This window comes from Poecile atricapillus, chromosome 1, assembly GCF_030490865.1.
Source record: "Poecile atricapillus isolate bPoeAtr1 chromosome 1, bPoeAtr1.hap1, whole genome shotgun sequence".
Lineage (NCBI taxonomy): Eukaryota > Metazoa > Chordata > Aves > Passeriformes > Paridae > Poecile > Poecile atricapillus.
In genome coordinates this window covers 91,623,018-91,911,375 of record NC_081249.1, presented here as the reverse complement: position 1 = coordinate 91,911,375, position 288,358 = coordinate 91,623,018, and the positions used below count along the sequence as shown (strand labels likewise).

Below are 288,358 nucleotides of genomic sequence, written 5' to 3'. Positions count from 1 at the left end.
TGTAAATACATATTTCACGAAGTATTTCAGATACTTTTAAAATATTTATGTTGCAATTAAACTAAAAATACTGATTGTGCATTTCACAAATTAAGCCAGTAACCCAACTGGGGCTTTCATCCCTGTTTAACAACATAAAATTTTGAAATGTCAAAACCGCCTTCAGGATAAAATTTCCATTTCTGTTGCCATCTGTCATGATGTCCCTCAAAAGCTGCAGACCACATTCTGATCTCTCCAGGCCAGGAGTTTTCAATTGCTACTTCCTACCTGCTGTTTCCACTTTCACATGGGAATGGAGAACTCACTCAAGACCACTACACGTCCAAGACTTATTTAGCAGGCAGAGGAAGAAAAGAAACCAAAAAAACCACAAAATAAAACTGTGTTCTGCTGGATTGTTCAGCCCACACATCCTAATGTGGGCTGCAGCCAGGGTGTGAAAAGTTACCAAGACCAACAACTCATTTGTTGCTTCAATTGTCATCCCTGAAGTCCTGACACAGACACATGAATAATCACACCTCAGCTATCAGGTTTGCCAACAAAGGGGGAATCTTCTGGTGATGAGCAACTGAGATATCACTGACCTTCTGCCAAGACTGGCTGCTGCTTTGATCTAACTCTGCTGTTGAAGGTGAAGTCTAGGCTGACACTCAGTCTAGAATCTGTAAAAAAATGCAGGCAAATTCAGGTTGTTCTCAATATGCATTGATTGAGCTCTTTATACCAAGCAAGGCTTCCCAACACTGGAAGAGTTGCACTTGAAAACCCATGAAATAGTTATTACATCAAAAAATAGCTAAGTAAATCTATCACACCTGAATACAACCCAGATATATTCCTGCCAGAATTTTCACATTCCAATTTTGGTCCCTTAGAGGTCCACGAGATATATTTACAGTTTCCATAAAAATAAAGAAGAGACACTGTTATGTTAATTCACCATTCAGGGGTCCTCAATCTTGGGAAATTTTGTAGGGATTTGCAAACTAAAAGAGATTGAAGACCACTGTTGCCTATCAACTCCCCAAGAATCTATATGGAGCTCATACTAAATACCTTCATATATTACTTGCTTACTCTGCAGATGTTTGCATGCTGTGATCATGTAGAATAACAATGCCTTGAACTGTAAAACACTGGTCTTATTTATATACAATGCCATACTTGGTATTTTATGTTTATTTGTTCTCATAAGCCGCCATCATATATTGCATTGGTGGGAAACTATCAAAACAGCTCTGGAAACAGCAAACACTCAATCACAGGTCAATTTTTCTGCCAATTCGTTTTCACGTTTATCTGGGGAGGGAATCTTGGCTTTGGTTGTGTCAGGACAAATTTCCTCACTGACATGAGTGGTCCCAGAATTTCAGTCAGTGTGCTATAGCATTTTTACTGCATCCCAGGCAAAGCAACTCCTAGCCTTCCCGTTTGGAAACTATTTTATAGCTCAATGAGTTCACCATAAGGGTTTCCTCATTTGTATTTCTTCCCATCACTGCTGGCTCTGCCCAACACACATTAACTAATTCCTTCTCCACTTGGTGTTTACACACTTTAAATATTCATAGAGGGTTCCATTTTCCCACATTCCCATCACTGCCAGGTGCATTAACTTTCATTTTTGCCAAGTTGACTCTTCACTTGTTTTCGTACCAAGTCTCTAATCTCTCTAGGTATCTTTGTGTTACTACTATTTAATTTCTCTTAAGTACTGACAGTATGCCAGGTGCCTTCAGTTTGCCAGATGCTGCACAGAGTGGAAAGGCACAGTTCTGCTGTGGACCATGCAGGCTAAAAGACAAAACAAAGATGAGGCAACGTGTCCTCACAGCTCAGAACATATGGTTAGGCTTAGAACATGGCCACAGCTGTGAAACTAGACTGAGGGATAAAACCAGGCAGGTCCCTTCTACACCTGGGTGAAAAAATAAATAAAAAAAGAGTGTGTTTCCCCAGCATCGCTGGATGGAAAGGTTGTGCTAATAATGTTGGGGGAAAAGAGGTGGTATAGGCTGAAAGGCTGCATTCAGGAAGTAGGACAGGATTGATACAAAAAGTGTTGCAGGCCATTGCAGCCAAACCAGCGCCTGTCTTTGATGAGCACCACTCCAGCAAAGGGAGTGCTGGCATGCACGAGAGAAGTACCTTAGATCCCTCCCTCAGGACTGAAGCCATTGAAATAAAAGGTTGGAACCACCAACACCAAACCAAGAGACAGTGAAGGGGTGATCGAGCAGAGAGCCTGAAAACTAATATGGAAAGAAGCAAATACAAGAGCAGACCCAGAGAATCAATCACAGAAGAGACTGGGGAAACAGATGCAGCCCCAAAGCTGCCAGCAATGGGGATAGCAGCTTTACTGGCCTGTCCTGCACCTTGGCTGCAGTTTTACCTGTCTTGTTAACATCCATACAAGAGATACGAACCTGCTATTTAATCTGTCTTCTAACTATAGCTGTAGCACACTTTGGAGGACTGGACATCATTTTTCGCACACTGATCCCCATAGATCTATGGTCTACCCTTCTCATTCCTCAAATCTCAAAAAAGTAGATGAAATTATTCAACAAGACTCTTTTTTCAAGGTGATGAACATTAAAAAAAAAAAAAAATGGTTTCTAGCTCTTTAACTGCAAAACAATAAAGGAAACTGGAAATTTCCCTACTGAGAACAGGCTAGAGGCTCTCCCAACCCGCTTTCCACAGTCTGAGGAATAAGGGGTAAATGAAGGGAAAGCCAGGGACCAACTGCACTTCCTCTCAATGAGGTCAAATTCTGGCAAGGGCTCCTGAAAGTATCAAAGATTTTATCTGTCACCAGGAAATGGCCTGCATTGTTTCCAACACAGAGACTTACAGAAGTAACATACAAGAAAATGAACAAAAAATATAAATAAAAGAAACTATTTTGCTTGTTACAGCACGTCATATGGCTGCTCCTTGGGCCTCCCAGTCTTGCCCCAAAACAGTGTCAAATGTTTTCTTCAGCTTTAGTAAAGAGATCCAGCTGGCAGTGCAGCACTGCTCTAAGTACCATCCCCACACATGCCTTTTCCAAACAAGCAAGCTTCCCAATAATGCTTCAGGCTCCTCATTTCTCTGCTTATCAACTAAATCTCAAATCTGGATCTCCCCCTTCCCAGTGGGAAAGAGTACTGAGCATAAACCATAATCTTCCATCCCCCTGCTTCACCCTACAAGGGATGAGACAGAGACAGTGCCAAGCATGTCCCATCAGAGGAGTGAGAGAGACATGAAACACTAAAGTTATATTTATTCAAGCCTTTAAGAAGTTCTTGAGCTTCTAAAAGCCACTTTAAGCTTTCTTCATACATACAGATACCGAAGTACTAGATCTCAAGAAAATGGAATAACACATACAGTACTGCACAGGTGAGTAAAAGAATTAGGACTTGAGTCCAGAGCAGAAACATCCCTGACTATATGAAAGCCAGAATAGCTGCTGCTATTCGATTTCTCACAGAAACAGCACTTTTTGCAAAAGAGCAACCCCCTCCTTTCAGACATCCCTATTCTTTCGCTCCCAGAAACCTACAGGCAAGGAGATAAACTGTTTGTAAATAGCAGTTTCACACCAATTAGCTCCATGTTCTGCAAACAGCATTGCAGACTCAGTGTGGTGTTTCCAAGGGCTTGTTATTTCAGAGTACTACATATATATTTCCATATAATTGATCTGTTCTGCTTTAAAGAGGCCATCAGGAAGATATGTGGGCAATTTATTCTAGAGGTAAGAGAAGGAGAGGCAAGGGGAGTTAACCTCAGATTAGCTGTGTTTACACAAGAGTGTTTTACACTGTGGGCTCCTGGAATGAGACCAGAGCCCACACTGTTCTCTCCTGCCTCTTCAGCACCCTGTTTGTCACTGGAAGGGAAAGGCAGGCACAGCAGTATAAAGTCAGGAGTGTCAACTTCACAGCCACGACATGGTCGAGATAACCACAGAAAAAACTCTGCCCCATAGCATGGCTGCCACCATCTGGGCACAGGTCTCTGGGGCTGGATGACTGAAGGGCTAAGGACATGACCACCTGGATATGACCTAAATTAGACTCCATTTGGTACCTAATTTGGCACACCTGACCATCAAGAAAGCTGGCAAATTCTCGTAGTAAATATTCAGCGTACTGTGGCATCACAACACACCAAGGTCCATGGCCTCAGAAATCTCTATGTCCTTATGCCCCCATATCATGACAGGAACAGAAGAGGCAAGCCTCACAACTACAGCTATCATCATTTTTTATCCAAATACAGGCTATAGAAACAACCAGGGCTACTCTGACCTCCTGCAGAGCACAGGTCATAATCTCCACCTATAGTTCCTGCATCAGACTCACAACTTCTCTTCACACCATGCAGCCCATGTAGAAGGCTGACAGGATTGGACTGAAGACTTGAGTGCTGATGAAATTCCCTGTTTCTGACAGATTTCTTCCAAATAGCTCATTACTCTGCTGTGCATTATTTCCATTCCCAGTTTGTCTAGCTTCCACCTCCTGTTCTCAGTTCCCTTCACATGTTTGAGCACTAAAGAGCTGTCTTAGATCAGACAAATTCTTTCCCTGTTGGCTTTATTCCACAATCAAGATCCTTCGCTTTGATAAGCTAAATAGATAAAGATGCCTTTTCTGCAGATGAGAATTTTCTCAGCCCCGAACCTTTCTTGTAGCTGACTCCACCATTTTCAGCTTTTGATCTGTGGACCCCAACACTGAAAAAAGACCCAGAATAAGTACACCAATATCCACCTCCTTAGTCCATTTTGATGAAGGCTCTGCATCAAGACACAATATACCACGTTCAGTTCTGACAAGCCAGCCAGGAAACATATGCAAGCATCACACCTTGAAACAGAGCGAGAGACTGAAAACCAGATAAGAAATAGATTTATCCAAAGAATGTGGGAAATATATCTGGGATGTTGGAGAGGACCACATGACTGGCTTCTAGCCATGGTCCAGACAGATTTTCCATTCGAAGGTTCTACAAGAGCTCTCCTAATGTGACCCAGCTCCCTACATTCAGCAGCATCACTTTACAAGGGGACAACTGTACTGAGAGTGCAAAGGCCAACTTTTGCAAACATGGCTCTCCACCCATGGAGACGAAACACCTCTCAAGACAAAAGACACTGGGAAAATCTTCTACCTGATTCCTAGGATTCTTGGGAAATTTTTTTTACAGAAAGGGTGACAAAGTACTGGAATGATCTGCCCAGGAGATGATGGAGTTACCATCCCTGGATGTGTGTTTAAAAAGAGACTGGATGTGGCATTCAGTGCCATGGTTTAATTGAGGTGTTAGGGCTGGGTTGGACTCAGTCTTGAAGGTCTCTTCCAACCTCGCGATTCTGTGATTCTGTGATTCTACTCTGAATTCCCTGAACAATATCCTAAATTCTCATATTCAACACAGACCCCCAGAGTAATTTACTGAATCAGTCTGGCACAAGAGCTCTCCCAGCCAGTGCCTGTCCCACAGTCTCTATTTGTGTATTAACCCTGTGAAGTCAGGCAGCACATCTTGCTAACACACTTCTCCCTCAAACCAGCCTCATCCCGCCCTTAGTTACCAGGCAACATCTGTTATGTGTAAGCTTTACAAGTAATGATTTTATCATCTCTTCCCCACAGAGGCATATGTTTTGTTATTGAAGCTAGTAAATTTTGCATTTCTTTTTGGAGAATGGGGAGAAGGTCTGCTACTTTTTTTGGGAAAAAAGAGCAGCTTGATGAACAGACCTTATAGCAAGGTACTGAAAGAACATGAGGATGACAGGGAAGAACACAAACCTGTCAGTGAAGGAAGAAGTTGACAGAAGTGATCACTGAGGACAGATCAAGGGGAGGAAATGTAGAAGCCACCCAAACTGGGAACGTAAGCAGGAGCCATGAGATGTAGGGCCCTGAGAACAGAAGCTGATTTGATGCACAGCACAATGAAGAGGCCCTGAAATGACTTCAGGAGGCAACAGCACAGATAAGAGATCCCCAGGTCTCAAGGATGTCATGACTTGTAGTCAGGATGAGGTAGCAGAACAGCAAAGCAACACTGCAGGGGCTACCAGCTTGCTGATTTTCCTCCACACAAGAACTCCTATATTATAGAAGCTCTATATATGCTGGAAAACTTCAAAAGCAAGAAAACATAGGTAGATATGTCTCTTTTTCCCCCTATCCTTTTAAAGTTATTCTGCTGTCGCATCCTGGTGAAAAGTTCTGTGGGAAGCTAAGTCAGATAATGCAGAAGAAATACATCTATTGGATAGAGCTATTTAAATATTTGATGGCTAATATATTAAATGTTAATTGAATACTACAATGATTTTCTCCCCTGGACAGCACACAATTAACATTTAATTTGTTATAAAATATTTAAAGTTATGAAATATCCGAGGGCAACTGAAATGTCTCTTCCACCAAATTGTCTTGGGACAATGTGTTGAGGGGACAAGAGGGCAGGTTAGCATTTCAAATTATTCCAATGATCTGTACAAGAGACGTGAGAAAAGGTTCCATGGTTGACACAGTTCAAGGACATAGTTAGAGGATATGAAAGGGACACACAGCTACCTGATCCCATCCTCTCCAGGCTAAGCAAGATCAGGAGTCCTCATGGCTGTAAGGAGCCCAGCTTGCTGTGGTCACTATCCACTCCTCAGAGAAAAAGAAATTCTGGGCACTTAGACCAAACATATATTTTCATGTTTTTTCTTTCAGAGATGCCAGGGAGGGATTGGATTCTTCACTGCTCTGCATTCATTCACTCCAAGGCATATTGACAAGAATAGGAATCAGATGATGCAGAGCTGCTACTTTGGCTGTGCTCAATGCTTCACTGAGTATCAAGGATGGCTTGGATCAGCTTGGGATGGTAAAATTAAGCCAGTTGTTTAGGACCTGAACACAAACCTATCTCATTGACTGTAGCCAAGTTTAACATCCAAGCATTTCAGAAACTTACCTTACTCTAATGCCTGGCTTGGCAAGAAGGGTAGGAAAGCTTTGCTAAGACTTCAGTGTGGAAAGGGATCTTTAATTAGTTCAAAAGTAAATCCTTCAGCAAGTTTAGGAAAGCTCAGACTGAATAATCTTGATATTTTTTGGTAGCAAAACTCAAAGACTAGGAAAAAAACCATTAAAGTTCTACTCTGTGTCATTCAGAAGACAAAAGAAATCCATATATAAGGAAACCAAATGTCTTTTGTGGACACCCTTAATTAAAGAAGAAACTTTAATTGCTAAGAAATCCGGAATAAGCCCAGTGGTACAAAATGCTCACCTACTTTATTCCATGTTGCTTAGCCTTGATTTACCTCAGCTTTAAAGGGAATATATGCTTTGTAAAGCTCACTTCTAATGCAGCTTCTTTTAAATTCCTAACTTTTCTGGTCTCAGACCTTTCATTGACCATTTTCTAAAGATCTGCTAAAAATCTCTAAGCCTTAGGTTGGTAAGATGGATTATTTCTACCTAGAACAGCTTCAGCTTCCAGAAACTCCTCTCATTTGCTACTTAAAGACTTGACTAATATGGGGGAAAGAAACACACACATTCAGCTCATGATTATGTAGAAATGGTACAGGGGAAAAACATCCTGGACTTTATCAGGCAGGGGTCTGTGGCCTTCATGCTACACACTGGCTTGCTCCCTGCTTTGTGTTCCTTTGATAATATTTTGTCAATCAGCTGCTGTGGCGAATCATCATCACCTCATGCACAGGGATAGAACATCACACAAAAACTGCATCTCCCAAACGGAAAAACCTGTCTGTGGGTGCAGAGAGACAGATGGGACCAAGGATTCCTCTGGGCCAAGGCTGCTGGCCCTAGGCACATGGCTACAAGACGGAGAGGGAACCTTCCGCTTTATGAACTCTTTCTGCCTCTGTGCAGCAAAGAGGGGTTTAAAGGTACATAGTGAATGCAGGGGAGTTTGTACACTCAGAGTTAGTAATTCTCACACAGAACTCATGGAGGATATAAAGCTGCACAACTGAGGTCATGTCGTGATAGACTGCTGCAAGGGGCAAGCCTGGCAGACTGCTTGGTGCCACCAACACAGGAGCTGCACACACAAACAACTCATCCATGCTGAACCATTGAATCAAAGAGATTCCAGATTTCACACACTTGATGTCTCAGCATGTTGAAACCCAGCATTTTGGTCTGACCTCTTTGATAAAGTAGTACTTTTTTCAGTTTGTCATCCCTGCTAGCACCATGGTAGGCCTTGGAGAATTTTTTTCTGGATTTTTCTCCCTCTTAATATTTCTAACATGTTGAATTATCTCAAAACAGAAGAGGTCAGTGAGAAACAACAAAGGTTTTGCAAGGAATGTTTCCATAAAAATTAGATTTTGCCTGTGCAGAATGAGTCTGACCCTTTCTGTCACAAAAACTATCAAATAATCTCATAAATTTTTGATCATGAAAAGACAAGAAACAGGAGATGATAGAACTACTAGAGTACAGAACTTCTATGCTTTTTAGAGCTGGACAGAGCAACTTCAGAACACTTTTCTGAGGAAGAAATGGTTTTAGTACATAAGTGATGGCCATGAGTAGACACAGGTGTGGAGAACACAGGACAAAAGCTTGTGAGGTTCCTTTGTCCACACTGTTTGCCAACCAGATCTTTGGTCACTTAGACAGATATCAGATCAACCCTTTTTGTTTCACTCCACTCCCAGCCACAAATGGGTTTGCCCAGGCAGGACCTGTTGTCCTGGTGTGGTGGCTGCCACCGAGCTGTGCAGTGGATGTAGCCTGGTGGCACTCCCTGTGGCACCACAGCGCCAGTGCCATACCTCATTATGTCCTCTGAGGAGTGAGCCCATTAACGAGCTGCACCAAAACCAGATCTGCATACTGATTAGCGAGCTGCCTTGGAGGATATTAATTAGGGGTGACACTTTCAGGGCAAGTTCTACTATTCTTCTTTGCATCCCATTTCAGACATGGCTGGCAGAGTGAGCACAATACAAAGATGGGGCACTATGGGGACAGCTCGCTGCTGCAACAGAAGACAAGAGTAGAAAGGTTACTGTAATATTTCTCCTTAGGACTTGTTACTGTCTTAAGGAAAATTCTAGAAAGTCCCTAAGCGTATTTTCCTCTACCATTCTTCTAATCTAAAGAGGAAAGATGTGTTTCTTTGTGTCCACAGAGATAATCCTTCTCCTCTCTTCATTTACACTCCTCTAGTCTCTAGCACAGTCATACAAGTCCAGCAGCCTTGACAAATGGCTGGAGCACATGCAAGGGGATCATGAGCTCAGTTCTTTGTCCTGGCTCTGACAGTGACTGAACACTGAATACTTGTTCCTTGAATTCTCACTTCTGTTTACCATCCTTAGTCTGGTACAGCACCTTCCCCACACAGCTGTGAGCAGTATTTAGCTTTGTGGGCCCCCAATCCCCTTCTACAGAACCACCCAGCATCCACAGCAACCCTGAGGAGCCAGCAGAAGAGCAGGTTTGCAGCAGAACCTGGAGACAGGTTTCACAGCACTTTGCAGATTGCCAAATTTTATTGTTCATCCTGGAGGTGGGAAATGAGCAGCAGGAGTGAGAATTCCACAGCAAGGAAGATCCTGTTTAGAAGCACAAGTCACTCGTTTCTTTTTTACACAACTTCATGTATTGTGTTTGCTTACAATTCACACATCTGCCAACACATCACTGCACAAATAATTTCACCTCCTTCTAAACCTGCTGCTGACTCACTACATTCTCAATGCAACCCCACCATTAGCTTCTGGTGTTTCACAAAACTAGGAAAAAAGGAAAACAAGTGCTAGACCGGACCCCATGTGAAGGTCCTGCAGTTCAGGGGCCTGACTCCCTCTGTGATGTGCACAAGAAGCTGCAGAAGAGCATGTGCCATCCTGCCAATTAACAGCCACCAACAGGGGAGTTTCTTCCACGAAACAGTCAGTACAGGGAGCAGACACCCTCAAGCATGAGGTTTGCACCCCTCCTGCAATTCCCACCTGTCTAATGTAAATATGAATACTCTCCCTGGCTAGTTTAACACCCCTTCACTGCTGAGCTTCCAACTCCAAAGCAATCACATGGCAGTGAGTTCCATGGGTTAGTGGCACTACAAAAATGTGCCTGCTTCTCATTCTCAGGAGCAAATGCAGATCAGTCAATGCAGATTTCCAGCACATTCTAATACCCACATGTATGCTTCATTTCTGCTTCTTTCTTTGAGAGGTCAGATGCTTGCTCCTGATTTGTAACACAGACTTGTTCAAGATATTGGCACTAGAAACATTAGAAACAAGTGAATAAAGAAGAAAGCCTGACATTTCTTTTCCACACGGGAAAAATTGGAAATCTGTCTGTCATTTCCTTTTAGTGATCACTTTCTCTGAGTTCCTTCATTTCCATAACAGAAGCAATAATGCAGAGATAACTTTTTTTTCTTTGAGGGGGTTGGGGAGAGGTGGTCAGCAGCTGTTAAGGAAGTCAGCAAAACACTCTACTTTTCCTACCCTTTTTCCTTGAGTCTGAGCTCACTCACCTAAAATCAGGAGGCAACAAAGACACAACTACTCCACAAGTGAAAATGAGCTAAAAGCTGAAGATACCCACAGTCTCTTCTCAAATCAGAGGCACAGCCCCAAACGAGGACTGGTTGGAGGCTAAAAGCCCTGACCCATGGTGGAAGGGTGCCAGAGTGGAGCGTCCAGGTAAGGCTGTCAGAGTTTTTAAGCCACAGCAGTACACTCAAGGTCTCAATACACAGTTGATCAGCAGAGTCCCATCTGCATGTAGGCCTCTGTGGCAGAAGTCAAGACTTTCCTTCATTGCACTGAGGCACTGTAAGATATTCGCAGGCCAAGGAATCTTTTCCTATTTCAGAAATTGCTGTAAGGCTCAAAGGATTCAAGGAAGTTGGGGTGACACTGAGACAGTGGGCAAAGTAGTTGCCTTGACTCTTAAACAGCTTTTTTGGTTGCTCTAATTATCATCAGAGTTGACAGTTTTCCAAGGATACATAAAGTACCGGGATTTGTTTCTGGTTTATCCTTTTAATCTCCTGTTTCAACAGGGTTTGGGCCTTGTATTCTACTGCACCTCTTTTTGTGATGAGGAGCTCTCGCTCTTTTGGAAGATGTCAGTGAGCTGACAGACAAACCTTAGTTCTGGTAGGAGTTCAGCTTATCTCAGACTAGCTCCTGAAAAGTATTTGCTTCTTTCTGATAGAACCTTAGGCCTTGGAGTCCTGTCCAGCAGCATGCATCCCCGCACTGTCTGCACCTTCAGCCTCAGAGGACAGCCTTTAGAGCTGCTGTGCCCACTTTCCACAGTGCAAGCTGTGTAGCCTCAGTGGAACCCTGGTTCCCATCCTGTGTAGGACCACAGGAGCCCCAAAATACTACACATGATACCTTGCTGCCAGCTACAGCCTCCAGAGCAACCCCGTGGGCTGACTGTGAAGGACTGCAGAGCCCAAAGCCAGGCAGGATGCAAAGCATTTGTGCTTCTTTGCACAACTTGCTCTCTCTGAGGAACAGTCAAATCCTCTGTCAGTCCTTGCTGCTGCCTTCATCCCACGGGAACAGAGCGGTGATGTGTTCAAAGCAACATTGCTGGGCTCTATTCCTGGATTCATCTGTATGCTAGGGATGATTTCCCCAGTGGTTTCCTTATCCCATGCTGGTGAATCATCCCCCCAACAGAGATGACGTATCCCAATAGCTTCTAAACATATTTTGAAAGAGTGTATTTTCTGTCTTCCGATTTTGCCAGATGGCATCCAGTGATTAGTGGGTTTAATATACAAAGCTTCCCGGAGGAAGAAACTCCTAGATCTCACGATAGGTTCTTCACCACCCTTCTGGTCCTTCCTCTCCTAAACTTCAAATTACAGTAGCTGGACCCCTGCTGCAGAATTGAGTCCTCTTCTACTCTATCAATATCCTCTGGACATTTTTCAGGAACAAAGTGGAAAGCATTTCCAGCAAATGCTTTTAATGTCACTTTGTTTGCCAAGAGATGCTGACTCCTGCTTTGACGAGAAAGCATCTTTGTTTAAACAGGAAAACAAGTGATGATTTTTCCCCAAGTCATTCATCTCTCTAGCTAAGAGCAGCATCTCCAGCATCTGCATTCCCTGACAAAGGGGTATGGTCTGCTCTGAACAGAAGAAAATATTACGAGCCTTTTTTTTTAAAAGCACCCATCACCTCACTGCTTCAGATAAATCCTGTTGTCAAACATCTGTCTCCCCTGCTTGTCTCCCTTCTCCCAGATGAGATTGGATAGATTGTCTGGTATTTTTGGGTTGCAATCCTTGCTAACATGTACCTTGTCTCTCTCTCTTGTTCCTAGATTCCACCTATCAACATAGTATGGCATCATACTTCAAGTCAGTAATTTTGGATACATTTCAAGTGAGAGGCATCTAAAATTGCTTCCAAAACAGGTATCACACTGAGCAAAGAGAAAAAATGAACATTGTATGTAGTAACCTTGCAGGACAGATCATCACTGAAACGAAATAATCCTGACACAGCCCATAATCTATATGTACTAAAAGGCAGAACAAGGGTATCTGTTCCACAACTTCTCCTTTCACGTATCTCTGTGGCATTTAAGCATCTCCGCTAGTCTGGATGTACGATGACACCATACATCTAAACATCAAATCTCCTGAAGTGCTACTTAACCACAGTTCCAGCCAAAACCTACATGAAGCTTAGGCCTGGCCCAAGGGTTGGTATGTGTCTGGGCCTAGGCCTAGATCTTAAGGCCTCCAGTCTTCTTTTTTCTGTTTGACTAAAAGCCATATCAGTACATACATGTTATTGCTGAGTGTCATGGCCAAACTGCTCCTCAGTGACCTTCCTACTCCACAGCTCTTCTTCGACCTTTCCTACTTCCCTGACTTATTTCCTTGGTGCTACCCTTAACTAAGTGTTCTCTCCAGCTTGGCTCTTACCTCCAGTGCTCTGTGAGCACTTACAGAGGGGAAGAGGTAGACATGCCCCTACTATTCATCAGTGTTCAGACAGGTGGTGCTCAGCTCTTTGTCTAGGCCCTCAAACTGTGGGTATTTGCCTGCAGCCCAGGGTGCTTATAGACATCTGGGTAGATTCAGGATAAATAAAAATTGAGTAAGGTGTGGGTCTTAGCAGCTGCAAGAGCTGGACAGTAGCTGTGAATACATGGGAAAGTGACTTCATCCTAAATGAAAGACCAGAATTTCACCTTCATCCTGTTCTGGGCATTAGACAATGTGGACCATAACATATCTCTGAACTGGAGAAAACTCCCTCCGCTGACTCTCAAATAAGCCAAGCTCCTTCCCTACAATTTGTCTCCCCCAACACAAAAAGATGCTTGTAGGATTCAGCCTGACACATTTGCCAGCCTCACATCCATTGGCACATATTTGTCCTGTCCCTGCGCCTGGTTGATGATGCCTCTCCAGCCAGGCAGACACATATCAGCCTTGATAGGATGCCTGTAGTAAGGAGGCTTGGAGCCCATTCCTAACAGCTGGACAGCCAGCAGTGTGTGCCCAACACTTCTGGCAAAGCAGAGCTCTCAGCTGCTCTGTCTTTTCCTTCAGGTCCTGTCCAGGAGGGATCCATGCTCTATGCACTGGCACCAGGAAGCTCACTGGCAGGAACCTGCTACCTTGTGCCCACTGTGGTGTCCCACTCCAGTCCAAGTAACACTGCCTGGAGACCGCAGCTCCTACCTCAGTGCTCTGCCATTTGATTAAGGTGAAATCTGATCTGCTTTTCTGAGGCCAAGGAATGCCAGGATGGCAGATGGCAGGTAAGGAAGTTGAGCAGAGCTCTTTACTGGTGTCCAAGATCCTGGGAGAAACCAAGCTGCTCTTGTAGGGGTCAAATACCAGGCCAAGTAAGGAGAAAAAGCTGCCAATAAGTGTCTTGGTTCTGTTAGGAAACTCAGTGGTGAAATATTACAGAGACACTAAAACACAACATAATTTCTTGAGAGTTAATGTTCTGGTCCCTCATTGACAAGAAAGAAAGAATCAGAAGCAGGTGAAATTGTTAAGCAACATAATTGCCCCCAACCTGAGCTTAAGCTGCGTCTTTCCTTTGAGACTTTCACAGCTCAGAGAGACGTGGGCTGCACAGCAGAGAGGAACTCTGGGGAACACAGATACATCTCTGCTGGTGTGTGAGGGTGTGGGCAGGGCTCTGTCTGAGAACCCCTCTCCCCATGCCAGCCACTCCTCTAGGCAGCAATAACAGCTGTACAGTTTCATATTTCTATCATGTTTGCACACATAGATCTCCAAGAACTTCACAGGAAGGGAATTGTGATTGTCTCGGTTCACCCAATGAAAAAGGCTGCAACAAACAACTGATCTCTGAGATCAACCAGAAGTTTAAGAAGGCATAGTCACCTAGTCACAAAATGCCATTACCTCAGTGTTACCTGCTTCACTAGATTGCCTCTCTGTGGGTAGAAAAAAAGGGCAAAGATGAAGCCTTACAGCTCATCAAAAGCCCAGAGATGAATGGAAACCAATGCAAAATACCAGCAACTGCACAGATTCAGAGAAGATCAGTAAACATGACTAAAGGGCTGGGGAAATTGATTCCTGGGGAGGAAAAGAGAGCTAAATATGTATAGCTGCCTAGCTATACCCAGAGGAGCATACTTAACCTGCTGCAAGTATTTGATGGAAGAATAATTGTCCTGGGAGGAATAAAGGTCTTACAGCTATGAAGAATAGGGTGAAATTAAAAGGGTGAAGATTTAGCCTCTGATGGGCACACTCGATAATGGAGATGCTGACCTGTCTCCCTGAGGAATGCCTGTTGCTTCGCTTGTGCCGAGGAGTCTGGGAGACAATCATTCTCTGGTACAGCAGTGGACTCTAGAGGCTTTCCCAGCTCTGTTTACCTGGTTTCTGTGGACTAACAGAGTTTCCCCATCCCAACAGCCTGTCACTGGGGGTGAGGTGGGGTTTTGTTTCATAAATTCTGATGACAGCTAAGGGATTCCTGGCAAATCTGTATCACTGGAGAGTCTAACCAAACAACCGCCTCCAGAAACACAAAGCTGCACTAATAATGTAGAGTGCCTATAGCCCTCTGCTCTAGAGGAAGAGGCATTGTTACTCTTGTCAGGAAACAGAGGGACTGAAATCTAGCATTTCTTGTCATTAAGGAAATATTGCAGATGGGTGTTTGCTGTAAAATGTCACGATGGCAGAACTCACAATAATGAAAACAGGAAAAAACACAGCTGCTGTGAGGAGAGGGCACTGCAGTATAAAATCTTCACTACCCAAAGCTGGTGAGCACAGATAGGTGTCAGCCCACTCCAGTGGCCCAAACCCAGAGCACATTCTGCAAATATTGGCAAGGGCTGTCATTATAACCTGCTGTCTCCCCTCAAGTGCTCCCTGTCTCTGACTGGGAGATGTTACTTTTCCACCCTTACCTAACCCTCAGACTCCTCTGCTTAGATCCAAGACAAAGGAACACAAGGAAAGAGTGAGCTGACTGCTTTCTACACCTACTTTCTTCTCCTTTTGGGCTTGTTCTCATACTCAGAGGAAATCCACTCAAAGGCCATCTCTGCCTTTCCTTTGCTTTACATACAGTTTCCTGACACAAACTGGATGCTCACTGCTCGTCGAGCTGACTTCATGCCATGTGCAGGGCTCCATGTTCACACTCACCAAACTTCAAGCATTTTAAGGGAATTCTGCTCTGCTCTATACCCTCTGGTATAATACATACGGAGTTTCACATCACATATGCAAGAAATATGGGGCAAAGGAGGGATTGAACTGATAAAGTTCCAGCTTTCATCTCCTACGACACTGTGAATGTTTCCAGCCCTATTTTTAAAATATTGTCTGATAAAATAGAGGCCACACAAATGGGTACTGCCATCAGACGACACAAAATAGGGGCATGATGGTATGCAAGCGTGAGAAACCACGATCTGAGAAGATTTGGAGTTAGGTTTTCCTTAGGTTTTTAATACCACAGCAGTATGAGTGAGAAGCGGGACTTACTGTTTATTTACTTTGACACTAACTGGGATCATATTTTCTTGGCAGAGCACTGCTTTTCAGTTGAAATAATCATGACTAAAGCAGTAAGATGGCCCTACAGGGCATGAATGACCAACTCTGTCTCTTCAGGAGACCAGTGGAAATTTCCCTTCAGAGCTCTCCCTGTGGGAGGAATTGCCACATATTTCACCTAGGTTGCTGATAGCTTTGCACAGAAGATATTTACAGACTGTGTAGAGACAGGCTAATGATTTTCCATCCTAATTTGGTGTCCTTCACACATCAGGCAAAAACATTATTGGACTTACTTAAAATAATATCAAGCTCATAGCTCTTTTTGCCTGTGTTTGGTGACAGTTCCACAGTCACAAATATCAGGGCTGGATGTCACGTCCTCTTCCAGCTGCAGCCAAGAAGACATTATTGCTTGGCCAGATCTGCTGCCCGAGATGCTCCTGAAAGCAATCCCATCCCCATTTCAGGCTGAAGGACCTGTCTTAGCCTTAAGAACAGGTCATTGCTAACCTAGTTCAGGTGGCAGAAACAAGGTGTCGCGTCCTGACAACCTCAGCACACAGGTATCAAAAGAAACTTACCCCCGGCAGGGGGCCATGCCAGAAAGCTGGGACAGCAGCAGCCAGGAAGGCATGTGTGATTGTGCCTCAGTGTGAGGAGAGCAGGAAATCAAGGCTGATGATTTCAGGACCATTCTGCAGAGGGGCTGGTCTGCTGTAGCAAGCTTCAGTAAACTACTTGATTTCTTCCTTCCCTCTTTTATGATTCCTCCTTCGAGTACAGGAAAGCCAGCCCACCTGGTTTCCAGAGCCTGTCACCAGCCCTTTAGACTGGAGGAACAAGCATTTCCTTGTAGAATGTCAGCAGCACATGTTTCTGGGAGACTGAAGGGCAGGTGGTGCTGCCTTATAAATCATCTAAACATGCCTGGTGTGATAAATGCTTGCTGTATTTTGCATAACATCTGGGACAGCACAGGAGAGACCTTGGGGGTTGGGAAGGAGCAGAAAGTGAACGTTTTCTGAACATCATGAATTGACAAAGACAGAGATGGTGTCACCATATGGTCAAAGAAACAGTCAGAGATGCCCAGCCCTCCTCCTCTGAGGGGAAAGGCAATGACAGGGGCATAAATGCACAGCAACCAAAGAGTATTTATTCTGTTTGGTTTTGTCAGGATTTGACAGCGCTGAGGATAGTGGGGTCTCTGGGGCAGGCTGAAAGGACAGAGGGAGGGTGAAAGAGGAGGAGGAGCTGTGTGGCTTTCAGATGGACTGGTTGGTTAATTCCCCTGGGATTAAAAGGAGAAAGATCAGGAACAGCATAAACCAGCATGGGGAAAAGGACTTCAAGGAATTGCTAAAAGTGTAATAGGGATCAGGACAAAGAAGGTTTAGAGAAAAAGTCTGAAAAACATTTGAAGCATGAGCATGGGCAGATTTTCACAGCTTAGTTTGACCAGCTACCTTGAACCAACCCTACCTATTCATGAAAATAAATGTGACAGGACACCTTTTGTTGCAGAGGACACCTATTGTTTCAACTGTCCATGATTCCAGCCCTCCCCCTACCACCTATCTCCTACCACCACTGGAAGGGAATGCACCTGAGTGTGTTTTCAATAGCCATTTGAGAACATAGCACAGCACAAGGCACCACAAAATCAGTGTTCTTATTGTGAGAGGATTTTTTCTTCTTGCCTTTGACACCAGCTCTCCAACCTGTGTACAGAGCTGATTGAACTCCAGGCACATCTGAAACCACACAGTAAAAAAGGCATGGAGGAACCTATCTTATCCCTTGCCACGAGGTAAGATGAACTAGAACTAACCCATGTATGGCAAATGACCACCTAATCTGCTCCTAGAAAGTTTTTCATCAATGAAATCTTCACACTCTCCCCAGGCAATACATTTTGGATTTTCACTGCTATGGCCATTTTATTTCTAGCCTGAATCTTTCTTGCTGCAATTTAAGCCCAATATTCCTTGTCCTATCCACAACAGATGAGAATAACGGTTTATTGCCTTTTTTCCTTGTAGCAGCCTTTTATAGACTGTTATCAGCTTCCCCCTTCACCCTTCTTTTCTGTACACCAATGAACCCAAATTCACTCACCATTTTTCCATTGTTCATATTTGTAAGAACACTGATTAAAATACTGCCCTCTGGACTCTCCAGGGTTCTTCTTTCTTTAAGGGCAGTGTTAGGGAAAAACAAAACTCAAAGAATCCCTGCCCACACTTCTGTGAATGGGTCTTTGGGTGTACTGCATTTCTACAGAGCCTAAGTCAGCACCATGTTTTCACTTCATTTCTTCCTCTTGATTTCTCTTCTACTGGTCCTTTGTCCCTTCCCAAAGAGGTTCATGGTAATTCTTGTCTGTTCACAACACAGGAGCCTGTACTGTGAGGGCTTGCCAAGGCACTGCTCCTTGCAGTAAAGAGGTGGACTTCCTCATGACTTTACAGTGCCACACACAGGACAGCAGATGAAACAAGGGTTTGCCAGCCCGAGCTTAAATAAAGACAAAGCAGCCCAAAAAGACTGAAGTGTCTGAATGCATGTCCTATTATTCAGAAATTTGCTTTATCACCAGGTAAGATTTAAGGATAACAGAAGACATTCACTTAAAAACATTGATTTGCAATAATGAAAGTGAGCTGTAAAAAGGGAGAACAATGTTATTGAGATCATTCTTAACTTAAGAATTCTCCATTATGACTTCAGGAGAGTTTCCTCCAGTTCCTATTCCTTTTGATGAATCAGAATTTGGAAGAAAGTGTTTTCAAGACATACACTTCCAGGAAAGTCACTTTGCTATGCATTGTTTGTACCAAAATAGAGTACTATCACTGCTACAAGTTCTCTTTTTTTGACATCTGAATCATACCACAAAATTAATAGACTTTAGCAGTAATTGTTCTAAAGTCAAATGCTTTAAAACCTCCCATGCATTTGGAAATGTCTTCACAGTCAAATCTGGGCCATTTACTTCCCGAAACATCAACATTACTAAAAGCAAAGAAGAACAAGATTATGAGCCAATGTTCATTTGCTCTCACTGTCTCTGTTTCTATTCCTACCGCTACCGTAAACACCTCTGCTACAGAACATTCTGGATTACTGCCTGAAGCCAGTATGGAGCAGGCCAGGGAGCAGATATGGCAACTGAGCCACAGTGGGAGGATGAAGGGATGGAAGAACAAGCAGGGGACAGTAACAGAAGTGAGATGTGGAGCAACTACATCCAGTGATTGTAAGAGAAGGAAGAGTGAGATCCATCTTTGATAATATTGTGAGAAACAGAGGAGCAGCACAAACTCGTATCCATATGATGAGGTTCATTCCCTGCATACACTTGCTGTGAGATGCCGCACCAAACTCATTATTAACCTCCAGTGGAATCCCATGCAAGCTGCTTCTACAGCTTCTCTCCATGGGAAGCCTTCATGGCTTTGTGCATCGTGTGTCTCCTCCCAGCCAGACTCGGTTTAGAAGCTTTCAGTGCACTTGGAGGGAAAAAAAGCAGCATGGACTTAACAGCTGGACATCACACTGCTTGAAAGGGCTTCCAGAAGTGCTGTCCAGGATTTCCAAGGCAAAAGGGAAATATTTTCAGTTTTGTCCTGGATGGGCATTTTCTGAGTTACCTTATTTCCACTGTCAGATGAGTTTAGAAGTCAGCTCCACTTCCAGCTTTACTACAGTGAAGCCAGTTCCTGCTGCTGCAGTGGAGTGGTATGGAGCAGTTCCTGCTGTTTGTGTCATGCAGAAGCATTTAGCTGGTCTCACTCCATACCACTAGCCAGGGAAAACAGGGACTCAGGGCTGCTAGAAAGCATTTGGATATATGGATAGGGCCCAGCCAAAGGGACCCTGCAGCAGGAGAGGCCATGCACAGAAGGAGAAGGCTGGTCTTAAAATGGGGCAATGCAGTGTGGAACAGAACCTAGAAGACCACCAAAGAGGGAATAGTTAGGAACATTTCCACATGAACCTGAAAGCAACATTCATTCAAAATGAACCTGAAAGCAACATTCAAAATTCATTCAAGGTGTAGCTAGTGTTCTCCCAGCAGGACTTGTTAATATTAGCACCATTAAACTGCTATGGATTAAAGGCACAAAGTCATGTTCTACCTAGCTGCAAAGAACTTCCAGGCATATGAACATTTAATACCTCTAATATATAAACAACCTTTTAAAATAACAAGGTTTGAGTTATGTTTCTTACAACCTTGGTGAAAATTGATCACAGCTCAGTCTCTCAGTGAATATCATTGCAAAAGCAAAATGACTCTCCAACAGCTGCTACACATAGGCCGTTGCCCCATTTTTGTTCTCAGTTACTACAATCAGCAAGAGCAACTGGTTTCAAGCCTTAACTTCTCCTCTGAGGAGCCCAGGGACACTGCAGGCATCCAACTGTCCTTTCCCAAGCATGAGCTCTTTACCAGGCTCCCTCTGCTGCAGGTGACATCAGCAGTTTCTCATATCTTTGTTCTGAAAGGAATGGGGTATTTTTCACAGACGATTCATTGACATATAGCTCCCACAGCTAATCCTAAAATGCTTTCTAACACCGTAAACTATACATGTTACAGAGATTAGAGCTCAACAAATATTTCACTGTAAATCATTTATTCAATAAGTTTCATATGGTGCTTTTTTTTTTTTTTTTCTGATTGTGAATTGTCTGCAAACTGCAAGCTAAATTCCCAAATTCATTCATTAGTCAAAATTGCCCATGAATTTCTCCTGCAGATAGTTTTTACCCTGCAGGCCATTCATGGACAGTTTGTTATGAATAGCCTCAATTCAATGCTTGGTTGGTTTAGCTGCAGCAGTCATGTGGACGTGGCTCTGTTCTGAATGAAAATTCACTTTCAAATATGAACCAATATTCACAGTGAATTTCTCCCTCTGTTCCCTCAGCCCTTGGAGGAATCAGCCCAGTTAATCTAACTGTGTGGGTTAAACTGTTCAGAGCAGCACAGTGGACTGGGGGGGGAACCAAGGGATGTCCAGTTGATATTGTTCTGTACAGAGGCAGGATGGGAATACTCCACTGAACACTTGTGAAGGCTCAGAAGTGATGTCCTCACTCCTTCCTGAAGGGTGACCACCAGACACAAGTAGGAAAATGGCTACAGTGCAGCATCTCCCTGTGTTCTACTGTTACCCAAGAAAGATGGATAATCACTTCATACCTAACATTCTCATAATGAAGTAACATGCATGAGTTCTGAGCTGCAGCCAGGCCTAGCTTCCTCTTGCCAAACCACCTTCCAGGGGGTTCATCCATACAGAATGTTTCCAGGGTGTCCGTAAGCATCCTTCACCTCTCTGGAGAAGAAAGCAGATGAGGTAGAACACTGTTGCAAACACTAGCTTGAAGTTTGAGTTACCATTCAGTGAGTCTGCAGGCTTCTCTTGTCCTGTTACCTGTCTTCAGCAGATGTTCTTCTCATCAAATCACCGTGTTGCAGAGTGCTGCTGCCAGTGCTGCCAAATCCAGCTGCTCCTCACACAGGGGCTCCAAACAGCCACCCAGCTGCTGGCCCTGCTGCTCAGGGCAGCAAGACCCTGAAAACCTCAGGCAGATAACAACAGGGGCTATGTGTGCCTCTCAGGACATCTGAAGAGATGGTACACAGGAAGAGATTTCACAGGCTGGTACATCAGTGCTAATTGTAGGGCTTCATTTCTCATTTCTAAGGTTTGAATTGCTCCATGTAGCTATCTTCATAGTGGAGAAGCAAATCCAGAGGCCTCCTCAGTTGAGATTTCAGATAAATACATTGACAGCTAGGGGAGAATAGTAAATGTCCCCAGATGGAGAAAATGTTGACTTTAGGTTGAAAAACTCAAAGCCAGAAGTAATAAAACAAACTGATGGGGAGAAAGAGGGAACATAAAAAAATAGCCCAACCCAGTAAACAAAGGCCAAAATTGAATTTTTTTCTTTTTATGATGAAAAATATTTGTGCTCCTCCCCACGAAAAGCATACATTTGCTGTGAAAATACTGCATGGAAATTTCATACAAAATTTTTTACCATCTTTCTTTTTTTGCTAGACAGTTTCAAAGAAGGTCTACTACAGGCTGAATAATAACTATACATATCTCCAAGCTGCCACTGAATACCAAAAAAAGCCCAGATGCAGACCCCTCAGAACATATACAAGACCTCTTTTACCTTGAGCTTTGACCATGAAACACATTAAGCGTCGGTGTATCCAAGATGCTGCTGCTATTATCCTCTCATCCTTACGGTCAAAACACCTCTAAAACAATTCCTCACCCTTTCTCTTTCCTCTCTTCAGTCCATTTGACACATTTTGCCCTTACCTTGACAACTCATCTTGCACCCACTTACTTTCTAAGAGCAGCTTTGCTGAAGCCTCTTGAGTAGTCATTCTCTTGCCTCTTCCAAAAGGCTCCTGTGACCAAAGAAGCTTTCCTTATCCTTTCTGCAAAGCTGTTTTTGCCATTCTACAAGTCTCTCCTTCGACGAGGTTTGCCTTTCCAAGGTCTCCTCTCAGACACCTGCAAGCATTTCTCTGCTCTTCCAAACACACTGACGTTACTGAATAGAAAACTACAAAGGCACACATGAAATGTGCCCTCTCATTCTTCTTACTGTCAGTCCTCTGGCATCCTTCAGAAGAGCAGGCTCTAAACTCCTTGCAAAAAACTGCCATGGCCTTTTTCTATCTTCAAAAGTTCCTACCACTTTTATCATGATAAGAAACAAACAAGCAAAGAAAAAAAAATAATAAAAAAAAAAATAAAAAAATAAAAAAATAAAATAAAATAAAAAAAAAAATTAAAATAAAATAAAATAAAATAAAATAAAATAAAATAAAATAAAATAAAATAAAATAAAATAAAATAAAATAAAATAAAATAAAATAAAATAAAATAAAATAAAATAAAATAAAATAAAATAAAATAAAATAAAATAAAATGCACAGTACTTCACCTAGGATGAAAATCAAACCCCCCTTTGTATTGCAGCAGCAGCTGTTAAATATTGAACAGCAAAGCTGCATCTCAGCAGGGAAGAATGACAGGGAAAAACTTGTAGCTGGTTAAAACTACTTTGGTAGGAATTTATGGAGGTAAGATATTTTACCTTTCTAGCTGTAAAATTTAATCAAATTTCATGGTTTTTACTTGCTGGGACACCATAGGCTGCTCCCCCTACTCCCTGAAAATAGCTGTGAGTGCTGTCAAAAACAAACAAACTGAACTAATCTGCAAACAAAACACAAGACATTTTTTAATAACTTGGAAGAATTTGTGCACTTCTTCAAAATCCCACTGCTTCTCTCTGTGTACTGCCTGCTGCTACCCCAGCCCTGGAGCAGCTCAGCACAGCCCTTCACTCAGGCAGGCCCTTCTCCAAACCAAAGGAGGACGGCGATGGATCCCAGCTGGAAGTGCACCTGCTACTCAGCCTCCTTCACCCCTTTCCAGGAAACCTAGAGGATTTTTCCTCTCTGACATCGGCCTTAAAAGACATGAAGGTTGCACCCGAGGGTGCCAAGTCCTTCCTATGCAGCAGATGCATGATTACAAAGCTATTGTACTAGAAGGGGGAAAAAATGCATTGCTGGCACCTCTCTTATTTGATTTCATTTCCCCCCTCCCACCCTTTCTTTTGGAGCGACGCGAAACGATGAGAGCAGGGAGAGATTTCGCTTAAATTAGGTTCACAAATAGCCCGGCGAATAGGGAAATGAGATGCGTACGCTGCGTGTCAAAGCACCCCCCGATGCGGTGGGGATTCGGAAGGCAGCCGGGCCCTGGGGCTCAGGCACAGCGCACCTGGGTCAGTGGGAGGGCGCCGGCGGCTCCCGGGGGCTGCCAAGCGCTGGCTGCTGCTGCCCCCCGACGGTGCCAGCCCGACAGCGGCCACCGCCGAGCGGGGCTCGGAGCGGGCTGAGGGACCCGGGGCTACACCGGGCTGAGGGACCCGGGGCTACACCGGGCTGAGGGACCCGGGGCATCGGAGCAGGCTGAGGGACCCGGGGCTACACAGGGCTGAGGGACCCGGGGCTACACCGGGCTGAGGGACCCGGGGCTACACCGGGCTGAGGGACCCGGGGCTCGGAGCGGGCTGAGGGACCCGGAGAGGGCTGAGGGACCCGGGGCTCGGACTGGGCTGCGGGACCCGGGGGCATCGGAGCGGGCTGCGGGTCCTCTGCTCTTCGAAACCCCCTCAGCTCCGAGGGTGACAGGGCTCCCCAAGGGAACCCTGGGGCTGCAGAGGTGACCCCGAGAGAAATCGTCGTTTCCACGGTCTATTAAAAGTGACAACTCGGTGCCCTCCATTTATTTCCTGTCACTGAGATTTATTTTCTGTCCAAGGATATTTTATTTTTTCCACCCCTCCTGCCTCCACCCCCCAAAAAAAAATCCATCTGGCAGCTGACCATCAAACTCTGGTTTTGATACCTTGCAAAAAGGATATTGGTTGATAGTTGAAGCTGCTGCTTTGGCAGCCCTGAAGACCAAAGCTCTCTGTCCACAAGGCAACCACATAATATAGCCTGTCTATATAGTATCATGGCTAGCTTCTTCCAAACACTGGCTCCTGCCCACTCAGCTCACTCTTTGTCCTGCACAAACACTCTGTACCATGAGTCCCCATGAGGGACTGAGTTTGCTTGGTGCTAACTAAAACCAGCCCCCCATGGCTTTCCCATCCACTGGATGAAGCCACCAGATACACAAAGGTGTCTACAACTGAATTAAATCCTTTCTTGCATCTCCTAAGAGCAAATTTGAGTGTGGCTGGTCGCCTGCCTTGAAGAGCTGCAATGCCAACAGAGGACATGAATGAACTAGGCAGTTCCTTGAAAATATAGGTTAGGATTAAGGAAAATCCTAGTCTGAGTGCAAATCAATGAGAATTACAGCATTCTGTGTATTCCTAGCATATCAGCTCTGCAGCATCTGGCAAAGTTAACATTCGGAGCTGGCAATGTGCATATAAAGAAATGTGTAGATTATCGTTCAAATATAAAACTCTTACGAGACAGTCAGTCAAAACCAGTGTTGGAAGCATTCTCCTTTATCCTTGTGCCTTGTAAGACTGTGGACTCTCTGAGCAGAGAACTTCAAGAGCAAACTAACCATCTTTTAGCAGGGGATTAAATACAGTTGGACCTCTTGGGTCAGACCCTGGGGGTGTTGTGTGTGCACATGCATGTGTGTGCATTTGTGTGTGGATTATATGGGGGTTTTATGAGCCATTCTCAAGCCTGCTCATCATGATTATATCCATTTTCCAGGTGGGGAAAAAATGTCTCAGTGAGGCTAGAGCTAATATTTTCACTCTCAGGCTCCTACGTTCATATTAACCACCAGGTCTGTCTCTGACATGCACTCCAGGCATCCAGCTGTGGCCCCCCAGGATGGGTGCTTGCATTCCTTCTTACCTCAGGTAATGCAGCAAGTCAAAGACAAGCTGAGAGTGAAACCCAGATCTGACTAGAACCCCAGCAGCACGCTTGCTGGATCACGAGCACCCGATGTATTTGTCTTCATTTAATGTACTATTTTTTCTATCCTCTTGAGTAATTTCCTTCCCTTAAAGGATATAAATCATACACCTGCAAAGTAAAGAATTATTTAAAGAACAGTTATATTTAAGTTTAAAAAAGGAGTTTAACTCCCTAGTGGCTGAGATGTGACTGGCTGGTGAATATAACTTGGCTTAACTATATGAAGGTGTTTTATGGCTTCAACACCATCCAGCCTGCAAAACAGTGTTCCATACACCGGGGTGCTACGGGGGGTGAATACCCTTGCTGCAAGTTAACTTAATGCTGCCTTCATTCATTTCCCCTTAAGTGACCTACCCGGCTCTCAGCCCCAAATCCACGCTCACATACGTCGGGCTCTGCCCTCAGTTTAACATCTCCACTTCACTGTGTGCCACTCTCAGGTGGAGACAAGGTAACAGAGGTTTCTCTGTACTTCTCTAAGTCACACCACAATTTAATTTTGTCCCTGATCTTACTGTTGATACATGCAGGGGGGAAATGCAGGAGTGGAGCGATTCCCAATGGAACAGCATTGACTTCAATAGCATTGACAGAGGCAAGTGTTAAAGGTAAGCTGTTAGTATGAAAAGGAATACTCTTCCTGCTTATTAAGAATGGTTTAGCAGCAAAAACACCACCAAAAGCTTTGAATGAACAATGCAAAGGACATGAAAGAAATTAATATGTTGGGAAGAATCATAATGACCATGTTTTAAACAACTTAGCAACTGCTCTCTCCCACTAATACCTTGTGTAGCAGTGGGATTCATGTTGCCTATTCCCTTTCATCTGTGCTTCACTCTAACAAGCAATGGATTTGATCTGAATAACACAAGACTAATGCTGAGACTTCAGTTTATGAGAACTGAAATACGATGCAAAGACACATGGCCATTACATCTACAAGACAGACAGGCACCCATAACTTCCAAAAACCTTTGGAAAAGAAAAGAAAACACAAATCTACAGTCCAAAGGATCTTTTGTAGCCAAAAATAACCAATTTAAAACTGGAAGAGATGGATTCGATCAATTTTAATGCAGACCTGGAACTCCATGCTTAGAAATATGACAGAGCTGTCAGGAGCTGCAGCTCCCTCCCAGCCAGTGGACAAGGAACTTCATGTCACTTGAAGGAAAGGTTAGACATCCTGTGGGTCTGGTGTGTGCTGGGAACAGATGGGGGCACAATGTTTATATTTAAACTCAGCTGAAAGGCTACCAGAAAAGCCCCAGAAAAGCCCCAAGGGCTGAATGTTCTTGGTTTGACTGACGAGAATAGAAATGAGGGCATGACATGGAAATCCTGATTATGAGCCGTGTTTCAAGGAAAACAGTATTTGTTGAGTTGATGAACTTTCAGCTGTGGTTTGGACTATTTCATACACCATCTTTAGTAAACACAGATCTGGAACCAAGTTCTGATTTCTAATATTCTGGGAGCCCACTGCCTGGGACTGGAGGTGGCTCTTTGAAAAGCAAAAAGCTTTGGAGTCTTAGTCACATCCAAAATCTATTAGGGTCATTTTCCCTTCTTTCCATCAACACGTAGCTGAAAAGAAAATCAAACTTGGGAGGTTTGCATGTAATCACCTTGCCTCCTGAACCAAAGCCTCACTGGACTTGCATGAGCAAGTACTTTGCTCACATATCTGACCCCAAACTCTGTATGTCCTTGCTGTTGCAACTAATCTGGGGCCATTAATGAGCATGGCTATGGTTGCTGGTTTCACAAGGTCAGTAAATCCTTGAATCCCCAGAGCTGGCTGGCAGGCACATAAAAGTTAGTTTGCAGCGGTTCTTCCACGGGGTGCTCTCCTAAGCTCTGAAGCGTGGAGGAGCTCGAAAAGTCAGCCAGGCAGCTCCTCTCAGCCTCAGCAGGGCAGCAGGACAAATTTAAGTCAGCTGTGAGCCCGTAAGAAGCCAGTTGCACTGGCGTATACAGTTAAATATGGGGGCAGCAGCTCTTTACACTGTGTCCCATCTGTTCCCTGGCACTGCCCAGGTACCAGCCCATTCCCCGTGCCTTTGAAACACCAACCATCATAGCAAGAGCAGGAGCTGGGAACTAAAGGCAGGCTGTGATGAAGACCATTTGTTCCTGGGACATAAGGTACTCAAGCCTCTTCACCAGAGCACAGCAGATACCGCAGTACTGAGAGCGTATCCTGCGTGACAATCGTGGCAGAAAAAAAAAGGAAGAGGTGTTCGTACTCAAAGGGCAGAGCACTTTATTCTTTGCGGGATCCCAAGGGGGAACAGCCAGCCCAGGAGGTCGCAAGGAGCTGGAGCCATGTGCAGGCAAGCCGAGCAGTGACCGGCAGTGGCTGAAGTTCTTCATCCCTCCAGAGGATGTCAGCGTAGAGCCACCAAAAGAGGCGATCTCTGTGACCCAAATCCGGCGGCTGTGAGGAAATGACAGCGAGCTCTGCGGACACAGCCCCAGAGCTGCCCGCCTGCTTTCCCACAAGTAACCAACTTTCCCTGGCTGTGCAGCTGGTGGGGTGACGGGAGGGGCGGCGAAAGGCACCGCGGTCTGGGGGCTGCGCAACAGGTTATCCCGGAAAACAAACGGGATCCGTGCTCTGGGCTGAGCAAAAGCACGGCGCGTTCGCACCCTTGGCCGTCGTGCACTCAGCCTCCTTCGGTGCCTCCGAGCGGGGATGAGCAAGTGCAGAATGCGTTCACACACAAGGAAGCAAAGCAAAACAATGGAGGTTGTGTTCGCAGACAGCAGGAACCCACTGCAGTCTGCAGCCGCTGAGCAAGTGCCTTCTGGAGAGAGCTGGGGGGAGATCCATGTGCTTGTGCACCTATTGCTGTTGTTTGTGCCACCAAAAGTTTGTACATTTCAATCCCAGAAGACAGCCACGACCAAAAGAAGGAACCACTTTCTGTCCATGGCACATTTCTGTAATAGCTTCTGTCCCCAATAATCTTAATTTGGAGAGTCTAAAGTCACACTGTATTTTCTAAGGAGCTGATTCTAGCCCCTGTTGCCTTTGATCCTTCATGTGGAGCACAGGAGCAAATGTGCCACAAGCATCAATCTAAGAAGAGGGTAGAGGATCCCAGATGGAAAGGCTGTACCTGTGATGCCAAGCACTAAAAAACATCTCTAGGCTACTGTGCAACCTTAGAAACTACTTAACAACTTGGAGTGCTGCTGCAACCCAGATCACACACCTTTTCCTGTCTGAAATGTCCACATGGACAACAACCTGGTGATTGCTTGCCAAAAGGTCTTGTGATCATTCAAGAAAAATTAGCTACCTGAGGGAAATTCTGTAGGTATTGATAGTATCCAGGAAGGCAGACTCTACCCAACACAGTGGGTTTAAATATAAGCAAGAACCTACAGAACCTCTGGGCTTTACTGTATCCAGTTCCTTAGCCAATGTTTCTCTTTGAGTGTGCACACATCAGTTTTCCCATCAAAGCATATGGATTGGAAGTAAGTCATCATCCCTTCCCAAGTGTGATTTAATAAGTCCAAATCCAGGACCTGACCCAGGCTACATCCACTGCTAAAGAATCACTTGCCAGCCAACCACACAAGCTGCATTTTAATCTCTCTCCTTTACTGCTATTTATTTCATGGGGTTGGGTTTTTTTTGCTTGTTTTTACATGGGTAGATTAAATTTCCTGCCAACCCACTTTCTCATTCAGACATGTTACAGAGGAAGTGGGAGGAAGGAGGAAATCAGGAACAAACAACAAGCAGAAAATGGCATTAGAAGGCTTAGAGAGGAGTCTGATCCTTAGCCATGCGCACTGCCCCATTCCTGCACATCCGCAGTGCTCTGTACTACAGGGAAAGGAAAAGTGCTTTTTTAGCTGTCGTTGTCCATGGAAACACATCAAAGAAAATATGCCAGAGCTCTAGAGTAGAGAAGTCCCAAGACTACCAAGTTCCTCCTCCCTAAAAAACAGCATTCACATGTCAAAAGCTCTTGCCACATATTATCTCCCACTCCCCCTTCATGGCTGTGTAGGTGACCTAAGAAAATCCTTCTCTGTGCAGTCCACCAGCCAACAAGAGCTCTGAGCTAGTGCCAGGGCTCAGGAAATGCCTTGCATGTGCCCTCCCTTGCTTAGGAGGTCACAAACCTGATAATTCTTGGTAACATCCTCTAGGCATGTGCAATGCACAGAGGCAGACATGGAAGAAAGCAATGTGAAGAAAAAGAGCCACAGCCTTTCACTCTCACTGCTTTCAAGGCTTGCTTTGTCCCTGGTGTCCATCTACTCCCCAGCCAAGAAGAGGCATGGCTCAGTGAGCTCAGTGACTCTGCAGTCTCTCTCTCAGCACCCATGTTCCTGATCCTCACCAGCACAGCTTGCCTTTCTCATGGCAAGAGCAGACCTGAAACAAGGACACAGTGGGTGAACACTGCTTTGCTGGCATCAGGAAAACAAGCTGCAGGCAGGATAGCCAGCAGCACTTGGAAAAGACACAGAAAGAAAGGCAACTCAGTCATGGAGAAACCTGACAACAGCTCTGCTCCAGGCCATGAGTAAATGTGAGCTTGAGTTTGCCCAGACTGAATTTGGGAAAGGCATGTACTTCCTCAGTTCTCCACGTGCTAGAAATGTCCAAGACCATCATAAGAGAATCTGCTGAACCATTTTGGGTTCACCTGGTGCTGGCAGACACATGCACAGGCTCATCCACCAGCTCACAAAGCAGTGGTGCCATGGCTGGGAAGATCTGGGTTAGAGTGCAGACACAGAGACAGTGTAAGTAAATGAGGCTGGGATGTCAAATGTTACTTTCAAGAAAAATCCAGTAACCTACAAAAGTTTACCAATGTACTTGAGGAAACCATGATTATCATGAACATCCCTCCAATATAAAAAATATTTGTTTGATTTCTTCTGCCCAGTACCATTGATCATCCAGTTACCCCCTGGGTGTCATCTGAGACTACCCTGATTGGATGTCCTTTTAATGAGGGCCCTAAACCATGATGTAAGGAAGACTGCTGTCCTGAGCATCCCCCATCCTCATGGGGAAACCAGGCAGTTTTTGTACAGGATACCATCTGTTAGACTGGTTTCCGCTGAAAACTCATCTGTGTTCCGGCAAGAGTGTGTTGAAGTGCATGCATCTGAGTAATTTTAATTTTTTTTTAGTTCAGATGAATCAGCAGATATGAGTCCAAAAGCTGTGTAAGTTAAAAAAAAAAACTTCTGGCAGTCTGCAGACCAGTTTTCCCAAATATTTTTAACTGAGCTCTCATCTACACCAACCTCTAAAAAGATATCCACTTCTAAAGTGTGAAGCATCCTCTCATGGTTATTTCTGTCGCAGCACTCAAAAGTACAGTTAATCCTTGTTTTAGAACAAGTTCCCCTCTATATTCTGTGGTAGAAGGTGACATAGTCCTAGGTACCAACATTTAAAGTAACATCCATGGCATGTGGTGGACAATCCCTATGGCACATCTGGGGCTGAAGGCTGTCAGCAAACTCAACAATTTCAATGGTGGCTTTCACTTACTGCTGCAATAGCTTGAACCTCTGTTTCATTTTTAGTGATAAATTTAAACTCTGGAGCACTACCAAGATATCTAACTGGTATTATTATTTTTTTTTTTTTTCATTATTTGTATTGCAGCAGTGCCTCACTAGGCACAATTTACAGGTTTAAACTCCAGCATGCCAGGTGCTGCACAAGCCTGGTAAACCATCCTGCATCCTAGGAAATTCTGTTCTGGATCAACAAGACATGCCAGAAGGATGACATAAGAAGCAAACCAGTGGCAAAGGATGGATAGTATAGCAGAATACTGACAGGGCTATCATGGGAATAAAATGTAAAGATGCTATTAATGTCACATCAAGATTGCACAATCAAAAGGTGATAAATGGAAACATTAAGATTCCTATGACAACTTCCTGAAAATGGCAATGCAGCTGTCTTATTTACAGTAAGGTCTATAGCTGAAAACACATTTACAAGAGCATTTGGAAGTAGGTTTTGAAAAATACCCAGGAATGAGAACATGATGCATAAGAGAGCTGAATTACCACTTCTGTTGGATCTCTAGGTTTCTGGTTTTAATAATCACTCTCAGAATATCTGTTAGACTTTAGAAATGAAACAGGGAAAATGAAACATGGGGAGAAAAATGCAAAATCCCTGGCAAAACATCAGGTTGCCCTAACTAATAATAACCTTCTGGTAGCAGCTGTTGATACAGACTAAGAAGTGTATGCTTTGCAATCCCCTCATGCCCTGAGAGTGTGAATGCTCAGACACTGAAACTTCACATGCTCTGTCTATGGGGATCAGCACTTCTGTTAAATTCCTAACAGTTTTCCCCATCAAACTTATTCAAACACCCAAGAAAGTCAGCGCCTTAGATTTTGAATCTGGGATAAACACACCATGTTTTTGATTGGAAAACCGATACATAAGCAAAATGTGGCAATTATAAAAAATATTTTCCCACATCACTCAAAGCAGCATAGGGTCTCCCCTGTCAAAAGACAGAAAATAAAACTCACCTTTGTCTAGAGAAGTAGAGACCTTGCAAGCCTGGGAAATTGTACATTCAAGGGCAATGTGTCAGGCTATTATGAATGAGAAAAACAAGGCTCTAGTACCAGAGCTCACTACAAAATAGGCTGGCCTAATAACATTCAGCTCTTGGTTGCGTGGTCACTGCCTACTGCCAGTCACATCAAGGATAAGTATTAATGGCCAAAGTCATTGTAGTTACAGAATTAGGTAGGAGGAAGAAAAAAGCAGCAGCAGGCAGGCAGAAGTCCTTTTTTTTATATGAATAAAATTTTATTGAATTTTATACAATTAGAAAGAACAAAGAAAGAGGAGCAAACAGTCTTATGGAGGGTAGGAACCAGAAGAGCTTTCCCAGTAGAGGAGGGCACCTGCTGAGGGCAGTGTTCCTGTAAATGTCACACAGGGGTTGTTACAAAAGCAGAGAGAATGTGTCTGAGCTTTTCTTTGATTGTTTTGGGGTTTTTTGTTTCCCACATTAGGGTTTCTAAAGCCACTCTTTTTCCCCCATCAATCCTACCACCCAGCAGCAAAGTGAGCAGACAGGCAGGAAGGAGGACTGCTCCAGTGGAATGTGTGCACACACAGAGCAGCGCCTGCCTGCACCACCAGGGGGGTTTGCACCCATTCTGGATGCAGTGCTGTGGAGGGGGATAGACGGGAAGTTGGATTTTTTTATTTTCTTTTTATTTTCTTTTTCTTTTCCTTTTTTTTTTTTTTTTTTTTCTTTTTAAGAAAAGAAGGCACAAAATCTCAGCCAAGCTTCAAACCTAGTGCTGCTTGGGAACTCCCAGTCTCCCAAAAAGCCAGTGTGTCCATGTGGGAACCCAGCCCTCACCTCTCCCTCCTCTTCCTCAGAGTCTGTGCTTGCATTTGTACTGCTCAGGTAGAAGGCCCTGCCCAAGGTTTGTGCACTGCTAGGGAAAGTAAAGCCGTGCCAGGACAAGGAAAGTGGGGATGAGGAAGAGTCTGTTGGCTTAAACAGACCCTTTTTCCAATGTGAGAACTATGGAAAGTCACCTGTGACTCCCCACATTGTTTTTCCAAGAGCAGACCTGGGAGGGCTCTGGTGCTTTTTGAGGTGATTCACTGCCTTTGCCTGTGCAAGGCTTGGTGTTATGCAGGAGGGCCAAAACACCTATCCAGGTGTGGCCTCTGAACCAGCGCTCTCTAGGAGGGGAAATCCCAGCCCTCAGTCCAGCCCTCCAAATGGCATCAGGTTCCTTCAGAGGTTTCAACTCTTGGCTTTGATTAAGGCTATTTAGTTGCAATAGAAAAAAGTAGAGGTGCCAGCCACAACCACCTGCCAGGCTGCAAGGAGATGGCAGGGCCACTGGCAGATGCCACCAGTACCCAGTCCCAGGATGCTGAGGGAAGTGGGGGAGGCAGAGAGATAGTGTGTGGGCTTCCATTAAGCCTCTGCTTTCTAAAGCAGGAAACAAATCCTGCCAACATGTCTGTGCACATGGGAGAGCGGGAATGAAAACTCTGATGCCCCTCTGTGAAGGCTCCAAGCACAATGTGTGCCTGCCATGCTGCCCAGCCCTGCATAGCCTGATGAATAAAATCCACCATGCAAACATCAAGGTTTGAAGGGGGTTGAAGTCACTTGCCCTAAACCAGAGCAGCCCAGGGGCAAGAGATGCCTCATGGATGCAGCTGCTTGGTGCTCCACCACACCACCCTGTTCCTCTCTGCCTCCTGAATAACCCCAGCAACACCCCAAGAAAAAGAAAAAAAAGAGATCCAAGCCCTAGAGCAGCAGCAGCAGCAGCAACAGCAGCAGCAGTGGTGCAGCCTTGCCCTGCACCGAGTGTCTCAGGGAAAGATTCTCCACAGCTATAAATAGGGCTCTGGTGGTACTCCAATCTAGTGCAGGAGAAACACCCAGTCTGAGGATCTGCATGTGTCTGTCTGTGTGTGCCTGTGTGTGCCTGTGTGTGCTGAGGTGGGGGGAAGAACTGAAAAAAATAAAGACAAATGCTTCCCAGTCTGCACCCTCACCCAACCATCCCCTTGCCTGGGCTGGTGGCTTTGCCTTCATCTCGCCCCTCCAGCCTGTCTCATGCTTCCCCACACCCAGCCCCAGTGCACAGTACTCCCTAATCCAACAGAGGAGCCAGGGCCATGGGAAGCTGGGGCTGTTCAGCCTTTCCTGCCCCGATGCAGGTTGTCATCCTCTTGGAAACAAAACAGCAACAACAATGGAAAAAAAAATAATATATATATATATATCTCCCAAACCTCCCTGAAAGACCCAAATGGATGGAATCAGTCCCCAACGAAACCAACAGGAAATAAAAGCAAAAATTCCCCCCAGGGTCAGGCCCGAGTGCATGTCCCAGCTGGGGCCCAGCAGCCCGGGAGCACATCCCGACCTCCCTGCTCCTCTGGCCTTGGCACATCTGTGGCGTCCATTGGCACGGGGAGCTCCAGCGCCTGGGGAGAAAGCGGCTCGGACAGGGCTGTCCCAACAGCTGGCAGCAGCCTCGAGAGGGGAGGGCAGGTGGAGAGGTAAGTGTGTGACCCCCACCGCCCCGCTGCCTTTCAGGAAAGAGTAGGGTCTCTTCACCCTGCTGGGGATGAGAGGCCCCTCGCTCAGCTCTCAGCCACCAACACAGTCCTACACCAGGGAGCCAGCCCGGCTCTGGGCGGGCACCATGACGGGGACAGCCCCGATCCGCTCCAGCGTGGCCTGGCTGACTGCATAGGAACGGGTGTGCGGCAGCCGTGGCTTCCTGCTGACGGAACCATTGCTCCGGATCACCTCCTGAGGCGACGGCGCCGTGCTGGCCGTCACCACCAGTGTCTTAGGGGGAGCTGGGGATGGGTGGCCGCCATTGGCATAGACGGGGCGGGCACTCGTGCTCCCTGAGCGGGAGAAGGGAGGCTGGTGAGCATCGTTGCTGTTGCTGAAGCGGGTGAAGGAGTCTGTGGCGTGGTTGGCTTTGGGGTCGTTCCAGTAGCGGCTGTTGTAGGTGTTGGAGGAGGTGAGGGTGTCGTTCTCTGATGAGGACGCATCAGCGTGGAACGTCTTTGCGGCAGAGGAGCATTTGGGTGGTAGGTCATCCTCCCTGAGAAGGAGAAGGTGTGAGGGCATATGGAGGACTTGTCCCATTTGTCCAACACTCCAACCCCAACCACCATGCTGGGGTCAACACCATCGATTCAAGGAGAGGGACAGCACCGGTGTGAATCAGCATTGCTCCTTGGCCTGTTTGCTCATTCCTGTCTGCAGGACCTACCTGTGTGCTCCATGTGCCAAATTTGCCACTAAGGCAAATGACCCATGCTTCATGTGTCTACAAAGTCAGGCAGTGCCAGACACTGATAGTTGTGATGACTGTAACTCTGTGACCAGAGAATATCACAACTGTATCTCCAGAGCTTTACAGCTATCCCTGTCTCATTATAGGTCAGAATTCCCACCACATCACTCTCCTACAGAGCTAACAACATGAAGTCTCATCCCTCTTGCTGGGGAAAGAGTTGGAATTAGATGGCCTTTGAAGTCCCTTCCAACCCAAACCATTCTGTGATTCTATGAAGCCAAAGCTCTTGTTAAAGCTGATACTGAAAACAAAATCTGTTGTTAGCATTCTTCAGTTTCTCCCTCCATTTTCTGGACATATATGGACATCTTCCCCTGACGCCGGGGAACACACCCAGGATTAACAAAAACAAGATTTCCAATTCCACTTCCATTCCAGCTTTTGCTCGGAGGTCCCCCACCACCAGCTTTCCCTGACCCTTACCTTATCTCATTGGGAATTTCCTCCTCTTCTTCTTCTTTGTGTTTATTTTTCCAGTAGAACAGTGCTACAGCCACCAACACAATGCAAACAACGAGCACAACAGCACCTGTGGCCACCGCTCCTGCAATCAGGCCGATACTCCGTGGGTGAGCTGCGGAGATGATTGAACAGAGCATGGAGAAGAAATCAGGGATGGGCTGTGGCCATCTGTAAGCACATGAGGCTGCCGTGGCTTGGGAGGGGAGAAAGGCAACGTTCCCATTCCAGGGCATGGTTATCTTCTGATAGAGAGGCACGTGGTGGCTCACAGCAAACATGGTTACTGTACACCTTACTGTCACAAGACAGAAGCAGGTGGCCAAGCCTTCCCTGGCAAAATACTTACGTGCAATGACTTGCAGGTCCAGAAGGCAAGTGCTGGTTCCAATGGCATTTGAAGCCACACATTGGTAAAGACCTGAGGACACAGTGCTGATATTTCGGAGAGTGACAGTGCCCTGGACTTGGTCTAGTCAGAGAGAAAAGAAGGATTTAAATCCCTCCCCCGCTTGAGGAAACCCATGAAAAGGCAAAGCCAGCAAATAGATAATTTTGGTGTGAGACTATTAAGAGAGAAATAAATTAGGAAATAACCTTGAGATGGAAGCATTGTGCGTGCACATACACACACAGAGACAAGATTAGGCCTTAAGGAGCTTACACTAGATGTTTCTTTCTCTTCTTATAGAGGAATTTCTGCAGATGAAAGCTTGGGACTCTCAGTGTTGTGTGAGAACAGGGAAGAAAGAGATGCAAAATTACCTATACCCAGATCTACTTGTTGAATTCATTCTTGCCCTGCAGAACCCCTGCTCTCCCATCCCTGGGCTCCCCATCCATCTCCTGCTCTCCCAGTATTCCACATTCCTGAATTATATGAAACTGAAAGCTGGCATATTCTTAAAATACAGCAAGATAAAGGGCAAAAGTACAGCTATAAGTATTTGATCATGACACCAGTCTAAGAAAATTTATGGATGGGACTCGAGACTGGAAAACACCAGTTTGATCAGAACCCTGCTTCTCCATGCATCTGAAAAGCAGCTCTGGCAGGAATTTATTGGAGAACTGTGGCATCCATGTGAGAACCTGGCCATTTTTCCCTGGGATGATTCTGCCACTCTTTTCCCAGTTTCCATTCCATAAGCCTTTCATTTGGTTTAAAATGCAGGTGAGTTGGCGGCTGAAATTTCCAGCCACATGCCAACGTCTAGCAACTGCTTTCTCTCTCTCTTCCATTCAACCCAATCCTTGTTTTCCAATGGGAAACATGCTGTACCAAAAAAATCCCATGAAAATTTAAGTGGCCTCTGGAGAGAACCCAGTCCACCGTGGGCTTTAGGAATCTTCGTTCCAATAAAGGGACCATGCAAATGACAGCAGACGCTCAATGAGCCATGCCACCTCTGGCAGCTCAGACGAGGGACAGCCCAGGCTGCCACCTGGGAAATAAGAGGATAAGCAACAGAATGAGCACCTTGTGTGGCAGTTGGGGGCAACTTGGGGACATTGTCCAGTTTCTCCCAGAGGTATGTTGGCCGGGGAATGCCTTCTTCCGAGCTGCAGGTCAGTGTGATATCGCTGCCCACGTCCAGGGACCCCTGGATTCTGCAAAGCGGGGCAGAAGGAGGAACTGCGAGAGAAGAGGGGAAGGTGATAGCAAATCAGGAAATGTGACCAAACAGTGGAATGCAGGCTCACTCTGGACATGTGCTGCTGAGGAAAGCAAGGACAGTGGCATGAGCTGTCAAGGAGACAAGAATGAGGCAGCAGACAGGAACTCATTATGGTTTGGGGGGTGACAATTCACACAAAGATTCCTGACCCACCAGCACATCAAGGTTACAGACTACTGCTGACTTTCATAGGACCAGTCCTCTTAGATCCCTCCCTTGAGAAAAAGGTGACTATTTCTGTCTTTGAGATAGCAAGGATGGTGAAAGGTAACAGAGGTGCAGGCAAAATTTAGAGTGATTTGGTTTTGCTTTCATATCTCTATAATGGCATGCACTTTGGAGTATTTAGTATCAATGGGAACATCCAGAGCTTATTGTTTTCATGGAAAGGAAGCAAAGATATAAAGTCATTCTCTTCTCCTGCTATGCACCAAACCCCTTACACTCCATTCAGCCCTCCAGAAAGCCCTCATACTTTATTCCTGCTTCTTTGCAACTCCGTATCACAATACCACCACAATAACTTTTTCTTCACCATATTTTAAAACTTCATTTCAGACTGCCTGCATATGAAGTCTGTGTGCCCTACAAACTCCCACAGCACCCACAAGGCAGCCCATTCCTCACACAGGATGTCTGTGGGTTCAAAGGCACACGGTACCATATTGCTGATGATGCACTATCATGCACAGAGGTCCCCTCATCCCCGTTCCCCGCCTCTCCCCCATAATACCAATAAACACACCCAAGACAGTAAGTCCAATGACTCCAATGTTCCTGACGCCTCGGTCGGGAAGATTGTTGACCAAACACTGGTATGTGCCAGTATCCGATAGCTGAGTGTTGTTGATGAAGATGGAGGCACTGGTGGTTGGCATTGTCACAGCAAACCCCACTCGCCCATAGAACTGAGGTGCACCACCAAAGATCTGACCCCCTTGGTAGAGAATAACCTGGAAAAGAAAGGAAGGCTCAAACAACACTCTGCGGGAGCTGAGCAAGGAGGAAGAACAGCAAGCAAAACAAGGCCTTCCAAAGCTGGAAGGACCAGTTATTAAAGGATCTCTGAATAACCAAACCTCAATATACATCCTAGCACAGGTGTTTTTTCCAAAAGAGGAGCACACTCTGTAGCCCATTTTACATCAATAAAAATGTTCATAAAGGTAACAGACCAGAAAGATACCCAGATCTTCTGGTGTAGCTGGGTTGGCAACACCAGCCTCCTTCGTATGATAGTCATTACCTGTCTGGACAGGATCAATGTACAGAAGCAGAGGCTCTCTGCAGGTCAGTGAATACTTTGATGAGAAGCATCTGCCCAGTGGACAGTATCATTTTGAGTCTCTGTCAGTAAGATCCTGCCATGATTTGACACTGCTTATTGAAGATCTTTGGGATGAGCTGAATGACAGGCAGCGCAACCTTTGAACCTGCACAGCCTCCGCCAGTCACACTGTACTTGGACCAAGTCCCTGAGGAGCAAGTATTCTTCAGTGCACGTTCTCAGACTGAATACAAAATGTGATGAGGGTAGTGTGACCCAGGACAGATGTATTTCAGAGAAATAGCTTTCTTCTGTTGTCAGAGTATGTGGGAAAAAAACAGGCCAGCATATCTCATATCATATTCCTGTGCCCACCATTATATACCCTCATTTGCTAATATTCATAAGAACAGACTTGCAAAAGCTACAGACAGTGAAAAAACAAGAAGGAAAGTAAAAGGGGCGATGAGTCTATGAGAGATTATGTGTTAGAGGACATTTTACATAGATTTCACAGGTTTAAAGCTGCAGCTACTCCCAGGCCCTCCAAATTCCATATCCAGTGCACCAAAACCTGGATTACATCTCCTGTGCTCTTCTGAACACACAAACCACTAGAGGCCCAGGGCAGCAACACAGCATCACATACACTTGGCGCAGCTGCACATCCAGCCAAGGACACAATGTGCATCTGTTAACAAAACATCAAAGGAAACAGATTCTTGTAATATCCGGAGGGCATGTTCAGCAGTGAAGGGACAATGAAGTTCTGGGACAACCGTAGACTCAGCATTGTAGAGGACCTACATCCAGAACAGGGTGGGGAACAGGAAAGCCTCAAGGAAATACATGCTCCAGTAAGAAAAGACCTACCTGTTGAGGCTGGTTGGCGTTAGAAAGAGGAATGACCATCCAGATGACATTAAGGTTAGTGAGAGCAGCGTTAGTGGTGAAGGTGCAGGGCAGCACTGCTGTCTGGCCTCGGGCAACCTGGATGCTCCCTGAACTGACTGACACCTCCAGAGGACACACCAGACCTGGAAAGAGAAGGACACACAGTTCAAGCATTTCAGGAGGAAGGCACGCAGGCATTGCAGGTGGCTCCATACACTTGCAGGTCACAACACAGTATCCCATTCCTACACAGCTGTACCCTACTACAGCAGGCTGAAAGGAACTCTATTCCTCGCTCACAGATCAGTCTGCTCTCATGCAGACCTTTTTAATAGACAAATGCACATATGTGGCCCTTTTAAGTGAGGGCACTCTTGTTACAGGGTCTCTGAGAACAGCTGGGATTTTTTTGGCAACAGGCAAAGGGCCTTAATAACAACCAAGCTGTGTCTAAGACAAAGAGCTATGTTTTCAAACCCATCATCTTAATGATACCCAACATCAGGGAAAGAGAAAAAGAAACTGCAATATTAACCAAGAAACACAGTTCTCCTCCCACTTCTATGCCTCATACAGTCCAGCAAGACCCAAAGTATTTTAGCTATATTTTTAATTTAAAGGGTTAAAAGTCGAAATATTTTCCAGTCCAGGCATTTCTATTTAGCTGATGAAAAATTACTATTGCTAATGGAGGATCTCATCAAATCTCATTTATTTTCCAAAATTTCATTTGGATTCCACATAGACTGGACAAAGATGAAAGTCTGATAAGCCGCAGTTTCCCAGTACAGCAGCTCAAGGCTGCCATTTTAAGTCTACAAGTCACAAAGGGAACTATCTCTGTTCCTACCATGAAAATCCTGTCAAATTAAACTAACCAAGGGGTCTCCATCACCACTTTGAGTAGCACTAAAATGCTTTAAACCATTTTTCTCCACAAAATCAAAATATTGGTACAAAATGCTATATCTCTGTATGACAGCTCACCATTTTCTTGTTTAAAGCATGTGGGAGGGTACTGGAGAAGAAAGCAAGGGTTTTTCAAGCTCTAAGGCAACAGCAGAGGTGTTGTCTGCAGACCACCCTATTCTCTTGCTGAATCCAGGAAGGGCTGCCTGCAAAGTTTCTATCTTCTGCCAAGAGGCAGTGGTTTGCTGAAGGTGAAATGCTTCATGAGAATGGTTTTCTTTCTGGACTACCAAGAAACCAAACAAGCCAATGTCTGAGGAAAAGGTGAGTGTCTCCTACATGCTTTGTCTGCTGAGATCCTTCCCAGGCTGCCTAATGTAGAAATGTGTCACCAGAGCCTGGAAGTGCTGAGCTTCAGATGCTACAAATCTGAAGATTCTAGACTCCTGAACAGCCTTCCATGTGTTCTGGTGTTTGAACTGACTGCTCCAGAGTTGCAGGACTCCAGGGCTTTGCAAATAATCAGCCACCTCCTCCAAATTTCCATTCCTTCCTCCACATCTCCTATCTCTAAAGCCCCAAGTAGTTCAGGGAGGCTCAGAAATGGTTCAGAACAGAGTCAGACAAAATTTCACTTTAATCTCTTCAAGTGAAATTCACAAGTTTCTTACTTTATGGGAAAAAAAGCACCCTGAGTCTGACTTTCCTCGTTGTCTTGGGACATATTTAAAAATATGGGCTGTTTTGTAAACTCCTAGAAGAACAGTTAATCTCCAATGCTAACATCTCAGAGAGTTAGGTGGCTGCATGAGAAACAGCTGGTGAAAGCTTAATCCATCAATCTCCTATGCAAGTCTGTCAGTGGCAAGCAGAAGTAAATAACTTGAAGAGCCAGTAATAAGCATGCATCACCTTTATCACAAGGCATCTGCCTTCCAGCTCTGTCTGTGGGCAACAGGCTCAGAATGGATTTGGACTCTTCATTTCCTTATGGCTGGCCAGGCAGTGGCAGTAGCCCAAAGGCCAGAAGTGATCCATGTCAATTTTGGAGATCTCTCTTGCTGAATGTGACTCTGACAAGGAATTGTCTTTTCTTCAGGCCGAAATTTGAAGGCTGTCTTGCCATGACTACACATCCAGTCTAGCATCATCCATGTGCTAACCAGTGTGCAGGGAGTCACAATGATTTGAACATCTATTGGATTGACCTCTCTCTCCAACATGGTGGGTTTTTGTTCTGTTATATTCAGCATAGATTTAATGAGATCCTCTCCATGAGAGGAAAAGAAACTACTCATCCAATTTGGAACAGCACTATGTGTTTTTCAGCCTCATTCCTTATCCCTTCCACTTTCAGTTCTATGAAAAACCTACACATTCAAATTCTTGTCATTCAGAAAAAGTAATACTTAAGTGTGAGTGTTCCAATTTACTGGAAAAGTTAGACTTTGCAGTTTGCTTTGCAGGATTAGTTACATCAATCACTCAGTCATCAAGATGATGAGATTTTCATGTCTAATCACCCTCTTCCTACTCCTAATATTTATTATTAGTTGATTGTAAACATCCTGCAGAATAATAAAAACACTAAAATAGAACATACATCATTTATTCACAGTAAAAATAATTTTTTGCTACATTTGAGAACTTCCCAATGTACTCATGAGCAATTTTAAAAATGGAAGAAAACACATATTCCCTTTTCCCAGCCAGCACCCCACTCTTATGCTGCAACACCCCACAGCCCACATTATCTCCTTTTCCTTTCTAAGCACCACAGCATCCCTTTTAATTTGAATGCCATGGAGCAGGGAAGCACTGAGAAGGAGCTGAGGTCTCTGTTCATTTCTCTTGTCAAGGGGAGCTGCTTTGAACCTGGCCTGCAAGATGAGCACTCCCCCACACTGTCCCATCTCTGCCTTGTTAAACCACCAGGCAAGGCAGCTCCTCAGGCTTGCCTTTACCACACACAGCCCAGGGCATGCCAGCTGCTCTTTGGCCCTTCTTTGGCTCTTTTGGGATACAAGGCAGGTGGCACTTAAAGACTCGTTTCGTTAAGCCGAGTAGCACGTGTGAGGCTACAGATGGGGAAAACACACACAGCCACTTCTGTCAAGGAAACACAAACAAGGCAAGAGGAAATGTAGGAAAAGTCCTCTTCCAGCAGCATGAGCAGGGAGGTAGGGTGGTGTGACAGCACAGCACTGGGTGGGAAGTACTATAACATGATACTATAACATGACTCCTTTCCCAGTGGACAAAAGAGCAAAAACCAAACCCTCCTCAGAAGCTGCATCATCTCAAGACTACTAGAAAATGTAACATGTTTACATGTGCACTTGGCCATCTATGCAAGTATTTTTGTGACTGCATTCTTCCACAACAACACCTGTGGCCCAAAACACAGATGGATGCACGTGAAGTCACATGCATTTAAAAACCTGTACGCCCAGAAAGACAACTGCTAGGAAAACTCAACCAAATTATTCGTGTTTAAACATTTCAAAACTAGGCATTGCAAAAATGTGGGTTTGCATTAATGCAAGAGGAGGGAGGCAGAGGAGAGAGGGAAAAAGAGATTTCAAATTTAGCATATCTACTGGGATAAGGATTTTTCAATGCAGCCTAAGGAATGAGGACTCAAATTCCCTTGAGTAGATATAAATGCAAATATAGATATATGCACACACATACAGCCTACTAAGTCAAATTACACATAAGAGGTCAGAAAAATCAAGCAAAGGATGTTGTAAGAAGTCTCCTGCAAAGTTACACAATCCAGGTATTTTCTAAGCATTCAGAAGTTTAATGACTTCAGAGAGACAAAGAATCGATCACGGCCAAGTCATCTCAGAATTGGATTACAATGGCCATTACACCCTCTCTTGCGACTGCAGTCTCCTCCTTACTTAGTAATTAAGCAAGCCTGTAAGCAGCATGCCCAGAGGATGAGCAGGGTACACCACTGTCAGCAGAAAGAGGAACGGGCCTTTCCTGTACGTAGGACACTTTGATCTTAGCTTGATTCAGCAAACAGCGTTCTCCTTTGATCCTGAGGCAGCAAGCTCCCATCACTAATTAGAACGGATGCTCCATTTTTCTGTCCCCTATCAGTGAACAAGTCAGTAGAAGAATGTTTTGGCTGCAGAGGCTCTTTCAGAATTTCTTCACATTTTCAGGATCAAGTAATTATTCTGGCAACTGATTTCATTTTTGATGGCTCACTGCTGCTGCTGCTGCTTTTCCAAGTGGCACCTCAGCTCCTTCCCTGGTATCCATGAAGGAGTCTATGTAGGTAGTTTATACATCATGACACAAGCACACAGGACACAGTCCCACAACACACATTGCCCTCCCTGGTGGGTGTAAGGAGGAGTCACATTTTCTAGCTGCCCTAGAGGGGTTGCAAGCTTCACAGAGCCTTTAGAACATACCAGATACAGTGAAGCTGAAAGACATGGGCAAATCTTAGCACTTTGACTCATTCTAAGTTGGTAAAAAAATGTTCCCAGCTCCCACTCACTGCCACACCTTTCTGCCAGAGATCACCAGCAGAATCAGCAGCTTTTGGCACTTGCTAGCAGCAAACTCCTGATACCCAAAGGCAGAGACCAGAGTGCAGGCTCACTCTGCAGTTCTGGCAACTCAGGGAAGCAAATGGCCAGGGGAGGAAGGAGGGAAGAAAGTTTGAAAGGGATGAAAGAAACCCTCAGCTGTGTGCATTCTGCATCTCCAGACCTCAAGGGAAGATGTGTAGGAATGTGTGCTGCTGTGGGGAAAATTAGAATAAAGCTTCAAGCTGATTCAGCTTGCATCTGAAACCCAGGGAATGGCTGGAATGGCTCCCACCTGTCCCAGCGCAATTAGCAATCCTGTTGCCACATGCTGGGGAAGATACCTTTGGCAGTATGACATTTTGGGTCCCTTGTTAGAGAGGCAAAGATGAGGTCACACAGAAGTTTCAAGAACAGAGTAGAAACACAGTGTTCCATCTGGCAACCGCAGGCAGTGGAGGGAGAAACTGCAGAGCAGTCTTTTTCCTGAGATGAAAGGAAAATACAAGTTGCTGTGCCTTTTGCCTGCCTCACATCTCTGAGTCTGGGACCAAAGCTACCCCCTGTGCTAAAGAAGAGAAATGTCTCCCACCCTGAGCTGAGGTACACTGCCAACCCAACACACTGAGCAGCAGCAAAACCTACAACCCAGGAAGGAGTGGCTCACAGCAGGAGGAGACGGGAACAGATGCAGGCAGTACATCTGCCATAGGATCTGCCTCTGCAGCAAACACTCAAAAAGCCCTGAAGGAGCCGGCTTACAGTTGCAAACACAGAAAACATTGAAGCTATCCAGCGTGATATGACAGCACCCAAACTGCTCAACAAGATGCTTGAATACTGGTCTTACCCATTCTCACCAGGGACTATGTATCCTGCTTCATTCTGGATGTGGTAGAAATGCTAGTTCAGAGTCCATCTAAACAAACACAGTATTTAGCCAGCCTAGTGCCTGGAGGCAGCTTGCAGTGAACTCCACCCTGCCTGGGGAACCAACATCACCAAGCACTGCAATGGAGCACAGATCTGAATTTATGCCCAGCTATACAATTTCCAGTTCACTAAGGGAATACTACCATGGAAAAACTTCCAGGCTCCAAAGTCATTTTGCAGGGCAGGCATTTGGGACAGATTCACACTGTCATAGTAGACTGCATCCTGCCTCCAAGGTGCCCTTGAACACATTTTTCTGGGAAGGATGCTTGGTAGAAACCTCCTTGGAACAATAATAGTGGGAGCAATGGAGTGAGGAAGGAAGGGCTCCAGCAAACAATAGCTTGCCTGCCAGCTCACAGCAAGAAGGCAAAGTTTGCTTCAGACATTGGTAGGGGGATTGGTTCTGTGTCCCAGTCTGAGGGCAAATGTTATACAAGTGGCTGACAGGTCTAGCAATGGGATAGTAACCTGTGGGAGACAACGGAACAGTGTATAAGGCAAAATAATTTCCAAAACTTTCCTTCCTACCTTGGCTGGCTCTGCAGGACAGACTGGAACAAGCAGCAGGAAAACAATCCCATCTAGCATAGTTTAGAGCAAGGTCTCTGTAACACAGGTATTAAAACTATACTGACATTAACTTTTCCTCTGAGGTGTTTCTAGTGATAGTATTCCTGTTAAATGCAGGTCAATAGGCACCTTTATCCCTGGAGAAACCATCAGACACAGCTGCTGGTATCAAATCATCCCCCTAGCATAGAGCCTCCCAAGGGAAAAGATCCATTTTACTCTAGTAAGAGTAATCTCAGGATTGCTGCCCAACCTGTGGGATACACAGGCTAGCACTAATCCAGGGAGAAAACACAGGGTCAGGGTCTTGAAATTGAGTCCTGCAGTGTTCCTTGCCAAGAGCTAGACTAGCTGTGAGGGACACTGGCTACCTCTGAAACTGTGCTGATCACACTGACCCTTCTTCCTTACCATTTATAACCTCATCTGAACTAGAGGGAAAACTAACAGGGGAAAATTCCTGCAGACCCACTCCACTCTGGCCTCAGCTGCTGACCGGTGAGCAGAAGTCATTACCACCCCTGCCATCTTCACTTTTGGAAATATGTCCTTCTCTGCAGGCCAGTTGGGAGGAGAATTTCAAACAACTGACTCATTGGGATGACATAAAGCATATCTCCCTGTGCTGACCTCCCCAACCTGCAGCCACAGACAGGATGAAAAATGGACTTTATGACAAAAAAAAAAAAAAAAAAAAAAAAAAAAAAAGCAGGAAAGCTTTCAGCTGCACATACTTCCAGAATGGTGTCAGTTCCCTCCATGTCCTTATCAGAGGAGCTGGATTAGCTCTTGCAGGGGTAGGAAAGAGGCTGTCATGACATACTGAGGAATTTGAGTCCTTCCCTATTTCTGCCACAAACTCTCTGGATTCTGCTGAGCAAGCCAGAGAGCTTCAGGTATCTTCAGAGGGTCCCCATTAGTGTGAGATTCTCATGTGCTCAGATTTAGACCTCAGGAGTTTGATTTGCTGAACTACTGAGCACTCAGACCTGCTAGGGAAATCGAGAGGGGCTGTGCTCTCCAGGTGGCAGAGTTCATGAAATGTTAAGCTCCCTGAGCACCTGAACTGTGCTTTTCCAACAGATCTTAATGCTTCTGTTTAATTAGTCACAGACTTGAAATGCAAAAGAAGTTTCTGAACAGTGAGAAGAATATGCTGTTAGAGCAGCTTCTTGGCATGTGCTAAGTGAGAACAAGAACCCAAATCCGGTTTACAGATGCAGCATCATGGGGCCGATGACCCAAATGGTCCTTCCCAGTTCTGGACTCCTGCCGTGATCCCAGTACAGGCTTCTCTTACGTGCTTTTATCAAGCCTTGCTGAAGCTGCCACGAGAGCTGCCACCTTTGCTGCTCCAGCAAGCTGGGATGGATGCCTTGCATCTATCTTTGCTGCCTTGAATGCAATATGTGTGCAAGTTAAAGGCAGAAAAACAACTGCATTGTATTATAGCATTATAAAAATACAAAGGAACATTGATAGGAACAAAAATAGCGTCGACAATGACATTAGCTAGGATAAAACTAATCAATGGCAGTGCTCTGGGCATGCATTAATCCCCTTTCCATGGTATAGTGTTGCACTATTAAGTACATTATGGGAAGTTTAACACTTCCCTCCGTTGCATGCGGCACTGGCTGGAAACAGAAACTGCTGCGATCTGAGCTGGCAGTCCTTGAATTCACAGCATTTGCAGAGGACTCAAGGAGCAGCTGCACTTTGGAGGTTGGGGTTTTTTTGCTGTAGCAGATGAGCAAGGCCAGAGGGGACTCGGGGGGAACAGGAACTGAAGAGCTCACTCATTTCTCCCCTAAATTGAGAATGAAGGGGTGGATAAGGCTAATGCAGCCCACTCTGTGGGACCGTTTGGTGTCAATTTTGTCCATCCCTGGCTGTGTTTAGAATCAGAGTCATCAATGACTCATACCCTGGGACTCAGGAGGGCAAATCAGGAACAAGCAATCTGGCTACAGAAGATGGCTGAAGGCCACACAAGGCAAGATACCCAAGGTACAAACAGAGTGGTGTGTCCTTGCAACAGGGTGCCAGCCATTTCCTTCTCTCCTCAGGTCCTTCAGAGATGCCTGAAACACTATTTTCCAAATAGCAGGCATGTCCTACTTATCTGTATAAGGAAGAAAACAAAAGTTTAACTGGGCACAGAAAGTTATCTCCCTATTCTTTGGCTTTTACAAAACAAAGATTGGCATACACAGTTCCTTTTCCTTCACCTCCCTACTCCTGTGATAGATCAGCTCTGGGGAATCCTGCTGCAGTAACTTAAGATGTTGTCATCCTGTGCTGGTTGCCTTGTTGCTCAACACAAGGTTATTGCCCCAAAGTCAGTGAAAGCAGAAAAGAAGCAGTGTTTCTACCTCACAGCTAGGCATTAAGCAGCATAACCTGCTGAGAAAGGTGTGGGGACATTCTAACTTCCTTTGCTGTGAGAGGGGAAAGCTGCATTGCAGACACACTGTCTTGTTCTGCTCACTGCTACAGTACAGCCATCACCCTACAGTAATGGATGTCTAGGGATGGGAACATTTTAAGTGACCACAGCCAGTTACTTTAGATAAAGTGAATTGGGGATGAAAGCTTATCAAACGTTCATATAAGTACATTTAAGGTAAGAAGCTCAGCTTGAGTCTGCAAAAAGCCTGCAGCAACAGCTCTGAGCTGCAGACTTACCCATTCATCTAGCTAGGATGCCAACATAAACCTCCCACATCCCTCCTCTTAATTATCTTACTGTTTGTCACACCAGAAATGAAAATTCACCTTTTACACAAAGATTGATATCTATGTTTCCTGAAGGAGGAAAAAGGCACGGAGCTGACTGAGAGCAGTGAAGGTACACATTAGCTTAATTTTCCTGAAGCAGGTTGCAAAACCTCACTGAAGCCAGCTCTAAACATTTGGGAAGTTCCACCATGGCCAGCCCTTGTCTCTGAAAGCATCCTCAAGCATCCCTGTGGGTGTCTTAACCACACCTGAGCCCATGCATGAAAAGTACAGGTTGAGTCTGCACAGGATGAATTGAGAGCTGCATGTGACATGCTTATCCCAGAGTGGGCATCTAATTAGAGCTCTTCCCACAATCTGAAAGCAAAAATAGGCTTGAGTTCCCACCCTCCCTGGTCCCATTCCTTTGCTAGTATTCTCCCAGCACAGCCCAGTCAGCAGAGATGTGTCACGCTGCGGATCAGTGCCAAGTGTTGGCAACAGCACGTGACACTGCTGACACAGCAAAGTTGTCTCCTTGGGGAGAAGGTATCCACTGAAGCCTCTACAAGAGAAATGTACCTGCTCCCAAGGCTGGGGAACAGAGAGTCGGGGTTAGGAAGCTGAAATTAAAACAGGTCAGCAAAGCTTTACTAAGACACTCACTTCTATTTTCTGTTTGCCGAGACATAAAAAATACATTAACAGCCCAGCAGCTTTGTAAATGATTTATGGTCAAAAGAATAAATTTCTTCCTTCTCTCCTGGCTAAAAAAAAAAAAAAAATACAAAAAGATTGCAACAGTGATAAACTGCTTAATAAGGGAAAACAACTCAAGGTTTAAATATATTCAATGGTATATTGAGTGGGAAGGACAGAGCCCATAAGGAATAAGATTAAAGTCATGTGAGGGGAGCTGGCACAGGGAAAGGCAGGATGACTGGGTGAACAGGCTGGAATATACAACTTGTGTGAGGGGGAAAGGCAGCAGCGAGGAGTGCAGCTGCCAGACAACATCCTTGGGTCAAACTCCAGTGCAAACATCCCAACCTGTGGTTCAACCAACAGCTTTTACCCAAAGCATCAAGAGCTATGTTCATCCTCCTCCAAAAAGAGGGAGAGCAGAGGGTGATAAACAAAAAAGGCACAGGGCTTGCCCTATTAAACACAGGCTGGGTGAAGATCCAGGAGTTTGCTGGATCTTGTCTCACCCACTGCAGACACCACTGACATCATCTGGGAGTCCTCGAGGAAGTTCCCTGCAAGGTGAGGGTTAAGCTAAGCCAGACATAGTTCAGGTTGGAGAGGACAGCTTCAGGAAGGAGAGCTTTAGGGAGAGGACTGTGAGGCTGCAGTAGTAGAATGAGAGCTGGGGTTGGGGTTTAGGAAGTTCATGGGACTGTGGGCAGTGGGGTTTGGGGACAGGAAATAAATTCCAAGAAATGGCTTTACTTCTCCAAGCCAAATTTAGGGGAGCTCCTCCAAATGCTTCTTGGGGCCACCTCACCTGTCTTCCCCTGTAACTGGGATATTCCAGCACCATCACCCCATGGTTGCCTATGTTGGCCTGTGGAGGATTATGTGGTCTCATGCCTTAACAAAGGGGTATCTAATACACAAAATAACAAAATTAAATATTTTAAAATATTTAAATAATATAATTTAAAATATTTAAATATTTTAAAATAAAAGCAACCCCCAAGGAATCAACCTCCCAAGCTCTTTCTGAGAAGAAAAGTTTTCATTAACAGACTGATCCTATTTTCCTTGAGGATGGGAGGGACTGTCACCAGGACAAGTATCAGATTTTTAAAGGATCTGGTCCAGCAAGCCGTAAGTTTTGGCTAAGGCAATGCCAACAAGTTGGCTATCTGCTTTCCACAGCCACTTTGTGTCTCATGCATGAAATGCTCCCATCCTGTGGAGTGCACACACTTTGCAAGTGGAAGGATACTTGGCCAATGTTTGTTGTTCACCATACCTTTCAGCTCCCTTAAAAATTTTCGTGCTCTGTGACCTGAGTCCTGCTTCACCAAAGTTGCCACTTGCATGGCTATCAGAAGCCCACCTGCAGCCAGGGCGGCTCAGCCAGATACAAGTCAGTGGAAATATATTTAAAAATATATGTTTAAAAATGTTTAAGTATCTTTCCAAACTGGGGTTTATAAAACACTTTTGTAGCTTGTTCATAAGAGAGAGAGCCTTTAAGGCTTAAGAATGTGGAAAATCACCGTGAAACTTCCCTGTCTGCAAATAAGACTGATTAAAGCAGTCTCTCAAAGCAGTTGGATTGAAAGTAGTTTACATGGGCATATTCAAAGATATTAGACTTCCATATCTTAAACTTCATTAATCCCAAACTACTATGGATTTAAAATTATTAAAATTATTAAGAACAAGCAAACAGAAAGGAAACAAAAAAGGGAGGCTTTTTTTCATTTAAATTGTAAAGAAAAGAAAACCCAAATTTGTCTTCTTCTCTGGCAAATGCCAGGCCAGTAATTGAATGTTTCAGATTATGAGTTGAGCTGTCTAGAAAAGGTTGTAAAAGGACAATTTTCCACTGGGAAAAGAAGAGTTTTCATTAAAATCAAAGTCAGCTGTTAGAATATCAACTTTGATGACATTTTCAGTGAGTGAAGACAAAGTGAATTGCTTTGACTTCTCCATTTAATTATAGTAATATTGGTACACTTCAGTTCAATAAGGTAAGAACACTTTATTTCAATCCATTTAAACTTTTGCCATATATTTAGGTATTACATAAATTCTGACTTTGCATAATTTTATGCAGTCCCAGTGCAGTGAATACACACAGGCATACTTAAAATGCTGTGGCCTTTCAACAACATGTCAATAGTCTCTTTTCCCAGTGGAAATTTACCCTGATTTTTGGTCCTTCCATTACAAGACCTGATCTCTCACTATGATGTGAAATGAAACAGAGAGGGTGCATTAGGACTTCCCTGGAATAAACGTTCAGTTTGTTACCTGCTTTAGCTACAAACTCCATCACAATCTTCTCATGGGAACACCCAGAGTGCTGGAGCTGTAGATGTTTCCATGTGAAGTTTGGTCTCCATGTGGCTCAAGGGGAGAGTGTCAGGCACAGAGACTTCCACACAAAAGCCACAGGAACACCTCTATTTAAGCACTTTGCAGTCCTTTCCCCGAAGGAGAGTCACTCCATGCTGCCTGCCCTCTGGAAGTGCAATCTTTCCAATCTGCCGACACCGAAACCCAAAGCTCTGGTGCAAGTGTTGCTGACTATAAATCAGTTCCCTACACTCCAGTCATTCAGGCTGATCATTCCCGCACTGTATGTTGGAATGCAGGACCAACAGATGAAATGTACACAGCCAGATTAATATAAATCTGCTATCCATCTGCTGTGTGTCCTTTTGGCATGTGCCAGCACAGGGGGCAAAGAGAAACACATCCCAGAGCTGAGAGGCTCTCCCTGCTCATCATGTACCCGGAGCTGAAGCATCTGCAGCTCGAAGCATCCAAGCCAAGATCACTGAGCCTGACTTTTCCCAAATGCTATGCACTTCCCCTGCAGACAATGCCAGCCCTCTGGCACTCTAGCTGTGTATACAGCATCAAAAGTTGCACTGGTAGCTCCAAAATATGCCAGGAAGGAATGCAGAGTCTCCATTTTGCAGTGAGGAAAGCCAAGATGGAGCGAGGATATAACTCACCCAAACACCATGCAGCAGGTCAATGGCGAGACAGGAACGGGACTTTAGAACCTGATTCATGGGCCTTGCTCTGCCTATTAATCACTCTCTCCACCACTGTACCAAGTATTAGTATTGATTTCAAATTAACACACACATACATCTTATCAAGGAGAAAAAAGAATAACCAAGAAGGTTCACTATGTTCAGCTCCATTGGAGGCCGACATGATTCTTAGAGCAAACATTTTCTGCAAGCAGCCCTGGCCCAAAGCATTCCAGGCTGGGAGGCACAAAGCAGGCACCCTCAAGGAACTACCAAATGCTTATAAAATGCTCCAAGCCTCTTGAGCAGCTTTTCAAAAAGCACAGAGTACAATCGTAGCAAGCTTGAAATGCAGAAAGGAGACTTTGTGAATGCAGATTCTGCTGTTACTGTAGCTGACAATGCACCTTCCCCCTTAACACCTATTTTCTGATGCCAAGATCTGAGAGTTAACCCCAGATGACCAAGCCTCACAGTGCCATCTGATTTTATGCTTGCCTTCTCTTATTCCCTTCCCATGATGTCCTGAATTCCCTTTTACAACAGCTGCTAACTTCTGCAAACATAAAACTGCTACAAGCTTCCCTTGTCTTTTAGAAAACAAGTCTCAGGAAAACATTTTGCAAATTTTCCCTCTGTAGCAGATGCAAGAAGTTGCTTATGCCCAAGCAGCAAGGTACACAACTGCTCTGAACTAACATTTTTTTCTGCACAGCTGGCTCAGTTTTTCACACAGATGTTGTTTCTCCAGCCAGGTCTAAGAGCACCCAGAGCAGCATTAATATGAAAGAGCCCGATTGGACACTGGTTTAACAACAAGTTGAAAATTCCCCAAGCACAGCCTGTGTGGTGGGTTTTCCCTTTCCTTTGTTTTTGTTTTTTTCTGGTTTTTAGTTTGCTTTTTGTTTTTGTTTTGTTTTTTAATGCACCCAGCAGGAAGAAAAAGAGAAAAAAAAAGAAAAGGTAAAATAGGACAAAAACATAAGAAGCCACTGAAGAAAGTCTTAGCCTTTTAGGGGTAAATTCCCTTTCTGAAATTTGAAACACACGTTAATCTTTAATGTTAAACCACGGATTAAAAATTAATTCAAAAATCTCACAGTTTGGAACACTTACAAGTCCACTGCATTATTAAAAGCTCAGATCAGTGCTACTCTGCATAAAGAAGTCTCCCCAAACTCTTTCTTTTTTCTTGAAGCCAAGAGCAGGTACTCACTGGTCTCCCCAGGTATCCTTAAAACTCAGAGAAACCTACTTGTGGTTCCCAAGAGCTGGGAAAGGCTGAGCCCTCAATTCTACTTACTTTTTTGTGCTCCTTTTTGTTCGCCCAGAGGGGGAACCAAGGGACCAGGCAGCATGTGCAGAGGTGTTGCAGTTTCCACAAGTATTTTTGGAGGCACAGCTCTCTTACCAGCTGCTGCCTTACAGCTCTGCAGGAGGCTGAGCAGGAGGTTTCCATCTCTAGAGTCTGTGCTACCACGTCGTTTACCATAAGGGGTAAAACTTCCTATTTAAGCATCACTGTTTTTAACAGCTGCCTCAGCACAGTTACGCTACCAATTACCATCACAAAACAGCCTCTCTCCTACGCTCTTTTCTGCACTCTCAGGCTCGTTTCTGTCCAAATTCTCCACCTGAGACCATCCTCAGGAGGCTGCCTTCACCTGCAGCCAGCTGGGTCCATGCCAGATGAACCACGCTGCCAGCCGAGGTGAGCGCTGCCCACGCACCTCCTGGGCGAGGAAGCTGCACGGGCAGCCAGCACAACTCTTGGAGGGGACTGTCCCCCTCAGGGAGGTGCTGATGCCTCTCTGACCCTCCAGATGCTGTCAGAGGAGAAGCCATCTCATCTGCAGTCAGGACTGCTACCTGCTGTGTGATAGGTAGTGTGTGAGAATGAATAGGCTGTGCTGCCCCACATGTGGGCACCCCCAATATCACCAGGCTCTGGGTGAAAATGAAGCAATCTGTTGCTAGCTTTAAATCAGTGCTTGTATTCAGGGAGAAAAATAAATAATTTTTTTTAAAAAATGCACAGAATGGTTTAAACACCTACAAATCGCACTTATCTCTCCCTTGTTTATCATAACTTTTCCTGCCATAGTTGCTAATGGAAATAATAATAATCACGTAATAGAATCATGCTTTGGCTTCTTTCCCAGATTCTCTCCTTGTTCACCAGGCAGTGAAGTCATTGTATCACCAAAAGTTCACAGAGACCTGGTTTCACAGGAGAAGTGCCACCAAGGAAGGTTTTAACAGCTTCCCATGGAAGTTGAGAAAGCAGAAGAGTAAAGGAGGAGAGCCCCTGACCTGGGGACAGAGGAGTGACAGGCAGGAAGATAAAAAAGTGGCAACTCTCTGCTATATTTGCCAACAGTGGAAAGCAAAGAAAACAATTATGAACAGGCAACTCAGCACACAAACAGTCCTGCTCAGGATGCTGACATGTTCTCCCAGCAGGATCTGAGCACCCTTGGGACCCAGGGGAGGCAAGGAACAATAAGCCCAGGTGAGGTGCCTATGCTTGTGCAGAGCCAGACATGAACCCTCATTCTCTGGCTTGGTAGTTCATCTTCCAAATCATCTCTCCTCCCATAAATTCAGTCTTCTACTTTTAAACTCATGTGCCCATCAAGTCAGATTACAATTAAAACTCTGCAAGTATGGTAAAATATATTCATGAACATCTGTTTGAATAATAAGCCTGAATTTGCTTCGACAGTATGCATCCAACCTGCTTTCCTTGCCTTCTGCAAGTGCTCACACCAGCTCTCTCCAGTTCAAAAATGACAATGTGAGGGAGAAGCTCCTGCACACACTCACATAAACATGAAGATGATTTTTCCTGGTCGAGATGTTTCCAACCTCTGGTGCACAGGCCTTTCAAGGGCTGCAGGCTGCTTCTCAGACTCCATAAAAAACAGCTAAGTAAAAATCAGCCTAAAGTCAGAAAGCTAAAACTTACTTCGTCAAAGTCCAGTCTGCCACAAAAAGATGTGTATGTGGGTTTGAATCTTTGGCTCTGCAGTTTGCACCTGCTGGGAGAAGAGGGGTAGTCACTCGTGCTGAGGCCATACCTGCTCCTGTGGCTGGCTGCTCCCAGAGGTGCAGGTAAGTATCCCTCTCACTCCTCATCCCTCTGCCTCCCACTCAGACCTGCCAGTGGAACTGCTGGTGTAATAGCTCTCTCTCCCATACAGTTCTGGAAAAAAGACCCTGGTTAATGGGTAAGAGCAATTTCTTTTCTACCACAGGTCACACTGAGAGGACCAGGCTAAAGAACAGAATGCAGACAGCCACACTGACAACCTGAGCTGAGGGTAACCTCTGTCAGGGGAAGGGGAGCAGGGACAGCCTCTGACCTCTCCATCCACCTCAGCAGCTGTCCCAGCAGTACATCTGACTGCCTGACTCCTTTTGTCTGGCTGTGAATTGGGGCAGTGTTCCCTTATCCCACGAGTGCTTAGTGCTGCTTGGGCATGTGGTATTGAGGGAAAGCAGAAGAAAAAACAGAGAGACCAATGGAAGAAGCAGAAACCATACCTCGAGGCCTAGATGCAGGTTGAAAGCAATAAATACTCAAAGCAATAGGTTGCAAGCTAGAATATGACCCTGGGGAAAACATTTGTTGAAGGGCAGAGAGGAATAAATGCAACAGTGTACAGTTGATGGCTACTTATGGAGGTAAATCAGCATGGCTTAAGACACACCCCACAGAGACACATGGAAAGGCTGCCCACCAGAGGCTCCTGCAAGGGACCCATATCTCCACAGTTAATTTGCTTATCTCTAAGCAGGAGTGGAATGGCTAAAAAACAATACAGCAGGATAAGAGTAGTCTCTGAGCAGGAGGAACCAAGAGTTTGAGAAAGACATTGAATAAATCCTAGAACCACAGAAGCTCAGAAGTTGTCTTTTGATGCTGCCACAGGAATGTTTGTTGACAGTAAACACAGGACACAGAGAAGAGAATTCAGCTCTAATGACAAGATGCTATTGTGGGAGGTTGTGCTGTGCTGAGACTGGCACAAGGCTGTTGCCCATCCAGGGATGACTTCCATCAAAGTTGCAGCTTTTTAGAACTGCTTTCCCAGCTGTCATTATAGCACAACCTACTGATATGTATTTCTGTACCCAACTTACAAAAAGGTGAAGTCTTCTTCAGGCTCTAGGAAGCAATACAACACTTCTGCTAGGCTGGAAGACAGCATTGCTCCAGATAGCACATACAGCAATAATCCATAACCACTGAGGACAAATGAAGAAGATACAGCTACCTTTGGAAATGGGAAATCTATGAAGTGAAACCAAGCTTCTGTTAGTCTTTTGGCAAGAACATCCCTGGCTCAACATAATTAAATGAGTTTGGTTCATACTTTTTCTTCTAATCGATCAAGAAGAATGGTGGTGCTGCTGCCACATCCCCATTACATCTAAAATGAAACACCAAGAATGGAGGTGTGGGATGGGGGGTGGAGGGAAGGCAGTGTGCAAGCTCCCTGCCATGACACTACCTTCCTCCCCAGTGCACTAGAGCTGACATGGCCATGCAGCACCAATGTGGTGTTTTGCATCCTCTGAGAAGTGAAAAACAGGAGGTGGCAGAGTGGTTTCCCCCCTGCTTTCTGGATGCTTGGGTTTCTGACAGATTTCTCTGTGAAGGGCTACCCAAAAGCTCCATGGAACTGGAGTGTCAAACGTGAACATTCAGCACTTAATTTGTGGTGCAAATCCTGTCAAACTCGATTGCGTCTCTTTGCCCCTCTAAGGCATCCCAGGCTCTCTCCACTTCTGCAGGGGGATGAGGCTTTAAGGAATGACCAACTGTTAAAGCAAGCCTGCAGACTGGCAGGATGCACAGCGTATGCTCCAGAGCCAGGCATGCCCTCTCCTCCCGTCCGCCAGCTCCGCATACGCACACAGACTGGTCAGCCGGGAATACACCCCGGGAGGCCTAATTAATGAACATATTTGAAAGCTCCAGGCATCACCACGCTGGAAGAAATGAGTGATAACATTAGCATCTGAGCACGAGCTGTTTGGATTGAGTGATAAAGGAGATGGGGCTGGAGGCACTGCCTGGGAAGCATCCCAAAAGCACAGGACCCTCTGCAGGGCTCTGCCATATTCATCTGTACCAAGCACAAAGGTACCAGTAGGAAAGGAGTCTTCTAATAATGAAAGATCAGGCAGGATTAAGTGGGAACTCAAAAAGCACAGCAGAAGCTTCTTTCTGCTCCCTGTGAAAGGAGAAAGTGATAATCGTGGAAGAAAGAAGGTAGGAAATGAGATAGAGATAGGGAGATACATCAAAGGGACAGAAAAGAAACAGAAGAAAAATAGATAGAGAAACGCTAAAAGATAAATGTAGTATGCTTTTAATTTGCATGATAAAAATAGTTCTCTTTTCCCCACCAATCATCTTTATTAGCAACAAAATTTGCAGCGAGATCTCTGACTAGCTATCTAGCTGTGACAACAGCAAAGCTCTGTAACAAACTGCTCCATGGAGGCTGCAAAAACTCTCTCTCAGGCAGTTTTAAATGCAAGGCATAGAGCTGACTGAGACTTAGCCTGCTAGTTTGCTAAGCACCTCACAGACCAGAATCGTGGTGCCTGAACTTCTGGCCCACATTCCACTTATTTATGTGCCTGAACGAAATCACTGAGTTTCTACTATTAATTAGAATTTACCTACATAGTGCTCACCTGTGTCCCCAACCACAGTTCACATATCACTGGCCTAAAAAGGTGACCCAAGATCTCAAGCTTCTGCATGCTTCAGCTGTAGGGACAGTCTCCAGGAGATGTGAAGGAGGTCACAGAAAAAAAAAAAAAAAGTGTGGGAAGTCCACTTTCCCCAGGGACCTACAGCTCGTTCAGCAATAGTGCATGTGTTGTATGTAACCATGCTGGAAGGGACAGTGCTTCCAAAATCCCTTCTCAGCCCAGCATCCACACCAACATACAACACTGAGCCTGAGAAAGAGCACATCAGGCTGTGAACTCTGTCAAGTCAGGTCTTGGCTATAAACAAGGAAGTCAATGGCAGCACCCTGGGCAGGGGAAGAGACTGGTAGGAGGCAGCTCTTCTTTCACACCTCCTTCACAACACTCCAGGGACAAGATACATGTGAAAAGATTCCTCGTTGAAGGGCTTCTTTCTCAGAATATATGCTGCAACCCAAATTCCAACCAGTTGCCCAATCATGGGGCCTGAGGCAAGAGAGAGGAAAGCCACCACTATTAAGAGGATGGAAAGAGCAGGGGATGACACTGCTTTGTCAGACAGAGAAAAAGCATGGCTAAGAAAGCTCCTGCCAAGAAAAACATGTACCAGCTCCCCACAACATTTCTGAGATATAGGCCAGCTCCAAACCCATAAGTATCTGTCCTCAGCAGACACAGCATGTGTCTGTACTAGGTTTAGTCCAAGTAGCATGTTAAAACCAGCAAGAATGCTATGCTGGAAAGGACATTTTGTACTTTCCTGATGGCAGCTCACAGCAAGATCTGTGCTACTGCAGTCCCTCTGACTCTTACTCATGTTGAACAAAATAGAAGCAGCAATATTATCACACCCTCCTTTGCCCAGACAGACAAAATCCCTACACACACTGGTTCAGTGCTACAATCTCAACCAGTAGGTATCAAAGTCCCAGCTCCCAAACAAGAGCAATAGAGCTCGTCGTCTGTGGGGCTGCTGTCCAAGGTACACGTCTCTCACAGGTTTATTGGATCTCTATCTCCCTCTTGCTGGCAGGAAGTCAAGGCACAGGTATTTGTGACCATGCTAATTCATTATTTCTCCCTCACTGCCAGTTTGGACACAGTGTTCAGGGAAGTCTTATGACCACTTTATGGTTGTAAGTCCAATGCTCAAGCCTAGATCTTTTGAAGGTGTTGTCCTAGAGCACCAAGGGTTCACAATATAGTACAGGTTGTGAGATCTGCACTAGAAATGCACTGGGAAAAAGAGGCCTGCAAAGGACCTCCAGGACACAGCCAGCAGATACCACCACCCACCCTGGCAGACACACTTAGCTGGCAGGTGGGTCACATTGGCTGGGGAAATACAGGAGGCAGGCCAAGCAGGGATGGGATGCACCAACCTTAACGGGGTTCACATGTCCTCAAATAGCTGAATGCACTTCCTTGTGTGTTTATATAAACAGCACTGTCTCCTTTGGATCCTCCTCTAAAACACACTGAAGAGAAGCAGGGGTGAGTTCTCACCTTTTCTTCAGTGCAGTGTTCTAGCATAAGGGAACTGAGAAGGGGAACTGGCACAAGGACATATCTTCCCGTTGAACAGATAATGCACTGAGACCTCTGTGGCCAAAACATTCTGTTCCTATTTGGGGCAAGTACTGCTGCACCCTTAGGCAGCAACCTTGTGTTCTCCTCACGCCTCCTTCTCTCTCAAAAAAAACCCAATTCTCCTGTAAAAACATTTACCAATTTCTTTCTAAGACAGCCTTTACTTCACCCATGAAAACATAAAAAGAAGCTCAGTTCTGATAACCACTGCATCCTTCCCTTTATTCTCATCCTTTCCCTTAGCACAATTTGAAGAGTAATGACCTGAACCAACCCCATCTTAAGACAATGGGTGTCTGTGTACTGGCTTCAATGGAATGTGGATTAACATGGGATTGCAAAATCTCCAAAATTAATGCAGCTGTAATGCTGTTAAAATAATGGCTCAGAGGTCAGTAGATCCCTGAATTGAAATGTTTTCCTTGAAATTAAGCAAGCTACACCACATATCCTGCATTGCCTATGATTATACCTTCGTACAGAGAATGAAATAGAGTACTGTACATCTGAGAACAAAACCCAGGAATACAGAAGTCTGTGTGTGCAAACAAATACTAAGAGTAGATAGCAGTTGCTATCTTCTTTCTTTATCTCCCAGTTGGTACTGATAGTTTGTTCACCACAATGCCTTTTGTTCTTGTGATTTTCTTGAAAAATTCATAAAACAAAAATGTTAGAAGAAAACAGTGCATGTAGAACAAAAACTCCTCTGACAACAGTAATTCTACAATAAAAGAGCTCAGAAAGAAACAAATTTGGCCTCAGCCTTGGCTTCATGTAGTCATGGAATGCCATTTTTTGAGCCTCCTTTCCAATTCACCAGAGGCCAGGCAAAGAAGCAACAAGATGTTGAGCAGTGTGCCACTAACAGCAACAACTTCTTTCAGATCTCCTTTCCCTGTACAGGTAATGTCATTGTGTGTATAATTATCCCAACCGTCCAAAGAGAAACTGAACTGCCTGGCTCCAGTTTTAACCACAACACCCCTTAAATTGTGACTGCTGACAATTATGGACGCACATCTTTGGACAAGAGATGACAGCCGGTGTCTGAGTACCTGCAGTTTCTGCTGAAGGCAGTGAGTGTTGGAGTATTCCTTTCTCCAGTCACTGTCATAATGCCATGATAATGTCATATGGATGGAATCAAAGGGAAAAGCAGACAGACACAATTTCCACTAGTTGTTCATCTTTTGAAAAATGACTGTTTTCCCCAGAACTTCCCAGGGAAATCCTGGCTACATTTATTTTGGCTGGGGTACAAAGCTATTTTTAGGGAAATAAATAAACAGCCGAATACCCATTTTTAATTTTCATTTAGGTCTAGGATTTATATTTTATTTGTTAATTTTCCTTTAATCTCCTTGTCCTTCATTACTCCCTAGCATTCACAGCAGGGGAGATGAGAGTTGCAGGGAGGAGGGTGAGGAATAGGATCCAGTGGGAGCAGCGATGAGGAAGGTACTGAAAGGGGGAAGAGAGTGAGGGGAAAGAGTATTGTTGACAGCATCTGATCCTCCGATTAATGTATTTCTAAGCAGATTAACCAAATCCCAACTGCTCTGTGCCAGGTCTCTTCTCTAAGCTTCTCTCTCCCCCATGTAAACAAAAAAGACATTTCCTCTGAGAAAACAACCAACATACTGACCAGAACTCTGGCGGGCTCCTTGCCTTCATGTAGCCCAACACTGTGGGGCACAGAAGAAGGGGGAAAGTACAGGTCTATGGGAAAATTATGGGTTTATGGGGTAAACTCTACTTGCAAGCATATTTTGTGCCCTTTTTTTTTTTTTTTTTTTACCTCCTCGGGGCTCTGCGTGGCTCCTGACTTATCCAGGAAGGGTGTGAAGGATGCCATGATTTGGGAAGATGAAGACAGAATGGCTTCTGTTCTCAGAGTCACACGAGAACTCATGATCTCATTATATTCTGCTTGTGCATAGCTGCTCTCCATGGCATCCACAAAGGGAGGAAGTGAGAAAGGTGGGTCAGGACAACCCAAAAAGATGAACAACTAAATGCAATCTATTTCTTCCTGCCCTGCCAGACAAAAAGCTTCACTCTGACTCCCTAAAGGAAAGAAATACTTCCATTTCTACCCAGATTTTTGGAGCATTTCAGAGTCAGGAGTTGACCTGTAACTCTGTATCACTATCCCCGTTTTAAGAGACTGGGAAACTGAACATGGCCAGAGACTTTTCTGAGGTCATAAGGCAGGTCAGTGGTACAGCCCCATTCTCATGAGCTGAGTTACAGGCATTTTTACAGGTCACAGTGTCAGCCTTGGCTGAATAGGTCTTCTCTAATGAGCCTCTAAATTTAGCCTCCAAGTTTACTTGTTCTCAGATCTTGTGCAGAAACTCCTTCACCAGGCATTCTCCAGCCTTGCTGCCCAAGGCAGGTTTGCCATCTCTGGCAGCAGCAGTCACAGAGGTTGTGGGACACTTCTGCCTGCCCAACATGCTGATGGAGCTCAGACACCACCACGCCTGTTTTTAAGCAGGATACTGTTACCAATCTGTCTTGAAGTGGAGCTTGGAAGGATGGAAAAACCTTCTGCCTCTTCTCTCCTTTTACAGCCACTCAGTGTTTCAACCAAGGTTTCCTCTTAGCTCTCTGCCTTCTCCTGAGCAGCAAGTGGCTGAAACACTCACAGACCTCCACCACCCACTTTGGGTTAGAAGTACTCCCGTTAAAAAGGGAGTGTTTTCTATATCTCCTAGCAGGGAAGGAGAGCAGCTCTTGTAGTGAGCAGTCAACACAACACAGTGCACGAAGCCACTCAGAAAGCAGAGGAATTCCCATTTGCTCAGCTGCCTGTCTTGCCCTGCTCAAGCCATGGTGAGCACTTTTAAATTTTAGTAAAGAAATGCATAAACCAAAATGCTGTCTTTGCTACACATTGACTGCAACATAAATTGACCCTGAGAAAGCTCCACAACACACAACTTTTAAATGAGACATTTCAGATCTGATAGTAATGTAGAGCATGTTGTTCTCCTATCGATGCCTTTTCATTAAGAAAATCACCAGAAATTCCTGTGCTGCGAATGGAAGTGGGGGTTGTGACTAAACAAGAATATACAGTGCCAGTTAAGGATGCAGGGAAGAGATAAGGGCAAGGGGGAAAAAAAAGCAAATGAATTTATGTTGCCTAAGGCATTGAAGAGAATAAGAAGGGATTTACAAATTCATCAGGAGGAGAAACAGCACCAGAAAGAAGGTGGGTTCATTAATAAGTGAGGATGAGGATGAAATGAATAGTTCAGACATGGCTGAACAGCTTTTTTAAATCTGTCTCTAGCCGTAAGAATAAAGAGAGGAATTTTGGACTAGAAAAGAGGGGAAAAAAGCAAGTTTAAAAAAAGCAGAAGCAAAAGGAACTTGAAGAATTATATGTCCATAAATGAAATAAAGCAAGAAACACCCTAGAACTTAATCCAGAAAAGATGGAGACATTTTGTAAAAGCATTTTTCACATCAGCAGAACTAATACAGGGCTGAACGTTAGGCAATCTATACATATAAGCACCTGCATAAATGTATGCAGGATCAGGAGCCTAATTTTTTATGGTGAGGCATTGACAAACGTATTATCGCAGTGACAAATAATCTGACAATTTACATTGAGCTAGGGAAGTTCCACAATACCAGCCAAAAAGCAAACATAATAAAGATTTTCAATAAAGAATAGAGCCAGAAATATTTAATTCTAAGTCAATGTCTAGCCTTAGTGAAATAATGAAACATATATGTCGGGTCATTAAGAATCTAAGGAATAAAATCACATTAAATATACAAGTTAAAATATTTTGGTTTTTAATACATATACACAATTATTACACAGAGGAAAGGCAGTGAAGAGAATTTGAAGCTTTAGGAATTTGAAGGATTTGACATTGCCCCAATGGAACCAAAAGCCCATGGATCAAAAAACTGGCCAGTGGTACCAAAAGAAAATATGCTTTGTTGGACTGGGAAATGACAAACGACATGCCAAGGGGTTTTCATCCATGGTGGCCTTATTAAACCAGTGTCACAGGAAAACAACACTAACTGCCCATGAAATTTGCAGCTGCCACCCTACAGAGAAATTGCAAATATAATGGAAGACAAAGAAAGAGGGCTTCAATGAACACATAGCTCCTTAAAATTGAATGTGTGAGGACAATGGTCTGAAAGTTAAAGCAGAGAGTAGCATGAGTGGGGCAGAGGATGATTGCATCTGGACTTACCAGAGCCACAAACTGAACCCATCAACACAGAAAAAAGAAAACAGTTAATGTCTCTGGAGAGCAGTAATCCAAAAGATGGATATGCAGCAGAGGGGAGAAAGCACAGAAACTATTTCATTCCCTGAAACTTGAGGTTACAGAAAAGAAGCAAATAAAAAAATCTTGATGTGCTACATTAGCAGATCAGGCTCTCACAATTTTGAGTGGGAAGCAGAGGGTTCTTCTCAACACAGCAAAGGGAAGAAGGGAGGGGAGAGTGTCTACGCCATTTCAACATAACCAGTGCAAGGATTCAGTTTGGTTAATTTCACCATTCCTTCCTCATCACCAATAGATGAACAGCAAACTAAAAAAAATCTGAGATGACTGATAAACAGACACAGAAGAATATACACAGAAGAGTAAGCAGGGCCAAATGCATACAGTTTATTAAGGAACAACCCTAAGGTAGTGAACTGTAAGATACACTGGATGCATGTGAACACTGCAGAGTGAGAAGAGGTAATAAATACGAGTTATTAGATTAAACCAGGAAGAAAAAAAGTAGACCTTACACCAGGAAATAGGTTGGCTTTGTTCTGCTTCTGAATCAGTTTAAATCAGAAATAACTCAACAAAAAGGAAAGAAGGAGCACAGAAAACAGATATTACTGCATCCAGAGAGAGCATTTTGGAAATCCTTCCCTCGTCTCCCAGTCTTTGCACTGTCTGAGGATCCCAGCTCCCAAGCAACAGCAGCACCCTCCGTTGCATCAATTTGTTCCTTCCTTCGAGGAAAAGCAGACACTTTACCCAGTACACAAGCACTGGGCAAAATTCAAACCACTGCTGAGGCAAAACAGCCTTGCTGGGTGTTTGAGCAGCTCTGGCTAATCTAATGCCCATTAGCAACATGCATGCTTACATAAAAGAGATACTAAGGCTCTAATTCCACCATTCATTACCATTACTAATACAGTGACATACAAATACATAGTAAAGACCTTCTGCCCCTAGGGAGTTCATGTTTCCAGATGCCTGCTGACCACAGGAAGGGCTGGGAAAGGGGTTCAGTTCCTGAATTTCTCTAAGCAGTAACATGCTGTATAAACAGACCTGACCCCTTCTCCTGGACAATGACAAAAATAAACATTTTCATCTCTCATAGAAATTTAAGTCAGCTCAAACTGCAGGTACACCCACAGAGCACTTAATGCATGAGAAGCATCCTTGGGGTCGTACATGTTTTCAAAAAGCCAAATCCAACCCCCATGTCAGATGTTACTTAAGAGCCAATGAAGGAGAAAACAAGAGTAATAGTGCTCAGCAGCCCCAAGGGCCTTCAACTGAGCTGCTGTGAAAGGTCTGCACTACTGCAAGCACAGGGAAGGACAGAGCACACTGGAGAGAAACGTGCACATTTGTGACAAATTTGGCCGCCCGCTATGCCCACTACTACAGAATGGAATGCTCTGGGAAGTCTTTGCCCACTTACTGGAACAAATAGGCATTGCCTGTCTGAGGGGTGTCTTCTGGAGGCTAATACACTCAACATCCATATTAAATTTATTCCTCATTTTCTGATGGCTAAATCCTGGCTTGCCCTGCCTTCTAATGCTGCAGTGTCAAGCAGATGGGATGCACATATGTATTCGCCACCATGTATTTTGGGCAGGGCCAGATGCAGCACAGCATTGAGTGTTCCCAGGTCAGCCGGTGGGAACAACACTCAGTTGCACCCTGTGGCCCCAGAGAAGCAAGCTCAGCTCTTGTGGGGGCTAGGAGTAAAGACCTGCCTTCCTCTCAATGCCTGGCAGAAGCACTTGAGGAAGTGCATTGCTTTCATCCAGCAGGCAGCAAAACTTTATACAGCTCACTTGCCCCACCCAGAGGCATTTTGCTCTGCAAAGTTCTGCAGCCTCCAAATTCTGCAGAAGAGGGGGCAGACAGCAGCTGTATTGCTGAATTAAACCCAAGCAACAGCAATGATGGTATCGAGGGACTCCTACAGATCTTGACAATTACCAAGTTCAGGCCCTCTGGAGCCTTCCTTCAGTCTCTCAGAGTTGTGGAATTGATCTGGAAACCACTTTATTAATGTTCTTTCTTTTCCTTCCCTTCTCCCCAAGCAGCATCATCATTTATTAATTTATGATTAAATGAATTATTGATTCTCACTGCACCTGCAGTATTCGGCATTGTCCTTCTTCCCCAGAGACAGCTTTGACTGATGTGAGAATGGCAGGATGTCAGAGAGACAAAAAAAGGGAGAGAAGAAACTCGGTGTGGGGGACCTCAGACAAGCGTGATCCCCGCCAAAGTGCAGAGATGCAGATGATGGACACAGTGCACCAGGGAACAGCATTGAGGCCACCTTCTCAGACAGTGAAGAACCCCAGAAAGCTCAAAGCCAAATTGCTTCTGATAAGGAGGGAATGAGTAGCAGCTATTCATAGGCATTCAGCATGTGGGGAGGTATTAAAAAAAAAAAAAAATTTAAAAAAAAGTCTGAACCAAAGCAGAAGCTTTTGTTTTTATTCAGAAAAGTCAAGCTGCAGTTCTTTGAATACATCATTGAAAAAACCTTCCAGGCTTTTGGCTTTTGCCTTGCAATTACAATCAACAGATGGTGATTATTTCACAGGCTGGGGCATCTGGTCAGCTCCCAGCCAAACATAAATAAAAGACCTTTGCATGATTGTATTGGGCATTCTGGTCCAGAAACAAAACAAAGGTTGGGAGTTGAAGAAAAAAAAAATGAAAGAGAAGAGTTAAGTTCCCTGATTTTGGAGGTATCTTTTTTCCAGGAGAAAAGATGGAGGGGGATAGGAGAGAAACAAATACAGTATCTTAATAGAAACATGCCCCTTGCACAGATGATGAGAGTCCAGCACTGCTGAAACCAGTGGAAATTTCTGATTCAGAATCCCTCTGGCTTGAATTAAACCTCAGTCTTGACCCTTTAACTGGACCTTGCAGGCTAGATAAACCTTCACCCTCTTTTATAGCATATTTTATCCAAACATTGCAATGCAGTTCCCCCTAAAAAGACAGGCAAGTTTTACTACATCTTAGAACGGAAGGAATACATCAAGGTACTGCTTCTGCTCTTCATCAGGGAAAAAGGACAACCAAGCTACCACAGGAGAATGTCCTCTCCCCACACATCTTTCCTGGCCAAAAGAGCTGCGATATTGTCCTTGAACTAACCACACAGAAAACGCCTCCAGTTTTTGTCTTTCCTGCAGCCCTCACATCCACATGAACTGGTGCTGTCCCCAACACCAAGCAGGGCACGCTGGCTCTGTGTGCTCTGTACCCACTGCTCACTGAGGGGCTGAACCCACAGCTCCGAGGGAATTGCAGCAGACAAAATACCTCCTCAGGTGGGAGGCACGAGGCTGTGTTTCGGTGACATGAATTCCAGGATGACAAAAGCTTTGGCCATGAATGCGTGCAAACACCCCCAGAAAAAATGCAATGACCACACCTGCTGTTTCTGCATCCCAATTTTGCTTGTCTCTGCTAGCCCATGATAGTTTCATCCCAAGCATATGTGAAAGGATGACAGGTTTCATCCCTGAGCAATGCAGGCACTGCAAACCTCAGGCAGGTAAAGGAAGTTATTACCTGCATCTCTCTCTGCACCTTGATAGATTCCCTCAGTGTTTTGCTGCATATGAAAGCAGCTTTTTGCCACCTCCCCGCTGTCCTCTTTGTTCTTGGTGGCACTGCAGGCCAGGCTCACCTGATCTGCAGAGAAGATTCAGAGCCCTCATCATTTTTTTGTACTGCAGGGTGATGGCTGAAAGTCTGAAAGGCACGCAGCCAGGGCACAATTTTGTTAGGAAAACAAGGCAAACACTTTCTGTTCCTGCCTTAACACATGCCTCTGGGTTACTCAGCCATTATCTGCTAAATTAAGGCCAGCACGTCCGGCCTTAAGAGCCCATCCTGTACCACAGCCACGGCCAGCCATGACTTCGTAGCCATCGCCTCAGGGCACACACGGCTGCCTTGGACTTTCGGGCAGCTTGCGCAGAATCCTCGCCCATCACTCGCGAACACGCAAGCCCCGCTCCTGTGGCAGCACAAGGAAAGAGATGAGGATCTCCTCCAGGATCCCAGCTTGCATTACGACACACCACTGGACTGTTTCTGACTCCCTCCCAGGGAGAATCCACGGAACCTGGCCATTTCATTACACGCTCGGCAGGACTGCAGGCGAGAGTAGAATTAGATGTCTGCTCTCTAGCTGAGGAGGAATGAGAGGGACACATTCCAGCCCTATTTATGCAGCAGCATCAGAAGGCAATGGCAAAACAGGCCCAGAGTGGAGCAGGCAGCATGGACAGGTAATAGAGCAGTGAAATCTCTGCAGAGAACATAGAAACATCATGGGATGAGGAAGGAAATTACATTACACCCTATATGTGCAAGAAACAAGTTTGACTCCGCAAGAGCAGCGTGCTACCCCACCATCTCCTATTAAATTGGTGGACTACATAGATGCGCCTGGGGCTTCTCAAGATAAAAATGTTCATTTCCTTAGAGAACAAGGTTTTGATCTTCACGACCTTACCGGGCCCGTGCGCATTTACCCATTTTAATTTCAGATTAGCATCTCTCATTTTCAGTACCTAGGGGATTGCTGTTTTCGTCTGTGCAGCAAGCACAGTTCATAAAAGTATCGGTTACCCTCCCCCTTGTTCAGAAAATCAAGGCAGATCTGACCAGATGGCACATGCTCCTGCGCTCTGTGTCAGGCTGCATTAATTCAGGGGAAATGAACTCTCCTCCAAAACTATATTTATTTCAGACACCGCCATGCCCAGTTGCTGGGCTGTCCTCAGGAAAACCTAGAGCCAGCTATTTTCCATGAGCTTAGCAGGAAGAAAGCACAGCAAAGGCCTTGCTGGAAGCCTCAGATGCCAGGAAGGAGGAATACCCACAGGCTCCCAGGTAGCTGGAAGTATTTCAGTGGCACTTCCTCAGTGCTCAAAGCACCATAAAGTAGAGGGTGCTCCCACACCTCATTGGACCAACCTGGTTACATCTTAAGGGAGTGCTAATGGAACAGCACAGCCTTTTTGGGAGAGATGCATTACACTGCCTTGCTAGGATCAGGAATGAGATCTCTCCAAGTGACAGAGGAAGGTGGAAGCAGTTCTGGTATGGTGCAGGGTGGGAAACTTGAGTTTACTGAACCACCTTTTTGAAAGGCCCGTTCCTGCGGGGTGTAAGCAAGGCATTTCACCTATTTATAGCTCTGCTTATGCTGCCCATTTCCTTCACCTTCTGCCAGAATAATTCTGCCCACTGCTGGAGACAATATAGTGTGAGTGCTGGAAAGAGTCTGATTGGGTGAGAAGCGCCTTTGGTTCTCTCTGTAAAATGTTATTTACCTTCTTACACAGCACATATAACAACACCTAAGTGCTATACTATAATTAGTAAAATCATGCAGAGAAACTGTTCATGTGGATAATGATACTTTTCATCCTCCCATGTGGGTAGTTCAAGGTTGAATTAATTCATGTTTGCCCAGCTTTGCGAGATCTATGGAAGAAAGGCGATTGTTATGCAAATAATTATTAATAATGACTGTTCCTGTGCTGCTCCCCATTAAATGTGCTCAATTTATAAGTCAAAGGGTGTTTTTCTTCTTTTTGCAAGACTAACCGGGTTCCACAAATTGAAATGTTGGTGTTAGCATACCTGGAAATAGAGGATAATTCTGAAATTAGGGTGCTTTTATCAGAGTGAAGGCTCATCTGCAGGTTCCTCCTTTCTGTCCTACAAGCAATATACATGACTCTGGAAGTCACTTGGAAGAGCAGTCACACTCCCTTACCAAGGCATCAAATCAGGCCCAGTTCAGAAGATGTCAACACAAAGGCAAGCCCATACAGAGTGAAATTCTGACTACCAAATACCCTATAATATGCCTAGAGATGAATAATTATCTTTATTTCATAGAGTGAAGCATGAAACAGTGAAGCAACTCTTAGGGGTGTGGCAAGTACAAATGCACCATACATAGAATGCTCAAATAAAACAATAAATAAGAACAGGTGTCTAAAAAAACCAATTTTTAAGAGCACTGGGGGTTCAATACAATGCAGGCACAAGGAGTTTAATATCACGACCACCATTCTTTGGAGCAGATAAGCAAAACTGCTCCACAGTGGTTGCTATGATCCCTGAGAGATCTCCCATTCTGAAACTGAAGGCAGGACTACACAAAGTAAGTAGATAAGAATTTTCATTTTGGGTAACCATCTCTAAATTTTCAGAGTATATCATGAGCCACAAAGGGGTCACACCAACACACCCACAGGACTGTTGCATAAACAGGTGCCCCTCAACTAATTCTTTCTTTTTTAATCTCCTGAAACCATGAGAGCAGAAAAAGAGAAATTAGGCTGTTACCACAGTCTTTTTAGAGCCCTGTGCAGGCAGAGTGTGATGACTTATAAAAAAGAACAATTCTGTCCACATGCCATGCACGGCTGCTTGCAGCTAGGACACATTAGCTTTACTGTGCTATTTCCATGCAGGAAACAGCGTTCAGTGCAGCCCATCTAGCACACCCCAAGTCCTCATGCATGCTTATTTTGGTGAGGGATTCATCAAACTAAAACAAGGAGAAGGAAGAATTAAGTTACACCCACAGCCCCCAAGGCAGTAGTTTGTGCGCATAGGGTTCCTGGGCAGGATGGGCTCTGATGGAGGTTAGTGGGACTACCCCAAGTGATCACCCTCCATCACTGACAAACATTTTCACAGGTTTCCCACTGCACCAAAGTTAGCAGATGCCTTAGGGAAGACACGGGGTAGTGAAGTTTGAGATGGATGTCTCCTGCACCTTCAGCAGCTACAGACACTGGAGAATCTGCAGAACTTTGCTCAAAGAGCATTTGAGGACCACGAGAGACAGAAGCGATGCCTGCTAATCTCCCTGCTGTTCTGCAAATGCAATCCAGCTAACCATCAAGGAAAATTGATTGGTGCCACATGAATGAGCAAGTATTAGGTGAAGGAACTCCTGGAACTGTGGTAGAAAGAAGATTCTTCTCCATTTTATTTAGCTGCTACTCTGCTTCTGCAGTTGCTGTGATAAACAGATACTAATCATTTCCACAGACAGCCCAGTTCAGATGTGTGCCCTTCCCTGAGGCTCCTGGAAGAGCGCATTTTAGCATGAGAAATCCAGCCAGTCCCACTGCTTGCATAGGCCTGCAGGTTTGCTCCATCAGTCACCAGTCCAAGGCACAAACCCTTGCAGTCCATCCACAAATACCAAAAATCATCCAGAATGACACCAAGGTGTTGCAGTGTATGGTTGCTGCGGCTGCTGCCATGAAGAAAAGTGCTTGCCCTAAGCCCTGCAGAGCAGTGTGTCTAGTGATTTCCACAGGCTGATAGGAACATCCTAGAACAATTCTTTTCTGAACTGTAGCAAATTCCACCTAAGAAAACTCTTTGTCTTGTTTTCAGCCAAGGGAAAGTCAGATCTCCGGGTAAGATCTCCAGCCACCAACACTTCTTGAACTTTGTCATGCTGGTGCTGTGACCACTTCCCTGAGGAGCCTGTTCCAGTGCCCAAACATCTTCTGGGGGAAGAACCTGCTTCTAATATCCAGTCTAAACCTCCCCTGACACAACTTCAGGCCATTCCCTCAAGTCCTGTCACAGGTCAGCACAGAGAAGAGATCAGTGCCTGCCCCTCTTCTTCCTCTCACAAGGAAGTTGTAACTGCAGTGAGGTCTCCCCTCAGTCTCCTCTTCTCCAGGCTGAACAGACCAAGTGACCTCAGCTGCTCCTCACACAGCTTCCCCTCAAGGCCCTTCTCCATTCTCATTGCCCTCCTTTGGACACTTTCTAACAGCTTAATATCCTTCTTATATTGTACCCAAAACTGCACACAATGTTCAAGGTGAGGCTATACCAGTTCAGAGTAGAATACACAGGGATTTTTATTTCAGTCAAAACAGTTTTTCCTTAGGCTGCTTCACACAAACAAGTTTATCTAACTGGGATCTGCTTTACTAGCCACCTTTGGCTATGATATCTTTAATTCCAAAAGAATTAAATGTACTGTAAATGCACTTCTCTAAGGACTGAGAGACTCAGTCCTTCAAACATCACACCTGGTCTCTTCTATAGAAAGTAAAGATCATAGGGAACTTTCTGTTAGCCAACAAATGTTCTATGACTGGATGAGGAGTCCAATTAAAAATCTTTAAAGATCCAAACCTCTTCTACTTTGTGTGAGCAAAGCATCCTATTACTAACATAGCCATAAGTCATTAGCTAGAAACTTGTATCTCTTGAGGGCTTTAAAGGGTCTTTAGGGCCTTTTGTTGAGAAGAAAACATGAGACTGGCCCATGAGAACTTAGTGTTCTAAGTTGGTAAGTGCAAGCAGGTCACAAAAAGGAGAATTTTATTTCTTTTCCTCTCTTGGACACATTTCTCTACAGCAGCAAAGAGAATATTTATTCATGGTCAAGAAATACAACTAATTTTTTGAAATGACAGAAAAAAAGCCAAAACTCTGGTGCACTTAGCCTACAGGTAAAGCTCAAGTTTTTCAGAGTAACATCCCAGGTAAGGATATACTGTGCTGATAAAGCACTGAAACAACACAATTGCTAGGGTCATAAGACAGCTACTTTCTCAGTGCTCTAATCAAACTTATTCTTCCAAAGAAAAGCTTCTTGAGTAGAATATCTGAAACCTGGTTTCCTATAACTGTCTAGTATGTGGCTGTCCAGGAACTCATGTGAGTTTCTACTGCAGCCATCACAGAACCGAACAATACCTTCCCACACATCTCAAACAACCTCAAATTCTCTCCCTTTCTTCAGCAAGTTATTCAAGAATGATTGATCCTCAGTGACTTTTTATTTAGTTCTTGCTTCTCCTGTAGAAAGCACCTCTTCTGCAGAGGCCTGTTCTGCCACTGGAGTTCATTTGCTACCCGGATCCCACGGATTTCACTGGCTGGGAAGAGGCGTGCACACACACACACGGGAGCATGGGTCTGGGCAGAAGCCTCCAAGAAACAGAGCAGCAGCCTCTTTCTTGGACACAAGTTAGCTCTCTGATTGCTGTCTTGTAAGACTGGCCCTGAGGGACAGTTGTGACGTATGACTGCAGTGCAAACACTGCAGGTGTTCCCTAAGCTGGGAGTTGCTCAGGTCTAGTACAACTTTCATGTTACTGGTTATATATGAGCACCATTAGGAGAAGAAACACTAAGTAGATGACTTATGATCCCTAAAAAGACCAGGAAGAAGTGAAACAAATGACTTCTTTCCAGACATGTAGACTGGTCACTGACAAGTGAGCTGGCATCTGCCTTGGCACTTGTGTCTGTCAGCTTTGCATGATGCAGTTTAAGGTTCATGAACCCCTTCATGTAACAGACACCTCCAGCACATATGAAGGCCAAAAATTTTCCATTACCATGTCTGCCAGGCCATGAGATATGCCAACACTTTGTGCTGTAGCAGAGGCACATCCAAGAGGAGGAAATCACTTTCCAAATTTTACAGTTCAGTGATCTTTTAGACTTGCTCAAGAAGAACCTCTCTGTTCTCCGTAAGTTTTGAGGAAAAGAGGAAAGATCTAAAATATCCCCTGCTAGTCCATCTGTGGAGGAGATCCCACCACAGCCTGGTTACAGCACACATCAGAAATGCAGGACTTAAAATTATGGCATGATGCTTTTCTAAGGGAGGAATGTGCAGTTTCATTTATTTACAGCAATGCTCCACACTCTTTTCCTACTCTACTGGCTGCTTAAAAGATGCACAGCCATGAGACAGCTGTTTCAGGACCAGCCTTTGTCAAAGAAAAGATGCTGTGAATTAATCATAGTCTTGTGTATTACCGTGGCCACCAAGATACCCCAGCATAATCAGCTTCCCCATTTTACAGACTGTTTGATTGAGACATGAAGCATTGACTTAACCTGCCATGATTCCACAGGCAAAGAACCACAAAGTCAGGGCCAGCAACCCTCCCTAGCCTCACATGAAGGCACATGGACTGACAGGAATGAAGAAGGCATGTCTGCTTTCTTGCTGCTCTGCAAGAAGCAATCCCTCCTGAGTGCCATCTTGCAGTGCACTCTTGGCACTTGTGTCAGGCCTCCACATACAACACTGACCATGGACCAAGCTTCATAGGATGCTTCCTGCTTGTTTTTTCACTAATGGATATCATTTTTAAAAAGTAAGATGTTGGGAGGAAGGAAGGACGAGGGAACCCTGAGTGAAAGCTGCCACTGTGCTCAGTCTCTATGGAAATAATCCACAATGCTAATACATCCTAAAATGGTAATAAAGCCTGTGTTCTCTTATGTAATCCCATAGTAAGAAAGAGCTCTGTCGGCTTGCCTGACAAATGATATCTCTGTAACCTTGGAGGGGATTATTACTAAAAAACACAGGGTGGAAAAACAAAGCAACACACACAGATGCACGCAAATCCATCGGATGCAGAAAAAGGACAAACAGCTCCAGCCAGCTCCTGTGCATTGGCCCTACGATATTATGGCTCTGCCATCAAACGAGGAAAGGATCTCCTGGCAAAGCAGCAGCCCTGCCTGCCCTGGCTCCTCCTCTGCTCACAGCCCCTGCTCCCTCCCCAGGCACCTCAGTACCAGAAGCAGGCAGAGGGCAGGCTTTCCCCTGTTCTGTCCTCCCTCCCTCTCTCCCTCCCTCCCTCCCCCAAAATGAACATTCAAAGCCCCGGCAGCTGGCCAAATCCAGTTTGCCTGCGTCACCGATGCACGTGGATTCACATCTGTCCTGCCCAGCGGTGATGGAGCCAGGGCTACGTGCGTCCCTGAGAAGGATTCATGCCCCCAAATCCATCAAGTTGTGTGTCAGCAAGGGTGGGGACAGCATTTTCCAGGCACAGCTGGAAAATGGCACTGTAAGCTTAGAGCTTGCCTTAGAGGTGAAGGGAGAAGGAAGGTTTGGAGGCAGGGGTATGCTCCTTTTGGAGCTGTCTCTAAGTTTGGCTGATGAACCACAAACCAGAGCCAGGCAGCTCTTTGCTCTTGAGCCTCAGGTGCAGAACGGAAATAAAGGCAGCACCAGCTGCTTCACAAGGTGAGACAGCGTGCAGGTAGCTCTCTCACTGCCTCCCTCTACTCCTCTCTTCCCCTGGAGGCTGTGCCATTCTGTGAACACAGAAAAGGGTCCACCAGGCCACCCTGGAAACTCTCAGAGGTGCAGGTTTGCTTGAGCAAACACTGCAGTCCTCCTGTGGAGCAGTCAGCCCCAAGCTCCATCCTCCAGGACATGGCAGCCAGACAGTCAGGAGGCTGACCCCAGAACACGACTCACATGCAATAATACAAGCAGCAAGCTCTTATCTCAGTGCCAGTAAAAGATGGTGACTACCCTAGCATCTCTTTCCCACAGACCAAAGCATGGGAACACTTAGTGGAATGCCGGAAAACTTCCTTGGAAACAAGAGATGACATCAGGCGGGTTTCCATGCCTGATTGAACATTCACCCTTTCATGTGCTGTGTTTGAGGGAACTTTTATGTTTTCTCAGACAGCAGAAGATGCATGAATAGGGAGTGTTGAGTCAAAGGAGATTCCTCAAGGCTGGAAAAACACATTCCTGAAGTAAAAAACACCAATCCAAATACTTTAAAAAATGTTATCATGACGTTTAAAACACATGTTTAATGGAGCAGAGCCTTTATCAGTCAGTGCACGTAGAGAGATCTAATTCATATCAAATATATGCAGTGTGACTGTCTGGAAAATAAAGGGTTACAATCATTATTCACAGCAGTCACATTTTTTTAATTAATAACCTTGTAATTGGTATCGACTTAAACCAACTGATGACAGTCTTATGATGAGCCATTCCCAGCCAGGCTTCGTACCCAATTGCCCTCAGGTCAGGAAAACAGTGAACTCCATTATTGGCAGAAGCTTTCTGCCCCACACCACTCTCCTTCCTGTGCCACAGGGAGGTCACCCCACACCAGCCACCTCTGCAGCCAGCCCTTCCTTTCCAGCACCATGGCTCCATGGAGCCTCTGCTGTGCTGCAGCCTGGATTCCACAGGCCAGCATCTAATTCCTGGTGCCTTGGATCTCCCTGTGGTGAACTATGATTCCAAAAGGTGAGCCCACTGCCAGGACCACCAGAGCCCCTACCCAGTGCCAGCCTGGCAAAGGAATCAAAGGCAAACCCACCTCCAGGCACTCACTTCTAGGGAGCAGAAGGAGCAAATCCTGCTCCTCTGTTAAGACAGGGGCTCAAGGGGTGGAAATCCCCCCCACAAGATCTGTAAGATATGGTAATTTTGGACATCTCTGACATAACTGCAGTGTGCAGCTTGGACATGCCTCTCTGAAGCACAAAGGGCAGCACTGACAAAGGGCAGCTTTGCCTCTGCAGCAGCTCAAGCTCACCTAAGACAGGTCACCGCTATAAATAAAGCCCTGGGGCAACACTTCTGACCTGGAGCTCTTTTACAGCAAATTTTGGGGGAAGTTTACTTCCAGAAAGAAAAGCCCATGTCAAGTAAGTACAGAAGGCACCACAGCAGCTCCTCTGTAAGGCTGCAGCACCAGGCTCGCCTAGAGACTGAGAGTCTGACATCTCTGCTGCCCTCGGGGCGTCCCTCCAGACTATGCCTCGCTTCTCCCCCTTCCCCGTGGGACCCAAAAAATCCGCTTTTCTCCCGAAGCCTCGGCAGGGGCTCCCTTCAGCGGGCTCCCTCCGCAGGGCTTCCCTCCTCTATCCACTACCAGGGAGCAGCATTAGAGGGCAGTGCGCTGCCTCGGGAGCGGGATGTGTGCGTGTGTCCCAGCCCGGGGCCGGGCCACGGGCAGCCCCTCGGGCACGGTGTCTCCCGGCTGGCCCTGGGCACGGTGGCCGCAGGACTTGGCCACCGCCGTGCCCAGGGACGGGCTCCCCCGAGCCCTGCCCGCCTGTCCCGCCTCGCAGGCGGCAAGCGGGAAACCCTGCAGGGGCTGCGCTCTAATTAGAAAATGCCTGGGTTTAATTAAATAAATGTGAAGCTGAAGAATACAATCAGGAGGATTGACTGCGCTCTTTTATTTTGCAATTCAATTTGGTTTGTGCTGTACCCACACTTTTAGTTTTCTTATGCCAAAATTTTTGCATTGATCACTCGGAGCTGCATTGCAGAGTTTGCCAGGGACGAAGCTGGAAGCGCTGGCTGTTGAATAAAGGGCACTTGGAACTTTTCACAGCTGGGGATGCATTGGAGGCAGCCTGCCTCTGCAGCAGAGGAACAGATCTTTCCAGATTTTTGAGCACCAAAGTTCCTACTGACCGCCTGCAAGTGGAGTTCAGCAACACTTTCTCAAATCAGGTACAAAAGAAGAGGACAAGAAAATACACTGTCCCATCTGTAACCAAGGAGAGCAAGCAGGTTAGCATGCACACACGAGCATGCAAGCAAGCCCTTAAACCAACACAGCATCTTCATTCTGCAGCCCGGCAAACACTGCACTGATTTCCTGAGCATGCAATTGTTAAGGTTCCAGAAACCAAAACTACAAACAAAACCAATATTTTTGCTTCCAAAAAGCTGGTTCTGGTTGCTAAGTGACTACAATACACTTCTCTATCCCATCATTTGAAAAGCCCACGCACCAAGAGCAAGGAAATTGCTAGGTTAGGACACCAGGAATGTGCCCTAGCACAATGATGTGTTTTAAATATGTATTTGTACTCCTGTAGTGCTTAGAGACCCCGTGGAACCATTGTCTTTGGTAACATTAATAGTAAAATATGATTCCAAGAGGTCTTAAAGTAAAGCAGGGTACAATAAGTTAGTGTAAGACACTAGAGCACAGACCTGGAAAAAAACCAAGGGCAAGGAAGCAGCTCTATCAGGACTGGAAAGGAAACCCACTGCAAACAAAAAAACTTTAAAGGGAAATATCTAGTGGCAGAACTGGTGACTGAGGGTGTAATAAAATGTGTTTGGATGGAGAACTGGTGGGATATTTGGGGAAAAGAACACAAAAAGGTAAGAGCATGAATGAGGGACTAAAGCAGGAAAGCTTTAAAACCAGTAACAGAAATTTGAGAGAACAGGAGACTAGCTAGCTATTACAGTAGCATCCTGTAGGGGAAAAAACCATCATGAGGGAACCACATAATTTCATAGGTAAAAATCTGGAGGAAAAAATATGAAACTTTGATAGACTGCAGACAAGGCAGCAGTAAGAGCTGAACCTATCTCTTGAAACAGCACAATAAGTAATAGCTGCAAGACAGCAGCACTAGTTCTGGTTACTGTGGCAATGGATAAAAAAATGCTCAGACTGAGAAAGTATGATTCCTCTGTGTTTTATCAAGCATCACATAATGAAAAGTATGGAACAACTTCCCCAATAGGTCTGGGAAGAAGAAGGAAAAAGAACTATGGATTTTATTTCCTAAATACTATTTTCAAGATTACTTGTCCATAAAAATTGTTGTTAGTGAATAAATTAATCAGCTGACTATGCCTGTGAATAGTCTTTCTGCTTGTGATTCTTAGGAACACTGGCATCTCTGTCTGGTGTAAAGTCTGCATGTAGCCACAACAAACCCTGTTGTTTTGTAAATACCCTTTTATTCATGAAACAGTGCTATGCCTGCCCATACGGCTCTCCTACGTCCCTCTCAAATGGGAATTGCACGTGCTGTGCCAGGCAGGGAAATAAGACAAACAGGAACAGATATTTTGCCATGGGCTTTGGAGCATCCACACACAGGGTATGTGCCTGGGGAATGGGGGCTGGCCCCTTGGGACCCTAGCCAGGTAAAGGTGTGATGCCTGGGGTCACCAAGCCAGAGGACCACAGCAGCACTGAGACCAGAACACTGGCCCAAGCACAACTGCCCACTAAATATCCACCACAGAGAAGTTGAGGAAAGACCAAGAGAGTTTGCACAAGTAATTTAGAAAGAAAAATTACAAAACTTGATTGGTAGTCAAATTAGAGACGTGGTCTTGCTTTTAAGACAAAGAGCTATGATTACTGTCTATATATACAACACTTACGTCATTTCTTGAGATCACACCAAGAGTTTGTGTGGGTGTACATCAGTATTTTGTCACCCACACAGTTTTCAAACCTGCTGGTCAGAATATTTAACAAAGCAGTAGACATCTCCAAGGTTTATGTTCCTGTAAGATTTGTGACATTGAGGAGATGGGTAAATTTGTGTTGTGACAAACTGTTGTAACAACTCCACAGATTTCTCCTGCCAGGCAGTCAATCACCACACACAGATCCCAAAGCCAAGTGCCTGCCAGACCAGTACCTGGGCAAGTAAAGAGGAGGGAGAGGAGAAAGTAAAGGATATTTCTAAGGGTCAAAAGAGATGTAGCAAGAAGTGTTAGAAGTTTGGGCAGGGGCGGGGGTGGTCATGTGGAACTCTTTGGCAGGGCATGAGGTGCCTGAAGATGTGTGCACTCTCTGCAAGTACTGTGGTGCTTGATCCTGGGGATGTCAGCAGAAGATAGCATTGCGGGAGTGTGGGATGTAGGACAAGAACCTGCAGGCAGACAAGTTTCCCAAATGAGCTTTTTTTTTTTTCTGTGTCAGCAGGTGAAAATACCATTTTCTTTAAAGGTTTATAAAAGAGGGGTAAGTACCAGGTACCAGGTAGGTACAGATGCAAATTGAAGCAAGAAAGCTCCTTCTAGGCAGGCCCACACAGTGCACAATGACATTAGACACACATCTAGGTGCAGCACTGTCCTCATTCACCCATATGTCACCAGCAAGCACAGAGAAATCAGAGCAAGCCCAAGCTGAGTACATTAACTCATCACATCCCTGCCTTGTGCCTTGTTCCTAAGGTCATGAAGTCTCCTGTCTTTTTCCAAACTGAGCTTCTGTACCTGAGGGACTTATAAAGTGTGTTGAACAGCACTTTACATATGAATGATGACTTATTATTATCTGTAGATAATCAAAGTACTGTATCTACAAGCAATCTCTGCAGCACGCATTACCATCTAGCAGATAAGTTACACATCTACCAGGCCATCTGTGACCCAGGCTTTGGTCATCCCTGTGCCATAAACCCCCCACATCCTCAGATGAGTCATTTCGCCATGGCTATCCATGCAAAAAACCAGATCTGTATCCTCTCCCTCACTGCCAAGGAAGCACGGTAGTGGAGAGTTCAGGAGGAGGAATAATTTAAGGTAAATAGATGAACTGCTGCATGCTCTTTTAGTGCCACTTCGACACATTTTATTTCTGCAATCATCTGGGTAAAGAAAAATGGGTCGTGCAGCCTGGCAGGTCCTTGGCCATGCTCTCCTGCTCCCATGGTGCAGCTCCTGCTCCCCCACCCCAGTACCACACGTCTCCCTGCCAGCGATACCCAAGCGTCTCTGGCATGCCACGTGTTTGGAGTGGTAACCAAACCCAGCTCCTCAGAATAGACACACTCCCCCCATGGCTCCCACCCCCCTCCATCTTCAGTAACCTTACCCCAGCAGGACAGGGGCTGGAGGCAGGAAACCAGGCAGGCCAGTAAAACAGGAGATGCTCAAGACTCCAGGGATTAATTCTATCCACCAGATACAACTGTTACCCAAGTCCTCACTCCCAGCCTATCCCCAAATCTTTGTAACAGGTGGAGAATGAGGGGGTGGCCACCACCCTCACAAGAATCCCTGCATGGATGCCAGTGGGCTGGATATAACCAGGTACAGCCAGAGGCATCCTGGCAGAGGGAAGAAGATGGCAAGCCAAATAAAGACATGGAATTCAACATCAAAGTGGAGATAAAAATACATGGACATCACCCCTGTTCTGAGCAGAAGGAAGGGACAAGAAGTCTCTCTGCCAAACCAAACAGATTTCATTCTGCCCTTCCTGAAAGATTTCAAAAAACACAGCGAATATGGACTGAATTGCTACAGGCAAGCCTGGCCAAGTGTGCCAGGAGCCCTTCAGCAGCACTGGCAAGTGCTGCTCACACACAATACCCACGGTGTGTTTGTGAGGTGGGCAGCCTGGGCCTGCCACAGGGGCTCCAGGCCGGCAAAGCCAGCATCACTCCTGGAACACAGCTCACAAAGGGCAAGGCTGGTGCCACATCACAGGTAAAATGAAACAGTGCACAAGCTCTGCCAGGTCCATACGGACTCGGTGGCTGGGTGTGTGCACAGAACCCCAGGAGGCACTGCTGGGAGGGAAGAGTTGTTCAAGGCTCCTGGAGGGCAAGGCAGGTGAGGGCAGCCCTGGGCTGTCAGATGAACATGACGAAGCCTGGGAGATGGCCAGGCTCCTTTGACAGGCTTGGCTGAAAAAGGAGTCACTGTCCTTGAGCACCCTGCTCCAGACACTGGGTGAAGGCAGGTGACCAAGGGGACAACGTGTCTCTGTGCAAGTGCAGGGAAATGCATGGAGGGAAGTGGTGGGAGAAAGGCAGAAGCAAGTGTAAGAGCCCCTGATTATGCATGGCTTGGAGTGGGACAAACTGGAAGACCAGGGGGACATAGGGAAAGAATGGGACTCAGAGAAAACTAAAAGGAAGCAAGAGACAGCAGACAGAAAACTCAGAGTCCATTTTTCTGCACCACTGAACAGAGTCACTTAAGTCTTTTATGAGAGCAGTGATGTACTAGGAAAAAAAAAATAAACCTTCCCTCTGCCTGAGCAGATGAGGCATTTCTAGAGCAGAGCACAAGGAACAGGTCAGAGGGCTACCCTACCTGAACAACTCTTGCAGTGTGGCACAGCACCATGCTGAACAAGGCACACAGCACAGGCAGGATGGCAGAACAGTGTGCAAGGCAGCAGGACTTACAGAGGTGATAAGACCAATCACATCCAACACACTGGGGAGGGCTGGTGGAGGGGCCAGTTTGGTGGTCTGGAGCCCTCCATCCAGGAGCCTTGGGGGTGTTCAGCCTGATCTGGGTTTCGGTTCCTCACCTTTCTTGGGGAGCCCTGGCTATGGTGTAACACCCCACCAAGGTTCAGAGGAGAATCCCACGTTACACCTGCTCTGCAAGAGACAGAGCTCACCTGAGGTTGCAGCCCTTCTGATGCAGCTGCTCTGCATTACCTTGGGACCGACCACGGATGCAGAAAAACCTGATGAGACCGTGAACAGGGAAAAGGAAAAAAGCTATAAAACGCTAGGAGGTAACTCTAGGTACAGTTTGTGTGTGATGTACCAGACCCAGCAGAGCAATGGATCTGTTCCATTACCCGGTGCCCAGTGCAGGTCTAACATAACAGAAGGCACTTTCAAATATATAACAGAGCAGTCAAGAAATACGAAGGAAGAGGAGAAGGAGAAAGCCTGCCAATAACCTGGAAGAGCACAATCAAGATGTGCAATGCATCTCAGGCACAGAGAATGAGATGCATCATTTGGTAGGAGAGGGTACACATTTAGGTAGAGTTCTTCAGGAAAAAAAAACAACAACTTTTTTAATGTGGCAATAAGTACAGATTGCTGAAGCAATCAAGTTGTGTAGAGGATCCAGTACCGGTGGATATCATGATCAATAATGCAGGATTCTTTAAATACCTCAAGAACAAGAAATTTTAGTGCCTAGACTGAGCACCATGGTTTGCTGGCACTGCCTTCCTTTGGAGAAACACGGTCCTTTTCCATAGATAGGGTTACAGGAAGCAGGATTAGGTCTAAATTTTACTAGACACTCTCCAGAGGCAGCTTCTCTCCCCAGACAGCTTCAAAGCATCACCAGCATTACGGCTCAGAGGTGCCAAACTGGATCAGGCAGACCCAGTGTACTCTGCAGCAGCTGAGGGCCATGAGTGCAGGCAGACATGGGCAGCAGCCGTGACACCTAATTGCAAGTCTTGAGCAAATTGAATGCAATGAGAATCACACTCAGGGTCGAGGTATCCATGTTAACACATGCTTTTACCTAAAATGCGCTTCAGTTTGGCTCCTTCCTATATTCTGCCCCCCTCCCATTGTAACTATCAATGCCTTTGCAAGAGGTCTCTGAAGCAAAGGAGCTGTCAGCATGCTGTAGCAGCAGAGCATGAGACAGCAAGGCTCTTCACACTTCAGGAATACATTAAAGACAGGTAAGACTTGGTGTATTCACAAATTTCTGGATATTATCCATAGTGATCAAGGAGTTAATTCCACCAGCAGTTACATTTTGGGGGTTAGGTTACCCCTCTTTGTACTAATGGGTCTTCTTGTCCCTCTGACAGCAAACATTGCAAATTATTTTTGCAGCTCATTGCAGAAAACCTGCTGCAAACTCAGAGCCCCCACCACACCCTCAAACATCCAACTCTGTCTCTGAGGTTTGCTTTTCTCTCCTGTTTCTGTCCTGTGACATGCAGGCAAGGGGGGCTGGCAGTGGGGCCTTCCTACCCACTGAAGCAGTGGTCATTTTGCTGGGAGCAGGATCCAAATGTTCTCACATGAAGGAGCCTCTCTTTCTACTTAGTTCTGATTGTGAACTATCCCTGGACAGGAAACAATCTAACCCCTTTCTTAGGAGTTAGGAGAATACTGATAACCTTTGAGCGAAGCAGACAGCCTGAGGATATGAATCCAAGAGGCCGAAGTGCAAAAAAGGAACCTTATGAAAAGACAGCAGCACAGGGCAAAGGGCTCATCCCACCACCAACATGCTCAGCTTTCTATTTCTCAGTGCCTCCGACTCAGTAACCCCTCTGCTTAGGGGAGCCCAGAGTCCCTTACCTCCCTCCCAGACAACTACCTCCACTGCAGAGTAATCCTTAGCTCTTCCATGGCTGTTGTCCCAGCTCTCACACACATTTTGGACCTGGCATGTGAGCCTAGTCCTTGCTGCCGGCCCGGGTTAAAGCCCAGTGCTGGTTCCATTCCTGCAGATAACCCTACACATTCAGCAGAGTAGGAAAGGCATCCTCCAGGTCCTGCCATAACTCTACCAGCATGGCAACTCTCTGCCTTACCTACGCACTCCCAGCATATCCATTATCCCCTAAAAACCTATCTTTCCCACATCTACCTTTAATGAACACATTTTGCTGTGCTGTTCCCCACATTAAGACTTCCAGAGCAGCAGGCAAACTGATGGAAAATCATTCACTCCCTCTGCCACCACTTTACCAGGTGAAGAGGGACAGAGACCTGCTGGACACCCAGCCAGGAGGGCCTTGAGTTCAGAGATATGCGACTCAAATCTGCCACTCTCTGATGGCTTTACACAAGACAGGTTTCCAGAATGATTTCAGGCCAGGAAAAATTTAAAGCCCTCAAGCTATGCATCAAAAAGATGAAAGACCATATCATTCATACTCAGTGTTTACAAAAACATGTAGCACACTCAGCAGCAACTTCCTGCTGAGAGACTGACTGATGACCTGCAGTGAGGACAAAGGCACCTGAGAAATCACACAGAGCACAAGTCACAACACACAACTATCTCTCAGCTGATGATGATTCAAAACCACCACCATTTGGGGTATGTAACCCTCACTTAAGCAAACTTCCTTGTACTATGGAAAATCTGCACAGCAGGACCCCAGCAGGTTCTGATTTACACAAGTTTTCACTGAATTTTTTGCAGAGAAATCCTGGTCTGCCATTCAGATCACGTGTCTGTGAGGCTCTTTAGGAGTGTGTACAGCATGCACTGTGTGTTGGCAGGGTCTGTAAATGTAACTTCTTTTGCTGTTCTTACTTCTCTCAGTACAACACACAGCTTCCCTGCTGCCCATACTGCTGACAGACAATGGCAAAACCAGCTGGCTTGCAGTCCTCCGAGTCCCAAGTGCCTGACAGAGCAGCTCTATACCCTGTAGCAGAGAGGCAGCAGTGCAGTAAGAAATGCCGCACTGAAGGAGAGGTTGTGATGCCACCAAATATATCTGGGAAAAGGCATACATACCCTTGAAGAGAAGGAGCAGCAGGCTGCAAGGTATGTGCAGGGCAAGAACAGTGCTTCCAGGGGTCAGCCTCCATCAAAGCACCAGTTCTGGCAGCACACGGCCACTGGACTCAAGATGTACAGGTGTTTTCCTCTGTCCATGGCTTTGAAGACTGCCCATTCATCTGATTTGTGAGTTATGTAATCACCAGAGGAAAATAGGGTTTGCTTGTTTGCTTTTTGCTTTAATAGAAGTCATGTAATCACTTTAGGTTTAAGCTCCAGTCCAAATCGGACTATTTTTACATTTCAGGCTTGATCTCTCTGGAAAGAGGACAAGTCCTTTTGCCTGGCTTACAAAGAATGAGTTGTGATAATGCAGTGACTGCTGAAGGACTACATAGAGACATGCATGTCCCTTCTCATCCTGACCCCTGGGGTGCACTCAATGGTTGCTCACCCCACAGCTCCCAGGTAGAGATCTGTGGGAGATGGTGTTGGAATCTGAACTACATGGGTCTGGGCAAACCTTGATTCGTTTACTAATTATTGTTCTTTCTTGCACCCACAGATCCACTTCCCCTGCTCCCCAGAAGCAATTAACTCTCTATTTCATCCCACATTTTGAGCTCAGCACATTGTTCAGCATTTCTCTCTGAACTCCAACAGCCACTGCTTTTATGACACTTCCCCTGGCATTAGCTGTCACTGTGCCTGCTACCTACCAGCTAAACATTGAGGTTCCTTCAACCAGAGGAACACACAAAAGATATGCACACTTAAATAAATCATACCTTCCATTACACAGGTGCTACTTTGCACTATGTGACCAAGTCTGGAATAAAACAGATTTCTTCACCTGTTCCCCACTACCAGCCTGTTTCTCCCCCTTTGCAGCAGTGGCTGCCTTCTGGTTGAGGACTGTGCACACTTCAGTGGAGTTTAGACCTTGGTCCAAGCCACCATACAAGCAAAATCTGTGTACAGACCTTCCTCAAAGCAGAGTGTTTACAAACTAATTTGTTGCCCCAGGCCCCATCAGTAGCTGTTTTTGCTCCTTGTCAAACAATTTGGATTTCACTCAGCACTTCTTCTCAGGCAGAAATGCCCGTCATGTTGGTAGCAGGATTAAAATGGCATGTGAGCCAGCCAGGGTGAAAATGTCCCCATTAATTTTTCATCTTCCCTCAGGCAACTCTGCCTATAGATCTACACAGGTATTAAGACAGCTTTGCCAACAAAAACTGTTAGCTCCTCTTCCTCTCTGTCCCCAGCGTGCAGCCAGCAGAGCAGTGGCAGTGGTAGAAGGTGGTGACCCTTTCAGAGCAGCTGTGTCCCTGTCTTACCAGGGGGCCTGGGGCACCTGCTGAGCCCAAGGGTAGGTCCCCCTGGACTGAACACATGACTTCAGTCAACCTCCTTCCACAACAGCCCTGGGAATACCTGAGCTGGTGGTGGCCAGTGAGCATTTTTCATGGGGAATAGGCAGCCCTTCGTACCAGCTACCTCTGAGCAACCATCACTTGGAATCCAAAGCACTTACACAGTCTAGAGCAGCCCTCCACTGCACTCCCTCAACCTCCTTCAGCAGAGCCCACAGAGATCAGACCACACTAGGGAATCATGTCTCTCTGAATGGGCATCTCACCGAGATACACAAAGATGCTGTGACTGAAATCATCCCCTGCTCTGCCCCAGAGCTCTTAACAACAGCAACAATGGTGACACCACCTTCAAGTTCACAGAGCTGCTTTGCTCCAACCCACACTCAATCCCCTCTTCTCTGACATCAGGTCTCTCTTCAGTCTTCCCCAAATAGAGACACACCAAAAAACATGTCAAAAACAATCATCCCTGTAAACACAAGAAACCTGTAACCACCCTTCCTTAATAGCCTTCACAGAGCCAGGCTCCCACTGCTCCCACACTCACTGAGCCTGACCAAAGCAAGGAGACCTTCATCAGAAAAAATAAAATGCTACCCAAGATGAGTTGTCAGCAGGTTGTTCTCTCTGCCAAGCCCAGGCTTCCCACAGAAGAGCCATGCTGTAGGAGGCCTTGGCTCTCAGACGAGAGATAAAGCTGAGAATCAGATCACTTCTAGCCACTGAAGATCCCGTGGTCCTGGTTTTTAATAATATTAACAGTGATGAGCCAGTGCCAAGGCTAAATTCCAGCTCAGGTGATTACATATTCCCTATGTTAATGCCCCCACTGCCCCTCCACAGCTCTGACTGCATGTAGGAATAGTAAGCCCATACTTGCTCAGTAACTTACTTCCATTTACAGAGGAGGCACAGAAAAATCAGAAAACAAGCTCAGGGAAGATTCTGTTCAGATGTATTGGAAGCCAAAGAAATTTTGACAAATGGCAATAACCAAAAAATGTATTTGAATTGTTTACTGAGCAGGATTCTCTCTCCAAAAACTGATGAGAAATTTAGAGGTTTGTGTGCATTTGGTTGCATGTCTGGTCATATGTGCTATTACTATAGATCCAGTCTTAAAATATTTCTAAGGATGCATCCTTACAACACATACTTGATGTGAGGACCATTAACAATGAGAACTGTGTAACTACTAGGCTTGACCAGATGGCTGAAAGTTTTTTTTTTATTTTCTCATCATACAGTTACCAATGGCCCTGCACCATCATCATAATAGCTTTGTCCTCCAGCTGTATAGTCATAATTGCATTTTATTTCTTTGGAATTTAATGCTAAGCACAGTTCTCAAAATGGCTGCTTTTGTTCCACACAGGACTCTTCCTTCTGTGTGCAGGCTGGCTTTAACTTCTGCTTTGACAATATGTTTGTCTTCTCTAATATTTGTTTACCTTTTATTATTCCATCTATTTTCTTTGACATACATCTTTAATTAGCTGCACTCCTCTGCTTTCATTGCCTACTAAAACATTCATTTAGAAAGCATGGTGCTCACTCCTGCTGGAAATCTCGGTTGTATGCTTAAAAGGTCAAGTCTATTTCTTGCAATAACCTTTGTCTGGCCAAGTAATCACTCATATATCAGAGATAAGGTATCCCCTAAGGATACAACTTGTATTCAAAATTTATTGAAATATTTTTCCTTAGGCAACAGAGATTTGTAAACATGATAGGTAACTATCACACCACTACAGTAATAATTATGTTCTACTTTCAGAGATATTACACCTTTTGAAAGAGACGCTCTTCCTTCTAGACTCATAAGACTTTAAATCTCTGTAGGTTTTGTTCAACAGGTTGCCTTTGTCTTTGAACTAACACCCACTGCTGAGCCTCCAAGCCTCCAGGTCTCCTATGGGTAGCAAGTTTGCTTGCCCTCTGTATCTTTCTCTGGAATTTCTCAGAAAACTGGGAAGAACTGGAGCCACTTCATTCAATGCTCCCCTGCATAGACACTTACCTGTTAGTTTTCCCTAAGCTGGTGCCTGGAATGAAAGGCAGAAGAGAAAGCAGCAGTGCTGAGAGATGAGCACTTGATTTTCATCTTCTTCCAGCTCTGCAAGTGGGACAGGGGACCACAGCATGGCTGGGGCATTCCAGAGACAGCTTTAGCTTTGCAAAACAAGGCAGGTACTAGATTTTTCCAGACTACTGGAAAGCATCTGGGGATACAGTGAGCAATACTGACCACAACAGCAGTTTGTCCTTCTCTGCCCACAGCACTGAGAGGTGACCTCTCTTTGCCCAGGCCAGTGGCAGAGCTAGAACCAGGATTTGGTATGGAACAGGACTCAAAGCAGACTGGATCACGCTTTGCTGGTGTCCCGACTTTGCCCACACTTTGTCATAATGCCTTCACATCAGCCCTAGCAAATGTGCAGCTCTCTGAAGAGTCACTTCCGGGCTGTGACTGAAAATGCCAGTACAGGGGAAGCAATGGCAAGTCATGGATGGGGAAGAAGGGTGTTGCAGCATGGTCTCAATACAGCTTACAGCACCCTTGAGCAGCCCTGTCAGCCTTGTGCATTTGCTACCTCCTCAGGTGTAAAGCAGTTGGACTCTATCTTCAGCCAAGTAACTGAACCACTTCCAGCAGAAAACCAGGCTCTCCTCAGCACTGCTTCAGTGCTGTAATTAATTCACAAGCCTTTCCCTTTCCCCTCCCTCTGCCAGGTCAGCAAATTCACTGTTATGCCAGTTACTAAAACTGTATCTCACCCTCTTTGGCGATTTATCAGTTTTATTGGCATGAATGTGTCTTCCCCAGACAGCCAGTGAAGGTACGGCATAGCAAACAACTGAAGTGCATGCAGACAGACAGTGAAAAGCTTGCATGATACATGGGGCAAGAGGCTGCCAGGGTGAGGTGAGCCCATGCATGAGGCAGAGAAGAAAGCACACAGGAGCAGAAAGAGAAGCTGCCCGTATCTGCAGAAGCTGTGACACTGCTCCTCTGGATTTAGGGGTGGGCAGGACTGGTGTTTCTGGTGCTCACAGACACAGGGTGGGTCACAGGAACCCAGGGCAAGCTGTGCAGCCCAGGGCTGGTTTCAGCCAGCCTCTGCAATGCTTCTCAAAGCACACAGTTTTTCAGAAAGACTTTTCTGGTTTCTAGGATGCTGCAGCAAGCCTGCTGCAAAACACAGCAAAGTAAGATGCGTCCAGGCTGCCTGAGAGTTATCAGGTACAAGTAGCCCTCCTTTATGATGGAAAACAAGTTGCTGAAATAAAGATATCAGCTCTCCAGCTGTGTAACCTGGGGTCCTCACTGTGAAGGCACATGTATACCAGCCTTCTCTGCTGTCAAAACACTCCTCAGGTTTCACTGTCATCTCAAAGCTGATTATATTTACCCTCCAGGTATTGTCTGCATTGTATTTTAATAATCTGCCCACCTGTTATTATTTTCTCTCTCAAATCTGTAGCTCTTCAGCAGTGCTGTAATTTAACTCCAACTGAAGGCTGCTTGGGTTTGGATGACAACGTTTTCTCCATTAGTATCTGCCAGAAACAAAGCTGAAGCTCATCGAATGATAAATGATCATAACCACCTTCTGCTCTACAAGATATGTTTAGATCACTGCGCAGAGGAGAAATAAGCTGTTTGGCCATCATAGCTCCACTGTGGGCAAATGTTGGTCCCCAGTCATGATAGGGACACCAGTCAGGGATGCCCACTGGCCTCAAAAGGTTCCTAACAACAGCTGTGGTACCAGCATACATGTCCACTGTGATATATTTCTCCCATCTCTTCCCTCTTAGGAGAAAGTGAAAATCAATTCCAGATTCTGTTTTTCTGTCAGTATGGTAAAAAGGAAGAGAGAGATGGTCACCACATGGTCCATCACATCCCCATGGCATCCAGGCTCTAATAAAAGAGGGCTTCATCCTTCCTTGTTACACCAAAGTCAGTCTGATCCTGGTGAAAACACAAGACACAGACCCCTCCAATATCAAATATAAACTTTCATGGGAGGAGGTGCTAGTCCAGGAGCTCTTCCTGGACTTTGTGGTTGACCAGCTGAAGCCCCAAAGTATTTGGGTTTCTTTTGCAAAATAAAGCAAACTCTAAACTACTTTGATTTCAGAAAGCCAAGGCTCTGCTATCCTGAAAACTCACATTCAAACTACCTCTTCTGTGCAGGACTCACATTTTATTTGGCCAGCATCTCCTTGAAGTGTGCAACACGATATTTTACATACTCAGCAATACCAGTCAAGATGCGTAGCATCTCCTCACTGAGAGAAAAGCAGAGGAAAAAAATAATGAATCACTGCATTAAAGTAATTCTGATCTGGCCTGGGGGTATATTATGACGAGGCTTCACTCCCTGGTATGCTTCCAGACGTTTCCATTTCCTTGCTGTCACTTCCTTTCACATAAGCTTGCCTGCATTGTGTTCCCAGCTGTCAAGCACTCTGGAGATGCCAGCAGACTGACAGCCACTTGCACAAGTGCACTGTCACACACAGCTCTCCACCCTGGCCCCACAATCCCTGCCAGCCCTGCCAGCTCCCTCCAGCACAACACCAGCCACCAACCCGCTCCCTGCAAGAAGGACCCAGGCAAGGAGTTGCCTCATCTCCCAGCAGAGAGTAGGTGAAAAGAAGAACTGTTTCTGTGCACAGGTTTGTTCTCTGGTGTAGTCAGTCTGGAGTTGCTCCCTGCTGGCAGACGTCCCCAGCACTGTGTGGCCACCCTGACCACCTTCATCAAAGAAGGCAGACAGTGGCTCCCTGAGTTGAGAAGGGATTTGACACAGAGGGCAAAGGCTACTCATGTTCTGTTCCCAAGCTGTCCAACAAGATCTTGTGGGTTTGAAATTTCTTCAGGGAAGGGTCTTTACCTTTGCCTGGGCAAGAAGTTCAGGCTTTTTCAGGGTTCCAGGATCCTTTGCTCTTTAGGCAACCACCTGCCTTCTCTCACAGACACAGGATGACAATGACATGAAGACAGTCAAGCAGCTTTTCACTAGACCTTGTCAGACATGGAAGACAAGACCCAGTAACAAGACCAAAACAAATTTTATGAGTTGTTCGAGAGGTTCATTAAGCATTGCTGGAGCCAGGACCAGCAGCTCAATCACATGTCCTAAAGCAAATTAGGACCAAGCAACACCAGAAGTGGGCCATAACACAGAGATGGAGCCTCCCAGCACAGCAGCCTAGCTGCAAGTCAGCAGTATTTTACTGTGTAGCAAGTATGTATTGGCTGTGAAATAGCTTAACAAGTCTGCTTGAGAGAAAGATGCCTTCAGTTTCTCAAGACACCAGGTCTCAAAATTTGGTTGTCTATGTCAACATAATGCTACAGACCCTGATTTTCTTCATGCTGTCATATACCACAGCTGTTCAGAGTTGCCTGCCTGTGGGGAGGAGGCAAAGGATCAGTCCTGCAGTTGTCATCAGTTGCATTATCTGATTCTCTGGTCAGTGCTTGGCAGTGGCAGGATTTTCCTCTCTAGAGGTATTTGGAAATTTTCAATGTTGAAAGCTTCTACCTCTTAGCTGGTGCTGTTACCTCCCTGGAAAGACAAGGATGCACCTCTTTGTTGGTAGTTCCTGAGGTGACAGCAGCTGTCAGACCCGAACAGAGAAGGTGGACTTTACAGCTGAAAGAAACTGGCTATTAATCTGCCAGGTAAAATGTCTGTGTGGATGCTGAAACAGCTTGACTGCTCTCCCGTCAGTCTTGTTAGGAGCTCATTTTATTATGCTTTGTTATTGAAAGTCTGAGTTCATTTTGGGACCTCTTAATTACAATGCCACCTGCTTTGGAAATAAAACCTGCAACGTTGTCTGCAAGCAGTCACAGAGCAGCGAATTATACCAGGCAAGCTAAAAAAAGATGTTGGAGGCGAGCTTTCAGCTGTAAAGGTCTCCAGTTTATGGCGAGGCAGGTTACTGCAGGGGCATTCAAGCCGAGTCACTCTGTGCTAGGATGATGAAAATGGGGAGCAGCTGCCCCAGGTAAGAACCGTGGTAGAGCACGGGCACTACGTCAGCGTTTGCCATGCTAGGACCTGGTGTCAAGCCTTTGGGCAGCTGCTGTGAAAAACAGGAAGGCAATTAGGGGGAAATCCTGCAGGTTTGGAGACAAAGGCAGGCAGGAGCAGGAGAACAGATCAGGTAGAAGGTGAGGAATCTGTGTGCATTACAGATAGCATGGGCAGCCGCAAACTTGGTAAACACGTTATTTTGGAGATCACTGAGGTGAGATGCTTGCAATGGGAACCCATTGTAGGCAACGTTTCCCGCCAACAAAAACTCTATAAACTCTATGGAAAACATGCAGGCAGCTGCAGAGGCAGAGCAGGTAAGAGGGGGGAGATGGTGAATGTGTAAGCATATGGGTCAACATTATGAAGTTTAACAAGGGCAAGTGCCAGAGTCTACACCTAGGAAAGGGCAGCCCTGGTTCTGTCTGCAGACTGGGGAATGAGTGGCTGGAGAGAAGGACTTGGGAAAGGGATCTGGGGGTCCTGGTTGATGGAACATTGAATCTGAATGAGCAGTGCCCTGGCAGCCAGGAGGGCCAGTTGTGCTCTGGGGGGCATCAGGCACAGCATCACCAGCCAGGCAGGGGAGGGGATTGTCCCACTCTGCTCTGCACTGTAGTGGCCTCACCTCAAGTGCTGGGGGCAGTTTTGGGCACTGCAATATAAGAAAGACATTAGGCTATTAGAGAGTGTCCAAAGGAAGGCCACAAGGATGTCTGGTGAGACGCCTGGAGGGGAAGCCGTATGAGAAGTGGCTGAGGTCACTTGGTCTGTTCAGCCTGGACAAGAGGAGACCTTGTGGTGGTCTTCAGGATCCTCAGGAGAGGAAGTGGAGGAGAAGGTAGACATCTCTTCACTCTAGTGACCAGTGACAGGACTCAAGGAAACAGCATGAAGCCGAGTCAGGGCAGGCTTAGTTTGGATGTCAAGAAAAATATTTTTCCTCCCTGAGGGTGGTTGGGCACTGGAACAGGCTCCCCAGGGAAGTGGTTACAGCACCAAACCTGGCAGAGTTCAAGTGTTTGAACAATGCTCTCAGGCACATGGTGTGACACTTGGGGTGTCCTGTGCAGGCCCAGAAGTTGGACTCAATGATGATGATGGGTCCATTCCAGCTCAGCATGCTCTGTGATTCTATGATTCTATATACAGGAAGCAATCCCTAGGATAATGTATGTCCCAGTGTATAGGAAGGCTTACTGGGACGGGTGGTGGGGTATAATTCCAACTAGTAAGAAAGCTGCAGCACAGCTATCACTAGAAGCACTCAAGTAAATGTTTTGCCTGTCTGTCAGGAGAATAATCCTGCCTTTTCTTGCATGGACACAATCATTGGACAACAAAGGACTAACACATTAGGTGCCTGTCATTGTGCTCCAAACCACAGGTCCTCTGAATGCTTCCAAGAGCACAAACAGGGTTTGCAAACCCCCCATAAGGAAACTTAAGTCCTTCATGTTCATGATAAGCGAGAACCTCCCTACACTGTGACTCATCCCTGCCACCCAAAAGGACAGGTCTGCCAATTTTAGGCCTTTACAGAAAAGCAGAGCACAAGCCCAACAGCGTGATGGGCACACTGATTTGTGTGCTTTGTGTACACAAAGCAGTATATACAAAATCCATACAGGCATGGTCTGAGGCTTTTCTATGTCCAAACAACTCAGCCCAGCACCAGCAGGGCTCCCCCACTGGGGCTCCCCCCATTTCACTGAGGACAGCTGCTCTAAGCAGAGTCTGGGGGCGTTGGGTGCTGCTAATGTCCGCCAAATCCTTCCCAGACCTTGTCAAAGAGACATGAGGACTGACACCCCACTGCAGTTTGACAGCAGACAGATTTTACAGTGACAGTGTGGGGTAAAGTGTTACTGGAAAATATAACATTTGCAACATGTCTCTACTGAAAATCACAAGTGCTAGTGCTGTTTGTTTCCTCCTATACATATCTATATATATTTGTAAAGAACAAAAAAGATGTGGAGAAGGGGACAAAGCATGTATGGACTCAGTGAGTCCAGCCCTTGCTGTACAGATTAATTTACTACTTGAGGGTCGCTCCTCCAGCATTTTTCTGTCTGTATATATGCATCCAAAAAAAATTCATATCTTTATTGTTGTCACTCATAAACCAGACCAAAAAATGCAATTACGAGTTTGCTTGATGTTCTACCTACATTTCTTTCCTTGAGCTGTATCACATCATTCCTACTTATATACCTCCTGCTACCCTTCTGATCAGCTCCTCAACCTCAAGTTCACACCCTTGAAATTACAGGAAGACAGGTTCCCCCCCCTTAATGACCAATTTTCCATGATAAACACGCTTAGCTGCTTTAATCTTTCTTCATACCTTGGCTCCCCTCCAGCACCCCATTGTTGTTATTCTTTGAACTCCTTCTAACTTGGCTGCCTCTGTGCCAATGGGCTGTCTGGAGCTGAGCACCGAGGTGTGGGTGGGATCTGACCAAAGCTGCTTGCTAATTTCACCATTAGGAAGATTAGGTACCTCTGCCAGGATGCGGGTGGTTGCTCATTCGCACATCTCATTGCTCCTGGCGGGGCTGTCCTCCAGCCGGCTGCAGTTTCCTACTCCCACTATCATTTGTTGGTTTTATTTAACCGAGGGATTAAAAGCTTCCAGGACGGTAATTACAATGATCATTTGAGTGGCATGTCCTCTGGCACGGGAAGTGCCCGTGGGGATGGGTCAGACGGTGCTCCCATACTCACAGCCTCTGCAAAGGACCTCCACCCACGGCAAGCTGAATCCAAGTGCAAAGGCACATGGCCTGAACGCGGTGGCCACAGGCAGAAGAGCCCCAGGGGGGTCTATGGAGGGATCTGGTGCCCTTTGAAACCTGGGGCCCTGCAAAGGAAGACTGCCTGAGCACAAGTCCGATAGCACTATCCACAAACACAGCCTGAATCTAGGGCAAGAAAGGCAGCTAGGGATGCTCCGAAGTGGCAACTGCAATCTTTTACTGTCAAGGAAAATGTAGCATAAAAGCCACCCACACAAGGCTGTAGAGTCACATTAGCTCTAGCATCCTAAGCCAGAATGAAAAGAGTTTCTGGTGATACATGACTACAGCATGGAACGATAGCCTGTCACTGAACCACTGGTACAGAGCACAGGCTGGGAAGTGTCGTACAGGTTAGACGACAAAAGTAATCTGGACAGAAACACAGGGATGTAATATTTTCAATTTGTTAGCTTTCTGCATATGTTCCAGGAACAAATTTCTATAAACAGGGGTAGAGAGTCTTGTCTGGTTTGCAACACAGACCTGAAAAGCCCTCCATGTAAGGAACAGGCAGTATTAATAATTTATTAGACTTCTCTTCAATACCATTCTCATAGCTGAGAACATACGTGACCCTGCAAAAGCTTCATCATCTCTCATCTCCGTGCCTTGGGGGCTTCAGAGTAATTTCAAACTTTGAAAGTCTTCCCTTCCACTTGCTCCAGTTTCTGTTGTTCCTCGAGAGCTGTCTGAATTTCACAACATCACCTGAGCAGCAGATAAGTAAAAATTGCCTCAGCCGTAGAGGAGAAATCTAGGTTAATTATGTTGATAACTTAACCCCCGGGCTAATCTCTAGTCCATTAAGGTAAGCAGATGGTCAGCTCACTGCAGGGAAGAGGAAGGGAGGACAGAGTAGCATCTCTCATTCACAACATGCAGGATCAGACGTGTCCCCGAGAGGATGGGCATTCCCAGCCTGCTCCCTTCCCCCACAGACAGGTTTTGTTTGCGCCATAGCTGGCAGGGCGATACGGGAAGGGGAGCGCAGAACACAGGCAGGAAAACAAAAAGCCCACACAAGGTGAGAGATTTTATGATTCAAGTAAGCAGTGCACTAGCATAGATTGAAAACAGGGAGGGATAGGGAACGGCAGGCGCATATGGATGGGTCTTGCAGGCTGACATATCAGAAATGGGGTGGTGAAACAAAATATCTGTAAGAAATACAGGTCAAATGCAATGTCATTTCAAGAATGGAGGAGACACATCTGCAAAAGTCTCCTGACCAAAGTAGACACTGAAAGCCCTCCCAGGAGCACTGCTGCATGGGCTATGTCCCTCCCAAGGTGACAGGGAAGGAGGACCTTGTGGTCAGTGCTATGAATAGGTGTCCCAACTTCTGTCCTCAGTTCTTTCAATAATGAATGGATCAAGCAGCAGCAAGGCATTTTGTCTCAGTTTCTCCATCTCCTACAAAAAAATTCCTCCTACACCTTGCAGGGGGATTTTGTAAAGCTTAAATGTCTGTACAGTGTTTTTCATCCCTCAGATGAAAAGGAACTGTGACATCTCACATCTCTTAGCAGTCAGCCCATTTCTTCAGCAGAGACACAGGGAGGCCAGTAGCTGCTCTGCCTGCTTAAAAGCTCCCTGGCTTCCATTGAAATTGCAGAAGAATCTTTATTTACTCTCCTCCATATAAACAGCAAATCCCAGGAGAAGAATAGATGATAGGTTAGTGTGCAAACAACTGCAGTGTGTAGAAGGGATTCTCCAAATCAGCAATTTTGGGGATCATTCCTCAGGATAAACCCACCCCTTTTGAACTTAATCTTCTAACCACTGTAGCAAGTGACTTCCCAAACACTGACACTCTGCAGGCCATCTGGTAGGACAACAAAGGTGTCCACAGCATGGGAACATTCAACCCTACAGAGAAACAGAAATTGGGGCTTTCAGTTTCAGAAGGTGCAGTTCAAGAGTAATAGTCATGCTGCAATGTTGCATTGCGATGTTTGGGACTCCTGTGTGAACCACAGCACGACTGTCGAGTTGCTAAGCTAATACAACATCTACATTAAACAATTACATCTGAAGGTGATGGGACCAGCTGGTGCACATTAGAGCCTTTTTACTCATTTAGAGGACAGCTTGAGTAGCCTGCCCTTAAACATGTACTTGGTGGGCTCCAGGTGGGCTGCACTTTGGAGAAAGCGAGGGTTATAAGCAGAAGGTGGCACCTGCAAAGCCATAGGTACATTTACCTGGAGTATTGCAGGCAGAATCACTTGAAGGAGGAACTTTGCCTTAGATTCAGATAGGACGAAGCTACAAAGCTGTGGCTGGCATGATGAGATGCAAGGGGCATGAGCCTATACCCAGTGCTGCACTGAAGCAATCTCATGGCTTTCAGACCAGCGCTGGCTTTCATCTGCAGGCTCAGATAGAAGGTCAAGTGAGCTTACTTCTGCCTGGAGTATCTCATGTAGGCATTGTGCACATCACCTCCCTGTGAGCCTGTAAATTCCCTGCTTCTCATCTTTCCTTTTCCCCATCCCTGTTCCCTTTTCATAGTGCAGGTTCTTTTGGGAGGCAGGGACATATGACACTGAGTGGCAAATCAGCACCATTAACACGGGCACACACAGAGGGATGATTTGCAAAAGGAACTGCTGCTTCCCTGAGGAAAATGCGCACAGCTTCACCTCCCAGCAGCACCCTCCAGGCAGTCATCCTTTCTGCACTGCACCTCATGGAGAGGTAACAAAAGTGCAGCTTCTGTCAGGAAAATAAGTGCTACCGAAGGACCCCTTCTCACTGCTGAGATGTGCTGCCTCTGTGTGCACCCACACGCCCAGCCTTGCTCACCCAGATACATTTTAATGGCTCCCTGTTCCTTCTGGTACTGCATAACCAAGTAAGCTGTTCCTCTTCTGGTTCAAATTTCAGCATTAATAAAACACATTCTGAAATAATGCCTATAACCTGCAGCACCAGCCCTTTATACAGTATTGCTGGCTCATGACTGGCATGAGGAGCCAGGGTTCTCCCTGGGTTCTCCAGCTGAGATGGCTTACTGCCTCCTTCCCCACCATCCCAGCCAGCACACTGACTTCTCCAGACTGAGGACCCTGGTTGTGTGCTGTGCCCCTTGGCATGGCAGCACTTCTATAGATAGGCAGATGTCATACCCTCAGTGTCACTGACAGGTGATTAAGCCACAGGTCCCTAAATACTCTCCCAGATACAAGTGGGAAAACTGAAAAGCTAGCAGCACACTCTGCTAAAACTGGCATTACCAGCAGTGGGGTAAGAGCAAGAAAGATGCCTTATTGTGTTCCAGAGCCCTGCATGCATTTGTGGCACAAAGGAACTAAGCCTGCTCCAGTGTCTGGGTGACACCAGTAGCATCATGCACCAATTGCTCTGTACTGAGCCTTACCACTCATTTTGTGTCCCTGTATCATCCCTGTGGAAAGGATGCCATTGGTGCTGGAAGAAGAGGCCAAATGTTTTAAGCAGCAAGGAAACATCTGACAATGCAACACTGATAACATGGATGCTAGAAACAGTACGTGGGAAGGAAGCATTTTGTCTCACTCCTCAAAATATTTGGGCTTGTAAAAACACACAGGAAAGATCAATTTCTCCTTTGATTCCAGGAAGCCAGACTGATCATGAGCAAGTGCAGGACTCAGAACTTCTTCCACATGTGCACCAGCATTGAGCATGTTATTTAGCAAAGGCCAGACTAGAGGAGAAATAAGCAGTTGTGTTCTTCTCCCAACACTTGTCCTGCTAAGTCACGAGTGCTATCCCCTCTACCCCTGCACATGGCATGGGAAGATATCAAAACACAAAGCATAAATCCAGCTCTACCATTCCTGGATGCTCCAAGGTGGGCAGGTGTGACCCTGTAGGGCCCTGAGAAGGAGGGAAGATAATACCACACTTCAGTGAGGCTCTCCTCTCCTGAATCACTTGAAGGAGGAACCCTGCTTTGGATTCAGCCCAGCACTGCATAGTGATAATTTCTAATCCAGCAGCTGAAAGATTACAGAAAGTTGAAGAAGACAGATGGTGTGGCAAAGATGGAGAGGTCTTATTGCTTGGCTACAGCCTGTACTTGCCGAGGTTAGGTGCAGGATTTCAGAGAAAGCTCCACCCTCTGTGTAAGCTGCCACTTGCCCAGAGCCAGCCAGCCCCAACATACCAGTTGAGTTGCTGGCTCAGTGTGGGAGCAGCAGAGGCTGCTGGCAGGAAGGATTGCAGATGGCCTGCAAGGAAGAGGGATCCCTCCTCTGCACAGCCTCACAGGGCTTTTGGTTTGGGACCAGACAGGGAATAGAGACATTTTACATCCATCCAGCACTTTGCAGAGGCACAAGCACAACCCCCACCAATTCACACACTGCCTCCTTTCACTATAAGCTACAGTCAGCTTCATCTGCTGGAAAAGGAGGCACTCAAATTTTGTAGCCAGTCAACATCAGAGCCTGGGACAAAGCAATGGGGGCTGCCCTGGCTCCTTGCAGCTGGCTCTGTTCTCCTTCAGGAGCACCCACACTCACTCTGCCCCTGCCCTCAGCCCAGATGGGGCACACTGATGGCACAGAGAAAGCTCATGTGCCAGCCAGCACCAGCCTTGTTCCCAGCAGGGCTTCAGGAGAAGGATGCTCTTTGGATTTTTGTTTTTGTGGGTTTGCAACAGTCTGAGGACTAAGTAAAAATTAATATATGGATTGTTTTTTTTTTTTTACACCTGCTCTTTTTGTTGTTTTTAAGAAATATTAGAAATATTAGATCTCAGCTTTTTGATTTTTACCAAAGGCATCTCCAGTGAGCTAGTGAAATAGTCATATCACAACCAACAGAATAGAAGCTTGAGCAAGGAAACTGAAAGAAACATTAAAAACTCACCTTCTGCTTTATGTTAATACTTAATTAAACCAGTTGCCTGACAAACACTATGCAAAATAGCTCTTTTCCTGAAAGCCAATGCAATTTTCAGACAAGGATGAAGAAACTTCGTGATACACTTTTTCAGTCTTCCAGAAACATTCCAGGAAAACCTGGGAGACAGATTCCTGATATTTCTCATGTGAGTAACAAGTAAAGAAAAAAAACCAAACGTACTCCAGGAGATTTCAGGCACCCACAGATAACGGCACAGGCATCAGCAGCACTGCAGTAACCTCCACAAACCAGTAATGGATCAGTGAAACATGCAGAAGTCTGACAAAAGAGACTTCTCTGCTCCTAATGGCAGCATATATTTCTTTTTATGGGACACCTTTTAAACAAGGCAAAGCAAATAAACCTGAGTCACAGCATCCAGTTCTGCTCTTAGATCTCTGCAGGCTGCATGAACCTTGGCAAAACCTCTCCTGTTCCTACCCCCTAGTCTTGCCTCCTTCCAAAGAAGCATCTCAGGGACATTTCTGATGCCTGAAGAGGAAAATTCATTTTGACAGATCCGGGAGGAATAAGTGGTGCTCCCTGGATTTGCTCTGGCATAGCCAGGACACAAGCCCCTCTTCCTGCTCACTGGGTGAAGGTGCCACTCACATCCAGGACAAGGGTGACACAGGCTTCTTGCACAACTCCAGCTGCTGCAAACTGAACATGAACCCATGACCTTGGTTTAATAAATAAAACATTAGAAAGCCCGCACAGAGCTCCCCGTCCTGCTTTCAAAAAAATCAAAACTAAACAAAAACAACAACCCAAAACTTAAAGCTCAGTGGGCCAAAGTGCCATTGCTGAATCTGAGCATGGTCTGAGGGCAGACAGTGTTTTATACCTCAGTCTTCTGCTTCAGTGGAATGTGCTGAGGGCGTTATTTACAGCAGAGGCATTGTTGTACACCAGTTACTGTTTCTTTGGGAGCTGTGGAGGCTGTGGGAATAATGAGATAATTATCCCCATTTTTCCCAGCAGTGGTGGGAATGAGACCGCCTCTGTCCCCTGCTCCAGACTGCACAAGCTTGGATGGTTTTGTTCTACCAGCAGAGCCACCTTCGCAGAGGCTCCCAGTTCATTTCAGCTGAGGCAGCACCCTGTTGCTCATGCAGGGGCACAAAGACTACAGCAGACCCTGGATATCCCCACCCAGCAGAAATTCTCTGACTGGGAAACTTCAGCCCACGGAGAGCCCAGCATGTCCCCACTCCCCTGAAAACGCACACTATGCCCTACTTGGGCGAGGATAGTCGGGAAATGCAGACAGCAGATGGGAGGGAATTAAACTCAGATTGAGGAGAGACTCAGGCCCCCCAGAATTGAGACTTATTCCTGGCAACACACAGCTGAAAAGCACTTAGATATCAGCAGTCCTTGTTAATTCACCAGAGGGTATTATCCAAGCTTGTTACAAGATTGATGTTCAGTGTGTTACAATCGTTTAATAGTTACCCCCAGCATTTGGCCTGGATAGGAATGCAAAATTTTGTAGCCAGAAGTAGTTTCTGTTCCTTGCTTGATCATTTTGCTGATCTCTTGGCCTGAGCATAATGGATCAGATTAGAAGGCTTGCTTTCTTTTTTTTTTTCCTTTTGGCTTCTTAGTCTCCTTAAACTAGATTCACACTTCTGCAGGCCACTTGTCATCACTGCCAGGAGCATTAATTAGAGCTGATAAGAACCTGAATTACCTGCTGTGGCACAGAAATGGCATTGTGGAAGAGCAGCCTGAACCAGGAGCTCGACAGAGCAGCCACCCTCCCTCACAATTCAACACATACAATGGCTCCACACACATTGAGGCAGTCTAGAGCTCACTGGGAAGCCAGAGAAAGGTTGTGCAGTCGCCAAATCTGACAGCAAAAGTACAGCTGAAAGTCCTTAATGTAAAGTTACAGGCTGCACTGCTCCGCCTGCGGGTGGACTAGATGGACCCTTCCACCCTAATTCTTTTCACCAACCGGAATTTCAGGGAAGACACAGGACTGCAGGCTTCATAGACTACAAAGCCTTTGTCATTAGGTAACACCTAAATGCAATATTCCTCTTATTTCAGCTAGCATGACAGCTCACTGCTCTCCTATGGCTGAGGAGCTCAGCAGCAGCCACAGCTACACCTCACACTCAGCAAACCTCTCAGCTGCAAGGCTGCTTGCAATGGATAGCAAATCACCATCCTTGTGGCAGTCCTTTCCCCCATCACATCTTCTGGCTTCCACCAGCCCCCAGCTCAGAGGAGCCCCTGTGGGCCTGACAGCCGCCTGGGGACAAGCACAACAGGGCCAGTCATCTCAGGGCCGCACACAACAGCTGCATTTACAGGGACTGCGCCCGTGACTTCTTGAAGCTATTTCAGCTGGAAAACAAAAACCCTTTTTCTGCTCCTCCTTGTTTTTAAGTGGGCATCAGGCACAGGAGAACGATGGTGGCTTTGCACACAGCTGTGGCACCCATGCCCTGTGCCATAGGCAGCTGGAGAGCTGCTCCCTGCGGGACCCACTGCGGCCAGCACTGAGCTCTGGAGGCAAATGCCCCATTCGCATCCTCAGCCCCCCAGAAAAGAGCAACTCTCCTTGAAAGCTCCCACCTGCTCACCAGGGAAAGCTACCAGGCACCAGGGTTCCTCCCTTTTCTGGGGCAGCAGAGGTACGTAAATGAGGAGGGATTCTGCAGGGCTGTGAAAAGGAAGAAGCGAAATATTTTTGGCAAATAGAGAACACAAGCTGAAAAAAAAAAAAGGGCAAATTGTGCAGATGATTCTATGAAACTGATTTGAAAAGAAAAGGCAGGTCTAGTAGGTCAGAATTACTTCCCCCAGTACACTCAGGTTTCTCTGTTGGGCTCTTCCAAAGTAACTGAAAAAGAAAATAAAATAATTTCCTTATGATATCCAGGTGGTAATTAGCACATGAAGGAAAGAGGTGTACATTTTATGGATGCCAGGGACAAAACAGGAGTTGAAACTCATAGCTTTGTTTCTATTCCCAGTTCTTGTCAGCAACCAAACCCTAGGTAAAAGTAAAGCCCACCTCCCCCTTCCCAGCCTGCCTTTTGTCTCTTTAAACTAGGTGAGAGCCATCAGCCTTCCAGCATGATTCCAGCAGGAAAACCCAGCCCCTGTGCCCAGGAGAGGGTTGGGCTGGGATGTCTCCCCACCAAAACTCTCGGCCACCCCAGCCTAGAGCTGTGCTAACCCTGCAAAGCTGGGCTGCCGACCTTTTCCTGGCACAAGCCTCTCCACATATTTCATGAGGGGATTGTTGTTTTCTCCTGAGTTACTCATTTAAGAACATTCTGTTTGGAGCTCAGATAGGAAGGATCCATTCAACCAGATCTTTTATTCTCTCTCACCCACACGTACACGCGCGCCGCTCCCCCATGGCCAGCTGTCTGTGCACACACACACACACACCACACATGCCTTTTGGCTGCCTCCCATCACACTGGGTTTAATTAAACACCCCGGAGGCTTGTTTCTAAACACATATTATTGATAGATTTTTGGTTTGTTTTTTTTTTTAATACCCCGGACTGCTGCAATTCCGAACGAAACAAGGTGAACGACGAAATTCAGAGGGGGAAGAGGGAGAGAGGGGGAGCACTGCAGCCCTTAGATCTGAACAGCTTGAGGACACAGGCTACACTTGGAGCAGGATGCAGGAAAACTTGGTGGCAGTGCCTAAGGAAGCCGGATCCCCACCACAGACTGCGAGCACCCTGCCAGCCCTTAGGTGAATTGCATCCCAGTCACTAGGAAGGAAGGACTGGAAACACCATGTAATTGCTGGCAGTCTGGCAATGGGCATTTTGATATGGAAAGGTCCCACAAAGAGAAGCTTTACCCTCCTCTTGGTGTCCTGTGCTGCTAACAGCACCCAAAGCTGTAACTACAGAGTGCCCAGGGACAGGAAAGCACATAAAGCACTCCACTGAGACCCTGCAATGTCCTGCCTTCACCATCAGAAGGAACTTTTTAGGCAAAAGTGCCCAGAAATTTGAAAAAGTGTGCCCAAAAGTATTGAGAAGGACGAAAAACCCAACCAGATTGCAACAGCTCTGCCATGCTGATCAGGGAGACAAATGCCCTCCTGACCCTACAGATGACTAACAGACAGTCTGAAACATGAGATTAAAGCATGTGCAAGAAAGGCTAAGCTTATGACTATTGTCCAGGTAAACTGAGAAAGCCTAGAAGGAAATCCCTCCAGGGATGCCAGCACTCAGGCTGGAAAGATCCTTTCAACTCCAGTTGGTGCAGGCTTTCCTGTCCAACTGAGGCTCTGGTTTCCACGACATCTAGTGCACATGACACAGTGAGATGAATTGGGTGTATTATTTACTCCAAAAACTCGCCCAGGTTTTATGCTGGCTGCTCATCTTCACGCTGGATCCAAATCCAATGCCCTTGCTGTGCCAACACTGAAACAAGAAAAAGGTTTTACTTTGTGAGAAGGCAGAAAAAAGAAGCTACAATAAACCTCATGTCACTGCTGAATATCTCTGGGAGAATGCACATCATCCCTGAAAATACAGAGGAACAAGGATACTAGGATGGGGGAGAAAGGGAGAAACTGCCAGATATTTGTGTAGTAGGAAAAGCATTTCATTCCCATGCAGCAAATGCTGCTGCTGCTGCTGTACAGGCCGGGAGGGCAGGTGAGGGAGATGCTGCAGCTTGGAGTGATCAAACCATCGTGCAATGAATGCTGAGTCTGAATGCTGCAAAGAGAGGGAAACTGCCAGAAGTCTGCCCCTGCCCTGGCCATCCTGTGACTTCACAAGGGTGACTCCACACGCTCCCCCAGCCTGCCCTAGCTTGTAGCACACTTGGCCCACCTCCTGGGTTTGCTGCCAGGCTTAACTCAGCATCTGCAATAGCCCATGATGAAAAGCGCTGTCTAAAGCAGTGCAAAGCACTGCGTACACTGGTCTCTGACAACACTTGCCAACTGTTTTGCTGCATCACAGGGCAGACAAAGGCTCACCACACACAGCATTGGGAGTCAGGCTCAGCCTGGTCCAGCACCCATGACAACAAAAGCCCCATGCCTGAGTTGATGCTGGGAGTAGTGACACACCACAAACTCCAGTTTATGCTTTTGCTATGAAAATGACCCTGAGTTTAGCTCTGTTGGTTAGAGCTTAATTCTAAAAAAAACAAATACCAAGGTTGTGGATTCAATCCCTGTATGGGTCATTCACTTAAGATTTGGACTTGATGATCCTTATGGGTCCTTTCCAGCTCAGAATATTCTGTGATTCACGTAGCAGACTGTACCTTATCCTCAGACTGCCTTCCTATTCCTCCCACTCCTCCAGAGAGCGTGCCTCTGCCGTTCCAAGTTTTATCCCTTGAAATAAGGGGGATATCTTTGCTGAGCACAGGCACAAGCCAGAAGCAGCACTGGCCCATGGTATGGGCTGAGCAACACCTGTGGGACCTGTGCCAGAGGGAGCATCTCATCTTACCCCTCAAGGGAGGGCACAGGATTTCTCACTGCCACTGGGGCTGCCCAGGGGATTAGCCCACAGTTGTTCCTTTTTGATGAGAGAGGAGACATGTGAGCCCAGCTCAGTGTGCATGGTACTCCCTATCAATCAAAGGGATGAAAGTTGCAGTAACCAAGGCCAGAAAGTGCCTCAGCTCAGCTGAGCTATAACTGGTAACCACAAAACTCAGCAACATTCCTGCTCTGTAGTCCTGTAGAAGCTCAGAGATATTCAGCTTTACACACCCACCCCCATCTCAAATACTCAAGGAATCCCTGAGTAGCAGCACTGAAGCTTAGATTCCTGCAGCCTTCTGGCTTGGATATTCTTATGCCTAATACTCTGCCTAAATCCACATTATAGACCTCCTTTCCCTCAGTAGGGTTTCCTTTCTTAATCTGGCTGTATGATTTGATGACTTCTGGCAAATGCAGTGTTTTGGAGACTCCTGTCAGAGCTAAAAGTGGCAACAAGGTATAAAGGTGAAGTAGACAGTGCAACTTCACAACCCTTTCCTCAAAGTAAAACTGGGGTAAAAAAAGGATCCTGTAGGTTCATTGTTTAGTTACTGCATCAATAAAAACCCCAGAGTCTCAAATTTGAGGGATCCTCAAATCTGGAAAGTTTGGGCTAAATAGTGATATCTATTCTTGGCCTAATTTGGGCAGTAGATTTTTCATGACTTTGAAATACTTTACACATTTGAAGTGAATTGTATAACAGAATATTGGTGTCCTTTTCTTCACCTGACATAATTCCTCCTGCCCATTCCAGACCACATACGACCATTAGGAGGTGGGAATGCAGGCAAAAAATGAAAGTGCTGCAGTGGCAATCCAAAATACTGTTTCTCACCAAATGAACAAGCCAAGGCTGATGCCTGGGCTGTAATAAGAAGGTCAGAGCTAAGACATCCATGCCTGATTCTACAGGGGTGGAGAGCCACCTCACACCATGGCACAAGGGCATCACCCCACAGGACACCAGTAAGGAAAAAGGGACAACAAGCTCCTGGAAGGGAGCTTCAGCCCAAGCACTCACACTGCCCTTCTCCCTTCTGGAGGTCAGGTCTCACAGCACAGACGCCCCAGCCCGGTTGCTGTGTAGGCACTGGAGGCAGAGGTGAAGGCAAAGAGCAGAAACTATTTCAGGTTACATGAACCCATCTCCACCAAATAGGATTACCAGACACAATCCAATTGGCCGAGGTGGGTCACAGAGCTGAAAATAGTTTTGTACTCTTGCCCTCTTAGCTGGTAAATAGCTTTCAGCCCCCAAAAGTGCTGAGTTGTGCTACGCATTGGTGGAAACAGCTTGCATAAAAGTGAGATGGCTTGAGGATGAGGAAGGGGAAACCTGGGCACTGGGTGAAATGCTGCTGTGGCACATTAGGGTTAAAAGGACACCCTGAAAGGAGCCATGAAGAAAAAAAAAAAAAAAAGCCGAATGACAAAAACCAAAACAAAAAACACACAACGCCAACAAATGAGTTTGAAGTTGCAAACCCCTCAGTTTACTCTATGATTTCTATTTATGCACATCTCATAAAAAAGCCTGAATAGTTAATGTGGGACAGGAAGCAGCATAGAACAGAATCTACTGGCACACAGAAGCTGGCCCTCTTAATACAATCCCCTTCACAGACAGATCACAACTCATCTTAAAGCCTGTCTGGGTGTTTTGTTCCTGTTGTTCTGCTTGGAAGCTGCTCTCCAAACTTCCCCCCACCTAACAGTATGAAAATGTGATTTAATTCCTAGACTAGATTACCACAATTGATTTATAGGAGCCTGTGCTGTTGCAAACACCTTCCCTTAGCCTTAAAAACTCTTCCCTTTTCACACTGTTTACCTGCTAACATATTTACAGAGCACTCTCATACTCCCCCTACCATTTTCCTCAGGCTAAACAATCCAAGCTCTTCTAATCTCCCCTTGTAGGACAAGCTTTCCATTGCCTCATCATCCTGACAGGCTTGCTTCAGCACAAGTGCAGCTTCTGCTTAGCAGGATGATCTAAGAGCAAGTCCCTCTGCTCAAAGGAGAAGTCAAGGTTTTCAGAGGCTTCTTCTTTGTTGCTATTGATTGGTTGTTTGTTGGTTGATTGTTTTAAACAAACTTTCTCCCTTTGTTTTGGACACTAGATTTTTCAATGTCAACATTTTAGCCTTCTCGGATCTCAGGAAATTTGCATTCTTCAAGCTTTTTAAAAACTCCCTGCTCAGCTATCAGGACAACCCCAGTACAGCCCATCACTTGACTGTCCCGATACCATGGCCTTTGAGATTATGGGAAGGAGGGGCTGAGGCTGGAACAACTTAATTTTTGCCCTCTGGCACAGGCAATTTAAACAGGAATGGCATCCTAGCTGTCAGCACAAGGCTCACAGCAATCCCGAATAGGAGCCTTTATCCCACCAAACTCACCAGGATGGAGAGGTGAGTGGGGTTCAGCAGGGCTGTCTTCTTCCTCCTGTCCCTGCCCTGCTTACAGGGCACTACACTTACAGGATGCTCATGGCACATTGCTCACTCCCTCCTGCTCCATTTCCATTAGCATGGGATGATGCAACTAGACTTTTACTGCAATTTGCTGAGGAACACTGCTGTCCAAACTGATGAAACAGCAATTCAGCAGAGGACACAGGAGGCACTTTAGAGAAGTGGCAGGGACACCAGACAAGCTTTCACCACATTTATCAAAGTGCCTGCAGTTTCATTTCAAGGTGGCAGCGACAGTTATAAATAATGAGTAGAGCTACTCTGCATCTAGAGCATTTTAATAAATAAAAATGTAAAAAAGAAGCCTAAACAGCACAGTTAGTTCTGCTTCTGCAGCCTTTCAGGTTTTCCAGCAATGTATATATCAATGATTCTCTCCTTTGTAGTCCCTGACAGCACAACCCCCCCAGATGATGGACCTTTAGCACAGACATGATCTTTTGTATGCAGAGTGCATGTTATTGCAGTTTTACTGGCAAATGCAGAGCCCTGTGTTTGTGAGTGTGCACACACATGTGGACACTTGTATATGATTTCACTCACAGCTGCTTGCTCAGCCTTCAGGCACAGAATAAACCAGACCAGGCACTTTTCTGCACACTCTAAGTTTATGCACACTCCCTTCTGATCGCTACTGAGGTTTTGAGGATGGCATTTTTGGGGGATTTTCCCAAAACAAAATTTTCCTATTTTGTTATCCAATTTTGACTCTTAGTGAGGAATGGCAAAGGAAAGAGCAGGAAAATACCTCCTGAAACACAGCTCAGCCAATGTCCCCCCTTCCTGCCCAGCAGTATCCCCATTGCCTTGCTCATGAGGCAATTTCAAGGACAGATGACACAACATCTATCAGTCTTCCAGCACAGGCTCACAGGGCAACAAGAAGCCCACTCAGAGCTTCAAAGCAACCTTTCAAACCACATTTCCTCACACACAGTTAAAACACAGCCTGACCTTGTAGGGCAGCAGGAACACAACACAAGCACACGCAGCAGCACATGCACACTGCCCACGCAATACCCAGCTCCACGAGGATTCACTGCCGGAGCGCACACACATCTCTGGAGGTCCAGCACAGCTCTGGGGGTGCAGCCTGTGCCCTTGCTCACAGGTGGAGGTGCACCACTACAGGTGCTGTGCTTTATTCTGTCTTTGCAAGTCTCAAGGAGCTTGGTCTCGCCGCACACCCTGCAGCTCCTGCCCTTTCACGCCCAGCTTGAGTGATGCCCACCGTATGGCATGGTAAGTATGCCCTCTCTGCTGATGAAATTCACAGCCTAATTAAACCCCTGTGGAAAGGAGGTATTTTCTTTGTGACTTGCTGCGAGTTATCTGCACAGACTTGCTGAGATGCAGTAGTGGCTGCTGCCACAGCATCCTCCCTACAAAAGAGACAGGAAGGTGCTGTGGGGAAGGAAACAGCTTCTACTGGAAAAATCGACTTCACTGAGGCATACTTAGAAGTGCCAGTCCACTGGAGCTTCCCAGTCCCCCCTCCAGCATGGCAGGCAGAGTGAGCTGGTAGCCAGCCTGCAGCGTCTGCTGCCAAGGTCCTGGGTGTGCTGGAGAAATACACCTGCTGTGCCAGTGGGAACCACCTCTCCTTTCCTGGCTGTTCAAACATTCTTGGATCTGAAAGAAGCAGCACACTGTTACCAAAATCAAGAAACCCTAACAGGCATAAGGTGGTTTTTCTCCCTTTACTGCCTACTCTCTATGGTAGTCACTGCAGGTCATGCAATAAAGTAAAAGAGGGACAACAAACAGCTCCCAGAGGTCTGCTTCTTTATGGATGTGAAATACAAAAAAAGCCAAAACCCCAGGGAATGGAGCAAACTGGATACCAATGTCACAAAAATAATAATTAAAAAAAAAATTAAAAGGGAGGAAAAGTAAATAACCTTGAGTCAAAGTACCCAAGTATCACCATGCAGCTGAAGAATCTGATCATCTTGGGAAGGATTTCTTTTCTTAGCGAATGTGTCCTGCTGAATTGCGCAGAGATGAGAGTGAAGAGTTGCTCCCTTTCCAGCAGAGGAAGTGTAAATTCAAAGTTCTAAGAATTCAGAATGCAGCTGTCAAGAGAAAATACTGAGCTGTTTCCAGGACATATTTATAGCTGAATTTAGAGGGGTTTATATTTAGAGAAACTGTTGGGTTGGGATTTTCTTGGGGGGTGACTTCTGCACTTCCATTTACTTAATTGAGAGTCACTCAAGTCACCCAGTTGATAACCCTGTGTAGTGTAGATTCATTCACAAAACTAAAATGCAACAAGCTGAGTTGAACTATCATCACAGTCTCATAGCCAAAGTCTCCTAATCTGGAAATGAAATGCTGAAGGTTCTCATAGCAACATCATCTCAGAGTTTTATGTGCTCAATACCCAGAAAAACAGTCTTCTAAAAATAAATTGAAAAAACAAAAACACAAAGAAATATTCACACTGAAATTATAGTCTTCTCCAAGTACAAAAAAGACAAGATATTATTTCCTAAATGTCACAATTTAGAAACCTATTCATCTGTGACATTTATATTACAGTAACACAAGCATCTGTATTCTTCTCGAGTTCCCAACGAACTCCACTGTGTAAAAAAAAAATAGATGAAAAGAAGAAAGATCAGCTCAGTTACATATTACCTCTTACACATAACCAGAGCTGCTCACTCTGAACAAGTTCCAGAAGTTGCACCAGTGTAAACTATGTAAGAGGGAATGCAGCATTTGAAAGCTATCTGCTAAGAAGGCCCCCTCATGCAGAATTTATACACCCCAGAAAGACAAAGATTTCAACAATTTGTTGGCTGTGTTAAAACCTGCCTGAAGTTTCCATATTGAAAATTGTCACAAGAGTCCAACAATTCCAGTGGGACTCAATCTTATTTTTCTCTGGGCACTTTGCTCTTCATCATTTGGTAATATTAATATAAGGTCTGATCCTGCTGAGCTCTGAGCATCCGTGGTGCTCCCTAGGGAAACCCGTGGAGGCTGCCAGCTGAAGTGCTGAGCATAAGAGCACTCCAGCCCTATAGCCTCAAGCTGCACCAAGTGCTGAGCTGCCTCAGAGTGTGCTGCCCCTAACACAAATTTAGGAACACTTTTTAATCAGTTTGTTTTCTTTCCCTTTTTTCTTCTTTGTGGCAAAGAGCAAGAAGTGCTCTTCTGATAAAGAAGTTGTGACTGACTTTCCACAGTCATTTCCATCCTTTTATATCAAAAATAACTCCTCCCAAAAGTTCAAAATAAAGGCACCATCCTTCACACCACCACTCTGGGCAGCAACCCCCAGAGCCCAGGGAACAGGGAATCCTGTGTTTCCAGTGCTTCTGCTGGCAGCAGAGGAACAGTCTCTGATCTGCTCCAAGTCTCCACCACCAACCTGAATGAGCCCCACACTGCTTGCAGGATTCACAGAATCACAGAATTCAGTGCCACTCCTGCACCACCAGTCCTATCGGGCTGCCAGGATGGGATGGAAGCGGAGGGGGTGAAGGCAAGATCTCCAGACCCCTGCATATTCTCCCTCATTTGTGTGCTGCAGAAGGGTGTAGCTCACTTGAATTAAGGTCTTCTTCAGAAAAAGGAAATCAAAACTGCAGGAACTCAGCACCCAAGCAACAAATGAACAGTACTCAATAGAAGAACCAAGAAAGCTAAAAAGAGGTGCAGCTACATTAAAATTTGTTTCCAGAAGTAATGATTACCTTTGCTTCTGAGCAATTTACCCATACACACGGAAGAGGAAGATTTCTCCTTCATGTCTACTGTGAACTAGCGATTTAACACATTGTAACCAGTTTTAGTGGGCTTTGTTTGCTGCCAGCCTTGGCAGAGGTCTGCCTGGCCTCATCGCTGTCCCCACGCTCCAGCTGGCTCTTCCTACAGCAGAGAGGGAAGCCTGCTCTGCTGCTGCCCCTTCTGTGCCTGCTCCACTGAATTTAAATGTCATCAGTGTGACACTGTTTGGGGAAGAACACAAACAAACCTGGAATCCCTTACCTCTGCCCACAGAGGAAAAAAGCCAACCAAAAACCAAAAATTGATTCACAAAAGCAGCACCCACAGTCTGGGACATAGCAGTGTCTGGAGCTTCTTCATGGCTTGCCAGTTGGGGTTTCTCATGCCACCAAGGGCTCCTGGATGCTAAAAACAGCAGGAGAAGTAGGCAAGTTATTCCACACCTCTCTGGGAAGTGGAGCTTCCCCCTGGTGGAGGGTGGAGACCAATCCGTCATGACACCTGCACCAGCATCATCTGGAGGAAAAACTAAAAAAAAATTAGCAGAGGACTGTCAGCTCTCATGCACATCTGACTGTAGTAACAGGACTCTGGTGCTTCAAGCCCAACCAGTTCACTGTGGAGAGAGCCCTGACAAAGGCTCCGAGTGGTGGGATGGGGCAGGAGGCTTTGCACACTCTCAGCAGTCCCAGGGCAGGTCAGATGTTGCTGTCCTGCCTTTACCCTGACACCTTGGAGATGGGGAGGTGCATCTGCACGTCTGGAAACAAACGCCAATCCAGAGAGCTTGCTGCATGGCAGGATGTGGTATTTAAAAGGGAACTTTAGGAGCAAGGCACAGGTCGGCTTTGACCTGAGATGTCAGCACGAGCTAAGGAGACAGAAGCCCTGGCCGGGATACAGGCTCGCACCCGCTCATCCTTCAAGCCTTTGGCAAAGGACCCTATCTCATCCTATCCCCTGCTCCCACTCTAGTCTGACTTATCCCTCCCTTTTTTACTGCCTCGGTGCCGCACGAAAACCAGCTGCAACTCAAACAGGCCCCTGCTAGACCATAAAGGCAGAAGTGGGAACAGGCTGGGACTGCTTAAAATGAGTGGCATGCTGCCCAGGGCCGGGAGCCTGTCCCCCAGCAGCCCGGCGCCCCGGCCTTCAGCGGAGGGGCTGAAAAGCCGCATTGAGGACAGCGGGGACGTCAGGGCTGGCTGAACATCCCGTCCGGGAACAGTGGGCTCCTTGTTCGCTCTCCGGGCCGGTGGGGAAGCCTCAGCAGAAAGCCTGCTATTCAAATGGAAATCAGGGCCTTGCACCCAGCCGGGAGGAGGAGGAGGAGGATTGCTGGCTCCTCACAAACAACAAGAAGATCGCTGGGAGACTTTGTTTCGAGAAAAGGATACGGGGGCACGGGGATGGAGGAGGGGTGAGACGCTCTCCGGCACATACATGGCACAAGAGGATGCTGGAAGGGGGAGAACAAAACCCTTTGCCTGTGAAGGCACGGGAGCCCCCGGTGTAACTTGCCCCGTGGGAAGCAAATGCAGGAAGGCCGGGCATCTAACACACCCATGATCCCAAAAGCACGTCCCAAACGCAAATGAGCCACGTTACACACTGAGGAACAGCAGCTCTAAGGAATAAGGCCTTGTGCCCATGGTCCTGTAGCAGGTCTGGTGCAGAGATGTGCTGATAACTCAATGCAAAAATGGTTATCAAGTTCCAAAAAATGTCTTTCTTCTCTTTAAGCATTAGAACTTGTGGATCCATCCCTTCCTTTTCAATTTTTTTTCCCCTGGTGGAGGAGTGGAGCAAGGTGAGAGGAGGGGGGTAGTATCATCAGGAACTTGTGTTGGATCATTACATTATAGCACAACTTTCCAGTCTGCAAGGAAATGCAGCAGCTCTTCACACAAGCCATCTGAGTGAGCAATTCAGCAATGGATTAAATCAAAGCAAACCCTCAATAAATTAAACCAGAATTAAATTAATTAAGAGGAGACATTATGACTTCAATCACAGGAAATTCTACGAGCCAACCTGTGGCTTTATTTTCACAGCTGTGCTTGTGCTACTCTGCGGTGCTATCAGTCAAAATTCATTCTAGGTAGAATCACAGAATGGTTTGTTTTGGAATGCATATTAAACACCATCTAGTTCCAGTCCCCCTGCCAAGGGCAGGGACACATTCCACTAGACGAGGTTGCTCAAAGCCCCATCCAGCCTGGCCTCAAATATTTCCAGGGATGGGGCATCCACAGCTCTGGGTAACCTCTGTCAGTGCCTCACACCCTCACAGTAGAGAATTGCTTCCTAATATCTAATCTCAACCTACTGTCTTTCAGTTTGAAGGCATCCAAATGCCTTCAATCGAATTATAGGCATTATCCTATCACAATATACCTTCGTAAAAATCCTTCCCTGGTTCTCTTGTAGCCCCCTCCAGGTACCAGAAGGTGCTCTAAAGTCCCCCTAGAGCCTTTTCTTCTCCAGGGTGAACAACTCCAACAAGAGCCTGGGAGTTATTAACTGTCCTACAGAGCCCAGCAAATGGAGATCATCTTCTCTCTCCTCATCCCAGTCTCAATCAGGCTTGACCAGGAAGGGAAATATCTTCTCTTCCAGTCTTGATGGCATCCCTTTCCTATGCATGGTTTGTTTAGCCAGGGCACTGGAAAAAGACAAACTAAAAATAACCTTTAGTTGGCATATTCCTATCTTAGTCATGAGCAAAAACAAAAAGTTGGGGTTCGGTATTGTTTTTTTTCTTCGGTGTTGTAGTTTCAGAGTAATTCACTGGGACATACTCCAAAGTTTAGTTATCACAGGACAAGATCACAGGCCACAAGAAAAAAGAAATAATACACTGAACTCTGGTTTTTAATTGGGCTCGCCAGGAGCTGCCTATGTCATCCAAGGGGCAGATATTCAAAATGGAAGTGTAAAAAGAAAGGATTAAAGAAACAAATAAAACACGTATGTCCTGCCCACCTTATCCATTCACTTTAGTCAGTAATTGCTCACTGTGTTTCTCATTCACTCTGTTTCTTAGGTATCTAATGGACAACAGGAACATACTTGGAAATAGAACTTTGGACAAACACAGGGAAGCCTCATTTTCCCAGAAATCTGCCATTCTCTAACTCTACCAGTAGGTAAGAAAGTCTTTATCCAAGCCATTAAAATAAAGTACAAAGTGCCATGGACAGAACAAAAGATTCACTGAGGTGGGAGGAAAGTTGCTTTGGTTAAAAAGCTAAGCTTCCACACTGGGAGAGAGTTAATGTGTTCTGCAGAGAAATGAACACTGTCTCTCCAGCTGTGTATTCCCCCAGGAATTAAGAGCCATATATTCAACAGCTACTTACATGCAAGTAAAGCACCTGGAGATCAGAGGACAGAAAAGGAGAGAAGGATCTCTTGCTGCCATTGATTCTTGTAGGAGAACACAGTTCAGTTATCTCCAGGCAATGCCTGCCCATTCTAGCCCTTTTACTATCTGTGATTGCTTCACAACACACCATTTAAAAATTATTAACTCCCAATTCATGATCCATTTGAAAATAATTTACTCTTGATTCACAATCACTTGGTGAATGATTTAAAGGAAAAAAATCCCTTCCCATTTGAGAGAGTTAGTCTGCCTGCACCAGCTCTCAAAGTGGTCAGTAACCTTGACCACAGGGTGCTGAGTCCTGTCACAATCTGACAGCAAGTAACCAGGAAAGCTAAATAGAAAATTTTCCTCCTTGCTCCCAGGAATACCATGCAGCAAAGAGACATCTCCCAAACACTTATGCAACTGAACCTGCCTGTAGGAAGACTTAGGAGCAAGCAGACAAGGACAGCCAGACACCACAGCTTCCTTGCACAGTAAAGAGTATTTACAGATCCCACTGAGCAGCAAGATCCAGTTCACTGGAGCTGACAAAGCATGGTGATCTCAGCATATGTTTCACAGGCCTTAGTGCCTTTTCTCCACACTGGAGAAGCACGAGTGGGAAGGGAGGGATAATGCCTTGCCATCACACTGCTATTAGTACTGTGTTTGATTAGCCTCACCTCTCACCGCCAATCAACCTGCTGCAGCCCCAGGTAGTGTGAGAAACAGGAGGAAGGTGCTTTGGGAATTTCACTTTCCCTCATGCTGTACAGGTGGCTCTCTGCCCAATCCCTGAAATACACCATCTATCTTGTCTGTGAATTATGGATTCTGAGCAAAAGTCTGCTGAGTTACTGTAGGGCCCAAGTTCAGTTAGTGTGAGTCATTTCAGTGCAAAAGGCTGGGTTAAACAGCTGCTACAAAATACACATCACATCCAGGCAAGACACCATTTTGCCCTCAACTTCCACTCTTTTGAACAAAAACAAAAGCAGGGAAAAGCACTATTGCCCCAAAAGCATCTTTTGACCCCTGCCAAGGTAATCAGTGTCTCACACAGAAGGGACAGGAGACATTTCAGAAATGTAATATACCTGGAGGGAAAGGATGAAAGTGGCAATCTAGTTCATAGAAATTTAAACTATCCCAATTTTAAAAATGTGTTTCTGCTTCTTGTTCCTAATGTAGCAATGATTAATCATTATTACCTTCTTATTATGTTAATTCACCTCCTGTTTAACCTCTGTGGGGCAAGCACCAGGCTTCATCAAGGTAGTTTATAAACAAACTGTCTAATCATTCAAGTATCAACACAGCTCAGGTATTCAGCCCAGATGCTGCCAGGAAAGCAACAGCAACAGATGCCATATCCACTGGCACTGCTAAAATATAGCTGATTAAGTACTAAAACAAACAAATTAATTAATCACGTACTTTTGTTTCTTCCTGTTTCTGTCGACCTTCAAGACAGACAGAAACTGAGCCTATATTTAATCCTCTGGTTTACTGGCTTTACAATAAATGTGTGACTGTAGGTTATATTTGTGGTATACCTTCAATTCCCAGCTAAGAATTGCTGAGCCCCTGGGGAAATTTTCAGGGTGCTCAGTTCTTCTAGTTTTTAATTTCCTCTGGGATGTGACACAGCCAGGCCCAGACTCATCCTGCCACTCTCTCTTCTGAGCCTCATCAGGCCAAAGGATCCATCATAAAGACTCCCAATTTCAATCCTTCTGGGTGACTGTTGTCTGTCTCCCCCAGTAGAAGCTGGGAGAGCTGGTGCAGCCTGAAGCAGAAAAGGCTTGGGGGGCAACCCATTAATGTGACTCACTCCCAGTGAGTCCTTCTCCATTCAGTCCCATATGGATCCACTTCCTCCCTTCTTCCCCCCATCCTTCAATGCATTCCCATTCCCACCATGCTCCTTAGTCTGCAGGCTTCCCTGCCCTGGTCACCTTCCTGATCAGCTCCCTCTCTCCTTGAACATGAGGAAGGTGGCTTTCTTCTCCACCCCCTCCAATTATGACAAAGAAAGTCTCCCAAGCAGGCAAGGGACACATGGACCCACTCCCTGCTCCCACTGACAGCTTATGGCAGCTGCAGGGGAGCTCTGGGTTTGTCCCAGCCACACAAAGAAGCTGCAAGGGGGAAAAACTCTGAGGCTTTTTCCTCAATGAATTTTGTGTTGTCTCTGCTGAGCACATGGATAATCACATTTGATTTTTCAAAGTCTCTTTATCTAGCCTAATTCAAGTAGATTGCCTCAAAGGTGACAAAAAGCACGCAGATCACCCTTCTGCTGCATTTCCAGGCCTTGCTGCACAACATGGTGGAAAGGCAGCATTCAAAAGAAAGCATTTCCCTTTTCCTAAATGCAGGAGCCCTTTCCCACCCCCCCAACTTATTCTGAAAAATAGGAGAAAGGAGGGTGAAATTTTCCATGCAAAGTCAGGGATAGGAAAGTTCCAGACAATCTCTTTCAATCCTAGCAAGATAGTAAAGTGACTCAAAGCAAAGACAGGACAACAATCACAAAAATCACAGCTAATCAGGGGGCAACAACTGTAACCAGGGGGACTTTTAACAACATTTATCAAGAGTGAAACTGAGGCAAGAAAAGGTGAAAAGCATAACTAAAAATAACCAGGCAACCTTAAACACAAGCCTCTGATTGCGGTACCATTATTTTCTTAAATCCTAAAAATGCTGTCTGCGTCCCTAGAGACAATCCAAGCTGGCTGTGGATTAGCCATGCCCTGGGTGCAGAAGTGCAGTGGTGGCTCTGTCAGGGTGAGCACAGCCCAAAGAGCCCTGGCTCCAGCAGCACGAACAGGGCACAGCCACTGCGAGGGACAGACCCAGCATGCAGCAGCTGGAAGCCTGAGCGAGGCAGCTCTGCCAAGCTGGCAGTGTGCAGAGCCAGCACGGGTGTGCCCGCACCCCTGAGCTGCTGTGGCCAGGAGTACTCAAGTGCACAGCACGGAGATGCTCGAGTGACCCTGCGCTGTGCCAGCCAGGTTTGATACAGCCACTCGTGAATCAGAGTGAAGAAACCGTGCCAAAGCTCCTCTCCTGCAAAGCCAATTAGGTGCCTCTGACTGTGATCCCTTATATGCAGTATCTGTGAGAGCTTATCCTGAGTCCTAAGCAAATGCGTGGAAGCTAGCACAGGTCTGCCACTGCATCCAAGCTGCAAAGCCCTTTCCTGACTCAGGCTCTAGGGGACACAGTGCAAATATTGAGCACAGCCACCCAGGCTCTAGGGGACACGGTGCAAACATTGAGCACAGCCCCAGCTGGGCTGATTATCGGTGGAATGACCCCCACCATGTAAAAAACAAACTGTTTCCAGGGGAAGCTTCCAGATGTATTTATTTGCTTTTGCCTCACTACCCAGTATCTACAGCATCTGTTCGCTTCACAGTCCAGACAAGCCACTCTGTATGACCTCAATGAAACCAGAGAATCACCCTATCCTGAGAAGACATAGAATAACAATCCTCTGCACTGCAACCTCAGGAAATCACCAGCTTCATCCCTCGGCCACAAGAAGGATCTCCTGCAGTTCTGTCACCCTGCCAGCTGCTGGATGAACTTATTCTTAGAGGCCTTCTTCAACAGTGCAAACTCCATGCCTTCCCCAGCCAGCCTCCTCCAAAAGCTCTTGACCTCTCCTGCATATGGGAGACCTCCAAGGAAGATGCAGATCCTACAGAACCCAAAAGTACATATGGCACTCTGGCACCTGTGGTTAAGGTTGCAGCTATTTGAGTTTCTGCAGGAGAGCATGAGCACACAAGCAAAATGAGCCCTGGGAGCTTTAATAAACTAAATGCTAGCCTTACATGGAGAGCAGCCCATAAGATAAAGAACCTCTTCACAGTCTCTGAAGTCTTACACAGGGTCTATTTGTATATCTGCACTGATGGTAGCACAGATACATCCACAGAGCACAACACACCCTTGTACATAATGACAAGGGGAAAACATTATAGTTCTGCTTGGCTGGGCCCCAAGTCAGGGCAGTTTTGCTCCTAACCTTTATCCTCATTATATATCTTAGTTTGTGGTTACAGTGATAACAGTGATACAGCACCAACATAATGTTTTTTCCTGACAGCATTCTGAAACATCCAGAAACAAGCCCTTGTCATTCAGTCCCTTCCTAGAGGTGGGGAAAGCAAGACCCAGATGTGTGCACTCTTCACTGTGCCAGTGTAGAACAGGGCAGGGATCAGACACAGCCCCACACTCCTCTGCTATGTTGTGCAGGCAGCACCTCCTCCTGCTACCTGCTCTCCAAGACTGGTCAAGACTGATAACAGGTATAAAATGCAGCCCCCGGGGCTAGAAGGAGCAAAGGTAATCTTAAAGTAATGAATGCAAAACACAGCATTGGTGAGGTGGTATACTTCCCCACTGGGGAAAAAAAAAAAAAAAAAAAAAAAATAAATCAGAATTTTCCTATTCAAGTCCTCAGTATAGCAAAAGAAGTCCAAAAAATCACACACAAAGCACAACCCTGCTGCTGCTTTGCTGATGTCAACTACTGCAGAACAAAAAGGATGAGGCTGTTCAGGCACAACCAGCCTGCTGCCAGAAGACATCCCTCCAATCTCTCTGTATGCTGCAAAAAAACACGAGTTGGGACATGATAAAAAGCAGACCCTGCACCTTTCTACCCTATATCTATCAGTGTGCTTGTGCAATGATAACCAAAATAGCTGTGAACTCCTCCAGTGACTCGAAGTACTGCTACCCCATCTACTCACCAAACCGTCTGCAGGAGGAGGCAAGGACGTGTAGTTCTTAACCATATTCTTTGGTGTTTATTTACTCTGTATATTTGCATAAGTACTGACAGAATTTGAAATAAAAGCCTCTTCATGCACACATTCATATTCCCCAGGCCATAGAGCGGATGGCTTCAGCCCCTATCATTTCCCCACACTTCCAATGGAAAAAATGTGTGTGGGCAGGGTGGGGGGATAGTCATGAGCAGAAGCCGCGATCTGACTCTGTCAGCAGATGACTTCTATTTGCACTCGTTAGCACTGCCCTAGCGTGAGCTAACACCACCCCCTCGGGTAATTTAAATTTATAAAAAAATAGAAAAGAAGGGGGAAAAAAAAGCCTGTATTTCTATATTTAGGAGGTTAGGATAATCGGGGTGGAAGAGCCCATCTGTTTGGCGTTCACTCCAGCTGCTATGGATGCGGAAATTTGTCTATTTTCTTTCCTTTTGCCTTTTTCGACTTGTCCTGGCTGACTGTGAGAGAGACACAGAGAGCATGATGTATGGCCATAGCCATTTAGGTCTGCAGCTGTGTACCATCCCATTGGAGTCACAGCAGAACCACTTGGCATAACCAAGGTCTTTCCCACAGGAGTGTAAAATAGTAAATAATAATGATCATTATTGTTGTTGATATTGTTATTATTGTTGTTGTTGTTGCTATATCATATTTTATTGATACTATTAATAAATCTATGTTTAGAACACTGAAGACAGAACAAGACAGAAAGGCACACGACAAGACACATCTTAGACCTCTGTAAAAGTTAGGTTTAAGAAGACAGCCTCCCATCTGCCACATATTTCTTTTGGGTGGGATGCCAACTCGTTGTCATTGGCACTAGCCACTGGATGGAGACATAGCCACATTTCTTCTCAAACCAACCCAGCTGCCATTTTTGTCCCAAGGCTCTATGAAAGTGAGCTAAATTCAGAAGTGGCCTTTGATCTCCCACCTTCCTGAACTGACCAGGCTCTGGTCCCAGAATAATGAGGATGCAATTACTTCAAGAAGTCTCTTGATGCTGTTCTTGTCATAGACACGAGTGCCACAGCCTTCATGGGGTATAGCATCACTGCCCTTGTAAACCTAATGCAGTGCTACTTCTTTTATTGCTAGAGGCATCCCTGCAGTGTGTTCAGACACATGGCAAACTTTTGGGGCCATTGGCTGTTTACCTGATTTGGTCCCGGTTATCACTTTTTAATTTCAATGTTTCAATGTTTTAATGCTCATCACTGAGGTCATAAAAGGTGCCAGGGATGAGAAATAAGCCTGGATATATTTCATGTGGTTAGTGTTCTGAAACACTTAGAAAGAGAAGACTGTCAGTGCAATATTAAGAATTTTACTGCCAGCTTTTCCTACAGGATCCTCTCCAGCCCTGAGGCTGGAATCACAGTACAGTACATGGAGGAGGAGAGGTGGGTGAGGAGCATGGATCAATAAATAGGAATGCATGGTCCAGGCACTGCCCAGTCCTCCCTGCAGCACACACTCCTAGTCCAGATCCAGGCCTCCTTTCTCCTGCCTGACAAACGTTCCCTCACCTTCCCTACCACATGAAGCGGGAACTCTCCCATTCATTTCCATGTGTACAAGACTGGGATCTAGACCATCACATAAAGGGCGATAAATGTGTACAGAGCTCCAGAAACCTTCTCTTTGGAAGCAGCCCTCCTCTCATGGGTCCAAATCCCTTGCGTACAAACACAGATGGACATTGATGACCACATTTGGCAGGCCTGTCGTTGTGATATGTCTGGTCTGGGGTTTTGGTGCACAGCATCGCTTGGATGCATTTCTGATCATTGGCATGAGGAACAACACTTCACTCCTTTGATTCTCTGCTCCAAGGAGGTCATTTCACCTCTTGCAAGTCAACAGGGACAATCATTCTTCCTCACCCAAAACTGACTGCCTTTTTTCTGCAGTTGCATCCCACACATCGTCCATGACGTAGAGATGGCTTTTCCTAGATTCCCAGACCACCCTCTCCTGAACTATCTGTGGTCTTCTGTTAGCTACTTCAGCTCAATGGGTCCACAGGCCCTGTGGCCCAGAAGCATTTGTTTCCTTGGGACACAAGGAAGAGCAAAGGCCTTAAACACACTCATTTTCTTTTCATAAGGTTCACGACATTAGATGGACAGGCACAGGTGAGGTACTCAGTGCCATGCTCCACCCTCTACTTCATGTAAGAGACCCCACACAGGTCAGCCTGAAGGCAAGAATGAGAAGAATATGAGGTCTCACTGGTTCACAGACCTGAAAAAACAACTATTTAACTCTGCCTTCAGGTAGGCCAATTTGCAAAGTATCACCTGTATTACAGAGCTGAAGGGTGTCTCATGCAGCTTCAGAAAATGCTTTCCACAATGTGCACAAAAGTTGCACACAAAAATGTACACCTTCAGCAGCTGACATTGTTGCAACTGTTCTTTAAGGCGCTAAAATAACTCACACCTATTCCTTGCAGACACAGAGAAAATTCTTCTTTCTGTGATGCATTATTTTCATTACTTTTGTCAAGCATTATTTAATATTTCCAAATTAACTTTTCTTTACAGGGATGATAAGCCAATAAAAGTACATGGAAAATATTCTGAAATCTGAGAAATCCTAAAAGATGAAGTTATAAATAAAACCTGAAACTAATAGCTGAGGTTTTGTTTATTTGTTTTTCAATTCTTTATGTTATTTCCTTCAATATTAAAGGGGGGGAAAAGCACAGAGTTACATGTATGAGAAACTTCAAATAAACTGCCTTGTATTTGATGAAATCAGAAATACTGCAACTTAATTCAACATTTATATCATCACTCCCCCACACTCCCCATCTGAAAGACGCAGTGTAACTGCAAATGAGAAAACACAATTCTCTTGTATGTTCACTTTCATGAAAGATAAATTTGCTTTGTTCTCTATTTTGGTCCCTAATTCAGAAAATCACTTAAACATATGCTGAAGTTCATAATTTGCCACTCCACCACTTATGCATCTACTAAGGAATATGCCTGAAGTCAGGCATATGCACAGCACACTGCTGACTGTGGACCTCAGAGCGTTCTGTTCATTTCTGAAGCTGTTCTAATTTAGTGACGTAAATGTACAGGGAAGTAACACATTTTGAGCAATTTTAGCACTCACTGGCAAAAGTGAGTTTTGAACTTGCCTATCCACACAAACAGTCTGAATAATTATTAAAAAGTAACAGCTAATTCTTGATACCTTTCAGAAACTGTTTAATTCTAGCAATTACTTTGAGCTGTGCGGATAGTGAAATAGTATGGAATGAAATTCTTCTCTGTATCAATGCTGACCAACCAAACCTGCAGCTGAAATGCTGCTCCCCCTCCTAGGAAACAGTTTAAAAAAACCAAAACAACAAATCATCTTATGAGCATGTGGGATGTCAAATATTATTTGTAGAAGCTGTTCAGTAAGTAACTTCAAATAAGTAAAATGCAAAGAAACCGCAGGATGTTCACAAACAATTTTCAAATAGAAATGGAAGAGGAATTCATTAAATAAATTATTTGTTATAAATTATTCACCTACCTCTAATCTTACTACCACTTAGACTATAAAATTCATGCCATAAAAGATACAGGATTCGTGCCATAAATGATACAGGATACATAACAAGGCATCATTAACTTATGCATTTCCCAGTGCTGCTTTATTTTGACTGTACAGTTATATGTGCATTATTATATATTATATATATGCACATGCATTAAGACAGCCTTTTGGCTTTAATGGACTTTGAGTGTAGTACATTTCTGTTTTTAAAGCTAAGCTAAGGAGACCTGGTCTGATTTTAGCCTGTAAGTTGATTTTGAGCTCCAAGGCTGAATAACTCTTCAAATCTGAGAGAATAATCCAAGCTGTACTCTGAGCAAAGCCAAAATGAATTAAAACCTTACACAGTTTGCTAATTTAATGAGATTTCCACAACTTGGGCCCATTTCACATAAATTCACAATGAGAGTTGGACGTCCCTTTGTGTCCATCAGCCACACAGTGAACCTTTCCATAATGGTGAAAGGGGTGAGGAGAAGCTGGAAGATCACTGGCAGGAGACAATAGTGGCCTTCTGAGACCCACTGGCTCTGCACTGGATCACAGGGTCAGCAGCATCCCCACCTTAATCGCTTTTTCCCTCCTGCAGCTGCAAGAGAAGCTGCCAGCTGTGCCCTGGCTATATGGCCAGAGGAACAAATTCCGAAAAGAAACCTAAAATACACTATGAAATTAATTTTAGCCATGAAAACAAAATCTCAGAAAGGGCTCTCACTCATAACCAAGGATGAAGGCAGCTTTTTATTCTTGTTTGTGTCCTGATTTGTTCTAAGTGACAGCTATATTCCACTACTTGTTTGGTCTCCAGCAGTTGTTTTATTATTTTATATCATAACTGTTTACTTTTAATTATAAGTATGATGATTGTCACTGAATTTCTCCATCTGTGGAAAACTGATACAAGTTGTCATTCTTTGGTTATGGAGAAAGAGAATAAAAAAGGATTCTCGCAGTTGTCAGAAGAATCTCTCAGCTATCTCCAAAGCAAATTCTATTGCAGCGAGTTGCAATTAAATGCTACTCTTCACCATCCATGCACATTTTTACCCTTTGGAAAGGAAAGAAGAGTTGGTTTGGCAGAGTTTCATCATCCTGGACTGACTCATAGCAGACTCAGTCCTTGGCCCAGTGATGTCGGGTGCATTTGTCAAGCCTAGCACAGCACAGAGGCCCTACACCAGTGTTATTACACACTGGTACTTCCACAGAACTTCTGAGTGCATGAAAAGACCACCAGAGGAATCAAGAGCATGGGGTCTACTCACATCAGAGACCTCTTGAAGAGGTCATCCAGTCTGTGGAGGCTCCTCCAGTCCCAGGTCCTGACACACAGACCTCAAAGCTAAATAAGCTTTACAGCAGCAGTTTCTACATCAAAGGGAGAATAGCTGTGGCTCTGCTGACAGGACTGCTTCCACTCTTGCTTATTGCCAACATAAATTCACATCAGCTAGGATGTTTAAAAAGAACCTGAGGGAATTGTGTGCTTAATTCCCATAGGTATCTTCTAAAATCCCAATTGTAAGAGAAAATGCTTTATTTTTTTTCTATTTTCAGGATGAAGCGACACCACAAGTGTAGAGTGGATAAGGAAGAAGGGCTTCATTAGACCAGATGGAGACTAGGGTTCCCTTAAGCAATGAAGAAAATACTTCACAGTGCCTGAGGACCAGACTCACTCTTCTCTATAGGAGCACCCTGGCTAGCGCATCTTCATCACACAGGGCAACACTCACACAGAAACACAACTCAAAGGCAGGCCAGTCATGTAGCAGACCATCCTGGGCCTCCCAAACCAGCCCTGACTGATGTTGCAGCAGAACCCAGTCAGGAAGGATTTCCTCCAAAGCATCCTCAAGGCACAGATTGTTTAAGATTGCCACCAGTGTCACAGACTGCACCCAGCATGTGACCAGGCAGCTAACTGGAGGTGAGTAGGACAGATACCTTGTACACACAGTCCCCTCACCAGTGACCCCAGGGCCACCCCTCTGGGGAGAGTCCCATGCAAAATATTCATCATAAAGATGGTTAAGACAAGGATGAGGGAAGAAGAGCCACATTTGATTGAGTCACTGCAGATTTTCTCTAAAGACTCAGAATCTATAACCACCCATGAGCCACAGGCACGAAGACTCAGGATGAAAAGTATTCAGCAGGCCACTGATTAAATGAGTGGACAGGCAGCATTGTCCAGTGGGGAAGGCATGGGCTGGCAGTCAGGAGATGCAGGCTCCAACCCCAGGCTGGCCATGGGAATCCTGCATGACCATGGCAAAGGCACTTCCCATCTCTGGGCCTCAGTTTTCTCCATCAGCTGCATGGTGATCTACATAACATGGATGTTACCTGAGTCAGTGAAGAGAAAGATTATACAAGGATTAGCATTAAAAAAGTGTGTGGGCAGAACACGGCATGGATATGAAGGGTTCTGAAAAATACATGGGCCTCTGTCTTCATGCTCATCTCTTTCTACAAAGTGGTTACTAAAAGCAAAAATAGTACGCTCTCCCTACAAAGGCAGCACACAGTAGACACAGATATTTAGATCACTGTGAAACAAATACTGACTTCTGTCCAGGGTAGGAAAAAGGTACCCTGTGCTACAGAGAGGGAGAGAAGTCACCCTGAAGCAAGGAAAAGGGAAGAATCCAGACCTCTGGGACATATTCAGCTGTGGTATAAACACTGATGTTAGCCATATGCAAGAAGGTCAGAGATAAATGACAAAGCTCTCATGAGCCTGACCTGGAGGTCCATCAGGTGCTAGATGTATACACGACAAGCACTCATCTTCCTGCATGTCAAACGAGCAATTTCAAACCCCTAAATAAATGGTAGGACACTGCAGCAGAAACAACCCTCAGGAAGGACAGGACAGAACACCTTTTCAGTAATTTTATTTTTCAGCTTTTTCAGCTTGCATAGCTATCCCCCTTGCCCAGCTGAGGATGTCACATGCTGCTTTTCCTCTCCCAGGAGACATCAATCTGTCACTAGGGCCACTCTCTCGACACTACCCCCCAACATGTGTTTTCTACCCCTTCTGCTTGCTCGGAGCACAGAAATGACAGCACAGGAACCCAGTGGCAGCAGGTGGGAATGGAGCCCGCATCCCCTAATCCCAGTGCTCACAGCCAAAAAAAAAACCAAAAAATACAACCTAAAAGGAAAAAGCAAAAAATATAGAGCTCCCCCGATCCCCTGCTTCTTCCCTTACATGCATAGCATCACTGCTGCTGAAATGCAGCCTCAGAGAAAGGAAAGCAAGAGGCCCAAAAGGCAGCTAGGAAACCCACCGTCCATTGGCTTCCCTCCACACGAGGCGATCGGACTCCTTCTGCTGCAGTGACTTGGCAAGCACACCTCGCTCTGACTCAGCACCTCGCCGGCACCTCCTGTCAATTATTGCCACAAACTGCTGACGCCGGAAGGGCTATTTGCAATTAGGATGCAACACAAGCCGGTGGCGCTGGGATGGCTCAGCTCCCCCCCTTCACCTGCAGCGGTCCCCTCGCTCTGAGCCCTCCGGCTCAGGGCTGGAGCTCCCAGCGAGGGTGAAGCTGTGGGGGACGGGGCACGTAGTGCAGGAGGGCTGGAGGATGGGGACCAAGGGGGTGGGAGAAGCCTGCCTGCGCTGTACCTATTCTGTGCATAAACAGACAACTGCTGTCAATGTGGCAGCTGAAATGCAGTCTTGCAAAAGGAAAAAAAAAAAAAAAAAAAAAAAAAAGGAAAAAAAAGGAAAAACAGCGACGGGGAATAAGGGCGAGAGCAGCGAGAACAGATGAAACTATGCAAAAAAGCTACTGTATAGCTAGCACAGAGCATTCCCCAAAGAACAAGCAAAGCACAGCCTTGCTGCAACTCCGTGCAGCTGAGAAACACAAGCCTGCTCTCCGTGTCCGATGCATTTCCAGCACAGGAGAGAGAGGCGCTGATTGCGGATGAGTCCCGTAATAAGGGCCCAGGGCGCACCAGCTGTTTCAGGGGCAAAAGGAAGGGCTGCCCTTGACAAGCCAAGGACATGACGATTCTGCAGACAGACTGAGGCCATTCTGTCCCTCTGCCAAGTAGCCAAGGTCCTCCTAACCTCTCCAAGTCACTAGCTCACGCAGCCAGAAAGCCAAGCAGGTCTGCACACGAGCAGCTCCACAACCAATGGAGATGTTCAGACAACAAACCCCATCAAACAGTGGAGATCAACCACACAGTTAGTTCTGGAAGCAGCCCAAAAATCACACAAGCTCAGCAGTGCCCTGCAGAAGCCCTCCATCACCTTCTGGTTCACTAAAGCAACCCATCTTCCAGCCATGCCTGTCTCCTTCCCCAAGGCTTGTGGGGAGCTCCAGGCCCCTTTCACTGCCACAGGCAGTGAGAGGCAGCAGAGTGAGTGATGCATTCCTTGCAGGAGCTCCCAGGGACCTTTTAACCAAAAAGAAGAGCTGTATTTGCTGAGATATCACCTCTAAACCAAACATTTCAGAGTGCAGCTAATGCTGATAGACCGCAAGGGAGCACAGGTCAGAGCAGGTGGTGTGGAGCTTGAGCAAAAAACTCCAAGAAGCACTTCAGGTTTGATGCAGTGAACCAGCCCCTACAACATGATGCAATAACCTCTTTATACAGCCATACCGACCAGCACAGTGTCCAACATGCCTTGCAGTCTGTGTGCCCACAGCTGCAGAATTCATCACGGACTCATGCCCTGCCTGGATATCCAGTGTGGGTAAAAAGGCAGGGACATCAAACTGCAAGATGGGTGATACACAAATCTCACCTAGATAGCCAAGGCTGAAGTGGGAAAAAAGTGAACAAAAAAAAAAAAATCTCACTAAAGCAACCTGTGTTTCCCCATGGCCTCCTGATCAGGTAAGGAATATCTACTGCAGTGTGGAGAGAGAGCAAAGGAACAAAGTCAAAGAAAACAGAAAAAAATTCAGCAACATGTGCAGGAATAGGAATTAGCTAAAAGTCACAGCAGGTTACAATTCTGCAGTGTCTAAAAGAGCCTAGGTAGGACTTGGAACAACCTGTCTCAGCACACTTAGAAGCGACAACACCGCAATTGATACAAAGATACAAAGTAATGGGGACTGCTACGTACTTAAATTTAACATCCCTGTGAGAAAAACGGAAACAAAACTTTGCATTGTGCCTTTTGCATGTTAGAAAAAGAACAATTAAAAGCACAAACGGTCCAAACAGCCTAACTCCAAAAGCAGGGGAACTAAAGTTGTTACAGTGTACTGTGATGCATTGAAGCAATCTCAGCATCATCACTGAAAAGGTACTCCGTGCCCTAAACAAAAAAATGCTGAGAAGCAAGAGAGCACATTGTACAGCCAAACAAAAGGAAGAAGAAGTGATTAGGTCTAAACAGTTGCTTCATAAAATGGTAACTACAACTGAGAACAAAACTGAAGGCCAACTGTGAAAGCCAAAACCCAATCATTTCAGTACATTTAAGGGACGAGTCCAGAAGAGAGAGCAGCTGAAGAAAGAAATTTCTCAAGTGGCTGTAACTGCTAGCAAAGACAAGCAAGCCCTTGGTAGGTCAGGTGGTTCTTGAAGTTATCATGCTTTCCATAAGAGAGGCTAACCTGGAAGTGGCAGCAGGGCTTGGTTAAACCAGTCCAATACCCTAAGCCCCTAAAAGTACACAATAGGAGACAAACTAGCTCGATCTATGCTCAGGGGAATTTGTGGCCCTGCAATCCGCTCTGATTTTGGAAGGAAAAGGATAGGACTAAGTAATTAATTTTCTGTCACTTCAAAGTGCACCTGCTAAACTGTTCTGGGCAGGATGCCAGTTCAGTGCCAGACCTGTCCCCTGCTGGCCTGGCATGGGAACTCCCCCCCTTGCCCTGCCCCCAGTGGGGTTCAGGCCAGCTGAGGTCAGACTGAGTCCGGAGCTGCTGCCCCACTCTCAGAGGCATTGGAGCCCCTCTCCCCTTGTCCTCGCTCTGGCCCTGATTACAAGGGATTACCCCAGGTTTCTAACCAGTTCTGGGGTGGTTTAATCTATTCCTTAATATCTGGAAGAGAGACAGGAAGCTGGCAAAGTGATTTGGGCTGGCTGAGACAAAAGAAGATTGAGAGAGACTTCCAAGGGATCTGACAAAGCTCAGCAAGTGGGCAGCATAATGCAGGATGAAATTCAACATTACCAAACGGACAGTAATAAGAACTTGAGAGAATAATCTGAACTACTCATATACCATGGGGCTCTAATTCAAATGTAATCGCTTGAGAAAAATATCTTGGTATCACTGTGAACGGCTCAATGAAAACATCTGTTCAACATACAACGGTGGTCAAAGAAGCAAGCAAGCTGTCAGGGTGTCTAAAGGCAGAGGCTGAAAAGAAGGATGCTGGAAGTATTCTAATGCCACCATGAACACTGAAAGTGCACCCTCAGCTGGAATGGCTGTGGTTACTTTTGCACGGCACATTTGAAAATGCAGAAGGCAAAGAAAGGTTTTGATATTCACCAGTCAAAAAACACTTACTGGTCAAGCACTGTTAAAATTGGGACAATTTAACTTGAAGATGAGTTAAATAGAAATAAATTATCAAATGGGAATGAAGAAGTGAAACAGGTGCTTCTCTGTGGATTTTGTTTGCTTTTTGTGTGTGTTTGTTTTTCAAGAGAAAAAAAGAAAGGTTGTTCAGCATAACTGAACAGAAATGACCACACATAAAGAAAATATTGTAATTTTCCTTTTCTGTTTTTACTTTTTCTGCTCCTAAACACAGCCAATAATTAACTACCAGGAATGATTAGCCCATGTTATAGTTAAGTCAAGAGCTCAGCAGAAATTGCAGAGGCCCATGCATTTATAAGGATACTGGGAACATCCACAGATTTGTCAGGTAGAACAAAAAAAAAACCCAAAAATTGAATGAAAAATAGCAAAACATCACTATACCCTCATGCTTCCAGGCGTTAGCCAACTTCTAATTAGTGGGGATTAGGAAGTAATCCCCCCAGTGGGCCTACAGAGAGGGTGTTCCAACCCACTTGCTCCTGGCTGTTAATGTGCCGGGCAGAGGGAGAGCTGAGCCTGCAGCCCACCAGCAGCCTCTCTGCTCAGGAGGCTGAGGTGTTGGTGTCCAGGGCCACTGCACACCCTGTGTGCCTTGCTGGCCACCAGCTGAGAACACAGCACCAGGGGGCTCAGTTAGCCCAGCTCAACCTGGCCCCTGGCAAGGGGGAAGTTTCACTTCTGCAGCTTTGCAAGTGGGGGGACTTGCCTAAGGAAAGGGAGGAGACAGATGCTTTATTCACTCTGCAGTGGTAGAACACTATGACTTAATTAATTTCATGGCAAGGAAGTGGAGTGTGGACATACCCTTAAAATTAAAAGAAAATTGGGTTGTGTAGGCATTGAAGTCCAGAGCAATACATACACCAGACTATTCCTAGGGCAGCCTAGGAGTAGCACAGACATGACACCACACTCCGCTTTGCTAAATGTTTGGAACCAGTTTCTCACTGTGGTTTTGGCACCTCCCATTGGAGCATCTGGGTTTGGCCATGGCAGCAGAGACCAGTTGGCTAACCTGGCCCAGGACTTCTTAGATAGGCTGCTGCAGAAATGCACCATAGATTATAAACAGGTTTCATTGCCTCTCCACAAACAACATTCCTGGCTTCAGCATTCCTGGTAAAATCTAAGCCCAGAGGAGTGGAGTTCAGATATTGCCTTTCTCCTGCCGATGCTTGTGAAGCACCAGCTCATGTTCTCATAGCTAGGTTGGCTCATGAGACTATGAGAAAATAAATGCACAAGTTTTTGTCCCTAAGTAAGCGATCTGATCAGCCTAATACCAAAATTACACTTAAAATTAGCTTCATGCAGAGATGCAAATGTACAAGTACTGCTATGCTGCCAGGAGGAGAGCTGTGGCTCTGCACATGCACGAATAATAAAGGACTGAGCTCAACCTGCTAGTCCTGTTCTGATTTCTCCAGTGACTGTTCCAGGAGGGAAAATAAATATTAACAAATATTTGCTGTATTTCTTAATTAGAAACATTGTCTTTCAGCACAGTGCTCTACAGCACAATGAATAAGGAAAGGACAAGGGCAGTGCCACGTATGTGTGTACATCATGTTTGCATACATGTGCCAAGATGGCAAAAATAATGGGCAGAGTGTGCACAGGTACCACCAATTGCTGCAAGTTGGTTTTTATCATTGTTCTTTTTAAATGCCCTGTAGAAATGAAAAGCAGACACCACTCAAGTTCTACTGAAGCTACTTCTACTAAACCAAAACTTATCAAACATGGGAACATGGGATGTTTTATAAAATTGTAACTGTGTTTCAAAAGAAAAACGTAGAGGAAAGAAGTCAAAAATACAGAAACACCCAATTTAAGAATCTTTGGAATGAAAAAATTTGACTTTTCACATTAAAATATCCTTTTGCTTAGGGTACTTCCTTGTATTATAACAATATAACTCCACAAAGAGACAAAATATCAGTGTCCTAAAATGGAATATCTCTCAAAAATTTCCTTTCAAAACCATCAAAGCATTTGACTTCTACTTCCATTTAGAATTAAGTCAAATTCCTCAATCCAGATGAAACAGAGCAGCCCAGCTCAAACAATGAAAAAAAAAATAAAAAGGCCAAGAAAAAATAAAAGAAGCCAAGACACAAGTGACCTCCAAAACCAAAGAGGTTTTAAAAACTTATAAGGAAACAAATAAAAAAAAATAAAAATTAAAAGTTCACTGTGCACAATTAAAAATGTTGTGCTTTCTCCTTGGTGCACAAGACATGAACCAGTTGCGAGTATAAAGTAGGAAGGCATATGACCAGAAGCCCTGTAATTGTGACTGCTCTAAAGGAGAGGCTGGGCAAATGTCCTACCTGACAGCAAGAAAATCATTTCATCTCTGCACACATCAGTTTTCCATTCTATAAATCAAACTGACTGCCTGCACAAAGTAAGTTTGGAGACTCTCAATTAGGAAATGTTCATAAATAACTGTGCAAAGATGAGGTAGTAATAACCAGAGAACTGTCTTTGTTACACTACTGTTTGTTAAACAACCAGGAGCTAAATTTTCCTCTGAACACTTACAAAAGGGAAGGCAGCATTAATGCTCCACAAGGAGGAAACTACAAAGAACAGATTTTCAGTGCATGCACTTCTCCTTGAAATAAACTGTGTTAAAAGCACTTTACTTAAAAAGCATGATGATAGTAGCATCCTGCTAAATATAGATGACTCACCACAATTTAGTAGTGAACATCCCTAAAGAGGACCATTACATTATTGCTTAACCTGCTGCATAAATTTAAGCATCCTCCTGTGGTTACAGTTTGTTCCAAGACACTCAAGACTACTACCAGCATCCACTGACCTTCAGTGGGTCACAAGGTTTCTCTGAGTCTTGCTTTCTCCATCTGTAGTATTGGTACCAGAATGAAAACACTACTCCCCCATGAAGGCAGGAAAAATAATTCCTAAGTTTCCTAAGTTAAAGAGTTGTTTGTACCATTCTTTGTATATCCAGATTACTACCAAGCAACTAAATATAGCTGCTCCTGAGGCGCTCTGAGATCCCTTGAGAACAGAATCTTATAAAAAGAAGATTGCAGTTTAGGCAATACTGAAGAAACAGAGATAAAGAATCGGTTTCCAAAATAAGGGAATGATGCCCATTTCAGAAAGAAGTAGTTAATGCATCTGTGCCTACCGCTGGGGACCAAGGTCAGGTCACGAGCAAAATGATTTATCTACACGTCACAAAACCACACAGCTTGACACAAATGGCAATCTGTTCCAAAAAAACTGCAAAAGCATGGAAGGGCAAGGGACTGACACAGTAGTCCCTTTCTAGGGCTGAGGACCTGGAGCAGGGCTGGGCAGCACGGGTGGGTAGGACAAGGGTGCTTCAAGGCCAGAAGAGATTCAGCTGTGAGAACCTCCGACTGACAGGAGGGCAAATCCAAAAAGTCATGTGAGGAGTTGTAGACCTGCTGTTGCATTAATCCACTACAGCCAGGCACTCTCACCCCCTGGTCTTGCAAGATCCATCTGCAGTGGACTGTAACACACTGAAATCTCACCTGTTGCATTTCTGTGTCACAGGATCTAAACACCATGCAGTTAAAAAACACGTCAGTTCTGCACTCTGGCTGTACCCGATGTGTGATTCCTACCACATTTGACAATTTGCAGGATGCTATTTCTGGAGACATAGGAGGATTGATTAGCAATCCCAGGTTTGGTTTCAAAGCTCTAAAGAGAATTCCCTCCTATCTTTTCCTAAATCTCTCCTGGGAAAATATTTCCACAAGAAATTATTGCACTTATAATGTATTAGAGGGATAACACAGATGCTGCCCTTGGCCCAAGACCATTAAACATGGCATAATAGGCCCAGAAAATGGACAACTAGCACCAGTTACAAAGAATTGTTGTTATTCTACAAATTGCAAAACAACATTAAAAAATGGCACTATAATAATTGACTTAAATGTCACTATGAAGTCCAATTTTATTTTATTGTAGGTATAAAGTGTGAGAATGATGAAATGACCTCCAAGGTCTTTTTTTCCCCCAACAACTTTCTTTTTTTTGGCATTAAGTATTTTTCCTGATTATACACTCTTACAGTTTCAGATCTTACTTTTAATTTAGGTATCACTTTGCATATGCTCCTTCATTTTTCTTCTATCTTCTAAACCAGTCTAAAATCTCAAAAAGGAGAAAAAAAATTTAAAAATCACTCTTCCTAACCATACTTGGCACCCCAGAGCAGAAACACACTTACTAATCTTCTGCAAATGTTGTTTTGAAAAAAACCTCCCAATTTAATATCAGCTTTCCTGGGTGTATGTCTGTTCCTTGTCCCTTACAGTGTTTTCTATTCAAATTCAAAAACCACTGAAAATATGGCCATGCTGTGTACCACAGAAATAACTGTGTACCACAGCTATTTTCATCTGCCACCATCTTCTAAAGACTTTTCCTAAGACAAAATGAAAAAAGTCAAGCTTGAGACACGGGGGTTTCATTCAGGTAATTGTGAAGTCTTAAAGGAAAGTGCAAAAAAAGCCATTACACTATTTCAGACAAATATTTCATGGAAAAGGTGTCCACACCTAGTTGTCTCCAGTGTCATTGTCCTCGTGTGCCCTCAACCAAAAAAGTAAATATTTAGTCAATCTTTCTGCTTAAAAGGATAATTAAATACCCCTTTAATTTTAACCTTATATCTGATTATTGTTGTATGTTTTTGCAGTGATATCACATCAAGAGAAGCACTTCTCCACTTTTATGCCTGTAACTGGAGCAAACCAAGTAACTCTATAGACATTTACACCTTTGCAATGTCTGCAGATAAAAAAAAAAAAAGTAGCACTGACAACCTGAAAATAATTGAACTTGCTTTCCAAATTGGGAAAAGGACAAAAAGCAAATCAATAGTGTGAAGTATGAAAGCTGATATTATTTTTTTCAACTTAATGCTAGTAAACTTTATCTTTTTTCCATAATGCATATCTTTGAAGTCAGCAGGTGCAATTTCCAGCTAATGCATGAGACTCAGACTCCCAAACATTTTCTGAGGACAGGAACGCAGGGTGCATTTGAGGCTGAGGCATTTGTGAAAAGTTCATTTATCCGTCACAAGACTTGTTTCTGAACAGGTCCTGGGTAGAGGGGAAAGCCTGCTGTGCCTCGCAGGGCAGTGACAGCTAGGCACAGCTACCCAAGCAACAGACTCCACCCAGATGCCGACTGTGAGGAGGTTTCATCTAGACCTTGCTGAGACATCTCTGGTTTTCTCATGGGAGATCCTGTCATTTCTTACTGTCCTCCTGCTGTCTCAGGGACCTCTTGCAGCAGGTTTCCCAGTTTCCCAGCAGTGAAGGTGGCCCAACTGTCTCAAAGCTGTGGGCTGCTCACTGCTGAGCAGAGCTCTGTGAAACTGCTTAGCGAGTATCTGCATTAAAGGGCGGACCTTAAGAAAATTGCCATGTGGACCTCTGTAAACCATAACTGAGCAGGCTGCTCTAAAGTTTAGCATTACTTGAAAGGAGGCATTGCCACCTGATCAACAGATGAGTCTGAACATTTTGCACTCGGTAGTTTCTTCTGCTGCCCTTAATGCAGCACCTCCCGGTGCTCCCCGGCGAAGCACTAAGTGATGTGAGTAGCATCTGTCATATGCAATTTGTTTTCTCTCCGCACAGAGACCAGGGAACACACCTTATTTTGGAAGGGCTATAGGGGGCGGGAGGTGGTGGAGTCTCCACGTCCCCGGGGGCCGGCACGTATCTTAGAGCTGGAGCGGTGCGCCGTGTGCCTGGAAGGAGGAGGCAGAGGAAAGGATGGGGGGGACACAGGGGGCTCCGAGCAGCCTGTCACCATCTCTGCGGAAAGTTCCCTGCTGCCTCGGGGCCTGAGGGATAGACCAGAGTTTTCCACACAGGTGAGCTTAGCAAAGGGCTAGGCCCAGACAACTGAGCCTAACGTGAATCCCAGTTTAAAGCAAGTTTTACAGCACCGTAAAAAAAAATTAAAAAAACATAAATAAAATATGTATATATAAGAATAGTAGGAAGGATGGTGCAGCGGAGGCAGCGGAAGGAGCCGAGCAGAGCAGCGCTCCTTCCCCACGCCTGCCTGCAAAAGCACTCTCCCGCCGCCGCATTCCCGAGCATCACCGGCGGGACCGCGACCAAAACTTCCCCACGCGCGGGGCACCGCCGCGCCACCGGCGGCGGCGACCCCGGGGCCGCAGGGCGATGCCCCGTGCCCGGCTGCCGCGCCCCGCTTCGCCCGTGCAGCACTCACCTCTCAGGGCCAGGAGCGCGGCCAGGGCTGCCGGCACCCACCTCCCGCCGTCGCCGGGGCGCCGCCGCGTCATGCCGGGCCGGGCGAGGGGCGCGGAGCGGGCCGCCGAGCCCTGCCTTTCCCCGCCGCCGCAGGTGCCGCCGCCGGTGGTGCCGCCGCCGTCCCGGGACCGCCCGCTCGCGGCGAGGCTCCGCCGTGCCCCAAGCCCCGGTCGCCCGGGGAGGGCGGCAGGCGCGGCGGCCGGACCGAGAGCGCAGCCTGGCGGCCCCGAGCCGCCCCCGCAACCCGCCGGGCTGCGGCTGTCACCCCCCGCACGGCACCGTCCCGGCGCGCAGCGGCACGTCCCACCACCCTCCTCCTCTCTCCGCACAAATTGGGGGTTCCCCCCTCCTCCCCTTCCCCGCCAAGCCGGCACCGTCGCATCCGTAGGGATGCTACGCGGGCCGGGGTGAGGAGGTGCGGTCCAGCGCAGGGCTGGAGATTGCACCCCCACCGCTCCTCCGGATCATCGCGGCAGCGTGGGGGCTTCTTCTTTCCGGAGCCTGCCTACAGCTGCATTGAAGACGACAGCGGCAGCACACAGCAAAATATTTGGGATGGTCTGCACGGGACTGGTCACTGCTGCAGCGCACAGTATAAACACTGCAAAGGTATGAACCACCTAACTCCGCCATTCAGGAGCCTGGGAAACACGAGCATTCCGCGCTCCTATAAAACCGACCAAGGTAGCTCTAAAGGATGTGAGGCAGTTCTTGGAGTTGGGGAACTGCAATACTGTGCAACACAGGAATCGCCAACAAGTTGTGTCACAAGCTTAAGTCAGTGCAGCTCTTAAGGCTGCACAGAAAAATTGATCGGTTGAAAATCAGCACACATCAAGTGTGTATGTAGAGGGTAGGAAAGGAGGAAAGGGGCCCTTTATGAATTTGGGGTGATCATCTGGGGAAAGGACCAAAGCAGAAAGCTTACACAGACAGACTTCTCATGCACAGCCAGCTTCCTGTCCAAGTCTGATCATGGTGGTTTTGCTTTGTGAAAATAAGCAGTTTGACAAGGAAAATGCTCTAACAATTCTGTCAAATGTCCAATTGCTTCATTCCCCCACCCAAAGCTTCCTCCCCACCAAAGCACAGCTATGCAGCCTTTGCATCCTGCAGGCAGCGAATCCACACTGTCATGCTTCTCCCTTCCTCCTTCCCAATCACAGTCCCTGGGAGCATCCCCCTGCCCTGACTACCCTCTTGCTCAGCACTGTTCAGCTGTCTCCTCTGTTGCCTCAAAAGGTGCTCTGACCCTTTACATGGCTGCAGTACTCCTGTGAAGAGGGGTAGGGAAGAGCTGCACCCAGGAGTGAAGATGGCAAGGAAAAGGGGTCTCAGGGGTAGAAAAACAGAAATTGCTTTAAGCAGCATGGAAAAAAAGCAAGCCCATGTGGCAAGCTAACCACCATCTCACCAGCCTAGGTTAAACACTGCCTTGCCCAGCATCAAGCTTTGGCAAACTTCTATCAGAGGACAGGTTCTCTATCACCCCAGTAGTCCAGGTTTACCAGTTATCTTGGTTCTGAAATAAAGCTACTAAATCTATTTACAAGGAGCTATGGTTGACCTACCCTCATCAGGCAGCAAAATTGCTGACTGCCACATGGGCTGGGATTTCATTCAGCAAGTGATGGCTCAGAGAGGCAAGAAGGTACTACATGGAGACTCAGGGGATGTACCTTCTGGTCTCTTTTCAGGTTGGTCTGGTGCCTGCTGCATGTTCTCCAACATGAAACCTGATGATACTGGTGTTCTGACAGTTCTAGCACCCTCCACTCCAGCCCTGCCATAGGCAGGCAGGCTGGAAGAGGGTTTTGCTCTTAAGGAAAGAAGCCAGCTCTTGGCAAAGGCTCAAGCAGCTGAAGCGTAACACTTCAGAAAAGCATCGAAGGGAGAGTCGTAGCCCAGCTGTTCCCCTCATTCTGTAGCAATATGGGAACTGAAGTTTTCTCAGACTCTCAGAGCGCTTCTCTTTCCTCCAGCTGACTTGCTGTATTTTTCATCAAGCAAAAGGACAAAGGAACATGATGATTTTATGATCAGTTCCAAGAAACCCCCATCCTTGTGCATGCACACAGTGACCACCTTGAGGAATACAATGTGTATGTCCACACGTTCACATTAAGGTCCGTGAATGTTCCTTGCCAAACATAATCTCCTCCACCAAAGTCAAGGGCACAGAGCACAGAGTGTATTGGGCACAGCGGCCTGCCATTGCCTTACTCCTGCAGATGACTTCCAAGAATGAAAAGATGCAAAGACAAGTCAAGTGAAAACAAGAAAAATTGCATATTCTCCCTAGGACTGCCGCACTGCCTTCCTGGTCTGCCAAGACTTGGAAGCTGTCTTGACCTAATGGAAATAAGTGTGTTTTTTGGTATAAGGACACACTGCGTTTAGCAAATGCCATCCCAGCTCACTTTGGACTGTTCCTTGCATCCTGCTGTGCATCAGCTGGCAGGTAAACAGTAAAGATCAGTTCACCCTGTACAGTAAATGAATTAATGTGCTTCTTAAAAAGTGCAGTGAGCATAATGTGAATCAAGAGCCTAGTGGTCAAAGAAAGCATTTCTGCCCAAAATGGACCTAAATGACTCCTTCCTAATGCATGCTGCTAGGAGCAGGGAGTTTTTTAATCAGCTTTCAGATCTGGTCACCACAGCAGATACTGCACCATACCTACAAACCACAGTGACACAGCAAGTGACTTTAGCTGCTTCTTGCAGCAACTGCAAGAACAATCTGTGGCCACACTCCAGAAGGATGGAGCAGCCACAGGGAATAATAATCTTCAGATGCACCAGTCAGTCCTCTCACTCTGGCTCCCTCTTCACCTTATCACCACTTCCAAAAATAGCTTGCAGATTGTACAGAAAGGACGTGGACGAGGAGATACTGTTCCTGGAACTCTGAATTTCCACTTTAGCTGTCCTTGAGCCCTCCACAAAATGCCAACCGTTTATCCAGTGAGTGCAGCACACTCCAGCCAGTTGGATACTAGAGCTATGAGCACAGATATTTGCTGCTCTAGCAGCCTATTTTCCCACCAGTGAGTGTCTGTACCTCTTCCTCAGCATCGATGGAATAGCACATCAGGGATAAGAGGAGATGCTTTGCCATATCCCAGGCATCAGATGTTGACAGATAACCACTGCAGGACTCAGTTGTGGTACATTGCTCAGAAGAACACACACAGGATCCTTAAACTGAATGGCCAAGATAATTCCAAGATTGTGCATGCTAGGCTGGGCAAGGACAGAAAAAAAATAAAAAATAAAACCACTCCCATCTTTTTCTTTTGAAAGAATTATGATAAGGAATGCAATTCTCATATCTCAATGAAAAACATCTTTGTGAGTCAACTTTGAAATTATGCTACTTTTTTTCCCCCCCTTTTGTCTTAACATGGCTCTAAAAATCCAGTGGGGATGCAGTTGGGTTCAAGGGCTGCAAGAGATTCCAGGTCTTACATCACCATTGCTGTCCCCCAGCTTGTTACTGGGTTATCTATTGTCAGATGGGAATTTATTGAAGGTGACATTGCTTACAAATTGATCAAAATCAGCTTCAGTGAGGTGTCCTTCCAAGATATAAAAAGATGGATAAAATTCACTCTGTTGATCATTAATAACTTCAGTCTGTGGAATTGGTTATCTCCCTTTGACAGATGAAATAGAGTTTGCAGATTGAACTGTTTTAATCCTATCTGAGAAGAAATATGACAGCCCTTCAAAGATACACCCAATTAACTATGTCTGTACCTTTTCAATAAAACTAATTCAAACAAAACCCTAGATTTATTTTGCTGAACACCTGTGCATACAAAACAGAGGTCACTAAACAGAAGAAGAAGCAGTGGTAACCCTGTCAACTCATCTATCACAGATTTTTTCCTACTGGCCACATGACTGATTATGTGGGAATACTGTCCCAAGTGTAAAGGTTTGTGTTTTTGAAAGCCTGCATAGTGGAACAAGCAGGAGCATCAGTACTGGTTTCCTCTCATGTGCCCTCACTGTCCAGCATCAGGTGCAGTCTAGCGCAGGCCAGTGCAGGCTTTTGGGTTAGCCCTGTCCATGTGTTGGTCAGGATAACCTGATCCCTGTCACAGCAATGGCCTGTGCTTACATGTCAGCCATGGAGTGAGACCTCAGGAATATCTGAGGGAAACCAGCCCTGAAACAGCAAGCAAATTTCCACACTCCTTCGATGCCAGATGGCAGGAGCGGATGTGTCCATGGAAACCCGGGTGGATTAGGCGTACTTTCAAACTTCTCAGCACTGAAGTAGGCCACTGCATTGTTTCTTTCTCCAAGGCCAATTTGACCCACACATCAAGAGCCATCCCTCTCTGCTGTCCCCACTTGATGGTCAGGGAGCCATATAGCCAAACACCAGGAGCTGGGCTGAGATGCTGCTTCCCCTAGACCTTTCTACCCTCATGGGCACATTGTTGGGCTGGTTTCTTCATCCCGGGCCTGAGTACCTGTGACAGGCTGATTTTGATTAGTGCACTGCAAGGTGCTCCTTTCCACAGTAGTGTGGGGAATAAATAAATTTGAATGCACACCATGCATGCAATTTCTGACTATCCTGGAGTTTCCCAATGCATTTTGAGATAATCCACAATATAATCAACTCTCTACATATTTTTACATCTCCTGAGTTTTCCTTGGTTGTTCCCACAGTAAAAGAAAACCTCCTCAGCTACAAAATCCTCTCCTCAGTTTTCCTGCCCAAAGTCCCCCAGTGTTCTGGTGTCTACAAAACCAAAGCTTTTTATTCAGCATTTTGAAATCCATAATCTCTCACTCACTCCCCCAAGTCCTGCCCATGCAGACATGTTTGAAACAAATTGGTCCCCAAGGCTCTAACTAAATCTTTTCTCTGGACATGCTGTTCTTGCTGTGGTTAACAATTGTCCATTGTACCCTGTCAGACACACACTGCCACCCCTCTTAGGAAACAGGGGATGCTGCATCCACATAAAAGTGTTTCATAATGCTGCCATTTACATAACAACTTTCTAAATTGTACATCGACAGATTTCCCCAAATCGTTACAGTAGGTGAATTAAATCTTCCACTAAACACCAGCAAATGGTGGTAATGACAACTCTTCTAAGTAGCACACCCCATAAAGCTCAGAAAATGGAAATCAATCACTCTTCCTTTTTTTTTTTTTTTCCAGAACTGCTGAAAGAATTTATTACACACAGCTGTGACAGAAAATAAATAGATGACAAAATTGAGAAGAAATACACTAAAGTTAGGACTCATGCGGATGTATTCCTGCAGTTGTGATACAAAATGGGTCTTTGAGAATCTTGTTTAGCAGCAGTGTTGCTGTGGCTGTGATGGTCTAAAGATATGTGAGGTGCAATAACTTCTATGGAGAAGCAATAATTTTTACTAGACCAGCTGATGTAGCTGAAAATACCAACAGGCTTTTGGGCGCATTGACCTGAAGAAGAGCTTCCATGCTTGAAAACTAATCTGTTTTTTTCCTTATTACATCTGCTGGTCTAATAAAAGATATTACAGTTTTCTGCATTTCTTAACCCTTTGATGTTCATTGGCAACTAGTAACCAAACAAAATGCTTTTTCAGCCACTTACTTGCTTTTCCAAAGCAGGCTGAAAATGGATAAGGAATCCAGGAAAATAAGAGGTTCAAATCCTTGTGCCAGTGGACATGTGGCCACTTCTCTTAATTTTGATATCACTAATGGTGCAACATTAACAACAACTTGCAAAAATTACTTTTAATCCAGTAAATTACCTACACAGGCCAGAGATATCCCAGGTAATGGTGAAAACCTTGAGGATATACAGGGCAGGCTGGACAGAACAGGACAGGAAGATTTACCTGCAGCAAACCCCAGCTTTCCCAGCTCATAGAGCAATGTAGGTATCTCTCTAACACCTTCATGGCTGTTTCCAGTTCCAGATGGTTGCTTGGCTCAGGGACCACCACAGTGACTATGTCACTCTGCAGCTGAGCAGAGCATCTCTGTTGGACTGATGGAGGAGAAAGTTCAGATCTTTGGTACCCACAGTGCAATGTACCCATGGACAGGTGACCTATGCAATGATGAGTGGGATACATGCTACTGGCCTAAAGGTCAGTTTGGGCAAGGTTTCTCCCCTATAAAGCATGATGGTATTTATTACCACCACACTGAAGTAGCTGTTAAATACACCTCAACCCCCCTCTCAGTGTTTTCATGGGACAAATGTTCAGCATCTTCTGATTCTGACTTAATCCTTCAACACAGGGAGGGCCAACTGCATCCCAAGGGTGACTCCAACAAAATCTCAGCAGCCATGTGGCAGGAAATGCAGTCTTCTGTTTAGAAGTAATGTAAGACTGAAGTAATATCAGAACAAAACTAAGCTTGCATTTTGACATGACCTGCTGGCTAACATTTCTAACTTCCCATGCTCCACTTCAGACTCAAACCTCTCCTTGCTGCAGCATTTGCTAGGCTGCTGGGAAGGTGCCCAGAGCCCATGCCAGCTGATCTTCCTTTCATCTGTCCTGCAAGAAGTCTAAACCCTTCTCTAAATCACTGCTGACAGGAATGCAAGTTCCCAAGCTATTACTGACAGCATTTCTTGCTGCTGCCTAATGCTAACCATGGGCCACACAGTATTCATGAGAGTACAGGGCACCTGAAGAGTTAATAGTGTCCTGGATGTGCACAAATTTAGCTCTGCTGAACATCCTGTATTGGCAGATCCCCATTTAGAGTTTTCCTCCCTAATTTGCCCTAAACTAGGACAGTAGGGGGTACATAATTCATGTTTGCCTGGACCAGAAAGGATTTGGTTTAGAGCAAAAAGACAGAGAGCAGAACTGTCTTCTCCTAGAGACCCTACCTTGTTCTCTACATAATGAAACAGTCATGGGGCGAGTCCATCAGAGCCAGGATTTAAGCCAGAGGAAGAAGTCATCAGAGCTGACTTAAGGATAGCAGGAAGGATTAAACTCCACCCTCACCAGACTTGAGAGCCAGGATGTGCTATGGGACTGAATCAACAGCCACTGTTGGAAAGTTAAAATATAGCTCCATGTATAACATAAGGCAGATCTGCACCTCCCACCGTTGTCAGACAATGACAAAAGGGGAATTTTCAAGACGTGTTCACCAATGCTCTTTCTTATGCTCATTTAGGGATTTTAACACCAGGGTCAACACCAATTAACAAACATGGGTCAGAGTACAGCCTCTCTCTCCATTTTGCAGTAGAGTTTTAAGGTAAGTTGACAAGTAGGACTCTTAATCACCTTTTTTATGCTCACAGAAACAGCCCAGACACTGAGGTCCCAAGTAAACACAAATGCCTGAAGGTTTTCTTTCACTGAATCTACTCCCAACCAACTTCTGCATCCCTTTATGTACGTAGCAAGGCATTTTCTCCACTGCACAAAATGGTCATTATAACTGGCAACTACAGCACCAACACTAAAAACGCTACAGGGTCATAGAAGGTAGTGTCCTCTCAGTCCAAATCTTGTTTTCTCCAGGACAACACAGGAATGCAGCTATAGTCCAACCACTTTAATTGCGAATGCAGGACTTCAGTCTCCAGAGCAGAGTTGTCAGCCCTGCACCTCCCCTCATGCCTGCCTTCATTTAGTGGTGCTTAAAAAATGTATGCTTAAAAAGCAAAGTTGAGTTGTCTAAGTGCAAAGGAAAGCTTTTTAATTAGAACTCAAATCAAAACAGGAGGGGAGAAAATGAAGGAAAGGCATAAAATGATTCAACATTTCCAACTTAATTTCCTGGACCTTTCCCCTGCTCCCTCCACCTCTTCTATTTTTTTCCTTTTTTTTTTTTTCTTTGAGTCTACCAAGACAACAGGCCCTTTTGGGCCAATTGGACTGAAGAGTGTTGTCTGTAAAGCACTGCATTGAGACTGCCAGTTCGTTTCACCCTGGTGGCACTGATTTATGCCAGTGCCTGGTCAAGGATTAAGCCCTTCATCAAATTTTAACAGCCCTTGCCCCTTTAACAGTCCGATTTCAAGCAGGAACCCTTCCTAGACCCTGGATGTCTCTATGGTAACACAACAAGATCGTTTTTTTCTAGCTCACAGCATTGTGTGCATATTGAAAAGCACAGTTAAGATATTTTGAAGTGGAGAGTCCAGATCAGCCAATTCTGAAGCCCTGCAAGAAAAAATGATTATGCAAATTAAACTCCTAAAGGTGAATGGCAATGAATGCTTTCAGTGAAGACAGTTACAGTATGAGAAATGAGAGCAGCGGTCTCAGCAAGGTGCCTTGCTCAGCAGTACAAAACATACTACACCAGTTGCCTTTCTTTTTGCTTATTTTAGCAAAATGGTCTGGGACAGAACAGGTCACACTGACAAAACTATTTCTGGGTTTTGTAGCTGTTGCTGCAGTACAGCCAAGACTGAGCATAGCTGCTGCATGCAAAAATCAAGTCTCCAGGAATCATGACAGCATCCTCTCACATCAAGAGAAAGGAAATAAAGATGCATCACTGAGTTCAGGACTGGACTAGAAGAGGCAGTAACTTAAATGTCTGCTTGACTCCTGCCTTAGAGTGCAAATTGACTCGTGGTTGGCAGCAGTCTGTGGTATCTCTCACTTGCCAGCTTCTCCAGAAAACATCACAAAAGGAGCTTGGTCTTATGGAATACCAGAAGCTGGAAGAGCGGGAGAATGTCTCATGCCAGAGGCCAAATGAAGTCATTATTTCTTTCATTCATTGTTTCTTTTTATATTTTTTCATGGCTATCACTCACCTGCTCACAAGGCCATGCACCAGGTCCTGCACATTGTCCTTAACAACCCCATGCAGCGCTACAAGCTGGGGGAAGAGTGGCTGGAAAGCTGCGCAGTGGAAAAGGAATTGGGAGATGTTGACCTCCTGGTCAACAGTGGCTGCACACAAACCAGCGTGTGCCCAAGTGGCCAAAAAGGCCAGTGGCATCCTGGCCTGGGTCAGAAATTGTGTGGCCAGCAGGACCACGGCAGTGACTGTCCCCCTGTGCTTGGCACTGGTGAGGCCACACCTCGAGTCCCGTGTCCAGCTGTGGGCCCCTCAGGACAGCAAGGACATGGAGGTGCTGGAACTTGTCCAGAGAAGGGCAACAGAGCTGGGGAACTGTCTAGACAGTGAGTGCTATGAGGAGTGGCTGAGGGAACTGGGGGTGTTGAGCCTGGAGAAGAGGGGGCTCGGGGGACCGTATCACTCTCCACAACTCCCTGAAAGGAGGCTGCAGACAGGTGTGCAGGTCAGCCTCTTCTCTCAGGCAACCAGTGACAAGAGAGGACACAGCCTTAACCTGTGCCAGGGGAGGTTCAGGATGGACATCAGGAAGATGTCCCTTTCACAGGGAAAAGCATCGGGGAAAGGATTGTCAAGCATCGGAATGGGCTGCCCAGGGAAGTGGTGGAGTCAGCACTCCAGAGGTGTTTTAAAAACAATTGGATGTGGCACTTTGCACCATGATTTAGTTGACAAGGTAGCTCTGTCAAAGTTTGGACTCTATGATCTTGGAGGTCCAACCTAAATGATTCTGTGATTCTGCTGAATGCCACAGTTGCATTCAAACTCTTTCTTACAGACAATAAAGAAATAAGTATTACATGCAAACCTAGGAATTTACTGTTAGTGCAATTGAAATCATAACGGTCTAATTAAGAAATATTGTTTACTTAAGCCTAATTATTAGAGGCAAAAAAAATAAAGACTATTATCTCGAAAATATCTGAGTACTAACACAGTTGAAATCAGTTTCCACACTTCCTGGGATTCTTTGCAGGAAAGAACATCATACTGATACATTCTTCCTCCTCCATCTAAGATCTGTATAGAGCAGGGTTTATACATTTTTAGCAATATTTTATATTTCACTCCTCTTTCTTTGGCCTGCAAGTATGCACTGCATCCAGATTTATTATGCATGAAGAATTTTTACATATATTGAATTTTATTTATTTTTCTTTTTTAATACTTGTTTTGTCCAGCTCTCATGTCCCCATTTCTTTATCTGATCACTAGTGAGCTTTTTGTAGAGCTGATGTCTACACTGGTATCCTGCACCACTTTTGTCATCACCCCTATGCCGCTCCTCTGCACTGCGTCCTCTGTCCTTTCTTTGAAGGCCTCTGTTACCACACCATGCCTGCATTTCCCTCTACTGTATCAATATGAGGAGCAGGATGCACATGACCTCATCTGAGTCTGTCTTTTTGAAAGCAGGGCCTCCCAAAAAGATACAAAGTAGTAGCAGTTGTGGGCTGGTCAGCCAGAGAGAGCATGCTCTGCTGGGGAAACACACAGCGCTTCAAACCCAGCTAGAGGAATACAGAGGAACAGACTTTGAGGAAACCAGCTGGAGTTTTCAGACACACAATTGTGTGGTAGCACAGATTCAACTCAATTTAGCTAAATTAAGCCCTTAATAAAAAATTCACTTTTTTCTTCATCTGCCTGTTCTTCAAAGGCATGTGGACCAACCTATGGGGGGCTTCATTACCAGTGGGCCCTTGGGTGCCACTAGAGCATGAATATAAAATAATTCTGAGGAGTCCTAGTTACTGTCCCCAGTGCTGTTCACTTTGCCTAGATACATCTGAAAGTAAGCATAGACCTGAACCAAGTTTTTCAACCAAAATTCTACCACAACTGTTTTTTTCCCCATGTTGCATCTTTTTGTCAAGAGAATTCAGTTCAGTTTCTATATTTGAGCTTCTCAAATATAGAGAAAGATTGAGAGGTTTTTTTCCTTAAACCTTTAATGGAAAAGTGTTGTCTGTGAGGCAGCTAAGTTTAGCAAAAGTAATCAAAAAAACCCAGATACCCCTCACTGCAAAAAATTATTAGAAAATTAACAATTTCAGTAGGGCAAACATTTCATTCCGACTAGATTGCTTGGAGCTCTGATCAATTCTTCCAAATCTACACAGACACAAATTCCAAAACTTCTCTGAGCTTCTCCACTAATTGTCCTCAGTAAAAAGGGTCTACCTGCATTTTCTTTATGACTTTCACATATATATTGGAAGACAGTGTCTGTTTCCCTATCCCATCTCTCCTCCAGGCTGAAGAAGCCCAGCTTCCTGAGCTTCTCCTTGTTTTCTTGTGGTAATGGGTCAAGGCCTCTACACCCCTGCACCAGTACTTCTCCGCAATCCGATTTAATCAGCAGAGGATGACAGCAAGCTCATTCTGCTAACAGAGCATGCTAACCAAAGCAAGTGTTCTCACAGCAGTATCTGCACAAACATAGTTTAACAACTAAAAGTGCCTGTAGAACAGGAAAGCTCCAGCAGACTTCTCTGGACACACCAGCATTCAAAAGATGATGCAGGTACTACTGAATTTGGGACTGGGCTTACACTTGTGTGTAAGGTTGTATTTACTGGTGTGTAAAGTTATATTTGAGCACCTCACATGGCCTCCTGATCCTCTCTCTAGTGGTTCAAAGCAGATTTTTTTCTGAAGTTATCCTCCCCCATCCAATCAACTCCCTGTTCAAGACGGCACAGATTTCTTCTGAGTATAGAAATATCAGCTCCAGTTACCACGGATACTATTTTCTATAATGATTTCCAGGAGGTGTCATCTCCAAGGATGAATCCCTCTCCCAAAAGAGAAAAAAAAGCAGCTAGCTTTCTCTAGGAAATCAAACAGCTACAAACCATATTTTTCTAAGGTATCTCATAAAATGGATCTTGATGTTATGAAAGAGACAAGAGCACAGTCCTTATCCATACCTGGATCCCAGAGTGACTCAGACAAATTACACTGTTGATTCTTTCCTCCTTAGCCCCATTTTCATTACTGACATGTTGCTAGTAAGGAGATCAGAGGACTGTACAATAATGTATTCATGTTGTTGGATTGAAAGTTTAAAAGCTTCCCCATTTGATTAAGTAAATGCAGCAAGTAACGTGAAATCAAGGGCCAAAATATTCCTTGGCCTGCCGCCCAATAAATGAATCCTTAAGGAGCTGGCATCTCACTTCCACACAAATATAGCTCTCTGCTCATTACCAATCCAGTCTGAAATACTGGGGAAGGCTACAGGAAAACAGACACCTGGCAGAGATGCTAAGCTAGTTTCCTGCATATTGATGTATGCAGCGATACTTCTGAAATCACTAACAAGGGGAGCACAAGCTCTGCAGTGAGCAGCAGCCCCAAAGTGTGACAGAGGTGCACAGCAGAGCTCCTACAACAGCCTTCCAAGCCCTACAGGTGGGACAGCAAGATCTTCAGTGCCATGACACCAACATGGGGTTTTGACTGACATCCACTTCACGGTCATTGGCAGGGGGTTCTCCCCCACAGTGTAAATAGTCCATTTTGAGCCTGCTTTCCCTAGGCTGTTTGATGTTGAGAGATGGGCCCACAGCAAGGGCAGCTACTGTCCTTACAGGAGCCAGAAGCTCCAGCCTATCTAGCTTTCCTCATCACTTGGGTCATGTCTACAACAAGGCACATTAACCTGTTCCTTCCTGGGACAGACCCCTTCCTTTACAGGAAAATTCCCTTTCTCTTCTATAGTTCTGTCTTACAGTTTCAGCTCACCAGAAGGCAGGAACCCACACATCCTTCATAAGCAAAACTCTGCTGACCCCGGCATCCAAACCCCACATCATCTACAGCAACACTAGACATCCGTCTTTGCAATGCTTGATCCTGCCCTCTCAGCTTTTTTCTCCTTGAAATCAAACTCGGCCTCCATGAAGGAATGGCTGCAAAGACAGAAACTGGGACATTTATGGAAATAGTCAAGTAGTCATTAAGCATGAAAGCTTCAATAGTTCAATATTTCACTGGTGAGCAGGACTGCCTCCGAAAATAGTCACAACATTATTCAGGTGTGCTCTTTCTCTTTCCCATTGTACCTTTATTTCTGTACTTCTGTTTGTGTGCAGCACTGAGCACACTGTGGCTGGCATTGGTATTCCTAGCCTCTACAGTTGTAGAAATAAAGAATGTGATATGCCTAATTGAAGGTGTGATCCAGGCTATAAATTATACAATCCTGTCAAAACTGAATTAATCATGTACCTTTCACCAGCTCAGCTGTACTCTACCCATTAATTCATCTTCACCAAGATGTATTCTGGTGTTACAAATAACTCATCGGCTTCAAAGGCATTTCTCCCCAAACTATCCCCACTCAGGACAGACAAGATTCAGATTCAGCCTTGGGCAAGCGATGCTTTTCTAGGCATAAAAACCCTGTACAACAAAAACCCTCACATCTTTAATGCCTGGTGGTTGTGAAGGGACAGAAATAGGAGCCTCATGCTATTAGGGAAGGGCAAGTCCCAACTGCACAAAGGGGACACATGTCCTGAAAAGATGTGAGATTTTAAATGCCATGACTTTCTCTGCATAGAAATGCATTTGAGTAATTTTAACATGGTTGCACAGCTAATTCCCTTTGAATTCTACAGTTCAGATTCAAACAGTTGGACTCATTGAAATGGAGGCAACTTTGTTCACAGTAGTAGTATTGTTGTAGTTGTGAACTCTTTAGGCTGTAGCCGAGACAATGTTTCTAGGGAAAATAATTAATTTTTATTAGATCAGCTAAGAGATGAAGAAAAAAAATATCAGATAATCTTTTACAAAGCCTTCAAGATTAAAAAAAAAAAAAAGGAATCTCTGGATCTGAACACTAGAAACCCAAAGAGGAAGAATTCTTCCAAACAATATTTTAAATTCACTACATTATTTCAGGGTTGTTTTTTTTCCTAGCAGTTGGCATGCAGTGGGCTAAAAGGTTATCAGGGCTTCTTCAGGATGAGCCACATAAACAACTTGTATTTCAGGACACATTAGGAGAAACTCCCTTGTCAACTCATTCCAAAACAAAGCTTACCTGGCATGCAGCTTGCTCCCATCCACATATCACACCACAGCAAAGACTTTCCAGCTGACAGCTGGCACCTGCAGGTCACTCTTAGATGAGAGAGCAAGCAGCTACATCCAAAGAAAACCTTTGCTGCTGCAGTTTTGTTGTTTTCTTTAGTTGGTTTGGCTTTTTCCCCTTGCTCTTTCTAAAAGAAAAAAAAAAAAAAAGGAAAAAGAAAAAGAAATAAAAGGAAAAAATTAATGCAACAAGTGATGACATGGAGAAGTACTATGTCACAGCTTAAGCTGGAAGCCAGGATTTCCAGCCCTAACTTCCTCAGCAACTGGAAAATAATGTTGCTCCAAAAGAAAAAAAGCTCAGCACCCCCTAATCTTTGGAAGAAGCAAAATGGGCTGCTTCTTAGGGTTATTAATTGCATGAAAAGCAACACTTGTTACAGAAACAATGTGCAATTAGGTGTAAAAGGCAAGAGGGGTTCACTTGGGAAGATCATTTAAGTGTGCCCACGGGCAACCTGAGCCAAAGGTTTCTTGGTCTCTTCTGAACATAGTGTATTAGCAGTCACTGTTACTTTGCATCCATTGGGCTCTACAGGCATTTTAACTCCACAAAGCGGGGAAGAAAACCTCTCATTCAATATCATCTTTGAGCTGAATTAAGGTCCAAGAGGTCCACTGGAGACAGACAAAGGCAGAGGCAAAAATCACCTCCTTCAGTGCTCTAGAGCCCACAAAACTTTTCAGGCTGACTGGGAAAGCACTGCTACAACTTGGGGCTTAGACTGGTCTGCACAGGCTGGTTCAGAATGGTCACCAGTGAGTGTCAAATAGGCACAGTGAAACAAGGCAGACCAAAGTTCTCATCAGCACATCGAGAGAGAAGGCACTTAACCTTTTCAGAAGCAGATAGTGTAGTAAAGCTTATCTGGGATGGAAGAACATCAAAACCCGTAGTAGTCAAGCCTTTTTTTATTTTCCTTTTACTGCTTTTTAAGCAGACCTGCTGTCACCAGAGGATGACCCAACACAGCATCACAGTTGGCCCTGTTTATGTAATAATAACCATCAGCAGGACTGCAAAGGAAAACTTTGAGGCCCTGCCACTTGCCTCTATTAACAGCATTTCCTCATTTAGCTCTCACAAGTTTCCTAGCAACATCCTTGCATTGCACATTAACACATTCATTAGATTTTGCACAAACACCTGTAGAATAATCAGAGCTGAAAAACTTTGTTTTCATGTTGACTCAGAGGGGACATCAATTTGCTTCAAGAAGTGAACCCTTTCAGCCCAGAAAAGGCTACCAACACGCTTATGACATGATTGTGAAGCCATACAGCTCCTAGTGAAGGCAGAACCCACTGCATTCAATTTCATTATTGGCATTTTCCATGTAGGAAGGCAGTTGGTAATCCTCTCCCTGCAGCTTTCAAAGAAGGCAAATGTCAATACAAAGCATAATGCTCTGAATAACACAGAAGGAAGTCCAAGGAGCCAGAGAGGCTAAAGGTACAAAGGGTCAAAATGTGCAATAATTCACTGCTATACAACCTGTGTCAAACTCTCCATGTGTCTAATATCTGCCTGTTCAGGCAGATGGATGCTACTCTTCTTTCTCACTGCCTGTGACAGTGGCTTTCTTGCCCACAGCAGTTAGTCAATTGATTCACCCTCCTCAGCACCATCTCAGTGAGTCCATAATGGAGGAAAGACCTGTCCCAGTCTGCCAGGTGGGTTCAAATTTCACACTTCATGCAGCCACAGTGTCTGCACATCAGGGAGACAGAGATTCACCAACTGTCCAGAGCAAAATCTCAGTAACTATCAGGAATGAGAAAATCATCCTTGTTAAATTTCACTTGCAGCAGTGACAGAACGAAAAGTTACACCCTGGGCTGGGGCAGGGCAAAAATCATGCCAAGTTCCTCATACCATTAATGTACACAAGCATCTCCCAGGAGCAGCAGCAGCATTTACCTACCACATTTGCTGTGTGAGTAACACAGAGCTGCATGACTGACTTGGCCTGAAATTACTTGGAGGCTCCTAGACAAACAAGGAGCATTTGGGATATCCCTAAAGGTGATCTGGAGGGCTTGGAGGTCACAATACTCTCAGTCCTCCTCATCCTACACTCCCACTTCCCTTCTCTACTGCAGTGAGTTGAACTGCAATTTTTCACTTGTCTGAAAAGTGACCTGGAGCATGCTTTGAAGCCCAAGTGTACCCCACATCTTGCCCTGATGAAGCTTCATGCACTGGAGACACACACAGTGCAAGAAAATTGCCGTGAGCCAAAATGCACGCTTTGGGGAGAATGCTTTGCTTTTGAGGCAAACACAGCCTCATCTTGCCTGCTGCCTAAAAAGCAGTCATGAGAAGCATCCCCATTTCCCTCTGCCTTTCAAACGGGGTCCCCAGCCCTGGTAAAAGCTAATGCCAGTGTGCAGAGCTCTGTCAGACTCGGAGGGAAGCTGGTGCCCCATGGGGCCATAGCCCACAGCAGGGAAGCGGCAGGGAGCTGGAGCGAAGCCACTGCTGGGAAGCGTGCATTTCTCTGATTAATGCTCTCAGGCTGCCTGTTGACAAAAGCAGCAAGAGGATTTGTAATGCCTAAGCTTATCATCATCACGCTCCAAGAAAATCCTTCTCCAAGAAGCAGTGTAAATAAGTAAAGTTTTACAAGTTAGTGGACTCCCTTAATTGAGTAGCCCTTGTAAATTAATAACATTGAAGTAAACGTACAAAGACTTTGCTGACTTTTTAAAAGATGTCTAATAAGGTCCAGGTTTACTAAAGAGCCCAAAGGAGAAGGTCCCCAAACCTTTTTGTAATTTGTTGAGACACTAATGATAGTTAACTGCTAGTGGTTTATTCAAGAACATGAGTATGAGGACAGCAGAACCATCAGTAAGTCTTCCCTCCAGACATAGCCAGGTGCCAGTCCTTCCATTCCTACTATCTGCAGTCCTACAGGAAGGGCAGGGCGGTGGGCGGGGGGTAACTCTCCTTTCTTCACATGGGTCCAGTGAAAACCATCCTTGGAGCACCTTTCTGAGCTAAAGTGAAAAGCCCCAGGGATATCTTTGTGTACCACTGTTCCTGCCTGAGGGCTTCATATCTCATATCCTTCCATCCTGAGAAAACTTGTTTAATAGTTTAGTCCAGTAGCTAAAACATGAAAAGATACTTTGTTTTAATTTCTCTTGCACTTTTTGCTTTGCTTTCTCCCATTCCAGACATTAACAGCTTGGTTTCCCTGAGAAGCTGTGGTTGCGTGAATAATGCAGAGTGAATATACTTTTAATTTCTTTGAATGAACTTTGTTTTTATTTGTTCACGGACACTGACAGCAGTTCCTGCTACTGCATTGACTGTTTGAATCTATTAGGGCACCCACACTGTATTTATTTTGACTTTAATGGCTGTGAATATTCACATGTCCTCAATCATGTTGATCAGAGCTTGCCTAACTGTAAAATTGTGTTGGTGAAATATGCACTTAGTTGAAGCCCCTCCCAACTTCACTTGTACTCTACAGGATTGAGAAAAGCTTATGATGATCTAAGTTAAGTCTGTAAGGAAATTATGAATTAAAAAGCAGATGTAAAACACTTTTAGACTAACATGAAAAAGCTCAGGGAGAGGATTGTGATGCTTTCACTAAACCAGGATAAGGCTGTGAGTGAGAAAGGCCTCAGGCAATGAAGAGGTGCCTTCTCTCAGGTTCAGCCATGCCAGTGGAAGAGCAGATGTTACCTCAGTGTCCTCTCCCTGCCTCTGCAGGGATAGAGCTTGCACAGCACTGCTGGGAGACCAGTCCACAGGAGCCAAATCCAAGCTACGGATTCAACACATTACCTGAAGCCATCAGAATGGTTGATGTGAGCTAAACCTGAGGACTGTGCACAACTTGGATGAGGGAGGGAAACTTGAACAGCTTCCCCAGCAAATTGTGCAGGGCCAGCAACTTCCAATAGGGCAGCAGTGCCAGTGCCAGGGACAGACATCCTTTTAGCACCATGGTGTGAAGCCTTGTGTGCTTTTGTTAAAATTACTTAAACTGGCTGTCCCTTTCTAAGTTGTAGGCAGTTTTGGTCAGTGAAATACATGTGACTTGTGGGGAAAAAATACCAGAGAAGCCCTCATGTGTGCACCTCTCTCAGCATGAGACAGCCCCAGCACAGGCAGTGCCCTGATACATGGCAGAGACCCAGGCAGAAGTGCATTCCCACCTCATGCACCTTGATCAGCACCATGCAAACATCCCTCTCCACACAGAGCTATGAGGCTGCTTTTGCATGCTCACAGCTCCTCAAGCTCTCCCAAAAAGGAAATGGATGCTGGGACCCATGAAGCAGTGATGCCTACTGGGTTCAGTTTCCTATAAATTCACCACCCAGAGGACAGGCAGACTTGCTGTTACCACAGGCAGCAAGCATTTTGGGCAGCCTGGTGAGAATCAGTCCAGCAATCTCTAGGACTCTAGACTAGGACCTCTTGAAGGTAGTATAGGAAAGGGAAAATGAATGGACATGGGGTCAGGGATTGATACGCTTCTCATAGCCCCCAATCCCATTCCCTTTGCCCTCTTACACCTTGGGTATGTGCAGTAAGCTTCAGATCAAGCCCAAAGTAAGAGAGAAGGGCTTATTTCCAAAAACAAGCCTTCCACAGCACATCAGAACATCCCTCTTTTCCTTGACCATGAGAGAGAGAGAGAATAAGAAATGCTGTGACCTTTTGAGGAGTATGGAGTAGGATGGGGGTGAGGGACACAATGGACAAAACCAAGGCATTCTTCTCTCTGGGGTCAGCTGAGCTTTGGTGGACACACAGCAACCACGATGCACCGACTGCTGCAGGTCAGAGGGACTGTCACTGGCCAACAACAGCCCAGCTTTCTTTTGCACAAAGGTGGGTAAGAGACTGTCGCTGTCTTGCTGCCCCCTATAAGCTCCTGGCCTGGGTAACCCTGTGCCTAGACCAACTGCTGAGCCTGGAGCTTGCTGGTGCAGTGCAAAGAACCTGACAGTGCCATCACAGCTACCAAAATGTCTGCTGCAGGCAGGCCTTTGTCCCTTAAGGAGTGGTACGACCCTCACAAAAGCATCCTTGTTTTTCCTCCTCTCCATTCTCCCCTCTGAGTCCCTGGTCTCTTCTCTGCTTCTTGGTGCAGCACAGCTCATGATCCACTCCCTGGAAGAGTCCCAGAGGAGCACTCCTGCACTGAGACCAGTGCAGAAATCAGGAGTGGGATCTCCAACACTGCAACAGGATGTGCAATCTGTGTGTTCCAGACAGGAGAAAAATATCCTTTTTAACCTACCAGAAGTCAAACTTACTTCTGAGCTTCTCAAGCTAGAGATACTATGCCATGGCAAGGCCTTGCTTTCAATATTTAAATATGAGTAACATGCCCTTGACAAGTAAGTGCCTGTCTGGTAGAACAAAGAGATTTTTTTGCCAATCATCAAGCAGAGGTGAAATTTTATTTGCATGCATCCCCAATACAGGACAAAAAGTGCTCCTGAACTTTGGGCCATATTTAAGTGTTAAAGCCAGTTCTCTGCAAGTGCATTTCTATTCCAAATTCGTGGCATCTGCAGACTTACAAACTGATATGCCACAGGAGAGCACAGAGGAGAAGATGTTCATATGGGGGAAATACACACTCACAAATGCATCCACATTGTGCAGCTGCACGGTGTATTATTAGACTGGCTTCTCATTTCACTAAATCAGATCACTGCAGAAAGGAAAGATCTCAGATGTGATGGTCTAATGAAACATCAAAATATGAAGGTTGCTTGCGTTAAGGAAAAGAAAAGCATAAAAGCTGCTAATAAATACCACAAAATTGATTGGTATATGAAAACATTCAAGTAAATAGATATAAAGGTGAAGGAAATAGTGAGAAACAACTGCTAAAGGTGATCATAGATAGAATAAAAGAAGATAAAGAAGCAACTCAGTAGTGCTTGTCTTCTCCTTGAGGAGCTCAACAAAGCCTCAAAGCTCCTCACAGCCTTACACTTCAGGTAACCAGGACCCTAAGCCAAGCCAAATCCCAGGGCTGTTCTAGCTCTCATGAAAGCCCAGACATGCCATTTGCTGCTGGTTAGATCCCCTGCTTGGCTTGTCTGGGGAACAGGTCCTTGTTGTCCTTTTGCTGCATCTCAGTACAAGGTGACTGTGGCAAGAGCAGGTGACATAGGCCAGCCTCTTCTGCTCACAGCCATCCAGTCCCCCACAGCCCCTGCCAGGAAAGCAAATCAAATTTATCCAGGAAAGCAAGGCACCATGCTTCCCCAGTTTTCATGCTACCAGCTGGTCTAATTTTTCTTGACGTTTCTTCCGTAACAGCAACTGCAATGTGTCATGATTAATTAAGCCAAGCAGTGGGCAAGTCTCAAAGGAGAACACACATCTGCCGTGACCTTCCCCCACCTAAAAGCCAAGGAGTCTTTCCTGCCATGGGGATGGAAGGGAAAGGGAGAAGGAAGCAGTAATGGTGAGGTATTGTCCAGCAGAAGAAGCACAGTGAGCAACCTTGAACTGCCAGGGTTCAGATGAACACCAGCACAGCTACAGCACTCCAACTCAGAGCAAGAACCTTAGGCCTTGTTATTTAGTCATTCAGACAGATCCCAGCAGACTTTGCAAGGTGTGCAACAGAGGTCTGGCACGTAATTAAGGCTATTTCTCCCCAAATGTGAACATGGGGCAGAGTTTGTTGGAAGATTGCCAGTGAAAGGATCAGAGATCAGTGTGTATCTGTGGTCTGGAGACAGGGCTGACCTTCCATTCACAGCCCAAATGGTGGCCTAGCAGTGAGGAGCGCAGCTATGCTTCCCAGTTTCAGACTGGGAAGGAAAATGGATCCCCAGTATAACTAAAAAGCAACACATACAGTAACAACACAAGATATTAAGTGCACAGAAACTGCTTTTCATGAAGTCAACTCTCCTTTCTTGGCTGTGGCCAAGAGAGGGGTTTGCACCAGTGCGTGTGCAGCTGTAAAGGATGCTCCTACCTCCAGACAGGTGCAGTAGCAACACTGTAGCACAATATTCAGCCATTTCCCTGGTGCCTCTTTTCCAGCTAGAAGGCAAGACATGGATCAGCCCTCAGCTCAGTGGGTCTCGGTGGCAGTCATCTTGGCCATTAACAAGAGAAGATGACATTTGAAAATACAGGGATGTTCTCACTTCCCCTTCTTTTTAGTTGTTTCTTTCAGTTCCAGCCCTGCTGCCACACCTTTCATGCTTCCAGTAGTCAGATGAGGAGCCATTGCTAGTCTCCTCTGTGCTTTCATTATTAATTCACACAAGCTGAGCTCTGTCATTTTCATCAAGTGGTAGGTGGCTCGGTAATAAGAGACATTCCCACAATTATCATAATGTTTTCAGGCAGGAAAGGTATATTTTAGTTATAAAAAGAAACTGTCTCGGTATCTGGCACTACACGTAAGATAGAGATGTCATAACATCCTGTACAGACAAAATTACCTAAATACTAGTGTTGGTTGATTATCAAAAATCCTGATCCATGAATCAGCCTTCTGCTCGACTCACTCTGCATGATGATGTATGTCAGTTTCTGGATAACTGTGGAAATACTGTGCTGAAGGTCTTCTAATTTTAGCAAAGATTTACATTTGTCCAAAAGACTTTAATGACAGTATATTTATTATCATGCTCTTAAAATTAATCTTCTCATCAGAGACCACCAAGAGGGATTGCTGTATAACCGAGGCCAGCTACAGGTAGAACAATGAAGAATGCATGGCACAACCTGAAACTTATTAGTTAAAATTGTTTATTAATAACTTTCAAGAAAATCTACTGGGAGAGAAACAGGATTGAGACACAATTCATGCACAGAAAAAAAAGAGTGTTACATAAGCACTGCACCATTGAGCCCACTTTACTAGGTAGTAATAGCAGAACAACAATCTCTAAGCTGTGTTGTACAGATGTTACAATGCAGGGTGTTAAAGGGTTTGACCTTATTTGATATACTCTGCATTCCTCAAGTGCTAAGACAAAGTCTCAGATGAGATACTCAGCCATATTTTTGCTCCTTTTCTATCAAAATAAGGGTAACTATTTGGCAGAAGATACACCAATAAAGCCAGGCTGGGTACAGAAAAGGATAGGTTTTTTTCTATACATGCTGTTCTTGCAAACATCCAGTGCTGTGGATTCTCTCTCTGACACACTCTTGATGTATATTGGCCTATACATTATGAATACAGATATTATAACGGTGTATACAACCCATTCCAGTAAATCTCTCATGCTCAGACATCTCTAGATACACCTGGACTGCAAAATTCAAACCTGACTCCAAATCTAAGTCCTTCCTTGCCCCACCATTGATGAAGAGCTCCGTGTCTGTCAGGGTTCATAATGAAGAGGCACTATATCTCCAGAGACATGGCATACAATTCTCAAGGTCACTGTTTGTCCTTAGGCGTACTCCATCTGCATCCACACCCCACAGCTTATTGCACTTTAAGCCTGTCCACATGGTAAGTGGTTTTCTAATACCAGCCATAATTTTGCACCCAGTTGGCATGTGGAAGGCTATATTAAGCCCAGACGATTAATGCTGTCTTTGCTGAGAAGCAAGAAAATAGTCTCTGTGCTATTATACTTTGTCAGCTTTCCCAAACACTTCAGGCAACTAATTCTGAGGACTTTTTGACTGAATTGACATAAAATACATCCTTCCCCTCCAGTTGCTTTTTAGATGCTTTAGATTAATTTTATACTGAAATCTCAAAGGTCATTGGCAAGAGCATGTTCTGCTACTCACCAGGCACTTGAGAAAATTTATGAAGACAGTTAGGTCCCGTTTCTTCTGGTCATCCTTGGTAGGTTTACATGCCAGCATAATGTGCAGGAACATCATATTGCTCTTTGTCATGAGAAGCTCCCTGGATCTGTCCATGGGGAGCTGCTTTGAAGCAGATATAGTGGTCACTGCCTTCAACAGACACAGGAAGAAAATGTGGTCATCAGTAGATATCAAAGTGGAGAGAGGTCACCTGGAAAGAACTAAGAGAACTCTAGGAAATCCATCAGAACAAAGTCAGGAGAGGAAGTTATAAGATAGACAGGGTGGGCAAAAGGTTTCAGAGCAAGACATTTATATATAAATTTATACATACATTTATACATTCTTGACTTCTGGGGTGGAATTTGTAAATATACCCTTCAGAAGACATTCCAACTCAATAATCAGTTTCCAAATACTTTATAGATCGTTACAGTGTGAAATAAGGTGGAAGGACTGATCTTAAACACCAAACTGATATTATTCCCACAGAATTGGAGATTATTCTTTGGTAACCACCTTTTCCAGCTGCTTGCTTTTGTTATTGACTGACATGGTGCACACCAAGGTGATGTTTGCAGCTCAGGAGTGAGAACTGTGTGTACTCGCAGCCAGTGTGAGATGTGGCTTGTCTGGACTGTGGGTACCTGCACGGGAACTTGGGGCCAAATGTCTGCTTACAGTCAACAGAAAAGAAGTCAGTGCAGGCTGCAGACTCTGGAGAGCCATTCAACTCATCAGCTGTGTCTATTGTGTCTAACAAGAGCAGCACAACTCCCCAGTGCACCACCTGCATTGACTGGATCTCTGCAGCATCGGAGCTTTCCACATACCCGCATTTAAGCAATGCAGTTGGAGGTAAATCTTGCTGTCAGTAAGAAGTTTTGGAAATTCACTCATTGCCAGATTCTAAAATGAAACATGCTTTAGTCTCTGCATTTCCTGTTGGCCTTGCCTTGTTGTGTTCTGCTTTTCTTGTAGCTTTCTCTAGCATTAGGTATCTTCCTTCAAAGTGTCAATTGCAAACACAACATGCCCTGATATCAAATATGTAGGTTATTCTTTTGCAGACTCAGATTGTTTATAACATACTAATCAGTGAGACTTTAATTTCTCTGACTCATGTCATCCAGGTAATGGGGCTTCAGCAATTTTTAACGAAAACCAGTCTGAGGGCAATCAATCAGGCCATTGATTTCTATGCACAAAATGAGATGTTGCTCAACTGCAACATTTTGACATCCACTAAGTACGAGATGCAGTGATATGGAAGTGAGAACTGAATGTTTAAACTCCTCACTGTAGATAAATTGTCTCAGCAGCATTTCTCCTGTCTGCAGCATTGCCATCTCTTAACCAATAAGCACTTTCTGTATGGACACTGCATTTTGTTGTCTGCCTTCCCACGAGTTTTGTGAATAGGTAGTTCCAATGGTGCAAGCTCCTCACTTGGAACAGAGAGGGTATTGATGAAAGCTGCTTTCAAATCAGTTCAACCCCTCTTGGATCAAATGACATTTAGGAGACAGAAGACCTTCTGTTAACATCAGACAGAATGAAGTTATCTGTTTTACTGTGGTTTACGATGTCAGTGCAGTGATGTGCAGAACACAACCAACAAAACCACTGCTGTTGTGCACCACCATTTCAAAAGGAATACTAGAATCTGTGTTAGCTCCTTGGCACGTGACTTTCAAAAAGGCTGATGAATAGGGAGTTTAAATCTCATCTCTCTGCATCTGCTCCAAAGTTGTTGGTTTTTGTTATGGAGAGACCTAGCAGCATACTTTCTACAGCATCCAAATGATTAAATTTTCCAGTACTGGACAATGTAATCTCTGATTAGGCTGTTGCCGCCCATACAGAGAACAAGAAAAGAGCAGTAAAGATATCATTCTCTTGCTGTCCAAGATATCTTAACATCAGAAGTGATTGTGTAGTCAATGTTTCTCATTCCTGACACATTTTGAACTCTTAAAGAAGTCCAGGGACCCATCTCCACTCTCCTTGGATTGCAGGGCAAACTTCTCAGCTCAAGAGCTTAATGGTGGGAGCTCCTGGGGAATAAGGTATTTCATGCCTGAAGACTATTGTCTTCACCAGTCTCATAAATAACACAATAGGAACTTCAATAAGATAGATTGCATCTTTTTCTTCAGGCAGAAAATCACACACACAGTTCCACGATTTATACAAATGCAGAGTAGCCATTTGCCTTGTAAGACAGATGACCATTGTGGAGATCTTTTCTCACATGTTGGAAAGCTGAAAGGCAATCTACTACACAATCGATAGCAAGGCTTTGGCAAAGAAGAAGGAAACTGTCTGTCCTCCATTTCCTGACTGGAGAGGGCAATATACTAACAAGGTGGATAATGACAATGAAACACTGGAATAGTTGCTTGGTTGGGGGGGTGTGGAGACTCTATCACACAGATGCTTTGGAAAGTGGTTTTACATCTGTCAGGAAGGACACTGTTGAAAATGTTGCTGTCTTTTGAAGAATTGATTAGCACAACTTCTCAAAATCTGTGAAGGCCTACAGTTCAGTAAAAGCTATAGTATCTGGTCAGGATCAAGGCCCCACAGGCAGGCATTGTTAAGCCAGGCCAGACAAGATGGTTGGACACATTAGTATGAGGCCCCCTAGCCCACACTGCAATGACTTCTGCATTGCAAACCATCTGCTGAAGACAGCAGCAATTCAGCTATGAAGGAAAGCAGGACTTGTCCTTGATATTCAAATAGCAAGAAGCTCCTAGGGTTTGGGCAGAAAAGAGCACTCTGTCTCATACAAAGACATTGCAAAACCCTTCACTTGAATTACTTGATGCAAAATATCTCTGCTCATTCATGCTGGAGCAGCTAAATTAAGTGTGTTACTTTCTATAAATCCTTCCTGTTGTCAGTGGGTTGCCTTTTACTTATGGCCATTGTCCCTTTTGTTGCTACCAAGGAAAGAAACATAGCAGAGAGCTTTTGTTTAATGAGCCATCACATTTAAACATCATTTGTCTCAGTTGTTTTCCTTTTCTCATCTACCTTTGCTCATTAAACTCCACCCTGCTTGCCTGTTAACAGCATAATCATGGGGAGCAATAGCATCACGAGATTCCTTGTACCAGCGTGATGCTGCTACCCCTGCTGCTTTCCCCTATTCACCAGCTCTGATGGGGCTGTGCTTGCCTAGCATTACAGCCAGGGTAGCAGCAGCTTCAGAGTCAGCTTACTCCAAAGGCTAAACAGCTGGAACTGTACTTCCCCATATGGAGCAAGGTTTCAGATGGATTTTCTTGGTGCTGCCTGTGACGTTCACCTTGTCCTTCTGCATGCCTGTCGCAGCCAGTTGCCAGCCGCTTGCCTATGCAGAGGGTGTGCGGCAAGGGAAAGGGCCGTCAGCCTGCTCTGTACAGATGGCACGTCAGCTGTTGGCAACATTCATTGGGGACAGGGACAAAAAAAAGTGAGGTAGAGGAGTGGCATTTGTGCCCCTCTGCAGAGGTGCTGCAGGAGATTCTCCAGCATAAAGATTCTCCTGTGTTTCTTTCCCTATCCAGAAGCTTCAGCAATCCTAACCCAGACAACCTAAGCCAAGCAAGCAGGGGAAGCAGCAGCCTCACTAAGAGGGCAAGGCTTTGGGATAAGGGAGCTACTCACTCCAGTCATTCTATGACTGCAGAAATCTTAGCCAGAGCTAGAGGGAGCAAAGATAAATGTCATTTCCACAGTTCTAGTCTTCATGTGTGTGCTGAAACATGAGCCAAAAAAATTCCCCTTGCATTCCTGAACCTCTTGCTTAGTTTTGGGGAGGAAGGGTACACTCATTGACTCTTACTATGGCTTGTTTTTAGTATAAAGAACTATAATGAAACTCAGAATCTGTTATTTACCTCTGTGGTCTACACTGCCATCTCTTCTCAGCTATCCAGCACAGGAACATTCAGGTCCTGATGGATGGCACTTGGTACCTGTGAGGGCAGTACTAGGACCAGGAAGCTGCAGCAGTACCCTGCAGTACCTGTTGCTTGTCATGCTACCTGCATGAAGGAACACATGATGAGTTTAGCCTGCAGCTCACAGCAGCCAAGTCCAGGAACCAGTGGTAGGAGATGCCAGCAATGGAGCTGTCACTCTTCTGGCTCATGGGCAAACAGCTGAGTCTGGAATAGCCATGAGTGGGATAGTGACCCCACAGTGACCCCCCACTAACACGAGCCTTGTTAACCCCGTCAGGAAGGCGGGTGCTCAAAGAAAGTGGCCATGTCCTTCCATCTGCACTACCATTAGCTGGCTCTGCTATGTTCCTCATCTATACCAGATAGATTGAGGGTTTGCATGGGATCTCATCAGAGGATAAATCAAAGACCTGAAGTTCATTAAAACAGGGAAGACTCTACACAAGGAAGACATTTCTGAAAACATATTGTAGGATCAAATCCCTGCAGAGATGGTCAAATTTGAATATTCTTCCCAGACCATTAGGAAAACTCAGTAGACACTGTAACCTCCAAGTAGTGGGAAGGTTAACATCAACCTCAAAGTTCACATGTCAGTTCTCCAGTCGCTCAACCTTCCTGTGAGTTGAAGGCAGCCAGGACAGAAAATATTCACACATTCGGACGTGTATATTCCCATTCTATACTGAGCTACTGTGTGCAAGCAGCTCTGCCTTGACCACCTGGGTAACCCTGAGCCCCTTTTCTCGAGCTGAATTGTTCATTATAACTACCAGGCTCATAAGAAGAAGTATTCCTATGGCAGAATGAGGAACCAAGAGGCAGAACTTTTCTAATGGGTGGCAATTGTGCTTCTTTGTCAGCACCCAAACCACACCACATATATATATATATATATATATATATATATATATATATACACACACATGGTGCTGGGCCCATCTTTCTTAATTAGGCTGTGGCTACTTTCTGCAGACAGCTCAACCTCAGCAAGTCAGAGCTGAACATCTACTTCTCCAAGGGTTAACCCAGTGAGCAATATGAGTAGGGGTTCTTTCATAGTGCAACACCACTCGAGACTTACAGAGGGGCAGAAGAGTTGCAACTCCTCCATTCTCATTCAGTGTTCCTGATCTTCATCTCTCCTTTTTTCACCCACCCATGCTGAAAAAAAATTCTTCCAGCCTTGTTAATTATTCTGTATACTTTTCCTTCTCAGGAAAAAATAGCACTTCCATAACATCAGGTCCAACACTAGCACAGCATAGCTAATTCCTCTTTCATTAAGGGCTTGATACAGAGCCAATGAAGTCTCTTTTGCTCCTCTTTGATTCTTCTTGTCCAGACACAACTTATTCTCTCCAAGCTAAGCTCTTTATTCAGCAATACCCTCTAGATTTTGTCAGTGCAGGGAAAATTTACCAGTATAAACTAGGTTAGGAGATTGAAAACTAACAAGTTTTACTGGTGAATACATGTATAGAAACTCCTTTGCCCCTTTGTTTTAGTGATGTTTTTGGAAGAAGCTTAAATTAAACCAAAAAGTCATTTATTCTAAAAGAATGCCTGCAGGGGACATAAACCAATAGTGCCTTAATTATGCCTGTATGCTCATTTTGATTGCTTTAATGTTTCTAATTACAGTGTTAACACTTCTCCCATTCGACAAGCAGGGAAGACAATTTGGCTCAACCAAGAAAGCTGGAGCATGGGTTATGGGAGATGTACATCACCTTCCAGAATGGCTTGCTCCTGCCAGCTTGGAAAGAAAGGATGCTCTCATTGGCATTCTGTTATTTCAGCTTGTTCTTCCGCTGGGGCACTGATGGGGCAGCATTTTCAATGACAATGCGGTGGCAATGAAAATGCTGCTATTGCCACTTTTGGCAAGAAAACTTTGTGGACATATGCAGAATCATAGAAAACAACATTGAAAGAAACTGCAAAGAATGATCTCTGCTTTCCTTGTGGGAGAAGACAAGATTCAGTGTGTTCATCCAAACTTCTCTATAGGCAGAAGGCCTCGAGCCATTTATTCCTGTGCTTAATTACTGTACCATTAGTAAAGGCTTCTTAATGTCTAACGAGATCTTCCTTCTGTTTAAGCCAATTACATATTGTCCTATCCCCCTGGAGACACAGCACTGATTATTACTTCAAAGCATGTTAAGGCCAATACAAATTTAACAGCAAAGGCTGGATTGTGAGTGAGGTATCTCAAAACTGATACTTACATATATTTGGATGAAAGCCATGGCCTGGACAGTTTTTGAGGGGTCTCCACAGAAAATCTGAGTGCTAAAAATCTTCACTACAGAAAATTTTAATCTAATTTCTTTAGATGGAAGAAAAGGATGGGAGCTTTTAACTACTGCCTGCAAAAACATGCTTCTCTTACGTCCAGAAATATGTTAATTCAGATCCCTTAATAACATAATCTGAACTATAATTTAATTGGTAAGCAATAGACGATATTTATATCTTAGTAAATTCAATCAATGTATTGAATACGGGAAGGGCTTCTAGTCTCTCAGCTCTAAGATTGCAGTGCCCAAGGTTTAGGTATGTCCTCGTGGTCAGACAAGGTTTCTGTCACCATGTTATTCACTGCTGAGCCAAGACAGCCCATCTAAAACAAGGGCAAGAGAAAGAAAAAACCCCATGGAAGCCAATAGAGTAATGCTTCAGATAAGTGTATCACTCTCTTTGTAATCAGTTCCACCCCATTTTCAGTCTCAGAGTTAGCCCCTGTGTGTGCTCAGGGCCAAAAATAAACCTTTTAATTTCCCTCTGAAAACACTGAACCTTTAAAAGTAAGTGGGCCAACTCCTCTGAAGTACTCTTTTCCTGGTTCATTCTCTAATGCTCTCCTTGACCACATCCCAAGAAATTTACCATCCTGACCCCTTTCACTCGTCATCCTAGAAGATCACTTGTTTGCAGCATCTGGCTCCCCCTGCTCCCAGGAGAGCACGTCTGATCTGATTTCTGTAGGCACCAAGACTGCTCCAGGTTTCCCAGGAACAGTAGTTATTCAGAGCCAGGTGGAACATGCACTTCTCCAATTCCTGTAGATTAGAACATTCATGAAAGTTAAGGTAACTTACCAAAGATGTGAAATGAGTGCACGTGAAAGGATGTTAAGCCCTGCATGGATATTTGGAGATAAAGTGACCTTTGCTTTGCTTTTGTTTAATTGTCACCATAGTGAACTGTGGCCATTTTCCTTCTGTATCAGAACCCCCACAAAGAGGTTAAGTGCACTTCTACTTCTGCACATTACCTCACACCTCACACTAATTTGTCTTAATTCCCCATGTAAACAAGCCCTCAGAGGACTGGATTTTTCCTCTCTCATGTGATGGCTCGCTTTGTCACAAAGTGAAACAAGTTGGAGAAAACCATTTGCAGTGAATTTTACCTCAGTTGTGCCTGCAGTGACATATTTGTTGTGAACTGCTGCAAAACTTCTCCCTCTGCCTAAGCTTATTTGTTTTTTCCTCTTGCACACACCTATATTGGAACAGTTTATAATTAGTAAAGCAGCATCCCTCTACCAGGCAGAAAGGGAACTGCTGGCCTGGTCTACAGGTGAGGTACAGAGATGATCTAGGGTGATTAAATGCAGGAGAAAGGATCACACAGGCTGTCAACATCTGAGCATAGAAATCATCTAAACCCAGACCTCTTCTGCCCCTGGAAACATCTTTTCTCCTCCTCTCAGTGTATTTTTCCTTATTAGAAATAGTCCACGAGCTTCTTCAAACTTCACAATCATGCCAATTTTGTGGGAAAGAAAAAACCAAAAATTACTGCCATCTGCATGACTACCATCAAGGGACAAATCTTTTCCTCTCCCTCTCCCCCTTGTATTCCATCCTCCCTTTTTACTTAAGAGCAGTAGGAGACCTTCACATTAAGATACTGAACCCATCACAGTTGGAGGTGATGGAGGCTGAGACAATGTATTTTTAGTCATTTCGATGAATTATGGAGATGTGAAGCTGATAATTTATTGAAGAAGGGAAACGGGGGACTCTATGTAAATGTTTTCAGATGAATAATTAATGTGCCTTTCTAGCATCAGGGGGTCTTTAATTAAAGCCTCTGTTAAACAAGGGAAAGCAGACAGGCCTGGCTCCTTGCAGCAGCTAATTGCACCTTTCCCATGTACAGCTACGATTCAGAGAAAAAGTTATCATTTGCATCAATAAAGAAGGACAAATCTTACCTACAGTGAGTGGTGGGAGGCTGTAGAGGCCATTTGAGTGACCCCAGTGCTTAGGTGATCTGCATCGTATTTTAAATTAGCTTGGCATAAATAAGGGGGTGTGGGGAAGAGAGGATGAAGAGGGTACTCTGGCCACAAGACTTTGAAGAATGCAGAAAGCCCCTCACAACTATCTCTGGATTACATCCTCTTCAAGAGGCACCTACTGACACAGTTATCCAGGGTCTTGCTGTCACTGTGTGATACATCTGCCTGCCAAAATCATGTTCCATACCACACCTGCCTCCCACAATGCCAGGGATGGGTAACCAGCAGAGGGGAGCGCAGCAATGAGGCAGTGTTTGCAAGACGGAGCAAAAAGGCAAACCAGAGTCTTCCCAGTACCCAGCTGCTGTCCTTTTGCCCAGCATCCTACACAGACTGAACTTCATGTCTGGACCCTTCCTTCCTTCAGGGGTTTCACAGCTGATGGAGACAGGATTGGATGAAGGTTCACTGTGAACTTCAACCAGAACACAGCATCCCCTCCCTCTCATGCCATGCAATGGCAAGACCAAACTTAAGCCTTCTGCCTTACAAGGACTGGACCTTACAGAAGGTCTGTGATCATTTTCCAACATCTAAAACCATAATAGTTTCAGGAACTAGAATGGGACAATTAAGGAATGACAAAACCTGTCCCAGTTAATACTGCTGAGAAGCTTCTAATACAATCCCAAATTTGACTTATTTAAATGCCATGGGAAGAGAAGGTAAATTTCCAAACAGAGAACAAAGTCTTGTTTTCCTTGAGAATGTTATCTAAACTAGACACAGATTAATTAGTTTTGACACCTTGGCAAAGAAACTTAGTCCCACGTTTTTCATTCATCTTTATCTCCAGTAACATACCTGGTAACATTACAAATGAGGGAATAGGAGTCAGCTGAAACTTTATTTTTAACAGAAAGTGTTTAAAGGGTTAAACAGGTTCCCAAAGCAAATATTTCCAAACACAGAAGCTAATAACATGTCTCTTTCCTGCACTGCAGAAGACTGGACTGAAGGAGACCTCATGGGTCTTTACCCTAGTTACCTAGTCCATGCCAGTCATCTATGAAAGAGGTTTGCTTATCCTGTTGCCCCCACTTTCTGAAGCCATACTTGAGGCACTCCCTTTCACCAAACTTTGAGCAGAAAGACAGTTTGGAGAACACCCCTTCAAGAAAGGTCTCACTGATTCCTGCAAACATCTTGGTTTTCAGGAAAGCCCCGAATCTTCAGTATTGAAAGCATGTGTTTTCTGTTTGCCCACACCAATGCTCTTGACAGGCCTGATATGCGAAGGTTCACTGCTGTGCTTTGCGGAGGCAAGCGCTGCCAGAAGGTGTCGGGGGCTGCTGCACACCGAGGCCCTGCGAGCAGCTACGAAGCTCTGCTGCTCTCTGCTGGGAAAAGCGGGCAGAGCCCAAGTTGCAGGACAGGCTTGGGGGGAAGAGCTGCATTTGCCAGCACACAAACACTCACAGCCACCTGTACAAGCTCAGACACCCGTGTACAGCCTCCCCTTCAACATCGCTGCCAGAAGCACACCCACATCAAAGTTTGCTGGTACAGGAGCAATCTGGATGCAAATCAACACCCCAGCCATCTCTCCTCCCATTGCACCTCAGCCCTCTGCCTCATGCAGGAGCTGGCTTTCTCCACTCTCTTGCACTAACACCTGCTCTCCTCCCAGCCTGTTTTGTTCTCAAAAACACTCTGGACTGAGGGCAGAACAATTAACCCACCATTGAGGTAAGGAATAAATGTGTAGGGCAGCCTCATGACCCCCACAGTCACCGGTCAGGACACAGATGAGCAGAGATGTCTCTCCAAGGACCCCACGCCTCTGCTTCACAGCCTAGGGGGTATTTTGATCATTGATCCATGACCTAAAGCTGCTCTTTCTTCACCAGAGCTCAGGAAGGCTTTGACTATGTCTGCCTGCAACTGTGAAACACCACAGGTCAGAGAGTTTTGGGGCTGCAGCATGAAGAGAACTGAGAGGCCCCGGCTGTGGGTATTGACTGGGCTGCAGCAGCTCATGGATCATGTGGTGGGTGAGCTTCATGCCCCGGCCACCAGCCTCAGCCCAGGGGAAACCCCAGCTTTGGACAGCAAATCCCACACAAAGGAGGGGGACAAATCCCCCAGCCTGGTGCTGACCAAGGCCCTCTACCCCTGTAAGCAATGACATTTAAATTTGCTGATATGTTTCATCCTATGCATCTCATTACAATTTTCAAGTAGCGGATGAGGCGACCGGAATTTGAGATAGGCGTTTTTAGGATTTGGCTATTATATATATATATATATTTACAGCTCAATAAAATAAGAAGAAATATTCAAAGCAAACAGACTGTGGAAAGTGATTTCTTCCAACTCTCCATTGCAGACTTGCAAGAAACCAATCAAAGAGGCTCAAGAGTGGTTTGAGCGTAATTTATTAACCCAAAAGGGCCCGCATTGTTAACCAACATTATTTATAGTGAGCAGCTCAACCATCTCTACTGAACAACTGTGCAATACTGCAGGGACAAATGCAGTGAGTTACTACAGAGATAGGACAAAACCAGCAGCAGGTCTTTGTTACAGCTGTTAGAAAAAGCATCCCCAGGAGACAGACACTGAATCTCTAATGGCTATCTTATTTCTCTGACAATTTATTTAAGTTTTAACTTAACAGCAGGAATGATAGCCACAGTTACACAGTGACTCCCAATAAAGGAGTGTATTGCTAATCTGCAGCTGGTGTTTTCTTATTTATTTCAAAGTCTTTAAGTTCCAGACTTAGCATATGGTGCCATATAAATAATGATATAATAATGTGGTTTTGCTTTCCATGTGCCTGTGTAGAAAAAAGCCATGTGATTTATCTTACATGAGCATTGTATTTAAGGCAATATTTTGCTCAGAATTTTTAATGCGTTTAAAATGCATCTTCTGCTTTTTTTAATCTGTTCTTTTGAAAGAATAAACAGAGCAGTGATGTTTATTTAATAGAGTCATTCATCTTACTTCCCTGTGCAAAATCCTAGCTTTCCAGACCCAGCAGCCAGATCCCTGCAGTAGGCAGTGGGGTTGGAAATGGAGAGATCTGCTGTTTACCAATGAGGCACAGATGAAAGAAACACATGGGGCTCAAGATTTACCCACAGCATGACACTATTTGAAGCCAGCAGGCAGCTGAGAACTGCTTAGTCCTGTCCAGTAGAGGACAGAGAGGAGAAACCCATGGGAGAAGTCCTGCAGGGAGTCATGCTGTGAACACAGCACTGGGATGGCTCAGCACACAACCACAGTAACACACAACTGATATCAAGATGCCTCCTCCAGATAAAACTGTATCAGCAGTTACAAAAAGCCAGCAGTCCCGTGTTGTCTGGAACCATCACTGTTACATGGAGAAATGGGACATGCAAGAAGGGATCAGAGAGGGAATGACCTGGCATCCCATAAGTGCCAACAGCAGTGCTCCAGTGCAAGATGATCTGAGTGGTCAGCGTGGCTGAGGATATGGGCAGCACTGTCATGAATCTGGTACTGGAACAGTGAGACAGCCACTTCTCTTAAAATGCCAGTGGCATAACCTGAAAAACACACACAAAGTGAACTGCTCTGAATGGAAGTGACATCTGTAAGTTTAGAATAGCTTTTGAAGTCCTGTATCTCCCCTCCTCGCATCCCCATAAGCCCCCATGGCAGTTTCAGCCCGTTGTTTCAAACCCAGCTCTTGTCAGACTGGAGCATGAACCAGAATATGTCAGAAGCTAGTTACTGTGGTAACCCAGCACAGCTTTTATCTTTATCCTTTCATCTCCTCTTTGGGGAAAACTGGCAGTCTGTTTATTTGCTTTTTCTGATGAAGTTCATCACACAGAACACCAACTGTCTGGATCTGTGTAAAACTGAGGACAGGAGAAAGTATCTCTCATATCAATGTACATGGAAATATTTCTCTCAGCACTTGACTACCCTACCTCTTGCTTCCCTGATTCCCTGTACAAGCTATTTGATATGTCCTTTTCCAGGACCGAGACCAGAACTAGAACCAAGACCAGAGCCAGGACCAGGGCCAGTGCCAGGAACCACCACCAGTGACATCCTGGTCTGCATCAGGAATTGTGTGAGCAGCATGACCAGGGCAGTGATTGTCCCCCCGTACTCAGCACTGGAGAGGCCACACCTCAAATCCTGTCTCTTCTAAATCAAGCCCACTTCTGGGCCCCTTCACTACAAGCCACTGAGGTGCTGGAGTGAGTGCAGAGAGGAGCAATGGAGCTGGTGAAGGGTTTGGAGCACGAGTCCTACAAGGCACAGCTGAGGGAACTGGGGGATGCTTAGCCAGGAGAAAAGGAGGCTCAGGGAGAACCCTACCACTCTCTCCAACCACCTATAAACAGATTGGAGCCAGGTGGGGGTTGGTTTTTTCTGCCAGACAACCAGCAGGTCGGTTGAGGGCATGGTCTTAAGCTGCGCCAGGGGAGGTTTAGGCTGGACATCAGGAGAAAACGTGATTAGACATCGGAATGGGCTGCCCAGGGAGGTGGTGCAGTCACCGTCCCTGGACATGTTCTAGCAAAGACTGGACGTGGCACTTACTGCCAGGGTCCAGCTCCCATGGTGGCGCTCGGTCATCGGCTGGACTCGTGGGTCTGGGAGCTCTTTTCCCAGCGATTGACTCTGGGGCTCGCTCCGTCCCCGCCCTGCAATTCCGCCCTCGCCCAACATGGCCGCGCGGCAGTCAGCGCCCGCGTGACGCCAGCGGCACCGCGCGCCGAGCCACGTGACGGCGGTTACCCCAGCAACCGCCGCGGCTTCCCGCACCCACTCCCCACCCCCGGCTACGGCGAGCCACGAGCAGCAGAAAGGGCCGGCGCCGGCGGGGGGCGAAGCGCCCCCTGCCCTTCCTTGCAGAGCCGGGGGTAGGTGAGGGAGAGCCCTGGCCGCCAACCGCTCCCACCGGTTCCCTGGCTGCACCGCCCCGTCTCTCCCCCTGCCCTTCCTTGCAGAGTCGGGGGCAAGTGAGGGAGGTGAGGAATCGCTCCCCCGCTTCCCTGGCTGCGCCGCCCGGCCCGGCCTGGCCCGGCCTCCACCTCCCACCGCCTCCCTTCTGCCCCAGCGAACCCCGTTGTCAACAACCCTTTGTCCCCAGGAACAACACTCTCCTTCCCAGTTCCAGGGGACTGAGAGCAGGTCCTGGTCCCCCTCGGTCCTCCCCCAGCATCCCTCTTCAGGAAACATTGCGGCAACCGGGACACGGGATGGGAGGAAGAAACAGGGCAAGCCTGGCCGCAGTCAGTCACAGGCCCAGGGATGGGGGTGTGGGGCTTGGAGACAGCACAGCCCACGGCCAGCTGCTCAGGGGGTAGGTGGGTAAAGCCTGCAGAAATTTCAGCTGCTGCTGTCGGGGAGCAAGCCTGGGGCTGCACCAAGCAGAGAACGAGGTAGGAGCTGAGGGCAAACACAGTGCAGGCAGTGTGCATGTAAGAGGGCTCAGCAACAGTCCCAGGCAAGGAAAGGTCCTGAGTTGGGTCCAGGATCCATCCAAAGTACTTCCATAGAGAAAAAGCTACCTAGAATATACACTCAGAGTCACCCTAGGAAAACTAGTCAGTAAGTGAGGATCAGGCACAGATACAACTGCTGCATAGTTCAGACCAGTTCTGAAGGCCTGGGCTGGAACTTAAGTAGCATTCCTGGGATCATGCAGAAAGTGCAGGTAGGGCCAGTCATTAATAGGAATAAACCCTATTAGTGCATGCTTTAAGTGTGTCTGTAACATATTTGCAGAGGATGGAGTAATGTGCTGTGTCTCGTCTGTGGAGATAGATGTTTAAAATACTCTTGTTCTTTATCTGCTAAATATTGTAGCAAAGGTTCAATGATCATTCAGAATCTGAAGTGGAGGAATCTGCATACCACCAGCTTCTGGACCAGCTTAGGACCTTAGGACACCTATAGTTGAATCCCCACCATCACTGGATGACTCACCTCGTGTGGAAGCACCAGCATCTACAGCCCAGACATCTGTAGTGGAATTGCCAGTGTCTGCAGACCAGCTGGCTGTCAAGAAGCCACCACGTTCTGAGCACCATTTCCTGCTCATTGTATAGTCTGCATCCAGGGAAAGCTCACCCGAGATCAGATTACCTGTGGGTGAACTTCCAGGTTTCAAAGTCAAGATGTACACCCCTGAATCCACACAGGATGGCAGTAACACCGTTGAGACTGTGTTGTCAGCAGCAGAGATTACATTTGAATCATTGGAGAATCCAGAGACTTTTGCAGACCCCTATCAAATTGCCATGAATTATGTGGAGGAACATAAAATTCTACAGATTTTTCAGGTGAAATCCATACTTCTCATCTCCTTCCAGAGGCTTATGTGAGAAGCTTGGCCTAAAGTTAGCTTGAACCAAATTATCCCTTCCCCAGACCCCTCCTTGTCCTGTGCTTTCTTAAGTATAGACTTAAGAAAAAGCAGTACAAAGGGACCCTTGATCATCTTTGGTCTGAAAAGATTCTTGCTTTTTAAAATGCGGATGTCATTGGAACAGGAAGTGCAGGCACCCATCTAGCCAAAGATAAATAATTCTTTCCTTCTGTCTGTCTCTTTCTCAGGCTATCACAGAAAAACTGCTGATCCATAAGCCTGGTGACCCATTGCAGTTCATATTGCAGGAGGTAGGGTGCCTTGCTGGGGTTTTGTGGGGACAGGGTCAGCTTTGCTGAGCACACCAGAATCACGGTCAACCCAGAACTGTTTCTCTGACTGTGTGTCTGATGTCTTGGGAGGACAAAAAGCACAGGCAGCAGCAGAATGCCTGGGCTGCAAGGGACCATGTGTGCTCTGAGAGGGAGGAAAGGTATGGGAAGATGGGGGAAGAATGGGGTGAATGTGCCCTGGAATTACCTGAGAGGTGAGGGAAGCTTAATGACAGATGCCTGTGACCCTTTCTAGCTGCCTCTATCCCAAACTGTGAGGGAGCACTTTTTCTGCCCATATTCCCTCTTCAAGAGAGCTGTCTCTGCTGATCTTTCAGGGTATTAAAGCAAAGGTAATTCAAAGTCGGTGAAGTGAGACAATGGTTTGAATTAGAAGTGTGGCTTGCTTCTTGGGAGAAGGGGGAGGTTAGAAGAAAGAAAGCAGAGGAAAAGAGTGAGTGTCTTCCTTCATTGCCTTCTCATCACTCAGGAGAGGCACCATCTTTGAGGTTTGTTGCTGGGTTCATGGTGTACTAAGCACAAAACCTCCAGAGGCATGGCAAGGTCAGTGCTGGGCATCAGTGTGAAAGCAAATAAGCTCCCAAATGACGCTTTTCCTTTTCCTTTTGCCCAGGTGCAGTCTATGATAAATGCCAGGCAAGCAGAACCGGAGAGACAATAGGAAGAGAACAAAGATGTGTAGGTGTTTCTAGAAGAGGGCTTGTGCACTCCTTTTGGCCCCCACTGACCTTGCTGTTGTGGTATTGCCACACCATGCCTTCACAGCACCGTGTAGTCATTTGCAATAACGTGGAAAAGATCTGCTTATCTGTCTCTTGCCTGGTTCCTCTGTTTTGTATGCTTGGGTTTAAATCCTGCAACCAAGTTTTGGGTTGGAATTGCAGACTGAGATCTAAGTGTGGATGTATCTGCATGCATGTATGGTATGAATATCTTGAAGAGGCAGGTCTGAACTTCTATGCATTTAAATGCATAAATCTCATATTTAAGCCACTCCAGACTCTGCCTTTCCATGCAGAAAAACCTTACAGCTCAGACAATGCAAAGACAAAAGCAAGTAGATTTTAAAAGCAGCCCTGGACAACCCATAGCCTTCTTTTTTAATGCTGCATTGGTGGCTTACTGTGACCAGTTATGCAGCAGCACCAGTGCCTATCTAATACTTCAATAGTTTGTGTCTGGCCTTTCACACTGCCCCCAGAGCTTCTCTAATGCAAGAAGCTGTCTCTCTGCCTCTTCCACACAATGGATACAGCTGTCTCACCCTTAATTATCTCTGCTGGACACTGATCACTCTGCTTTTTGGGGTTGCCCTGCCTGTATCATTCTAAGTACAGTATATAACCAGAACAGTAAGGCAACAGTTGCACACACCCTTTTTATGCTTTCAGAAGACATTGTCACTCAGGAATGTGGGAGGTGAATAAAACCAAACAAACCAAAACCAAGCACTGAGAATTAAGAGTCAAGGTACATTTCGCAAACACATAATTTGAACTGTGTTTGATTTTTGAAACATTTACAGTCCTTGTTTTCATACTAACCAAGTGTCTGTTTCTACCCTATAAAAAAACTTCCTTTCTTCTTCTTGTCTCTTGCCTGACAATTATTGAAAATGTGCAACAGAGCATACTGTTATTTTGGCTTAATAGATTGTCTATGTGCAGTAGATGTCAGAAAGTGTTTTTATGTCACTACAGGGTTTTCTCTTTTTTAGGCAAGTGGTCTAATTTCCTGATGAATGGTGGTGTATTCCCAAATGACTGTTTCTATGGCTATGAAGAGAGCACCATAAAAACTTCCATCTATCTATTTTTAAAAAATAATGTATGATGATTGAGTTGTGTGATTCTACACAGCACAGCTCGGGCGCCAAAAGTCTGGGAATAACAGTGGGCAAGTATTTGGCATTCAAATTCCGAGTGTGAGATGAGTTTCTTTTCTATCTGAGTTTCTCAAAAAGGATCAGTTAACTCATATATTTCAAGACTGAAGGCAGGTAAGCACCCCTGTAATTCATAGGGCAGGCTGTTTTTCAAGGTTATTGTGAGACTAAAGATGGCTCAAGATTCAGATTAAATCTTCATTGGTTTTATAAGAGTTTTAATGTAGACTTAGGCATTGAGGTCCCACTATAGCAGTGAGATGCTTTTGAAATCCCTACTTATCTCCAGCAACTGGAAAAATCTGACACTGAGAATCTGAGATTGATCTGCTTACAAATTATTGACCAAAAATGTATCAAGCTGAAAAACAATGTATATGTGCCCTGTCCTAATGTATCTGTGGGGAACAGGAAATCTATGGAAGATGAAGACAGTGTTTGAAGCCTTCTCATCTCTATAGTCATTTGTCAGCACATTGTCCCAGGAGATGGAGAAGCTGACATGTCTTTGAATTCTGTTGTAGAACAGGATTAGGATGCCTTGGGGTACAGCCTTCACTGTGTATTTCCTGCCTCTGTCATTTGGGTATTGCATTTTGTGATTCTCTTTTACTTACGAAAAGCTTGTGACCTGTAATATGTTTTCAGACTATAAGTATATGCTTTCAACTTCATGTCAGCATTAAGGAAGTTATGCAAGGGAAGATCCTTAATTCCTCTCAGGTAGGTTGAAATGAGCTGGAAAGCAGTCTTCTTACAGGTGACAGAAGTTTTGCAAGAGAGGCCGTACCCCGTGTTCCTGAGTAATCTCAGGGCCACAATTTTCCTTTGGTGGCCTGGCCACCTCATCTCATGCAAACAAAGTTGCTGTGTGGTAGCAAGAAGTCCTCCCCAGTACATATAGGAGAGAGCATCTGTCTTGTCTGTTTCTCAGAAAAGAGAAACGGTGTTTCCTGTTCTTTTGTTTCTACTAAGGAGAGGTCTTTCTCCTTTGAAAAGCAGTTTTCTGGAGATGAATGAGGCTATACCCAGGACAAGCTCTGTGAGCCTGGAGTTGGCATATGTAGATGGCATGAAACTGGGGAGGATCATGAGCTAAGGAAAAATGTCGCTTCACCTCAAGACTCTCCGATGATTGAACTTAATTTTATGAAAACAAAAAAAGCATCCTCCAGAATGTTTGCAGATTACAGTGTTTGAGGTAGTGTCACACAGCTGTATTTTTTGATCTGCTTCAAAATTATTCTGAAAAATACACTCTAGGTCTAGAAAAAATCCACTTGACATTAAGGCACTGCTGTTTGTATATAAGAAGGCTTTTCTGTGCTGAAGAAAAGAAGAAAACTTAGATTGAAAATGGAAACTTTTACTGTAGCCTTAATTCCAGAGTGACTGTCCCTTTTCCACAATTTATTTCCAAAACCATTGTATCCTTATTTCTTCTTTGTAAGTGGACATTTATCAACATGACATTAAACTGTCATTAAATTTCTTGCCTTGAGTGCTCAGAAGGAATTAGCAGTTCCTCGTGTGTAACCGAAACTATTCCATATAAGTCCTTATAGCATGCTAGTCACAGCACATTTGAATGCCCTCCAGAGTACTAAGCAACGTGACTAACATCTGTTGTTTGCTCTTTCTCCTCTTCGCAAGGGAAATGGCTGTGCACTGAAGTGCATTCTTTTAGAAAGGGTGGTTTGGGGTTTTTTTTTACCACACCTGTGTATTTCTGTGTGCTTCTAATGGTTAAGTCATGAAGTGGAAGGTGCAGAAGTTGGAGGTAGTTTGTAATTCCCAAAGATGATTCCTCTGCAGTATGAGCTGGGTACTGAGAAAACGCATTATTTTCAAGGAAGAGATTCTTTTCATCCATGTTCATCCATGGACAGGCACAGAGGTGCAACACCCAGTTAATCTACCAAATGGCATGATCTTAAGGTGCCCAAACTGTTTCTGTTTCTGTTGTGAATCTTTTACTCCTCCAGAGGCAGGACACAGAGGAGCCAATCAGGGGGAAGTGTAGTCCCTGTAAAATAGGTCTCTTGGACCAAAACATCAGTTTCTTTTTCTGCCATCTCTGTATGGAACGTGAAAAGACTCAGCTGCCCCAAGCAATACTGAAGTTGCATGTGTACTGCTTCTAACCAATGGGGAAAAAAATGTAACAGCTGATTAAAAATCCTTTGAAAAGTTCACACAGCCTCTTCTCTGGTTCTTAGGTGGAGGGCACGGGCAAGATCTCCCTTCAATGGGCAGCTGCTTACAGCATGAGACATTTCATTGTGACTCACTGGATTTGAATCACTGCTAAGTAACACCAACTGTAAGCTAGTTAAATGCCATTGATTTCAAAGTTTCACAATCGTGTGGAACTCATAGTAGGCAGCAGCAACTGCTTCCATGTCTGAAATTGAGGAAAATAACCTCTGGGTAAAGTCCAACAAAGAGCTTAGCTAAAGAGAACTCTGGCTGAGGAGTGGAGAATGTGGAAGTCCTTGGAAAGGGAATATACTGAGACAAATTGATCAAAACCTGTCTGACATGCCTCCAGGTTCTATTCCATGGAAAGCTTCTCTTGACCATTTTTTCATCCAGATGAAGTTCAGGAGAAAATGAAGAAACTTTTCCTTAAGGTCAGGCATTATTATCCGTGGCTGCATTCCTTTTTGGGGGACTGCCCTTATGGACAACACTGATGTAGCAGCATCACCAAAAGCTCACAGCCACAGTTTGACATACAATAATGAAAAGAAGAATTTGGAGTTGTTGAAGAGACATGGATTGAATGGTCATTCATCATCTCCTGGAGAAAGGCGGTGAGCTGGAATGTTACTGTAGAACAGATGAATTTAGGCAAAGGAGATGCAAGAGATTTCTGTATATATAATTCAGCACTGCAAACTGACTGTGGACACCCCAGTAGTTGGTCTGTTTTAGAAATTCCTGGTATGAATGAATGGAGTGGCTCTTCTCCCTCAAGGCTATCATCTCGATTCCCCATGCAACTCCTCTCACAGATAGGAATAGCCCGCCCTCCTTTGTCACAGACCTTATTGTTCTCAAGCACTAGGAAGGACATCCCCATGCCTTATTCAGCCAGGAGTCTGGGATAAACTATTTTCCAGGGCAGAAAACTACTGGTGTCATCTCATAGACTGCAGTGAAATAATACCAGGAAAGAAACAACGAGATAGATTCATTTTCTTTTTGACATTGTTACTTTGAGACCAAAATGAGCACCTTTTTTGTTGTCATTAAAGAGGTGAGAGGTGGAGGAACATAGGGCTGCACAGAGCCAGACTTATGAAGGTGCACACCTATCTAGTGCAGTTCTCAAAATAAAAAGGGAAGCATTGTAGCAAAGGGAGTGCAACCCTCAGTTTACACTTGCCCTGGAAACTTCACTATAAACTTACAAGCCTTTAAGGCAACTGCCTTATTTAGAATCATGTTGTCCAGCCTTAAAAAATATTATTAACTGGGAGGCAGGATCCATGTTAGGTTTAGGGAGTTTGTAAGGAAAAGAGGTGACCTCTGTCCTTCCTCCTTCCTGTCCCTCAGCTTAACTTATAGCATAAAACAGGAAACAGGTGAATAAAGGCATGTGTAATACTGCAGTTATTTGTTAATGGGAAAAATGCATGTCACACTAGCCTTTGAAGAAAAACAGTTCCCACCTTGAGGAGCTTTTGGAGTTCAGACAGGTGAGTAGACATTAGAGGGAAGGCTGTATTGCATGCAGGCAAATGGTCAGAGACTCAAAGGTTTTTAACAGTGACTTAAATTTACATAAATATAATGAACACCACAGTCCCTCTGAAGAGCAGATCAAGCTCTGTCTATTGTTTAGGCATACCCTTGGGTCTAGCATAGTATCCTGCCTCCTTGCAAGGAGATTCAGCGAAGGACAGCATTGCCAGTTTGCTGAAACACCCAGTATTGCAAGCAAGCACTGCTCATTGGAGAACCCAGCTTTTGGCCCTGTTGTCTGAATCCTTGGTAGTGTAACAGAGCTATCTTGAGAGACTCCTTGACATCATGTGGTGCCATGATGCCAATATATGTTTGCGTTGGCAGATAGGAGCGCATATGGGAGAAGTTTAGCGACAGCTTCCTACGTTTTGCCCTGTTAGATGTTTAAATCTTTGTAAATGAAGAGCAAAGCCCTTTAGAAAGGTAGAAGCTGAGCAGAGTCCAGCACAACTACAGATAGAATAATTTTCCCTAGTTAGCTTCCATAGACCTCTTAGTATTTGTTCTGAGCCTTCCTGGCTTTTCAGAAATCACCTGTGGAAAAACGGTGTTGGAGTAGCAGGTTAAAAAGCATCTTGAACGAAAAAAAAGCAAAAAAAACGGAATAAAACGTAACCTTTCCTACGTGTGCCCAGGAGAGGGCAGCACAGACCGGCTGAGCCTTTGCTAAAGGCTATTAAGAAGCATGAGTTTACATCCAGCCATGAAGTAGCTGTAAGCAGAGGCGAAACGATCTGTGTAAAAGGGCTGGATGGCCTAAAGCACAAGCTCATCTGTCATCCACCTGAAACTGAAACCCAGGTACAGCTCGGTACAGGCTTGACTGGGTCAGACGCCAGGTGCATGCAGGGTTTGAGTCTCACAGATTTCTCAGAGAAGTTTCCAGTTAAGTACTGGAACCTTGAAAGAGTTTCAGTGGAAGAATTCTGCACAGTGCCTGCAGTTCAGCTGAAGCAATGAGTTGGTGTGAGACATCAACCACACCCTTGCCAAGGCAGAGGCTGTCACCCCGGGAGCACTATAAACTCGCCCAAGGCGGGTGCTATTTATTTCCATTGCGGTGTCGCACCAGCCAACACCCCTCTGCCATTCCCTGTTCCTCCCGCTGCCAAGACTCTTGTGATGCAGCTTTAATTTACTGACCTCCCTCTTTCTGCTGGGTGCTCCAGCCCTCTGGCAAGGTGGATGGAGGAAATGCTGAGATAAATGAGACATATGCTTGCAGCAAGTGTGTTGGAAACTGGGTACCGACAGGCAACCATATGTAGATGGCAGTGCTCCACTGCCAGCCCTTTGTGGCCTCCTGCATCAGCTGCAGCTAATGCACAGGAGGCAAGTAGTGGGTTTAGGAGGAATGAGGTATCCCCAGACACCCTTCAATAATAAGCTGGAATCAATGTGAACACATTCCTTTGGCCCCTTGCAAACAAGCAGTAAAGGTTCCTAAATAAGACCTCTTCTTTGAAGCATGTTGCAGCTCATGACTGACAGAGTGGATTTTGGAGGAGTGGTTTTTAACCGTCAGCAAGAACAATGCAGTCACCAGATCCAGACAGAACAGCTTGTTCCCAGTCTGTTAGGGGAAACTCAACTGAACCAACAGTAGTAAAGGACCATTATAGTGCCAAGGCCGTTTGGGAGCTGGGACCGCATCCTAATGGCTGTATTGACACCGACATATGCAGTCTTTCAGAGCCCAGCTTTCATAACCAAGAGCAATACAGAGACACTGTCTAGCAGATCTTCCCTGGACAGCCTTTTAAAGAAGATATCTAAATGACAAGCAGAAAATTTCTGCCTTCTCACAAGTCTTTTCTCCTGCCAAAGATCTCTGCAAATCCCAGGCAATCGTTTGCAAAGGTAAAATGAGATTTCTATCCTCCTGTGAGCCTTCCCTGTGAACTCCTCTCCTATGAAGACAGGCTGCTAGAGGTGAGGTTGTTCAGCTTGGAGAAGGCTTAGGGGAAATCTCATTGTAGCCTTCCAGTACCTAAAAGGGGCTTATAAAAAGGAGGGAGATGGACTTTTTATACGATTGGGTACAAGAAATTGTGGATGCCCCATCCCTGAGAGTGTTCAAGGCCAGGCTGGATGGGGCTCTTAGCAACTTAGTCTAGTGAGTGGCATCCCTGCCTAGGGCAGGAGGGTTAGATACGATCTTTAAGGTGCCTTCCAACCCAAACCATTCTATGATTCTGTGATTCTATGGTTGCCTGCAGCCATGCTCCTCTTCAGAGTGAGCTGGCCTGCCCTCATCTGAAGATGAGATGCAAGAGAACACCATGTCCCATTTATTGGTCCCTTTATGCCATCAAGGATGTTGGCTGTGGAGCATCACTCTTGGGCTTGGCTCCCTTTCCCTGCCAGGAGAAACTCCTGCTGGTGGAAGGGAAGTCAGGGCAGAGCTTGACCTCTGCGCTCTGCCATGCTCCTCTGTGCTTATTTTATCTTCTGGTTCTTGTGTGTACGAAAATGTGACCTGTGGGTTGCTGAAAGACCTGAGTGAGATCAGCAGCCTTAAGATGCAGATACTTTGGTCTGGATTTTCCTCTGCAGAAATTTGCCTTGGGCATGTGTTGAGGCTCTCCTACAAATTTCCTTTGTAGTCAGCAGAGTAAGAGACAATCTTAGAGGCCAAATCTCTCTCAGTGAGTACAAGAAGGTACCCTAAGGTCTCTTTTATTAACAGCAGTAGCAGCCAATAGAGTTTAATCTTTACGAGAATCCACTATTTCTCTAGACTTTTGGGTTGAGACCACTGAGGAAGGGAGCAAAAGCCGCTGGTCTAATTGTTACCAGCAGAATACCAAGATTTAATTTGTTCCTGCCTTTACCCACATGTGCAAATAACACTATGAGCACTAGCCCAAAACTTACTGGGGAAGCAGTTCCCTGCCCGACCTCAGTTCTTTACCAGACAGAGCAGCTTTCTCCAAGTTGTTTGTCCTTTCTGCTTGCTCACATGTCATGATAAACATTCTGTTCTGAAAGGCTAAAAGTACAGATTTTTGTACAATCTCATGATTCCAGTAGCTTGGGCTTTATGCAACCACCCAAAATGTCAAGTTTTAATGACACCGAAATACAGACATGGTAATAAGCTCACTAATAAAGCTACCCTACAAAATTGGAAAGGTAAGGTGCATCCCTGTCTTAACCCAAAATACTAAAAAACCCCCAGTCCTTGAGAGTGTGCCCTATAAGCACTCTTCTTAGGAATGAAGGGTGCAATGCCATATTCACTGCTAAATGCAAAACCCCAGGATTACCAGCATCACAAAGGTGCTTGTATCTGTGTTCCCTGTAATGCTCTTTGCCAAGGTAGCTGAGGTTTCAGACAGAAGTTACTGACTGCATTCCACATCATACTAAATATATATATACAGTTCTGCTTTTCAGCCTATACGTTTGCAGGTTTAGCTGGGGTGGCCAGCCCAGTGGCCGGTGGTTTATCCTAACCCACTAAAATTAGCCCGTGGTTGCTGCTCATGGTATGCCATTTGTCTCCCCACACTCAGCACTGTTTGGTAAACAATTTCAGAGACAGAGTTGCTCTCCCCTGATCTCACTAGGTGGTGTTCACTTATTTATTCTCTGCACCCCACAGTTATTCCTCTCTCTTGAAGCTGTGAGGTATAGAAGTGGCAAAAAAGGGCAAAAATGTTGCCAAAAGTAGGAGGCAGCTGTAGCAAAAGACAGGACTCAACTGGGGAGGCAGGAGTCAAGGCTGGCAGGAGGCCAGGCCAGCTGCAAACCCAAGAGGAGCAGTGGACATCTGTCCCCCACCGCCTGCATCCTCACCCCCTGTGCAGATGCACTGAGATGGGAGAGGAGGCAGCCATTAGGAATTCCCTTCTACTCCGGGGAGGAGCTGGCTCCCAGCCATGGCACGTGGAGGGCCTGGGTGGCAGACACGAGCCTCAAACCCAAATCTGGCCCAGGGAAGGAAGGTCAAACTGCGGACTGGGAAGCAGCTGTTTGCAGCCCTCCCGGGAATGCAGGAGCAAAGCTGGGTGGCAGGAATTGGGGCTGGGTCCACCGGGAGCTGTGCCCTCAAGTTGCTGACCTAGCTGGTGAGGTCAGGGCTGTACCAGGAAAGGTGGCAGCCCCTCCACTCATGGGCAGCCCCTCTGCAGCATGCTGCAACAGGGATGCTTGGCTTTGCTCCCAGTAGTGCTGCCGTGAACTTGCCACTATATACTGGAGGGACAATCATTTAAAAAGTCCCCTCCTTGGGACAGACAGAGCGTGTCAAGCTGAACCTGTGTGTGGGAACACAGGCATGGCCAACACTGAAGCCACACTGGTAGGGACGAGGGATTTCCTAAACCCAGTCCCTGAACTGTGAGCTTTGATCTTACCACGCAACACTGCAAATGCAGTCAGGAGCCTCCTGCTCATGGACGGCAGTGACACTGACATGAGGAGGTCACATAGATGACTCCTGGGAGTCTGCTACTTTGACCACAAGCTCCTTTTTCTCTCTGTGTGCTCATTCCCTCCCTAATTCCTCCCTCTCATATTATCTCAGCCTTAAATCATTATTTCCATGCTATGAAGAGAAGAAATTCAAAGGATTCAGAAAGGTGGGAAAGTATTCTTAAAAGTAAAGAGTAGAACCAACACCCTGGAACTAACCACAACATCTAATCAGCCCTTTTCAGCAATTTTGGGCATCCTCCAGCATGCCTTCCATGCCAATTTTCAATAAACTCAGCATACTTTGTGACAGGCATGTTCTAACTTTGCCCTGTCACCCACTGAGCACGTTGCAATAACCAAGTGTTAGATCTCCTGAGAAATTGCATTTTCCACCTCCGTCTGAAAACAGGCCAGTCTGTGGCCTCAGCATCTGACTGCCCCCGCAGGTGAAACCCCAAATGGCAGGATGTCTTCATTACCAAGTCCCCCTTTGCCTTTAACTTACTCGCAGCAGAGGTGTGCACGTACTTGGACCTGTGGCTGGATACACAAAGCACACACGTGCATGGGTTTGTACCTGTGCACCTACACACCTATGGCTCTGGGCGGGGTGTGCACACTTAGGAGGCTGGAGCTTTCACAAGTGCAAGAGCTTGAACAAAGGTATGGCTCTGGCTGTATAGAAGTGTTGGTCCATCTGAAGTAGGTCAGCACAGACACAGTCCTACAGGGGAGGTTAAAACAGCTGCAGGCACCCCACTGGAGGTGTCCCTGTGGGAATAGGGGCTTCCCAGCAGAGCCCCATTGTGCTCCCTCCCCTGACAAGGTCTGGCCCTCTGTTCTGCAAAAGCATTCATGTAAACTCATAGTCTGACCTTGCTGGCACACACCAAAGGAAGTGCAAAGAAATAAACAAAACCCCCATCCCAAGCCTCTCCTTTCCTATATCAAATTTCTCTCCATAAAAAATATTCTTACCCAGATTCTAAATCAGATTAACAAACTGAGAACCAAATGGTGATGGCAGCTGAAGGGTGACCACCACCCAGAGCAGCCTAACCCACTCTTCCAGCCCAAACAAGGATTCACTCTAACAGCTTTCTGCAGTGCCCTGGACAGGGCTGTAGAGCTGCAAGAGCTCAGCTGCACCAGGATTCTCTCCCAGCAGCCACTTTCAGTGCTGGTGATTGGCAAGACTGTGAACTTCACTGCCAGCTTCCCCTTCCCTTTCCTCTCTTTCCCTGTCTTGTTTTCCCAAGACAGTATTTCCACAGTTGCAGCCTCTTTTCTCTTCCCAGCTGAGATGTAATGGGGTGTTTTACCAGAGCAGGCTTTTATCTAATCACAGCCCCAAGATCAGGCTGGCTGTGATGCTCAGGAGATAGCTGCCCTGCTTTTTCCTCTGCCAGCTGCTCTGAATGTCCAACAACAATGATGGGAGCCTGCCTTCCTAAAGCCCAGGACACCAGCTGGTGTGAAACACCTGGTCCCACCAGCATTGCCAAAATATGGGGTGGCAACTGCACCAAAATAGACTTCACAGGTTATAAGGAGCATAATTAGTGGGCAAGGAGCCATTTAAGTCTAGACAAATTTGCATCTGTATTCTTGAGGACCCAAGGGACTACTTTCTTGTCCCTTTCTACTAGATCAGGCTGGCTGCAGTGGCTGGATCTTCTTTGGCTTATGGCTGTGATACCTCATGGAACTAGAAATGCCAAAAGTACTGACCTTTCTTCAGGGTTAAATCTCACACAGATCTCACAGGAGAGCAGGATCTCTCTTCAGTTGTCTACAAGTACCAAGAGATCCATAAGATTTTAGAACTATTGCTCACTAATTTAATACAAAATATTTTCCAGGATGGCCACCAGTAGGACATATACACATGTTGTTTTCGTGTTTGTTTTTGACTTGTGAAGGGCTCTAACATCATGGAAATCCCATTACCCTTCCCAAGCCCGTTATTTATTTGTCTGGTTTTTGCATCAGAAGATGAAGAACGACAAGTACAACCACCTGTGCTTTTGCCAGAGACATGTTCATTCATGACTTTTGGCAAACTTGTGCTGGAATGAGGGAGGGAGAGGAAGGTGAGAGACATTCCTTTTCTGTTGTTCCTCAGCCTTAACTGCCCTCAGTTCATCACAGGCCAATTAATATATGTATATCTGTGCTTGACTTTGCTCTGTCTTAATAGGACTGACTATGTGAAAAATCCAGAGTGCCCAAGGAAATGGAATATTCTCCCCACTTCTCATGTCATCCACAGTGTCCTACAGAGTAGCCAACACTTACACTTCTGTTTCCAAAAAAAATCCCAAGCTGAATAAAACGAAAATGGATCCAACCTAAACCACTGGATCTTTCCCATGCTACATAATTAAATGAAAACATTAAATTTAATTTACTTTTTCTTATTCAGTACATTTTTCTTATACTTCAGTTCAAACAGTGATCTAGCAATCCTTGTATATTTACGTCCTTCCACCTTGCCCATCCTCTTTAAAGTTCAAGTACCTCGTATGAGTGACTCACTCATCCACCCTTTTGAGAGTATAATAATAGAAATTCTTTAAAGCTTTGTGTTTTCGGCACAACGGCATTCCGATATGATCTAAGAGTCACAGAGACACCCTCCCGTCCCAGGAGGACTGGGGAACTGGTTTGGCTAGAAAAAAAAGTTTTCCTCATGTGATGGGCACCCCACCAATCACACAGCAGGTTCCTCGAGCAACCTGGGCTCTTTAAAGAGCAGCGGAGGTGGGAGAAAGGGGCTTTTTCGGTTTTGCAGGTGGGTTGGGATTTCTGCTGGGAAGCATCACGAGAAGAGAGTGGTGAGTGCCTTCCTTTGGTCATGATCTTCTTCTTAAAGAGGCATGTGAGCCATAAGTGTCTATTAGCAGAAAAGACAGCTCTTATGTTTAATGGTTTTTTTTTTTTATTTTAGTCCCTGGACTGTGTTTGGTATGTGGGAGTCTGGTACCTGGATAAGGTTAACTACAGGAAATTATTAAGTATTTCATTTTTCTTACCTCAGGCTGTGTCTTCTCTATGGCTCTTTTAATTTGTTTCATATTTTTTCTCCTAAAGACTGGGGAGGAGGGAACGGAAAAATTAAATCTGCTGTAAATCTGATGTTTAAAAAAATAAAAAGGAAAAATTGTGGTAGGAGAAGATGAATCTTGTAGTTCCCCCTCACTTGTGAAAATAGGAAAGTTTAAAAAACGCCTCTTATTTTGGCTGTGTTGAACTAATAAAGGAAAGAGGAAAAGCCTACCTCCCAGCTCTACTTCCAAGATAATTATGCTTGATGATGATTTACCAGCCACACCACTGTTCACACAGGCTTCATTTCATAGTAATCTCTTTGAAAGGAAATTTAATTAGTCTGTGACCCCTGCCTGATGCTAAGCTATGTTTTTGCTTTATTTTTCTCCCCTGGTATCACAAAATAACTGTCTGCCGCTGCCATTTCTGAGTGTGGTTGACTCCTAGCATACAAGCAGTTTTTTGTCAGAGGTGGTTGCATTTCAGGGGAGTTGGAGCACTAGGGAAAGTCCAGCAAGGCAGGAGGAGTGCATGGGTTTGTGTCCACTGGAGGTGTTTGCTTTTAAATAAGTAAACAAATGATGAACTGACATTTGTAAAACATTTGGCTTCTTACAGTGGAGTTCAAGCGATTCATCATTAACATATTAAATTACATCCTCTTAAAAACTGTGTAATTCTCAAGGTGTCCCAAGCACTTGGAAAATACCTTCTTTTTAAGCCCCTCAGGGGCTACATTTTCCATTATAACCAATCTTAAAAAACCCCAAAAGTAAGTTTATTACTTGATGCATTGGGGTCCACAGGAGGTGTGGGTGTGGGCAGGTCTGTGGCTCACAGAGACTTCCCATGGCACCGGCACCGGCCTTGGCACAGCACCTCCGGCAGCGGTTCCGCCTGGATGACTTCCCTCCATCAGCACCCCAGGGCTAGCCCGGGCATCCTGCTCCTGCCTGTAGGGACATGCTCTCCAGCTGGGCTTGGACAGGAGGGGTGGTGCCCAGGCTCCCAGGGCTGCACGGGCAGGACCAGGATCCTGCTGCTGAGCGGCTGGGTTTGCTCAGCTGCGCTCGAGTGGTGCAGAGCCCTTCAGCCAAGGCGGGCAGAGCCCGTGAGTCACAAAACAAATGCATCCTTTGTGTCTGCCTCCTTGCACCAGGGCATGAGAACGCAACGCCCTGAGCAGGGACGCTGAGGGAAAGGGAGGTGGCAAGGGGTGGTGTGAGGCCCCTGCAAGCCCCACTACCATGCTGAGAAACCTCCGGGAGCAGGGTGTAGAAGCAAATGATGCTCACAGGGACGTTTTGGGACGTCACTTTGCCACAGTGCTTGACGACTAGCACAAAATGCAAGGCAGTCAAAATGCCACCTCATTCTGTGTTGGGCAATGTCAAATGATTTCTTATCCATTGGCTTTTTTGGCTACAGACTACAGATGGAGTAGAGCTAGGATAAGAAGGGGGAATTCATCTGTAAGGCCACAGAAATCCTGTCCCAGCCTATAGAAACAGGGTGTGGAGGCTCCAAAAGATTGACAAGCGCAATGTATGTGAAGGGCATGCAACAGACCCCAAATCCCATTTGAATTCAGGAATTATTGCCAGAAAAGCATCCTTTCATAGCCTGCATGAGGTTATCACCTAAAATACAAGGGCAGAAGCCAGCCTCTGCAAAAGGAGCTTCCTTTTCATCTCCTACAGTTGTGCTGAGGGTCTCAGAGATACTGAGAGTAAAGGAAGCAAGGGGAGGTCAAGAAAGCCTCAAGAGCATGGAAATAATAGATTGTCTGCAGCTTGTGGGGTGCCAGGGGTAGGCAAAACTACCACTTCTCCTGAGCTCTGTCAGGCTCAGCTGGACCACCATGAGTCTAAGGGGTGTCTTGGGGGTTTGAGGGGAGAGGAGAGGGGAGAAGTTACAACCAGTTGTACTGGTTGTGACCAGAATGTCAGGAAGAGTAAGTATGTGCCTGAGGAGGGACACGGGATTTTGGTACAATGAGGGCAAGAGACACCTTTCTAAAGCTGCTGAGAGCTTGGAGCAACATCTGTGGTAGTTATAACTGAATGCCTCAGACCTAGACAGGTCACACCTAAACTGCAGGGTTTCTAGGATGTGCTGAGGAACACAAGGTCAAGGTTGAAATTCCAGGGCCTGGCTGCCTTCTTATGTGGAACTTTCGGATAATGGTTGCAACTGAAGCTCCAGTTTCCTCAGGGGTTTCCCTGAAGCCCCAGGAAACTGCATTTGGGTCACAAAACTGATCTTAACAAGCCCAAGAAGAAGGCTCTTCTACCTCCAAATGCATTGGTGTCCGGGGCAAGAGGCTGCTGGCAGCTGTGTCTCTGGGGGCTGGGAGGAGGGCTGCCCACCACTGTCACCCCCGGGGGTGCCTGTGAGTCACATCTGTGCACAGCCTGCCTCGGGCAAACCAGCCAAGTTTGCCTCGTGCCTCTGTAGTCGTGTACGTGTGCCAAGTGCTGTGCAATCCGCTCTTGCTAAGAGCAGCTCACCTCCGAGGCATGAGGAGCAGGTGGAAAGCTCCCGATCTCCCACGGCTTCTCCTCTGGGACATGCTGGAGGATTGGCTCTCCAGCTGCCCAGCTGCTGTCATGGCCTTGGAGCACCTGGCTGGTCTCTCATCATTGGTGGTGATACTGGACCATCTGCAAGGGAGAAGAAGTCAGACAAGGGGTTGACCCATGTAGCACAGGTTAATAAAGTGGGCACCAAAAAATGAATTGTTTTGACACCAATCGCTTGGAGGCAGAGGGATAATTCATAGAAATATGGCATCAGTGGGGTTTTTTAGGTCTAAAGTAAATCCTTTTTTCCTTCCCTTTTCCCCTTCCTGGTCTCTCTGTTCCCCTCTGCACTGCAATTCCACTGAACATAGTTAAGGTACTGGAGAACCTTAGGTTGTCTGGAAACTTGCCCTTTTCTAGCTGATACATATGGTGGTGACTTTGTCCAGCTTTCCTCACAACCACAGTAGCCCACTGGAGGTGGGCTCACCCCAAGAGAAGGGGCTTGCTTTCTCCCTGCCCAAGGGGAGACAGGAGTGAGCCAGGTTCTGCCTGCCAAGGAGGAGAAGGAAGCCAGCTTGTGGAGAGGCAAGAGCTTGGGCTGGATGGACAGCACACGTACAAGGTGTGAGCGCTGTTGTTACACTGAACAGGGTAACACACTCAACCTTGCTTTATGCACTGCAACTGGAGCAGACCCACTTTTCCATGTAGCAGTCAGAGTTCAAGTGTCTGTGTTCAAGCAGGAAAGAGTTCCTTGCATTTCAGACTGCTGACTGCCTTGTGCTGTCTCTTAGAGGGCAATAACTAAAGGGTTTTTTAAAATCTCTGGAGTTTGTAGCACATAGGTCCATGAGCCAAGCAGTGGTTACTGCAGCTTTCAGATGAGTGGAGGACCAGGATTCATCTTAGGTTTGGCAGATTCTTGCCAAAGATTCAGATGGCTGAACTTTGCTCAGACTCAGATTTGACCTGCAAGACAGCCCCTGGCTGGTCAGGAAGTCTGGCAGGGACAGAGATCCAGGTTGAGCCTGTGATTTTCAAATACAGAGCCATACAGTTTCATGTATACTGGGTCTGGCCTCCAAACACCTGGCTGGGACTAAAAATGTCTTCTCAACTTAAAAATAATGGGCACATATTATTAAAAAATTCCTACACATGTTATCATACAAAAATACTTAGGCGCTCTGCTGATGTAATAGTGACAGCACTGGAGATGTCTGCAAGCCTAACCTTCAAAGCACTGCAGAAAGAGTGGTAGAAAGTGTCTGGTTCATCTGTCACTGTTGGAAGTCTTGCATACCCCAAAAAGGGCAGCTGCTGAGGAGGCAGGAGGTGGCATTGTTAGAAAGGTCTCACAGTGTTCTGTTCCTCAGAAAGCTCCCCTTCATTGAGGGCTTTGTCTGCTCATCTTTCCCAACAGCTTCTTTGAGGAATCGTGAAATTGTTTGGCCCCAGCAAAAGAGAGGCACAAGTGCAGGTACTCTGGCAGAAGAAGGACATTCAAACAGTTTTTCCTGTTGTCTACTCAAGCTGGGCTCACTGCAGCCTTTCTTTCCTGCTTTATTTTCTTAAATACCTGGTAAATGCAGTTGTCTCAGGGTCGGGGTGTTTTCCCCTTACCCTCTCCATGCACACCTGTTCCTTCCCTTTGAAAGAAAAACTTGGTGGGTTCTGGTGTCTGAGATGCTTTCTCCAAGAGGTCTCACACCCTTGATGCCTTTATGCTGCTCTCTCTGGAAGAGGATGAGTTTGATGCAGGACACCTTACTCTAGACTGCAGGATATAGCACTCTCAGGAATTCAGTAGGAATGCTACTTGGCCTGGCTCCCATGAGCTGGTTGCAACCTGAGCTGCCCCCTCCCTCCTTCCCTTTCTCCCTACCACCTGACTTGGGGGATTCCGCTCCCATTCCCAGCATGGGTAGGAGATGGGGCTCCTCAGCAAAGCCCTGTGCTGTAGGTGTGTGTGGGATACAGCCAGAGCACCATGGGTACCAGTTCAGTCCCATGGTGGTGCTGGTCAAAATGTCCCAGGGTAGCTTGCCCTTGAGTAACACTGGCTCCTTTGGAATAGGGGTCAGGAGAGCTGGTGTTTCTGGCCAGGTAGAAATGACACCCCGTGAGCTGAGGCTGTTGTGAGTGCTGCTGACATGATGAAAATCCTACCTAAAAGGGAGCTGAAGACACCAGCTGCCCCCAAAGTGGTCCCAGTCTTCTGTAACTCAAGTATCAGGGAGAGTTTAACACCTAGGGAGGTCTCCTCTGAAACTACTATAAAGCAAGAGATGGGAAGTGTACAAACAGGCTGTCAAGTTCTGTCTGTCCTCCTCATGAATAATTTGTGTTTCTGAGTGAAGCATATTGTACTGGTGATTTAATTGAAAACTGTATTTGTTTTTTCTAGGTTGCATGAAGAATTAAAGATGGCAAAAAGTGATGATTGCGTACACATCTTGCAGGGTCTGTTAGTCTTTGGGAATGTGGTAATTGGGGTAAGTTAAGTGGAACAAGTATGGGTGGAGGCTTCTTTCCAGTATGAAACTTCTTAAAACAGCAGTTCTCCCTCTTCACATGTGAAGTCTGCACATAAATAGTGTGAAAGAAGAGGACAAGGAGAGCTGTCCTAGATAATCAGCTGGGTGGGAAAGGGACAGTAGGGGCAGATCCACCATACTGAGATGGGTGCTACGGGCAAAGCCTTAGGTCTGTCAGCAGGAGCAGACCAACATCTTCCCAGCCACTTCCCTCCATAGGGATGGAATGGTTCTGTTCATTCTTTCTTAACATCCTCAAGTCCTAGGCTTGACCTCTCAGATCAAGGCTGGGTGAGATTTGCCCAAAATTCTTCTGTGAATTCTCAATGCAAGAGATTGTAGAGCTGGGCAGAGGAGGAGTTGAGTAGCTCCCACTTGACAGGAAATTGAATGAAAGTAAAGCAGTTTATACTTGTTTCTGTCTTCACTATTTCTTTGGGGATCCTCGATCTAATGTGTTTCTTGTGCTTCCCAGATGTGTGGCATTGCCCTGACAGCAGAGTGTATCTACTTTGTGTCTAGCCCCCATGGTCTCAACCCTCTGGTGAAAGCCACAGAAAGCAGTGACATCTATGCTGCTGCCTGGATCGGCATCTTTGTCGGCCTTGCACTCTTTGCCCTGTCTATCCTTGGTATCATTGGAGTCATTAAGGCCAGCAGGACCTTGCTGCTGGTGGTAAGTGTATCAAAATTTGCCTTCCTACTGCTGCCAAACTGAGCAAGCATTGCCTTGGTGTCCCTGGTCACTTTGGGAATCAACCAATGAGCAAAGAGAGCTTTTATACTGATAAGGAGCCAAAGGTTCTTCTTGATCATGGCTGTGTTGTCCAAGAAGGTGACTCCTGTGATGACCCATGCAGGAGAAGCTCCTGAATCAGGCTGAGGGAATATATGGAGATAGCCACAGTGAAGATTTGACTGGTTTGACCCTGGCTTTGCCCTGAAGCAGTGCAGGAGCTCTTGTGCAATCACATATAGCTGGGATGTGGTTTAGATCCTTGTTTCTCCCCACCCCTTACTGCTTTTCAGCTGTCATACACTATTCAGTTTAGGAGCTGATAAGTAATGACTTCTGTACAAGGCATTAGTAAGTGTCAGGATAGCAAATGTGGGTGCAATCAAGAACATAAGACATCATCAGACAGTCAGAAATTACAGGGGTGGGGACAGAGCTTTGGATAAGCCAAGAACAATGTTAAGATGTGGGCAAATCTCTGTACAACGTCTTACTTAGTCCTTTAGTTTGGCAGTGGCAAAACTTAATTGGTGCTCGCATTAACAAAGGGTAGAGATGAAAACTCTGAAATGAGCTCTCTTGTGGATTACTGTGGGTGTCTGTTTTGCACAAAAGGCACTCAGAGATATGAACTCTTGGGCCAGGGAATATGTCAGCAAACAACTGAGGAAATAGAATTCCCTTAACTCCCAATTTTGATGTCTTGGCTGAAACCCAAGGCTCTGGTTTAGGATACATTAATTTTTTCCTACTTACTGGGGTAAGTAGGAAAAAAATGCCTTAAATCAGAGAACACTATAAAATGTGGGAGGAGAAACAGATGCAGGAGAACTCCAAAGGGAATATGGAAAGTGTCAGAGGGATTATGCTGGCAAGGGAAAGGAAAGCGTGAAAAAGACTATGAGAGGTGACCCTTGGAATCTGTTTTCGTGAAGGATCTTTGCTCACAATGTAGGAGTGTTCAGGAAATCTGATGATGAAAATTCAGGGGGATCTGAATGACAGCCTAAGTTGCACCTTCTGCTTCCCCAAAGTACAATTTCTGCTGCTAGAAGTGAACAGCTTCCTGCTGAAAAGCTTATAGCTGGTAAGTGGAAGTGAAAGGAGCGCATATAACACAAACATAGGTTGCCAATGAGATGCAACAAAGAAAAGGACAAAGTGTTTTCCATGGAGGCAGGGTAGTCCTAATGCCATGAGGTTCTGATGAAATCTTTTCCGTGAGATGGAGAACAATTCCAGTCATTCACCTTCAAGAAAGCAGATTGCAAATTGAAACATGCACAGGGAAGGGCTATGAGAACAGTCAGGCTGTAAAAGAGGGAATACAATAACCTGGCCACCTTTGCATCAAGCAGAGTTTCTGGCTTAATCTTGAAAAAAATGCAGAACTGTTTCTCCAAGAACTAATTCTGCTCTCTTTCTCCCACAGTACATCATTTTGATGCTGATCACTTTTGCATTTGAAATGGCTTCTTGCATCACAGCAGCAACTCACCAAGACTCTGTAAGCATTTCTTTCCTCATGTATTCTTCTAACTGCACCGGGATTCACAAATTCTAGGGCATACAGTCATCCTGTTCAGCATAGTAAATGTGATAATACAGTGTAAACTCACAGGACTACTGCTGAGCAGACAGCAGAAGACACCCCCACAAGGAAAAACTCCAACGTCATTATTCTAATCAAAGAAGTAATTTTGTTCTTTCTGACATGGTTTTGTTGTTTTTCACATTTTAAAATGTTTACAACCTTGTAGTTAAGGAAATAATAGTGTGGGCTAGTTGAATCATCAATACAAGTGTTTAGTCCTTCAGCTACAGACTGATTAATCTATCATACACAGAGAAGACAAATCTTCAGCATTGCCCCAGGCAGTGTTACTGGTGAGGGAAAGATTACATGGATTATTGGAGATACTGTGGGGAGGGAAATTATTTGTGGTGCTTTAGTTCCAACATACCAAATGCAATCCATAGCTTCTGCACAGCTCTTGTGGTCTACATATAGTAGTGCCTGCTTAAGATCTTCATCTTTGTTGTTCCAACTCCTCAAATCCTGCTCTTTATTCTTGTGTCTAAAACCAGAGGAGAAGCAACATTCCTGTTCTCCAGCAGGACACTGAAACAAGAAAACAAACCCTCCCCAAATAACCCTGTATTTGCTTTACATGGCCACTTATATAGTTTCTGCCTTTTTCTCTGTTGTTTTGTTTTGTTTTTTTTTTTCTGTAGCTCACTCCAGGGTTCTTCCTGAAACAAATGTTGGAGAGATATCAGAAGTCAGAGCCAGCCAATAACAGTGACAATGAGGTCACAAAGACATGGGATGAAATCATGCTTCAGGTAGTAACACTGAAAAGTCACTAATTACTAAATGTTCTGCAAGCCTGGAATTTCATGTCCTCCTTGGGTCTGCTGGGCAATAAAGAAGATGGCATCTGCCTTGAACCTTAAAGAAAGTTCTGACATACTCCCCCTTTAGCTTGTTTATCAGACGGCAGACTGTCAAAGTCAGGCACTTCAAAAATCTCTCCCATAAATCTGTGATTAATGCCTAACCAGTGTCCTGACATGTGCAGGGCTGTGACCTGGGCCCACAGAGACCCTTTCCCTTCTCTATCCCTGCAGAACCATTGCTGTGGGGTGCTGGGCCCCTCCGACTGGCAGGAGTACACGTCTGCCTTCCGCCTCACGCACAGCGACGCCGACTACCCCTGGCCACGGAAGTGCTGCGTCCTGGATGCACAAGGGCTTCCCGTCAACCTCGATGGCTGCAAACTTGGAGTGCCTGGCTACTATAACAGCAATGTAAGATCGTTTCTGCTTTTTCCAGTTAGCATATGTCAGTCAAAAGTGCCCTGCTGGAAGAAAAATAAACCATAAATAGCCTTTCTTCTTCAACTGCAAGCCGCAGTGTCCAAAAGCTTTCTGGAGGAGAAGGAATACTGGTAGAGTCCTGGCCATGTTGCTGAAGTGTACAGACAGGCTGTTGAGACAGGACAAGTTTTTTTTTCTAGGAAAAAGGCTTTTCTGATGGAGAGAGAAATCTCCCAAGCCAATGGGAAGAAGTGACATCTCCAACATGTAGGTGGTCAGTAGCTAAATCAAACTTAGCCCAAACATGAGTGTATACAACGTGAGTGAGCAAATCAGCAGTTCTTCTCCTCAAGGAAGAACTTTTCAGTAGACCAGCATGTCCTGCACACTAGGTTGCTGGCTCATGAGCATCAGTTTCTGCACCAGCTTGCATTTCTAGAAGTCATTCAAGCTTCCAAATTTGCCTGCAGCTTCTTGATTCTGGAGGTCAGTTCTGTGTCAACTGTGTTATCTAAGTGTACTTGGCAAGAGGATGGCACAGCAGGTTGTCCTTGAAGTGTTTGAAATGGGTCTACTTTGTATTTGGAGCCAGAAACAGGTAGGTTATCTGCCCGTTGTCAATAAGCAGTGTAGCTCTGGCTTGGTTTTTTGAGAGCTTCTGAACTACCCAAATTGCAGTAGGAGAGGAGCATGCCACGATGCCACCTCAGTCTCTCACAGGGATGGATAAGTTTGTCACCTTGCAGTACAGGCTTAGCACTGGTTTTGAGTCATTCCTGGTTGTCTTTCAGGGCTGTTACGACGCTATTTCTGGGCCAGTGAGCACACATGCCTGGGGTGTTGCCTGGTTTGGCTTTGCCATCCTCTGCTGGACTGTAAGTACTTAATATTTGCCTTTATTTCCTCTTCTCTTTTCTTGCTATTCCACACCCAGTTGGGTGGAGGGGGATGACAGGGCTGACGCATTTAAAATGTCCATAGATTATCATCATTCATTCATCACAAATCTGCTTGTAGCCTGCTCCTCTGAGGGCTACATTTACAAGTTCCCCTTCCTTCTGGCTTCCAAAGGTGGGGAACTAGATGGTCTTCCAGCTTGCCATGGCCTGCTGCGACCTGCTGCCATCTCAGCAATACTGCACAGCAAACACAGCTTTCAGATGCTACTTTATGGAGGGTATTGGATCATCATGATAGATAATTCAGTTTGTAGTTTGAAGATTTTGTATGAGTTTATTCAGTACTCAGGGCTCAGTGGCATCATGACAGATAATCCCCAGTGAGATGAGGGATACAGTCAAATAGTTATAGCTGCATATATCTTCTTTCTTTACTGTGTAGTTTCTAGGCAGATAAAAACCTTTAAGCTTTGTCTGCCTGAACAGGCTTTGCTTTTCAATAATTTTTGTTGCTCTCTCCTACCAGTATGACTAAATGGGGCTGGGGGAGAGGTGGAGAGCAGGAAATAGGGGGCAGAGAAACTTAATAATGTTATCATTTCAGTTCTGCGTCCTCCTTGGCACCATGTTCTACTGGAGTGGAATTGAATATTGAAGGCCTCAGTGCTGTCCTGAAGAGCCATGTGAAAGAAACTGCATTTGTTTGTCTCCTTCTCCATTCTCCTCAGGCTATGGAGGATTTGAAGTTTTCCCACTACCTCTCCCACATATACTTTTGCCCCTCCAAAAACTTGACGAAAAGAACTGATGACTGCAGGAAAGAATCTTCTTGTGCCTGCTTTGCCCCTTGTTCTACAGCTTTAATGCCTCTTGGCTGAGGCACAATCCTTCTTTCACTGTGGAAGAAATCCTGGAACATAAGATGAGTAAAAAAGGGATCTGATTTGTTTTCTGACGACATCAGAAAAGAAAATGTCCATATACATCCTCCAGAAAAATATCTTTCTAAATTAGTTTGAATTGCTCCAGCAAAGGCTATGTGAGTAAAACTGTAACCTCCTGTGAACAATAAGGACAGATGCTGCAAGGGAGGAGACTGCAGACCTCTCTATTATATTTTACTGTTCAACTTCTCTTGCTGGTCTCTGTCACCCTTGCCTTAGAATAAGGCAGATTCTCTGAGCATTTAAGTGTGTCAGCAATAAAAACATGTCACAGATAAAAAAATCTGTTGCTAGTCAAGCCCAATAAAAGGCTAGCTCACTCCTCAGCAATATGCTGCCTATATGCAAGCCTACCTCCTGTCACTGATGAAACTACTGCATGTGCTCCTACCTTCATAAGTGTCAGTCCAGGAAAAGCTCCACTTGCTAACAAGCAACTCCTTCAAAAAAGCTGTTATGTACTTCGCACAAGATTTCATACATCTATGGGCTAGAATTCATGCAGGATACAAGGGGTTCTGTGTTGTAGTTGCCTTCACAAACGTGGCTGTCCCATGCTCTTAGTTTATTTTGCTTCTTGCTTCAGCTACCTGTATGTAAATGGTCACACCCTCTGTGTAATTCCTCTTCCACATCCCTGGACCAGGTAGGACAAAAGGCAAATAACGACAGTGAGTAGCTCTTGTGAAAAAAATGTGAGCAAGGAGCTAACTGAACCAATCCCAGTCCTTGCATCAGTGCTCACAGTTCTCACTCAGTTCAATAAAGGCTGTTTACTTTGGCCCAGACTGAGCTGGTGTCTTTCCTAGTGAATGCTTCAGCAGTTAAATCTATTGTGAGAAATGTGCTCCTCTGTAGAGTGTTTTAAGGTGAAGCCTCTTCCAAAGATGTACTGGTTCAGATCCTGATGCTTGCCATCTGCCTTGATTCTTTGTTTTTTGTATATTCACCAAAATACTAATTAAAAAGAAGTGGAAGTGAATTTTTTCTTGTGTTCAAGATCGTGTCTTTGGGAAGGGTAAATAGTAAAGGTGTGTCTGGGACATGGGGCAGGACAATGACAGGCTTTAACATCCTGTAACAGAGACACTAAAACACCAAGATGCAGCGTGCTACAAAAACTCAGCAGCCAAATAGCTCCTTGCCAGAGTGCTGGGGGATAGGAGGAGGTAGATACAAGGGTGAAGAACTTGAGGAAGAAATGGGTCCCTGAAACACTGAAGGCGTTCTCTGTATGACTGCTTTCAGAACAGACAATCCTCACGGATCAGCCACTCCCCTGGCTCAGTGGTGTGGTGACTGGCTTGGAGACCCTGGACTCTGAGAAGTTCCATAAGCAAATTAGTCTTCAGCACTTTTGTTGTGAGACTTGAGTCACGGATTGACCATGCAGACCATGTATGTCAGTGCTTAGAGTCTGGTTTTCGAGGGGGTGAGCATGAGGTTTGGTGGTAGGGCTGGGTGCTTTTATGTTTATGCTGCTGAAAGCAACAGTAATACCTAAAGGTAAAGAAATCTAAAGAGAATCAGCATCTGCCAAAGTTTGGGGGCAATGGCAAAGACTGGGCTCTCTGCTACTTGCCAGAAACTGCAAATTCCAGAGAGGAGAGAAATGGAGCAGGAAGGACATGGCAGGCACAGAGACTCTGTCCTTGCTTGGCCAAACGCCTCCAATAACTCTTGGTCGTGGATAGCTGCCCTCATGCATAAGGGCCTCTTGCTTGAGTTTTTTCTGAAACTCAAGCAGCCCTGCAAATGGGTGAAACAACTGGCTATGAGACTTCCTAGAGGCCAGTAAAGCCTTCTGAACATGGATGTCAGTGGACATTCTGCCTGGAGAAAACTGTAGGACCACAGAATCAGGTAAGATCAAGTATTATTTTATTTCTCTGGTCTTTTGCTTCAGACCTTTCTGCTCCATCTAAATGAGGTATGATTACAGCACTGCATTTAATAGAGAGGAAAATGCTGCAGGATTTTGAAGGAAAAGAGAAACTGAGAATACTTTAAAAATACTATTGCTGTATTAACTGCTCCAACCAGTTGCAAATGATACCATTGACCTATTACATAAATGGCAGCTAAATTCGGTTTGGGTTCTTCAAATTTGCTTTCTGCTTCTTAAGCCTTTCCCTCCCATTGCACTTTATGACTTGTGTACTAAAAAAATAATAGCTGTGACCAAGTGATCCAGGCAATGGTGGATCTGTGCAGAAGTGCCAAACATGCCACAGTGCATCCAGAAAAACCCAGCTTTATCTGCCTGAACTAAGGGGGAAAGAGAGGATTAGACTGATGACAGAATGATGTTGATTAGGGTCATGAAAAATCCTGCTGAAAAACCAGAAAAAGCTGTGCTTCTGAAGGTTGATTCCAGCCTCTGAAATTACCTGGGGTGCCAGGGAAAGGGTGAGGAAGGGATGGAGTCTGTGACAGGAATGGTGGTGAACAGGCTTATGTGTCAGCTGAGACCTGTAAAAAATATCCTAATCATTCTCAGCTGTTAGTGTTGCTTCCTGAAGGCACGGATGTACATGGCCCTCAGAGCAGGCAATATGCATGTGTGCATGAGAACTGCTGGACTAAGACGTCCTGCTAAGACAGGATGAAGAAAAAAAATGCTGCAGATGAAAGTCGTTCAGTTTGTTTGCAGATTTGCTCTCTGTATTTATTCTCTGTAGGTGTGAATATTCACAGTTCTCTCTTGGCAATAAAAGCACACTTCAATTCTCCCATGGAGTAACCAAATGTATTTTTAGATTATTAACTTATTACAATGCTCCCAGCTCTGAGAAATCAAGATTCTCGCTGAGAAGCATCCCCTGTTCATAGCTGATGGAGTGTTGTGTCCTCCAATCCAAAAAGAATCCCACTTCCCTCCTCCCTCCCACACAGAAATGTAACTTGGTGGTTTTCACACTGCTGAATGTTTGTTGCTGGCAGTACTGAAGGGGTCTGTTCCTTCAGGCAATGGGGCAATGTGAAGCTGCCCTTGTGTATTTTGTACCTCAACTCCATTTTTCCAACAAGTTTTCCTACCCTTTCCCCTCACTTCTTCTGCATGAGACCTCTTTGCACAGACCCTTTCAGGCCCTGTTTTACTTTGCCTTGCTGGACAAACTTCATGTAGGACATAAAATGTCCACTATGTACCATACTTGCATCCAGCTACCCACCTCATTGGGAAAACCAGGAACCAGGCTGATGGTGATGTTCAGCATCTCCTGACCTGGGTGATTTATTCCCACTCCTGCTCACTGCTCTGGCATCTTAATTTTTCACATTCCTTACAAAAGGGACTCATGCCAAGCAAATGTTTATGGGGACCAATGACCTAAAACTAGCTCATAAATGAATCCTCCTACTCCCAACCCTTGGCAGCCCTGCCCTCCTTGGCAACTGGGGAAATCCCCTGCAATGTGTGGTATGCTGGGAACCTCCTGCAAGAGCTCTCACTGTAATCTCAGACATCTATCTTTAGGAGATCCTGCTTTGGGAGGAGTGGAATAAGACTGTTGAGGGTTTATCCATGACAGGAAAAACAGTGAGGGTGTTTCTGACTTGCTTGCGAGGTGAAATTACATCACAGGCAAGGTCATGTGCAGTTCTTGCATGATCACCAGTTGAGATAAGCCCTGCAAGAGAGAAAAGTGATGAGCAGTGAGTTGCTCTGGCTACCCAGGGCTGTTGCTAGCTGTGAGCCAATGCAGGGCTTCTCTGTTTTTCCCAAAGCAATTTCCCAAAATTAGCAGGCTACTGTGGCTGGCACAGAGGCTGGAGACTCTAAAGCCAAGTCACTTCAAAAAAATCTCTGTAAATAACCAGCCCAGTCCTTTTACACTGTCTGACCCTTGGTGTTTAAAGTAAATTATCTCACAGAGGAAAAAAAAAAAAAAAAAAAAAAGTAAAGCAGTTTGTGAGCACCGTTTTTTCCTGATTTATTTTTCCTGACTCCTATGAAGGAAGAGGGAAAGAAACTGTTACCTGATATTCTTCAGACTGGTTCAACTCAATCTTATGGCTGTTGGGTTTTCTTCCTTTTTGAATTTTACTTATCTAGAAACTTCCTCTGTTGAATAATCATCATGTGTGTTGCTCTCCTTTCTCCAGTTTTGCTTGTTCCCATGTTTGTGTGCCTTGTGGTTCTTTCTTAAGCAGGTACAAAGTTTTTTTTAAGTCATTTCCACCCACTGAATTCAAATAATTCCTGGTCTTTTCAGATAAGGGATTTAAATGACAGAGAAATGTACCCTCTGCAGCAGATGTGCTATGGAAGAAAATAGGTTCCATTTTAAGATGGATCTGGACCCAAATTGCAAACATAATTCCTAGGAGTTGTCTAGGTTTGCAAAATGTAGCTCATCTCACACTGCAGTTTGCTAATAAGACATATGAAAATACCTACCCTGTTTAATTATGGAGTGAGGCAAACATTCAAGTTTTAACACTCACACTGTGTCTAATTTCTGAGGACATCAGGACTCGGGCAGGTCTGAGCTTTGCAGATCCCATTCATTTCTACCCCTTAACTCTGAAACTGTTCATCCTTTACCCTTGTGGTGAGGCACATTCTCTGAAAAGTTTAACCTGCTCAGATGGACAGTGAACTCAGAAATCTCATTGCCTGTCTCTATCTTGGCTTGTTATGATTCTGTTCTTTTTGTTGGTGGTGGTGCCTTGTGGCTCCCCTTTGCTGCCAGCTGACCTTTAGTCCCATCCCAGTGGGGTATCAGTGGGATGTCCTGCTGCCCAGAGCTGCAGAGACTCCCATGAGACTCCAGCATGACACACCAGTGTCAAATGCTCCTTGGTGCTGGCTAAGGTTGATTCCTGGTTAACAGTCAGGTTGGGAACTTGCTTAATCCTGGTTTTGGCTTAGCTGAAAGTATCCAAAATGTTGTAGCTGTGGCTTCCAATACAACCTACACAGGGCATTGCCCTGAGTCAGGCAGGCAAAAGAAGCTGGCCAAAAGAGTGTTTGAGCACTTCCATATGTTTAAGTACCCTGATTTAAGGCATGGTGCCTACTGGAGCGTGAGCAGGCCTGCAGTGTCCCTTTGGCCTAATTTTCATAGCCATGGGAATGCTGTGGGACAGTCTGAGGTTCTCCTCTTGCCTTATGGCCAAGTCATTGCGAGACTCTGTGGCACAAAGAATAGGAAAATACTGGTTCTCATACAGTGCTAATAACTGGCTCTGGATAACAACAATTCCAGAGTTCAACAAACACAGTTTTCTCTCTCAATTTTTATGCCAGTTGCCATGGTAAGCAGGAAGCACAACCCAGGCATTTTCCTAAAGGGAAACTGAAGTCATGAAAGAGGTAGGAAAGGGAGTCAAGCCCTGAGTTAAGCTACTGAGTAGGAAAAAAAAAATTCATTTAACCTGATTATTCATCTGCCTTTTAGGGAGAACAGTTAGCAAGCTGCACTGCAGATATGTCCACAAGCACAAGAACACCCCATTTTTTTTCACTCTCTTTGATCTCAGGATGGAATAAGGGACACATAATAAAAATATTCACATCCATACTACAGCTCAGAGATTGGCTCAATGAGAGCCAAGGAACTAAATTAATAATTTGTTTAAGTTCTTGCTTGTCCTTTACAAATCAACAGAAGTGCATACATGATGCACCAGAGGCCTTCATAGCAATTTCTGTTCCAGTCTGGCTTCTGCTGTACAAGCACTGGGGTCACACAGTTTTTTCATACTCTACTCTGAGCTGCTCTGCTTTATCACAGGCCAGGCAGAATTCTGTAGGACATGTGCTAAATGGGCGGACATGGCTGCACATCACTGAAACTTCAGCCTGGCAGAACTAGCAATGGTAAGAAAAAAAATTATTTTACCCTTGAAAATTTTAAAACATTTCAAATAACAGTAATTCTACAGAAATCTCCAAGCCCTCACTTCATTTTCAGAGCTGCAGAGCAATTGCAGATCCCATAACTTCCAATCAGAAAAGAGTGTGGTCAGGCCCTAACCTCAGTCCCCACCATCAAAGCCCACACAAACTCAGATCAGTGCCCTGGCCACTCACAAAACAAGAGGGGCTCAAACTCCATATCAGAAGATGACAAAAGCATTTGCACTGTATTCATAAACCAAATCCAGAAAAAATTAAAATGTTCCAAAACATCACTAGGGCGCAGATCTGTTTTTATAAAAACTCCAGTTTAATCTCATGGCTGAGACCTGGCAAAACATCTTTCTTTTGTGGCTGTTGTTTTTCTTTCCTTTTTTTTTTTAAACAATCACGCACAGAGGCAGGCAAGTCCACACAGAGAAAAAAGCTTAACAAAACTGCAATTCATCAGAGCTAGCAGGAAAAATCATCACAAAACCAGGGCCAGTGGGATGGAGACAGTCCTCTTCATATTGTCCAGCTTCCAGCCCTCCTGTTGACCTGGCAGCAAATAATATTTCAAAGGGGACTGGTGCCTGCAAGCACAAGATCCAAGGTCTGGACTGCTGAATGGAGCCCTCAGAAAGTTCTTGCCTTCTGCCATCCTTCCTTTCTGGGGCTGTTAAAGTCCTACTCCATCTCCAGTCGAACTCAATGGGAAGTTTTCCATTCCTTGCTTGGAGCAGAATTAGTTATCACCAAGCCTTTACATCAGTTAGGAGCAAGCAAAGGTTAAACAAAACAGGGATCAGCTGCAGCTTCTCCTCCACCCCTAGCGATTTCTAGTTTTCTTTTTCCTAGAGATGGAGAGAAGCAAAAAGGACAACTGCAAAACCTGGGCATGCCTGAAAGGTAGTATATGCTTCAGTAGATTGTTTGCATTTTTAAGGCCTGGGGAGTAGCTTGTAGTAGAAAGCTAAATCAGCCCTTGAACTCTGGTCTCCCCTGATCTTGTCCCTCCTTTCCCAGGACAAGATCCTTCTCAGGAGGGCACATTCAGGCCTTCTGCCCACCACAGATTAACCAGAACTAATTAGCTACTCTGTGAACAAAAAGCCATTTGATCTCACACTCTCAGTGCTGCAAACACAGCAGCAGAAAACAGTTCCATGCATCAGCCCAAGTTTCACAGATGTGTAAAATACTATTTAGGCAATTCCTTCATGTTAATTACATTTCCTTTTTTTAATACATTTACATAGAATGATCTTTTATATATATATATAAAATTTAAAAATATTCACCATTATAAGCGTTTCAGAATCCATAAAGAAAGAAAAAAAAATATATTTTGATTGCACCATTTGGACACTGGATAAGGGAAAAAGTTCCTCTGAAGCTCTAAAGGTGAAAAAAATAAGTACTTCAGTCTTTCTACAGTGATAGCATGAGATGGACAGCCCAGAGGATCAGGGTTTACAAGGTAAAATACCTTATAAAATACCTTCATTTTTGTTTACTCTCCTGCCAGTGAGGCAGCTCCCACACATGCTAACATTATCCATGTCCCTCCTTTCCATCAGGGATTCACCCCTTTGCCAGCTCAGCCATTTCACTCTGAGCTACTTTTCAGAGAAGCTGCACCAACCCTCTGACTACATGGGAAGAATAAGTGAAATTTACTCACTTGTCTTCCACTTGTAAAAGCCCACCAGCAACACATGCTGGTGATACTTTGTCATGTCTGATACTGGGGCCATCTGCAAACTGGGGAACAGCCTTTACTTTAGTCTCAGGAGAACTGAAATGTACTGCAGGGTCCCTGACATGATCCTTGTGGAGCTGCAGATGATGAACCAATCTATTTAGGAAAGTCCTTTCAATAATACCAATCTTAGCTCTCCAGGGCCAGACTCATCTGCCATAAATCCCATCTCTCCCTCTTCATAATGCTTCACAGATAAACAAAGGAAAAACAGAAACAAAACCCACAAACAAACAAACAAACAAACAAAAACAAGAAAAACCAAACCCAAAACCAAGGAGAAAAAACACAAGAAAGAAGGAAGTCCTTTCTTAAAGAGATTGGATCTGACCCTGAATCTGACATCAGGGATAGCTTAGTAAAGCTGAATCTCAGGATGCTTCAGACACCCAGTCCCATTTAATGGGGGGTGGCATCTGTCTTCTGGCCCTGTCCAGCTCCCAAGCTCTGCTCCTTCAAGCTGACTGCAGGTACCTGAATCAGCATGGATCCATAATCAAGCTTTACTGACTCTGCAGAAGGCTGAGTCTGCAGCTGACAACAATTACACCTGTGCAACAGTGCACCTTGCAACTAAGAACATGATTTCATCTCTGCAGGACCTGGGGCTTTATTTTAAGTGCTCTGGATACATCAGCTGAAGGCTGGAGATGAAATTGTAGATAGGAAATGGGATCAAGCTACAAAATAGAGATATCATTGCAACATCTAAGCTTAATTAAAATCCAGGACCCAGATCTGAGTTCAAATTCTGAAACACCCTTAAAAAGTATAGTCTGGATACAGATTTTAGTTGAGGCTGATCTTTAATATCAAGTAATGATTTCTAATAATTTTTCTTTTGCAGGAGTTTCACCATTTATGCCAAAAGCGCTATTACTTACTGGAATGCTGTTAAGAGTTGAGACAGTGTATTATATACAAATTGTCAGACCTCATTTCTTGTTCATAGATCAGCTTATATGAGAATAAGGAGGGGGAAAAAAATGGTTTTAACATGCCAAGGTTTCATCACATTTTCTTTTCCTTCTGATGCATTACTTTGCGAGCTTCTCTAGCTCCCTTCCAGGTGCCTTGGCAGTCAAAACTTCTAGGAACTGAGAGACTACAAATCCTTGTCCAAAGTAAACTATTTTGTTGACACCAAAAAAAAACCTGGGCATCATTTCCACAACTTTTACTTCCTCTAAAACCTTACCACAATACCTCATATCGCACCTTCCCTTTGTCATTAACCCAGCCATGGTGATTAAAAGCTTCCTCATGAGGCAGTGCCATGTAAATGCACTGTGGAGCTGTGCTAACTATGAGGAGCATGGAGGACTGGAAATTCCCGAGTTTTAATAAGAGGCTGCACACGCAAATTATGGTCTGTGAGTAGAATAATACAATTGTCATGAAGCTGCATATTCTGGGCCTGCTGTCCACAGCTTGCCCAGGTAAAGCATAGGCTGCTGCCTGTGAAAGTACATGGACCCAAACAAGAACTCCAGGCTCTCATCTGGTTTAATAATCTCCCTCAAAAAACTGACAGCACAGACTTAGTTCTCTGCTCTGTTCCCATGTGGGACTATACACAAATAAAGAGTGCGGTAGGGAGAATCAAAGACTGCAGCTGGTGACAAGGAAAAGCCCTCTTGTTTTTTCACACTCCCTTTGGAAATGGAAAGAGAAAATTCTGCTGAAGATATATTCCTTGCATTTGTGGACCCATAACTTCTCAAAAATACTGCGGCATATCTCTCCTTTAGCAATCAAAGAGTTCAGAGAAAGCACTGACTGTATGGGGCCCTCCAGCCACAATGGCACTACTAAAGTGGCACAGTCAGTACAGACTAGGAGCTCATGGGTTTAGTTTACTAATCATTGGAAATTGCCAGTATTTCACCAAACAAAGCCCTAAACACACATCTTTTGGAAAATTCTGGCTGACACTCATTGTGGTGGCTATAGCACTTCCTAACAGTTTACTGCTTAAACCATAGCCCATCACACCCGTCTGAGGGCCTGCAGACTCAGACATCTCCAGGAAAGACGGCCCCTGCAAGCACATTACAGGGACAATCTCAGAGCTGGCAGCAACACCTGTGCTCCTGTCTCCTCCGCAGTCACCAGTGACACTTAAATTGCAGAGACAGCACAGGCTGTACCTGACTTTGCCGTCGCCCACAGCCATAGATCAGACAATAGATGAGCCTGTGGTGAATGCAGAGTTAGAGGCTTTATAAAGGAAGCTTCAATTCTATTCCCATGGCAGCCGTTGCATATCTGAACACCTATTTGCCTGTAACACTAATGTTCCCTTCAGGAGAGAGTTTAATTCACCTCTGATTCCCCTCTCAGGACTTGTTCATGATCTGTTCTGCAGTCCCACAAATCATCCTCTTTACCATACTCTTAATCAGTCTGAAAGCACTGAGGTCCAGGGAGGTGGCAACCAGCCATACTCTCAAAGAAACAGTGTAAAATCATAGGAGATAAAATTTAAATGGAGAAGAAGCACCTGGGGACATGCCACACAGTGGCAATGAAAGACCAAGGGTCAAAGGTATGTCAGTCAGGGTGCAAGAGGGCAATAGCCCAAGGACATGGAGATAAGATCCTCTTGCTTTTGTCTGCTGTTGGCAGTGTGGAGCTCAGCTGAAGATAGCTGCAGAGGTGTCATCTGGCTTTAAGCAATGATGAAAATAGTTGATACTGACCTTGGTTATGACCTTGCCTTGGCTTTCACTGCTTTCAGCCTGAGGGGTCTCTACCGCTGGGCAGCCAGCTGCACACTCATTCCTCAGCCACACGGATCTTGTGTGCCCAAGGAAGGAGTGACTGAGCACACAAAGCTCATGAGGAAGACCTGGAAGACTGAAAGAACAGCTAGGCATTTCCTGTCCATCTGCTTTCATTCCAGCCCTTGCACATGCTGGAAAGAGCACATCTCTGATCCAAGGAGAGAACTGGAGGCAGCGCCTTCAGGTTGTATGTTTATCACTGTGAACATCCTTGGGTGTCTCACACCCTATGTGGTTTGCTCGTGCCAGCTTCACCTTCCTCTTCAGCTACCCTCAGCCTCCTGCACTGTTTATTTACACAGTGTAAATCAGAAAGTCCTTCACTGGTGTCTGGGAAACAATGGTAGGAGTTCCCAAACATCTGGACTTACCTCCTCAGCAGATCTGCCTCTGCACCCTGAGCTGCAGTGTTTTGTAACAATGTTTCCTCTCAGCCCTATTTCCTAATTATACAGAGATTTACTTTTCCTTTTTTCCATAGGGAGGATGAGACAGGGCTTGGTAGAAAACAGGTGTGAGAAATGCAAGTTCCCTGGGACTGGCTTACCAAAAAAAAAAAACAGACAGTGAGGGAGGAGTGACAAGGGGAATGAAAAGCCAGACAAAGATACTATGACCTTCCACAGCAAAAGCTTTGCAGGAAACCATAAAAGATTCAGGTCCATCTTGCACAGAAGAGTTTTAACAACAGCAAAATGGCAACAGAGTTGGTCTTGGACACTCCCATTCCAACCATCACAGGAAAGGAATAGGAGGAGCAGCTGCTACTCAATCTGCCTTCCACTTCGTCCATCCAGAATCACAGAGCGCCTCTGGGGCTGGTAGAAGCAGCTGGTAGAGGTCTCCAGTCTCTGGCCATTCTTGGGGATGGTCATTTTGTTCCTCAGCGTCACGCCCTCAGGCGTTGTCCGTGCAGGGTCGGGCAGATCGCCGCAAATGGGGCTCAGAGAGGTGGTCTGAGTGGGGCTCCTGATGGGTGACAACAATACCCTGGAGTCTGCTGAGGAGGCAGGGTGGTCCATGATGGGGAAAGGGGGACTGAAGAGAATCAGACTCTGGGGCCTCCCAGGCCTAGATCTGTAGGAGGGTTTGGAGAACCCTGATGGCCTCTCTATCTTTGAAGACTGTGGGTTATCTCCAGCTGTCTCCCCGCCAGAGGTGCGCTTTCGGCGCAGAACAGGGGCGTCCGGAGCAGGGTGATGACTGGGCTGAGATGACTCCAGTGGAGAGCCCAGGCTGCCATGCCAAGGACAGGCTGAGTCCTTTTGAGCAGGGTCACTATTTTCTTTCTCTGCTTTGGCCTTCTTCTCTGTCAGCGGGCTCTTGGGGGCCTCCAGGTGGCTCCATGCCACCCGTGGAGCTTGCCTGATGGCCTGCTTGGCATCTGCTTCCTTCTTCTCAGCGGCTGGAGCAGCGTTCTGAGCCTGCAGGGGCTGGGGGATCTGGGTGTACTGAATCTTGGGCGGTATCACGGGCACCGCTCTGGCCTGGCACATCTTAATCATGAAGGAGGTCCTGACTGCTGACACGCTGACGGGGGCAGAGTTACGACGGCCGGTGTTGGCATGGGCCACTGCCAGGTAATCCAAGTCTAGATCCACAGGGGTATTGAAACGAGAGCCCCAGGGAACACCCCTACTGGCAGGAGGGCAGTGTGTCGGCAGGGATGGGACAGAATCACTGGTTTTTACTTCCTTCTGCCCATACAGGAGGTTCCCAGGGGCGGATGGCATGGACAGGCTCTCAAATGTGAAGAAATCTGGAGCTGGGAGGAGTGAATCCAAGTTGAGGGATGAAGGCCTGGTCTTAACCTTGCGAGGTGTTTCTTCACCTTTATTACTCAGCTGTGACTCAGCGGCAGAACACAATGCTTTGGTGACAGTCTCTCCTCCCAGGGCAGTGTCCTGAGGGATGGACAACTCCTCCTTCATGTTCTTAGTCTCTGAAAAACTGCCTGGGCTATTTTGGCATGGCAAGGGCAACTCAAGCTTTGGGCTCCAAGGGTTTTCTTTGCTCACATGCACTGTCTTTCCCTCTGTCTCCAAAAGAGGGACTATGGAGGGTCCTGCTTTCTCACCTGGTGCTTTCTCCCTGATAAGGGAATACTCAGGTTTTGAAGGCTCTTCTGGAGGACTCGAGCCATTCTCATCTTGCATAGCTTTGCCCAAACTAGAGGGGGACATGGGTTGTGTTTTGGACAGCTCACAAGTCACTGAATGCAGAATGTCACCGCATGGCTGCTGCTGGTCGGTGGCATCTATGAAGGTGAATGGGGTAGTCCACAGACTCAGCACTGTGTCTTTACTGTCCAGGGAGAGGCTGCGACTGAACCGTGGTCTAAGAGAAAGGCCAGTCTCTGTTCTCTGGCTCTGTGGGTGAAACTCCTGGGTCATCTTCTCCTGAATGTCCTTAAAGGTGGGGGAATGGAGTGGGCTTGTAACCCACTGGTGATCCTCCCAAGGCTCCACAAGTTCTAAGCTCTGCACATTATCTGTCCAGGCGTCCTCATCATCCTGGTCAGCAGCATCCTGGGTTCTGCTAACAGCATTGCCTTCCTTCACCTCCTGGATTCCAGCTCCACTCAGTGCCTTGGAGGAGAATGTGTCCCTTTCATCAGTAGTCATTGTCTCATGCTTCTCCCTCTGAGTCTGGACTCTGGTAAGGCCATCTTTTTCCCTCTGGAGCTGATAAGCACCATCTTTTTCTTTCCCTGACTCTGGACATGCTCCTTTGGAACAAGATAATCCATCACTAGTGGCAATCTCATGAAGTTCTGATTGACTATGAAGTTTCCAGTCCATGGTAGGGGTGAGACATTCACTCCTGCCCTCCACCATTGACTGGTGGTTCTTCGGAGTGGCTGAGCCCATTGGAGGAGTGCCCAGTTTGGGTGGGGCTGAAGCACCACTGTGCTGTGCAGCCACATCAGACTGGCAGCTGGGAAGGCTGTCTTGTTTCTCCATGCCACTGGCACCAAATAAAGGCACCTGAGTTATCTGCGATGCTCTGCTTTCAGATTTCTGCTCAGCCAGTGTTGGACTTTGCCCTGGGCCAGAGGAAGGACTATCTGTTTGTACTGAAGAAGAGGATTCGGAAATTGGGATTGTCCTGGGAACAGCTGCTGGCAAGAGCAAGAGCTCCTCTTCAGGTTCAATAATTTTCAGTTCCTGCTGTATCTCTGGCCACAGCGGTTCTAGAAGGGTATTCGCCGGGTCCTCCTCTGATGTCTGAAAAATAGAAGAAATGCCATCACCTGGCAGCTCACAAAACACCAGTAAATACCCCTCCATTTTCCCCAAAGAGCCCCCCTAGAATAGCCAGGCTCCTGGATGAGCACACTCATGGGCACAGAAACACAGACACACAGACTGCTACCAGTTCAAGGAAGAAAATACATCTCTAAACAAGAGGGTTTATGGAGGAGAAGGTCTGAGGTGCAGCCAAAAGGAGGCCTGGACAGACATACTGAAATAGTGTGCTGAATGAGTAGCTGGAATGTTCCAGCCCATTTCTCAGCAATTCCCATTCAGGCTCACTTGGCCTTGCCAGAGAATATGCATTCCCAAACTGCACACAAACTCAAATGAATAATCTATTCAAGGAGATATGCCAACAGATCTTTAAATAGCTGACCAGAGATGAGTATAGCTGTAAGAAACTTGATGAAAAGGCTTTGCTAGAGATACAGAGGAGGCAAAAAATAGTAAGAATTAAAAAAATAAAATTATGTGTAGAGAATGGAAGTAAAAAAGAACTTTTCAGGCTGTCCAGAACAAATGAGACGGCAAAAATAGAAGGGGAATTCAGAGACCATGGGTCAAAATGCTCAGACATCCGGACAGTCTCACATCTGGAGAGTCTCAGAGCAGACAGATGGTACAGACTGAAATTGAACAGTTACAGGAAAAGATGACCAAAGGGTACAGTAGGTAGCTACTTCAAGGTAAATCAACACATGGCGATTTCACAGAAGTGAAATAAATCAATTCATGGTCAATTATTGGTGCTGCTTTGCCTAAGTAATAGACTGAGTTTTCACAAATACAGACACACAATGAAACTTTAAGCAACCTCCCAGTTACTACCACAACATGGTCCCCCACCTTTCTCATGCCTTCTTCCTTACCTCATCCCTTAGGCGCGAACCTTCTTCTGTCTTGGCCATCTCAATCTCCCGTTGGTCACAGCTGCCTTCTGAGGAGGCATCCCTCACCTTGAGCTGTCCTTGCTCTGCTTTGCCTGCTGGGTGTGGTCCCTTATGGACCACATCTGAAGCTGGTGTTTGTTCCAAGGTGGGACTCTGCTCTGAGGCCTGCTGGGGGCCGCTAGTGCTGCTTGTGCAGCTGCTTTGCCCACACATCTCCTGATTTTCTGCTGCTGGATGTGGCGTTTCTAAGGACTCAGGTTTCCCGACTGCCACCAGCTCCTCAGGATGAGACCCTGGATCAGAAACACAAACAAATGTAGCTACTTGAGACTGAAAACTTGCACCCTGGGACACAGCAGTGCTGCCAGGAGCCAACACCAACCAAAAAAGCTAGAGAGCTCTCTCCAGGCACAAACAGATCTTTCTGAGAGGTCACCCACCTCCCCAGGCTCCTTACTGCACCAAGCACCCCCCTGACCTGCTATCAAGTCAACACCCACCCTGCTACAGGTTGGTTTCTTTCCTGCCACAAGCTCAGACTGGAGAAACCTCCATACCACCAAGCTGCAGAGCACTTCCAGCAGCCCAACTGAGGATCCACGCCCCCCTCCTTAACACAATTTACCTCTGGATGGTGCCACTGGCAGAGTTGGCCCCGGCTGTTTCTCCTTGCGCTCTGCTGCCTGCTCTGTCCTTGTGTGGGTCCCTGCCTCCAGAGCAGAGGGGCTCGTGCTCTCCACCAGAGAAGATAGCTCCTCTAGACTGGAAAGGGAATGCTTCTCCTTGGTGGGCACGCGGCAGGGTGTGCTGTTGGTGCTGATGACTGCAGAAACCCTCAGCGGGACAGAGACAGCAAATGGCTCCGAGATGTTCAGGGCTTTCCTCTGGTGATGAGGGGAGGCCTCCAGGGGAAAGAGGCTGCTTGGGAAGCCTGACTTGGTGGCTGTTTCAGAGGTGTAGAACATGAGCACTCCTTTGGCTGAAATCTGCTCGTTTTCAGCATCCTCTGTTACCCGGAAAACCTTCAGTTGCTCAGGAGGGGACTTCACCTGCGGTGTCCGGGGAAGACCCTTCTCCCCACCCAGCTCTGAACTTCCTTTGGCCCCCATGGCAGAGCCTTCTCGCTCCCACTCATTCTCCTTGCTGAGGTCATATGAGCTGCCTGTGCCTCCTGTTCGTATCTTGGTGGGAACAAAGAATCCTCCAGTAGTCACTGACCGTTTGAACCTGCTTTTGTCATCCTCCCCTAGAGGTGGGAACATAGGAGCAAGTCAGTGGGAAGCAATGCACTAGAAAACAAACTTCCTCTGTGAGAAGCCCTCCTCAATTCCTCCAGGGATGAGTCCTGCCCTGGTGAACACTCCCATTTCCCCAGACAGATGTAGACAATAGGCACTGAAGACCTTCTATGCTCTAGCCCTAGAGTTTCCTTCAAAATGAGCAGGCAGCACGGGACTGAATGCCCTCCAGTGGAAATCAGCTCAGACTTTCATTAGACATGCTTCTCCATCAGATGCAGTAAGATCTAGGGCTATCACATACTGCCCACAATGCACACACCTTTGTCAGCTTTTTGTAAGCCTTTTTCATCTACAAATGGGATTTTTGTGCCCAGAATAACTGAGAAAGAAACCAAAGCAGTCCAACTGCCAATAAAGGTGCAGCTAAACGCAGTGGTAACTCTCAGGTGGATGCACTGAGATAAACAACACAGAAAAGAGTCAAAAATGCACACACACACAGAGGTGGGGACACATGCCAGCAACCCTGGCCTAAGTATACAAAGATTTATATCACGGTGAGATAGACACAGACTGCTCATCTATTGAGGGTGGTAAGGCACTGGAACAGGCTGTCCGCAGAAATTGTGGGTGACCCATCCCTGGAAGTGTTCAAAGCTTGTTCAAGTGTTTGTACCACCTGGTGTAGTGGAAGGTGTCTCTGCCCATGGCACGGGTGTTGGAACTAGGAGATTTCTAAAGTCCCTTTCAAGCCAAACCATTCTGGGATTCTGTGATCCACGCTGCTGAAAATGCAGAGCTGCAATCCTTCCCCCTTATAGCATAGGCAGGCTATGGATGTCTCACCTTCCACTGGCAGGGAACACAGTGAGTCCATGCTCTTTGCAGGCCGAATAGTTGCTTTTTCTGTGGGAAAAGAGTTTTAGAAGCAGGTATCAGACCCTGTGGCTTTGCAGGCTTCAGCCCGTAAAGATCAAAGGCTGCATACATATAGACAAGCATGCCAGGCAGACACTTTCCATTTCCAAGCATTCCCCCATGTATCTACACCACATGGCTTATTACCCACAACACTTGTCCACACAGCTGGGGATCTGCTAGTGCTAACAACAGCTTTGCACCTGCTGGACATGTGGAGAGCTATACTTAACCCAGCCAGTCAACACCACCTCCACTGTGAAGCAGTTAAGCATCCCCAAAGCTGTCATGTGCCACTCCCCTCCCCAACTTAGTCAAGCTATTGGTTGTAGGGGACTTTTTAACTAAACTGACATCAATGCCTTCTCACCTCTCACTCCTGATAGCAAATGTTGGGCTATTTTTACGTTGCACTACTGGCTCTTTTGCTGATGTGAGCATACCCTGCCTCCAGCAAGAACTATGGGAAATTTCTGAGGGCAGTAAGCGACCTATTTAGCTGGCCATCATCACTGGACTCGCTTGTCCAGAAACAAGCTGTCATTTGTTACTATACACTCTACAGGTCTGTTCCTGAGAGATTTTGGAAGCTTGTAGCTGTTGCTGCTCTGAAAAAGGAAGGGAGGTGGGGAAATGTAGCTGGCAAGGAAGATAAGTTAGTCTCTGGCAGCCTAAAAAGGGTCCATGGAGATCTGGAAAATGTCTGGGAGTAAAGTTTGCTGTTTACAGAGTTGCACAAAGTAGGTAAAGCAGAAAGTCAGAAGGCTTGTTGGACTCCATTTGTTTATATAATTGAGGCTTCTGCCTCTGACTGTCACATGAGCGTAGGAGAAACTCCAGCTACTTTTTACACTTATACGGAGCCCTGGCTACTTTTTACGTTCATAAGACGTGATGTCTTGAGCACTGTTTCTGCTTTCCAGGAGGAACAGAATTCAAGCTTGGGAGCTGTGTAAGTCACATTTTATGTGACTTACAGATTTGTGTGCACAGACTCAAGCTGTGCTAAAGCATGTGCTGAGTTTCAGCATCAACTTCGTCTGTTCCCTCACATTAGGCTGTAAGCAAAGAGCACTGAAAAATATAACACAGCAGCACAAAAGTGCTGCTGATGAAAGGTACTGCTTCAGTGCTGAAAACTCTGTGCACAGCTGTGCATTTGTGTGTCCTGCTGGTGAAAATGTCCAGCCCCCTGTCACTCAGTACTGTCCTTGGAACAAGGATCACTGGGGCTGCCATCATTCCTGTGCCTCCTTGGGCTAGTGCTATTTTGAAACAGAGTATTCCTTATGCAGGTGAGAAGGTGATCCCGTGATGAAAATAGGACAGAGAGCAATTTTGAAGTCTGTCATGGGCACACTGTGTGAGGCCATCTGTACATGCACACATGGGGAAGGCAGGGCTCCAAAAAGAGCTGGGTCCAGCATTTGGCTTCACGCTCATTTCTGATCCAAATACAGCCTGTTATATGTGGTGGTAGCTAATGTTGCCAATATTAACTATTTTATTTGAAGTCTTGCAATGTTAGGTAGTAGTCCTCCTAACACCAGCTCCTGGAGTAATGAGATTATATAAAGAAAAAATCCACCTTCATCTCCCTATAGAAATAAATTCCTTGACTTGGAGATACAAAAAAAATCTAGAACATATAAACCCAAAATATTTATTTATTAATTCAAGTTAAAAGGGTATGCTTTCTTTTTAAAAATGTGGTTACTTTTAAGTCAAGTTCTTGATTTTTAGAGCTTGAGTCATCATTTCTTAACACTGGGAACTGGCACTGCCATGTGACTTTCTAGGAAGCAGAGCATTTAAGAGATTGCAGTCCAGGAGTTTAGAACTTGGGATTACAGCCAGGAGAAAAGACAACTTCTCTCTTGTAAATTCTGCAAAAGCAATGGCTTCTCTCAAAGTGCCGAGAGACAGAGTTGAAGGCACTCTTGGTGCCTTGTTTTTCACAAAGACACTGAATGCAGTTGGTTCTTTAATGTCCTTTAGTGGAAGGACAGCCTAGAAGGACAGCCATTCACCCAGTGCCATGAAATGAGCCTTAGGAGACAGAGACTGGCTGGGCTGGAATAGTGGACTAATCCAAATCTACATAACATTTCCTAGTCCCCAGACTTGACAGCTGGACAACAGGAGCCTGTTTATCAGGTACCAAAATGTAACATTTACTGTAGCTGTCTGTCAAATCCTCCTGGAAGGTTGTTTCTTGCCATCAGAGGAATATGAGATGTGTGTGAAACCGGGCAACAAGCACAACTCCATCAGACTATCTCAAGTCTATGGCATTAGTGACAAGTGGACACAGATCATCCCATGCTACCAACAACACAAGAGAAAGCCTCAGAGTGAAACATTCAGGTGAAAAGTGTGCTCTTACCAGAGAGCTTCTGTGCCCTTACAAAGACACTCCCATTTCGACTCAGTTTAGACTTTGATTCTGATCCAGAGCGGCCCAAATTAAATATTGATTTCCATTTCTTGGACTTGGTGGATAATTTCCTCCTGGAAGGGAAAAAGGCTCAGGTGGTCACCAAACCTTAGAGACTTTTACCTTTTTAATACCCTCCAAAGGCCTCTGAGCTGCCTCCCCTCAACATTTTCCATTTTTTTCTTCTCACACGTCTTTTAATTCTAAAGCATACAAGGCATAGCTATACAACCAACCCTTGTGGGCTACATAGGTAGCAATCATCCTGTAAGTGATTTATCTGTACTGCTGATTTAACTATTTCATGGGTGGAAAGACACCTAAGCCTTCAGATAGTTGGCTCTGGCATCATGCTAACAGCAACAGTGATTGAGCAATCAACCATGCTTGTCTCCAGAAAGGAGAGATTTCTAAGGCTCAGACTATCCTTCAATAAAGCAAAGGAAAATTGCCTTTTGAACAGGTTTTAATGACACAATGTGTGGTAAATTCCAGGGAACTGATGGAACTGGTACCATTTCTCAGTGCACAAAGTAATGCTTTAAAGACCATGTCATATGGCAAAAATAGAAGAATTCTTTAATAAAAACTAGCTATTAATGCTTCTCAGGCCAACATTAATTTAATCACAGGTGTTATATATTCATATGCAAGTATAATGTACTAACCAAACAGGAAGAGGTTTAAGGGAATTAAATCAATTTCTTGTAACTGTCAGAGGAAGTGGGACACCAGTTCCCCATGTCTCTTTGGAAATCCCAGCTTTTGCAGAAAGAAGCTGCCTGTCCTAATGCAATTTTTTCTTGTATACGTATTTCTTCATGAAGCTCTGTTTCACTTCCTTCAGAGACATTCTGACTCCTCCTCCAATCTCCCCTCTTTCAGAGCAAGAATTCTCTTATCTCCCTGTCTCAGTCTCCACACTGGGCTTTCCATCGCCTTATTTCTGATTTTCTTTCTGATCAGTACACAGAGAAGTACAAATCAGTCCTACAAAGGGGATTAGTATCTTGGGGATAGGACTTTTGTCTTCAAATGAGAAAAGAGAAGGCACTCCAGAGGGACAATACATCCTTTTGTCTTAAGCTGGTTATCCTCTTGCCAGTATTCTGTTAGATGACTCCTTTTTGCTTTAATATATCAAGTGCCAATAAATATCTTTGTTCTGGTGCTTTCTGGGTCAGTAGATTAATGAGCCTCCTGCTGCAGAGGCTATAATCTATTAGAACCAGGCAGTAGAGTGGCTATATTTTAACAGATAGATAGACCAACAGATAAATACTTATTCTGGGCAGCTGTGCCAACAACTGCAGCAACCTCAGCTGAAAGTGGACTCTTCTCCTGGCACAGACGTAGCTGGCATAGGTGCCACTATGTAAATATCTCTCCATGCTGGGAGTGAAAATGAGCCTTCCTGCTTGGCTGTAATTGCAGAGGAACCAGGAGAATGAAGAAGCTGGAGCAGGTCAGTGGCACCAGGCATGTCCTGGACCAGCCACCAGCAGGTGGAACTCATACATGAGCTGAGCCCCAACCTGCTCCACTCTCATCCCGTGTTTAGCCAACTTCTGAGCTGGCACAAGGATTGCAAACACAATTCACTCCTCCTGCAGGAGGTCTGTGAGGTTCTGCCCTGATGGAGAGATGGGAACCAGTGAATCTATGGACCCAGCACCTGCAATGCTTCTCAGGAGAAGCTCTGCCTCTTTTGAGAAAGACACATCATTTTCTTTGGATAGAGGCTGTAGATTCAGATGAGTGCAGGTGTGGGAGTATCACATTAACAAAAGAATCATTCCCAATCAAACTGAGGAACCTGCACTTTTTTGTTTGTGCTTTACACGCCTCTTGGCACTTACTTGCTGTCAGGAAGGTCAACAACTGTGTGGAAGAGGGACCCAATTACAGGCACAATTTCAGGCAAGCTGTTCTCTCTCCTCTCCTTCCGAGCAGGGTGGGATGCAGACAGACTCCGTGCCTGGGCTTCTTCTAGGCTCACCAGTTTCATTGGCAGGGAGGCCGAGGGGAGGGTCAAACTTTTCACAACTGATGTGCTCTCTGGAAAACAAGAAAATACATTCCAGCCTGGGGTGAGGAAGAGAGACCAGAGTAAGAGCTTCATGACTTTATTTGACTGGAACATCTCCTGTGGAGGGGGGGAAAAAGTGGCACGTGCAAGGAGAAAGGCTTTTTGTCAGATAAGCCTTTCAGCTCCCCAGCAACCTTATCCATCTGAGTACATTCCCAGCAGGGGCCACGCTTGCCAGCCAAAGGCTGTGTCGTGTGGATTTGCTTCCTCTGCTGTAGATGCTTCTGTGTGAAGGAGGTGTCTCTGAAAACCACCAGGATTCACACATTCCCTTTACTCCTCCCTCACTCCCTTCCACCATTTCACCCCTACCCTCCCGCAGTTTTGAAACAGTTCAGTCCTTGATCCAAATTTGGTGCCTAGTTCTTTCTCTCATTTCCACATCTTTCTCCTTGTCTTGTTCCAGGACAGGGGGTTGTTCTGAAAACCAGCATTACTTTAACTTTCTAATCCATTTCATGGCCAGAGATATCAGTGTCACTGATAGCCCAGGGAACTGAAAGTGTCTGTTTATGGGGGCAGGGGTAACACCATGTTAAGGTAAAGATGAGCAGAATGAGCTGACACAGGGCTGCAAAGCAGAAAGGTGGATAGTGCCTGAGTACTGAAGGTATCAGAAGTCTGTCGAGTGTGTAAAATGGGAAAGTGCATATTTCTGAAATTATGTGAGGTCACTGTGGATCCATGCCTTCTCACTTCCCAGTCTTTGCCAACAGAACCATCACTAAACAGCACAATCAGCGTCTCTGAAAACTATTGATGTCCTAGGAAAAAAATAAATCTCTTTTATAAAATGTCCTCAGCAGCAAGATATAAGTTTTTGGAACACAAGATTAATTTTTTCTTCCAGGAGTGCCTGGGAGTGTGACCTCTGACTTGGGTGGAAATAGTGGCTGCAGGGCAGGTATTGCTGGTATGAGGAATTGTAACTGGGGGAATCTGAGAGAAGAGCTGAGACTGTGGCTGCTGGACTTAGACAGAAATCTTAGACCAAGACTGAGAATCAATCACATGGTCTTCCTTTTGTGGAAAGGGTTAAGCCACATGAGATCATGTGAATGATCATGAGACATAAGGAAACCTGAGAAAACGCTAAAGGGGGCTAGTAGTCAAAAAGAAAACGCTGAAGACAGGGGTGAAGAAGGCAAGAGTAATGAGATATTGGGCTCAAGGTGTTTTTGGGGAAGTCTGTGGTGATAGCGAGGGCTACTGTGCTTGTAATATTAGTTGAAGTGAGAGCTGAACTACATAGCAAGTGACATGGGAGGTGGCTCAGGGAGGTTGCTACCAATGTTCTCTGCAGAGCTGGCTTTCCTGTTGTTGTTGAAGATCTGATCCACATGGTTCAGGATGAACTCGATCACCAGTTGCTGCACTCGCACCTCCAGGAAAGCTGCATCCCCATTGCAGCCAACTGCCTCAATCTCCTTTGACCTGCATGAGGAAAGGGGTACCAGTAGTGAGCATTGCCACACACAGCCCCTGGCAAGGACAGACCAGATTTCTTCCTGCAAGCAAGGCAACTGGGATGATTTCCCCACTCCTGCTGTACCTCTTCCTCTCCTTCCCTCACAGGCCCTCATCCTCTCTTTGTCTTGTCACTCTTAAAAATAATTTTATCTATTTCCTTGCCACCTCTGTTACTTTCTTTCCTAAATGTGTTATTTTTCCCACTTGGCTTTTACATTCTTCAGCAGGTAAAACTGGGACTCTCAAGTTCTTCTCCCTTTTTCCCGTTTTAGCTATTTCAAGGCTGGGCCTGAAAGACAACACAGGAACCTTCAAATGCTGCTTCTAGATCCCTGCTCAATGCTTCAGTCACCTCTCAGTGAAATCCTTTAAACCCTGCTCAGGTCTTCCCCATGCCAATTTCTTCAACACTTTTGCCGTGTGCCCCAATAGTCTCTTCTCTGCCCCCCTTGTGCTCCCACATCCTCAATCTTGCTCTCAGCAGAGGAACATTCCTTATCTTGACATGCCAAAGTGTTGCTGAAGAAATTATCTTTGGGCAATGGATCCTTTGTAAAGTTAATGACTGGTGTGTTAGATAACAGCTTGGGGCATAGCCAAGAGGATAACCCTGTAAGGAGACTGCAGTTTCATTGCTTGCTCCTTTCTTTTCCTCTCTGGGACTTGTACCTATGAAAGATTGCAAAGGAAAAACAAACTTCTTTTTTTTTTTTTTTTTTTTTACAAGGACAGATGCTAGAATGAAAATGTCTCAGTAGTAAAGGCCCAATTTATCATATTCAATAGAGTCAACATTTGATTCATTTTCAGAACCTGCTCTGCCTTTTTTGGGATTCAGAAGGGTGAGATAACTCTTCAGAGCACGCCTTTCAGGCCTGTACCTCTCTAGGCAAAGCTCTCTGCCAGCCCAGGGCTAACCTGATGGTCTGCCATAACCCCTCTCCTGCCCAGCTGCAGTCCTGGACTCTCCCTGCATAGTTCATTCCTCTAAATGCAGGAGTATTGGATGGATGGAAAGGGAGTTTTGACAAGATACAAAATATTTATTTTTTTTCCCCAGATGCTATTTTTCCTTGTTCTGCTTAGCTCTACAACATAGCAGCCAAACCCCTGCCTGCATCCAATCCAGGCTTCTTCACAGCAGTGTGCCAGACATAACAAATATGAAAAACTAGCTGGTGGTCTTGAGATCTGACACTGGCTGCCATTTCAAGCCCAGCAAGCTCATCTCATTTTTGCACAAGCAGATCTGGGAACAGGTCTGTAGTATTATTGCCCTGTTTCTCTCCCTTCTGATCCTTGCTGTCTCTCGCTGCCCTGCTGCAGAAGCACTGGCACCATCAAAAATGTCATTAACATTCCCAAGTGATGAGTTAAGTCCTCGTTTCTAAATCTATGCTCAACTTGCAAATAACAACTTTTGTTTAATAAGAAACACACAAACCCACAAGCTTCCTTGGACGCTGGCAGTAAAACTTTAAATTATTCAACCTGGAAGAAAAGCTGTTTGCTCTGCTATGCTCTTCCCTTTAGCTGTTCAGCTTTCCCCCATCTTTTCATTTCCCTCAGGTGATGATGGGTCAGAAGGCTCAGATGCTGCCACTGCCCTTGGAGCTCAGCATGGGGCTCTGGATTAGAGGAATCTCTACGGTACCTGAGGAGATTTGGAGCCCACACCAAGGCCAGGTTTCTGGTGTGCATGTTGGTCATGTTGCTGAAGGAGGCCAGGTGAGTCAGGTGCTTGATCAGGTATTCCAATGTTCTGCAGGGGTTTCACAGAAAGAAAGAAAAATGTGTCACGTTACCAGTACCTGCCTGCTGGGGCAGCACAGCTCAGAGGCAGCCCTGTCCCCTCCCAAGTGTCTGCAATGGCACAACAGCGCCCATGGGGCAGAGGTTTCACAGTGCCAGCATTTGCATGGGATGGCAGTGAATACCTGAACAGCTGTGCTCTGGGGTGGCCAAGGGTGGGACATGAACCAAACTATCCTCAGCATGATGGGAGCAAAGAAGACGCAAGATGGGCACCTCCAAGCACCTCCAGCAGATCATCTTCTCCTTACCACCCCCAGGACACTGCCCAAGGGTGCCACAGCGGTCATACTTGGGGAAGGAGGACGGTAAGACTGCAGCAGGGAGACCTTGTTCTGTCTCTAACAAAGGTTTGCTCAATGATATTTAAATGCCAGATAAATTGTTGCCAGATTTGGAAATGGTGAGTCAGCTTTTGGAAATCGATTTCTGGAAATGAATCCCAGAGCTATTTCAGGCAATATTCCCTGGTGAGGGTGAGGTCACCACGCTGATCCTCAGCACCTCTGTGGACACAGTCTTACCTGTAATGTGATGGTGGGAGCTCCTGGATGACATTTTGAATTCGTGCCAGCTGCTCATCCTCGGGGAAGCGTGACACTGCTTCCTGCAGGGACACAAGGAAACAGTACACCCTGCCAATGGACTCAGGGGAAAAGGAAGAGGGATAAGAAGGGTCACACGAGACACCCTGTCTCAAAGGGAATGCTCTCTTGTTACCCTACCCAGCACAGCAGAGATTTCCTGCACTGTTATTCCATGTCTCAGAACACTGAGCCCAGACATTCAGACATGGTGGTCAGTGTTTATGGGAGAGGGGCATTGAAGGCCTTAAACCTTCAATTACAAATTACAGGGTTTTTTTGGCTTGTGTTGGTTTGATTTCCTTTACTTTTTGTGGAGTATTTTTTTGCTCTTTTCCCTTTTTTAACTTGAGCAATGATGGGTGAAATAGAAAGAGAGGGGAAAGAGAAGTAAAAATAATGGAAAAAGCAAAAAGCAATGACACCCCCCAAAAATAACCTGTTAAAAATAAAACATGTTCTTCAAGTTCTGTGTTATGAGAACACCTTGGATGTACATGTTCCGTATTCTTCAAAATGAGTGATATTTTGACTGTCATAAGAACATAGCCGAGAGGATTGTTTGTGTGGGTTTGCATCTTTCATGATGGAAGAAGCCTTAGCAGAATCCCTGCCTATCAGATTAATAAATTCTTATATTCAGGGTTAGATAGAATCAAGGTTATACATCTCAGTCTTGAGCAAATCTCTAGACCAAGAGCTCAGAGAGCCGTGAGAAGCTTTTGTCAGCATTCCTCGGAGTTCACTGCATTGGTATTCATCTGTTCAGCTATTCCCTTTCAATATTTGTGCTGGGGGAGGACAAGCCACCAGCCAGTTCAAACAGTGCACGACTGTCTGGGCACCTCCTTCTACCCACCCGCCTGCCACTGGAGTTTGGAGCGGGTTCAGAGGAAGATGCTGCGACTCGCACTGCCAGCACAAGCTTTGCCTCCAGACAGATGTCAGCACTGCCAGGGGAGGAAAGGAAGGAAACAACCCTTCCCAAGCGACCCGTGGCTTAAACACGAACCTGAAATTACCAACCACTGCTAGAGAGGCATCTTCTTGCAGCAGCCACTGCAGCACCCACTGTGATGATGCTGGTTCAGTCACTGCCCTCTTCCCTGCAGATCACTTCTCATCTACAACCATCAGCTAACCAAACACTGCCAGTTTCCCAGCCAGAGAAGTGATGGCAGATCAAAACAAGTGAGCTCACTAGTCATATATGAGATGCACATGTATTTGGTTTGCCCAAATTAAAGGCAGGTTAACTCCTTCTAGTGATTTAACACATGGCTACGGCTCCTTAAAAATAAAAAAGAAAAAAAACAACCCCTAGAAATCCTAAGTATAAGAGTTCCTGTAATCTTAATGCAGTGTCTCCAGTTGAATAGCCTTGTCCAAAGACGGAGACTGAGAGAAATAAAAACTTTAAGTGGTGCACCTAAAGCATTAGATTTCAACTAGATTTATATATTTCAACTATATATATATATATATATATACACTTATAATATCTTCTCCCCATGTGCACATTTTCATTCCTATATTCAGCCTTCCAGATCTCAAAGAGCTAATGATTAGACAGCAAGTGAATACCAGCTTCTCTGAGGTCATGACCTATTTAGTCCTCCGAGCCACATCTGACCCACACAAGCTGTGCTTTGGAAACCTGAGGAGCCCTCCAAAACTGCAGATTACAGCAGCAGAATACAGAATTCAAGGAAGAACCAATAATTCCATTTATTGCATATCTGTTCATCATGGTATGAATTTATGCCATTTAAGATTTTTTTTAACTCCACTAGTGATTCTGGGAGTGCACAGTTCATGAGCCCTGGTTAGCAAGTGGAATAAAGTCCAGAGAGAGAAACTTGGCCTCCTAGAGCTGCTTTGCTCTGAGTGAGTACTTGGTCCCTCTATGCCCAAGCTACAAAAACCCAAGCAGAGTCAACTTATCTGTCCTGAGAAACAACTATCCATCACGAGGATACAAGATGGCAATCATCTGGCAAAAATTTATAGCCAGTGAGGTCATGACTGGGATATTACACCTGTGAACTTGACATAGTGATGACCAAAAGACCAACCCCTCCCTAGTCATTAAGAATTTGACTTTCCTTAGACAGAATTCTCTGACTCACTGTGGTGACTCAAACTGCAGCCTATCCCAACTCAGAGACAGCTCTGGCTCAGTCAGGCTGTGATTAGAATGTGTTCTTTATAACTACCACACTCATCTGCTGAGGTACAGCTGCCACTGTTCCCTGTTCAGACACCCCACGCACACACACACTCCTAGTGGGTTTTCTGCTCCTTGGGGAATTGGTCTTTTTTCTTTCTCTTTCCTCCCGGTATCTGATTGTGCTTCCTATAAGCTGGGTTACCAATTATAAATCCCTACTGAGCAGGCTTACATGAATAATGGATTTTGTGGCTAAGTGGAAAAACTGAAAAGCCAGAGATTAAAAAAAAAAAAAAAACCAACAACAAAAAAACCCACCAACCCACCTTTTAGGTCAACTGAAAACAGCAATATTTTGGGAAGCTGGCAAAAGATTTTAGAAAATAACGGTTCAAGGTTGACCAAAAGCATTGCAGTCAAACATTAGTTACAGAAATTGCAATTTAAATTTTGAAGTATTTAACCCTTTTCTAAAAGACATTTTATGTAAGTTAGATGTGCTGATGTAATGTTGAAACATTTCCTTTAGAAAGTACTTGTAAAAGAAACAGTTACAGAAATGTTTTCCCTTTTGTTTTTGAATAAAGTTTTTTACCAAATGTATCTACTGAAAATCTGCAAGTCATCATCCCAAAAGTTCGCTTTTCAGCAAACACTCTTTCCTAAAAAAAGTTTCCATCTAGATCTTAATGTTTCCTTTAAAGCATTTTTTTCTTTCATAAATCAGTAGTGATAGCAAGGAAGACAACAGCCAAATAGCTCCAGCAAGAATGAGACTCATCAGTTACAGTGAATGGTTGAATGATACCCTGTATTTTCAAGATCCTATTCATCCTGACTGTCTCCAGCAATCCTGCCCCACATCCTCAGAATCCTTATATCCTGAAGATACAGGTCCATTTTTCAAATCTGCTCAGGATTTTCCCTGAAGATTTGACTATACATCACCTTGAAACAAAGACCAATCTTACTTGAAATCTGGCACTGGAACAGCAGGACACCTAGCACTACTTCATGGCTGTCAGGCAGCACAGCGAGCCACTCCCCACGCCACGATCCCCAGCACAGTCGTGTCCCCAACAGCTGCCTGACTTCCTACAGCAAGTTCCTCCTTGGCTGGTCCCATCTGGCTTTGCCCCACAGTAAGCACCCCTTGCACTGATGCCTCTTCCCAGAGCAGCAACTGGCAGTCTCTGGAGAGCATCTCCTTGTGAGGACCCTGTGGATCTCTCCCAGTGCCTCCTGGCTGCCACAGCAGCGTCACTTGGAAGTGCTTGATTCAGGATAGAGGCAACTCAGACAGCAGCACCTGATTCTGCAGAACTTCTCTGCAACATCTGATGTTTTTGGCAATGGCTGTCACCTCCTCCTCCCAGCAAATGGGAAAGAGTAGGATGACAGAAATTCTTAACAAAGGACGGATGTTTCTAGCACTGAGAAAACAATCTTTCCCATCCCCCACACCAGTTATCTTAAGAAGCTGGTGAATTCTTTTAGCTGAGAGTGCATACCTTCAGCACGCAAGATTTCAGCCTCAGTGACGGCATGCAAATTTGTTGGTGTCATAAAAAACTGAAAGTAGATTTAGAGTGCTAAGACACAGGTGGCTTTAATAACAAGCATAGCTTGCTGTGCCACCTCTTCATAAAATATTATCTGTCATCAAAATTAGCCAAGTCTCTTAAAAATTCAGGCTTTGTGGTCTTATATTTCTGCTCCCCCGCAGTCTGCTCCTAAGCTCCAATTGTATCCACGTATAATCTATGGCTGTTTTCCAGAATCAAGCAACTACTCTTTGAATTGTAATCTCTTTAAACAAAGATAGAGATTTCTGCTTGGCCAGTTGCCACTTTCCTCTGCCATTTGTATTTATAACGTGATCATGATGGACCTGATACGCCGTATCTGGCATAACCAGCATCCTCATTTTCAGTCCTACAAACAGTATGAAAAATGTGACAGATGCAGAGAAGTTGATGCTTTACACATGGGCTGGGAAATCAGTTTGTGCAGGTGTCAGGGACAGTTGGAGGGACAGGGATGAGGAAACCACACCCCTGTGATTATGATCACATGCCCAGGTGACCGGAAGACTCTCAGTGATGGACAGTAATTAAGAAAAGAAAGAGAATTAGTAGTGCTGGGAGGAGGTGCACAGGAGGGAGAAAAAGAGGCAGCAGGGAAGCAATGCAGAGAAAAATGAGCAAGATGAAAGGGAGGAAACAGCAGAAAAACTGAGAGAAATAAACATGAAATGGTGAAAAGAAACAAGGACAGGGAAAGAGAGCCAACATGAAATGAGAAGGGAAGAGCACTGAGAAATGTTTATGTGGATAGATGCACCAGAAGCCAGGACATTGGAGTGAATCCCAAACAGCTGTCATGGAGGAATCTGCAGCACATCCACACTGCTGGAGAGGAACAAGAACAGCCAAGGGTCTCACCGTGAATTTTTTGTAGAGCTCATAAGTGAGGAGAGGGTTGGGCAGCTCCCTGAAGTACAGCTTGCAGAGTGATCCCACACAGTGGATGTCCTGGAGGTAAACTTCCCTTGTCAGATCTGGGCATTGGTCAGAAACAAACTCTTGTCTGAAACAATATGGAAACATAACAGTATGGGTGAATAAGAGCAGTAGTGGGCCAGTACTCCACCCTAAGTACTCACTTGCAACTAGAGAAAAAAACAAATGGGAAAGCAGAGATGTCTCTACAGGCTGGCCCAGATTGTGTCCCAAGTTCAGACCCTGACATTTCAATTAGTCTCCATTATCCCTAACACAGGCAGTGGACCTCAAACTGATATAAAGAGATTGCTCTGCCCCAAAGTGAGAGAGAGCAACTCAGCAATTGCTCTGAGACCCTCCATGCCTTTCCTACTAATAGATGCAGAGGGAGATACAGGGTTTTTTGGGCTAATCCCTAAAATGTTGCCTTCCCCTGTTACCAACTTCAAAGAGAGTTTATCTCCTGCATCAGTGTGGAGCTCTGTTGGCCACAGTCTGAGGGACTAACGCCAAAAAGGTACTGAGTAATGTCCCTGAATCCCTCTGACACTCCCGAACGATGCCCTTACCTCAACTTCTGTATGTTGGATGTCACTCCTGAGAGCCGGTAGATCCCATCCACGATGCCATGAGTCTCAATGAACTCCGCACAGCTCTTCAGCACGTAAGGGACTATGAGAGGAAAGCAAAGCAAGATGTCCAATGAATACCCACTGACGGCTCCCACAAGTCACCACAGAGAAGACATTTCCATGAAAAAACAGCAGAGGCTCTCTGTGGATGCAGGGAAGGGTACAGCAATGAGAGAAATCAAAAATAACCCCTGCAAAGTGGCCATGAGGATATGCTGTGGCTGTGCCATGCAATGTTCATTGACATGTGACAATGACTGACCCTGAAGTCACAGTAACATAGCAGAAAGAAAGGTAGAGTTTCCCTCTCTTCCTTTTTCTTCCAAAATAAAATAAAAGAAGCTCTTTCATTCTAATTGAAAGCATGTGGTAATGCATTTCCAGGCATGAGGTCCTGGGAACCTCCACCCTCCCCAGTATAGAGCTCCAGCCCCGCTGAATTGTGCCAAAAGGTCTCATTGGCTTGGATAAAAATCAGAGAAGCATTCACACTTCCATATAAGCCTACATACCCACAGTTTAGTGCTCATAAATCCCACTGAGGGGGTATAAAGTTCAAATATTGACTAGATCTGCACACTGACAAAACCTGACATTGGCTTCAAAAGAACTCCATCAACATAACTAGACAAAGACTTAACCAGTCTTAAAGCTGAGAGGAGCCTGAGGCACAACATTTATATCCAGACTTGGACCCAAAGTATATGTTTATTTTTTCCCCATTATATAGGTATAAGAACCCCCCATTCTCTTGGTCAGATCAAGCCTCCCTGTCCCCAGTACTATAACAACCCAAGCTATAACAATAACAGTAAGAAAGCCCTTCCTTATTAGGTGCTAGAAACTACTGTGTATTTAATGCAATGCTTCACACAGCCATAGGCACAAAAGTCAGTAAATGCACAAGTCAAAAGTTCCCTGCTGTAATGCTGACTCTGCTGCACTGCACATTTCAAAAGCTGTATGAAGAAAACCAGCTAAGCCATAGATTTGACTGGAAAGCCAGGCATAGCAATTACTGCATCTTTGTGAGACCCCAGAGACAACGCCTCTGGCTGGACCTTCCCTGAGTTCTTCTGCTCAAAGCTCAGGAATATAATGATATATTAACATGTGCTTCATCAGATGGCATCCAAAGACAGCACTCCAACAATAGCCTGAACAAAAACAGTTAGTGCATTATTAATTTTCATTATTTTATCATTTCTCATGGGAGCTACTGAGGCCAGAACCTCATGGGTGGACCTATCCCTACCAAGCATTGCAGGGCACAGGCTCTGGTGAGAAGGGCTCCAAGCTTGCACCTCTCTCAGTGACACACTACTACTGAGCCAGTCAGCCAGGGAAGCACTGCCCTTCTGCCTCCTGACTTACTGAGGGAAGCAAAGAAGAAGCCCTTTTGTGTGTCCCTTCTCTTGTCTTTTGGCCAACCCAAATGCAGGAGTACACAAAGTCCCAGTGATTACTTGGAAGCCTGAATAGTCCAAACAAATGAGTTCTTCTCAAAAGAGCTTCTCCAAAACAACAGGGAAGAATTGACTTTATGAGTTTTTTGAGCAGGCACTCATAACATGGGTACATTGGTCATACTGTGTCACACTCAAAGCCCTTGTGCTGATTTTCAAGACCCTCAAGTTGTTGGGTGGAGCTCATGGCAGAGGCCCTAAGCCTACAACAGTGCTCATGAAACCATGAAATTGCAAAGACAACAGGTGAAGTCTACAGAGTGAAAGCTTTGCCCACAACAGTCACAGAGTTATGGTATTGTCTCCTCAAGGACTTTTGAGGACTTTTGAGGATCGCATCAGAACCTTCCAGAAAGGAAAGAACCTGGAAAGTATTCCTTCCAGTGCATGCAACACCTGCTTCCTATGCAGGCTAAATGGTGTGGAAGGGGAGAGAGCATAAAAAAGCAGTACAAAATTTCCTTAATATCCTTCCAAGAAAAGTCCAAGTGACACATCAGAAAAAGAGAACCTTCGTATGTCTGAGTAAGTCCTGATTATCTGGAACTGCAGTAGGGAACTCAGATCATATGATGATGAGAATGCTAAAAATCACAAAAAGGGAAAGACAAATTACTTCAGGCCTCATCTCCATTTCTGGAAAATCAGGTTTTAACATCTTTATGGTAGAAGCTATGAGTACATAGCATATTAAACCTTCCTTCTTGGTAGGGGTCTCGGAATAAATGACATGTAACCAGCAAAAATGGAAGTTAGGTAGATCCGTGTCCACCTCAGATTTATCTGAGAGAACAGAAACCATTCATGCAACCTGAAAAAAAGAAGAATTAATTGAACAGAAAACGTATTTGATCACGACAGCCACGTGACAAGGTTTGTTTAAAGGTTAACAGTCTTTCATGGAGACAAGCCTCATATGATGGTGCCTGGCTGCCAAAAAATGGGGTCCATGCACAAAGCATCCTTTATTAGATACTTTTCAAAACCTCAGTGTTAAGAATAAGAAAACCAACTAAAAATGCAGATACTGATGTTTGTTGTGACTAATTTGACCTCTTGAAAGTAAGACCTATTAAATCACACCATTTTTTTGGCCGAGTTCTAAGTTTCCTTGGATTAAATGAGGTCAAGAGGCCTCAGGCAGGTAAGCAAACCCCCTATACAGAAAAAGAAGAGAAGGCTAGATCCGTCTGTTGAGGACTGGTAAGGAAAAACAGGGGCCTGAGGGGAACAATCTGTAGCAAATGCATAAAATTCAACCCATTTTTAAAAGTGGGGGAAAACTCCACAGCAGAGACAACCTGTAGACTGCATGTAGACAATATGCACTGAGCTCTGCCAGTATCTCTTACTGCAGCCCTACATTTTTCCTTGCTTTTTCAACCCTGGGCTTCTCACATATCTCTGCCAGTGCCCTTCACTCATCATGTACAAGATTTCCTGCCATACCAGGTCTTTGGTTCATAGGAAGAGCCAAATTTTTTGGCAGTTTTGTGATGTCAAAAAAAAATCCCACATAGGACACCTTTCATTTGCAACTGAAAGTTACAAACTTCGACCTCAGATCCCTGGAGGTGAAGGGACTACTTCGACTTCCTGCAAATCAAGCCCTTAAATGCAGCACTTGTATGGAACTGGGGCACAATAAATGTTTTCTTTGAGCAGGACTTGTACCTCTGGCATTGCTGAGCAGCTCTGATCTCCTACAAAGCTTAGCCTTTTGGGCTTTTGGGGGTGGTGAGGTTAGAGCAGCAGTGAGCAGCTCTCTCCCACTTCCAGGAGTTTCTGAGCTGGTAGGATTATTTCAGACGTGGCTCCTGATGAACTGAGGCCGGGATCAACCCTGAATGCAGGAAGGTACAGGCTCTGGCATGGGATTTACAACAGGTCTCTATTGGAGTTACAGGGCATGTAAATCACAGGGCTGTGTCTCTCCCAGAGGAAGATCAGGCGTGGATGGGGATTTGCAGCAGGGGCTGTACGTGCAGGCACAGAAAGGAGGTGGCAGGATGGGGAGTCCAGTCTTGACACTCCTATAATTAAAACTGTGCTGGAAGCTTAGAAGGCTTAGAAGCTAGAAGGGGCAGCTGGTGTCACACAGACCCCGCTTGTTCTGCCAGACAGCCAAACTGTCCTCATTTAAAACTACAATAGAAACCAGATGGAGGAGGACGAGAGAGCATGGAGCGAGGCATCAGTCAGAAGGGAAATTGAGTTATAAACACACTGCACACAAAAGACAATACTTCTCTTCCCCTAGACAAAAATAAACCAGAAGAGCAGTTGCAGTAACTCGTTCCACTCTCACTGGATATCACCTCCAAGTTCAGTGTACACAGACATGCACCTTCACCAGGGTCTTTTCCAAGACAACAGCTCATGCCACCTCCTTTACTCATGTCTGCTGCTCTCGCTGAGTCAGGCACCCTGCCATCCTCCTTCTGATCCCCCCAGCTTCCAGTGGCAGCAACAGGCACTGAAATTCCCTCCTCCCAGCACTGCTGGCTCTCCCTTCTCCTGTCCCTTCCCAGCCATGGTGCTGCCACCCACCAAACCTCCCCACCAGCAAGCAAGGAGCCCATTCTTTGCCTGCCTAACAAAGGTTTCATCTGGCACTGGACTGAGCATTTTGGATCTAATCTGCAGAGACCTTTAAGCATGTCTCTCTTTAAATCCCCAAGCAGCCCAAGCAGGAGAGGTCACTAGGAAAAGAGGGAGTGACCCCATCCAGTGACCCTCCTGGCCTCCCACCAAAGCCAGCAAAGAGCAAGGAAGACGCTGGTCCTGCAGGAGATGCGGGAAATACCCTGTGACTTTCAGTGCCACCTTCCAGAGGAAACTCTGAGTCTCCATGGGCTACAGAGGGACCCCAGGGAGGAGGCTGCTAAGGCAGACACCCTTAGCAGTCAGTGTGAATAGTGCCCAGTTAGACACTAAGTTACCTAGCCTGGACTGGGCCATGTGTTCAGGGTACACTGCACTGAACTGGATTGAATAGCAGCAGGCCTAATATTTTACTTTATCTTTCTGTTATTTTCTCAGACTACTTGTAAGGATAAGCACTGTTGACAGAGATGCTCGGGGCCTCCTTGGTAGGTGGTTTCTGCCACATGGTGGAGGTTTCATGTCCTCTGTAATTTTATTTTAATTTTAGTTCAGCTATTGGGAGGATAAATGAAGACCTTTCATTTCACCTGGAACACCAACTTTTTGATTTTTGACTTGAAGGAAGTAGTTTGGATTTTTATTTTAATTTCTCCCCACAATGAATCCCGCACCATATAACAAAAAAAAAAAAATAAAAAAATAAAAAAAAAAGTTGTAAGCATTTTTATTTGATCATTTTGGGGTTTTTACGCATTACTATTTCTTTAAATTGTCTTCAATTACCCTCAATAGCAGCACATGCTTCCTATCATGCTATGTCGATGCCACGACAATAAAGGTCAAAAGTCTCCCGTTTCAATTTAAATGACTAAAATAGGAAATATTTCCTTCTAAAAAGTGTTTCAGTCTGTACTAAGCAAGAGTTATTTTGTACAAAAAAATAACAGAACAAACTAATATATTCAGTTGGCCTCCTAATCACAGGAAAGGAACAGCATTGTACGAATGGCAGCATACTTGATCATCAGTATCTCTGATACGATATTTTTCTGCATTTCCTGACTTTCTACTGTAAATCACGAGTTTTAAAGCTGATTCACTACATTTTTTCCCCTTTTTTGCTGACTTTGCCTGATTTTCACTAGGCATAAGGTTGGTTGAGAAACAGAGTCGAGAGCAGATCACACTGTGCTCTCCTCCCTGCAGCTCACCCGAGCCCTGGTGCAACACATCAGTCACAACACCAGATTTCCTCCCAGTGCACAGCCCTAACCAGTGCCAGCTAAGGATAAACCCTGCCTTCCCACCACGTGGCATTTCCTTTGCCTTCCACTGTCTCCTTGTCAGCGGCAGCCAGGGATGGAAGGGCCCACAGAATCCAAAATCCCTGCAGAGGGTCTCTCCTGCTCAGAGATGAAGTTGGCAGAGCTGGGAAAGGGGATGGTTTGCCCTGTCAGGACATAAATGCCACAAGGACAAAGAGCTCAGTCAGAGGATGTCTGCGTATACTTTCCACCAGCACTAAGTTAATTTTACAGAATAATAAAAAAAAAAGCCAAAACCTGTCTCACTCTCAAAGTCCAGTGTTGAATTTGGCTGTTAGCTGTGGCTAAGCTACCACAACTCCTCCAAACACACACACACACCTATATTTAAACAGCATGAGACAGATAAACAGCACCAAACAGGCTTAAAACCAAACCAACTTGTTACAATTCACCTTGGCTATTCTCCCTTAGCTGCCATAAACACAGTTTAAAAGGGTGAATGGCTGGCACCAAGGTGATCCTGTCCACATGGACAGCACAATTGATTCACTGTGTTAAGTCACACACTTCAGGTATTTTTTCCCCTCTGCTTCTGTGGGAAATGCCCCTGCAGTGTCACAAAGGTTATCACAACAGTGCCATTCCCTGCGATGAAAGCACTGTCCTGTGCATGGCTGTGATTTGGTGGGCAAAAATGTAGGAAAAACAGATCTCAAATCTGTCAGATGCTGCGAGCCATCACCCTCCATGGCCTGCGTGGGAAATGGAAACACTGAGTGCTCTTTGGAATGTGGCCTCCTGATTTCAAGCACACACATTTCAACACAACCTGCAGGCTCAGCTGTGAGTTTGAGTGAAGTCAATAGCACCACCATCAAGGATTTTTATTTTTTTTCCTCCCATTGATATTATACCCAGCTCACATCTACCGTATCTAAATAAGACATGTAGGAACACCTGATTTTTCCAGAGCAGATCTGACAACTGTGATGTTTGAAGCAGGAATGAAAAGGCCTGTGGCAGACCTGGCCAGCTCATAGACAGCACACATCAAAGAAAGCCTAAGAGGAAGCACTGCCAAAGCAGACACTGAATGCTGACTCTCAGCCCCGATGGTCACTGTGCCCCTCTGAAATGTGACTTCACCTTGACATAGCTGGCAAATTCTGTCACGCAGGCACTTTTGAAAGAGGTTGCACTAAATACTAGAATAGTTTTGTTAGGAAAACATCCTGCTGACAATTTCCTGAACAAAAAAAAGACCAGATAACAGAACAGGATATCTCCACTCCTAACTTTTATGGCTGTGCTACAACCACCTCGGAAAACAGTGGCTCAGGTTCTGCATGGCAGGTCAATGAGTTGTGCACGTCCTCAGCTAACCATTCAAATCCTAACAACCCTGATCCACAGCAAATTAGGGTGGATATTGTACAGCATTTTGTTCCTACAGCACAAGAAATTGCGACAAATAATTCTGAAGATAGGAGTAACTGGACAATTTATGCTGTGTCTGGAAATGGACTCGGCTGTAAGTATAGAAAATATCAGAATCATTTTGAAGCTGCATGTAATGAATTGACCTCTGTCTTGATAAATGCCTAGATGCTGTGAGGGCAAGCAAGCTGTAAGACAGAAATTCTGCCATTGACCTCGATTCTGGTGACATGTAGTAAAACCACTAACAAATCCAAAGACTGCAGCAGCTGATGGAGTGCAGAAGTGGGGCAATGCTGATGCTGCAGCTCAAGGAAGCTGGGAGAAGCAGCCTGCCAGGGAAGAGCCCAGGTAGCATAGAAACCAAAGTAAGCCATGTTAACCCTCTTAACTGCTGGCAACAAAGCAACAAAATTACATGGACTCCATAAGTTTCTTCCTTCTCTCACTAGATTTTGATCTACATGTTTTCATTTGCAAGAGCTTCAGAAGAAACTTAAAAAACAAGCACAGTCTCCATCTTTTACCTGGGCCCGGCACCTGATGCAGACCTGCTATGTTTCTTACAGTCCCAAAATTACTCTGGAGGCAACCTGCAAGCTTTAACACACATTTCTTAACTGTTATAAGGGTGCAGAAGCCAAAATCTTCCTTGACACTTTGAGATTTCTACACGGGATTGTTAGGATCCCAGAATCAGGAGAGCAGCAATTCAAGGGGATCAATGCTCCCTACCTGGCTGTCAGTGTTGTTTTGCCCCCCAATTCTTTACAACTTGGACTCTAGTGTGCCAGGCAATAGGGATTCCAGGTTTCTCTTTATAAGGCAGACTTTTGGGGCTGTTAGAAAGAAATTCTGAGTGCTTAGGTCTTGATGTGCACCTGAAAAATACCAGCTACTAGCTAAACAGTTTTGAAGCCCTTTGTACCGTGCCCTTCACAAACACCATCTGCATGCACTGAAATCTGTAGGAATCTCTAGAGGACATGGAATCTTCCTGAAGTTTCTGTGCTGCTCTGTAATGATCTCTCACTGTTTGATAGATCCTTACTTCACTCTTCTAGTGATGGCATGGTGGTGACAAAGCAACTAATCCCCAAATAAATGCTATGGAAGGCTAGGGAAGAGCAGGATGAAGCAAGGAACTGGGTTGTTATCTCACGAACACCTGTGCTGCAGCAAAGTGGGCTGCTCTGCAGTTCTCTCTGCTGTTCTTTCCCAGAAAATTTCTGTTGTCCCTTCAAATGTGCGAGGAGAGGACAGAGGTCCACCTGCACTCATGGTTTTCCTTCCATGCTTGCCACACGTTCACAAACATACATGACAGCCACTCCCAAGTTTTAAAGCACATACCCAGCTGTGCCAGCTAACCCAGGATGGCAGTGCCAATGAGCTCAGGTGCGTGAAAGGGAGAACAGGGGCCCACCACCCACTGAGAGCTCAGGTTATCATTCGGTAGCAAGGTACAAAGTAACAGAGAAGCTGGTCCTGACCAAACTCTCATGTGGAAAAAAAGCAGCATGGTTGAATCTCACAGCACTTATTTATATCTTCTCCCTCCCTCTTCTCTTGCCCTCTGTCACACTGATGGACTGACTGATGCAGGCTGACACTAGGTTATGCAGCAATGCTCTTTCACTCAGGCCTCTCACTGATCTTGCCCCAAGGGCTCTCCTAGTCAAGAGCGGTACAGCAACTTCCAGAGGTTATTCCAAACGGGCTGTTTTACAGACAGTCAACAACTTAAGGCAAAGAGGAGGAAAAATCGCTGAGGATCATTACATATCACAGGCAGACAGATGAGGAGCCTGAATGAAAACCCATAACGGCTGCAAATGAGAAGTGAAAGGCAAATGAAAACAGGCTTTTGCGAAAAAGTAAATAAGGCTTCATGATGTCAATCTGATTGAAAACAAACATGCAAAGGCTCTAGCATTAATCAGTCATTATAATTTGTAGCCAAGCAGCACCAAATCCATTCCATCTTTGCTCAGTTGCTGAACATATATTTAGACTGAGTGTTTTCATTGCCAGGTTGCCTGGGCCTGACCCAAAGAAATACACGCATAGAAAAAAATCCCATTGGACTCAACAGTATCTTCCATAAAAGAAAATAAAATCAATTTGTTCTAGTCCCTTTTACTGTGACATGAAAATACTAGCAAAGGAGGTGTACAAATGACAGAAGCATTTTCACCAGCTTTTCAGGGACACAAAATGATGGTGTGAGTTTCAGCACAGAGTGGAGAGTTAAGACTTCTGCTGGCAGTGGAAGGTCACCTAGAAATGCTCCCCCACAACCCTGCTCAGAGGAGGGCTGAGAACAGGTCAGTCTTTATCTGAAGAGGATTAAGCTGTGGGTGTGGATTGCCAAAGTTTTTCTGGTGAAACAAGGTGCTGTTCTACCCATCCTAAGCAGTGCCCAGGGTATATGATCACAACAGTCTGTGGGCTCAGTTTCTGCATCCAAAAAGCATGGAGAAAATTCTGCCAGAAGCAGCACCTGATCAGACACACATAACTCTACAAGTAAATAAAGGTATATATCAGCACATAAATGTGTGTGCACACATATGCATATGAATGTATTTTACACATACAACTATATTTGTTTATGTATGTATGTGTGTGCATGTGTGAGGTTTCGAGTGCATTACCAGGAAACTCTCCTTAGAGAAGTAGCTGGGTTTTAATGAGGTGTCAATCAAAGCCTAACAGAGTCAAAAGATGTGCAAGTGATGCTAGGCCAGTGTCATAGGTCTGGGGGATACATCATGACATGCTGGTGCTCCTTCCTGTTGTAGCATCACCCTGCTTGTTGCTGCTGAAGGCTTTGCTGGGTGAAGCACTCACTCACAGCCAAGGAAAGCTGTTGGTCTGGGGGGCTGTTCCTCAAGCATGCATGGATGTCTGCATCAGCAAGTCCAGAACCAGTCTCCGTGGATTGGTTTCACTCAGTAGTTTAGTTAAGGAGGGCAGCCCATGGGATATGGGTCACACCTTTTCATCTTCAGAGGCTGCAGTACTCTAAAGTGCACTCTTACAGCCGTGTTCACGAGGATCTTGTTTTCCTTTCCATACACCAGGGAGGGTAAAGAGCTCAAGAAGAAGCTGCTGAGCAGCCTGGCTCAAACATCTGGATGTGGTGCTTCTCCTTCAGGGCTTCTTTCAGAAACAGCAGGGAGCACAGCACTGCTCCATCTGCCAGCCTTGTGGCACATCAGTGCTCACATATGTTGCAAGAGGGCAGTTTGCTTGCTCTCCAGGGCTTGAGAGAATCAGCAAGGACAGCAAAAGAGGCAGAACAACATTTGCAGATGGTGTCACAACGCCTCCCAGACTTCTAGAGGCTGATGCTGGGCTAGGATTGTTTAGAACGTTTCCTGCCATGCTGTTTGTGCCTGTCCACCTCCACCTCAGTATGTAAACACACAGCTACTGAAATGCACCCAGAGCACAAGGAATGGCTTCTCCAAGGCTAAGCTGCAGGGACTGTACCTCTGCAACTGCCTGCCAGAGCTGTAAAGGCATCAGAAATAGAAACTAATTCTGTCCCATGGTCGGTGATGAAAGGAGGCACAATGTTGCTTTTAAAGACACCAGTAAAAGAGGAAAATAAACAAAGCTGAATAAAAGCATGATGGTACCTCTCCTTACTTCTCAAGAAGGTTTCTATCCCCTCACCTAGTAAGGACAAGTCAGGAAAGATATCCATCTATACAATACTTTTCTTTGTCCACCCAAGGCCCTTCTGCTCCCAGTGGTAGCACTGTCCCCATGTCTTTCCTGCACAAAAAATCCTCCCAGTTCCACAGGGGATACAAGCCTCTCGCTCCCTTCACCTCTCAATAAATATGCATGCCAGGGGTTATCAAACTGAGGGTCATTCTCAGTGCTAACAATGGGAAAAAATCCAATGTCAAGCAGTTACTAAAGTGGTAAATCTAATCACTTGGCAATTGTGTTCCTCGGTTTCCAAGCCCCCCAACAGATTCCTGATATATTCCATATTTCACTATTTATTTTGTTTTCCATTTTGCAAAGGACAGGCTCTATACCAGTATGAAGAAAAACAACTTTCCCCCTCCCCCCCCCTTTTTTTTTCCCCATGCTATCTCTGCTCCAAGTCAGGCCAGGTAGTGCTTATCATTTCCTCTGCACAGCAAACACCAGGGTGCATGCGTTTCCTGCTGGCCAGTCCTAAACTGCGAGCTGACATTGTTTTCAAGGCCCCCCTCTCTCAGAGGCAGGAGCAGCTCTGCTGCACAGCTCTTCCTGTTGATGTCAGGCCCCTCTTCCTCGTAAAGCAAATGGGCTTCCTGACGGCATCTATGTCCTTTTCCATGAGGACTAGCAGGAAACATTTTCCTATACAGTGGCTGGGGAAAAAAAAAATAGTACTGGAGAAAGGGATGTAATAGGGAGGAGCAGGGGTGGATGGTTTTTTGCCAAGTAGTCTTGGAGAACATCTGGGGTCCCTCTCAATGAGGAGGAGAGAGAAGAGATAAGAGGTCAAAATAATACAGTTATGTCTTAGGGATGCTGGTATTTGCAAGTACCAGAAAATCACTTATTAGCAGAGAACATCGGAGACTAATTACAACTGCTGATTTCCCACTGCTAAGGAATGTAAGCTCACAATAGAGTAGCTACAGCCACAGCCCCTGCGTTCCAGCAGCGCTGTCATAAGCTGCAGCAAATGCCAAGACCTTTACACCAGACTATTGCCTTCTTTTTTATTCTCTCAAATGGAGGAATCATTACCACTGCCAGCACTGTTCAATCAACAGTGAAGGAAATGGGTGACGAATGTGCAGAACACAGCTCGCACCAAGCTGAATCACTTCAGCTCCACAGACTGCCATTGTGTGTGCCACTGCCACAGCAGAGAAGAGGAAACCTAACCAGAAATCATTTCAGGCCTCCCCCAGCCCACGATATTCAAGGTTTGCATTTGTGCCATTAGAGAAGCCGAAGGGCTTGTCTCATCTCCCACCAGGAAGTCTGCAGTTTGCTGCACAGCATAAGAAACAGTCCTGGAGCCTGTGGCTACAGGGACACACAGCAGGGCAGAGGGTGAGGAGCACGGCCAGCCAGGGCATCAGGGCTGCCTGCCCTTCACAGGATTTCAGCCATGAGGGTCCATGGCTTCCTTCACAAGCAACGAGTTGGGTCCCCTTAGGACATGAACCCCAGTAAGAAAGGGTTTCCCTTGACTGGGGAAATAGGGCCCCCCAGGGTTTTCTATATCACATCCATACCACTGTAGCCAAACAACTGGGGTGGGGAGGGTGTTTACTAAGGGGTGCACAGCAATAACCAGCATAGCACCTGTCCCTTAGCAGACTGTCCAGAACTACTGCTCCTAATGTTCCTCTGGGATGAGTCACAGGTATATATCAATAAAATACATTGTTATAATGTGATTTTCTCCTTTTTTTTCCTATCTGTGGCCTAGTCACCTTCTTGTGACACTTTAGTAACTAAGCAGAGGACTGTACTTCCAATTTCTGTCCATAAATTGCCACAGAGGCTGAAAAAATTATTCCAGCTGCATGCAACTGTAGTCAACAGCAGATGTGGCCCCAAGTCTGGCAGAGCCAGCAGAGCTGCAAGAGTGAACTAGGGCTTAGTTTTCCTCACCAGAAGAAATTCTTACTCAAGGCGCAATTCAAAAATCTTAATGGCCGGTGAAGGGTGTAAGACCCAAAAGATAAAAGCCCACCTATGTTCTCCCAGCAGGAGTTGGCCAGGGCTGCTGAAATTTGCAGTGCTGACACTGGAGCAAACATTCCCAAGCACAGAAGGTGTGCCCCCCATAGCTGGAGCCGTGCCAGTGCCCACACACGACAGTGGGAAAGGGGACCACGAGCTGCTCCGGGAGCAAAACTGCCCTTGGATGAAGGGTCGCACAAGAGAGACAAACTCCAGCGAGCCCTCATCTTCCTGTGGCTCTCTCCCCGTCTCCAAGTGCCGCCTGCTATTCGTGAATGAATTACCTCAATCCCGTTTAAGCAGTGTACTGACCAGGAAAAGGGCGTGGGGATTATTAATGGAAAAATCCTTGAGTCTTTCAGCCCTGCAGTGTGGCTACGGTTACAAGGAAAACAGGATACCATGAGGCATATGGGGAGGAGGAAGAGAAAAGGAGCAGAAACTCTAATGACCTACAGGGATTAACTAGCAAGGAAGAACAAAGAGCTGGTGGTAAACAGGCACAGCTGGCCCAAATGGCCAGGAGAGAAAGGAAGGCACACAGTAGTGGTCTGCACAGGGGAGGCACAACATTGAGGGGAGCAGCTGCTTCTGGGTGATCAAGGGCTTGTAGCTATGAGTGAATGAAACTGTGAGAGGATATTAAAGAGTAGGGAAAACCACCTAAGACTGAGGCACAGTATCGTGTAGAATTGCCTTCTCAGGGAGAGGGTGGGAGGCTGGCTTCCTGGATATTCAAAATCCGTCAGGAGATTACTCAGAACGGAATGGTTCTGCACCGGCCACTGAGACAAAGACAAAACCATCTCGCCGGCCTTCCCATGTCATTATCAGGTGATGCCTTTTCAGCCACAGAAAGATTCCCTGGAAGAGTTTGCTGTGTTAAAGGAAAGCATAAGTGCCAGCACTCGCTACAGCAAAGGACAACCACAACCAGCAGCTGGAGTTTAAATTGGATACTAAAGCATGTGGGAAGAAAGGCCACTTGAAAATCATCCAGCTGAAAGATTTTCCAGTGGGAAAGTGTGCATTTCACAGAATCAAAATGTTTCACCAGAATGCATGGATTCTGTTCAATTTTTCAACCAAACACTCAAATACACTGTTTCTAGAAGGCAAAATATGTTCACTGCTTTATCATTATTTTTAACATTATTAAACTTTTTGGAGAATTTTTATTTAGGGGTGGTTTCTCCTTTTTTTTATTCCAATTCTGGATGAAAGGAAGTCTGGTGGTAGGGGAAGATGTACAATACAAAATAGTAACCAGCTCTAATGGACATTGAGTGATGTCATCAATGCCTGTCCAGTGTTTGCTCTTCTCTGTACACTTCTGAGGAGGGTAGCACTGTTACTAGCAGGCTGAAGCCCAGAATATTGCATGTGTTTCTTGTCAATGAATGAGAAAAAAGGAGGTGAGTGTATTATGATTTGCTTTTCAACCCTCAGGACACAAAAACCCCCACAATCTTGCTTGTATGTCACATCCCCCATTGTGAGGATAAAACCCCAGCACGGTCTCACAAAACGTGCTTTGCTTCTGTCAGCAAAAATCTAAGCCCTCGGCAAGGAGTCATGAATTAACACAGGATAAGGATCATTCTCATCCCATAGGTACAAACAGGAGAAACAGAAATTATTTGGCAGCACTGAGTCATGCACTGAGATAGTGGAAGACCAAAGGTTAAGTGCCAGTTTTCTTGTATCACAGCTCTTGGCAAATAGAAATTTACCTTCAAAAATTCAGAAGCATGCAGAAATTGCAACTGGTTTGTCAGAACCACTGACCCAAAAAGTTGTGGGTCACACAACTGTGGTTTTTTTGGAAGAGGATTAATTTCCCCCAAGCTTCCACCAAACCAGAAAGAATCTCCCTACCCAAAGTTCTGCCCTAAACCTGAATATACAGGCTAAAACCTCAAGAGATTTGAATCAGAGATCACTGATCAGATGGTCAGAAAAAACTTTTGGGTTGTTTGTCCTAGAAGACAGTTTGTGTCAAAAGACCAGACTTCAGTAGCCCTGTCCTTGGGCCTGTTTGGAACTGGTCCTGTGCTCTGTGGCTTGGTGTCACTTCTATAATTCTTTTATTTTTATTTTTTTCCCCCTCTTGAATGGTTGTCTCATAACTGAATACCACAATAATAGCAAGACGCTACCAAAGGGTCATCTAGGGAGAAACTGCAGTATTTCTGATCATTTCAGGGAAGGGAGGTTGGGGGTGGGTGAAGAGAGGCCTGAATTCCTTGGAAAAGATGCTCTGTCTGTTTACATATCAGTTATACCACATTTCTTGCATTCTTTGTCTACTGACTTTCTCCATCTCCTCAGCTACCTATAGTTTTCCTTTTTTTACCTTTCATTTTGACTTCACAGCGAACCCAGTTTTCAGCATAATTTTTTTTTTCCCTGGAATTCAGACTCAAGCCCCACCTTCGGGACCTGGATGGAGGTTTAAAATCCCTCCCCAGCAAAAAGGCACTTGGATCTGGCATTTACAATTCAGGCCCATATCTTCCAACTGCAGCTCTAAACTGCATCAAAGACTTTTGTTCCCAGCTTTTGTTCCTTTCTGTGTTCCCCTGAAATGTCAGCAAACATGATGGCTTTGTTGATGCCGTCAGGGTGGTCTGACCGCTTCCCACGCTGGGCATGCGGATTGGGCAGCGTGGAGCAGTCAGCAGTTCACTGGGTGTCTCCTCTAGGATGTTGTTGTTCCTCACACCAAGGAAGTGGCCCGAAGCAGCAACATTGCCATGAAATCAACAGAAAACAAATCCACCTCCAGCTGCCCTGGCTCGCACAAGGACATGCAGACTGCTCCAAACCAGCAGCTGCTGATGCTACCAGGCAGACAGGAAAACCATGCTGGGTGCTCAGGGCTCCTCTTGGATACTGGGGTGGGTATCCACCCCTTCAGACACATTCCCTGCTTTGTCTGGAGGAAGACTGCAAATATATGCATTACTGCTGCCTCCTGAGCCAGCATACTGCAGGGCTGTCAGAACTCAGATCTCATGACTGTTCTAGCTCTGCTGACTTCCATGTGGAAATGGCTTCTCTCAAATCCAAGTGTATGAGTGTCAGGGTAGGGATGGGGTGGCCAGGCACATCCTGCCCCAGAGACCTCCTCAGATGCCCCCAGGACTGCTCTGAGATGACCTGGGACCTTCCTGACCCACGTTGCTCCCTGTAAGGTTGCAGGAGAGTCTGTGCTGAGCCCAGCAGGTTCTGCCTGACCTCTGGGAACTGCCTGCAAAATTCTGCCTGCTGCCGCAGCATCAGGGTAGAGTTCTTGGAAGGAATGGGGAAAATCAGCTGAGTCAACTACCAACCACAGGCCATATTTTTTTGCCCCATCACAGGAAACACTTGCAGCCTGCATTGCCCAGTAAGGGTTGCCCTAGCATTGCTCCTCAGCCCACCTGAAGTGTTTGCACCAAGGGGGATCTTCAGGGCTTCCAGGACTTTTGTCCTACTCTCTCTCTCTGTTTTGCCCACCAATATGCTGCAAAATTTTGATCATGGCCTCTCAGTTGTTCTGAAGTAACATGTTTGTCTTCAGCCTAAGAAGCCTGAGCAACACTGCTCTACTGCACTTCCCTGGGAAGCATTACGGCAAGGATGTGATCCAATTTAGGAATGAGCTGAGGCTCTTCCTGCTCTCTGCTCTGCATCTCTCAGGTTGATCTTTTCCTATAACAATGCTTTTCCCCAGTCTTTATTATCAATTAATTTTCTTCAATTACAGCAAAAAGGGACCCTGGCCAAAGAAAAATTTTGCTGCAAGTCTCACAGAAGATAATATTTGTCTGCAGCTTGGTTTCATTCAAGGAAGGTCATTCTGTGTCAAGTGCACTCAAAACAGACAATACCTTGTCTCCAGGTCCCCAAAACCTCCTATCCAGACACTGTCATCAAAGCTTTCAACCTGAGCACTCCTCTAATCCATATCCAGCCTCACCAAGAGTTTCTCAGCAATCTGAGAAGTGCTCTAGGCCAATACAACCTACTTACTTCTCTTGGAGCTGACGGCACCACTGTCCTCAATGTCAAGAACAGCAAATTACAGCAGTCTACATTCTGTTGACAAATCCACCTAAAATTTGGTTCCTTTCTTTTCATTCTTGGCATCAGTTTGGTTCTGGTGCATTCCTCAGACTTCCTTGGAATAAATTCATGGCTCACTCTGGTAGTAACAGGGAAAGTGTGGATGTTGCAGAAACACTTTGTCACAAGAGAGATTTGCAAGTATCCCCATCACACAGAAGTTGCTTTTGATCTGCTGTTTCACTAACCTAAATCGTAAGCCCCTTTATGGCTGGGAATACTTCCTGCATATTCAGAGCTGAGTACTTCCATACCAGTTGGCTGCAGGATCCCAGATGTATACTAGTATCACTGAGGTCAGAGGCTGGCCCTATGCCATGCAGGCAGTGCTTCTGGAGGAGCTCAGTGGTAAAAGGCAGCATGCTGAAATGGAGGCAAGGAGTCAGAGGGCTGCAAGGTGCTGGAAAAACCTTTCAGAGCCACAGTAACAAGATGAGGACACTCTTTTTCTGACAACATGAAAATCCCTTAAACTGCTTGTGTCCCACTGCAAGAGACTCTGCGTACGGGGTGTTTGAAAGGACACACTGAGTGACAAGAGCCTCAGAGAAAGCTTGTGGTACTACCTACAGACAAGGGGTATTTTCCTAACTGCATCCCATGGCTTGTACAGCCCTGCTCCATCCAATTTTGCCACACCAGTCTTCTACTCCACAGCTTCATACACCAGAGGATGCTGGGCAGGGGACATTCAGTGAGCGCAGGTGTGCCTCTGGCCCACCTGAGCAGTGCAGAAAAGGAGTTGCAAGGAAACAAACACATCAATAAAAATCCATGAAGTGCAGATACAGCTGCCAAGGTCTAAAGACCAGTGCCTTGGTCCCCCAGGCACACATGGCCCCTTGTAGAGACTGGTTTCACACACAGAATTAAAGTCATCCCAGTCTCTAAGACAGCCCTGGGCAGAGATGGGAGACAGTTGGATGAATCCTAAACATAACGTGCTTCCCTTGATCTGAAATGCTGGGCATGAGGGCACAATTCAGCTGCATAACCTGGTTCATAAACCAGTTGGTTTTGCAGTATGAACGCAGATATTTGGATGGATGATGTCTTGTTGGACTAGAAATAGAAGGGGAGACGGCAAAGACAGTGGGAGTCAGAGTCAGGTGTACACAGGCAAGCTTGTCCTGCTCAGAGAAGCAGAAAAATAAGGAAAGGTTACAAAAGATAGTGATGTTCTCAGGAAATCCAGTTTTGAATCTGGCTTGCCTCACAATGACCTGAGACTCCTTTATAAATTGCATCAGGAAGGCAGCACTGGCCAACAGAACACAACAGCTAATCATAAAATGTGAAGAATATCTATTATGTGCTCAGCTAGTGACATTTTAAAGCCTATAATTTTTTGCATCTGCAGTCTCCTGGCCTGTAGTATTTATTCTCCTTTCCCTTGGAGCCAAGCTAGAGACAGACACAGATAAAAATCCTACAGCTGAACACCCTGTATTTCAGGGAAATTGAAGTCAGGCGTCTGTACCTCAAATTCAGCCCTGATCAGAGAAATCTGAGAAGAATAATTTCAAGAAATGAACAGGGATTCAGAGAGGCATCTTCATCTCCAACTCTGGCCAAGACACAGCAAAGGCCAGCGTGAGAGCTCCAGATCTGTAATCCAGCAGGCTTCTGAGATATGCAGAACTCAAGTGCAACTCAAGTCAGCCTTGTGGGCCTGTAGACCTTTGAAGACAACAGGCAAAAGGTCTGTTTCTTCTGGCTTCAGGTTTTGTTGGGGAAATTTCTTAGCTTTGGTAGCACTTGGGTAACGTCCATCCTCCTTTACACAAAAGCCTGGGCACTCCTGATAGGAACCTTTACAGAGGGTTTGAAAAAAAGCCATTGGAAAAATACAAATTCAGGAAACAGGAATGTTATAACCTTGCTAGCGCAAAGGCAAAAGCCATTGTGTGCACACAAATTTAGAAGAAGCAATGGCAAAAGTCTTTGAAGGAAAACAGCGGTGATTTTTATTATTGCCTTATGTGAGTTCAGAATGTTGCAAAGTTAAACAAAGCAATTATAAAGCTGGGTATTTAAAAATACCTAATGTTTCACAGTCTCTTTTGAGATGAATCAGGTATCCAAACATCTGGGGACTGCAACATCCATCAGGAAACACAGACAGATGAGAAACATCAAGACAGGAAGGTTTAGGGCTGCCATTGGAGAGACAAGGAACAGCAGGAGATTCCCGCAGCTTCTTTTGGGTCAGAAATGTTAGTTCTACATGAATGTGTACACTAAACAAAAAGAGGAAAAAAAGAGAGAGCTAAAAAAGGTTCCTGCAAGTCTCCTGCTGTTCTGTGTCTTTCTCACTTTGCTCTGATCTCTCTGTACATGTCACTGGCTGGCAGGATGACTGCTTCCTGATTCATGATTTCATATTTAATTCTTTCTATATAAAAGGAATTTAAAGGAAATTATTACAAATAGTTTGGCCACACTGCATCGAGTCACTGGAAACTATTTCTTTATCCCTGACGTTCTCATTTTCTTTTTCCCTCCTTTTTTTTTTTTTTTCCCTCCTTTAAGAGAAAAGTTAGATGCTTTCCTAAACACTTTCCAGACTTGAGCTATTCACAGATTGCATGTGGAAGGCAAACGCAGCCCAGGCCTGGAAGAAAGACTCTCTCATGCTGGTCACCCCAGTAGCTTGGGGCGTTGCAGGCGGTGTCCTCAGCAGCGTTTCCTTTCAGAGAGCTGTGGCTGCATGAAAATGCTTTGGGTGTAGCAATCCTGTGCTCATCCCACAGGCACTTCATGAAAGAGGCAACTGTTCCATGTTGGGAATTCAGAGAAACCTCTGGCCAGCAGTGGCTGCTGGAGGCACCCTGATTAAAGCCCCATTGTTTTGCCCATTCCAGCTAAACTGCTCCCTGATGAAGCCCCCTGTCTATCCAGTGGTTTGGGAAGAAGCAAATAAGTAAATAAAGTCGTTGCTGGGAATAACAAAGACTGGAGGAAGCAAGGAAAGAGGAAGCAACCAAAGAAAAAAATCCTTTAATGCACTACATTTCTCAAAGGCATATGTCCAGGAATTGGGTTTCTGGACTGTGTTTCTTTTGTCTTTCTGTCTCCTGGATCTTGCTGTACTAAGGGCTTTGAGACGCTAACAAACACTTTGCAAACACAAGAAGGGGTGTTGCAGGAAAAGGGCGTTGAGATCATACTTAATCAAACTTCCTTACATTTTGATAGCTACAGTACTGCTGTACAAGTCAATCATCTCTTTGCCTTTTTCAGTTCTCCACAGACAACACAGCTGAGCCACACACTTCAGGCCATGACCTGTATCCTGATTTTAGTACATGGCTGACGTGTTTCAGAGGGAAGAAAACTCCAGGCTAAATTCATATTCTTGCACAGGTGTGTCTCAAAGGGGGGTGAACTGAATGATCTAAAAACGGGACCTTGCTGGAGACTGTAAATTCAGAGAAGTTTTGATTCGTAGCACAGGCTTCCAAAGCAAAGGAAGCTGAAGCACCGCATCCTTCAGCAGGAGATGAAGATGAGCACATTTAAACATTAACTATTGAAATCTTATCCAAGCAATGCAAAGCTGCTCTTGTTCACATCCATAGACTTTGGAACTAATCAGAGACTGAAGCTCAATTTAACATCAGTTAGGCGCCAAAAGGGGAATGAAAAAATGTAGTTAGCTGATGAAAAAAATGTGTCCCTTGCAATGTAGTAACTCAATGGTATCTCCTCACACTTCATAAAACCAAGCTTGTTTCAAGAGCTGAAAGCAGTCAGAAATCATTGTTTTACCTCTAGCCCTGTCTTGGTTTTGGGTAAAAATCTGGAGTTTTGGATAACAAGGGTTGTCACCACTTTGAGCATGTTCCTTTACTCCTGTCTATCCTTCAGCTGTCTGTACCCAGAACAGTATCTCTTCCTCTGTTCCACCCCTACTAACAAAGCTGCCAGGATTTTGCATTTTGTTCCCACTTAGAGCCCTCTCTCTTCCACCATTCATTAGCTGTCTCCATTTGTCCCAATACAGTCAGTTTTACCCTCAGACTAGTTTTTCCAACCTTCGCCTCCTCCCTTTCAAGCACACTGGAATTTCCTCACATGCTTCTCTCCATTCCCCTTTTGCCCTTATTCCCTTTTCCCATTCATTTCCTCCAGTGTCCTTTTCCATTTCTCTGCCACACTTCTTTCCTCCCAGCTGTTTCTTTGGATGCATTATCATTAACTTCTATCCATAAATTAAGACTGGGCCTGGTCCCAAAACCAGAATCAATTGAAGTTGCTGCAGGCAACTTGTAAGAGGCAGTCCTATCCATGAGTCAGTAATGAACCCGTCCCATGGTGTGTCAAAGGGAAAGCTGTGCTATTGCATATTCTCCCTTCTAAATCAGAGACTATAAAATGAAGACTGCAGTCTTGCAGAAATTCTTTGTAGCATTTTTTTTTTTAATTTTCTGCTTGGTTTCCTTTTTTCTTTTATTTTCTTCTTTTTTTTTTTTTTTTGCAAGATTAGCAGAAGCATCCTGGCCAAGCTCCAGTCTAGGGTAATCTCTTCTGCTATTTCAGATCCATGCTGCATTGTTTTTTCCATTTCCTAACCCCAGAGGTTAGATGGTAAATGGGATGTCTTGTTCTCTTCAAAGCTAAATTGTCACGTATTGGTGACAATTGGTGGCAGAAGCCTCACTAAGTCAGAACGAAGCACTCTGGGTATGTAACGCCAGCCTGGTGTTCCTCACAGCTCCCTCGGAGGCTCTGGGTATGGAACCTGCTGAGACAGGCAAGCTGGGTGAGCCTGATCCTTTCCTGCCCTCACTCTCACCCAATGTGTCACTTCCCAGAGGTGCAAGAGCCCACTTTTCAGTACTGGGTGATGAAAACAGCTAGGACGCTTCCCATTTCGTAACAATAATGGGAACTTTGCCGCAAAAAGAGGATGATACCAGCATCATAATCACTGAGGGAGGGGGGATGTGGATAAAAAGGAGTGCCCTAAGGTCTCTCATTGAGCCAGGCAGCAGCAGGAGCAGAGCTTGCCCTGGCCTGTGGCATGCCATGGATGCGACTCCTGCCACCTCCTTCATGCAATTCAAACTCCAATCTGAACAATTCGGCCTTCACTGGCGCACAATTGCTGGGATGCAAAGAGAAAAGCAGAAGGTGTGTTTTTAAGCTGCTTACATCTCCAGCAGGTCACCAAACCAGCCAAGGGGTACAGGTAGCCAAGCTGAGGCTGCAACATCTCACTCCACCTGTGAACACCCATGTTCCCTTGTAGCCACCAGCACAGCCTCAGCACAGGGCATGGAGGGGGTGGCACTGCCCGGGGCACACACAGAGCTCTTCCCAATATTTCAGGCAACTGCGCTGCTGGTAGCTCACGAAAGCACTCAGCCAAAACTGCTGACACGTGTCAAATTCCCCAAGCAGTGTTACTGGTCCAGCCAAGGGAGTTGGAGGAGCCATCTGGCCAGGGACATGAAGCCCACGTGTCAGGGAGTGTCCTCTTGCTCCCAGGGCTGGGATAATTGGACATTGTTCAGCCTCTGAATCGCCGCTCTGTTGGGCTGTGGGCTTGTCTCGTAGGGAAGAGCTAATTACCATGCAAACTGCCGCGGGGAGGAGGGGGTCAAGGGATGGCCCTCACCCTTCTTCTGCCCCATAACAAACAGGAGAGTTTTGTGCCCCCATAGTGCCCCAAAGCAGAGAGGGGAGAATGGGTGGGCAAGGGGAGGTGAAGGGAGAAGCCTCTTGAATGCTTCCCATTCAAACACAAACACGGCACCCCACGTCAAACCTGGGAGCGGATTTTCCTGCCGTACACATGCAGTGGGAGCCCACCAAGCAGCCCTCAAAGTTGCCCAGGGATCTCAACAGCTTGTGGTGCCACGCTTGCTACCTTCCCTCCCTGGTCCCACATCAGCCAAGGCACTGTTTTTCACCACCACAGCCCAGGCAAAGAGCTGAAAGTACTGCAGAGACAGGGCTGCATTGAAAGTCCCAACCTCCACCCCGCCATCACCACAAGGTAAAGTCAGCAGCCCTACTGCTGCCAGCCGCTTTTCAGGGAGGCAGGATTGGGGAAAGGGATAGAAATAAGGCACATTGCAAGTGAAAATATCTTTCCTTAAGCACAAGAATTGATGTCAGGTGCACCTGCACTGTTCCTTGAATCACAACTATTCAAAATCTTTTCATACCCTGCAAACATGTTCTGTCAAGAGGCGGGAACACATTTTTATAATTTTTCCCATTCTCCTAAAGAAAACATGCATGTGTCTTTCCCCTTTTTCTATCAAGGCTCAATTAGATTTCCTTCACAGGTATATAATGTTGCAAAGAAAAGCCTTCAGTCACCCTTTGTCCATCTGCTAAATGCTTCCACCATCCTGCAGGGAGTTCAAATCTATAGTAAGAGATGTATGAAAAATCCCAAGCAGGGAACCATCACTAGGGCAGGGATAAGCCTCTAAAGCCCTTAGGATCCAGAGCTGCAGTTCACATCTGTTTAATGCCCAAGAGCTAACATCAATAATTTAATGAGTGCCTTACATCCTGAAATATTTCACAAACTGCAAAAACAAGACTCACTCCACCCACCTCTAGGCTGGGAGGTGGCAGCTGTTGAGCCAGGCAGAGCAACACTACGTGACAGTTTAGGGCACTGGATAAAAAAACAAATCCTAGCTCCAGCAGAAATCACTTCTGCAAAGGAAAAGACACAGCACAGCATGTGCATGTGTAAAAGAGACCCTATCCTCTAGGAAACAAAAAGATAAACTAGGGATTTTTTTAAAAAATATTGGGGTTGCTGTTTTACCATGTGCCCAAATGGCAACATTTCCCCAAACAATGCCAAGGCAGCAATTTGATGAGCTGATATTATGCTTGCCATCTTCTGAATCACCCACCCCATTCCTGGAGCAGATTTTTTTGGGCCACTCCCATGCAAGCACTAACCAGACATAAACCTGCTTGGGGTGTAATTGCTGCAAGCATGGCTTAAAGCTGAACAGCGGCACACTTACTGAGCTGCCATGCTGAGGGGCCTCAGTAGTATCCAGTTAATCTTCTCAAATCTCATTATTGCAGCAGAGTGACAGATGGGTATTTTAGCAGGATAGAAATGAGGACTAATTAGGACTCCTAGCCCTCTTTTATGTTTGTCACATCAGTTCCTCCCCACTTCAAGCAGGTTTGTGAGGAGTGATGGAAGGCTGCCTCTACCACCGTGTTCTGCCTGCCACCCTGAGGAGGGACAGCAGGCACTGGGTCACCTACGCCTACCTGATCTACAGACAGGGCTGCAGGGGACTCCATTCCTTCTCTACATTCTGGCAAGTCTGGAGGGTGACCCCAAACTGAAGTTACTGGGATATGGAACTGAATTTCCTGGCTCGGCCCCCGTTTGTGACTTTACACAGCGAACCTTAAGCAGCAGTAGGTAAGTCACTATCGAGACAGGAGGGAAGAATGATGGACCCAATGGATCAAGACCAGCTCTTCTCATTTACTGCTCCTAAGCCTGCCTTGGGCACAGAGCTTGATGTATTGACTTTGGCAACATGTGCATACTGCCATCCTGGCAATAAAGTTAGGGAAATGGAGGGAGACAGGGAGGGGAGCACAGGGGGAGCTAAAAAAAACACAACTAAGAAGAGGGAACTAAAAACATTTGAGAGAAAGGAGAATCCTCCACACCCCCTCTGCACCCCTGAGCCATCACCTCAGGCCAAACTCTACACTCTTCTTAGAGATTCCAGGACATTTGTTTTAACTTTTTTTTTTTTTCTTTTTTTTTTTCCCCTGCATTCCTCCTTGTTGTACTTCTGGTTTCCAGTTGGGACTGGAATGGAGAGAACAGGATTACAGAAGGAAGTCTGTTGCTCTATTTTTCTGGCTTGATTAGAAGCAGAAGATGCAATAAATCTCACAAGAGAGTTTGTTCTCATTTAGCCTCTCATGTATCTGAAATTACCTGAACAGAACAAGGGTAAGGAAAATGCACTACCAATTGGAGCACTCTGAGAGGATAAAAACAGAAAGAACAAAATGGTGAAGCGGTTTCCCTCTCTGATTTTGCACAAAGAAAGTAAACAATTCAGTCCCACTGACAGCTTATTTATTTCACACAAACTGCAGCACAGACGCAAGGGCTCAAGAAGGAGGCTCACCCTGCCTGATCACACATCTGAACCTCCTGAGATGTGACTGCCACCACTAGCAGCAGCAGCACAATGGGAGAGGAACAGAAAAACCAGCACTAGTTGCACGTGGAGCAAAGGGTTTTCCACATGCCGGATGGCTCTGTTGTGCTGCCAAGCTGCCTGTCTGCAACAGGACTGACAGTCACATTCACTGCTGAGATGGTAAATGCAGAATGCCAACGTATCAAAAATATCCCAGCTGAAATACTCAGCTGCAGATAAACACACACACACAGACACACACCCCCTTCCTCCCAGTGTTCTGTCTGCTAAATCAGCATTTTTGGATGAGCCAGTGAATATAGATGGTGAGTTCGGGCACAGATCCAGCCTGGATTCTCAGCCTTGCATCCTACGTGTATAGAAAGTTTGTGAGAATGTTCAGCATCTTTCAGATAAAAAGGCAGAATCAATGCTGCTGTGTTTAGTGAAAATCAGCAGTGGCATCCTTTAAATGAAGTTTGTATTGGAGAAGCTGATCTGGTCTGATGCTCTTCAGGAAATAAATTACACAACTTAGTTACATCATGAATGTCTTCTGGCCATTTGGATGTTCAATCCCTAGTCTAGAGATGGAGGTATATCTCCTCTAACCTTTTCCTCATGTGACAGTATCTAATGACATTACAAAATAAAATACATGCACATTCCCAGATTGGGGAGAGTAAAAAAAAGGGCATGAGATTTAGAGTGAGTTTTGCATTTTATTTGGCATTTGTTTTTTGTTCTTTCTTTAACTCTCCTGCGCTTTATAGAACTAAACAAAGCCTCCTGTTCCAGATGATAAATCGCCACGCTGCTCCTGGCCCCAGAGAGCACAGGAGATAATAGCATTTCCAAAGGCATTTTGTTAGCTGAGCCCTGAGTGTAGAAGAGGGCAGTGAGGAGCTGGAGATAAATTGCTATGAACCCAAGTCAGCTGCTCTGGGCATATTTCTAAGAGCAACAGAGACAGCTGAGAATCCTGCAAAGGGATGCACGTTTCCCCTCCCTTTGCTCGATCCCCGTGCTGGAGGTGTAACACAGCTTCTGCTCCCCTTGTTCCCAGAGTGTTTCTGCTCTCCCTTGTTGCCATAGAGGCTGGTATCTGGGATTCAAAATGTGATGCTCCACTTGTGAGAGTGGGTGGAGAAAAAGCAAGATTTGCATTATTAATAATTTCCCCCACGGTATCCATTTTGGCAGCAAAGTTCCTGACTCTCCAGTCTGCTGGACATGCTTGGGCAGGAAGGAGCTTGGCCACAATGCCTTGGTTCTGTGCACCATGGCTTTGGGGGAGGAGAGGGGGAGCTCTTACAAACACCACCTGAGAAAGGTGTGTTGCTTCAAAGTGTTTTTTGTAGACTTTCTATTAAGCCATGGCTCTGCATGGCTTTCAGAAGATGCAGCATAGCAGTATATTATATAAATTAATTTATTTGGGCTGGCCAGCAGCAAAACCTCAGAAATCATTAAAGAACTGGGGTTCTTTATGAAAATACAATTCCTTTTGAGCATTAACCAGGGCAGAAAGAGCATTAAGCAAGGCTGAAAGGATCCCTTACAACATCCTGATTGACTGAATTGCCAACAAAAACTGGAATACCAAGGCAAATCTCTGCTAACTGTATAGATTACTAAGAACATCAGAAGAGTTAGGGAGGTGAGTTGCCAGCAGGTTGAGGGAGTTGATCCTTCCCCTCTGCTCAGCACTGCTGAGCCCACAGCTCGAGTCCTGTGTCCAGCTCTGAGCTCCACAGTACAAGAAGGACTTACTGGAGCAAGCTCAGCTCAGGGCCACGGAAACGATTAAGGGACTGGAGCATCTCTCATATAAGGAGAGGTCAGGATTGTTCAGCCTGTATAAGAGAAGGATCTATCACTGTGAATGAATACCTGCTGGAAGGGAATGAAGAAAAGGGATCCAGTCTATTCTCAGTTGTGCCTATTGACAATACAAGATACATAAGTTAAAAACCATGAGACTCCATCTGAACACAATACTTTTTTACTTTGATGGTAATCTGAGGCTGGATCAGTTTTCTCACAGAGGTTGTGGAGTCTTCATCTGTGGAGATATTCTAAATTCAACTGGACACAGTGCTGGGCAACCATCTTAAGCTAACCCTACTTGAACAGAGGGTTTGGTTTAGTTAATCTCAAGAAGTCCCTGCTCATCTCAGTAATTCTGTGATTCTGTAACATTTTCTACTGCTGTTAAAATAACTCTTCCTATATAGACATTAACTCACCTAAGTCAAGGCAGCCAAACAGCCAACCTGACACAGCCTGGAACTGAGTCCATCACACATGTCATCAGCTGGTGACACCAGGATGGAAGAAGGCTGGTTTGAGCCTAGGCCAGGTGGCTGCTCACAAATGGGAACACAGCAACTGAGGTGGAGGAACTGAAGGCGACTGCAAAAAGCATGAGTTTTGCTCTGCCCGTTTTGGTGCACTGTTAAAATCAAAAGGGCCCTTACCTGGGTGAAAACAGGGACTCTAATCCAGCTGCAGGGTCCTGTTCAAGGCAGGGGGGGTGGAACAGAAGAGGACTGGCACTTCCCTGTGCACTTCTGTTCCAAAAGACTTGTAGGGACTTTGGTGTGACCCTTAGGGACTGAACTCCTTGCTCTCACACACAGGGTAGCAGTGGCCTGGCACTTGAGTGAGGGTGAAGGTTAGTATTGGGGTTTTATATGCAAAGGCCCCAACACCTGACAAAAAGGTAGGTCTTAAATCTATGGTTAAGTACTTTCTTATCTGCAATCACACTGGTGCAGAAGATCAGAAAGTCTGCCTGTGGTTTCAGATAAATGTATAAAAGAGAGTCCACATTATTGAATCGAGTATGAAAGTTAATAATACAGTCAGCACAGTTGCACAACATAATTTCATTTAACACTAAATTCAATTTATGTTACACTGTTCTCTGTGTCCATTGTAAACTTACTGCAGATTCTTTTATTTGTTTTAGTTTGGGATTTTTGATTGGTTTTTTGTTGTTGCTTGTTTGTTTGGGGAGGTGTCTGTTTTGGTTTTTTGTTTGGGATTTTTGGGGTTTTTGGTTGGTTGGTTGGTCAGTTTTGTTGTTTGTTTATTTTTTGTTGACAATGCAAAACACATTAACTGAAGTTATCAGCAGAGAAGCTGAAGGCTCTGGCATGTGAGTAAAGGACAGCTGAGGCTTGAGGCTCTGGGAATGTATGGAAAGGAGCCACTAGTAGGCAGCTAGAAGCACTAGTTGCCCTTGAAATAAGCAGCAGTGCAGCCATTTAGCAGCCTTTGCACTGCAATAAGGTATCTGTAGGTTTCCACATCAGAGCTCTAAGTGTATCTGGCAGCCTGTTGGTGGTGCTGGACTGGAGGCAGATGCTGGTAGCTCTCCATCCTTTAATCACCCTCCAGATAGAGATCCAGCCCAAGCCATGATGTGGGCAGTCAATCTGACAGCCCCCCCAAGCCTGGCCCTTTGGAGCAGGGCTGGTTATACCATTACTGACAGGCTGCTTTCATTTCCCTTATTACTGTTAAAGGAGAAACACTGCAACATAAATTTTTGGCACAACCCTGACTGCCAGCAAATGTTGCTGCTGTAGAACTCTGTCATATATGCGAAGCCCAGGTTACAGATGCATGCTTTCTGAGCTCTCCAAACTAGAACCAGGCCCACACCAAAGCTTGGGACCCAAGCCCCCCAGACGAATGGGGGTCTCCCAGACTTGTTCATCACGTCTAGATCAGCCTGTGTTGTACATCCACCCCATGCACTGCCAGTGTTTCATCCAGTACCGCTGTTTTCCTGAAACTTTGAGAGCTGTGATACCACAAGCAGTGAAATCCCTACTCCTTGGTTTCCTAGTTCAGATGAAATCAGCTGCTACCAACAAAGAGAAAACATTTGCTAAATCAAAATATGTGTCCTAATCTAAAATCTGCAGGCAAGATGTGATTCATGCGGTTTGCAGGGGGTGGGGGAGAAGGCAGGATCAAAGTGGGGCTCAGTGCATGCAAACCACACATCTGCCTCCTGCAGCGCTCAGTAAGGGAAATGTAAAGCAGGAGGCAACATGCAAGAGTTCTCTGCTAATCACACAGTGCTAGCAAAGGAAAGCCAATACAGAACAAGGAGCTGAGCTTGCAACATGAATGTTAAACAACAGTAACACTGTGCCACAGAGACACAAAAATCCAGGTCCCAGGAACCAGAAACAGATTGAGGAAGTAACACAAACATCATCCAGAACAAGAAGGAACAGCAAAGTAGCAGAAGCAAACAGATGGTGTCTGTTCCCGTTGTTCCCAGAGCCTTTTTGCTCTCACTTGTTGCCATAGAGGCTGGTATCTGGGACTCAAAATGTGATGCTCCACTTCTGAGAGCGGGCGGAGAAAATGCAAGAATTTACATTATTAATAATTTCCTCCACAGCATCCATTTTGGCAGCAAAGCTTCTCATCTCTTGTCCACCGGACATGATTTGGCAGACACTGAAAGGCCAGGGAGCTGTCTTCCCCTCAAAGCCCAGCCTAGCTCCTCCACCTGCCAGTACATGTACTCAGCTCTCAGGATCCACTGCCACAGCTCTCCTTCACTGTACAATAACACAGTCCCACTTCTCTTCCCCCCAGATTTCAGAGTTCAGTTGTCCCTTTTGCTCCCATCACAAGGATGAGGGGATGCAGCCTGAATATCCACACAGCCTGCATGACTAGAGCCAGGAATAAGACCTCACAGAGTGCAGGCCATGTGGCCACTGCATATCAGCAGTGTGAAAATGTAGATCAGACCACAGCCTCACATCACACACACAAAAAAAAGAGGACTAAAGCATTTCTGAGTCAGACCAAGCAAGAGGCTGTTCTTGTCCTGTTCTCCTCCCAGCCCCTGCTGCTCCCTTCCTTGAATGGAGACAAGTGTTTGCATAGCCACAGAGTAAGGTAGGTCTGGAAAGAGATCTAGATTGAAGGCAATTTGGCTCCACAGAAACCTTTCTTTTCAGCTTGATCAGTTCTTGAGACAGAAATCCCCAGTGCCACAGTTTCTAATTTTGAAAGAGGGATGAATGCAGCTCTTCATTCTTTTGCAGCAGATTAAATGAGTGTGTGGCATTTTCATTTTTCCAAGGGGACTTTAAAAAAAAAAAATAGAAGTTTTGTCTTTTTCCTCCACTTTGCCTTTAATGATTCTTCAGCAGTTTTCCCAGGACTTCTTGCATGCATCACTAACCAAAAGCACCTACCCAAAAGTATGGGCATGTCTTCATTTTGAAACATCACTAAAGGAAAAGCAGCTTAAAAAAATGTCCTAAGTGAAGACAAATGCAGCCTCGTGTGGCACCTATTTACTTGTGCTATGGACTTGCATGCACCCCCATGCTCATCCCAGCATGGTCCTATCCCAGAAGACATGCAAGGGTGAGGAAAGAAAGCCACAGGGCCCAGAAAAACTGCTTCACATCTGTGTAGCAGGTTTAATGATTGGCTCCAAAAGGAGTCTGTTCTTGAAGCAAGAAATTTTTTTCCTGAGTGACAGGTCTCCTTATCTAGTCACATGTGGACAAGGCAGCTTCACAGTGAAACTCATGATGACAAAATCACACAGAGGACAGGATGCTTAAGGGGCTGTACTAAAATAAGAAAGCAGTATCCAAGCCCACTTTTCATTTGTATCCAGCACATTACTGCTGAATTATTGCTACTGCTTTCCCTCAGAACTACTTGTCTATGCTACAGCAAAATCTTTGTCTACTGCAGCTCTCAGACACATTTAAGAACCTGCTTGTGGAGCCAGGGCTGGGCAGAGCTACCATGTTTTTGAGACCACTAACGCAAAATTAAAACATTCCTTATTCTTTCATTCAAATGCACTGGTGACAAGGCAGAAGCAGCCACTGCAGAGCCACACAGCTCAGAAAAGTGTCATATGGGCTAGCCATGTTGTTGTCTCCTTTCCCATACTACAATCAAGGGACTTGTAAGGGTTTCCTCACCTGTCTCCCTGTCTACATTTGAAGCCAACTGCTGGCTGGCCTTGCTCTCTCTGCCATGGCAAGAAGGAGCCTCAAGTGGGGAGAATAAGGGAATTGGTGGCTTCAAAATTTCTCAAACTAAATAGCTCTTTTTCTAAAGCAAGTAACAAACAAAGCCAATAGGCTGCATTAGATTAAGAGATAGAAAGCGTTTTGGGTGCTACAGGCTCAGGATGAGAGCCATTGAGGGAGCTGTGGGGAGTGTGGGAGGGGGTTGAGGGGAAAAGCTGAGCTCACTGCATCCCAACCAGACAACATCAGGCAGGAAACAGATGTGGAAGAAACCACAGAGGGGTACAGAAACAGCAGAATTAGCTCTCCAGCAAATAGGGGAATCTCAGACACAGAGCTGACCTGTACCATAAAAACAAGGCATCAACTCTGAGATTTGGCTTTATGCAGACCAGGTAGCATCTCCTAGCCCAACATCTAGACACCAGCATACCAAAAACACAAAGGAAACAATTCAGGCTTTTCCCAAGTCCTACCTGGCTCTAAGCAAATGAAGCAAAGGTAGGTCTGGATCGGTAGCGGTTCTGATGCAAAAGACTGGATTATCTTTTACCATCACAACCCAATTCTTGTAGATGCTGTGTGCACTTCCATTTTAAAAAGTGGAAGTTGTACCTGGCTGAAATCCCAGCTTGAATCTCCCACAGTTAGAATCACTGGAAATATTAAACTCCCTTTTCATGTGGTTCCTCTCACTTTAACAGCTTTGACTCTTACAACAATTCTGTGATACAACCAGAAGCAAGACTGTTCTTTGTGACTGTTTTCTTAGGCAGTTCAGAGTGTCCTGCCCCAGCTAACGATGGTGCACAAACTTGTGTCTTGTCCTCTCTGCTGGCCCATTCATCACCAGAAAATTATACTGTTGTTATTACAGGAACTGAGAGCCTGAGGTGCAGCTCCCACTGACTTCAGCAGAGGCAGCATGCATTTTTCTCCTCTGGAAACCAAGCTGGTTATCAAGAGGACAAAACATGACTCTAATGTTAATCCTTCAAGACTATTATCTGTTAGCCCATACATTTCAATAAAGTTTGGCACAGTAAAATGTTTTGGTAGAGGGCATTAGTACTCACTTCCTTCTGCATGGACGCCTATCCATGTCCAAAGTCTGGGCATGGACACTGCTTTCGAGTGAAGCTTTTATATGCCAAAAGACCAGTGGACTCAGTGCAGGAAGTGACACAGGAGGGACTATGCAAAGTTAGACAACTTTTCCTCACTGGTATTGCCAGCCATCATTCTTTCATGTCTGATGTGAGCTTGTCCTCATACACACTGCTATTTAAGCCATTGTTTGATAATTATGGTGAGGAGGAAGAGAAGTTTATTTTTCCCCAAGTTTCTAACCCTCTTACCAAAGAAAGACTTGAAAACATAACCCAGATGCACACTGAAGTTTTGGAAAACAGAGAGCAGACAAAGAACCCAGCACTGATTTTATGTCGTGGTTTTTGTGGCCTGAGTCATGATTTTAAATGCTTGTGTGCACTGATAGCAGTCTGCCCCCATAAGGAGTGTGACCAGTGTCTGTGCAGACACTGCCAGCAGGAAAAGGCCAAGTAGGGTCAAATGTGGTACTGACAGGAACTGACTTGAAACACAGTAAATTCAACACATCTGAGTTTCTAACCAGCCACCAGACATGCACATCTGCCCATCGCCACTGACCTCTGTCAGATCTGAAGAATCAGCTTAGGCCTAAGAGCTTTGTACCACATTTTTGGCTCCTGAGCTGCCTCACTGTACCTGCTAAAGTCTTCCTATTTAATAATTTTTAAACACTCTGTAGTTCTGCTGCATAAAGTTCTTTCTAACAGAGGCTTAGATACATGGATCTGGTAAGGAAGACAGCAGGATCTTTGGCTGTCTCTGAAGCGAACCCTAGCAAGTTATTAAAGAGTTAAATGGGAAGAGAGGAAATGCTGATACCTTTAGCAGAATATAATTCTCTCCACTGGAATTTGGCAACAACACAGGGACTAAGGTTCTTACAGAAAGCACAAGCTGCTCTTCAACAACCACAAGCATGTAGGGACTCAAGTTGTGCCTCTCCTCCACAAAGCATCAGACAAGTAGTGCAGCACCCCCTAACTGCAAAGGTCATGTACTAACCCAGAGGGGAAAATTCCGAATTGAATCGTCTTCGCTAGCCCTGGCCATCCCCTGTGCTCCCTTGGCCAGCACAGGCAAAGCAGGTCTCGGCCTCTCCTTGCCTGTGCAGCTCCAGTCACACACAACAGCACTGCAGGATGGTGTAAAGCAAACCTGAGCACAGCCAGTATGACTCACGTCCTGCCGAGCCCACAGCATCTTCTTCTCCAGTTAACCCTTCTGAGTGCATTTTAAAACCTGCCTTCAGAAAGGTCCACAACAAAATGTTTGCTGGACAGCTGCCAAAGTGCTCTCCTGCTCCTCATCACTCTCAGATACCATGAAAAGTCTTAGAACTTGGTTGCTTCTTAGTAGGGAACAACCTGAGCCTGCATCCCACCAGTTAAACACACAGTACTACGTAAAGCAGAGAGAAAGCTACAGCTTTATGTTCCTATAAAACTTGCTGCTTACAGGAGCACTGACTTGTCACTGAAAATAATTCTTAGCAGGACAATTCAACTCTCCCCAAATCAACCATCTCTCATACCCTAAATGCTCTTCTAATTTGGTTGCAGGTTTGTGATGTCCTGGTGACATCCTAACCTTCATTTTTTTCCCCAAAACATCACTTCAGCATTCTTGGTTATTCCTATTCATCCTGCAAGTCCTACAACCAACAAAGTTAATATCTCTAATACTTTAATTTATTTTCCCCTTGTCCTGAAGAATTGGAACTTCCAATCTAACTTACACCCTTACCAATAAACCTACACCAACCGAGTCTTACATTTCTGGATCCCACAGCACTGGGCAATGGGATGTGCTACTGAACAAACAGCAGTACTGCATAAAGGAAAGGAACTTCCTATTCTCCCCCACTGCTCCTCAGCATGGAGAGATAAACACATTAGAACTGTGAACCATGCCACAAATGAGATTTGAGAAAATGTCCTTCCTTCTTGGTCTCAAAAGACTATTTTTTAAAAAAATCTATGGGATTTTAGGTAATAGATTTTGCTTGTCTGGCCTAATTTCAACTGCAGTAACTATGTTTTTACCTTCAAAATCCCCTTGCTGCTTCGAGTGAATATACTGCCTGTGCCCGCCTTCCCTGTCTTGTTTTCCAGTGCTACTGTAAACAGCTGTAAATAGTTCCTTCACCACAGAGGCTCATGGATGGTTCCACTGGATGGAATTTATCTGTCTGCACCTCACACTGGCAAAGGGACATCGGCTCATTAAGTCTGTTATTGTTTTGACATTTCAATTCAGTTGTTGTTAAGAGCTATATCTGTTAAAAGAGTCGGTACCTGTTACAGACGACCCACAATGCAATTGAACGGCTGGTTTTCCCCCATACCTAAATAAACACACATATACAACATTTCATCTTAGTGATACGTTTACTGCCCTCTTCACTGTGCAACGGAAAGTGCTCCTGTTATGTAGTCCATCCCTCTGCCAGTGCAGTTCCACACTGCACTTCATCAGCCATGCTCATCAGCAAATGAAAGACCTGATTGTACAGCTCTCCCTGTACTAAGCTGGCGTTGCTGCTACAAGTTTTTGGTGGTTTTTTTCTTGAAATAACCTGACATTGGTAAAATCGGTTAATTCAAATTGGAACATAATGCTAAACCTGGATTATAATGCTAACATCAGGGATGATAACAGCCATGCATTTATTTTTTCCTCTTGCTAAACTGCAGGTCCTTCTGCTGGCCAAACTCACAACCACTTCTCTTGTCATCCAACCCACCTTAAAAAAATATGTTCTGCTCCTTCCCTCATCAAGGACTGACTATTTCAAACTCAGGAAGCCCTTATTTTATTGGAGTTACCTCTTGTCTGAGCTACTGTGTTCTCATTCAATACCTGGGAGCATGAAAGTCAAGGGAAGAAGGAGTGAGAGCAAACACGCAGGGTGGTGAACACGTTAGCTCAGACGCCTCCTACACCAACCCACCATACTCCACCCCATAACCCAGTCTCTGTCCTTCCAGCAGTCCAAGGACAACATGGGAAGAGTACTGGAGTCCAGTTCCTCCCTAGAGTCCCCCAAAATTCTAGTCTCATGGACTTCAGCTGGATTTTGAAATCCTGGAGAAGGCAACACTGAGCACAGTTGAGATCTCCAAACCTGACTCCCTAAAAAGCCTGTCCACAGGCAGGCAGGTGGGAGAGGGCACCACAACCGATGTCGGGCTGTCTTTGTACACACTTAGGAAGCCCTAGAACCCCAGCCCAGTCCTTCCCACACACACAGCACTACTCATGCAAGGCTCATGCAGATGCATCACCAATCTTCCCATCGTTCATTCATTGTGAGTAACGGGGCAGTGACTCCACTTCCCGGGGATAAATCGGCTCCAGGTCGTCTAACCCTGAGCTTTTGGAAAGGTCTGCTTTGCAGTCCTACTACCAGTGAGAACAGGGGGCCACGCGCTTGGCTTTCCTGCAAGCAGAGTGAGAGTAAAGAAGCATTTACCATCCTGCCCAGAGCTCTCCAGATACTCCGTCAGGTCGCAGCCGAACGCGCTCGCGGCTCCCTTCCTCTTGAGTTTCTGTTTGGCTCCCTTGTTCTTCATGAGGTTAGTCCCAAAAGAGGTTCACCCCCCTCCTGCCTTGCCCCCCTCCCCCCGGCCTCACGCTGGGCGACAAAATTCTTGCTCTTCTCCTCAGACCACCGCCCGTGTCCCGCTCCCAAGGAGCAACATCGGGGGTCCCGTAGAGCGTCCAGCCAGAGAAGTAAACATTAATCCCCACCAGATGTTGGGCTGCTCCTGTGGCAGAAGAAGGTCAGGGCGAGAGGAGGCTCCACAGCCCGCAGCAGCAGCGATCATAGCCTGAGCCCAGCACGGTTCTCATCACAGGCAAGTGGGTGGCGGATGGGTGCCCGCATCAGAGCTGGCAATTTGGGAGCAGGAGATGGTGGGGGGATGTCTTTTAGGGAAAAGCAGCGCAATCCCGGGACCCTCCACAGCCACCTTCTGGGTTTCGTCAGTCGCGCTGTCGCCACTTCCAGCAGAAGGCGTCCCAGTCTGGTCGTCCTCCTCTTGGCTTTCGGAGGAGACTGGAAGTTCAAGCGGACTAATGAAAAGCGACCGGGGAAGAGTCTGCACAAGGCTCCTCTTTGGCTCCCCCCCTTCCCCTCCTCCTGCTTTGGACAGTCGGAGGAATGAGAAACCAGCTTCCTGTCCTGACTCCCGCTCAGTCGCTCTCTCCTTTCCCCCGTTTTACAAATCCTAGGATTATCCAGCTCAAAAAAAAACTGAAAGGAAGTTAGCTGAGGAGGGGGGCGGAGGACGCTTTTTGGCAGCGAAGTGCGTGTGTGTGTGTGTCTGTGTGTGTGTGTGTGTTGTGTGTGAGTGTGAGGCTGAGGGAAGGCGGGGAGAGGAGTTGGGGAACAGGGATGGGATCGGGGAGAAGAAGAGGGAGAGCTTGTCCTGCCAGATAACGGGGCTGCCCGGGAGGAAATCGCTGCGGGGCGATGCAGGCGCTTCCTGCTCTGCCAGCCCGCAGCTCGGCAAAGGCCGGGCAGGGTCCGACAGGAGCCTCTCCGATAAAGCTCTGCCTCTGCTCGCAGGCTCCTTCGCTGCAAGGCGCCTTCCTGCCCTCCAACATGACTCTGTCACTGCAGCATCTGCCTTCCTCTACGGAGGTGCGGGCTGGAGCTGCTGAAGTGCAAGAAGGGGACAGGGAGCTGGGAAATTAAAGGGGGAAAGAGGGAAACCTTCAGCTCCCTCCTCCCCGGCAAGCAGAAACAGATGCTGTCCGGGCATCTAAGTTCACATACTTTTGAGTCAGCTCCCAAAAAAGGCGCCCCCTGAACAACAAAGGGGTTTAGATAAGGAGCTGAAATGACTCAGTAGAGCAAGAAGGGAAATGGGACAGGTCTGCCTTCAGGCCCTGAGCCTTGTCTGTCACCCCACAAGTGCTTTTCTGGTCCAGTTTTCAGTACACACGTGTCAGCTCAAAAGAGCAGTTCCTTGCACTTACTTCACATTTTTTCATCCCAGAAATTCAGATTTCTTTACAGGACTGGGTATGCCCACCAGCGTACCCAGGGAGGCAAAATTTACTCTCCTAAGGCTTCACTGATCCTTCTTCTGTGCCAAATGTAGCTGGATAGGTCTGGGTTAAAAAATGAGCGAACAAATGAAAAACAGGATATTGCAGCTTTTCACCAAAAATCAGGCCAAAGACAAGGAAAGTAGTTTTGGTTTGGAGGAAAACTGGCCAGGAAATGGTGCAAAAGACACCCTTAACCCACCTCCCTTCACAATCCTTGGCTCTGCACTCTCATGGGGCAGAGGAACCCGTCTGCAAACTCACCACCTCACTCATTGAGAGTAATTTTTCAGAGAAATCAAGCCTCTGTCTGAGATCTGACCACTGACAAAATCGATTCAGGTTCTGTTGGTACGGTGACTATTTTTTCCTTCAGAAGTGCTGGATGTTACCACTTCACACCTAAGAAAAAACACCAAGGGACCTAGTGAGGGACCTTATACAATTACAGCTCCGGTTTTGCAGTTTATCACTGCAATTATCATAATTATCCCCATTTTACAGCTTGATGCCTGACAGTTTGAGGGGAAAATGATGTGCAGAATGTATCATAGAGATGTGTGGCCTGTCACCTCCCTGCCTTCTGCTCCCACTCACAGGCTAAGGAGGAAAACTGAGCTCTCACACCAGACCAGTGCTTGTTCTCAGGAACCCTCAGTCCTCATGAAACACTTAGAACTTCCTTGAATTTATTCGGAGCATCTCACAGCACCTTGATGTCGAGTCAGAGCATGGGACCCCTCCCCGCACCGGCGTGCCGCCAAAGCCATCGCGTGCCACAGCGCATCCTGCCTGCCTGCCAAGGGCCACACTTCACACAGCTTGCACAGACAACAGGACGCTCAGACCTGGATGCCTTGCCAGGCCATCCTCCCACCGTCTGGGTGACTGCCTTCTGTAGGAAGATAAAGCCCTGTCCCAGCCTCCTCAGGGAGGAGGCATGTCCTGCTGCAGTTGCCAGCCCTTTCACACACAGCTGAGTCACTACACTGGACCAGCGGTGAGAGAACAGGTTCACCATGGCAAGTACCACACCATCTTCTTTGAAGTCCTGAACTCCCCCCTGCAGCCCCCTCCCTCCCTCCTACCCTGAGCTAAACAAGATGTTTAATCTCACTGGTCTGCTCCGCTGCTCTACATCAGATGGAGGTCACATCACTAACAGGATCTGTGTCTGCCTATACTTTCGTCTTGTAACCCTCCACATCACACTCCTGCCCTATCTCCGTTGCCCTCCCTCATCTTAGATATGGTTTCTCCACTCCTCTCTTGCAAGTTTATCCAAACAGAATGTCTTCAAAAAAGGATGTTTTCATTTTAAAATAAATAAATAAATAAATACATTTTAAAAATATAATCACCCCCTGCATGAGTAAAGCTTCCTCATGTCACCAGCAAGGGATTTCTGGCCCCAGGGGCAAGGGAGAACCCTGTGCAGCATGAATCCCCTCCCCTCCCTTGGACAGCCCTGCTCCAAGGCTCACAGTCCCAGAGCATGGGCGCCCAGCAGCACTGCTGGGCCAGCACAGCACCCTCACCCCGTGGTGATTATTGCAGGCCAGTAGGCATTTTTGGCTGGAAGCACCATTTCTTGGTGCCACCTTTGGAAGCCATGGTGATGGGTCCTGCTGGCTGACGAACACTGCAGAAATTAAATGCTGCCATCTCATTTTGGTTATCTGTGGTTTGCTGCCCTGATCCCACCCAGGACCCTGGACCCTGAGTATCCAGGGCCAGGCTGCAGGACCCACCAGCAGCCATCACCACCATGGTACTGTGGTGGGAAAAGCAGAGAGACTGCCACCCCCATGACAAGAAAATAACAGTATTTAAAGCACAAGTACAAGGAAGAGAAGCTAGAAACAAAACAGGGAATATTCCCACTTTATTCACAGAAGCTCTTTCAGATGCTGTAGGTTTGCTGCCCTGCTGCCTTGTGCTGCTGCCCAGCTCCTCGTTCCCATGGAGGGAAGAGAGCTGGAGAAAGGAAATGGCATGGCAAGCAGGGTGAAAGAGGCGTGTGCTGCAGTGAGAGAAAGAAGAGAAAGAGGAGCTCCAGGAGAGCTCTTGCCAGGCAGGCTGGGCTACAGGGCCTTCCCATCGCTCTTCCAGTGCCAGGATAAGGTTCAGCAAGAGGACAGAGGGGAGGTCGCTACAGGATTGCCCAGGGAGCCCGTGGCCAAGAGAAGGAGAGGAAGGAGGAGGAGGAGGAGGAGGTCAGGCAAGGTGAGTGGGAGCCAAACAAGGGAGGCTTTACAAATAAAGCACTTCATATCGGAGCCTGAAATCAGTGCTGAGCCAAGGGATTTTTCTGAGGGAAAGAGGCGATGTTCTCCAGAGAGGAAAAAATACGAAATCTGGATTTGCGCAACCCAGGAGGCAGGGCAGGTCTCTGAACTAGTCTGAGTGAGCAGGGCTAAGGAGTAAGCCACTGTCCCTCCTGGAAAAGCTTCACAGACAAGATCAGGCAAACCTGGAGAGGAAAAATTCTCAGGCAAGAATTATGGAAAGTGAAATGGAATTCAAGGTTGAAACAGCTGGAAAAGAAGGGGGAAATTCTCTCCCTCCTAAAAATAAAATAGAAAAAGAAAAAAATGAGTGCAGAATAGGAGCAACATCCTAGGCCAAACTAGGATTCCCATAGTAGCCAATCTCCATACAGATTCTTTCCTCATCTCTGCCAACATGTGCAGAGTGTGGTAGCCAGCAGCCCTGCAGTGCCACAGCCCAAGTTTGGAAGCCATGACCCCCAACAATGACTTTAACTCCTTCCCTTTAACCTGTAAATATAGGTCAGGATTTTAAGTTAGTTACAAAGGCCTCCCTGTCAGCGAGGGCCACAGGTTCACACAGGAAGGTGGGGCACCTTCCCATCCCACTTCACTTCTGATCGGTGATGCCTCACCCGCCCTTCAGCTTGAGAACGGATGTGGTGAGCCAGCCTTGTGTGTGTGAATGAACACAGCACGGATAATGACTTTACAGTTCTTTACCATTCTCTCCGTTCTCACAGACGAGGTATCAGTGACACCAGAAGCACCCCAAGAGCCTGGGGAACGAGCTTTGGCCATTAGGTCTAAGTATTTCTTCCCCTTCCACTAGAGCTGGGGGCCGTGGCTGAGGCGTCGCACAGGCTATTTCTGGGCACCCATCTCTCCCCTCCCTGCTGCATTTCCTTCATTGTGTTTGAGCTCTTTCCTATCTGTGGCCTTTAAATCTCCACCAATCTGCCAGGCGCCACTCAGCACAGAAAGAGGGGGGGAGGCAGACTCAGAGAGGGGGAGATCTGAACCCCTAAAAATAGCCCTGCCGAGTACGTCTGTTTTCCTGACACAGACGGTTCATTGTTAGACTCTGACACACCAGTTCACCCTCCCTCCCCACCCCTCAGCACACTCTCTTTCCTCTCCTGCCCCTCTCCAGAGCAGTTTCCTGTCTACTCCCATCTCTGTGGCCAAAGCAGGAGTGTATTGTGAAGCCAAAGGCTGGCGTCGAGTCTTTTGTTTCTCTGAGCACATTTTGGACCACAGACTATGGGGCTGATCCTTGTCACAGGGCACCTACCACTCTTGGTTCCTAATTTCACCCATTCCCAGCCACACAAGCCCCTTATCCTCAGCTCTCCCCTCCCTTTTTGCCTTCCACCTTCTTGACCTACACCCTGACATACCTTGTTCTGTGTGTCTCTCTGCCCTGTGCAGCTGTTTTGTCAGCTACTCTGCACATCCCAGCACCTCGGGTACAAATGAAGGGGGCACCCCACAAGGCTCCTTGCTGCCTGCTCATGACATGGCAGTGTAACCAGGGCTACAGGGTTTAGTGGTGGACTTGGCAGTGCTGGGCTAACAGTTGGACTCAATGACCTTAGAGGTCTTTTCCAACCTAAATTATTCTAAGTACCCCAATATAACATGATATTCAGTACTGACTGTACAGAGCACAACTACAAAACATGCAACTGTGTTTTTAGCCAGATTGCCTGCTCTCACTGTTCACAGTCCTTTCAGAGATGTCTTGGATACAGAAAACAGGATGAGGAGCATATCTCCATTCCCTTATTCAGAGCACAAACTTGTTTGAACCATGACATTTGCCTAATTCTGTGTTTGTCCAGCATCTGGCACAGCAGATCTCTAATTCTTGACTGGGGACTCAAACTGTTCATTATTTAAACAACATAAAGACCATTACAGAAAGGCTTTATGTCTCCCTGTGTAAAACTCTATTGATAGCTCAGTATTATATGACAGTACTGTAAAACAAACATTCAGAGAAAAAATCTATCAGACAAGCCACACAGCTAGCAAAAGCTTCCTTCATGTCAGAGGCATGGTCTGAACCTCCTCCTAGCATCTTACCAGCAGGAGTGACCCATTTGGTGAGGAAGGAAGACCACAAACCTTCCACGACGGAGACATTCCAAAGTCACAAAGGCCTTTTTGAGAGAATCCTGCCAGCAAATTTGTGAATAACTTCAAAGAGACAGCTGGCAACTTTATGCTGAGTACAAGCAAGGTAGTGTGTCACAGAGGTGATTCCTTCAACACGTTGCCTCACTGCAAATATCAACAATAAGAATTCCCACCAAACCAGGAAATGTTTTTGTCTGTTTTTTTCTGCTTGATCAGCTAACCAAAGAGGCCTACAGAAATTTTGCTTAAAACTACATTGTGACTCTACAGTACAGCAGAAAGCCCAATCAGCTACACCTGTGAACATGGGGAATGTCTTAAGGCCATTTCTCCTTATGTCTTACCAGCCTGTGAATAGAAGTGATAATCAGAATATTCAAGCACAGACAGACTTTCTAGGAGCGGAGAAAACTCAATTGGGAAAGAAAATCCTGAGGAGATCTATCTATCTATCTATCTATCTATCTATCTATCTATCTATCTATCTATCTATCTATCTATCCCTTCAGACACCCTTTGCTTTGTCACTATGTGGCAGCTTTACTACCACAGCCTAAGAGACAGAAGGAGAGTTTGAAGTATCAATCTCTTCCTCCATATTTGCAACCCACTTCTTTTGTTGCAGTTTCCCCAGCCCTCTAGTTTATAAACACTGTTCTAACAGTAATGAAAAATCTGTTGAGCCAGAGACCTATAATAAAATTTAAAAAAAAGACAAAAAAACCCCAACTATTTAGTTTCTCCTGTCCTCAGTTCTGCCAAACAGCATTGGTTGCACACTGTGAAAAACCCACATGTATAATTTCTGATTAGCCTAGCTCACCAGCCTGAAACCAGCACCCACTTCACTGCCTGTATTTCCACTTTCAGATGTACCTCTCTTATCCATTCTGCTAATTAAGTTGCCACGGGAGAAGGAAGTTGTGGGTTAACCTGACTGCATAAAAACAGCAGCCTTGCATTATTTTAATGGCGTTTTGAGGCTAAGGGCTGAGAACTAATCTCTATTATAAGGACTAGTCTGGAAGGGAGAAAAGAAGTGGGTTTAAGAGTTGACTCCATTTTGGTCACTTTCTGTAGAATATAAGGGCTGTTACATAATAATTTTTATTTTTTTTAAATAAAAACGCCAACAAATAGCTCAGGGGATGCTAACTATTTTAGGGATAAAAGCTAGCCTGCTATTTTTAAAAGCCACTTAAAACCTGACTTCTTTTATTCTGAGGTCGTCTCTTGATCACTTGCATGAATCATCTTTTGTACAAGAGACTTATATCTTGTTTTAGCACAAGCTTTCAACTAAGATTCCTTTTTTTGTGCCTGAACATCCAGCACAAGGATGAGTTCCTATGAAGAATCACCAGCTATGGTGGTGCTAGGACAATCTGCTGCTTCACACCTTCTCTCTAAGAGGGCAAAGCATGGTTTGGTGGCAGGAAGGGGGAAGAAAGGAAATACAAGTTTGCAAAAGCCACATGTGCTCTTTGCAGACACCTCTAACAGGGGCTGGCAGCTGTGAGGGGCAGAGAGTGCTGGCAGCTGCATCAGGCAAGGCCAGGTGTTTCTGCATGTGGCAGGCTCTGGCACATTTGTTGTTTCTTATTTCTGCTCCCTGAGCTAAATCCCTGTAGGAAATGCTCTGGAGGGTCTGCACAAATGATCTCCTATTGTCTTCTCTGCAAAGCTGGTCATATTCCCTCTTCCTTCTTGTTTTTTCTTCCTGTCTCACACCACATCTCTCCTCGTGGTCAGGCATGCCCCTAGGTTAAGTGGAAAAACAACTTGCCTTTCTACTGTGCTCTCAAATGCTGAAGATACTGAGCAGGAAAACCAGCTCGGTGAGGGCATTCCTTCTGCCTGAGATTTGAGTGTCCCCTCGCTCAGGATGTGTAAAATTAAAGTTCTCCATATACTCCCTCAGGAAAAGCCACATTTCTCCTTTAACATTTCCTTACCTGTGCCCTGGCTGTTCTAGCGGGATATGTTTTCTGTGGGGATATGCCAAATAAAGGAGGACGTTTTTAAACTTCTTTAGCAGACTTGTTTTCTCTCCTCCTTTGCTTTCAGAAGTGTCACCAGGTCTGCAGTGCTCCCAGCAAAATTATTTAGTTTGAATCCTACAGAGTCTCAACACCTCCAAGCAAAGGTGGTACAAAGTTATCTTCTTTCCATCACAGGTCAAAAGGGCTTGGCTTGCCTTCATTCTGACACCTCATTGCCCAAATCTGTAGTTCAGATTATTTCCTGACTCATGCTGAAGTTAGACTGGGTGTAAATTATAGCAGAAACTACTCAGAAGACTTCAGGCTAGAACCAGTTATATTCTCTTTGTGATTTGCAATTACTTACTCAGCTTAACAGGCTACTTTCAACTTTGATGGCTAGTGTAGCATCATTGTAGCTGGCCAAGAGGACTGGGACATCTAGAGAGCCCTCTCCTGTGTAACTGGGGTGCCTACAGCAGAACTGGTGTCTTTTCTGTAGACTAGAAGAGCAGGTCTGTCATCTTTAGAGTAAGCTTTGGCTAAGAAGCCTGGCTCCCTAATGCTGCCCTGCTATATTTAGACCCTCTTCTGGTGTGCCCACCCAGTGCTGTTCCCCTTGTTTGTTTCCTACCAAACAATGAGACCTGAAAGAATTGCTTGGAAAGGGGCCAAAGCTCTTGCAAATGAAACTGTCAGGCAGCCAAGCTTTGCAATGGGCCCCTTGTAACGTACTGTACTGGGAAATGGGAAGCAATTGTGCCTCCTCACTTCAACCTTCCCCATGGGCTTTTTCCTCTTGCTCAGAGCTCTGTGGTGTGGCCCTGCCCCAGCCACTGTCTTTGAGGAGGTGTCAGAAGACACGGGGGGAATGCCAAGAGACAACAAATCAGGATGGCAAGGAGCAATGTAAGGTCTGCTCTGTGTTCTCCCTCACCCCTAATCCTGTATTCCTGCCAGAGCGCATTTTAGCAGCAGGTTGTTCCTGGAAAGCTTTTGCTATCTCTGCCCTGATTGTAGTAGAACATGTACATATAGGGTTACAGGTGTGCTCAGACGCCCTTCTCCCTCACCCCATTGTTGTTTCCTGTGCTCTTGTGGTGTTTGGCCATCATTCTCTGCTACAGCAGCACTGTAAGGGGAGGGGAAAAGCAGCCCCAGCCCTACTGGTGTGCAGAGCAAGAACAAGATTACTTCTGCTTGTTTTAAACAAATGGAACCAAAGTAAAAAACAAAGAGGGGGGAGAAAACAAACAAACAAACAATCAAACAAGCCATACAGGGAGAAGAGAGAATGAAAGTTTCTTTTAAGACTGAGAGGTTTGCCTGATCCATAGCAGCCTAAATGAGGAGAGCCTGGAAATCAAAGATTTGCATCCAAAATGGATTTGTTCCATTATCTTAAGTTCCAACTTTGCTGCTTCTTTTGGCCCTCTGAGCCGAAATAGCTCTAGCCAGAAAAGGACATGTGTATCCCTAAGGGAGATTCCAGGAACATCCTTCAGCTGGATCAAGTTTGGGTTTTCCTTGAGACCCATAAGCACTAGAGAGGTTTCCTTGCAAAAAAAAAAAAAAAAGAAAAAAAGGATGCCAACATTTCCAGCTAGATAAGAAAGGTGCTGAGTACCAGAATGATAGCAAAATTTAGGGGAAAGAGAAGGACTAGCTAGAAAAGTATCTGCCTAAACCACTCAGGCATCTGCTAGTCCTGCCTGAGAAGAGGGGTATAAATCTCTTTTGAGGAGGAGGGCAGAAGTGCAAGCAACCTCAGTGCCAGTGTCATACTCTCACTCCACTGATCACCCCATACACACAGTTCTCTGGCAAATTTAAGAGATGCTGGGACAAATCCAGTGGTTTGAGTTATAGTTACATAGCACCTTTTTGTAACAATACCAAGTATTTCCAACTTGAAAATGGAAGCAACTTTTAAGAACAGCTTAGGACAATGCATGCTGTCAGGAAAAATGGAGCTGGGGCAAAAACAAATAAAGATAATACTTTGACACCATGGGCACACAACACTGATTCATGGGCTTTGTAGGACAGCAGTCTCAGAGGGAAACTGTAGATGAATGGAGGGTACAGGGAACTACTCAAGTGCTACAATTCATGTTTTACAGATAAATCAATAAAAGGGAGAAATTAAGCAAGGAGAGGCTGGATTTCAGACTGACCTGTAGTAGACAGGGTCTGTAGAATACAGCATGCATGACCCTACAGTGTTGCACTTCAACACATCACAGAAGAAAATTTGTGTAACTCAAAGGCTCCTAATAAAACTGGGAATTGCCTTTGTCATAGGAGATAAGGGAGTTATTAGAAAACCCAGTATGTATTGGGTTTTCTGGATTGTAATATTGTCACACAGCAACTGCCCCAAAGTGCCAGCTCTGGGTGTCGGGGATTTTCTTGTAAGACTCTCAGGTTTCAGGATAAACCACTACCAAAAAAAACTACAGCAATCATTAGTGTATAGAGAAATTTTAAAGACACAAACCCTAAAATCTTGGAAAATTTTAGATGTCAAGCTGAGAAACAAAGGCCTGTCTCTGTAGGAGCTCCTGATTTAGTGCACAGAGGCTGGACAAGAAATCTGTGATCTTGGTTTGTGTTGCAATAGAGAAGGAGGTTATTTCATACTTGCTGTTTATTGCAGAACACAGATCCACTGTGCTCAGTGACTAAAGATCATTTATGGAGCCTTAACAGTCAACAGGAAATTATATTCGCGTTTTGCCAAATCACTTTATCATGATGCCATTTTGAAAAGACCGTTCATCTATTTCAGTGGTTGCTTAGGAGATGTGAGAGGGTTTGGTCTGCAGCCACATCCTTTTCTGACTCTCCAACATAGTCAGAAATCTGCAGCCCCTTACCTAAAAGAAAGCTGCTGGGCAACTGCTTAAACAGGCAGGGACATTTTGTGCTTGAGGTCCTTTTGTGACCTATTGTGGCAGCACAGTCAGGTGGAGGAAGTCCTGGGCTCCAGCTGAACATGAAACAGAAAAGGTTGCCAGCAGGAAGAATCAGGAGAAGGTGGATTAATGTCACCCTGAGAAGCTCAGGGATGGCAGTGAAATGGCTGCTGAGGTGGTGCTAATTGTTTGAGGAACATGCAACAAAAACCTCAGTTTGGTGATCGCAGAATGAGTCCTATTCTGGGAGGAGCCTCTTGCAGAAACTTCTTTTTAGATGTGAAATGAGTAGGAGCAAATGGAGGGCTGGTAAGGGTGCAGTCATAGCTGGTTTGAGTTTTTTTAATTGTGTTTTTGGGTTTTAAATAAAATGGACCTTCCTGTTAGAAAATGAAGCTGTTTGAGAAATCAATGGGAAATTTTGTGTATTAAAGGCCTAATCTCACATCAGCAATGTGAGGTAAGTCACGAGTGAAAAAACTAGAAAAATCTGCTGAAGTCCAAGAGCTCCCTTCCCTGCAATTTGCAGCCTTTTTTCTGGAAGTTCTGGGAGGCTTTCTTAAATTTATTCATTATTTATTATTATTTTGATTCAACAGCTACTGCTCTTATCAGCACTACAAAGTTCATAGCAAGTTGGAAAACCACAGAGGACTAGATTTCCTTCTTTCGTCTTACTGTGAGTGAGGCTGGAAAGGCTGAGCTCTATTAGCTTTAAAACTTGTAAGACATATGAACCAAAAAGAAACAGTTAAATTCACACCTACAGATACTATTTCCTTTCCTTGCTAAATCAGTTTTATCATCTTCTATGTCCTGTACAACTACTGGGTAGCTCCATTATCAAGTAAGAAGTAGAATTTAAATGCTGTCTTTCTGCATCTTAATTGAATTCCAGTTCTTATCCAAAAATAGCTTGACACAAATCAAAGTAAAAAAAATAATTATCACATAAATAAGCAAAGCCATTCGCTATTTTCTAACATAAGTAAATGCAAATTGTGGATTTGAATAAAAATGAGTGATTAGATTGTGCTATTTACATGTGCAGAGAGCCCAGTCTAGCAAAAAATTACCAAATTTAGAGGAAGGGTTATATTTAGTTTCAAATCAGGATGTTTTAATTACCAGCTAACAGGAAGCAACCTTTTTAGTTCAGTTTAGTTTTGTTTTCTGGTAAATTTTATGGAGTTTTAGAAATAACTACAAATACGAAGAATAATTAAAATAGATTACACCAATCATCCTTTCTTTTTTCCTATCTGATATTTTTAAAGCACACCATGTTGAACAGACATAATCATGAATCAGTTATGTGGAAACTACAAATGTTTTTCTAAGATACCCCAATTTGTGCCAGCTCAGAGTTGTCTCCCTTTTAAACTATCTAGGCTACCCACAAATGAGTTTGAGCTAGATAATCTCTTTTCAGGTTAACCTATGCAATAAGTAACATAATTTCTCACGTTTTTGCTGGCTTTGTTCATTCTTTATGGCCAGAGAAGTGGATAGCATTGGAGACCCCCAACACTCTGTATGTGCTTAGCAGCCTCCAAACAGGAGAAAAAAAAAATTACAAAACATCACTTTTTCTGCTCAGTCTAGGCTAACACTAGCTCCTGCTTATTACAGGCATGTGAAGCCACAGCCACTCAGTACCTGAGGGTTATAAACACTTTTTGAATTCACTGTGAAATGCCACAGCACCCGAGTACAGCTCTTGCATCAGGGATAGTGAGGCGCCGCATTTCCAGGAGACCTTGGAGTCTCTGTCACCCCTGTCAGTCCTCCTGCTCTGCCCTTTCCGGGTACAATGTTTCCCATACTTCAGCTTTTCGTGCTGTCCTTGGGCTCCCAGAGCCCGTTTGGAGACTGCAGAACAATAGCAATTGCTGAAAATATCAAATGAGAGAAAAGAAAACATCTTGGTAAAACACTCACACACTGGAGTAGGATATAAAAATAAGATGTGACAGCTCAGCTCTGGGGCCCCAGGATCTATAGGTTGTGGATAAAAATGGCTTCTATTTTTCTTTTAGAGTCTTACCTCTTGTTGTGCTTCTGAAAAATGCCAACAAGGAGACAGATCCTCTTTGTCATCTCTCCTAGGAAGTATATTCCTCCTGTGCCAATACCATCATACCTTCTATTACCATAAAACATTCTGGATCCTTCTCCCTTCTTTTATTTGCCTTCTAATCTCAGTGAATAATTTTGCCATAAATTGTTTATTCAGCAAATCTCACTTCTTTTTCTACTTTTGGAGTATCCCAGAGCAGATTGAAATTTCCTCAGGTTTTTTATTATCTTAGGCTATCTGGCAAGTTTTCTGCAATTTCTTCCTCTCGTCCACGAATTGACTGTGAACTTTGACTAGTTGTGGTTTCAGGCATTTGGCCCAGCTGTGACCAGTGAGACCTCATGGCCTGAGAAAAATCAAGAGCACAGTCTCATGCCAATGTTTGATTGTAAAAAGATCATCATTATTACTTTCAGGTGCTGTTAACTTTTACATTTACATCTTTCACTTAAGGGGGATGCTGAAGGGAGAAAACTTTAAGTGTAAGACTGCGTGCCATTGAAGGGGAATAACTTTTTCATTATATTCAGAACAGGCTATAGCCTCAGACATAAAATTCAGAGAGAGCAATGATGACTGAGAAATTATATTGTCAAGCTGCCAAAAGCCGCTTCATTTCATTGCTATCCTGGGGCACCCTCGTGCTCTCCATGTCCTCATCCCTGCCCCTGATAATTTATTGTTTGGTTGCTGGAGGCAGCTCTTAAGGCAAGTGGAGCAGGTAGTGACACAGGGATAACCCCAAAATGATCCTTCTTTTAAATACCGTGTGGGTGTGCATTGCCACAGCAAGGAAATCCCGTGAAAGGGTGTCCCAGTGTTGGTGTAGTAGGAAGGAGTGCCCTTTGAAGGGAAGTGCTTGTCTTGGCTGGCCTCTGCTGTGGCGTGCTGGCCGCACCTTGCTCTAATGAGAGCTTTGGTGCAAAGCTCAGGCTTGCTGCTTGCTCCTGTCATCCCTGAGCTCCTTCGTTTACCTTCCGAGTGAGGGAAGGAGAGGCGGGGGGTGGAGAGGAAAAGCAACATGGTTTCTTTGAACACTCACTGTCCAAGAGCCAGAGCACTTTGTGGAAAAAGAAGAAAACAAGGGAGGCTCCACCCTTTTACCACAGAAACATCTCAACCACATCCCAGACCTCGGCTAGCTAGAGATTCCTTCCTCGCACTGAGAAACAGAAAGGGAGCCAGGAGAAGTGGGATGTACAGGGACCCAGAGATATTTTTAAACATGCTGGAGGTCTGATTGCATAGTTTTGGCCTGGTTTTGTTGGCACAAGGCCCTTTCTTTACTGGTTTGGATAGAGCACGCTTGCTGAGGAGGCCCTCCTCATGTGTCAAGATGAAATTTTCTGGCTGGAGAGACAGCTTTGGGGACGAGTAACCAGATCCAGCAGCTTTCTTAACCATGCTTGTTCTGCAGCCTGTTTTGTCCAGGAGACCCTCCTCTCAAACCTGCTGCTCCATGTAGTAAAACAGGAGTGCCAAAGAGGACCTGCTGTGGGCCTTGACACAATTCAAATGAGGACTTCAGGCCCAGACAGCTTTTCCTTCCCACACAGCTCTTTGGCTGTCCCACTGCCAGAGCCTCCATCCCCTTTGTGGGGGACAGGCAGCCACAATGCCAGACCCTCTGTCCTTACACAGCTGTGCCTCAGGGCCTCTTACCAGCTTGCCAGCCACAAAACAGGACCACAGGAGGAGGGAATTGAGGAGAAACCGATTAGAGACATGAGCCAGGAGTAAACTTTGCGCACTGAGTGTATGTGGAAATGAACAGGGAAAGAACTGAGGCTGTACTCGGGGGGGATCTTGGGTGCCTTACACCTTTCAGAGGTGTAAGACATCACTGCTAAAAGAGAAGGTAAAAGCCAGATGATGAAATCCTCCTGATTGAGCTGTTGAGGGAGGCTCTGAACCCACTGTACTTGATCACTCTTGATCCAGTGGGAAATGATGACAAGGAACTAGAGGCAGGAGAGGCCCAGACACTTGCCCACACATGGCTGATCTCAGCCCATGTCATGCTGTGGTGGTGCGGTATGTTGTGGTGATGTGGGACATCCTGTGACACAACTTATGACAAAGCCAAGAAAGCTTAAAAGTGCTAAAGAAGAAAAGTTTGGCTGTGTTTATTTTTGGTAGAAGCAGGAAGGATGCCGGTGAGGCTAAAAAGAGCCCAAGCCATGTCCTTTCAGAAGCCTACATCTAACAAACTGTATTTTCCAAGACATGGTAAAAGCAAGATCTCAAACTTTATGTTAACAGCTTTCACTGAGAAACCATTCAATTAGATGGGAATTTCTTCACCTCCTGTTAAGAAACAACCCTCTCTGGGTGGTAAAAGAGCTGTCATTTACACCTGAAGGTAACTAAAAGAAGCACACATCTGAGAAATCAAACTCATGGTAGGTAGGAGTTCAAACCTGTCCAGAGTAACAGCACCATAGGCCTCCCCTGAGGAAGGAAACACAGGACTTGTAATTAAAACCTTTCATTAGGGGCTTCAGCATGCAGCTCATCTGCAAGGGAGCACCTCCATCGCTTCCAGATTAAGCTGCTTGAAGGAATAAGCTGCTCTTGTGGGTTTTGTTACATGCAGGAGAATCCTTGATCCAAATGCTGATCATGATTTTTGTGCTTCATGTATGAGTGCCGCTAGAGCTGCAGTCCTAAGCTAAGGACTCCTCAGTTTTTCTTGCTGATTTTAGTTTTCAAGCAACTAAATCTTGCCAAGAGGGATCAAAGGAATAATATAGCCTCACTTTCTGGTAAGTTAACTTTTTCCCCTGTGGACCTACATTAATTTTTTCTTTATTAATGGTGCAAGCAGGTAGATTTATTTCTTGAACAAAATCATAGTTAGTAGCTGTTAGTATCACCTGATCCTGTCTCTCTGGGCAAAGTCCCCCTTTAGAAATCCCTGTGTTGGCAGTAACTAAAGCCCCTTAAATCAATCATTTTTCTACCATTTTCCTCTGAAATAAAATTTAAATCTGCTCTGACACGGTTGCTGCAGCAGGAGCAGCACGTAGGGCCCTCCATCACTTGACACTGGAGGCATTTGTGGGATTTGGGACACAGTTTGACATCTAGTGGTAACGTGTGGTATAATCCCAGAGCTCATCCAAGGAGTTCAAGGGCCACAGCCCTGCATCAGGAAAGGTGAAGTATTTGTTTGTGTGCTGCATGTACAGCCACACATCAGTGTTATGTGTCTTCATATCCTGCACTCACTTTTGACCATGGCAAAAAATCAGACCCAGGTCACATTTTCATCCAGAAAAGAAACATCTTTTGTGTTTTGATCTCCTTGCTTATGATTCCTTAGTTCATTATGCAGTAGCAGGAAAGTCTTAACACAAGTAAAACAACAGAAAATGTGCAAATAGTTAATTCTGAAGTCTGGCAGGAGGCTGAGTTTAAATAAAGTTGGGGTATTTCAGCTTCAGGTTTGATTGGTGCCATTAATGACTGCAACCAGGAGAATCTTCTTAGGTGTTCTGATGCTAGGAACTGCATAATGATGTACTGATAGAAGCATTTTTATTGAAATAAAACGTAGGGAAGAGCAAAATTATTCAGGTGATTTGAGCAGCAGCCCAAAGTAACAGTCCTGGAGCATTACAAAAAAATGGAAAGTGTTTTTTTTTTTTTTACTTCTCCACATTTCCTACAATCAGAATGGGGAAGTACCATAATCCCTTCAGAAACATGATTTTAGCAATCTCAACCCAACTCAAAATCTCATGGGGAAATTGCACGCTGTCAAAAGTTTGGTCAATTTCTCAGCTTGGACTGTAAGAGTGAGCAGCTCCTTTGAGCTTTCAAGATCTGCTTCTTCCCACTGAAAGCAACCTATGCAGATAGAGAGTGGCCAGGCAGTTTCTCTGTCTGCCTGGAAACATTCGATTAATATGTATGCAAGTATTAATAACAATTTACCAGGGATTAATTTGACCCACTGTGTATAGCTGTTGAAACGAAAAGAATAAATGTTAATTAGAAAATATATATATACATTATATATATTTAAATATATCTAAATAGATAAGAGTTCTGAAGTATTTTTTCTCTTCTCTTAACTGCAGTCAAGTGCTCATCAGGGTGGGAATTATTTATGTCTACCAGGAGGGTGCCACAAACATTTGTGGCACAAGACAAACTGGATTTCTTCAAGTGTTTCTTCTAGACACCAGGTACAACCACAGAAAGAGGAGAAAATATAGCAGTAACAGGAGCTTGGCCAGTGGCATCTCTAGTGTCTTCTAGTTGGTGGTGATTGTGAAAGAAAATTTTGTGGTCAATAATCTTATGCATGTGTAACGTGACAGAGGTTCAAAGGAAGACTACCAAACAAGAACAGTGAAAGATTATTCATAATCACAATACTACTATCAGTGTGAAAATACATAGAGTTCTTTTGAAGGGAGGGAATGAAAAACAGAAAAAATACAGCCATTACTTTGTAAAAGACCTTGTAGCCCTCTCCTACATATCCCATCTCGGCCATCAGCCTGTGTAGCTCTATGTCCATTTCCAAGCCTGGGAACAGCCAGTGAAATCCCCACTGAGGACTACTGCACAGGAATACAAACACAGAAAATCTCAAACATTTTTAAGCATTCTTTAGAAAGTGTATAAGTGTGTGTTAACCCATTATGAGTACTCATAACAAATTTCCATTAATGTCTTTTTTTAATAACACATGAATATTTTGGAGAGTGGCAACTCATATGAACACAGAAAAGCCTATATAGGAGAAAGCTGAAAATTTAATGGCCATGTCTTTGATATCCCAACACATAACAACTAAATCTCCTTATCTTGTTCGTATGATCTTGATAATGATAACCAGTACTGCTTTTGCTTTGTGTGGTATTATTCCCTTAAATATTTGTTACATTTTGCTGTGACTGTACATAATGTTAAAACAAAATGACAGGGAGAGTCTTTACTGAAATTTATATAATACTGGTGGGGATGTATGGTGCTGTCCCCGAGGTAAGAAATGTTCTGGTCTTGGTCTTCAAAATAGGAGGAAGAAATAGGGCTTTTGTCCCTATGTATGGGAGTTCTTCCTTCCAATTTCTCCTCCCATTCTGTCTCCTCTGACAGTTCTGCAGTCCTGTCAGCTGGGAAGGTGAAATTCTGAATGCTCAGGTGAGTGCTGGTTTCTGCTGTGCAGAGAGGGGATCCTGCTCCTGGTGTTTTACACCACAAATCTCTCAGCCTTAAGGGCATGCTGTATTCCCTGTGCAGTATCAGCCTTCTGTTCTCTTGTTCGTAAGCACCTTGCTCTCTGTGCTCCCATTCCTGCACATTTAAACAAACACCAGTTCATTTGCTGTGGAGAAATGGCTGAAAGAAGTCACATATCTCAGTGTATCAGCAGCTCCGATGCCCTTTTGCAGACACAACAGAGCAAGGATTTCTGCAATCTGTTTCTGGGTACTGTTCTGATTTATCAGGAATGACTCTTCAGCTTAAAGCTTCCTGTTACTGCCTCAGTCCCTCTGAGCCCACAGAGCCCAGGCAAGGCACAGAGCCAGGGTACACAGCAGCCAGTGACCATGACCCACTGTGCTCGCAGCAACCAGCAGGAGCCCCAACACTGGCACAACTTAAACACCAGCCAAACAGCCAGGATAGACCTGCCCGTGTATTCCCGGGCAACAGTTTCCTTCACAACCCGGCTCTCAGACACTCATTCTTTGCAGCAGTGCAGCTCAGAGGCAGAGCCCACGCTGGAGAAGCAGAGCTTTCCCTGCCCTCTGGCAGGTGCCCTCCTTACACAATGCCTTTGCAGAGTAAGTGCCATTCTTGCGCTAGCTGGGACCTGCACCCGCCACGTGTCTGGCCATCCTTCCCCTGAGGTACCATCCTGCATCCTCTTTAAAGAACTAAACTGCAGCAGCTCCAGGGCCGCAGCTCAAAATATTTTTCCTGACAGATTTTCAAAGGAGATGTCAGGGGAGGATTCTTCTCCCCCAGCTGTGCAATGCCTACGTCAGACCTTGACATCTACAATATCTCTTTTTATAATCAGCCACAACTAACATGCACTTGAAGGGCACGGTTCATTTCTTTTTGCTGACTATAGAGGAGGGCCACAATGATGAGCCTAGATGCAAACATCTGCATTCAATCAAGGGAGTGAGATGAATTCCACCCCAGTGCCCAAAATTTTTGGAAGCTTTAAACATTTAACCCCATTGCTTAATATTCAGAAATTATTTCACATTTTTTAGGCTGGAAGCATTTCTCTCTTTTTTCTGGCAAGCTCAGTCTTTCTCTTCTTGCATGTTTTAAAAAAACCAGAAAATCTTGGCATCATCTCAGACTAAAACTGTGGATGCTAGTTAATTGTCTAACAAAATTGATTGATTAATTTTTTATCTATCTATTTATAAAACTCTCTTAATGCTATGAAGTGCTATAGAAATGCCATGTTGTTGTCAATAATTAATGAAGTAACATCTGGTGGGCACAAAGACGGATCACTGTCCCACTAATAAGGGTACACTGTGTTAGCTTGAACACTATTTTTAGGTAAGTGCAGCTCATTACAAGCCTTCACAGAACAGTTTTGCCTAAAGAATGGTCCTTACCTCAGAGCTTTTAGTGTTGTTCTTGCTGCAGCTCAAATAAAATAGTAGCCCAACACTTTGTTTTCATCAGGATTATTATAAATATTCTTCCCGCTTTCTCCATTCTGCTCAATTTCTGGAGCCACCCCAGCAACTGGAATACCTGGTCTCCTGCCAATGCTCCATCGAGCAGCTGTCCTGTGAGCCTCTCCAGTACCCTCCCCAAGAGGTAACTTCTGTGAGTGTGTGTGTGTGATGCTAATGAGATGCATGTGGCTCTGTTTGATAAGTTCAGAGAAATGTGTTGTGCGTTTGGGTTCCAAGCGATCCCTCCTTTTCAAGGCTGCAGGAAGTAAATCAGTCATGTTTTAAATGATCCCACGCTCCAGCTGCTGCAGATTTGGAAATTGTTAATGAATGCTGCTCACAGCGTTATCTGCTTGTGGCCATATGGCTCTGTGGGGAGAAACTTCCACCCCAAAGTATTCTGTGCACCTTTCTGCCGTTCTGGCAGCGCCGCTGGAAGGCGAACATCGCTGGGCTGGAGGTGACAAATCTTTGGTAGCCAGTGCATTGCCACCGGGCATGAGGGTGAATCTTATTTTTATGCCTCTTACACAGGCCACTGGGGCAAATTTTGTTTTCTGTGCCAGTGTAGAGCAGATCTTAAAAGCCTTGACTCCTAATGATGTGTGGACAACATCCTGCTTGGCGTTATAATGCATGAAATTAATCCTTTTTGATGCCATATTCTGACTTGGAAACTCTCTGATTCTCTTCTCAAGGCTCAGCAACCTTTGGAACAAATGTCCATTCCTTATCCCTGCATTCCAGTGCCAGAATTCTATCCCCCTGTGTGTGACTAGTGGGAGGCTTTATCATATTGAATGTAGACTAGTAAAAAAATATGGGTTAAAAGGGACCTCAAACATTCATTTTACCCATCTTCTGCCCAAAAGAGAATTACCTATATCTAGGCCATTCCTGGTAGATATTTATCCAATGTTACCATGATGGAAACTCACCCATCCAAGACAATCTACTTCAGTGCATCTATAGCCTTAAATTCTTCTTGCTGCAGTTCATTACATTTCCTTTCCCCAGCAAAAATATGAAAAAAAACCAAAAAACAAACCCACCATACTTTTTGCAGTGGCCTTTTATGTGTTGAAGACTGCATCACACCCTCCTCCTCAAACAATGTCATTTTCTCTAGCTTAGGCAGTACTCTCTGTCTTTTCTCACACATCTTGTTTTCTCGACCATTGACCTTTGTTGGCACCCTCCTCCCAGACTGTGCCCAGCTGATGCACAAACATTTTGAAGTGTGATGCCTGTTGTCTAAATGAGATCATACCAATCACCAGTGCTGAAGGATTACTGCCCTGGCTCTTCACAGGAGTCTAGCCATACATCTTAGTGTGGTCTTACACATTTTCACAGCAGTGTGACATTGATGATTCGCAGTCTTATTTTGATCTGGTGGAAACCCTTCCCACCCACCCTTTTCCCAAACCCCTCTGTAGAGGACTGTTACATAGATAGCAACAAACAGTTGCTTTTCAGTATCTAAGGGACTTGCTTCTCTTTGAATGTCACTGATTTTCCCCTGGGAGAGATAAAAAATCCGCTGTAGCTCACAGATATACCTTAGAGGACCAATCTCCAAATCATTAAAATGATTACACCGATTTGCAAAGCTAATTAAAAACAGACTTCTCCCCATGTGAGGTCCTATTTTGGTTGGCACCAGCAGAGCCTTGGCCCTCCCTGGCAGCAGGATGGAGCTCACTCCAGCAGCGGAAAGGTTGGGAAGGGTTTGGCTTGAACTGCAGCACCTCATGAGTAGGAAAGGGAGTTTTGTCACCTCTCCTGTGTAAGGGAACACTCGTATAGTTTAGAAGGAGTACACTTAGAAGAGTCCTTTGTTAGAAAACCAAGGGCATGGTTAGCATGCTATCTTTTGTTACTTCCTCATGCAATGGAGCTCTGCAACAGTCCATTTGACATTTCATTGCAAGGAAATTTCAAGGAAAGGCCCCTTTAAGGGTTTTTCAAAGGGCTTCGGAGCAGGTCAACAATAACAGACAGGGATGATTAAACTACAGAGCAGCAGAGGTGAGTTTGACACAACTGCTGATGTTTGGGTCAGTCAGTGCCTGTTTTCTGTCCAGAGGATTTTCGTTTTGAACAGAGGAGGGTCCAGTCACACAGTTTACTTGGCTGAAACAGGGAGACTGAGGTCAGAGAGGAACTCCTCACTGTCCCAGGGAGGCAGATAACCTCCTAAGGGGCTGCCTCACCATTTTAATGATGTTAGTGTGCATATGTGGCTGGAGGTGAGTGCTGGGGGGAAGGTCCCTAGCAAAAGCTGGCTAGTTCCTCTCTGAGGATAATGGGACAATGCTCTGCACAAAGCAATATGTGGGTTACTCCTCACAGTAGCATGACCCCACCAAGAGCTTCCTACCTGCCTGTGACCCCTTTCCTCTCCTCCTGCCCCCCAGCCAAGTCTTTGACCTCCATGTTCCCTGCCCAGCAGAGAAAGGAACAGCCCTGCAGCAAAGAGGAGGACAAGGCACAATTGTCAGCCTCAGCCGCCCGTATCAGGGTCAGGCCAGCTGACAGACAAGGAACCATTTGAGCTCAAGGCTTTGGCAAGAGAAACGAGCAGTGCTGGGATCGATCACGCACAGGCCTGTGGATATTCATCATGGGTTAGAGGTGCTGTCCCCAGAGGATGGTGCTTCACACAAGGGGCATCCCTATCTCAACCTCTGTAAGAGCTTGAGTTGGGGAGAAGACCTGAACTATATGGAGAAACTTGTAGGAAAGTTAATGCCCTACTATGTTTAATAAAAAATAAAAAATAAAAAGAAGAAGCCAAATTTTTTTCTCAACAGAAAATCTCTAACTCTTTTAAAATGAAGCTAGTTGCTGATCTAATTCCAAATGCTCTCTGCTTGACTTGAAAGTGATTTCAGCAATGCTTTGATCTACACCCAAAAGCCACTGGGAATAGTACCAACTGCTCAAATAGGCCAAAGCCAAGAAAGAAAAGGATCCCTACACTTAAAAAGAAAAAAAGAAAAAATAATAATAAAAAAAAAAGAGCATCCTGGTTCTTAGGCCTCCACCAGATCCACTCTGCACCCAGGCAAGCTCACAGGCTCTTAGGAATGCTTCTGTTCAAAAACAGTAATACCCTCTGGAAGGTCATGTGCTGTTGAGAATGATTTCCTTCTTTTTCTAGATCACTCTATCCAGCCTTCTAATTACAGCTGGCTAGATTATTTTTACAAATAAATTATCCAACTAATTCAAGCCTTTATCCAGCTCATGAATCATTAGCAAACAGACCTTGCTTTTTGTTGCTCTCGGTAATTATTTCATGAGTGGTTCATGCAAATAGACTTCATTCAGTGGGGGGTGTCTGCAGTTTGCTCCCTTCTCCCATTCAGGCCGTGTAAGTGGCTCCCTCGCTGATGTGCTGTGCTTTACAACTCTTGAACTACATGTCAGAATGCTTTTAATTACAAGATTTCTGCTTCCTAATGCAGAAACCCCCCTGCCACAGCTGTGTCCCAAACGTACATGTCAGACAGAACCCCACTCAGACCCATCCTCATGAATAAGAAACAAAAGACAGTGGGGGAGGAGTGAAGATGAGCAGCTGTGCAGAATCTGAATAAATATTCACTGATTCCCTTTTCTGCAGCATCTGCTGTCTAAGTCTCCTCCTCATGTTCAAATATCGCATGAAGTGTGTGCAGGGAGAGCTCAGAGACAGTGGTATGCCACATTTTTCTAGGGACTGGCCCAAAGAATTTAACAAGTCCTAACCATGTCTCCAGACAGAAATAAAGATCCTTCTGATTATTATAATCCCCATTGCTGCCTCATCTTCACACCTTGTGCTTCAGGCTCCCACAGTCCATCTCCCAGGGGCATGCAGCTTGGTATACCCAAAGGAGACAGAGGAATAGCAGACGTTTCCATGCTAGAGCAGCTCTGCTCATCATAGTACACTCACCTAAAAAATGATCCAACAGATGTGTTCTAAGATGTAGTAAAATAGCTGATGACATGCCTCAGGTTTTCATGTATATTTTGGAAAGAAATGCCTTCCTGACTGTGATCCATTTAGACCTTGACACGCAACAATTGGCAGTGGTGGTTGTTTTCACTAACTGGGTTGTTGTGCAAATTAGGTTGTTTTGCACAGGCTAAACTATTCCTTTCCCCCACCTTTGCTTTCTCCCTAATATCCCTTGCCTTGAATCCACAGCTGTTCTGCTGAGTGATGTGTATCCTTTGTGTCTGTGTATTACTGCCTATATCCCACTGCAAAAAGAAAATACTTTCCACCCTTTACCAAGGAAACAAACAAAAAAGAAAAACACCAAGAAAAAACACCCACCTTGGAATAATCAGTTCACACACAGCCCTAAGGCAATTGTTCACAAGATGCTATGAGCCAGCTCCCTGTGGTTCAGTGTTCATGTTTTCTGCTTAATGGTGCTCCCCTTTTTTTACAGCTTTTTATCTGCCATGCCTTGAGGGCACTAACAGACCTGAACTGCCCTGGCTGGCTTACCTCTGCCCATTAGCCCAGACCTGAGCTTCAATAAATCTCCAGTGTTATGTTGCCAGTGTCCCTGTGCTCAGTGCTGTCCTGGTTTAATTCATTCTTTTCCTGGAGATATACTGGGTCCACCTTGTAGAAGGCCTGGTCTCGTTCCCTGGTGGGAACCTGGACTTTACTCATCACCTTGCCTTGCCAGGGGCTGTCAGTGGACTCTGACTCGATCAGCACCCTGCCTGGTGCTGTGGGACTGTGCCTGATCAATGAGGACACTACCTGGGCTATGATCACCTCTGTGATAATAATTCCTTCTGGCTGCTTTATGCCATGAACATCATACTCCAAGGAGTTGTCATTTATTCACAGCGTTGCAGCAGGGGTTCACGGAGTGGCAAAGATGCACATACCTCAAAATACATGCACATAAAAACGTGTGAAACTTCTGACTTTTAAATAATATGACTACCTCAAATCTCCTCCACTCAAAAGTGACCATAAGTGGCTACCAATGGCTGCCTCTTGAGGAATGGTCGAGGTTAAAGCTGTCACCACAGTTGTCCCCCTTATACCCAAACTCATCAGAAGGGATGAAAAGTTGCTGGAGTCTATTGTACATTTGGAGTGTATTCCATTCTCCTGTGGAAGATGGGGAATTTCAGCCTGAGCAGTTGTCAGGGTGACATCTTTCAGCTGCAATAAACTTGACAAAGAGAGTGAAGGGCACTATTATAGACAATTAACCTGATTTCAGACTATATATAGACCCTATATGCACTGCAGACATTCACAGAGAGACTCCTGCCATGGTGTAGGGATTTCTATAGCACAGTAGCCTTAAGCTGGAGGTGGGAAAGTGCCTTGAGGAAGCAAGGTAGGAGCATGCTGTGCCAAGTTCATCAGTCCATAAAAAGCTATCACAGGCAGTTATCTGTTTTAGGAGGCTATTGGGCTCTTTCTGCTTTGAGAGCACTTCATTTATTACCCTGGTTAGAATGAACTGCTAATACGTTCATCAAAGGCTTGCTTTTCTTTTTCTTTTTTTTTTTCTGAACAA

General features: G+C 45.4%; 3 protein-coding genes and 1 long non-coding RNA gene across 7 annotated transcripts; 2 read left to right on the top strand and 2 right to left on the bottom strand.

Moving 5' to 3' along the window:
- Positions 1-32,416: 32,416 nt before the first annotated feature.
- IGSF11 (immunoglobulin superfamily member 11) lies at positions 32,417-136,295 on the bottom strand. Of its 3 annotated transcripts, none has more exons than XM_058852880.1 (8): positions 136,097-136,295; positions 39,773-39,936; positions 39,549-39,590; positions 38,378-38,585; positions 37,434-37,589; positions 36,303-36,425; positions 35,918-36,068; positions 32,417-35,236 (listed from the first exon to the last, which is right to left on the bottom strand). In XM_058852880.1, exons 1-8 carry the CDS (start codon positions 136,167-136,169, stop codon positions 34,786-34,788), a joined length of 1,368 nt encoding a protein of 455 aa, XP_058708863.1. In that variant the 5' UTR covers positions 136,170-136,295; the 3' UTR covers positions 32,417-34,785. The 3 variants fall into 3 exon arrangements, with proteins under 3 accessions (XP_058708863.1, XP_058708884.1, XP_058708873.1); XM_058852901.1 differs by lacking the exon at positions 136,097-136,295 and adding an exon at positions 114,878-115,075; XM_058852890.1 differs by lacking the exon at positions 39,549-39,590.
- Positions 136,296-171,880: 35,585 nt separating this feature from the next.
- LOC131586172 (uncharacterized) lies at positions 171,881-177,839 on the top strand. Of its 2 annotated transcripts, none has more exons than XR_009279100.1 (4): positions 171,881-171,990; positions 172,940-173,415; positions 173,690-173,752; positions 174,408-177,839. It is a non-coding gene; the product is annotated as an uncharacterized LOC131586172 (long non-coding RNA). The 2 variants fall into 2 exon arrangements; XR_009279103.1 differs by having other exon boundaries at positions 171,912-172,098.
- An 8,815-nt stretch (positions 177,840-186,654) lies between these two features.
- UPK1B (uroplakin 1B) lies at positions 186,655-198,280 on the top strand. Its single transcript, XM_058853018.1, has 8 exons — positions 186,655-186,691; positions 191,838-191,925; positions 192,443-192,643; positions 194,136-194,210; positions 194,939-195,049; positions 195,335-195,514; positions 196,315-196,398; positions 197,027-198,280. The coding sequence occupies exons 2-8, from the start codon at positions 191,857-191,859 to the stop codon at positions 197,075-197,077; spliced, it is 771 nt and encodes a 256-aa protein (XP_058709001.1). The 5' UTR covers positions 186,655-186,691; positions 191,838-191,856; the 3' UTR covers positions 197,078-198,280.
- Positions 198,281-203,524: 5,244 nt separating this feature from the next.
- On the bottom strand, positions 203,525-263,365 carry ARHGAP31 (Rho GTPase activating protein 31). Its single transcript, XM_058852870.1, has 12 exons — positions 263,161-263,365; positions 227,707-227,809; positions 227,078-227,222; positions 222,404-222,486; positions 221,722-221,829; positions 219,886-220,031; positions 218,368-218,566; positions 216,458-216,582; positions 214,000-214,059; positions 212,538-213,158; positions 211,892-212,205; positions 203,525-210,992 (listed from the first exon to the last, which is right to left on the bottom strand). Exons 1-12 carry the CDS (start codon positions 263,258-263,260, stop codon positions 208,530-208,532), a joined length of 4,467 nt encoding a protein of 1,488 aa, XP_058708853.1. The 5' UTR covers positions 263,261-263,365; the 3' UTR covers positions 203,525-208,529.
- Between the last annotated feature and the right edge of the window lie 24,993 nt (positions 263,366-288,358).

Coding starts and splice junctions, on each gene's coding strand:
- IGSF11 (XM_058852880.1), bottom strand. CDS start 136,169: ATGACGCGGCGGCGCCCCGGCGACGGCGGGAGGTGGGTGCCGGCAGCC. Junction 38,586..39,548: donor GATGTGCAGCTGCGCCAAGT/GTATGTGATGCT, acceptor TTTCTTTTCCAG/GTTATTCTCTACCAAGGGGG. Junction 36,426..37,433: donor GCCCCCAACTGCCACACAAG/GTGCTCATTCTG, acceptor CTCTCTGACTAG/ACCAAGTCCAGGGCACTGTC.
- UPK1B (XM_058853018.1), top strand. CDS start 191,857: ATGGCAAAAAGTGATGATTGCGTACACATCTTGCAGGGTCTGTTAGTC. Junction 194,211..194,938: donor CAGCAACTCACCAAGACTCT/GTAAGCATTTCT, acceptor TTTTTTCTGTAG/CTCACTCCAGGGTTCTTCCT. Junction 195,050..195,334: donor GGGATGAAATCATGCTTCAG/GTAGTAACACTG, acceptor CTATCCCTGCAG/AACCATTGCTGTGGGGTGCT.
- ARHGAP31 (XM_058852870.1), bottom strand. CDS start 263,260: ATGAAGAACAAGGGAGCCAAACAGAAACTCAAGAGGAAGGGAGCCGCG. Junction 221,830..222,403: donor CTCCCACCATCACATTACAG/GTAAGACTGTGT, acceptor AAACCCCTGCAG/AACATTGGAATACCTGATCA. Junction 220,032..221,721: donor TGGGCTCCAAATCTCCTCAG/GTACCGTAGAGA, acceptor TTCCTCATGCAG/GTCAAAGGAGATTGAGGCAG.